This window comes from Apodemus sylvaticus, chromosome 15 (assembly GCF_947179515.1).
Source record: "Apodemus sylvaticus chromosome 15, mApoSyl1.1, whole genome shotgun sequence".
In the NCBI taxonomy this organism is placed as follows: domain Eukaryota; kingdom Metazoa; phylum Chordata; class Mammalia; order Rodentia; family Muridae; genus Apodemus; species Apodemus sylvaticus.
The window spans coordinates 84,793,491-85,071,695 of NC_067486.1; the positions used below are offsets into that span (position 1 = coordinate 84,793,491).

General features: G+C 40.0%; 1 protein-coding gene, 1 long non-coding RNA gene and 1 pseudogene across 7 annotated transcripts; 1 reads left to right on the plus strand and 2 right to left on the minus strand.

Annotated features, from left to right (window-relative positions):
* Positions 1–32,131: 32,131 nt before the first annotated feature.
* On the minus strand, positions 32,132–35,747 carry LOC127665773 (uncharacterized). The gene is made up of 2 exons (XR_007973502.1): positions 35,443–35,747; positions 32,132–32,256 (listed from the first exon to the last, which is right to left on the minus strand). It is a non-coding gene; the product is annotated as an uncharacterized LOC127665773 (long non-coding RNA).
* Positions 35,748–35,929: 182 nt separating this feature from the next.
* Fgd4 (FYVE, RhoGEF and PH domain containing 4) lies at positions 35,930–221,668 on the plus strand. Of its 6 annotated transcripts, none has more exons than XM_052158297.1 (17): positions 35,930–36,189; positions 133,324–133,443; positions 138,817–138,997; positions 140,891–141,398; positions 157,518–157,607; positions 159,994–160,139; positions 160,539–160,695; positions 185,201–185,339; positions 190,550–190,608; positions 190,870–191,016; positions 199,506–199,678; positions 210,758–210,788; positions 211,172–211,264; positions 211,735–211,860; positions 212,505–212,645; positions 219,886–220,026; positions 221,345–221,668. In XM_052158297.1, exons 1-17 carry the CDS (start codon positions 36,033–36,035, stop codon positions 221,600–221,602), a joined length of 2,667 nt encoding a protein of 888 aa, XP_052014257.1. In that variant the 5' UTR covers positions 35,930–36,032; the 3' UTR covers positions 221,603–221,668. The 6 variants fall into 6 exon arrangements, with proteins under 6 accessions (XP_052014257.1, XP_052014260.1, XP_052014261.1 ...); XM_052158298.1 differs by lacking the exon at positions 35,930–36,189 and adding an exon at positions 74,679–74,845; XM_052158299.1 differs by lacking the exons at positions 35,930–36,189; positions 133,324–133,443 and adding an exon at positions 133,543–133,565.
* Positions 221,669–244,508: 22,840 nt separating this feature from the next.
* On the minus strand, positions 244,509–244,831 carry LOC127666205 (40S ribosomal protein S20-like; annotated as a pseudogene).
* Positions 244,832–278,205: the final 33,374 nt, after the last annotated feature.

Genomic DNA, 278,205 nt, shown 5'->3' on the forward strand with positions numbered 1-278,205 from the left:
CTGTGAACCAGGTGATGCCTGTTTGCTCCTTCAGGGAGTGATGATGGTGGATGCTGCGGGGACCTTTTCTGAGTGCTGAACACTCTGCCCCCAACCGGGTTGGTACACACAAGGCTAGCCTAGCTGCTCAGGCCCTGAGTCCAGGCAAAGGCCTGGCAGGCTTAAGCCTGAGCAATGTTCACCTCAGGCTATGTCTGCTAACTGGTTCTGTCAGGTAGCCAAGTTGTGTTGGCTACCCTACAAGTTCTGGGCAGTCTGTCGGGCAGACAACCTCCTGGCTTGGCACACAGATGGCCCACTGAGCTGCCCAGGGCCTGGGTGCAGGTCAACACCTGTCAGGCTTAGACCCAAGTGATGTTCGCCTCGGGTTATATCTGCTAGCTGGCTTTGTCTGTTAGAGCACTCTGGCATCCTGTAGCCAAGATGGCGGCGCATGCGCCCCCTACAAGTGCCGGGACAGTCTGCAGGGTAAACAACTTCCTGGCTGGGTTGGCACACAGATGGCCCACCGAGCAGCCCAGGGCCTGGGTGTAGGCCAATGCCTGTCGGGCTTAGACCCCTGCAGTGTTAGCCTCAGGCTGTCTGTTAACTGGTTTTGTCTGTTAGAGCTCTCTGGCATCCCATAGCCAAGATGGTGGTGCGTGCCCCCTGCCAGTGCCAGACAGTCTGCAGGATAAACTACGTCCTGGTCAGGTTGGCACACAGGTGGCCCACCGAGCTGCCCAGGGCCTAAGTGCAGGCCAATGTCTGTCAGGCTTAGACCCAAGCGATGTTAGCCTCAGACTATGTCTGTGTACCTTACCTGGGGCTGTCAGATCTCTCTGGCGTCTGGGAGCCAAGATGGCGGAGAGCCTCTTGTAACAGGCTGGTGGGAGGTAGGGGTCTAATGTGGCTTCAGTGCGGTGAAAAGTGGTGTAACTTTGCCGCTGCTCACAGCCCGGGTGACCGGTGATGGCCAGTGGTAGCGGGTGCAGGGTCTGCCTGAACCCTGTCACCTTGGTTCCACTGGTGGTGGCCTTCTCCATTGGACGAGCTGTTGCTCCCACTGCCGCCACCCAACCCTATTCCTCTTCCAATTTCTAAAGCAGCAGACTAGTAGCATTGCAAAGATCACTACCAATCACTACTAGTTCAATATCAAACAGTTTCCAACATAGGAGACTGCTATTCTGATATGTCTCCCTTCCTTTATTAAAAAATGAAAAGAAAAAAGAAAACAAGGAGTTGTGGGGCAGTGAACCATGCCAAAAAACTTGCTGAGGTTGAGTGGATTCAGAAACTCTGGTACCCTCTGGCCTGAGTACAGTAGGCATTTCCCCTATGCCCAACCAAGTCCCTGTCACAAAACCATGGCAGCCCATAGAAAGGACGGTAACAATCAGTCATGTAGGGGCAGTGCCCTGAAGCCCTTCCACATGTAGATGAGGAATCCCTAACATTTCAGACCAACCCAATAGAAAGCACCTGTTCTTAGACCCCAACCTACCCCAAAATGTATATAAGACCCTGTCCACAAGGAATAAAGATGTGGGAATTGTTTCACCAAAGATCATCTGAGAGCGTTTGGCATATGAGAGCTGTATCACTCTTGGGAAGAGCTTTCCCAAAGTTTTCACTGCTGGAAGCTGCCCAAGCCTACCACAGTCACTTCTTGCTCAGTGGCCCTGACTTAGCTCCCAGCCACAGTGCTCTGCTGGCTAGCTGAGCCCCTCCTGCAAGCTCTGTGTAGCATCCCACTGCCTGCTGTGCCATACCAGCTCTGGAGCAGCAGCAGCAACCTTGGAAGAGAGCAGCTATAGAACTGACTCCCCCCTCCCCTTCAGAGAAAGCAACTCCTTGGCTGCTCCAACTGGGCCAGAGCCCCGCAAATCTCCATGTATAGCGTCTGATAAACAGACTGGCAAGGGCCAGATGATTTTAACACAGAATTATACTAGACTTTCAAAGAAGAGCTAATATCAATAGTCCTCAAACTACTCCACAAAATAACAAACAGAAGAAACATTGCCAAGCTCATTTTGTGAGGTTGCAGTCACTTGATACCCAAGCAACACAAAGCCAGGAATTAAAATTACAGAAAAATTTCCCTTATGAACACAGATGCAAAAATACTAGAGAACCTAATCCAAGAACAAATCAAAAGATCATTCACCGTGATCAAGTAGGTTTCACTGTATGGATCTATATAAATAAATAAATAAATAAATAAATAAATGCAATCCACCATAAAAAACTGAAAACACCCCACAAGATCATCTCATTAGGTGCAGAAAAGGCCCTTCAGGGAATCCAACACTCCTGCATGAGAAAAGCCTGGGGTATACTAGGGAGACAGGCCACATTCCTAAACACAGCACAGGCAGTTCACAGCAAGTTATAGCCAACACCAAATTAAATGGAGAGAAATTCAAAATCCCACTAAAAGTATGAACAAAAGAAGTTTGTCCTCTCTTTCCATATCTATTCAATTTATTACTTTAGAACAATAAGAGAACTGAAGGAGATTAACTCGTACAAATTGAAAAGAAAGAAATCAAAGTATATTTGTTTGCAAATAATAAGATAGGTGACCTTAAAATTTTTACCAGGAAACTCATACAGCAGATAAATACTGTGGATTAGCTGGATACACAACTCACAAAACTCAATATCCCTCCTACAAACAAATCAAGGAACAACATCTTTGCGATATCCTCAAATAATATCAAAAGTATTGAAGTAACTCTAATGAAGCAAGTTAAAGATTTGTATTACAAAAACTTTGGATCTTTGAATCAAAGAATTGAAGAAGATATCAGAATATAGAAAGATGTCCTATACTCATGCATCTATAGGTTTAACATAGTAAAAATGGCCATCCTAACAAAATCAATCTACAGATTCAATGCAATCTCCATAAAAATTGCAATAAAATTCTTCCTATATCATGATGATAGGAGAAGATTTTCAGAACAGAACACTGATAACACAGGTAGTAAGATAAAAAATTAATAAATGGAACCTCATGAAACTGAGAACCTTCTGTATGGCAAAGGGCACCATCATTAGAACAAAGCAGAAGTCTACAGAATAGGAAAAATATTTTTACCAACTACACATCCGGCTGAAAGCTAATATCCAAAAAATATTTTTAAAAACTCACACTAGACATCAAGAAAACAAATAACCCAATTTAAAATGTGATTCCAGATCTAAACAGAGAATTGTCTGTGGAGGAAACACATCTGGCTGAAAAACAAATAAATGTTCAACAACTTTAGTCATCATGGAAATTATATTATCAAAACAACTTTGAGATTTCATCTTTCAGCTGTCAAAATGACTAAGAGCAATAAAACAAAACTCATGCTGCTACAGATATGGAATAAGAGGAATACTCGTCCATTCCTGGTTGGAGTGCAAACTTGTACAGCCATTGCGGAATCAGTATTGTGGTTTGTCAGAAAGGTGGGAATCAATCTACCTTAAGACCCAGCCATATCACTCTTAAACATACCCCCAAAGGGCACTTCATCCTACCACAAGGGCACTTTCTTAACCATATTCATTGCTGCTCTCTTCATAATATCCATAATTGTAAGCAACCTAGATGTCTCTCAATAGATGAATGGATAAAGAAAATGTGGTATAGTTACAAAAATGTGGAGTATTCAGACATTTAAAAAAACCGACATTATGAGATTTGTAGGCAAATGAGTAGAACTAGGAAAAGATCATCCTGGGTGAGGTATCCCATACCCAGAAGATAAATATGCTTTTACTTATATGTAGATATTAGCTGTTAAGCCAATAATAAACAAGCAATCATAGAACCATAGAGAGTTGATACATAGAGTATGGGATTAGAGGGAACAGATAAATTTCATTAGGACAAGGAAACAGGATAGCTATGGATGGATGGGGGTGGGGTCTGGAATTAGAGGATCAGGTGGGATGTTGGATGGATAAGGGTAGTTGGTAGGAATACAGGGAGAGACAGCTAAACTTAAGGGACATTTGAGAGTTAGTATGGAAACCTAATATAGTAGAAGCATCCTAAATATACACATATATGTAGGTGATTAAATGAAATCGTTAAATAATGTGGGAGGCAGAGTCCCAAATGGCTATCTCTTATTACCAAACAGCTTCCAGTAACAGGAAGGAGTTATACAATTAATTTGGTTGTAAGATGGAACCCATGGGAATCTCCAAACAAGCCAGGTTGTTGCAAGGATTGTAGGTTGCTTTCTGCAAACTGGCAGCAAAGTCCCATGGCTGAAGACAACACCTACTACACAATTTGTTGAACATGAAGACATGGAGCTTGTACCTACATAGAGCCTCTACTTCTTAGTTACAAGAAGGTATTGTCTTTGTTACAAGAAGGTATTCTGCATACTATCAAAAGAAAAATATAAACACTAAGCCAGCCATAAACCCTTTACCTACAGTGGTGTACTACCACCTGCAAAATATGCTAGGGCAATGTCTGCACAAAGTTTGTGGGAGTAACCAACCAATAACTGATCTGAATTATGGCCCATCCTATGAGATAAAACCCATACCCAACTCTAGTTGAGTGACCAAGAACTTTAAACTAGATACCCAGGGACCTAAGGCAAAACCAAATAATTCTTGTTTAAAGAAAAACAGTTTTATTGATATATTGATAATTATATTGATATCAAATAATCCAGAATGATAAGCTGCCATACTCATAGATCAGTCCCTTATTCAGCCATCATCAGAGAGGATTCCTCCTGGAGAGATGGGTAAAAAAAGAGCCACAGACAGACATTACACAAAGAATGGTAGATCAAGCACTCTTCTCAGAGCTCAAGGAACACTGAAGAAGAGGAAGCAGAATGAGTGTAAACGCCAAAGGGGATGGAGGATACCAAGAAAGCAAAGTCCTCGGAATCAACATGAGCAAAGCACTTATGAACTCCCAGAGGCTGAGGCTGCCTGTGCAGGTCTTTACCAGGACTTCACTTACATCACTTACATATGACTTTTAGTTTAATATTTTTGTGGGATTCCTTAGTGGAAAAATGAGTGGGTCTCTTTATTATTACCATTTTTTATTCGATATATTCCTTATTTACATTTCAAATGATCTCCCCTTTCCTGGACCCCCTCCCTGAAAGTCCCATAAGCCCTCTTCCCTCCCTCTGTTCCTCAGTTAACCCCTTCCAGCTTCCCTGTCCTGTTATTCCCCTACATTGCTGCACTAAGCCTTTCCAGGACCAGGGACCTCTTTTTTTCTTCTTCTTGGGCATCATTTCATATGTGAATTGTCTTGGGTATTCAGCGCTTCTGGGCTAATATCTGCTTATCAGTGAGTGCATACCATGGGTGTTCTTTTGTGATTGGGTTACCTCACTCAGTTTCTTAATGCCTGTGCCTTCTCTTGCATTGTTTTAACTTGTCTCATTCAACTGCAATGCAATAATTTTTTGTTTTACCTTGTTATGTTTTATTTTATTATACTTTTTTTGAAAAATAAGGGGTAAGTGAATATAAACCTAGCTACTAAGGTAAAGGTTAACAACAAGACTGTCATTTATACCTGCAGTGATAAGGAAAATGGGTCATCTTCAATGAAGTGACACTGGGTATATCAATCATTCCAGCAGTCCTCAGGTTCAGGAGCAGTTGAACACCACATATTGGACTTAATGGATTCAATTTTTTTTTTGTTTTTTGTTTTTGGGTATAGTTTGTTTCATTTTTAGTGTTGTATTTTGGTTTTTTGGCGTAGAAGTTTTTTGTAGTTGCTTTGAGTTTTTTGGGTTGTATTTTGAGAAAAATCTTTTTTTTTTTTTTTTTTTTTTTTTTTGAGACAGGGTTTCTCTGTGTAGTTGTGTCTGTCCTGGAACTCACTCTGTAGACCAGGCTGGCCTCAAACTCAGAAATCTGCCTGCCTCTGCCTCCCAAGTGCTGGAACTAAAGGCATGAGCCACCTCCACCCGGCTTGAGAAAAATCTTAAAGTTAGTTGGGTAGGAAGGTGGAGAGGATCTGGATGTACTTGTGGGAAGGGAAGAAAATGATCAAAATATATTTAAATTTAAATTTTGTTTTAAATAATAGTAATAATGAAGAAACTCTAAAGCCTACCTCCAGTGACACACTTCTGCCAACAAGACCTTACCTAACTATTCTAATGCTAAGAGTTTCACTCCCTGGTAACTAAGCATTCAAATATATAGTCTGTGGGGGCTTTTATTATTCAAAACACCAAAATCCTGAACTCTGTTTGGGCACAATGGAATACTACCAAGTCAACAGCTAGAGAAAACCTGAGGTCGACACAAACAAATATTTAAAAAAACACAGTATTTATTGATGAATGGGTCTTTGATTTAAAAAGGAAAAAAAAATCCTAGAATTGAGTGAAGACCTAAAATTCAACATGCACAAGCCTATGAGAGATGGTAAAAGCAGATCTGGGAAGAGTGTCTGTAGCTTTAAGTTCCTATGAGCAACTTCAGTCAAATACCGAGCACCACAGGAAACGGTGGGCATGGCTGTGGGTGTCTGTAATCTCAGCTTGGCAATGGGGACACAGGTATAAGCAGATCCTGATCTTTCCTGAAAGAAAGCTTTCTCTCTTTCTTACTGCCCAACCAGTCTAACCTAAAGTGTGAACTTCTGTTTCAGTGAAGGAACCTTTCTCAAGGGAATAAAGTGAAATGATTTAATTTTTTTTAAGTGAAATGATTTTTAAAAATACCCTAAGTCCTTTCTCTCCATGGGAGCTTATTGATTCACGCACTCACACCTGACACACACACAGAATTGGAAAGATCTCAAAGAAATTTTCCTTCCTTCCTTCCTCCTTCCTTCCTTCCTTCCTTCCTTCCTTCCTTCCTTCCTTCCTTCCTTCCTTCCTTCCTTCCTTCCTTCCTTTTTTCTTTCTCTTTCTTTCTTTCTTTCTTTCTTTCTTTCTTTCTTTCTTTCTTTCTTTCTTTCTTTCTTTCTTTCTTTCTTTCTTTCTTTCTCTCTCTAACCCTAACCCCTAACCCTAACCCTACTGGACCTCTGTGGTGGTGTAGGGGCTGGCTCCATTATCACAATCTATGGAGAATGGCAGAGAAATGGTACAGGCCCAGCCACTACAGCAGAGGCTCCAAGAGTGTGGCCCACCAGGTCCTTCAAGTCCAGGAGGGACTGAAAAAGGTGGAAAAGGACCAACTGGGGACAAGGACCTTTCGCATACGGACACACAGATTCGCAGTTATGCCAAAGCATTAGAACAAGTCTCCAGTAACACTGATGCGGGATGGAGTTGTGTGGAAAATTCTGAGTGCGCTTAGGAACACTCCAAGAAAACAAGACCAAAGAGTGTTGTGACCTCAGTTTCTTCAAAACACAGAATTGTTCTTGAGTTGTTTTATGTGCTCTACCAAGGTGTAGAGGAGAGGAGTTTACTTCAGATTTCTCATTATTGCTTGCTACTGTTATTCTCTTAAATGTTTACAGTTTAAACTATCCTTAATATGCTTTTTTGGAAAAACGTAGTTTTGCCATGTGCAGCTTGTCCTTGTGAATGTATACATTGATCTTGAACCCATGGAAACTTTACTAAGGTGGCCTGTCTTAACCTTCAGTGTAAAAATCTTCTAAGGCTTGGAATAAACTGGCAGTTGCATGAGACTTTAGTCTGTCTTATTTATCAGTTCCATTCTCCCAGGTTCTACTACCTCTAGAACACAAAAAATCAACTCAAAATGGATCAAGGTCTTCAACATAACACTGGAAACTCTACTAGAGAAAAAAACCTAAGATATGGGCATAAGTAAAAACATTCTGTAAAGGATTTTGATCACCCAGGGGATAAAATAGTTTATAACTGACAAGTGACACAGCATGTAATTAAAACTTCTTTAGGGAAACTATCAAGAGAAGAGGCAGTCTATAGAATGAAAGAACACCCTTGACTGTGATGCCTTTGACACAAGCATCCAGAACATATAAAGAACCAAAAAACAAAATAAAAAAAAAACAAAACACAACAACAAAAACAAAAATATGGTTTCTCAGAAAATTTCTCAGAAAATTGGGTATAGATCTAGGAGTGATATTGAGGTAGATAGATCTATACCCAATTTTCTGAGAAACCACCATATTGATTGACAAAATGGTTGTAGAACATTGCATTCCCCCTAGAAATGGAATGTGTTCCCTGTGTACACATCCTTGACAACATGAGCTGTGGCTTTGATCTTAGTAGCCATACTGACAGGAATAAGATGGAATCTCAGAGTGGATTTGATTTGCATTTCTCTGGTAACTAAAGATGTTACACATTTCTATTTTATTACTTTTATGTTATTAGATATATTCTTCATTTATATTTCAAATGTTGTCCCTTTCCTGGTTGCCCCGCCCTCGAATATCTCCTAACCTACCCTCCCTAATCATTCTCACCAATCCACCCACTCCCACTTCCCTGTCTTGGCATTCCACTATACTGGGGCATCTAGACTTCTCAGGACCAAGGGCCTCTCTACCATTTGATGTCCAACAATGGCATCCTTTGCTGAATGCATCTAGAGCCATGGATACCTTCATGTGTACTATTTGGTTGGGGGTTTAGTCCCTGGATGGTTTAGTTACCCTAACCCTAGCCCTAACCCTAATCCTTACCCTAACCCTAACCCTACCCCTAGCCCTAACCCTAACCCTAACCCTAACCCTTTCCCTAACCCAAACCCTAACCCTAACCCAACCCTAACCCTAACCCAACCCTAACCCTAACCCTAACCGTAGTCCTAGCCCTAACCCTAACCCTAACCCTAACCCTTACCCTAACTCTAACCCTAACCCTAACCCTAATCCTAACCCTAACCCTAACCCAACCCTAACCCTAACCCAACCCTAACCCTAACCCTAACCCAAACCTAACCCAACCCTAACCCTAACCCTAACCCTAACCCTAACCCTAACCCTAACCCTAACCCTAATCCTAACCCTAATCCTAGCCCTAACCCTAACCCTAACCCTAACCCTAACCCTAACCCTAACCCTAACCCTAACCCTAACACTGGGGGTAATGGGTGGTTCAAATTGTTGTTCTTATGGTGCAGCAAACCCCTTCAGCTCCTTGGGTCCTTTCTCTAGCTCCTCCATTGGGGACCCTGTGCTCAGTTCAATGGTAGGCTGAGACTGCCCCCCTGTGTATTTGTCATGCACTGGCAGAGCCTCCCAGGTGAGAGCTATATCAGTCTCCTGTCAGCAAGCACTTGTTGGCATCCTCAATAGTGTCTGGGTTTTATAACTGTTTATGGGATGGATCCCTGGGAGGGGCAGTCTCTGCATGGTCTTTCCCTCAGTCTCTGCTCCACATTTTGTCTCTGTATCTCCTCCTGTGAGCATTTTGTTTCCCCGTCTAAGAAAGACTAGAATATCCATACTTTGTTCTTCCTTCATCTTGAGCTTTATTTAGTCTGTGAATTGTATCTTGGCTATTCTAGGCTTCTGTGCTAATATCCACTTAACAGTGACCATATAACATGTGTGTTCTTTTGTGATTGGGTTACTTCACTCAGGATGATATTTTCTAGTTGCATTAATTCATTGTTTTCAATAATTGAGTAGTATTCCATTGTGTAAATGTAACACATTTTCTGTATCCATTCCTCTGTTGAGGGACATCTAGTTCCTTTCCAGCTTCTGGCTGTTATAAATATGGCTGCCATGAACATAGTGGAGCATGTGTCCTTATTACATGCTGGAGAATCCTTGGGGTATATGCCCAGGAGTGGAATAACAAGGTCCTCCAGTAGTGTTATGCCCAACTGTCTTAGTCAGGGTTTCTATTCCTGCACAAACATCATGACCAAGAAGCAAGTTGGGGAGGAAAGGGTTTATTGAACTTACACTTCCACATTGCAGTTCATCACTAAAGGAAGTCAGGACTGGAACTCAAGCAGGTCAGGAAGCAGGAGCTGATGCAGAGGCCATGGAGGGATGTTTCTTACTGGCTTGCTTCCCCTGACTTGCTCAGCCTGCTCTCTTATAGAACCCAAGACAACCAGCCCAGGGATGGCACCACCCACAAGGGGCCCTCCCCCCTTGATCACTAATTGAGAAAATGCCCCACAACTGGATCTCATGGAGGCACTTCCCCAACTGAATCTCCTTTCTCTGTGATAACTCCAACCTGTGTCAAGTTGACACACAAAACTAGCCAGTACACCAACTTTCTGAGGAACCGCCAAACTGATTTCCAGAGTGGATATACCAGCTTGCAATCCCAACAGCAGTGGAGGAGTGTTCCTCTTTGTCCACATCCTGGCCAGCACCTGCTTTCTCCTTAGTTTTTGATCTTAGTCATTCTGACTGGTGTAAGGTGAAATGTCAGGGTTGTTTTGATTGGCATTTCCCTGATGACTAAGGATGGTGAACTTTTCTTCAGGTGATTCTCAGCCGTTTGATATTCCTCATTTGAAAATTCTTTATTTAGCTCTGTACCCCATTTTTAATAGGGTTATTTGGCTCTCTGGAGTCCAACTTACTGAGTTCTTTGTATATATTGGATATTAGCCCTCTCTCGGATGTAGGGTTGGTAAAGATCTTTTCCCAATTTGTTGGTTTCTGTTTTGTCCTATTGACAGTGTCCTTTTCCTTACTGAAACTTTGTAATTTTATGAGGTCCCATTTGTCGATTCTTGATTTTAGAGCATAGACTATTAGTGTTCTGTTTAGAAATTTTTCCCCTGTGCCCATGTGCTTAAGGGTCTTCCCAAGTTTCTTTTCTATTAGTTTCAGTGTGTCTGGTTTTATGTGGAGGTCCTTGATCCACTTGGACTTCAGCTTAGTACAAGGAGATCAGAATTGATTGATTTGGATTCTTCTGCATGCTAGCTGCCACTTGAGCCAGCACCATTTGTTGAAAAGGCTATCTTTTTTCCACTGGATGGTTTTAGCTCCTTTGTCAAAGATCAAATGACCATAGGTGTGTAGGTTCATTTCTGGGTCTTCATTCTATTCCATTGATCTACCTTCCTATCACTGTACCAATACCAGGCAGTTTTTAACACTACTGCTCTGTAGTAATGCTTGAGATCTGATATACTGAGTCCCCCAGTTCTTTTACTATTGAGAAGTTTTACCTATCCTGGGGATTTTTTGTTATTTCAGATGAATATGAGAATTGCTGTTTTTAACTCTATGAAGAATTGAGTTTGAATTTTGGTGGGAATTGCATTAAATCTGTAGATTGCTTTTGGCAAGATGGCCATTTTTACTATATTAATCCTGCCAATCCCCGAGCATAGGGGATCTTTCCATCTTCTGAGGTCTTCTTCAATTTCCTCCTTCAGAGACGTGAAGTTCTTGTCATACAGATCTTGCACTTGTTTGGTCAGAGTCACCTTATTATTGTTTGTGACTATTGTGATGGGTGTCATTTCCATAATTTCTTTCTCAACCTGTTTTTCATTTGAGTATTGGAAGGCCACTGATTTGTTTGAGATAATTTTATAACTGACCACTTTGCTGAAGTTGTTTATCAGCTGTAGGCATTCTCTGGTGGAATTTTTTGGGTCACTTAAGTATACTATCATAGCATCTGCAAATAGTGATAGTTTGACTTCTTCCTTTCAAATTTGTTTTACTTTGACCTACTTTTGTTGTCTAATTGCTCTAGCTAGAACTTCCAGTACTATATTGAATAGATATGGGGAGAGAAGGCAGTCTTGTCTAGTCCCTGATTTTAGTGGGATTGCTTCAAGTTTCTCTTCATTTAGTTTGATGTTGGCTACTGGTTTGCCTTATATTGCTTTTACTGTTTAGGTATGGGCCTTGAATTCCTGATCTTTCCAAGACTTTTAGCATGAAAGGATGCTGAATTTTATCAAATGCATTTTCAGCATCTAATGAAATGATCATGTGGTCTTTTTCTTTGGGTTTGTTTATTTTATTATTTTTGCATCGATATAAGTTAAATTTGTCTAAAGTTTTCTTTCTTTGTTGGATCTTTGTGTGGTTTTGGTATCAGTGTAATTGTGGCTTCCTAGAACAAGTTGGGTAGTCCTCCTTCTGTTTCTATTTTGTGGAATATTTTGAAGAGTATTGCTGTTAGGTTTTCTTTGAAGGTCTGATAGAATTCTGCACTAAAACCATCTTTCCTGTCCTTTTTTTGGTTGGGAGAATTTTGATGACTACTTCTATTTCTTTAGGAGTTATGGGACTGTTTAGATGGTCTATCTCATCCTGATTTAATTTTGGTATTTGGTATCTGTCTAGGAAATTGTCCATTCCTTCCAGATTTTCCAGTTGTGTTGAGTATAGGGTTTTATAGTAGGATCTGATGATTTTTTGAATTTCAGTTTCTGTTGTTATATCTCCCTTTTCGTTTCTGATTTTGTTAATTTGGATACTGTCTCTGTACCGTCTGGTTAGTCTAGCTAAGGGTTTATCTATCTTGTTGATTTTCTCAAAGAACCAGCTCCTAGTTTCATTGATTCTTTGCATGTTTCTTTTTGTTTTGACTTGGTTGATTTCAGCCCTGAGTTTGATGATTTCCTGCCATCTACTCCTCTCGGGTGTATTAGCTTCTTTCTGTTCTAGAGCTTTCAGGTGTGCTGTTTAGCTGCTAGTGTATGCTCTCTCCAGTTTCTTTTTGGAGGCACACAGGGCTATGAATTTTTCTCTTACTACTGCTTTTATTTTGTCCCATAAATTTGGGTATGTTGTGTCTTCATTTTCATTAAATTATAAAAAGTCTTTCCTTCTTTTTTCCTTGAGCAAGGTATCATTGAGTAGAGAACTTTGTTCAGCTTCCATGTGTATGTGGGCTTTCTGGTTTTTTTTTTTTTTTTTTTTTTTTTTTTTTTTTTTTTTTTTTTTTTTTTTTTTGCTGCTATTGACTACCACCCTTATTCCATAGTGATCTGATAAAAGGCATAGGATTAGTTCAATCTTCTTATATCTGGTGAGGTCTGTTCTGTGACATAACATAATATATATGTTAAATCCATTTGGTCCAAAACTTGAATTAGTTTCACTGTGTCTCTGCTTAGTTTGTGTTTCCAGGATCAGTCTATTGAGGAGAGTGGAGTGTTGAAGTCACCCACAATTATTGTGTGAGGTGCAATGTGTTCTTTGAGCTTTAGTAAAGTTTTTTTTTTTTTTTATGAATGATGGTACCTTTGTATTTGGAGCATAGATGTTCAGAATTGAGAGTTCTTGGTAGATTTTTCCTTTGATGAGTATGAAGTGTCCATCTGTGTCTTTTTTGATGATTTTTGGTTGAAAGTCAATTTTATCTGATATTAGAATGGCTACTCCAGCTTGTTTATTAGGACCATTTGCTTAGAAAATTATTTTCCAGACCTGTATTCTGAGGTAGTGTTTGTTTTTGATGCTGATGTGCATTTCCTGTATGCAGCAAAATGCTGGGTCCTGTTTATGTATTAGTCTGTTAATCTATGTCTTTTTATTGGGGAATTGAGTTATTGATGTTAAAAGGTATTAAGGAATAGTGATTATTACTTACTGTTGTTTTTGATGTTATTTTTTTTATGTTTGAGTCATTTTCTTCTTTTGGATTTGTTGAAAGAAGATTACTTTTTTGCTTATTCTAGGGCATAGTTGCCCTCCTTGTATTGGTGTTTTCCATCTATTATCCTTTGTAGGACTAGATTTGTGGAAAGATACTGTGCAAATTTGGTTTTATCATTGAATATCTTGGTTTCTACATCTATGGTGATTGAGAGTTTTGCTGGATATAGTAGCCTGGGCTGGAATTTGTGTTCTCTTAGGATCTGTATGAAATCTGCCCAGGATCTTTTTGCTTTCATGGTCTCTGGTGAGATGTCTGGTGTGATTCTGATAGGTCTTCCTTTATATGTTACTTTGCCTTTTTCTCTTACTGCTTTTAATACTCTCTTTGTTTAGCAAATTTTGTGTTTTGATTATTATATGACGGGAGGTATTTCTGTTCTGGTCCAGTCTGTTTGAAGTTCTGTAGGCTTCTTGTATGTTCATAGGCATCTCTCTGTTTAGGTTAGGGAAGTTTTCTTCTATAATTTTGTTGAAAATATTTACTGGCTTTTTAAGTTGCAAATCTTCACTCTCTTCTATACCTATAATCCTTAGGTTTGGTCTTCTCATTGTGTCCTGGATTTCCTGGATGTTTTGGGTTACAAGTTTTTTGGATTTTGCATTTTCTTTGACTGTTGAGTCAATGTTTTCTATGCTTTCTATGGTATCTTCAGCACCTGAGATTCTTTCTTCTATCTCTTGTATTCTGTTGTTGACATTTGCATCTATGACTTCTGATTTCTTTCCAAGGTTTTCCATCTCCAAAGTTGTCTCTCTTTGTAATTTCTTAGTTGTTTCTACTTCTGTTTTTAGATCCTGATGGTTTTGTTTAGTTACTTCACTCGTTTGTTTGTGTTTTCCTATAATTCTTTAAGGGATTTTTGAATTTCCTCTTTATGGGCTTCTGACTGTTGACCCATTTTATCCTGTATTTCCTTAAGTGAATTTTGTGTTTCCTCTTTATGGGCTTCTACCTGTTCACCCATGTTCTCCCGTAATTCCCTATGGGATTTTTGTGTTTCCTCTTTAAAGGCTTCTACCTGTCAACTCATGTTCTCCTGTACTTCTTTAAGGGAGTTATATATGTCCTTCTTGAAATTCTCTATCAGCATCATGAGATGTGATTTTAAATACAAGTCTTACTTTTCTGGTGTATTGGGTATCCAGAACTTGCTGTTGTTGGGGAATTTGGTTTAGATGGTGTCATGTTGCTTTGGTTTCTGTTGGTGATGTTCTTGCATTTGCCTTTTGCCTTCTGGTTATCTCTGGTGTTAGTTGGTATTGCTGTCTCTGACTGTGGCTTATCTGTCATGCAAGCCTCTTTATCTTTGGATAGAGGAGATAAAGCCTCTTTATCTCCTGGGAGACCCATTCTCTCTTGTACAATGGTATATAGGTACTCCTATGAGACCTGCTCTCTTGTGGTTGTATTTGGGTATGTAGCTCTGTGACCCACCCCCCATCAACTCTGGGTGCAAACTTACAGCAGATCCGAATTGTGTTGAATTTGTAGAGTGCTTTTGGTAAGATGGCCATTTTCACTATGTTAATTCTACTGATCCATGAGCATGAGACAATTTTCTATCTTCTGATGTCTTCTTTAATATCTTTCTTCAAAAATTTCAAGTTCTTGTCATAGAGGTCTTTCCCTTTCTTGGTTACAGTTATCCCAAGATATTGTTTGTGGCTATTGTGAAGGGTGTTGTTTTCATAACTTTTTATTGGTCCATTTATTATTTGTGTATAGGAGGGCTACTGATTTTTTTTTTAGTTAATTTGGTATCATACCACATTGCTGAAGATTATCATACCACATTGCTGAAGATGTTTATCAACTGTAGGAATTTTTTGGTAGAATATGGGGGGTCATTTATGCATACTATCATATTACCTGCAAATAGCAATATTTTGACTTTTTCCTTTCCGTTTTGTATTCCCTGATCTGCTTTTGTTATCCTATTGCTGTAGCTAGAACTTCAAGTATTATATAGAAGAGATGGGGAGGATGTAGACAACCTTGTCTTGCTCCTGATTTTAGTGGAATTGTTTTAAGTTTCTCTTTATTTAATTTGATACTGGCTATCAGCTTGCTGTGTATTGCCTTTATTGTGTTTATGTATGTGGATAGTATCCCTTATCTCTCCAAGAATTATATCAGAAAGGGATACTGAATTTTGTCAAAGGATATTTTAGCATCTAATAAGATAATCATGTTCTTTTTCTTTTAGTTTGTTTATGTAGTGGGTTACATTGGTGAATTTTTGTATGCTGAACCATCCCTGGATCTCTGAAATGAAGCCTACTTGATCATACTGGATGGTGTTTTTGATGTGCTCTTGGATTCAGTTTGTGAGTATTTTACTGAGTATTTCTATACCAATGTTCATAAACCAGATTGATCTGAAATACTCTTTCTTGATTGAGTCTTTGTGTGCTTTAGATATCAGGGTGACTATAGCCTCATAAAATTAGTTTGGCAGTGATCCTTCTCTTTTTATTTTGTGGACTAGTTTGAGGAGTATTGATATTAGTTCTTCTTTAAAAGTACTGTAGAGTTCTAGGCTAAAACCATCTAGCCTTTGCTTTTTTTGGGGGGGGGGAGTTTGGAAATTTTTTAAAAGTTATTTTATTTATTTACATTCCAGTTGTTGCTCCCTCCCACATTTTCTCATCCCATTACTTCTCCTTCTTGCCTCCAAGAGGGTGCTCCCCACCCCCAGGCCTGCCCCTTTCCTGGAACCTCAAGTCTCTTGAGGATTAAGCACAACTCCCACTGAGGCCAAACCAGGCAGACCTCTGATATATATATGTGTGTGTGTGTGTGTATGTGTGTGTGTGTGTGTGTGTGTCCCAAGGCCTTGGACTGGCCCATGTATGCTGCCTTGGTGGTGGTTCAGACTCTGGGAGGACCCTGGAGTCTGGTTTAGTTGAAACTGCTGGTCTTTCTATGGAGTTTCTCTCTCCTTCAGCGTCTTCCATCCTTCCGCAAATTCAACTATAGGGGTCCCAGACTTCAATCCAATGGTTGTATGTAAGTATCTGTGTCTGCCTTAGTCAGCTGCTGGTAGGGACCCTCAAATGACAGCCACACCAGGCTCCTGTCTGCAAGCACATCATAGCATGAGTAATAGTGTCATGCCTTGTCCAACCCCACCCCATGAGATGGATTCCAAGTAGGGCCAGTCAATGAACCGGCCTTTCCTTCAATCTCTTCTCCATTCTCGTCCCTGAAGTTTTTAGAGACAGAAACAACTCTGGGTAAGAAATTTTGACTGTGGGTTAGTACCTCAGTCCCTCCACTTGAGTTCCTGTATATGTACTAGAGGTGGACTCTTCAGAGTTCCCCTCTCCTTACTGTTACGCATTGCATCTAAGGTCACTCCCACTGAATTCTGCGAGTCTCTCACCTCTCAGGTTTCTGATGCTTTCTAGAGGATGCCCCTACCCCCCATCCCCAGAGGCTGCATATGTCCATTCATTCTGCCCCTAGGCTTCTCTCCTGACCCTCCCATACCTGATCCTGTCTTCCTTTTCTCCTCCCCATATCCTCTCCCACACAGGATCCTCCCTCTGCCTTCTGTGATTATTTTCTTCTCTCTTCCAAGTGGTATTGAAGCATCCTCACTTGGGCCTTTCTGCTTGTTAATCTTCTTAAGGTCTGTGGGTTATGTCCTAGGTATTCTGTACATTTTGGCTAATATCCTCTTATTAGTGAGTTCATACCATGTCCTTTTGGGTCTGGGTTACCTCACTCAGGATGATATTTACTAGCTCCATACATTTGCCTGCAAAATTCATGATGCCCTCATTTTAAATAGCTGAATAGTATTCCATTGTGTAAATGAACCACATTTTCTGTATCCATTCTTTGGTTAAGGAGACTCTGGGTTGTTTTCAGCTTCTGGCTACTATAAATAAGGTTGGTATGAACATAATGGAGCATGGTTGTTATACTTTAATGACTGATTCTTTTTCCTTGGAGTTTTAGGACTTATTGTTTACCTGATTGTGATTTAACTTTGGTAAGTGGTACTTATCAAGAAAATCATCCATTTTGTGTAGATTTTCCAATTTTGTGGAGTACAAGTTTTTGAAATAAGATACAATGATTCTTTGGATTCCCTCTGTGTCTGTTTTCATGTCCCCTTTTCTTTTCTGATTTTCTTAACTTGAATTTTCTCTCTCTTTTAGTTGGTTTCTAAGGTTTTGTCTGTGTTGTTGATTTTCTTAAAGAACCAACTCTTTGTTTCATTGATTCTTTGTATCATTCTCTTTGTTTTTATTTTATTGATTTCAGCCCTGAGTTTGATTATTTCCTGCCATCTACTCCTCATGGGTGTGTTTGCTTCTTTTTCTCTAGAGCTTTCAGGTGTACTTTTAAATTGCTAGTATGAGAACTCTCCAACTTTTTTATGAAGGTACTTAAATCTATGAACATTCCTCTTAGCACTGCTTACATTGTGTCCCATAAATTTGAATGTATTGTGCCTTCATTTTCATTGAATACTAAAATATATTTAATTTCTCTATTTCTTCCATGACACAGTGGTCACTGAGTAGGGAGTTATTTCCATGAGTTTGTAGGTTTTCTGATGTCTCTGTTTTTGTTGAAATCCAGCTTTAATCCATGGTGCTCTAATATGGGGATTATTTAAATTTTCTTGTATCTGTTGGGGTGCACATTGTGATTGAGTATATGGGCATTTTAGAGAAAGTTCTGTGAGGTACTGAGAAAAAGGTATATTCTTTTCTGTTTGGTGAAATGTTCCATATGTATCTGGTGGATCCATTTGATTCATAACCTCTATTAGTTTCATTTTTCTCTGTTTATTTTTGGTCAGGACAACCTGTCCATTAGTGAGAATAGGAGCTGCTAAAGTTTCCCACTGTTAATATGTGGGGTTTTATGTGTGATTTAGTAATGTTTCTTTTATGAATGTGGGTCTCCTTACATTTGAAATGTCATATCAGTGGATTTTTTCCCCTTTGGTGAATATGACGTATATGTCCCCATCACTTTTGATTAATTTTGGTTGAAAATATTTTATTACATATTAGAATGGTTATTCCAGCTTTCTACTTTTGTCCATTTGCTTGGAAAATCTTTTTCCAGCCCTTTACTCTGTCTATCTTTGATGTTTAAGTGTGTTTCTTGTATGCAGCAGAAAGATGGATCCTGTTTTTCACATCCATTGTGCTGCCTGTGTCTTTTTATTAGGGAATTCAGTTCATTGGTATTGAAATATATTAGAGATCAATGAGTATTAATTCCCGTTATTTTGAAATTGGTGATAGTTATGTGTGTGTTTTCCCTTTCAGCTTTTAATATTCTTTCACTTTTCTGTACATTTAGTGTTTTAATTATTATGTATTGAGAGGGTTTTCTTTTCTGGTTTAATCTATTTGGTGTTATGTAAGCTTCTTGTATGTTTATAGCTGTCTCTTTCTTTAGGTTAGGGAAGTTTTTTTTATATGATTTTGTTTAAGATATTTTCTGGGCCTTCAAGTTGGTAGTTTTCTTCTATTTCTATTATTAGTTTTGGTCTTTTCATAGTGTTCCAAATTTCCTGGCTGTTTTGTGTTAGAAACTTTTTATATTTGGCATTTTCTTTGACCAATTTAATAATTCCTCTGTTGTATCTTCTATCCCTGAGATTATCTCTTCCATCTCTTATGTTCTATTGGTGATGCTTGCATCTACAGTTCTTGCTCGCCAGGGTTGACTCTGTGTTTTGCTTTATTGCTTTAGTTTTCAGGTCTTGAGCAGTTTTATTTCCTTCATTTGTTTGATTGTATTTTCCTTAAGGGATTTGTATATTTTTTCTTTAAAGGCCTCAATCTTGTTTATGAGATTTAAGGTCTTTGTCTTGCTCTTTAGGTATGTTAGGATATCCAGAGCTTGTTGTAGAAGGATAGTTGGGTTTTGATAGTGCCATATTGCCATGGCTTTTGTTGTTTGTGTTCTTGCACTGGCCTTTAGCCATCTGGTTGTCTCTGGTGTTGCCTGGCCTGGTAGTCCCTGGTGGTAGTAGGTCTCTGGGACTGCAGGTAGAGATGGTAGTACCTAATGGCAGCAGGTCTCTGGTTGTACTCGGTGGCAGCAGGCTCCCAGGGAAGCAAGCAGAGCTGGCTGACCTGGGTGACAGGAGGCCTTCAGGGAGGCAGGCCTATGGCCTGGGAAGTAGGGTGCACATCCAGGATTGCAGGTAGAGGTATGGCCTGGAATTTGGAAAACAGAGGGGCTGTGGCAGACCTCATGGATGCTGGAATTGCCAGAGACCAACAGGTGGGGCATGGGTATCTCATCTTGCTGTCCTGGCTAGCAGCAGGCCTCCAGGGAGGCAGGCAGAGCCATGACCTGGGGAGTAAAGAGGAGACCTGGGATTGCAAGTCTCCTGTATTTTTTAAAATGATCTATTAATTTCCTCTTTAAAGGCCTATATCATCTTTATGAGATTGGATTTAAGGTCATTTTGTTGTGCTTCAGATGTGTTAGTATATCAATGGGTTTGGTGTAGTAGGATTGCTAGGCCCTGGTAGTGCCATATTGCCCTGACTCTTGATTATATTCTTAAAGACTGCCTTTAGCCATCTGGGTTTTGTGGTTATTATAGGTTTAGATGCTGAATTTTTTAGTTTATCTTTTTGGATGGGTATTATTTTTTGGATTTCCCCCCACCCCTTGGTTTCTGCTTTTTCTATGTCTTCTAGCCTGAGTGACCCGAGGTTCTTATGACTAGGAACTCTTCAGGTCCAGCAGGGTGTCTCACTCTTGGAGACTGGTTCTAATACCTTGATTTAAACAGGAATCTGAATGTCTAAATGCTAAAGGTCCTTTTCCCAATTGTTTTTTGATTGATCAATAAAGATGCCAGAGGCCAATGGTTGGGCAATGGGAGATTGGGTGGACCCTTAGAGATGAAAGAGTGAGGATGTAGTAGGGAGGAGATATAGGATTGCAAAGAGTTGGTGAAGAAAGATGGGATGCAGAAGCTACAGGAGAGAAAGCCAACCAGCCATGTGAGAATTTGGGTGAGTGACCACAGGCCACTTCCCCAATTGGGCCTGGGGTAGCAAAGGAAAGGTTTAGGAGTGCCCAGACTTTGAGGTAGCTAAGGCATTTTAAAAATAAGTTAATCTTTTATTCGGGGATCCAAAGAGCTGCCTGTTGGGTGGCTGGGAGCATAAGACACAGTAGCACACTGCTACATCTCCCCTAGGGTTGTATGGCCTGCCTGGCTTTTAGGGGTTTGTGTGCTAATCTTGCCTCTGGGGTGCCTAGTAACGGTACTTGATGCCAGAGTGGTTTCTGGGAAAGCAGGTAGGGTTGTAAGATGGGAAATGGAGTGTAGTGTGTGAGGTACAGTTTAAGGCTGTTGGGTTTGTTTTAGGGGATTTGGCAGGCAGGGAGTTGGGTGGGGAGTGGGTTTATCTGGTTGTCCATGATGCCAACAGGCCTCCGGGAATGCAGGCAGAGTTGTAGACCAGAATATGGAGAACAGGGAACAGGGTCCCGTTTACTACTGTTGTGTATTACTTAAGGGGACTTAGCAGGCAAGAGCTTGGAGGCTGGAGGTCTTACCTGGTTGTTCCCATTGCCAGCAGGCCTGCAGAAAGTGCAGGCTATGTCGTGGGCTAGAAAATGGAGTGTAGGGGACAGGGTGCAGTTTACTGTTGGGCATGCTTCAGGGGGATTTGGCAGGCTGGAGATTGCCAGGTAGGGGGTCTTCCTGGTTGTCCCTGGTGCAGACAGGCCTCCGAGAATACAGGCAGATTTGTGGGCCCCCTACTTTGAAATTCTTACCCCCAACAGAGTGATTATAATCAAGAAAACAAAGGGTGTCTGGCAAGATGACTGAGTAAAGCCACCTGCAACCAATCCTCTTGTGCTTTATAAAAACGAAGGACCAAGGATATGTGTGATAGAGCCAGGTCTGGCCAGGTGGGAGGAGGCAGCTCTGCAGGCCCATCCTAAGGCATCCTTTCTCCCTGAGGTATCAGTGGATAGAGTATAAAATAGAGTTTATTTAGGGTACGGGAAGGGGAGTTGAGAAGGGAGTAGAGAAAGAGAAACATACACACACACTGAGAGAAAAGGAGAGAGAGAGAGAGAGAGAGAGAGAGAGAGAGAGAGAGAGAGAGAGAGAGAGAGAGAGAGAGAGAGAGGAAGAAGAAGAAGGAGGAGGAGGAGGAGGAGGAGGAGGAGGAGGAGGAGAAGGAGGAGGAGGAGGAGAAAGAAGAAGAAAGGAAAGGCCAGGCCAGGCCAGCCAGGATCATGTGGAGGTGTGGAGTCGGGGAGAGGGGTAAAGGGCTCACAGAGAGAAGAGAATCAGTGTCAGAGAGAAGAAGAGAGCAAAACAGCCCCTTTTATAGTCAGCTAGGCCTACTTGGCTCAGCGGGGCAGAGCTTAGAAGAAATGCTAACACCTGTAAATTGGATTTGATTCCCAAGGTCTATAAAATGGAAGGAGAGAACTGGTTCCTGCTAGCTGTATGTGCCTCCATATTCTGTTCCATGCACACACACACACACACAGAGAGAGAGAGAGAGAGAGAGAGAGACATTGTAACACAAAAAGAAAAACAAATGACAGATGCTGGAAAGAGGGAATCCTTATTCACTTTTGATGAGAGTATAAATTGGTTCAGGCACTGTAGGAACCAGTGTTAAACTTTCTTAATAATCTAAAATTAAATAACTACCATATGACCCAGTTACAATACTCCTGAACATATCCAAAGGATTTTATATCCTACCTCAGAGATACTTACACAGTTGTTTCTGTCACTGCTCTATTCACAATAGCCAGGAAATGATACTGGTCTAAATCTCTATTAACTGATAATTAAAATCCTGTAGTTATACCAAACATAATTCTCCCTACACACATGTAGCAGAAGTGCAGCTTGTGGGTCCCGAACAGCTGGAATGGGGGCTATCCCAAAAGCTGTTGCCTGTCCATGGGATATGTTGCTTTGGCTGGGCTGCCTTGTCTGGCCTAAGTGGGAGAAGAAGCGCCTAGCCTTGCACAGACTAAGTGCCAGGGGATGAAGAGTCATGGCCAGCTGCCAAGGCGTGGAATTGTGACAGACTTTGGTGAAGGTACAGTCTTAGTGGCAGTTGAAACCCCAGGATTGACAGGGTCATGGAGACAAGTTGAGTCTTGGTACTATGAAGAAAGCCTATGAGAGGCTACTGGTGAAGGTCCAGCCCAGTTACATCAGGAGACCCCAGCATTTTGGAGATGCTATCCAACAACCAAGGACAGAAGTAGCTATTCTGTATAGGTAGCCTTAACCTAGGAGATAGGGTGTGTAGATTACAGAGGGCAAAGCTGCAAGAGCGACCAAGACTGTTTGGAGAAGTCCAGAAGACTGTGAGTGAGTCCCAGACATGGGACACTTGCTTATTTATAATGTTGGAGCTTGGCTTGCTTTTGTTCAGATCATAACTGTGTCTTGGTTCTTCCCTGTTGAAGTGAGAAAGTATTAAACTTAAATTGATTTTATAGGAACCCACAACAGAGAAACTTGAAGCTTTTAAATGGACTTCATATTTTGGAGATATTTTTGAATATTTTTCTCAAGATTTACATTTTATTTGACATTATTTTATTAATGATAACATAACAATTGCCGTTATAAAATAGTCTAATTATGTTATAAATGAACCTGATAAAATTTGAGATTAATGTGAAATATAAGCATAATTTTTCTAGATAAAAATACTTTCTAGAACAAATTCAGCATTAATATGACCTAAAAATTATCTATTGGTATTGAAAAAAGTCATATTTTTCTTTCTTCTCTGCAATTCCAATAACTTTTTTATTTTTCTAGAGTTTACTAATTTGAATGTTATCCCATAATCTATATCCTCTGTTGTTCTAGGGATTATAGCTTGATTATCAGACTCAACAGCTAATATTCACATATAAGTGAGTACATACAATGTTTGTATTTCTGAGTCTGGGTTACTTCACCTAGGATATTTTATAATTCCATTAATTTTCTGGGAATTTCATGATTTCATTTTTAACGCTATTGTATAAATGTGCCACAGTTTTAATCCATTTGTTTGTTGAGGGATATGTAGGCTGTTTATCATTTATGGCTATTTTGAAGAAAGAAGCAATGAACATGATGAAGCAGGTGTCTGTGTGCCAGGATGAATCTACCATGGGTTGTGTGCCCAAGAGTGGTCTAGCTGGGTCTTGAGGTAGATCTACCCAACAGCTTTTTAAGGAACTGCCACATTAATTTTCATGGCATCTGTACTAGTTTACAGTCTCACCAGAAATGGATGAGTGTTCCCTTTACTCTACACCCTTGCTAGCATGAGCTGTCACTTGTGTTATTGATCTTATCCATTCTGACAAGTATAAGATTGAATCTCAAAGGAGTTTTGATTTGCATTTCTTTGGTGGTTAAAGATAGTGAACACTTTTTGTTTCTCAGACATTTGAGTTTCTCCTCTTGAGAATTCTCTATTTAGATCTGCATCACATTTTTTAATTGGGTTGTTTTATTAATATCTAGTTGTTTTGTTTTTTCTACATTTAGAATATGAGGCTAATATTGACTGTATAGGTAGTAAAAAGAAATCATTTCCCATTCTGTAAGCTGCTGCTTTGTTTGAATAACAGTGTCCTTGTCATATAGACATTTTTCAGATTCCTGAGTTACCATGTATTAATTGTCTTGGTGCATGTACTAGTTGTGTTCTGTTCAAGCCATAAGTTAGTAATAACTAAACTACAAAAGTCTTTTTCCATGCCAAAGAATTCAAAGCTGTCGCCTCACTTCATAGTCTTTCAAGTTCAGTATAACTAGTTTCATGTTAAGGTCTTAGATCCATTTAAAGTTGAGTTTTGTGCAGAGTGAAAAGTATACCACTATTTGGATTATTCTACTTGTAGCATTCGGTTTGCCCAGCATCATGTATTGACAATGCTGTGTTCTTTCAAGTGTGTATTTCTGACTTCTTTATCAAAAATCGGTTATCCATGGGTGTGTGAATTTGTGTCTGGATCTTCAATTCTGTTCCATTGATGAATGTGTGTGGTTTTGTGCCAATACCATTCAGTTTTACTACTATAGCTTTATAAGACAACTTGAAATTAGTTTTCATTATTCACGAGCATTTTAGCTAACTGACCTTTTATGTTTCCATATAAAGTTGGAAACTGTCCTTTCATGATATAGAAAGAATTGTGTTGGAATTTTGATGAAGATTGCATTGAATTCGCAGATTGATTTTAGTAGGATGGCCGTTTTTACTATGTTAAGCCTACAGATCAATGAGAATATTTTTTCATATTCTGATATCCTCTTCAATTTTTTTTCTTCAAAGACCTGAAGTTTTTATAATACAAGTCTGTAACTTGCTTCTTTAGTGTTAACTCAAAACATTTTATATTATTTGAGGCTATTACAACAGGTGTTCCTTTGATTTCATTCCCAGTTCATTTGTTTGTAGGAGGGCTACTGAGTTTTGTGAATTGTGTATACAGCTACTTCACTCAAAATGCTTATTATTTATAGTTTTCAGGTGAAAATTTTAGGGTCACTTATATATACCATCATATCATCTCCTCTGGTAGTTTGAATAGGTACGGCTCCCACAGGCTCGTGTGTTTGAGTGCTTGGCATATAGAACTATTAGGACTAATTTAGCACTATTATATATTAGTAGCACTAATATAAACTATAATAGGACTGTTATATTAGAAGGTGTGGTTTTGGTGGAGTAGGTGTGGCCTGGTTAAGCATGTCACTGTGGGGCTAGGCTTTGATCCAGTTATACCCAGTGTAGCAAACAATCCCCTTCTGTTACCTGTAGAACAAGATGTAAAATTTTCAGCTTCTTCTCTAGCACAATGTCTGCCTACATGTCACCATGGTGATAATGTCTAAACCTCTGAAATTATAAGCAAGTCCCAATTAAGTGTTTTCCTTTATTAAGTGTTGCTGTGGTCATTGTTTCTCTTCACAGCAATAGAAACCCTAACTAAAACACTTTGACTTCTTTCTTTCCAACTTGTGCCCTCGTGATTGCTTTGTTGGAGTATGTGTAGCTTTGTTGGAGGGGGTGTGCTATTGTGGCGGGCAAGTATTAAGGTCTCATAAGTTCAAGCTATGCCCAGTTTGATACCAGTTTCCTTATTGCTCTAGATAAGACTTCAAGAACTAAACTGAAATATATATTCTGTATTGTTTGGGTGGGGTGTTCTATAAATAAATATGTTAGGTAGGTCTATTTGATTAATGAACATTATTTATGTTTTTCTATTTAGCTTTTTTATCCCTGGTTGACTGAAATTACTGTGTTGGTAGAGAGATCTGTGGTTTTAATTCTAACTGATTCTTTTATGAAAATGTGTGCTGCTGTGTTTGATGCATATGTGTTTAGGACTATCATATCTTGTTTGGCTTTTCCTTTAAGGAAGAGAAAATGTCCCTTATCTCCTCTGATCGGTTTTGGTTTGAGGTTGATTTTGTCAAATATTAGAACAGCTACACCTGTTTTGTTTCCTGGTCCCGTTTCCTTGGAATACTTTTTTCACTCCTTTATCCTAAGGTGGCAGTTGGATATTTTTGAAGGCAGTAAAATGAGGGATCTTATTATTTAATCCAATTGCTTATTCTCTCTCCTTATTAAGGACTTAAGAACACTAATATTAGAGTTATTATTGAACAATGTGCATTGGTCCATGCAATTCTTGTTATTTTGTGGTGTTCTGTTAGACTTCTTTTGATTCTGAAATTGTTTATCTGTTTCTTCACTTTCTTGGGCATGTAACCTTCTCTTCAGACCTCGGATATCTCTAGTTTCTTCTATAGAGATGTCTTAGGGGTCACATATTTCATAAATCTGCTTTGATTGTGGAACTCTTTCATTTCTCTTCAATTATGGCCGACAGTTTTTTTTTTTTTTTAGTATAATAGCATGGAATAGCATTTGTAGTCTTTCATAACTTAGAACAGAAGTGCAATCTTGTCTGTTGTCATGCTGATAGGCTTTCCTTTGTAAATAATCTGATCATTCTTTCTTGCTGCTTTCATTATTCTTTATTATATAGCTTCATTGTTTTGATGATTATTATATGACACAGGGAAGGTATGGGGCATGTGGTCTCAAGTGAATTGTAGGAGTGGATGGAGTTCCTAACTTGGGTCTAGTGGCCTTCCCTGGAAGGGACAGTCCTCATGTCTAGGAGATAAACATAGTTGTTTGTCAGAGAAGGGACTGGGTGTATGAAGCTGGGATGGGTAGAGTTGGTGAGTATATGTGAAATTGACTCTGTGAGGCTCTAGTTTTCCTGTCTATAGATAAGGGAAGGGCACTCTGGCAAGGGCAGATGGGTTTAGCAGTGTGGGTTGGGACTCCCTGATAGATGTATGTGAATAGAGGCATAGAAAGTCAAGTCAACATGTGTTTTGTTTAGGGCAAGTTATAGGGGCAGGTAGAATTGCTAGTATGGGCCTAGTGTTTCCTACCACTGCAGAGGGTAGATCCTCAGATTAATGGGATGAGTGTAGTTGGCTGCACCAGTCTAGTGTCTGATCAGAGAAGCTATGACTTGTGTGCACTGGGAATAGATGGAGTTGAGTTGGAGGAGAGTCCACCATTTAGTCTGTGATGAAGATGTCAAAGACAAATTTTGCATTTCCTAGCTATTGTGAACACACCAGAAATAAACATAGATAAATACCTCTATATAGGGCAAAGGGTTCTTTGTTTATATGCTCAGATATAGTTGGAAAACGTGGCAGATTTATTTTCTAGCTTTTTTTGAGGAACCTCCACATTGACTTCCACAGTGGCTGTACAAGTTTTCACTCCAATCAATACTAAGTAAGTGTTATACAAACTTTTCTATTGTTGTGATAAAACACCATGACCAAAAGCAACTTGGGGAGGAGAGGGTTTATTTCACCTTATGCTTCCAGATAACAATCCATCACTGAGAGAAGTCAGGGTAGGAACTCAAGGCATGAACATAGAGGCGGGAAATGAAGCAAAGGCTATGGAGGAGTACTGCTTACTGGCTTGTTCTTCATGAGTTGTTCATACTACTTTCTTAAAGGACCTTAAAGGATCACTAGGCCCAGGTAATTTTAAAATGTTTTGGCTAGCTCAAAGGTTGGGAAGTTCTAATTTTCCCTGTGGCTAGCACACATTTTCTTCCTTTAATCTGGGCTTAATGCCCTTTAATTCTATATTTTATTTTTGTTGCCCTGGCTCCTTGTAGGCAGCTCCCTGAGTCTTTGCTGCCCAAGACACTTCTGAGCAGCTTTTTCCTACCTGGGGTAACATTTCTTCTCATCTACAATTCCTCTGCTTTTCCTTCGGCAGCTCTAAATCTAATCCACCTCCCTCCAAATCACTGCAATTCTCCTCTCTCTCTCTCTTTCCTTTCCTCTAGTTCCTAGCCCACACAAATCTCAAGGTCCTACCCTATCTCCCTCTGCCCAGCTCTTTATTGATTAACCAAAAACCAACTGGGGTAGGGGCTGGAGAGATGGCTCAGTGGTTAAGAGCACTGACTGGTCTTCCAGAGTTCCTGAGTTCAAATCCCAGCAATCACATGGTGGCTCACAACCATCTGTAATGTGATCTGATGCCCTCTTTTGGTATGTCTGGCGAGAACTACAGTGTATGTACACATGATCAATCAATCAATCAATCAATCAATCTCTGGGCCTTGAGCAGATCCAGAGGGAGTGAGTGGGGCCAGAGGGAGAAGAAAAAGTCTTTTTCCTTAATAGTGCTTTCTGACACCAATTAGTTCAAATATATTCCCTATTTTCCTTGCATCAAACTCAGTATATCAAATCTTATGCTTAAGTCCTTGATTATTTTATAATTGGATTTTATATACAATGAGCTTCTTCTATCCAGTTTTACTGGCACCATTTGTTGAAGATGTTACCTTTCCTACAATGTATATTATTAGCCTCTTTGTCAAAACTTAGATTGCCACTAGCAGTGTGGACTTTCATGTGGGTCTTCATTTCTATTCCATTAATCAAAGTGTCTGTTTTCATTCTTCCACCATGCTGTTCTCATTGCTGAGGATTTGTAGTATAACCTGAAATCTGGAGTGGTGATACTTCCTGCTGTTCTTTTATTACTTAGGATCATTTTAAAATATGCTGGGTCTTTGCATTTACATATAAAATTTAAGATTGGCTTTTCAATTTCTGTGAATTTCACTGGAACTTTGATAAGATGTCTACCAGTAATAAATGGAAAATAAGATGTGATACATTTAAGTAATAGAATGGTATTCAGCTGTTTAGAATATAAAATTATGAAATCCTCAGGTAAGGGGATGGGACTGAAAACAAGCATTCTAAATTAGGGAACCCAAACTCAGATAGACAAATGCCATATGTTTTCTATCATTGGTGGATATTATCTTCAAATCTTCATATATATGCTTTCTGCTTGGAAAACCCACAGAGGTAAGGTAACTGAGGTGGGGTGGATTCCAAGGGAGAGGAGATAGAACACAGAGTATAAAGGGAACAGGAAAGGTTAATTGGAGTGGGGAATGGGAGGGAAGACCTATGAGGGAATATGGGGAAGGATAAACTAACGACATTTCAAAAAACATATAGAAACTACTACTCTAGAAGGTGCCTAAAATATATGCCTACAACACATAAAAAAAGAGTCTAAAAAAGTTACCCTATAGCTAGCCAACAATGTGTGCTGAGTCCTACATGACGTGGTTCCCACTCCTGGAGCAGATGTAGCAGAATGCGGGCCTCCACAAGTGTTGACAGTTGCTAGGCATAAGACTTGTTTCCATAATAATGTACACAATTTACTTTATGTTAGTACTTTGGGTAATAGTCTTCCTGCCGAGGTTAATGACTCCATAATAGAGACAGCACAAGTCCAGGAAGCAAGGATGTGTCTATATCCTTACCAAAATGGTGAACACTGTGACCTTCATGACAGCCCTTAAGGCTGTGGGAAAAAACTCTGAAAACATGAATTCAAAAATATATAATTTCTCAACTATGCAAAATATAAGAATGCAATATGATTTATATGAGGGGCTTCATGCACCTAAAAAGAACAGAGACAGCTGTCCAAAAGATATTAAGAAAGGAGATAAAGAGATTTGAAGAGTAGTGATTGCAGGGCAAGATCTCACCCAGCTAAGTTTATTGTTTGTGCTTACAAAAGGCAGGCAGATTCCTGAGTTCAAGGCCAGCCTGGAACAGTGCTAGTTTAGGCCCAGGCAGGGTGAGAATGAATCTTAGAGCCAGATCCCACCCAGCTAGATTATTGTCTGTACTTACAAAGGCAGGCAGATCTCTGAATTTATTAAAATGTTTTATATATACTTGATGTCTTTTTAATAATCAAGGCACTAAGATTATAAAATGCTGATTCATGGGATAATCAAAAGGGAACCTGGGGTGGATGATTGAATGAATATGCAAATAAAAGACTGGGCTTTTGTCTATAAGAGCTGAGCTGTCTGGAGATCTCTGGAGACCTAGCAGAAGCAGAACACAAGGCTGTCAGCTTGTTTCCTATGATTGACTTCAAGTCATTCTTTTTGTTGCTTCCAAACACCCCTTCCTTATAACCCTTTGTAAGCTAAGGCTGGATGTTGGCAAATGTATCTACTAGACACCACAAGATAAGAAATAAAAGTTCTAGTGCCAGGAATTGGTTACACCTTTTAGAGTCACTGAAAAGTAAAGTCCCATAGATCCCAAAATATTATCAGCTATTGTCAGTGTTCTTGGTTACTCTCTAGACCTTGATGGTAAGACCTAATTGATTATGATAGAAAATAGAGAAATCAAGCTTGTACTATAATCTTCATAGACACTAACTAGCTCTCATAGTGCTGGAAGGTGGTATGCATGCCACTAGAGGAGAAAAAGAAATACTTAGCTATTCAGTCTGAAAACTGTAACAAATGACCTATTAAGAAATGCCTATTGGTTCAGTAGTAGGACAACTTTTGTTATCTAAACTCCAAATTTGGTACCATTATTGGGGTGAAGGATCTATGCCTTTACTGGGTCATAGGTCTTGGGAGAAACTCTATTACTTTGCTAAATGGATGTAGTTTTAAACTGACTCCTAAAGACTTACAGTTTTGCTTGTAGCTTAGTACCTCTCTCAGCACTCATTGGGGAAGCTTCCTTTTGCAGTAGAGGGTAATTAACACAGAGATCCACAACTGGTCAGGCTGCAATGAGTAAGAGACTGTGGAGCTCTTAGTTCTAAATGAAATACCTATATCAAACCTTATCCTCCCAATACTCAGGAATGATTGTGGAAGACATAGGAGCTAGAGGTAGAGAATGACTACAAGAGAACTATTTCTGGACACAACTGGGAATATGAATTTACATATGAATTCACAGCAGTTGAGACAGGATGCATACGACCTGTGCAAGGTCAAGGCAGACAAAATTCCAGCATGGAGAAGGGACATGGATACAAAGTCCCACTTCCACTGAAAGATATATTAGCAACTGATAGTTACTAAGGAAAAGTAGAACCAGCTTTCTTCTTTAAGGGTACAGCCCCTAGAAAACTGACAATTCCTGTATAACAAAGGAAACTATCTGAGTAGTAAAAGCACAACCATACAATCCCCCCTTCCCCCCCAAAAAAGTAGGCAAATGAAAGACTAGATAATTCTCAAAACAAGAAAGACTGAGACTGGAAAGATGGCTAAGTGGTTGCTCTTCCAAAGGATCTGGTTCAATGCCATCACCCACAATGCAGCTCATAACCCTTTGTTACTTCAGTCCCAGGGGGTTTAATGCCTGGTCTCTGTGGGCACTAGGCATGCACATGGTACACAGACATGCATGTAAACAGAACACCCATATGCAAATATAAACCAATACAATGACAAAACAGGAGATACAAATTTGAAAAAGTACCCTACATTCATAGCTTTGTTGCTTAGTTTTTGTAAACTTGATCCAAACTAGGGTCATCTGGAAATGTGGAACCTTAGCTGAAAAACTGTCTCCATCAGATTGGCCTGTGGACATGTCTGTGGGGAATTCTGTTGGTAATATGAAATACTTTTTTCTACCTTGTCAATGTATAGTACTTTGTACTTACTCACTTTATAACTCTTACTGGATGAAAAGATGACATTCCAGTCTCTTAAGTCATAAGTCCAAAACAAAACTAAACTTGTTTTTACGATGTTTATTTTATGTGTGTGGGTATTCTTGACAGTATGTATGTCAGTGCATCACACATATATCTATAGAGGCCGGGAGGAGTGGTGGACGCCTTGGAACTGGAGTTATAGATGGCTATGAACTGCCATATGGGGGCCAGGAATTGAACCTGTGTCCTCTGGAAGAGCAGGCAATGCTCTTTAACTGCTGAGCCACTTCATCAGGCCTTTCATTTCCATATTCCTTATGAACTACCTGCTTTAAGGGTTTTGTTACACTGACAGATGGAGTATGATTACATATTTTTAAGATTTATTTTATTTTATTTGTCTGATTGGTTTTTGACTGAATGTGTGTATACATGCATACCATGCCTTGGTTACTTTTCTTTTGCTGTGAAGAGACACCATGATCAAAGAAAGAAAGAATTTATTCAAATTTATCTAGTGTGCTTGCAGTTTTGTAGGGTGAGTTCACAGCCTTCATGGTGGGGAGCATGGCAGCAGGCAGGCAGGCAGCATGGCCCTGGAGCAGGAGCTGAGAGCACAGGAGAGAGAGAGGGAGAGATCATGCTAACTGGGAATGCATGGGCTTCTGAAACCTCAGTCTTTTCTCAGTGACACACCTCTCCCACAAGTACAGATCTCCCAATCCTTCCGCCAACAACAGTTCCACCAACTGTGGACCAGTTGAGTAAAATATTTTACTCAAATATTTGAGCCTATGGGGACCATTCTTATTCAAGCCACCACATACCACATGTGTACCTGTGCAGATCAGAAAAAGACATCAGATCCACTGGAGTTAGAGATGGTTGTGAGCCTCCATGTAGGTACATGGGACCTAAACCTGGGTCCTTTACACCTTTACAAAAGCAGTAAGTTCTAACTACTCAGCCAACCGCCCAGCCTTTCTGCCACCCCACACCCCAAACACATTTTAAGACAGGATCTGTCTATGTAGTTATAGTCATCATGTTACCCACTATATAGACCAGGCTGGCCTCAAATTCAGAGATCTGCCTGCCTCTCTATAGCTCGGTGCTGGTATTAAAGGTGTGCGCCACATACCTGGTTTCCTACGTACAATTTTTGTACATTAGAAAATAGAAAACTTAGGAACATGATCGATCCAAAGCCCTTAAAAAACACTCCAAGTCTGACATTTTATGTTAATTCCTAAGGAAATGGTGATTCTCCTTCATTATGGTCTGCAGTGTTAGAATGCTCTGGCAATCTAACTGGCAGCTAGCTCAGGGCTTCCTGTGTTCTAAGCCACCTCACGTCCTTCTCTTTGTCTCTTCCTTTCCTTTTTGTGAACTAAGTATCTGTATCCCAGACTGGCATCAAATCCTAATCCTTCTGCTTCAGCCCAGTAAGTGTGGAACTGCAGGCAGGAGCTCTGACAGCTGAGTAAACCAGGTTTCTCTCACTGAACCCCACCCTCAGCTCTACCAGTACAGTTTAAATGTTGTCTGTCTGCCCAAGGAAAACTATTAAGTGTTTGGTTAGTATTCAGAATCGCCTTGGGGTCACAGAATAAGGTCTCAACACCTGTCTTTTGTGCTTGTCACTCTCTTTGATATCTAATACATTTCTCATTTAATAGATATTGATGAGTTAGTGGGAAATTTCCTATTACCTATATTAATAAAATGTTATGTTAAAACTATATATCTGAGATAATATCCAATGTTTTGCTCTACCTTAGATAAATACAACTTGAAATGAAATAAAATAAAATCTATTGATTCCATTCATTTAATGTGGTAAAATAGAGTCACCAAAACAAGGTCCCTTAGAAATGATTTCTCTTAGCTGGGCATGGTGAGGTACTTCTTTAATCCCAGTGCTACAGAGACTCAGACAGGATGATTTTTGCAAATTTCAGGCCAATTCACATAATGAATTCAAAGCCAGACTGGCCCATATAGAAGATCTGGTCATAAAATGTTTTATAGTAAAAATAACCTCAGCAACACATTACTATGCATTGTGGTGTAAGGATCTTACGTCAGTTAAGTTCCTGGTAAAAGCTATCAAGCATTTCATATGAAAACACATATATTGATGTGAACATATCAAATGTAAATATCTTGGACCAAGAAACAGAATCATGTATAATTAGAAAATCTTCAAATAAGGCAGCTTGAAATCACTGTTCCAAATGTATACATCAAAATTCCTTTTGCCCCAGAGAAGTGTATTTACTACAGAAAGAGAACTATCTGCTAAAAAAAAATGTTTTGTTTGATAATTTGTTCCTAAACAGAAGCTTGCCAGGCCTCTTCTCACTATACTACTAATGAAGTACCATAAAACATAACTAGGCCTTTCTACTAAACACAGTGACATTTGACAGAAATTTGCATTTGAATTATATTTAATTTATACATACGGAAGCAAATGCTCTTTCTACATTATTTTATTTTGTTGTGCTAGAAATGGTACCCAGGGTCTGAATATACTAGGCGAAAATTCTTCCACTGAGCAATATTTCCAGTCATCAAAAAAAAATCCTTTTCTGGAGACAGAATCTTAGCTATTAGGTAGGGCAGTGATCCCTGACACAGGCACACACAGGTGCGCACACACACACATTCCAGGTCTAACTATGCTGCCCAGGTTGACCTCTGCCTTCTAGATTCCAGTAATCTTCCTGTTCCAGCTTTCCAAACAGTAGGAACTATAGGCTCCCACCATTGCAAACCAGAGATATACATTCTTGTGTGTGTGTGTGTGTGTGTGGCAAATTTAAAAGAACTCCAAAGTGCATTAGTGCGTTAGCACTTAACTCCTGACAGCAGGGTAAGGAATGAGCTGTCACAGCCCATTTTCAGTATGAAGTGTGCTAAAGTTCCTGAGCTGTGGATAAGTATCCCCAGGCTCCTCTCTCTCCTTCCTGAAGGCTGGAGGCAACGTATCTCACAAAAGCACATGTAGTCTGTTTCTGCAATTGAGTCTAGACCAAAGAAGGGGTCCCTGTGAAGTCACAAATTATTTTTTAAATAAGATGCTATTTCCTAAATCAATAAGATAGGGAATTTAGAGAGCAAGTTTTTGCCCATGAGAGGACAAATGTTTGTTGTATTTAGGGGACTTTAAAAGCTATTGTCTTGAGCCAGATCACCATGTTAGCTGCTTCTGCCGATTCTCTGTGGTCATGTTCCTTTTCTGCTGTGGAATTGTACATTGAAAACTGCTTCATATTCATAAATCTCTTGACTTTATTACTACAATTAACAGTGGTCATGATAAACTGGGTCTTGTCCTGTTCTGGAAACCAGTGTATGTTTGCTCCACTTACAGTTGATTCTGTGGATGAGATCTGAAGGGAATCTGTCTGCACAGACTGGCCGATTAGGACTTGAGCACTGTAGAGAGTGCCATCCCAGAGGCTAATTACCTCACCTTGGGCTAGCTTTAGTTCAGAGGAACAGCCACTTCTTGCCCACCTCTACTTTAAAACTAACATCCTGTGACTAACAGATTAAAAACCTTTGGAATCTATTGACTGTCTTAGATGACTTCTAGCAACGAAATCTAGAAAGCTAAGAATGTCATGAGATAGTATCTCAAGCCTATACAAAGGCCTCCATCTTGTTGGTAACCACCTCTCTGATATAGCTACCAATAGACTTTAAACTTGCCTTGATTTACGACTTTCTTTGTTCTGTGAAACTATAAGACTGCTTCCGCGTTGGAATATGGAATTTGAGGTTACCTAAATCTGTGTTCCAGGGCGATGGTCGCTCAAAAGGGCTATAGAAGAAACTCTTATTCCTTTTAAGGTGAGAGCTGCGCTTCCTTACTCCCTGAACAGTGCTCCCGGCAAGGAGATTCGCTTCTTCCAAGAGCCGGGGGTGCATCTGGAATTGCAGCTCTGGGGCTAGCTCTTCTCAGTCATTTTCAAAGCTGAGTTCCCTTATCTGAAGTTTGCAGCACGGTAGCCTGAGAGACTTTGGTATTTGAAGTGTGGTGGCTAACAGCTGAGCTGTTCTTCAGGCATCCCAGGGCGTGGTCGGTGAGGCGTTTCTGAGGTTCAGGTGAGCCGGGCAGGTGCACTCTGCCTCCCCTTGGGCCAATGGGCTGCGCCGGTCCCCCTAAGCCTCTCGAGCGTCCGGGCGGGACCGCGCTGCGATCGGACGATTGGCTGGGCAGCGGAGGCGGCCTGAGGCAGCCAGCGCCCGGGGGTCTGACGGAGCCGGAGCGCAGCGTCCCGGGCAGCGAGGCCTGCGCCGGGCAGCGGGTGCGGGGAACCGCTCAGCCTGGACGCGCGCTGGCCAAGGCTTCCGGGAGTGACCGCAGGCCACCATGAACACTGAGGGCGACCATAACTTCAGGCGGGTGGCCATCCGGCGGAAGTCAGGCTCCTACCTGCCGCCCGGGATCCCCCGGCCCTGGAGCAGGCCCTCACCGCACTTGCGGCGCCTTGACCGTGTCACGGTTCCGGGCCAGGCCGCAGGTCTGGGTGAGTGAGCCGACCGAGGGTGTGCCCCTTGTTGGGGGGCTGGCGGGGGGCGTGGCGCGTGCTGGGGGGACTGGCTGGGGGCGTGCCCCTTGTTGGGGGGCTGGCGGGGGGCGTGGCGCGTGCTGGGGGGGCTGGCTGGGGGGTGCCCCTTGTTGGGGGGCTGGCGGGGGTCGTGCCGCGTGCTGGGGGGCTGGCGGGGGTCGTGCCGCGTGCTGGGGGGCTGGCGGGGGGCGTGGCGTGTGCTGGAGGGGCTGGCGGGGGGAGTGGCGCGTGCTGGGGGGCTGGCGGGGGGCGTGGCGTGTGCTGGAGGGGCTGGCGGGGGGAGTGGCGCGTGCTGGGGGGAGAGGTCTGGCGGGGGAGAAGGCGTGGCGCGTGCTGGGGGGCTGGCGGGGGGCGTGCTGCGTGCTGGGGGCGTGACGGGGTGTTGGGAGTGGAGTGGGTGTGGGTGTGTGCGGTCAAGTCTTGGGGAGCTGGGGGAGTGGGCTGGTGTGGGTGATGGCGCCTTCTGTTGTGAAAGGAATCCTGTGGTTATTCCCAGGATACTCTTTCTAGTTTGTTCTTTCTCCTAAAGCTTCAAGAATATGACCAGCTTGTTCTTCAAAAACTAAAAGTGTGTCCCTACAAAAAGTTTTATTAGGAATTGTGCAGCCTGTTTTCAGTACACTGCTGTTTAAGCTTCGCTACATTCCTGCGCTCAGTTGACCTTAGTCCCCTGGAGCTTCCTTCTCAGAAGTAGGTTAGCCTACATTCCTGAGGGCAAAAGTCTGACACTCGGATATTGCTTATGTTTTTGAATATTTTGAATCTTAAAAAGAGATCTTCTCACCCTTTACTTTCAGTTTGTAATGACTGAGCAAGCAGCTTTGAGTATTTAAATATGATCAAGGTTGAGAATGGTAAACGTGCTGTCTAGTCCTTGTCCCTGAGCTGTAGAAGTACAAGGCAGAAAATCGTGATGGGTGATGTGTTAAGTGTGTGCTCACATTAGATAAGTCAGGATGTGAGATGATGCATGAACTGGATCACTGTAATCATTTCCTGTAGAAGTAAGACACTGAGAAAGTATTCCGGAAATCTCTTCCAGTTCTAGCTGTGCTTCACCCAACTGAATGAAAATGTTATTAAGTGAAACTGTGTTGCTTTGTCGTTGCCTTTTGTCACCAGCTATTTTCAGCACAGACATTGGGCCCAGGCCTTAGTTATGTCACTTGATTTATTTTCAAATACTTTGAGGAGATGATCAAAATATGAAACATGCTCATTCAGGAGTCACAGTATAGTCTATAAATTATTTCTGTAAAGCAGCAATGCTTGTAAGAGAAAGAGTTCTGTTTGCTCTTTATTTATTTGTGTTCCTCCCATCCCCAACCCCCACTAGGAGTAGAATTCAGGGCACCTGGGTAAACGGCTACTACTCAGTTCGCCCAGCTGTCCTGTGTTTTTCATCCTTTGCCATGGTCTTCTCCTTCTAATTTTTAAATTTGGTCTTCTCCTTCTAACTTTTATTTTTATTATTTTTTTAGGGTTTTCTTTTTGTTTTTGTTTTTTGTTTGTTTGTTTGTTTTTTGAGACAGGGTTTCTCTGTGTAGCCCTGGCTTTCCTGGAACTCACTTTTTAGACCAGGCTGGTCTCAAACTCAGAAATCTGCCTGCCTCTGCCTCCCAAGTGCTGGAATTAAAGGCATGCACCACTACTACCCCAGCTATTTTTAAAAAAATATATATTTATTTGAGTACACTATAGCTGTCCTCAGATGTACCAAAAGAGGGCATGGGATCCTATTACAGATGGCTGTGAGCCACCACATGGTTGCTGGGAATTGAACTCAGGACCTCTAGGAGAGCAATCAGTGCTCTTAACCACTGAACCATCCCTCCAGTCCTCCTTCTAATTTTTAAATTCAAAGAGAATCTCTAGCGATTTCAAAAATAGAGTACCTATGAACAGTAGAGAAGGCTCAGCAGGTATCAGATGCTTGCTGTCAGACCTGAGTTCATCCCTGGTACCCACATGATGGAAGGGGAGAATTTGTTCCGGTGGGTTGTGCACACAAGAGTGCTCCCCCATACAATGAGGAAATACAGTTTTAAGAGACAGCTTACACCTGAGCCTTCTAGTTTTGTTAAATTGTATCAGTATCGTCCCTTCCTGTGAGTCAGCCTATTCTGGTGTTATTGTCAACCTTAGGAAATAATTACTTGTATCTGAATGGGTGTGGCTGTTCCCTTCACATAAATCTGTAGCCACCAAGTAGACAAAAAGAACTCACTGATTAGCTAGATCCTGTGGCTGTGAAACACTTTGTTTACAGTACTCTTACTGTGTGTCAAAAATAATAAAAACAAAGTCTACAAACTGCATCTTTGCATTTGACTGAGTGTTAAGTATTGGTGTGAGTGGAAAAGTGTTTAAGACAGAAGTTTGGGAGTCTTGTAGCACTTGTTAATCCAGTTTTTACCACTAGCTATGAAATTCCCCTGGACGGTGGAAGTGGACAGTGGATTGGGATGGTTAAAGTAAGGTTATATACATCAGTGCTCTGGAACCATTTATTCATTTCTATGTCTTCACAAGTCTGCCATAATAAGTACTTTAGTATCTCTTGAATGAAAAAAAAAATGACTATTCTCCTACATGCTATAGTAGCTGTTATCTATAGACTGCCTTTTTTAATTAAGAAATTTGTTGTGATACACATAAATACAGATTACATAAATTTATTTCACAAAAAGCATAGTAGTAAGAGAATATAATGCCTGTTTCCAGGTGAAGAAATTGATGCACAGAGATTCATTAGGTTGATTGGAGAAATTAGCTGGTGAGTTGGAGCCAGGATTCAAACCTGAAGGTGTCTAGCTTGAGGATGTGTTTACCACTTGTATTAGTCAGGGTTCTCTAGAGTCATAGTCTCTGTATAGTTAGGGAATTTGTTGATGACTTAGTAAGTAGTCCAACTCCCCAACAATGGTCAGCAGCAGCTGTGAATGGAAGTCCAAGGATGTAGCAGTTGCTCAGTCCCATGAGGCAAGCAGGCAAGGAAGAGTGAGTCTTCTTTCTTCCAATGTCCTTATGTCGGTCTCCAGCAAAGCGTGTGGCCCAGATTAAAGGCGTGTGCCACCTCTCCTTTAATCCCAGATGACCTTGAAGTCAGAGATCTCCTTGTCTTAATCTTCTGGAATTCATAGCCACTGTGCTTCAAGATAGCCAAGCTTGGTCACTTGTACCTCCAACCTTAGCATATGGAGACTGAGCAAGCAGGTTATCATACTTTCAAAGCCCACAAGGTGAATTATTAGCTGCAGGTCACTGTGATCTGAAGATTGATTTCTTCATGGTGAAAATTAGTCTTTGCAGAACAGCCTCTTTCCAGATTCTAATCCACAGCAGGAAGCTCAGGTGAAATATTCTCTTCAGGTCTCAAGTGCTGTCTGATGACATTCTTAGCTTTTGGGTTGGTAGGAGCTGTTTGTACATACCTGAAGGATTCCCCGCCTGATAGTCGCAGACACTGCTGTGTTACACACAGAGGTGGACAGTGGACATTTATTAAGGAGTTAAAGACAGCCCAAGATGATTTATACAATCTAAGGAATACACACCATGTCAGATTAAAATGGTTTTGTTAACAGGTGAGATTTTTTATCCTATTTATATTATAATTATTGAGTACTTATACTTTTACCATCTTATTTTGGGCTTTCTCCATCCTTTTTCTGGGCCTTTATTTTTCCTCTTCCAGAATGGAATATATGAAGGGCTTGTGTTTGAGGACATATTTCCTACTGAGTGCTGTTTCTGCTAATTCTCACCAGCTTATTTCTTTCACTGCCCCATTATCTCATGAAGTACCTGCAATGATAACAACATTCTGTTGAAATCTGAAGTTTTCAGGGGGAAAAAAAAGTTTTTTGTATGGAGTTCAGCCCATGGTCAAGAGTCTACAAAGTTGATTGAATGATGAGAGTTGTAGTGTTTAGGGTCTTGCGTCTAAAAAGGATTTCCCATTGACAGGCATTGCAAGCACTTGTATGAAGTGGGTAAAAGAAGCATTGTATTCTGGAGAGTTTTTAATAATATATTCTACATTTCTCAGCTGTTTCTCCATCTTGTTTTCTTCCTAGAAATGCTCTCTACTGGATCTAGGACTCATAGTGGAGCCTGTAATTGCAGAGGTAGAAGTATGGAGGCCCAGTTGAAGAAAGTTTACAGAGAGCAATGGTTCTGTTGGCAACTGGAATAGAAGCCATGTGTGTGTCCTTTTGGCAAAGAATCTGTTTTCTGCCCTTGTCATAAGAATTTACTCAAGGCTGAATTAAAAAGTAAGGGGCAGGTTTTTTGACAGAGAAAATCTTAAGACAGTGTAAATAATGTTAAGCCTATAAAAGCTTATGCAGTTCTTCTCTACAGAGAAAAACAAATTGGACTAAAAGAAATGCAAAATGTACAGTTTGGGAAAAAAAAGAATGTTAAGGAGATTAATGCCTGTGGTGGTTTGACTATGCTTGTCCCAGGGAGTGGCATCATTAGAAGGTGTGGTCTTTTTGGAGTAGTCGAGGGCTTATTGGAGGAAGTGTGCCATTCTGGGTAAGGGCTTTGAGACCCTCCTCCTAGCTGCCTGAGGAGTCAGTCAGTTTTCTCCTAGCTGCCTTATGAACAAGATGTAGCCCTCAGCTCCTCCAGTGCCATGCCTTTCTGGATACTGCCATGTTCCCACCTTGATGATAATGGGCTGAACCTCTGAACCTGTAAGCTGGTCCCTATTAAATGATGTCCTTTATAAGAGTTGCCTTGGCCATTGTGTCCCTTCACTGCAATGAAACCCTAACTAAGAAAATGCCGCTAAGTGTCTTCTTCCTCTGTACTAGAACATCGGGAAGGGTGCCTTCAGCCTGAGATCCCCTCTTGCTAAGTTTACAACCTGTGAAAGGAGGAAGCCTAAGCGGCAGCTCATTTCTAGAAAGCAATTGCTTTAAAATATAAAAACTGCTGCTGGTGGAGTCAAAAAGTGTGGGGGTCCATCCCAAGTTTGCAGCCAAATTTGGCAGGATTGTTTATGTGTAACTGGCTTTGAGGACATGAAAGATGCAAGAGAAAAAGCCTTATGGATTTTTCCTCCACAACTTTAGAGAGCTGCTGAAGCCAGACAATACATGGCTGTGTAGTTCCTGTAAAGCAGATTAGGCCAGTGCACAAAATTGTGAAAGATAAACGTTTTGGTGGTGCCCCAAAATATTAGACATATCAGAGCCATAAGACTTCTGCCAGGGAGAACTATAGATGTGCAGTGGAACCAGCCCAGGAAAGAATGTGTGTTGTAGTGAACAAGGCTGAAGGGGTGAGGCCTCTGGGCTGTGACACTGGGTGTGGAGTTATAAGACCTGATGTTTGCCCAGCTCAGCTCTGGTCTTTCTGAAGTCCAATCTGTCCTCAATATGTCCTCTTTCCTCTACATTGGAATAAAAGTGTGCATTCTGTATCATTAGAGGTCTGTAATATATAATTTGTTTTTTGTTTTACTGGGGGCAGTCTAGGAGTCTTGAAATGATGTAGTCTAGGGGTCTTGATCAGGTTCATTTTCTCTTCCAGTTAACAAGTTAAAAGGCAGGACATGTCTATAACATAAAAGGTAGCAGCAGAGAAACATCAAGCACTGCAGACCGAATCAGAGTTGGAGTGTGTTTTCTGAGTGTGAGAAGACACCTGCCTGCAGCAGTCACACAGAGAGAAAAGACCCTTCTCAAGGCAGAGTGGGGCTTGGAAAACGACAGTCCAGTCACGTTTCCAGATGTAGGGGTTTCAAAGACTCTGAAGAGTTCCCTCCCCTATGTCAAGGTTGCTCTGTTTAGAGACAGACTGGATGGTTGATTTGTCTGCAACTATGTGTGCTATGACTTGAACTGGCCCTGAGCCAGTCCACCAACAGGCCTGCTTGTGGGGAAAGAAAAGCTTCCAGGCTCTTGTTTCAAGCCAGGAGGTCATCTTGTAAATTTTCCACCCTGTCTGCCTACCTACCAAGGAGTCTGTCTGACTCCTGGTCTCTCAGCTTTGGGTCTCAAAAGAGACTTTGAACATTTGAACAGTGTTAAGACTGTTAAAATTGTGGGACTTTTGAAGCTGGATTAAATAAGATAGCCATGAATCTATGGGAACCAGAGAATGAATGTGGTGGTTTGAAGGAGAAACATCTTTGTAGGCTTTGGTATTTGAACACTTGACATCCAATTGGTGGGACTGTTTGGGAGTTTATTGACCCTTTAGGAGGAGTAGCCATGTTGTAAAGAGTATAATACTAGAGTCAGGCTTTGACAATTTACAGACTTGACTAACTTTCTGCTGCCTGGGCATGGATGCATATGTATCAACTCTCTTCCTGTTTTGGTTGTATGCAATGATGGACTTTTCTGGAGTAGTAAGTCAAAATAAACTCTTCAGCAAGTTGTTCTTGGTATTTTATCACTGCACGAAAAGTACAACGGTCAAAGACTATAAAATGATCCTTAATGTGTCATCTGGGCTCTGTACTTTGGGCAAACCTTTTGCTTATTCCTGGCTGATTCCCAATTGGAACCTTTGCACCTGTCATAGATCTTTTCTGCATTTCTGTTGTCCTTAGTCCTACTGTACCCTTTAATCTGTGCTGCTGATAATAAATATCAAATGTGTGTGTAGTGAGCTCAACTGGCCTTTCACTTCTGACCTGGCATTTACTCTCCTCTTTGTAACCCTCCTCCTACTCTGGCCAACTTGGGGCATCTTTTCTCCAGTTTATGTTTTTGACACCTTTCTTGAATATTAGGCTACTGTAGTTACATGGCTCAATTTTGTTCCATTGATCTATGTGTCAGTTTTATGCCAGTTTACTCCCTTAGTAAAGTTAATTCTTGGAGTTTTGTTTTTGTTTTGATGCTATTAATGGGATTCTTTTCCTTAATTTCTCTCTCTGCAAGTTTGTTAATGCTATATATAAAAGCTGCCAATTTATATATGTAGATTTTATATCATGTAACTATTCTGAAAACTGTAAGAAGGTTTTTTTTTTTCTTTTTTGCTAGACTCTTGGGAGGGTTCAGAATTCTGCCATCTGCAAATAAGAAAAATTTGACCTCTTCTTTCTTTCTTTATTTTTTGTTGGTCTTATTGATCTATCAAAAACTTGGAGCACTATTCTGAATGGAAATTATTCTAGATTCCAGCAGAAATTCTCTTAGCATAATGTTGGTTATAAGTTTGACATATATAGTTTTTATTATTCCTTTAGGAATATTCCTTTAGGACTTTTTGATCACAAAAGATGTAAAAGTTCATTCAAGTTCTTTCTGTACCAATTGAGATGATCATGTGTTTTGTTAAGTCTATTTTTTGAGTATTTTTGTGTTTTGTTACATTTATTGTTAAGTGTATGTTGAATCCTTTCATCTTGGCGATGAAAATAACCTGTCCTGATATATAATATTCTTAATTTTCTTAAGAATTCTTAAACTTTCAACCTCACTGGTAATAAGCAAAGATGTTATTACATGTCCCTCAGTATGGCTGAAGTTGAAGAGACTGAACTCAAAGTTGTTGGCCATGAGAGTGAATGTGAAGCCAGATCATCATGGGATAGGGTGGAACTAGTGCATGTAGCTTGAAGAATGGCTGACCAGTATCTATAGTGGATATTCCAGTGACACTTTTAGTCTTGATAAAAATAAATAATAAGCATTCTTATATGTATATACTGAAATGGTATGTGAATTTATGACCACATCATTTGTGATAGCTTAGAAGTACAAACAATTCAATGTAACATTTCACTAAATAGTAACAGTGAGCTTAAGCTGTATACAACATTGTAAATCAATGTTTCAGTATTGACAAAAACAGCCAAACCCATAAAACAAAGTCAAAGTCTATGTACATGAAACTGAGTATTGAGGTTAAGTTATATTTGGTCTTTTAAGTCTATGTCGTGGTTCCCCCATTCCCTCATTGGCCTCAAATGCTGAAGATCTAACGTAGGGCTGCTTTTTCTTTGCTGGGTGTTTTTTTTCTCTAAGAGTGGTGGCTATTTTTGCTGAAGGAGGTAGCAACAGGGACTAGGTCTGAATTGATTTTGGTGGGGGTGGGGGGCTGAAAGGGTGGGCTGTGATAACTACTCCTATTTCTGGAGTGGGTTAGCCAGATTAAATACATGTGTTCATTTCTTGACAATCCTTTGAGCTATATTACATGGTGGTTGTTATATTAAATAAAAGTAAAAATTACTATGAAAATGTAACTGTTTTCTACCAAAGTGTATGGCATTTATAGTGGAAGTGATGTTTGACACAGTCAGTTTTGTGGTTGGTGTACTTACATATCTTCTATAGAAGCTTAGTAGACTGAAACACAGGAGCAGGATCATTGATTAGCAAGTCCCCACAGGAGTCTGACTTTCCTTAGACATTGCCAGCTGGAGATGTTTGAGTTGTTCATGAACTTGATGTAATGGACTAGGGGACAGATGGAGAAGACAGAAGGGAGTTTAAAGGCAGGAAAGCCTACATTCGATGGACCACGATCACTTAGGAGAGCAGTAAGTGCCAAGTAAAGTATTTATTTAGTAAAGGTCACTTCCTTAAAGGACAGACTACAGATGACTATCATACTCTAACATGGATCTTAGGAACAAGTTTTTATGAACCTAGAGTTTATGAATGTCTACATAGAAATTTTCCACTTTTATTTTTGCTTTATTGGTATATAAAAACAGGGTTTGAACAAATTTGGCTCTGTCTTACATACATGCTACTCTTGGCTACACTCACTGCTTAAGAGTGCTTAGGTACCAGCTGGGAATTGCCTCTTTATGTGAATAAGGACTGAACACTTAGGATTATCATTCCACTGTTGTGGTTCATAGGGGTCTTGCCTGGGTAGAACTGTTGGTTGCCTCCTTCCTTTGGAAGATCGCATTGTACTTTCTGCTACCATGAAATCTGTTACTCAAGGAGGAGGCATTTAGGTCAGTTGGTGTGTATGGTGTCTGTAGCAGGAAGAACTTGCCTTCTACCCTTGGAGGCAACAACCATAGGCTCTATGTTTTGGGAATCTCTTGAGCAGCCCTAGCCAAGAACTCAAAACAGGGTTTCTTATGTCTACTGGTTGTTAGATGGCCTTTGGCTTTAGAGGGAGCATTGTTAGTTCAGGGAAGAAACAGTTCATTAAAACTAAACTAATATGTTATTTATAATAGTATTATGTGTAGTCTAGGTTGTCTTTAGGAAAATGTTGGATAGTATGATTGCTTATGGGCTGTCAGACATCTTTTTACAGGCATTTTGCTCTCTTTCCTCTTTTTTCCTATTACCTCTCTTACTCCTCCTCAAAGAGCCGGGCCTCTCCAGTATCCCTTGTTATATAACATGCACCTTGTCATTGTCCTTTTTTTATTTTACCTTTTTAAAAGTATTTTATTTATTTACATTTCAGATTTTATTCCCTTTCACTGCCCCCCCCAAACCCCATATCCCATCCCCCCTCCTTCTATGAGGGAGGAACACCTTCTATGAGGGTGTTCCCCCACCCACCTACCCACCCACTCCAACCTCCCTGCCCTGGCATTCCTCTACACTGGGGCACTGAGCCTTCACAGGAACAATGGCCTCTCCTCCCCTTGATGTCCAACAAGGCCATCTTCTGCTACATATGCGGCTGCAGCCATTGGTGGTTTAGTTCCTGAGAGCTCGGGGTGGGGGTCTGGATGGTTGATATTGTTGTTCTTCCTATTTGGCTACAAACCCCTTCAGCTCCATCAGTCCTTTCTCTAAGTCCTCCATTGGGGACCCGGTGCTCAGTCCAACAGTTGGCTGTGAGCATCTGCTTCTGTATTTGTAGGGCTCTGGCAGAGCCTCTCAGGAGACAGCTTTATCAGGCTCCTGTCAGCCAGCACTTCTTGGCGTCTACAATAGTGTCTGGGATTGATGACTGTATATGGGATGGATCTCCAGGTGGGGCAGTTTCTGGATGGCCCTTGCTTGAGTCTCTACTCTACACTTTGTCCCCTGATTTGCTCCCGTGACTGTTTTGTTCCCCTTTCTAAGAAGGACCAAAGCACACATACTTTGGTCTTCTTCTCGAGCTTCATGTGGTCTGTGAATTGTATCTTGGGTATTCTGAGATTTGGGGCTAATAACCACTTATCAGTGAGTGCATGCCTGTTGTGTTCTTTTGTGACTGAGTTACCTCACTCAGGATATTTTCTAGTTCCATCCATTTGCCTGTAAATTTCATGAAGACATTGTTTTTAATAGCTGAGTAGTACTTGATTGTGTAAATGTATCACATTTTCTGAATCCATTCCTCTGCTGAAATATATTTGGGTCCTTTTAGCTTCTGGCTATTATAAATAAGGCTGCTATGAACGTAGTGGAGCATGTGTCCTTATTACATTTTGGAGCATCTTTTGGGTATATGCCCAGGAGTGGTATAGCTGGGTCCTCAGGTAATACTATGTCTAAATTTGAGGAACCACCAGACTGATTTCCAGAGTGGTTGTACAGAAGTTTCCTTTTTCTCCACATCTTCACCAGCATCTGCAGTCTCCTGAGTTTTTGATCCTAGCCATTCTGACTGGTGTGAGGTAGAATCTTAGGGTTGTTTTGATTTCCATTTCCCTGATGACTAAGGATGTTGAACATTTCTTTAGGTGCTTCTCAGCCATTTAATATTCCTCAGTTGAGAATCCTTTGTTTAGGTCTCTACCCCATTTTTAATAGGGTTATTTGATTCTCTGCAGTCTAACTTCTTGAGTACTTTATATATATTGGATATTAGTCCTCTATCGGATGTAGAGTTAGTAAAGATCTTTTCTCAGTCTGTTGGTTGCCGTTTTGTCCTATTGACAGTGTCCTTTGGCTTACAGAAGCTTTGCAATTTTATGAGGTCCCATTTGTCAATTCTTGATCTTAGAGCATAAGCCACTGGTGTTCTGTTCAGGAAAATTTCCCTTGTGCCCATGTGTTTGAAGCTCTTCTCCACTTAATCTTCTATTAGTTTCAGTGTATCTGGTTTTATGTGGAAGTTCTTGATCTACTTGAGCTTTGTACAGGGAGATAAGAATGGATAGATGTGCATTTCTGTACATGCTGACCACCAGATGAACCAGCACCATTTGTTAAAAATGCTGTCTTTTTTCCACTGGATGCTTTTAGCTCCTTTGTCAAATAGCAAGTGACCTTAGGTGTGTGGGTTAATTTCTAGGTCTTCAATTATATTTCATTGATCTACCTGCCTGTCTCTGTACCAATTCCATACAGTTTTTTATCACTATTGCTCTGTAATACAGCTTGAGGTCAGGGATGGTTATTCCCCCAGAAATTCTTCTATTATTGAAGAATAGTTTTCGCTATCCCTGAATTTTTGTTATTCCAAATTAACTTGTAGATTGCTTTCAGCAAGATGGCCATTTTAACTATATTAATCCTGCCAATCCATGAAGATGGGAGATCTTTCCATCTTCTGAGGTCTTCTTTGATTTATTTCTTAGAGACTTGAAGTTCTTGTCATACTGATTTTTCACATGCTTGGTTAGAGTCACACTAGGGTGTTTTATGTTATTTGTGACTATAATGGTGTCAGTTCCCTAATTTCTTTCTCAGCCTATTTATCCTTTGAGTAGAGGAAGGCTACTGATTTGTTTGAGTTAACTTTATATTCAGCCATTTTGCTGAAGTTGTTTATCAGGTTTAGGAGTTCTCTGGTGGAATTTTTGTGGTCACTTAAGTTTACTATCATGTCATCTGCAAATAGTGATATTTTGAGTTCTTCCTTTCCAATTTGTATTTCTTTGACCTTTTGTTGTCTAATTGCTCTGGCTTGGAATTTGAATACTATATTCAATAGATAAGGACAGGGTGGACAGGATGTCTAATCCCTGATTTTAGTGGGAATGCTGCAAGTTTTTCTCCATTTGGGTTGCTGTTGGTTAATGGTTTACTCTATATTGCTTTTGCTATGTTTAGGTACAGGCCTTGAATTCCTGATGTTTCCAAGATTTTAACATGAAGTGTTGCTGAATTTTGTCAAATGCTTTCTCAGTATCTAATGAAATAATTATGTGTTTTTTTCCTTTGTGTTTGTTTATATAGTGGATTACATTGATCAATTTCCATATATTGAACCATCCCTGCATCCCTGGGATAAAGCCTACTTGATTGTGGTGGATGAGTATTTTGACATGTTCTTGGAAACGGTAGGCAAGAATTTTATTGAGTATTTTTGCATCAATATTCATAAGGGAAATGGGTCTGAAGTTTTCTTTCTTTGTTGGGTCTTTGTGTGGTTTAGGTATAAGTGTAATTGTGGCTTCATAGAACGAATTGGGTAGTGTTCCTTCTGTTTCTATTTTGTGGAATAGTTTGAAGAGTATTGGTATTAGGTATTCTTTGAAGGTATGATAGAACCCTGCACAAAACCCATTTGGTCCTGGGCTTTTTTGTTTGTTTGTTTTGGTTTGGTTGGGAGACTTTTAATGACTGCTTCTATTTCTTTAGGGTTTATGGTTTATCTGATTCTGATTTAACTTTGGTACCTGATATCTGTCTAGAAAATTGTCCATTTCATCCAGATTTCTCAGTTTTGTTGAGTATATATATGCTTTTGTAATAGGATCTGGTCCTTTTTTTTTTTTTTTAATTTCCTTGGTTTCTGTTGTTATGTCTCCTTTTTCATTTCTGATTTTGTTAATTTGTATAACGTTTCTGTGCCCTCTTGTTGGTCTGGCAAAGGGTTTATCTATCTTCTCTATTTTCTCAAAAAAAAAAAAAAAACAGCTGGTTTGGTTGATTCTTGTGTAGTTCTTTTTGTTTCTACTTTATTGATGTCAGCCTTGAGTTTGATTATTCTCTGCAGTCTACTCCTCTTGGGTGTATTTGCTTCTTTTTGTTCTAGAGCTTTCAGGTGTGCTTCCAAGGTGCTAATGTATGCTCTCTCCAGTTTCTTCTTGTTGGCACTCAGAGTTTTGAGTTTTCCTCTTAGCACCACTTTAAGTGTGTCCCGTAAGTTTGGGTGTGTTGTGTCTTCATTTTCATTAAATTCTAAAAAGACGTTAATTTCTTTATTTCTTCCTTGACCAAGTTATCATTGAGTAGAGCATTGTTCAGCTTCCGTGTATATATGTGTTTCCCGTTGTTTTTGTTGGACTTTGGGACCAGCCTTAGATGATATAATAGGTGATATGATGGGATTATTTCAATCTTCTTGTATCTGTTGTGGTCTGTTTTGTGACCAATTATATGGTCAGTTTTGGAGAAGGCATCATCAGGTGCTAAGAAGGTATATTCTTTTGTTTTAGGATGAAATGTTCTATAGATATCTGTTAAATCCATTTGGTTCATAACTTCTGTTAGTTTCACTGTAAGTTTCCATGATCTGTCCATTGCTGAAAGTGGGATGTTGAGTCTCCTACTATTATTATGTGAGGTGCAATGTGTGCTTTGAGCTTTAATAAAGTTTCTTTTATGAATGTGGGTGCCCATACATTTGAGGCCTAGATGTTCAGAATTGAGAGTTCATCTTGGCAGATTTTTTTTTCCTTTGATGAGTATGAAGTGTCCTTCCTTATCCTTTTTGATAACTTTTGGTTGAAAGTTAATTTTATTTGTTATTAGAATGGCTACTGCAGCTTGTTTCTTGGAACCATTTACTTGGATAAAATTTTTCCAGCCTTTTACTCTGAGGCAGTGTCTGTCTTTATCACTGAAGTGCATTTCCTATATGCAGCAAAATGCTGGGTCCTGTTTAAGTATCTGGTCTGTTAGTCTATGACTTTTTATTGGGGAATTGAGTTCACTGATGTTAAGTGATTTTAAGATAAAGTGATTGTTGCTTCCTGCTATTTTTGTTGTTAGAGGTGGAAGTATATTTGTGTGGCTATCTTCTTTTGGGTTCACTGAAAGAATATTACTTTCTTGCTTTTTCTTGAGGTAGTTTCCCTCTTTGTGTTGGAATTTTCCATCTGTTATCTTTTGTAGGACTAGATTTGTGGAAAGATTTTGTGTAAATTTTTTTCATGGAATATCTTGGTTTCTCCATTTATATTAATTGAGAGTTTTGCTGGGTATTGTAGCCTGGGCTGGCATTTGTGTTCTCTTTGGGTCTGTATGACATCTGTCCTTTTGAGAAGTCTGGTGTAATTATAATAGGTCTGCCTTTTTATGTTACTCAACTTTTTTTCCTTACTGCTTTTAATATTATTTCCTTGTTTTGTGCATTTGGTGTTTTGATTATTATGTGTTGGGAGGAATTTCTTTTCTGGTCTAGTTTATTTGGAGGCTCCTAAGCTTCTTGTATGTTCACGGGCATGTCTTTCTTTAGGTTAGTGGAGTTTTTTTTTCTATAATTTTATTGAAGATATTTACTGGCCCGTTAAGTTGGGATTCTTCACTCTCTTCTATTCTTTAGGTTTGGTCTTCTCATTGTGTCCTGGATTTCCTGGATATTTTGGGTTAAGAGCTTTTTGAATTTTGCATTTTCTTTGACTTGTGTCAATGTTTGCTCTGGTATCTTCTGCATCTGATATTCTCTCTTCTATCTCTTGTATTCTGTTGATGATGCTTGCACCTGTGACTCTTAATCTCTTTTCTATGTTTTCTATCTCTGAGTTGTCTCCCTTTCTGATTTCTTTATTGTTTATATTTCCATTTTTTAGATCCTTGATGGTTTTGTTCAATTCCTTCACCTGTTTGTTTGTGTTTTCCTGTATTTCTTTAAGGGATTTTTTGTGTGTGTGTGTTTCCTTTTTAAGGGGCTTCTACTTGTTTACCTATGTTCTCCTGTATTTCTATAAGGGAGTTATTTATGTATTTCTTAAAGTGTTCTATTATTATCATGAGAAGTGATTTTTACATATTCTTGCTTTTCTGGTGTGATGGGGTATCCAGGACTTGCTGTGGTGGGAGAACTGGGTTCTGATGATGCCAAGTAGCCTTGGTTTCTGTTGCTTATGTTTTTGCACGAGCCTCTTGCCATCTGGTTATCTCTAGTGCCCTTTCTGTCTCTGACTGGATCCCATCCCTTTTGTGATCCTTGTTTTGTCAGGACTCCTCTGATTCCAGATGTCTCTGTGATCCTGTGATTCTGGGATCCTGTGATCCTGAGATCCTGGGTGTGTCAGAGCTCCTGGGAATCAAGCTGCCTCCGGGATCCTGAAATCCTGTTGTTACCAAGCTCCTAAGATCTTGTGTCAGAGCTTCTGGGAATGAATCTTTCTCTGGCTGTTGCAGGGGCAGGTGGGGATCCAGAGCCAGAGGTGCATTTACTCCTGGCACAGGTAGAAGGTGGAAGGAACCCATGTCTCTGGCTGGGTCGGGGTTTGTGTTTCCCTGGTTCCTGTGGGGGTCCCAGTTACACTGCATGTTGGGTGAGATGTTATGACCTTAGCTTTGATCCTGAGTGTGTCAGAGCTCTAATGCTACTGCGTGTGTCTAATCTCCTGGGATTCAAGCTTCCTCTGTGATCCTGTGATCCTGGGCATATCAGAGTACCTGGGAGTCAGGCTCCCTCTCTGATCCTGGGTGTGTTAGAGTACCTGGGAGTTGAGCTTCCTCTGGATGTTTTGAGATGTGGTGTGGAGCCAGCAACCAAGGTCTTCTCAGAGCACAGGCTCAGATTGGAAAGATGTCATTGTCCTTTCTATTACTTCCAAACCTACCTAACCTTGGAAGGCATCCTGTCTTAGTAACTTTTCCATCGCTGTGAAGAGATACCTTGATCATAGCAACCCTTATAAAGCAAATCATTTAATTGAAGCTTGCTTACAGTTTCAGAGGCATAGTCTATTATTGCCATGGCAGAGAGCATGGCAGGATGCAGAAAGACATGCTGTTGGAGAAGTAACTGAGAGTTCTGGATCTGGACCTGCTGGAAGCAGGAAATAAGAGCCACTGAGACTAACTTGGGCTTTTGAAATCTGAAAGCCCACCCCCATTAGCATACTTCCTCCAACAAGGCCACACCTCCTAATCATTCTCAAGTAATGCCAGTATCTATTGACTAAGCATTCAAATATATGAGCCTGTGGGGGGCATTCTTATTTAAACTACCACACTGCCACTAGAACCAAAACTTCCACTTCCAGCAGAATTTGCTGTGGGAACTGGAAGCAAAAATTTTCCTAGTAAGTTCTGGCTATGGGAGAAACTATATTGTATATTGAACACAGATTCAAAACATATTTCTGGAGAATGTTGCTCTAGTCCTTCAGATGAATGTCACCTAATTGGTGCTGTAACTGTGTCTTTGAAGGGCCATTCCATCATTCTATGTGGATGTCTGCTTCAGGATCTTGGGGAACATGATAAGACTAATGGATTCCGTGAGCATGTCACACTTTTTGGCAATGGAGTGAGTTTCTTGGTAATGCTGTGTAGAATACCATGACAGTAGATAAGGCAGTTAGTCTCTAAGTCAACAGATGGTAATTTTGGGAGAAGCATTATGTGCAGGAAAAGCATTGTCCTGTCCACAAAGAAAGTGGTCCAATATAGTCAACTTGTCATCAACTCACTGTTGGTCACCCCGGCGAATGGTACCATACAGGGTCTCAGTGTTTGTCTCTGCTGTTGGTATATACCTGACACTAAGCAGCAGGTATAGCCAGGGCAGCCTTGATGAGTAGAAGTCCATGTGATTAAGCCCATGCTTTTCTGTCAACATGGCCACTTTGTTCATGGTCCCATTGGGCAATGATAGATATGGCTGGAGAAAGACTCTGACTGTCTATAGAATGTGGACTTGATTATTGAACTTCATATCTACTTGATTATTGAACTTCTCAGCTGAAGCCATCTTTTGATGAGCATTTATATGAGTTAAAAGTAACCTTGCATCTTTCATCCATTAGGAGATATCTATCTTTATATATCTTCTATAGATATCTTTCTCACTAGTTTTCTTTTTTTCAATCATGGTCTTTCCAGGTCCCTGACCATCCTGCTAGTCCATGGGTTATAGCCAAGGCATCAGTTTCATATATGGCCATTTCTCTGTCCAAACAAAATGCATAACCATGTGTACTTCCTGAATTTCTGCCCTCAGTGAAGGTTTTATTTTGCTGTTGTCATTCAGGGTTCTAATACTAAAGCTGTCTACTTCTCTACTTCTGGTTGGTGCCTGCATAATATGTAGAACCATCAGTAAACCAGGTGCTAGTCTTTTCTTCTTCAGTCAGCCAATCATAGAGTATACCCCATTTACCCAATTAGAGTATACCCCATATACCCAATTACAATGTTGTCTGCTTGACCTCAGACAACATTGTAATTGGAGTAGAAATGATAGGCATTTGGGCAACTTCTTCATGTAAGATGCTTATGCCTTCAGGACCTGCTCAGACCTGATCCAATATATACTACTTTTATTTGATAATAGGTTGCTGCTGTGCATGCAACCTAGTCATAACTTGGTAGGTCAAATAACATCCAGCTTATGAGAGGCAACTTAGATCACATGGTAACTTGGTGGCCCATTTCACTAAGGCCTAATAGCAGACCAAGAACTGCTTCACAGATGGAAAATAATTTTCTGTACATGATAGGGGAGCCTTCCTCAAATTTCAAAGGTCTTTTCTCTGATTTATGTATGGAGTCTGCCAATGTCTCCAAACAATATCACTATCTACCACTGACATCTCAAGTACCATCAATTCTACTGTCCAGTGGTAGAGCAGCCTGCATAGTAGCCTGGGCCTGCTAAAGAACCTTCTCCTGTTCCAGGCTCCCCTCAAACTAACAGCTTTCCCAGTCACTTGTTATATGGGCCTGAGTTACTTACCCCAGTGAGGAATATACTGTCTTCAGAATCCAAATAGGCCCACTAAACATTGTGCTTCTGTCTTGGTAGTGGGAAAGGCTGAGTACAATTACTTATCCTTCACCTTATAAGGAATATTTCTGCATTTCCTACACTGCTGAACTCCTAAAAGTTTCACTGAGGCTCTTGTTACCAGTGAGCAGTTGCTTCCTCCTGAACACTTGATCCAAGCAGCATAATGTCATCAATATAGTGGAGCAGAGTGGTATTTTGTAGAAGAGACAAATGATCAAGATTGCTTTGAACTAAGTTATGACACAGCTGGAAAGTTAATACATCCTTGAGATAAAACTGTAAAGGTATATTGCTAGATATTCCAACTGAAAGTAAACAGCTTCTGATGGTCCATATAGACAGGTACAGAGAAAAAGAATTTGCTAGGTCAGTAGCTGTATACGATATACCAGGATATGTGTTAATTTGCTCAAGTAAGGGCCCCACTTCTGGTACCAATGTCCTTTTGAGTCAGGGTTTTCTAGAGAAACAGAAGCATTACCTATCTATCATCTATCTATCTATCTATCTATCTATCTATCTATCTATCTATCTATCTAATCTTTATAAGTTTATTACAGACTGTGTGCTGGTGTGGACTGTGTCCACAATGTCTATTGCCTTACAGAAAGTTCAAGAATCCAGTAGATACCTGATCCTTAAGGCTGAATGCCTCAACTGATTTTCCATGTATGTTAAGCTCTTAAAGAAGTGGACAGTAATATTAGTGAAGGAATGAACTTGACAGCAAGAATGAGGGCAAGCAGGCAAAAAACTTTTGCCCGTGTCCTTTGTAATTGCAGTCACCAGATGGCACGGCACTGACTGAGGGTAGGTCTTCCCATGTCACATGATCCAGTCAAGGAAAATCCCTCACAGTTGTGCCCAGCTGCTTATGCTTTAGCTAAGTTCCAAAGTAGTCAAACTGACAAACCCCTTAGTCATTACAGAAACCAATCAATATCATTAAGTTTCTTACATTTCCACAAATGCTCAAAGCTTTATATACAGAGTCATTAAATTTCTTTATTCTTATAAGAGGTGAATCAGGAGTACCAAATAAATTTATCTTGCTTGGTTCTTTAAATAGTTCACATTATGGATTTCAGTGTCTTAAGAGGTTATTGAGGTGGACAGCTAGCTCCAGATATCACCAGTCCCACTATAGAAATTCATTCTTACAATTCTATTTCTCTAGAACTACTTTTACTGACAGTTTATAGCACATGGGGGTCTCTAGAGGACGAGGACCAATAAAATGAACATATATCAAAGAAGATTTGATTGTCTTAACGAGACACTGGCTGCATTGTCTAATATTGGCTGTGTTTATACTGGAGAGGCTGAGAACCTGGTATCTGTCCAGGTCATAAAACGCCTCTCAGAAATTCCAGGCTGATAACAACAGCCTGGAGGATTCCTGAAGGTCACTGTTCTTCAGTCCATGTTGGATGGCTGTAGTACTTTAAATGAGAATGAGTGTCATAGGCTCATATATTTGAATGCTTAGTCACTAGGGAATAAAGGTGTTTGAGAAGAGTTAGAAGGATTGGGAGGTGTAGCCTTATTAAAGCAGGTAAAGCCTTATTGGAGGAACTGTGTTTCTGGGAGTGCGATTTCTGGTTTCAAAAGCTCAGTTAGGTCCAGTGTCTGTCTGTCTCTCTGTCTCTGTGTGTCTCTCTCTCTCTCTACCTCTCTGACTCTGTCTCTCTGTCTCTCTGTCTCTCTCTCTCTTTCTCTCTCTCTCTGCCTACTGCCTACAGATGAGGATATAAATAAAGCTCTTAGCCACTGCTCTAGCACCATGCCTATGAGCTTTCTACCATGTTGATCACAACCTGTAAAACTGTTATCAAGTCTCTTCTTAAATGCTTTGTTTCATAAGAGTTGCTTTGGTCATGGTGTCTCTTCACAGCAATAGAACAGTGACCTAAGACAGTAACCTAAGAAGTTGGTTTTCAGTATCAGTTGCATCAACCGTACAGTGTGAGCAAGAACAGGATGAACTCAAGATCAGGACAAATGCACTCACTAGTGAGACAGAAAGGCCAGCAGGCAAAGTGTCCTCTTATGTGGATTGTCTCCTCCCACCCTGCCCCCAAATACAGCTCGCATGTAAGATGAGTCTTCCCTGCATGTGAATATAGAGTAAGTTAATATATTGTATTGTATTATTATAACATAATATAATAATACAGTTCATATAATAGGAAAGTGCCTCATAAGCTCAGGTTAACCTAAAATAGATAGTTGTTCACAAGTAGGCCCAAAGGCCTGTCTTTTTTGCTAATTTTAGATACTGTTATTAGAATTACCCATCACACTTACCAAGATTAGAATATATCACAAAGTCAATATTTCAACATCTTTCTCATGATATGTTTCTCAGATATATTAACAATGGTATTTGAAAATGCTAGTGGCTAAGGTAAATAAAATTACTGATTTTCTCTAAGAAAATAACTATTACATTATTAATATCATCATTATTCTTGAGTTTTAACATATTGATTCTACACAAGTATCTAATGAATACACTGGTACATATTATTTGTTCCTATGTCTGGAGGTCATAAGTTACTCATCATATTCAAAGTATTAATATTCTTGCTTGTTTTTGTTAGTATAATATTCAGATATAAAAAGTACTTTGGGGAAGTTAGTTTTGAATCAAATGCAGTAGGATAACATGCATCAAGTAACTAAAATGACTCTCCAGTTGTGATAGAATGTGCCTGCAATCTCAGATCTTAGAAATCTGAAACAAAATTTTTACAGAGCACCAAAAAAATCCATTAAAAATAAACCAGAAAACTTCCTGGAAAAAAAATTTAAGAACACTGTGTATCTTTAAAGTATATATGTATTCACATTGTTTCTAAACTGTGTTTTGTAATTGTTACTTTCCTCTTTGTAAAGTTTTAACTCTAGCCTTCTAAATAGTAATTCTGTTTTGGTTTATGCATATCAAATAATTTACTTATTTTATTTTATTTTTTAAATTTATTTTATTTATATGAGTACACTGTTGCTCTGTTCAAACACACCAGAAGAGGGCATCAGATCCCATTACAGATGGTTGTGAGCCACCATGTGGTTGCTGGGAATTGAACTCAGGACCTCAGGAAGAGCAGTCAGTACTCTTAACCATTGAGCCATCTCTCCAGCCCCCATATCAAATAATTTATACCAAGTTATCAGTGAAGTGTTAATTAACTGTGGTAGCAAAATGTGGTGCCTTAGGAGCCACCAGTGCTTATGCCAAGGTTTGCTGTTTGGGTGCCATCAACTACAGATGTTTGTGATTAGATTAGACAATTGTGTCTAATTGTGATTAGACAATAACACCTATTGTCTAATGCAGTTAAGTTAGCATTTTTTCTTTTCTACTTTATCCTAATAGTATCTTTGTCTGGCTAGTCATCTTAAACAGCAGATGCCTATAATGTGTAGTCATCTTTACACTTGTGTAATAACATAAAAGTTTAAAGTTATTTTGCAGTAATATAAATTTTGACATGAAAATAAGAACAAAATCCTGTCTTCTCTTTGACTATAGATAACCACACTTAAGAATATTCTTCATTCTCTGCCTTCAGGCACTTAACTCTCATTGTTACCCATTCATATACTTGTGGAGGTTTGCAAGCCTTTTCCGTCACTGTATTCTAATGCACTCCTGTACATTAGCATTTGCTTTCTCTATTTCTCTTTCAAGAGGTAGTACTATATTCGCTGACTTAAAATTAAACTTGAACCAGGCGTGACTGTATACTCCTTTAATCCAGCACTCTGATAGACAGAAGCAGAAGGATTTCTATGAGTTTGAAGCTAGACTGGACTTCATATCAAGTTTCAGGCCTAAAACCAAAAACGTTTGATTTTTATCTAAGTTTCTAGGTGTTTGTTAAGATAGATAAAATTCTAGACAAGTATAAATGCAAAAATGTTCTGGGTCTTCTTCTCCATCCTCATTTTGTAAGAAATCTGGTGACAGTGCGGGAGAAACATGTCCAAGAAGTACTAGTGATGGTGGCTTGTGTTATCCTGATGTTATAATCGGTGAAGATATTCTTCAGAGGCTCTGTGGAGTCATAGCTCAGGTGACTCAGACAGTGGCAAGCTGTCCAAGATATCTGCTGTGAGGTGATATCTTAGATCCCTAGATACTGGTAGGGAATATGTACTTATGAAATCTCAACAGTATGGTTGCCTGTACAACAGTAAGAACACCAGTTGCCAGGTCAGTGTGTACTGGCAAAAATCTCACAAGCCCCAATCCCTGGATAAAAACCTGTGGGCAACTAATGTCTTGTTGAGAGACTGACATCAGTCTTCTCAAGGGATGAGCCCCTCATAAGTTTTCCAATTCCAAGTGATAGGACTTAAATATATATTCATCTTAGCAATACTAAATGAACTCAGAAAGTTGTGTTTGTAAGCATGTATATATATATATATATATATATATATATATACACATGTATACATATATACACATATATATGTATACACACATAATAATTAAAGATAGGGGGCCATGGATTTGAGCAGGAATAGGGAGGTGTGGATGGAGGGGAAATAATATAGAGTACTCACATATAAACTTCTCCAAAAAGAAAGGTGCTATAGTCAACTTGACATTTTAATGACAATAATTATTAGAAGTTTAAATAATTTTAAGAAGGGGCGATGGAGATGGCTCAGTGGGCAAACATACTTGTTGTGCAAGTGTAAGGTATTGAGTTAGAATTCCCAGCACCCAAATAAGAAGCTGGGTATGGAGGACCGTTTGTAGCTGGCTGACTGCCAGTCAGCCTCATCTTTAGTGGGAGACCCTGTCCCTAGGAAGAAATGTGAAGAATGCTAGAGTTGGGCACCTGATGCCCCCCTCACCCCTCAGTCTGCATACAAGCATGTTTGGCTGCACACCATGTGAATGCACAAAACCACAAACACACAGTTTAAAATACAAAGTAAAGATTTTATTTACTATTTTCTAGATCTTTACCTAAAACCAGGAGACTTCTTGTGCTAAGATAGTTTTGAAGAGAAGTTTTGATAGTCTTTGGACAGTGATCTCCAGGACACGTGAAGATATATGAAGTACTGATGAATATTGTCAGGGATCCTGAGCATGACCTGGTTCCACTACTGTGCAGCTGATGTGTTAATTCAACCCCTCCCCCCAGAGTTGTTCAGTAGAACAGCTTTGAGTCCATTGCTAGATGAAGTGTCACTTTCTGCGTTCATGTTTCTTTAAAACCTATGCACAATATATTTTACCATTTTTAATGGATGCTTCTGCATTGGAGGATTATCTAGAAATGAAGTTTGTATTCATGAAAATACGCTTTGGAAGGACGAAGGGCAACAGGTCCTTGTGTTTGGGCTCTGTCCTCAGCTCTGAAATGCAAAGCTGATAGAATGCATCTGTTAACAGAAGGCAGTATTTGATCTTCAGGGCTGTGAATCCTGTTGCCACCAGGTGGCAGTGGAGAGGTGACTGTCAGGCTAAGGAAGCCTATCAGTCAGTGGCTATCAGGATCTAGGAGGTAGAGTAGTAGTTGCAGAAAGGCAAGGCAAGGGTGTATGCCTTAGCATTGTGGTGCCTTTTATTTATTATTCTAAATCTCCTGGTGAAGTGTGTTACTTGGGACTTATCACCTAAACTCCGAGAATCTTAACTGTGGAAACTTTGTAAATTCAAAGGAAGTCCACATGCCAGGGAAGATGCTTCAGCCAGCACAGTGCTTGCCTCGCAGGACTTCTATCCCTGAAAGCCATGGGTTTTGTTTTGTTTTATGCCAGGTATTAGAGGCAGGAAGATCTCTCGTGCTTGCTGACAGCCAACCTAGCCTACTGGCTGAGCTGCATATCAACAAGAAACCTTTTCTCAACACAAACCACAGACAAAATGGTGAAAAACAATTGATGGTGGACACGTGAGGTTGTCCTCTGCATCCCGCATGTACCTGCACACACACACACACACACACACACACACACACACTGTCCTTCCTAGAAACTCAGGACGGATTCCTTGTCAATCTTGTTGCTTGGTTTCTAGTTCATTCCAGTAACTGCTGTCTTGCTGCTGCTCATGAGTTGTAATCTATGGAGAGAGGGGTTAGTGACTAGAACGTGTTTTTCTTCTGATTGCCCAAAGTCCTTAGCGCAGGCTCTATCTAGCTCAAGCCGGATCAATAGGTCAATATGTGTCCTCTCCATGTCAGAAAGTAGGCTTGCTTACGGCGCCACTCGCTGCCACAGGATCTATCGCACTGGCTGTGTGAATTCAGTCGGAGCCAAGGTAGACTATGTAGACACTTTCTACTGCCTGCCCCTTTCCTACTGATTCTTTTCTATACCTGTACTTATTTTTCTTTTAAGAATATTTTAGTAACCTGTGTTTACAAGCAAATCAAGATGAAAACCTTTATATAGCCTGGCTTTTTAAGTTTGTCTTCCTTTTGTTTGTCATTGCAATAGATGGTTTTGCAGTAATATTACTATAAAAACTGAATATACAATGCTTTTCCACTTGGGTGTAAGAGAGTAAGCAGTACCTTTAGAACAGTGGCTTTGAAGCTTTGGACCCATAGTTTAATAGGAAGCTGTGTGTACTTGTGTTTCTGCAGTAAATGTATCTATTCTGTACACTTGTGTCCAAACAAAGCAATATGAAATAAATAAGCAAGTAAACAAACAAACACTTCAAAAATACCATTTAATTCCTTTTGTTTTTGCTTTTTATATGCTGGGTTGAGAGCTAATACTGTAAGATTTGCAGCAGCCCTAGCCTGAATGCTAGTAAAACGGATCCCAGCAGGGATCCTAGGGATGATTGTCAGTGCTGGACAAGTTGCCCTCAGGAGGGAGTGCTACAGCAGACTCTGCTGGGTCATAATGCCTGAGGTGCACCTTCTAGTGCTCCCTACCTCCTTTCTTTCTTTCAAGAGTTTAAGAAGGATTGGTTTTAAAGTCTGCTAATATTCTGCCAGAAATCCATCTGGGCCTGTTTGTGTGTTTGTTTATTTTTGAGTTGGCAGGGTTTTTGTTGCTGTCTCTCTCTCCCTCTGAGTTGTGTCTCTGATTATATTGTTGGACTCTTTTCTTGATTTTGGCAATTTGGATGCGACAAGGAACTCCTCCATCTCTTTTCAATTTTCCAACTAATTGAAGTACAAATTTTAAAAGTATTCCCTTACACCATTCTGTATTTCTTGGTGTCTGTTGCTTTCCTATTTGTTTCTGATTCTGTTAATTGGGTTCCTCTATTTATTTTGGTTAGTTGAGCTAAGGATCTATTGGTCTTATTTATCTTCTCAGAGAACAAGCTCTTAGATCATTGGGTTTTTTGTATTGTTTTCATTTCTATGTCACTAATTTCTGCTTTGATTTTTTTATTATTTTTTCCATCTACTGTGTTTGGAATTGGTTTGTTCTATTGCTGAATTCTTGTTTTGTTCTTTCTAATAATAATAATAATAATAATAATAATAATAATAATCTTTATTTTTATTAGACATATTCTTTATTTACATTTCAAATGATTTCCCCTTTCCTGGATCTCCCCTCCCCGAAAGTCCCATAAGCCCTCTTCTCTCCCCCTGTTCCCCAATTAATCCCTTCCTGCTCCCCTGTCCTGGTATTCCCCTACACTGCTGCACTAAGCCTGTCCAGGAGTAGGGGGCCTCTCCTTCCTTCTTCTTTTGAAGGCATCATTTGATATGTGAGTTGTTTCTTGGGTATTCCAAGCTTCTGGGCTAATATCTGCTTATCAGTGAGTGCAAACTATGTGTGTTCTTTTGTGATTGGGTTGCCTCACTCAGGATGACATTCTCCAGTTCCAGCCACTTGCCTAAGAATTTCATGAATTCATTGTTTTTAATAGCTGAGTAGTACTCCATAGTATAAATATACCACATTTTCGGTATCCATTCCTCTGTTGAGGGATGGATATTATTGTTGTTGTTGTTATTGGCCTATCAAAGTGGCACTAGGCCAAGATTTCTAGTCTCAGACATGATATCCTTCTATTTGAGTAGGCCTTAAGCGTAACTGGACAGTTGATTACAATCACCATGCGAATGCCTCTTCTTGTACCTTTGTGGTTATTTAGCCATCCTGGTCAGTGCTCTGGTTCATAGGTATTAAGTCTGGATAGTTGCTTCCCTACCGTGGTAGCTTGGACTGAAGGAAGAACATTTTCAGGTCAGATTCAGCTCAATTAATTTGACTCCAGTATCTTAAGTGTGTCGTATCTTAAGAAATACCAGCCCACTCTCAACCTCTGACGGTAATAAAGGGCAACTACAATTGTCTATATTATTTCAGAAATTACTTAGACTGTCCTAAACAATCATTTGAGAAGAAACTTCTTGTACTGGTACTGTGGTTTTTGTTAGTATATATTTTGTAAGGAGTATTGTAAGCTCAATAGCATGTGTATGTGTGTGTGTGTAATATATATGTATATACTTATTATCTTATATAAGATTATATAAATATAAATTGATACAGTTGCCTGATGCTTTATCAAACAGCCCTAACCTTTTGTTAATGTGTTTATTTATTTACTTTACACTCTGATCCCAGCTTTCTCTCCCTCTTCTCTTTCAAGTCCTTCCCTCTAAACTCGCCCACCCATCCGGCCCCCTGTATCTCCTCAGGAAAGGGGAGGCCTCCCATGGATGTCCCTCTCCTTGGCCTAATGCAGTAGAGCCAGGCTTGCCTTCTCTATTGAGCCTAGACAAGGCAGCCCAGTTAGGCAAAGAATCCAAAGGCAGGCAACAGTCAGAGACAACCCCTGCTGCTGCTTTGGAGTCCCACACTCCTATAGACCGAGCTGCACAACTGTTACATGTCTACACAGGGTCTAGGTCTGTCCTGTGCATGTTCTCTGGTTGGCAGTTCAGTCTCTGTGGTCTCCTAATGGCCCAGGTTAGTTGATTCTGTAGATTTTCTTGTGTCCTTGACCTCTCTGGCTCCATCAGTCCTTCCTTCCCCTATTCCTCTAGTGGGTCTCTGTATCAGTTCCCATAAGTTGCTGGGTAAAACCTCTCTGGTGAGACTTATGCTAGGCTCCTGTCTGAAAGTATATCAGAATATCATAAATGGTGTTAGGGGTAGGCCCCTCTGAAATTGGACCAGACATTGGTTGCCCCCTTCCCTCAGTTTCTGTGCCATCTTTATCACCATGTTTCTTGTAGTCAGGACAAGTTGTGGATCTTAAGGTTTTGTGGCTGGTTTGGTGTCCCAATCCCTTCATTGGAAGTCTTTCAGGTTACAGGAGATGATTGTCCTTGGTTTGTAGTTCTTCTCAGAGATGCCCCCTCACCCCACATTCCATTTGTCGCTCCCAGTACTCTTCCTCAGTCCTTCCTCCACTTGATTCCTCCTGTTCCCATCCCTACTCCTCCCTTACACAGTCCCTCCTTTCCATCCATCCTCCATGTCTATTCTATTTCCCCTTCTCAGTGAGATTCAAGTGTCCCCGCCTTGGGCCCTACTAGTTACTTAGCATTGTAAGGTCTGTGGATGTAGCATGGGGGTTCAGTACTTTGTGGCTGATACCCACTTATCAGTGAGTACATACCATGTTTGTTTTTTTTTTAGGTCTGGGTTTCCTCACTCAAGATGGTATTTTCTAGTTCCATTCATTTGCCAGCAAATTTCATAATGTCATTGTTTTTAATAGCTGAATAATATTCCATTGTGGAAATATATCACATTTTCTTTATTCTGCATTTGCAGGATATCTAGGTTGTTTCTAGTTTTTGGCTATTATGAGTTAAGTTGCTATGAACATAGTTGAGTAAGTGTCCCTGTGGTATAATAGGGCATGTTTTGGGTATATACCGAGGACTTTTATAGCTGGATCTTGAGGTAGAACTATTCCTGGTTTTCTGAGAAACTGACAAATTGATTTCCAAAGTGGTTGTACAAGTTTGCACTCCCACCAGCAATGCTCCAAGTCTTTCCAGCATGTAGTGTCACTTGAGTTTTTAATGTTAACCATTCTTTTTAAAAATTTTTTTATTCGATATATTCTTTATTTATATTTCAAATGATTTCCCCTTTCCAGGATCCCCCTCTCCTCAAAAGCCCCATAAGCCCTCGTCCCTGCCCCTGTTCCCCAGTCAACCCCTTCCCACTCCCCTATCCTGGTATTCCTCTGCACTGTTGTACTGAGCCTTTCTAGGACCACGGGCCTCTCCTTCCTTCTTCTTGGGCATCATTTGATATGTGAATTGTTTTATGGGTATTCCAAACTTCTGGGCTAATATCTGCTTATCAGTGAGTACATATCATGTGTGTTCTTATGTGATTGTGTTACCTCACTCAGGATGACATTCTCCAGTTCTACCCACTTGCCTAAGAATTTCATGAATTCATTGTTTTTAGCTGAGTGTATTCCATAGTGTAAATATACCACATTTTCAGTATCTGTTCCTCTGTTGAGGGATATCTGGGTTCTTTCTAGCTTCTGGCTATTATGAATAGGGCTGCTGTGAACATAATGGGGCATGTATCCTTATTACATGATGGGGAATCCTCTGGCCCAGAAGTGGTGTAGCTGGGGCCTCTGGTAGTATTATGCGTACTTTTCTGAGGATCCACCAGACTGATTTCCAGAGTGGTTGAACCAGCTTGCAATCCCACCAGCAGTGGAGGAGTGTTCCTCTTTCTCCACATCCTCGCCAACACCTGCTGTCTCCTGAGTTTTTAATCTTAGCCATTCTGACTGGTGTAAGGTGAAATCTCAAGGTTATTTTGATTTGCATTTCCCTAATGATTAATGATGTTGAACATTTCTTAAGGTGCTTCTCAGCCATTCGATATTCCTCAGGTGAAAATTCTTTACCTCTGTACCCCATTCTTAATAGGGTTGTTTGGCTCTATGGAGTCTACCTTCTTGAGTTCTTTGTATATATTGGATATTAGCCCTCTGTCGGATGTAGGGTTGGTGAAGATCTTTTCCCAATTTGTTGGTTGCTGTTTTGTCCTTTTGACAGTGTCCTTTGCCTTACAGAAACTTTGTAATGTTATGAGGTCCCATTTGTCAATTCTTGATCTTAGCGCATAAGCTTTTGGTGTTCTGTTCAGGAAATTTTCCCCATGCCCATATCCTCAAGGGTCTTCCCTAGTTTCTTTTCTATTAGTTTCAGTGTGTCTGGTTTTATGTGGAGGCCTTTGATCCACTTGGAATTGAGCTTAGTACAAGGAGATAAGAATGGATCAATTCGTATTCTTCTGCATGCTGACCTCCAGTTGAACCAGCACCATTTGTTGAAAAGGCTATCTTTTTTCCACTGGGTGGTTGTAGCTCCTTTGTCAAATATCAAGTGACCATAGGTGTGTGGGTTCGTTTCTGGGTCTTCAATTCTTTATCATTGATCTACCTGCCTGTCACTGTACCAATACCATGCAGTTTTTAACACTATTGCTCTGTAGAACTGCTTGAGGTCTGATATACTGATTTCCCCAGAAGTTCTTTTACTGTTGAGCATAGTTTTAGCTATCCTGGATTTTTTTGTTATTCCAGATGAATTTTAGAATTGCTCTTTCTAGCTCTTTGAAGAATTGAGTTGGGATTTTGATGGGGATTGCATTGAATGTGTATATTGCTTTGGGCAGGATTGCCATTTTTACTATATTAATCCTGCCAATCCAAGAGCATGGAAGATTTTAATGTTAACCATTCTAGCCAGTGTAAGATGTGTGTTTTTTGTTTGTCTGCTTGGTTTTTATTTGTTTTGTTGTTGTTGGTGGTGTTTTGGGTCTTTGTTGGGGGACTTCTATTTCTATTTTCAGGTCTTAATTCACTTCCTTCACCTGTTTAATTATATTTTCCTGAATTTTAAAGGGGATTCATTAATTTTCTCTTTAAATGCCTCTCTCATATTTTAAGATTGGTTTTAAGGTCATTTTCTTGTGTTTTGGTTGTGTTTGGATACCCAGGGCCTATTGTAGTGGGATAGCTTTGCTCTGAAGGTGCTATATTGATGGGATATTAGCCATCTTGGCTGGCTATTGATTGGGTCTTGTTGATTATTTTCTTACGCTGGCCTTTAGCCCTCTGATTGTCCTTGGATATTCCTAGTGTAGCTGGTCTTAGGAAAGTAGACCTAACTTGTATGTTTCTGGTGCAGGAGGTCTCTGGTGCTCAGCCTTGGGCTGGACTATGGTACTTAGGGGGCAGTGCACGTTCATGGCAGCTGGCCATTCTCCTGGGCACCTGGAGGGCAGGGGATTGGGGAAGGGGAAAGGCTTAACTTGGATGTTCCTGGTTAACATGTGCAGAGTGGTGGCTGGACAACAGAGCCCATTGGACAGGGGGCTGGAGGGCATCAGGCAACTCAGGGCAGCTGGGCATGTCTCAGGGGATTTGTAAGGCAGGGGATTGGGGCAGACGAGATCTAAACTGGAATTTTCTAGTACAGCAGTCCTGATGAAGGTGGCAGAAGTGGTAGGGTATATTTCTTGTATGTAGCAGAATGAAGGATCCTATTTTCACATCCATTCTGTTACCCTGTGTCTTTTAATTTGGGCAATTGAGTCTACTGATATTGAGAGATGTTTGTTAATTCCTGTTATTTTAATGCTTCCCTTGTGTGGAATTCCCTTGTGTTTCACTTGTGTGGAATTATTTATTTCCTGTGTTTTCTTGGGTGTTTAACCTCCTTGAGTAGTAGTTTTCCTTTTAGTGTCCTCTGTAAGTCTGTATTTGTAGATAGATATTGTTTAAATTTGGTTTTGTCATGGAGTATCTTGATTTTTCCATCTATGGCGATTGAAATTTTTCTGGGTATAGAAGTCTGGACTGGCATCCCTGATCTCTTAGAGACTGTAAGACATATGCCCAGGCCCTTCTGGCTTTTAGAGGTTCTGTTGAGAAAATGAGTGTAATTCAGATAGGTCTGCCTTTGTATGTTAATTGGCCTTTCCCCTTGCAACTTTTAATTTTTGTTTATTCTGTTCATTTAGTGCTTTGATTACTAAGTGGCAGAAAAATTTTCTTTTCTTATCTACTCTATTTGCTGTTCTCTCTTTTTTTTTAGGTTAAGGAAATTTTCTTCTATGATTTTATTGAAAATATTTTCTGGACCTTTGAGTTGGGAATCTTTTCTTTCTTGTATTCCTATTATTCTTAGTTTTGGTCTTTCCATAGTGTCACTATGTTTTATGTCAATAAATTTTTAGATTTAACATTTTCTTTCACTGATGTATCCATTTCTTCTATTATAGCTTCAGTATCTAAGATTCTCTCTCCCATCTCTTGTATTCTGTTGGTGAAGCTTGCCTCTGTAATTTCTGTTCAACTTCCTGGTTGTTGTTTTTTGTTTTCTTGTTTGTTTGTTTGTTTCATTTTCAGGATTCCCTCAGTTTATGTTTTCTTTATTGCTTCTATTTCCATTTTCAAATCCTGAACAATTTTATTCATTTCCTTCACTTGCTTGATTACATTTCCCTGTATTTCTTCAAGGGGTTTATTCCTTTCTTCCTTAAGGAGGAAAAGGTGAATGACAGGTGCCACTATCATCTTTTAAGATTAACTTTAAGGTCATTTTCTTGTGCTTCAGTTATGTCTGGATACCCAGGATTTGCTGTAGTAGGATAGCTGGGCTCTGGTGGTGCCATATTGCTCTGGCTGTTGTTGGTTATGTTCTTATGATGGCCTCTGGCCATCTAGGTTCTGTGGTTATTATAGGTTTCGGTGCTGAATTCTGAGTTTTATGGATGGGTGGGGTTTCTTATGTGTTTTATGTCCTTTCATTTTTGTTTCCTCTCACTCTTTTGACCTGAGTAGTTTAGGGTTCTAATGACCTGTGCATTTTCATGTTCAGTAGGATGTCTTCCCTGGTGTTTTTGTGTCCTGGGTAGCTTTTGAGTTTTTGGGTGCTAATTGTGCCTCTGGGGTTCCTAGTACCAGTGTGGCCTGGTTTTCTTGGTACCAGAGTGGCCTCCTGGAAAGCAGGCAGGGATTTGGAGTGCGAAATGGAGTGTGGGGTGTACAGTACACCACTGGAAACAATCCTAGTTTTATTTATCCTTTGTCTCTCCTTTTTATTCTATTTCGACTCCCCTTCTTCCTTTCTCTTGGAGCCCCGCCTCTCCCATTTTCCTGTGTTTCTGCTTCATATCACCTGTACTTCATAAAATGGAGGAAGAGTGGATCTGAGGGAGAAGGAAAGTGGAGTAAAACTAGAAGTAAAGGAGAAAATGGTCAGGGTGCATTGTATAAAAGAAGAATTTTTAAAAAAAAAAAAAAAGGAAGAAAAGAAGTCATGAACTTTGCAGATAAACCAGTTGTTCCAGAAAAGATCATGTGGACTGAGATAACCAGGCCCTGGAAGCCTGGAAGACAACTGCTACATGGACTCCCTCATCTCTAGTTCCTACTTCAAATCCTCGGAAGTGAGGACACAACACGAGTAACTGCAGAAACAGGAAAGTATAAAGGAACCATGGGGTTGTGGAGGGTAAGAGATGAAGACTAGCAGGATACAGGTGATTTGTGTGTGTGTGTGTGTGTGTGTGTGTGTGTGTGTGTGTTGGGTTTTTATTCTGTACCAGGACTTGTGCATATGCAATAGTTGGTTGGTTGAGTTTTTTTAGTTTCTTGTGCTTTGTTCAGGCCACCTGTTTTCTTTCAATGGAAGTGTTTACCAGATTCAGGAAAGGACTAAATCTTTGTTGGGTAGAGATGCTATTTTCTTTTGTGGGTCTGGTGCAGGAAGTTCTGCAGCAGCTAAGGTTGGCCTTAGCAAGGGAAGCCATGGTCTTCTATTTAGTGCAGAATGCCTAAAGGGTCCTAGGAACTATAGGTAGACTTTGTTCATGCAGTAGGTGGCTAGTGCCTGGATTATGGTTCTCAGGCATGTCACCAAGCCCAGTGGGAGCAGTTGCAGAGTGCTATGTAGGATGGGTTCTTTGTGCAAGAGGTTTCTCAGAGATGTAGTCGGGTCTAAGTAGGAGAAGATGGGGTCCCCTACATGATATGGTAGTATGTGATAGCTGGGCTCCTGGGGGAGAAACTACATAATGGTCTTGAAAAAGAATAGTGTGTGAGGAATCACTGCATCAAATCCTAAGATTTTTTTTTAAATGTAGTTCAAAATTGGTATTGGAAGAGTGATAGACAAATTAAGGAAACAGTATAAAACCCAGAAAATAGCCACCTGAAAAATGATGGTGCAGCACTTGGGAGGCAGAGGAAAGCGGATTTCTGAGTTCGAGGCCATCCTGGTCTACAGAGTGAGTTCCAGGACAGCCAGGGCTACACAGAGAAACCCTCTCTCAAAAAACCAAAAAAAAAAAAAAAAAAAAAAAAGATACAAAGTGTTTCCCACTAAATACTCATGGACCATGAAAGGAAAGAAGGAAGGAAGGAAAGGAGGGTGGGGGAGGAAGGATAAAAGGAAGGAAGGGAAGAAGAAAGAAAGAGAAAGAAAGGGAAAGAAGAAAAAAAACCCACTGAACCTAAACTATGTGCAACTTTTTGACCTGGTGACACAATATTTTCCTCTACAAAGTTCGTGCTGAGAAACCACACGATAAAGTCACCACAGTTCCTCTTGTACTAGTACAAGTTAATAGTACATTTGTGCTTATTCAAAGCTATGAACTAGCTATCCAAAACCACATGTGACTGAGCCATAGGGCAGACATTCCTCTATGGACCTGATACCCCAGTTAGGTCATAGAGATCACTGATCTAAATGTAAAATTTAAAACTGTCTTCATTTTTAGCAGGAGAGGTTTGACATATAGCACAGATTAGGTTCAAATTCAGGATCCCTAGCTTCCTGTATGCTTAGGTTACAGATGTATACTACCACACCTAGCTTAAACTATAAACTTTGAAAAGAAGATATGACAGGGAGTGCTGGCTCAGCAGTTAAGAACACAGGCTGCTCTTCCAGAGGACCTGGCTTCAATTCCCAGCACCCACATGGCAGCTCAGAACTCTCTGTAATTCCAGTCCCAGTGGAGTTTGCACCCTCATACATATATGCATGCAGGCAAAACATCAGTGAACATAAAATTAAGTAAAAGAAGACATAGGAAAATATTTTTTCTATGCATAGCTTAGAAATAAGTCCTTAAAATGAAATATCAAAAACATAACCTATAAAGGAAAATATGTGATAAATTGAATCATTGAAATTAAAATTTTATACTTTGCATAAGACTATAGCTTAGTGAAAGAGTTTACTCTTAGCATATGTGAGGTTTGGGTTTAATTCCCTGGCATCAAAATAAAAGTGTAAATTGGAAAAAAAAATGGAAAATGTCCAAACAGCATAAAGATATTAGTTTACTCAAAAGGATAGCAGATAATATACAAAGCTAGTTAGGTACATGTATGAAAACACCCACATGTGAATGGGCATACTAATTATTTGCAATGGCCAAGGACTGTGGACAATCATATCTTCTTTAGAATATGGTTGGTTAAGGCGCTGGTGACACAGCCATACAATAGAATCCTATGTAAGAAGAAACAGCATGCTCTTGATATTCTCAAAGTTCATATGTGATTCTAATTATGTAACAGTCTGTAGATGACAAAGTGATAGAGACGACAATGGATCAGTGATTGCCAGGAGTCAGAGATTCTGAGAAGAAGGATGCTGGCCTGAGAGAAGGTGGGTGTGAGAGGGGTCTTTGTGGAAATGCTCTCCCTCTGTATACTGATGATGTTGCCTAAAAAGCCACACACGTGATAGACTGGCCTAGATTAAGTGTGTTTTGTACCTATGCCAGTGACTATTTTTAATATTTGTATTATACTATGATTATATAAGATATAATCATAAGAGAAAATTGAGTGAATCTCTCTAAATTGTTCCTGTAGATCCTTTCAGTCTATTAAGTATTTCTAATTAAAAAGTTAAAAAAAAAAGACAGATCTTGTCATTAGACAAATCAGTCTTGTTCACCACTCAGATGCTAATTCAAATGTTAAATTTCCGTGCAATAAAGTAATATTTACATCAGTTCTTTAGTCACGTGTGTGCTTTACATCTTGCAGTGACTGCCTTATTACACATTCCAGAGACACAGCAGCACAGCCAGCACAGGAAGCACAGCTATGGACCCCGCTAGTCACCCTCCTTACAGTGACAGATGACATGTCACTGCCTAGAATTTGTAAGCCAAGAAGATAAATGTACTTAGCAAGTATTGTTTTCAAAGCACTGCCATTTTTAGTGGATGACAGTTAATACAATGACTTATAACTGGTCAAAATGCTGAGATTAAATAAATGTTAAATGTTTATCCCTAACATAATATCAATATCTAAGTTCAGAGAATATTGCACAAAAAAACAAGTTTAACACAGACTTTAAGAGCTTGAAGATGGGAGAAGCATCCTGTGAAATACTGTCAATAAGATGTGTGGCTGATGTACTCATGAACACGAGACATAAATCCTAAGACATGTAAGTAGAAAGGAACTAGAAAGATGAGGAATGGGAAGGGTTTGTTTACAAGATACAAGATTTTTAAATTGTCAAAAATGAAACTAAAATATTTTTAACCATTGAAATTTTGAGAGTGTCCCATATTTTAAGGGGAAGTGAAATACTCGGTTCATGGCCCAACAATAAATAATTAAGTTTTTTCTTTACTTACTGAAACAGTTACAGTCTTTCTCCAAATCACAATATAGCATATATAGGAAATGGGCTAAAAAGGAGGGGGAGGCTACTAGGATGAAAGTCAGTCAGTTGGGTGTTTTAAACACCCCACAATTTGTGTTGCTTGCACTGGTGACTGACGGGCCATCCAGGGGCTGCTTACCCCCGCAGAGGAAGTGCAAGCAGGCCTTAAGCCTGAAGCTAATTCTGGGTCAAAATGACCTTGAGGAAGTGACAGTTCTTGTCTCATTTTTCTCACAGCAAACCAGTTAATTAAGATCGAAGCAACTCACTAGGAGGATACAGGGCTTCAAAATGCTAGAAGATGCTCCTGTTTCCCTGGGCTAGGTGTGAAACTTAAAATTTACAAGTAGATTAAATATGAAGTGCTGAGGAATTGAGTTATGAAGAGGAACCCATGCTTTCTAAAGCAGTTTGTCGGGCCTCAACAGTACAGCAAGAAAAACAGAAACACAGAGTGTTTAGTCAGGAACCATGTGTGGGTGGCCCATGTCCCTTACAGTGAAATGGGCCTGATAAGACCTCTTAGTGAGGGCTAGAGAGAAGGCTCAGCACTTAGGAACACCAACTGCTCTTCCAGAGGTCCTCAGTTCAATTCCCAGCAACCACATGGTGGCTCACAACCATCTGTAATGGGATCCAATGCCACCTTCTGGTGTGTCTGAAGAGAGCAATAGTGTATGTACTCTTATACATAAAGTAGATAAATAAATCTTGAAATAAAAAGATCTCTTGGTGAGAGCTCTTGTAAGGATAGCTGGTAGTCAGGTTTTACAGCTGTGACTGCTGACAATGTTCATCGTATAAAGACATGGAGTAGTTTCTGCTATTCGGCTTCCCTGAATTTCTGCATTTAGTGTCATCATTTTGGGGATTACTAATTGTAGCATTAGAACAAACTGAAATGTTGCATTTGTAAACCACTGTGAAATTTAAACATAATGGTATTAAACTGGTCAAAAATACTTTGTTTAGAGTTATTTCTGGTTTTATGAAGTCTAATAGAGCAAGCTATAAGCCTTGAACATAGAAAGCAGTACATATGAGGAATTTTACCCAGGACCACTGTTTAGCACATGGAGAATGAGAAGATCCAGTCAACAGTAAAGATATGTGAAACAGCTACAATGTAGAGTTTTATTTATTATAAATTTCTGTTTTAAATCATTATTTGTATGCTTTATATCATTATGAGATATTTCAAATAAAATTTTATTCTCTCTCTCTCTCTCTCTCTCTCTCTCTCTCTCTCTCTCTCTCTTCCCATACTGTTGAAACATTGAGAAGGAGGTTAAAAACAAACAAAAAACCAAGGTCATGGTGATGTTTGCCTTTAATTCCAGAGTTCTAGTGACTTAGGCAGGCAGAACTTGGTGAGTTCAAAGCCAGCCAAATCTACACAGTGAGTTCAAGGCTAGCCAAGGATACCAAGTGAGGCCCAGTCTTCAACCAACCAAGGGCCAACATACTCATTAAAATCCCTCTCAGGCTGGAGAGATGGCTCAACGGTTAAGAACACTGGCTACTCTTCTGGAGGTCCTGAGTTCAATTTCCAGCAACCACATGGTAGCTCATAATCATCTATAATGGAATCTGATGGTGAGTACAGCTACAGTGTACTTACATATGTAAAATAAATAAATAAATCTTTAATTAAAAACGTCCTTCTCCCTAGAACATAACAGCAAGGCAAGACAGTGTCAGTTTAGCCTACACTATGCTGACATATGGTCATTCTAAAGTTTCCTGCCAAATGCTCGGGTACAGAGAGAGATCCCAAACTGCAGACATGTCACAGATGCGTGCCTGAGCACATTGTCTCTTCCCCTACACCAGCAATCATTAACCCTGGATGAGGCCGGGGGCTTGAGTGGGTGAGGCTCAGAAAGCGTCAGGCCCTGAAGTGGATGGCATGGGAGTTTGCTCTACCATCACCTCACAGAGATCGGCTTGTAAAGCTCATAGTTTTAAGTGTTCACTGGCAACACATGATTGTTGTAGATACATTATTAACTCTCAAAATCATCACCTTCTGGAAGCACGACACTGAATGAGGAGGCACTCAGGGAAGGTGGGCTGTGGGGATGGCTAAGTGGGGTAGCCACGCCTCACAAGCTGATTGTATTCTTGTAACCCAAGTAAAGACAGAAGCAGAGAACCAGTTCCACAGTGGTGTTCTCCAACTTCTACACATTCCTGCTACACAAACACACCTACATCCATGACACATTACATATATACACAGTAACAATAAATATATCTCTCACTATTCACATTGTTATGGGCAATTACAGTGAGAGAATGTGTGAGAACACTGAAGGGCATACAGCTCATCTCCCTGATGTAATGTGTAGTATCTGAGGTACCGTAATACAACAGGAGGTTTCTAAAATGCCTCAACTGAGTTTGGGTGTATCTCCCCAGCTGGTCTCTTCTGTGCCCCCACTCACTGGTCCATAAGTTACCTTAAGTGTTCATTTTACTGTACTCACCAAAATCTCTCAAGTAATCAAAGGTAATGTGTAATTTTTATCTTGGTCTTTTTTCAGAAGTACAGTCATTTATTGAAAATATTATGAAACCAAACAGAGCTTGTGTATTATAGTTTGAGTCTGATATAACATAAAAATATTACAAAGAAAGGGGAATTAGGATTTAGATTCTTATGAAAAAGTTGAATGTGCATGAGATTACTCTTTAGGTGTGTAAGAAGCCTGCATCATAAGTAACCAAAAGATCCATATTAACCAATAATCTTTATACCTAACAGGCATAGTGTCTTTCTTGTAATCCTAGTGACTGTGCTATAGTTAAATCACATTAGCCAGCGTTACCCTTCCTATCCCACCCACAGTGTTCTCTCCTTCTGACCACATGTTGAAATATTCTCTTGGGATTTTGAAATATATTGTGTCCTCCTTTGGGGTGGCTTCACAACTGGCCAGTTATGAAACAACTCTGTAGTTCCTGTTATTTATGTATTTGTCACATCCAACATAAGATGCAGGCCTGCTCTCTAAGACTGTAGACTGGTTGAAAATTTACCTCCAAATGACCAGTGCAATTCCCTTTCCTCAAGAGGCAGGAGATAACTTGATTGGAAGAGAAACAGATGCTGCTAGCTGTTATTTGAAAGGAATCTTTTATGGGGTGCGGTGAGTACTGCCGTTTTATGACCACAGTTTCTGACCTCGCTCAGGACGGCACAACAGAATTGTGAGGGGTCTATAGACCAAGCTGTCCTGCTGGCTCATGCCTTCTACTATGAGTGAAAGTTGCTGTGGATCTTTATCGGGTTCTATTCTGCAGAGTTGGTTTTTTTTTTTTCCAATTTGTGTTATTTCTTGTTTTCGTTCCCCCAAGATCTAATAAACGGAGCAGCAGCTTTCTCTGTGGCTCATATTAAACAGTGTTTCCCAACAGCCATAAATATGAACTAAAAAGACTGGAGTCTGTCTGACATCCTCCTCCTCCTCCTCCTCCTCCTCCTCCTGCTCCTGCTCCTCCTCCTCCTCTTCCTCCTCCTCCTCCTCCCCCTGCTCCTCCTCCTCCCCCTGCTCCTCCTCCTCCCCCTGCTCCTCCTCCTCCCCCTGCTCCTCCTTCTCCCTGTGCTCCTCCTCTTTCTCTTCCTCCCTGAGGCTTTTGTGGAATCATGTATAATTTATCAGAATCTGAAGACTAGTTCATTTGGCCAGATTTTCTCAATATTTTATTTTAGTAAACTTATATTGTCTTATAACTAACCTAACACAGAGAACAAAACAATTTAGATGAATGTATTTATTTAGAAAAAAAAAATTAAGATGACTTTTGCTGAGCAAGAAAGAAGGAGAAGAGCGTGCCCCAGGCCTGACTGGCGTTACCTGCTGATAAAGCTTTGAGACTCTTCCATGTCCCTGCATATACGTGGACTTTGGTATTTGTCACACCTCAATTACATAGTATTATATTATTTTTCAAGCTACTAAAAATTATCTGGAAATTGTTATTTCAGTTGCTTTATAATGTTGTATCCTTAAGTTGTTACATGTCTGTGTTGTGATTTTGGCTTATGAATTATTTTGAGAACACTGGTGTTTAAGACCATCTTGTAAGGTGCCTTAGGGTGAAACTCACACTACTTAAATTCTTGATTATAGGATACTAATAGTAGCTGACCCTGAATTTAAAAGAGTAGATATTGTATTCATATTTTAAACATTTGAAGTTTAAACATTTGAACATTTAAACATCTGAAGTGGATCTTTTTCTTAAGCTGTATCCACCAGCCTATGCTGTCTCCATAGTGACAAAGCAGGGAGAAATACAAAGGGGACCTTTGCAGACCCGAGTAAACACCGTAATCAAGGTTGAGTCTCGCACTTTTCACATCTTTGTGAATGGAAGACTAGATCTGTCATACAGGGCAAACTTAATACAGGTTATAAAGACAATGGTGCCTCTTAAGTACCCAGATCCATGGAGCTTTGACTTAAGCTTTCTTTTGTTTTACTAGGTTAATAGCGACTTGGGCATCTCTCAGTAACCCAGTGTCAATAAAAGAAATTCCCCTTGTCCTCTAGATTGTCATAATTTATTAAAATATGCTAGCCTTTGGCCCCTAGATTTCAGTGGTACCCCTGGTATTTTGATTGATAGTTTTGTCATTTGACATTACCAGAATTAATTTAGATTCAGTTCTTTTTGTAGTTTTATTTAAATTACTTCAAACATAGACCACGTTTCCTATTTCATATGATATCAGTACACTCTGCCATGATGCTGACAGACCACACCTGAGGGCCTGTCAGGCTATGTGCCCTGTGAGCAAGTTAGCATGGCACTCTTGATCAATGCTTGTCCACCATGTTGATTCAGTGACATGGTACAAACAAGGAGTATCATCCTTGGGAAAAACAACTGATAATTAACTAATTCTTTCTCTAATTAGGAACCCTTGTTATTTTCTCTAACTTCAGAAAATGTGTGTCTTTCCTAATGAGAGAGTTTCATTTTTTTGTGTTTATGAAATTATATATGAATAAGTGTGTGTTGGGGTTTTCTGTGTGAACACATGAATTAGGATGGACATAAGTGGAGTTGTGCTGTTTTTGGACATGCTGCTTTAACCCATTGTAAGAATTAAACCAAGACAATGCTCTTTTTAGCAATAGAAATTTGGTTTTTGGTCCTGGAGCAGAAAGAGGGATAGAGTATCTATATATATTTATATGTCTGTCTGTTCAAGAGAGTCTGTTCTCTCTAATATGGCACTCTGTTCAAACACCAAATTAGAGGGTTATGGATGTAGTTCAGTTAGCAGAGGACTTCCTTTTATACTGAAAGCCCTGGGATCTATCACTAGTGCCTCAGGCACAGCATATTGGCATATGTTGTAACTCCAGCAAACGAGAGGTGGAGTCAGGAGGGTGAGAAAGTCAAGTCATCCTTGGGTTGTATAAGAAAGCAGCCTTAGCAAGTTAAGAAAAGCATGTCGATAACCCTCCTTCATGTTCTTGGCATCAGCTTCTGCCTCCTGGTTCCCGTATTGATTTCTTGCCCTGATTTCCCTGGACGATGAATTACAAACTATAATGAAATAAAATAATTCTTCTTAAAGTTGCTTTTGGTCAGGATAACTCAACACCACAATAGAAAAGCCAACTAAGAAATTGGTACCAAGTCAAAGGGCGCCAAGTCAAAGGGCACCAAGTCAAAGGGCGCCAAGTCAAAGGGCACCAAGTCAAAGGGCGCCAAGTCAAAGGACGCCAAGTCGAAGGGTACCAAGTCAAAGGGTACCAAGTCAAAGGGTACCAAGTCAAAGAGTATTGCTTTGACAAACTTGACCTATGTTATTAAGGGGATTGCAGTGGCATTTGAGTTTTGAGCTGGAAAAGCTGTTTAGTGTTCCAGGCTCAGTGGGATGTTCTGTGAATGCTTGGAAGATAAAATAGGTGAAAGAAATGTAGACAATGAAGGCATTGCTTGTGAAGGTTTGGAGGGAAGCAGACACTCTATCAGAATTGTTCATGTGATATTTTACATTAAGAACCACTACAGTGAACCCTTTTCTTTACTAGAAAAATTTATGTTGGTCAGATGGAGCTGAGAAATTAGTAGTGATTTAGTGGAAACCAGAATCACTAAAGATCATAAATCTGAGAATATTTCCTCAGGGCCAGCATTTAGAAGCTGTGGTCCAGAGATGTCAGAAGCTGGATCACATGCTGACAGCTGAACTTAGTAACCTGTAGAGTTACCAAGGTGATGGTATTGGAGGTGCAGAGGAGTCAGGGAGAGCAGCTGAGGTTTGGCACTGTGTGGCAGAGCTGGAGGCCCTGAAAAGAGAGCAAGACCATGAGAGGCTGTTATCAAAGTCTCAGTCGCAGTGAAAGTCCCAGGACTGAAGTCATCATGGAGAAAAGTCGAGGTTTGGCGCAATGATGCAGGAATCGGTGAAGGTTCAACACTGTCAGAGGCCCCAGCACTTTGGAGATGCCTATAACATGGAATGAACAAGGACAGCACTGTGGGGTGGAGCCAGCCTGAGCCTGTGAGACAAGCTGTGTGTGCTGGGGCAAGCCCTCCTGAGCCGACTCATGAGTCAGACATCTGACATTGAACGCTACACTGTTAACTTTTACTAGGTTTTCAATGTAACTGTTTTTTATTTTTTCCTCGTAGAATAAGAAAGTATTCAACTTATTTTTTATTTTATAAGAGCCTACAATTATGAGAATTTGGATACTTAAGAAAAAGTCTGAACTGTTAAAAGTGTTAGAAATTTTAAAGACTATTGGCTTTTAAAAGTTGAAATGTTTTATATTTGATGTCACTATTAGGAGATCATGGGGATGAACAAGAATAGAAAGGTTATGATTTAACAGTAATGCTAATAGTTTAATGTTTAACAATGTTTCAAGTTGACAAGGAGTTAATTGTGCTGGCTGTTTTTATGTTAACTTGACACAGACTAGTATCATTTTGGAAGAGGGAACCTTGCCTGAGAACATTGTCCAACTAGACTGGGCCATTGTGCATTTTCTTGACTGATGATTGATATGGGAAGTCCTATCCCACAGGAAGTGGTGTGACCCCTGGCTGAACAAGCCGTGAATTGCAAGCTAATGGCAGCGCTCCTCAGTGAACTCTGCATCAGTTCCTGCTTCTAGGGTCCTGCTCTGACTTGCTTGGATAATGGGCTCCAAGCTATAAGATGAAATAAACCATCTCCTCCCCAAGTTGTTTTTGGTCATTGTGCATAAGCTTTGCCATGTTTTTTTGTGGTGGATTGTTACTGTTACCTTTGTATATGATGTCGTCCCCCCACCCCACCCCCGGCACATGCATGAAGGTCATATATTCAGAGATAGGGCTTTGAGTAGTGATCTGATCTTGAGATGGAATGGGAAGCCAGGACTAGTTGAAGGAAATAGGTTACTGTTTGCGAGTGTGTTATTTAAGGTATTTTGTGCCCCCTGGTTGACTGTTTCTCTTCCCTACTTCCCCCACCCCCATGCTTCTCCTTTTTTGCTTCTTTCCAGCTTCCATTGTAGTTAATAGCTTTGATTCACCACATAATCTTCACCTTGATTTTCTGTTTCAGAGCAGGTCTTCCAGGCATTTTGTTTTGTTTCTGTTTTTTACATATGTTATCACTGTAACCCAAATCACCATAATAGTCTGTACAAGATATGGACATTATTATTTGTATAACTCGGTCTTATGTTGGAATCTTCGTTTTCTTCTAGGTTTGCAATAGAGGAAACATTTATATAGGACATTTTAAAAATTCATGCAACATATATTTTAGTGTTCACTATATAAGACTCTTGGCACTGGGTGCCCAGAGTTTCAAATAGCAGACATAGCCTGTGCGTGAAGGGCCGCAGGGTGAAGGAAAACATGTACAGATAACTGCACAGGAGTGAACATCACCTCTACCCAAGCTAGTGAGAAACTGTGCTGATAGGGCACAATGACAGATTCCATCTGGAAATCTCAGAGAAGGCAGAGAGAGTTGCAGGGGGTGAGTTAAAACAAGTTTTGGGAACCAGTTATTTAGGGACTCCTAATAAAGATGGAGTCAGAATCCAGTTAGGAATTTATTGAGGAATCCAAGTGAGAGTTGTGCCGTAGCCTGGTAGGAGGTGTAAAGGTGGTAATGAGCGGCTGGATTTGGAGAGACTCTAACATGTGAGCAGTTGGGCTGGATGTGAGGTGTCAGTGACAGGCACTAGTCTAGCTTTCTGTGTTGATTACCATTGATTGTAGAGCAGCAGAGTCAGGACGCGTCTAGGAAGTAAACATCTAGGGACATCTGGGAGGCAGTTTCTGGACTGAGTGAGTTGAGGTTGAAGAACTGTCCCAGACTTTGTGGCACCATTGCATGGGGATGTTTCCAAACTGAGCAGAGAGGTGACAGTCCCCTGAGCAAGAAGTCCTCTTCAGCTCCTGAGTCCAGATGCAGCATGGAAGCTGCCTCTCGTTACTGCTCCAGCCCCTCCTCTGCCCCAGGATTGACTGTGTTCTCTAACTGGGATATAAAATAAAGTCTTCCTCTTTTAAGCTGCTTTTATCAGGTACTTTGTTATCACAATGAGAAAAGTAGCCAAGAGAGTTCCTAGGAGGTTAGCTTCAGTGTGAAGGGCTGGAGCAGCCACATCACAGAAGGTTGTAGAGAACGCTGGGTGTTTTGAAGTGCTGTATGTGAGTTCTTTATTAACTGTCTTTTTTTAAGATTTATTTATTTTATTTTATGTATATGAGTACACTGTAGCTGTACAGATGATTGTGAGCCTTCATGTGGTTGCTGGGAATTGGATGTAGGACCTGCTCACTCTGGTCCAAAGATTTATTGTTAGATGTAAATACACTGTAGCTATCTTCAGACACACCAGAAGAGGGTGTCTGATCTTATTATGAATAGTTGTGAGCCACCACGTGGTTGCTGGGATTTGAACTCAGGACCTCCAGAAGAGCAGTCAGTGCTCTTAACCGCTGAGCCATCTCTCCAGTCGTTTATTAACTGTCTTAAGTCAGGGTTTCTATGCCTGCACAAACATCATGACCAAGAAGCAAGTTGGGGAGGAAAGGGTTTATTCAGCTTACACTTCTACGTTGCAGTTCATCACCAGAAGAAGTCAGGACGAACTCAAGCAGGCCAGGAAGCAGGAGCTGATGCAGAGGCCATGGAGGGGTGTTACCTACTGGCTTGCTTCCTCTGCCTTTCTCAACCTGCTTTCTTATAGAACCCAAGACTACCAGCCCAGGGATGGTACCACCCACAAGGTGCTAGGCCCTCTTCCCTTGATCACTAATTGAGAAAATGCCCCACAGCTGGATCTCATGGAGACACTTCCCCAACTGAAGCTCCTTTCTCTGTGATAACTCCATCCTGTGTGAACACACAAAACCAGCCAGTAATTAACCATGTAGAAGAGTCACTAAATGGGAGATTTTAAGAGTATGGAATTCTCAGGTCTTAAAGTAAGAGCTTTGGGAATAGAGAATATATTAATTTATAGTGAATTTTAGAAGCTTATAATGGTCAATGATGTTAACCATTATAGTATTGCTTCTCTCACATAAAATTTTCTTTAATATTTCCATCTTTTTTAAAAAAGTTAAATAATGAAAGAGATATAAGAATGGGTAACGGGGACATAAGATAAAATACATCATATTGTACATGAAGTCAAAAGATCTGTCTGTCAATACTTCATATTCATTTTCTTGTAGTAAGAGTTTATGCTGTTTTTGCTCAAATAGTTCATCTACATTTCTTGCCAATATTATTTTTAGTTTTCTTCTCTTTTTGTAGTCATTGTTGCTGAAATGAAATTCTGATAGGCTTTGCTTTTCAAAAGGCATTAATACTTGTGGGGTTTTTTTCTCTAAAACTAAACACTGACACTTTAAAGCATCACCCTACTTGGTTCTTTTGATTATTTTTATAGGGATAAATTTATTCCAGCTACAAGGGATACTTATATTTTAATTCCTTTTAATATTTGTATTATATTTCTTTTTCATGTCAAGAAGGGAGCTCTGAGATGTTTGGTATAGAGTGCTGATAAAGGGAGGGTGGGTGAACTTGCAGTGCTGTATTCAGTCTACCTGCTTTGTTTTCTTTTTATGTTTATTTTAATTTTTTATCTTGTCCTTTAAAAAATTTGCATTCTTACACTATTTTTAGTGCCCATGGGAATGAATTATCCCGGTGTATGTTTTCTGTGTCAGAGTATTGATTTGTTTTTCAACCACTACAATCTTACTCTCTGACTTGTTAGTGGAGACCACTGAGAAATGGGCAGTTTCCCTGCTGAGTCAGCATTGTAATCTTCATGCTTGCAGGAACAAATTTAAGTCAGTCAGTGCAAAACCAGGACATCCAAGCATCTCATGAACGCCTAAGACTCATAGCCTCTCCTCCCATTCAACAAAGAACAAAAAACAAAAATAAAAAATAAATCACAGGTTTTTTTCTAAAACGATTGCTGTTTAAAACTTGACATCTTTTCCAAAATAAGATGTTCAATATATTTAAATATATTTGCTTTTAAAAATCCCTAAAAATACAAAACCAGTTTTCGGTTCTGAGGGTGATTATAGATCAGGAAATGACCTGCTGATGCAACTTACTTTTCTACAGCATGTTATCTTGACTTTGCAAGTGAACTTTCAAGTTTTCTGTTTGTGCAGTTACGGTCTGCGACCTTTGATCCTGAGTCAGCAGCATGGCGCTCTGAAACATCAGGACTTTGTCCTGGAGAGGGTCAATTTGTAGAAACCTTTTAATAGGTCTGCACTGCCTGGTTTATATCGCCAAACACCTGCTGAGCAAGCCCTGTGAGTGACTGTGCTGCTGCTGGCTGCTTCAGTTCAGCTTTGCAGGGTGGGAACACAAAGACTGCGATTGTTACCCAAGAAGCCTGAGTCACACACTTCTACCAATCGCTTTAGGAGGGCTGGTTACCATGGAATCCACCATCTGTTCACTCCCCGCTGCCGGAATGTGATTATCCTTGCTGGGCTGGGAACATAGGGTTAGCAGGGGAGCCCGAGTAGTGTCAGATTATCTGCAGTGCACTGGGCTGTTGGGATTTCATTCTGCTCATTGCAAGAACAAATGAAGGGAGTTGTTCTCCAGCCACTTCTGACTTGTAATCACAAGGAATAAATCAGCTTTTCTAAGGTAAGAAACCTGGCATTGCATATCTGGTTTGTACGGCATTTAATGTGAGCATCTCTCCCTGTGGTCAAGGAAAGGAAGCACTAAGTTCTTTGGTAAGAACCCCGCATCCACAAAGCTTGCACACTTGCCTTTTATTAATTTTAGACAGCTGTACAATTACATGTTGGAATTATCCTGTAATGCTTAAGAATATATCCTGTCTGGGAATGTGTACTGTGATCCTTGAATGTTGCAGATAGACAGTCATCTCGTAATGGCTTCTACAGTGAATCACACCAGTGTTCTTGCTGAAACACACCATGGCCACAGTGTGTTCAATGTTTGTTCTTATTTGAGAAATGACTCCGTCAGCGGCATTTCTAGATTATACTCAAATTAAGGTTAATGCTGGACCACATGTTTTAAGTGCAGTGCTGATGTGGTGTTTCAGAGCCTGTGAAAACAATGTGACAGGGCTATAGTGACAGATGGCTCAGCCAGAAGGGAGGGGTAAGCCAGCCATGGAAGACCGGCTTGCTTTTCAAGGGCTTCCTTTGTCATTGTTATTTCTTTTGTCCACAGCTACTTAAAATGTGTGTTGCATATTGTAAGCTGCAGATGGAAATTTTAGTTTTAACGAATGGATGACTGACATTTTTCCTGTGGCTTAGAGGTTGGTGGCTCCAACAAGGGACGACTATGTCTTTTGTAAAGCAGCATTGTGTGTCCTTCCCCCAAACTGTGCCCTAAAATACAAAAGTGTAAAACAAAACCAGCTGTATGCGTCGGAGACTTCTTTTGTGTCAGTGTTCCTGTCCTTGAAACCCCAGCATTAGCACCCTGAGTTTAGCAGATCTGCCATTTTGTGTGCTGTAATGGAAGACTGTAATTAGAGGTTTTGCCTGTGCAGTTCAGTCAAACTTGACCCATGTTGTATTCCTGGCTGTTCATCGTAGTGAGCCAGTGGCTGCCTGGGGAGCTAGAAACAGTCAGTGCCAGAGGCACTGCGCTTTTGTCTTTCTTTTAACAGTACAGAATTAGTTGACCGTGGCGTTCGTCAAGGACACATGCTTGTATTTCACTAAGTTTTCCAAACCTAACTGTTTTTGTGGATTCCTGGTATTAGCTGTAGTTGATGTTAGTATTCAGCACTTACAGATTTTGAAATATGCAAATTAATCTAGGTACATACACTATCTTTAAGAAACAGCTTTCAACAATAGTAGACGTGTCTACCTGGAAGCTTCTTTAATAACCATACAGTTTGCAGCTAATCTTGTGTAATTGAGAAAAAAAATTATTTCAAAATCAGTTAACAATTTAAGGTTTATAAGGTCAAATCATGTATATTTGTGGTATTATTGTTGCTTTAATTACCCATTATCTTAGAAACCAGAACTGGGGTAGTGGTGAAATGTGCCTTAGTTACTTAGACCACTAAGTGGGGACTTAAAGCCTGCAACCAGCTGACTGTGTATGGACGAACTACTACTTTCCAGTTACCAACTTTGATTAACAAGGTAGCGATTGTAAGTCGGTGCCCATCAGGATATTGTAGGTGTTGGCAGGTATACTTGAAAGCATGTTTACTAAGATCCTGTTTGATCAAGTTTCAAGCATAACAGATAATAAACACACAAAGTTTGATTAAGTGTGATGAAAATCTTTTAGAAAAATCTTTACACAGTAAAGGAAATGGGAAACATGGCCTGGCTTGATGTAACACAGTCCCAGTGCCCAGCATATTACCTACAGGGGCAAAGACCCTCACAGAAATCCCAGATAGACGTGGACTAGTGGCAAGAAGGGCAACCCCTCTCTAAAGGGTTAATTGAGCAGTGATTCACTTATGACTCTATAATGGGATTTTTATTCTATCCTATGTAAATAACATGATGAGTATTTTCCTTTTCTATAATTAAAAAGATTCTGCCGGGCGGTGGTGGCACAGCCAGGCGGTGGTGGCACAGCCAGGCGGTGGTGGCGCACGCCTGTAATCCCAGCACTCTGGGAGGCAGAGGCGGGCGGATTTCTGAGTTCGAGGACAGCCTGGTCTACAGAGTGAGCTCCAGGACAGCCAGGGCTACACAGAGAAACCCTGTCTCGAAAAAAAAAAAAAAAAAAAAAAGATTCTATATCTGGGTACACTTACGGCAGTACATTGAAAGAATAGAATGGATAATTTTATGCATCAACACAGTTCTGCACGTCTCACAGGCACGTGACAAGTGTAAGTCAGGCAGAGGCTGCATGTGGGCGTGGCCTGTGCTTGCCCCAAATCCCAGGACTACTGTTCTGAGTTACCCTCTTAGGGTTCGTAATGACTCCTGAGCGTCTCTGCTCCACAAAGACAAGGTTTCCTTAAATCTGCAGAGGTGCGTGGAGCAGCATTTGTGTGTGCTGTGGAGCGGCATTTGTGTGTGCTGCAAGGGGCAGCTTCTCCCTCAGCTCATGCCCCCTTATTCTCTAGTCAGTGAGGCTGAGCCCTGGGAAGTGTTTAGAAACACAGTGTTCTTAAATAAGTTTTTGTCTTTGCACAAATAACCACGCTGCAGTGATTGCCTTTGTAATCGTGTGCTGAATTACTGACTTCTCCTATATCTCCGTAGTGCCTAAACCTCTTCTGGCTTTATTTATTTACTTATTTGGTTTTAGAGAATTCCTAGTCTTAGATTTAGATTAATGAAACAGATCTATTATATTCACAAAGATAGAGTAATTTGTAGTATTTTTCCAGTCTGTATCATAAATCTTTAGATTTCACATTTCTGTAAAGATCTAGATAGAAACAGGGCCATCTAGTTTGTAATCCAATTTGAGAGAAGAATTTCAGGTCGGTAAAACACAGCAGTCACTCCAGGCCTCCAGACCTGTGAAACTGCTTGTGTTGGTTCTGGCAGGTTAAGTATGAAGACGAGAGCAAGGTCTGCTGATGTTTCTACCCTGCTGTGGAGCAAGCAGAGTAGAGGAGGTTTGCCCTAAAATCCAACTGGTAGAATTTCCAGAACTGACAGAGAACATAGGTCTTAACATAATTTTCTCAGTTATGAAATTCACAGGAAACATGGGCTTCTTATTACAATTGCTTGACATTTTAAAAAAACATGATGACTGTCAAAGCAAGCAGATACCTGGATGCTTAATTAGTGTTGTCTCCCTATTGTTGTTTCTATATGAAAGTGATGGTCAGAATGTTGCTGGATGACTCTGAGGTTGATGGCATGGAGTGGGGTAAGCAGGAAGGAAAGACAGCCCAAAGGGCAGGGATAATTCCATTCTAGGGCACACCTCGGGTCACCTAGATGCTTGTCCTCTAGTGACTCAGTGGGGCTCTTCTTCGGACATCACAATGCTCAGCATTTGTAGTTTAACTTAATTTCCATTCCCTCTGTTCCTTAACCAACCACATGTTCTACCTTTCCTAGGATCCCCTTCATGATATCAAGATGTTCTTTCTTTGAGTCTGTTACTATCATTAGTGTTAACTTTTCATTTCTTTATAAAAACTTTATTGAACATAGACCTTGAGCTGTTGGTATTGCACATCTGGAGAATTTAGTAGTAGGTGCAAGGCCATTAGATAATTCTCATGAAAGAGGGATAAGACATAATAAAAGTAAGAAAATTAAGTGAACTTTAGGGAGTGTCAGTTCTTTGGAGACAGATACATACTGGGGACTTAGGGGGCAGTAGGCTTACGATTAGATAATTGGGAATTGTTTATATAAAACAATCACATCTAAGTGGGGGACATTAAATTATAAGACAACCACATGTCTCAGAGTCCATGGGTGTGCTGTCCTCACTTTATGGGGGGGAAGATGGAAGGTGCAGTCAATAGGACTATATAAAGGACTGGTGGGGAGTTCATTTGGGAGGGTGGGAGAAAGATGCTTGCTATCAATCTTGAGGACTGAGGATTGTTTCCTGGGATATTCACATGGTAGATGGGAACCAATTTCTTCAGACTGTCCTTATACATTGCATGCCCCTTCTCCCAAACACAAACAAGGAAAATTCAGCTAGTCCCTTGTGCATGGCTAATACATTTTCTTTCATAACTTAGTGCTGTGTATGTGTTCTTTCAGACCAAGATGTTAGTCAACATGCTTCAGAAGATATTTCAGGGCAGTGAGTTTGAATAGTCAGCATTTTTAAGTCCAGAACAAAGCCAGACATCATGGCTCACACTTGTAATATCAACACTCAGAAGGCTAGGGGACGAGGATTGCTGTGAGTTGAAGGCCATATCTTATTCTTGGTATTCATATTCTAAAGTCAACACACAAAGTGAAACTTATGTAGTCATAAATGTCCTTGAGAAATCTCTTAGGAAGGCATAGCTGTGTAAATTAATCTTGTCAAAGTCCAACATAGTGGATCCTACCCTATGTGAGATAAAATGATTATATTGCTTGAATTAAGGAACTGTGCTGTATTTTTGTTAGGCCTAGAATTCAGCCTTGCAGTGTAGTCTCTCTCTTCTCCAGCACCCCATACATATCTATACCACACCAGAGGGCACCTTTGCGCATGATCTTTCTCATACACAGCTGCCTTCTGTCTCTGCAAAAAAAATATCTAGTTCAACTTGAGTAGCGTAAGTTTGAGCAAGATGAGTCAACACTGACTAGAAGATGGACTTCTTGACAATTTTTGTTAATTTTAAATTATTATGGTTTTATAGAAATTTTATGATAAATATAAAAGTTCATAGGCAAATTTAAATTGGATAATGATAAACCTCTTTAAGTAATGGTTGCAAGAAGCTATTTTGTGTTTACATTTTATATATATATATATATATATATATATATATATATATATATATATATATATAATAGTAAGAACCTTAATAAACTTCCTAACAATTGTTCCATTTTTAAAATGGGATGATTTGTTAAAAAAATCTTTATTTTGTACCATTTGACTACCATTTGTGTCAGATAAAAATTGCACAAATATTGGTAAGAAACATTACAGAGAAGACTCAAAACACCAGGTGACTGTGGAAGTAAGTGACTTGTGAAGTCCTTCACTATCCTAATGCTGTATTAGGAAAATTCAGCTTACTCTGCAAAGATTATTTTTAAGATGCTTAGTTAAGTGCTAGAGGAGGATCCCATGATATATGCCACATAACTTTCGTGGAAGCATGTTCAATAATGCACAAGTGTTCAGAGTGTGGACTTAGGCAGCAGGCAGTGGTCATATCTTGAAGGCAGATAATGTTTTCTGGAAAAACTGTAGGTCACTAAGCCATAGGTTTTACACTCTGTGCTTGTCTTACTTTTTCTTCTGTTGTTATGACCAAAGCATCTTAAGGGGCAAGAGGCTTATCTTAGCTCTGTTCCAGAGAGATAGAGTCCATCATGGAGAGGAGAGCATGACGACAGGAGAATGCAACCAACCACGCAGTCAGGCAGCAGAGCTGCAGTCAGGCAGCAGAGTGGAACTAGGAAGTAGAATCAGGCTGTGAAGCATCAAAGCCTTTGCCCAGGGTCCTGCATCTTTCAGCACAGAGCCACCAGCCAGGGGCCGTGCGCTCAAACACTAGCCCTGTGCGGACTCTGCACATTGAAAGCCCAGCAGTGACAATGTTAAACTATGGCAGCAATGCATGGACAAGCTGTACTGTAAAATCAGCCTGCTTGTTTAACCTTCAGAACTTACCAAAACTCTATAATCTGGGAGACAGGTGTGTGCCTGAGCATAATCTGCTCTAATGTGAAGTTGTACTAAAGACATTCTCTTCTCTTGAAAATGACAGAATTCCGTAAAGAGCAAGCTGACCTCACCATCAAAACTGTTTTTTTTTTTTAATAAAGCTGACTTTTCCCTTTTAACAGCATAAAACTAGTAGTATTGAGCAGATTAAATGGAATCTCTCCACATCAAAATTAGATGGATTAGTTTTCATGGCTATTGCTATGATAGTGAAATAAAAATAGTCTTGCTCTCAATAATCTCACTTCAGTAACTGAAATGTATCAACACAAGGTTCTTAAATGACAGTGCGATGGCATGGGAAGGAGCTGTGCTGCACGAAGAGAAAGAAGGGACCACGCCCTGCTCACAGAAAGATGTCACCTGCTCACAGTCAGAAAGATGTCACTTTTGAGACAGCTGTACCCTGGCTCTTAGTAATATGAGACTGCTAGGTGGTTAAAGACTTCTAATATCAGAGGAATATACATAAAAGGTCAAAATTATAAAAGAATAATGCAGGTTTGCAATATAAGAATGATGAGATTCGGTGTGGCAGTAGTTAGGAACTAGAGGATGAAGGATACTAGCTTTTATTGCTGGAAGCCATATCTTGGGGGTGGGAGTTTTCGGACTGAACTCTCTGAGATTGGTGAGCATAGCAGTCCTGTGTATATTCTAGAGCTATAACCTTGGCAGTTCTGTGGGGGGTGCAAGGCCATCACATTTCCCCAGGGAGCAGTGTGTGTGATGACAGGCCATCAGAATTCAGGCAGGGCATAAGGACATAGAAGAAGGGACAGAGCTTGCAGTAAAATTATTAGGACTTAGCAATTAATTGGACATGTGAATAGTGTTGGAAGGTAAAGAAGTATTGAGAACAGCTTGAATGCTGGTAGATAAAGTATATTAGCTAATACTGGTGACACCAGACGTAGAGTTGGATCCCATGTTTGACTCTGAAGCTTCATTTTATTTCTCCTCACGTGTCTTAACTGGTCATATACCAATTAGAAGTTGGTATATGAAATGTGCGCCCCTTACTTTTTAAGTAATTGAACTTGTTTTTTGAGAATTTGGTGCATTCTAAAGACTGTCACCCTCACCCCTCACGTCCCTCAGACCCTGGGGCTTCTCACTCCCTCCTCTAAGTACCTTCTCTCCATATCACTTTTAAATTAGCATGTAAGGTTAGTTTGCACTTCTTAACAAAGTGTGCTTTGGTCATTCTCTTTCCTTCCATTCTGCCCAATGGAAGAGTCCAAGTAAGGCCAGGGTTCTAGGTATGCTGGCCTGTTTCAGCATTGGCAGAATGGTGCCAAGAAAGGAAAGTATGAAATTTAAGGGTAAATTTTTAATTATCTTCCTATGTTGTACCTCTAAAAGGACAACATAAACCCCATTTGTCTCCATTGTAGTACCAGGACTCATTTCAAAAAGAAAGCCACCAGTCCGAGGAGCTAGGCCATAACTCACCAGCTCCAGGAACAGACCATAAATTCCAGAAACAAGGTCATAAAACCTGACTCCCAAAGAACATCCTGGAGATAACCACAAGAGTGGGAAAATATCTTATCTCAGGATGGGCAAACCGTGCTGGACAGCCTTATCTTGTCCTGAGGTTAACTGTTCTCCATGTAGGAATAATGCAGGCTGCTGACCTCCTGGCACAAGCCTGTCAGAAGCTGACCCCTGTGACCTCCCCAGCACTTGACAATGAGATTTTAGATTACCTTACACACTCTCTAAATAGAGAAGAACTAACACAATAGTCAATCAAGGCTGTACTAATATCACCACTTTGGCCTCTAAAATCACATTAGAGAGTACCTAATCCTTCTAGAACATTCTCGCAGCCCAGCATAGAAAGGGCCTGTGAGCGCCACCACACTTGCCATTTTCATGAATGGCTGCCCTCACTCACATGCTGGTTGTTCCTGCAGAACAAACACTCTTTGTCTTCACATGCTATTTGAGTCTGGGGTCTTCCTTCAGTGATTCTCAGACCTTACACCTCTATGTCTCACACTCTACCATTTGAAATTATTGACTGCATATGACTATATTCTTCCTGCAGATAACGGCAGGAAACGGCAGTTTGTCTGAATTCACAGCATGAATAATATCCACATATACTCGTAGAAAGTCTGGCTCATGAGTTAGCTGCTGTATCATACATAATTCAGTTAGAAGACACTGACACAATGTGAATGTTGTGGACAAAAATGGCTACAAGATCTTGGGTTTTGTTGTAAAATGTTGGAAGGAATATTGCCATTAAACTTCTTAAGCATACTCCTAAACTACCACTTTTTCTTAACTTTTGCATTCTGTTCTCTGAATTCTCAGTGCTTGGAAGTTTTATCCATCACTGCCTTGCTTGAAGAGGTTCATGGAGGGCAGGTCTACTTATAGTCTTAATTCGATCTGATTTATAACTTAGTGAAGACATTTGGAGACAAGCTACATAGCCTAGAAATATCAAAAGAAAAGAAAACACTCAGTATCTCACAAATGCATAAACTAATAAAAACAGCAGTCTTCACCTTACTCGTACAAATCATATGCAAATCTAATCTAAAATAAAATGAGACTAAGTTAGTGATTGCTACCTTGCTCCAGTGTCTCTGCTTTTACCTTACCAGAGAAAACTAGTTCTTCCAAACATCTGATCGCCCATTCTCTCCCAGTTCTCCCTGGTGATATAATAGGAAGTGGTAGAATTTGCCTTGATTATCTGTGTATTCCTGGATGCTTACCTAAAGCCTTGTGGACAGAAATTGCAAAACAAAAAATTATTTAACAGAAAGAATAAGAAAAAGGGTAAGTTCTACTCAGAAATCCTTAAAGTGCTTAAGAATAACTAAGGAATCTTCATTGGATCTGGGAGATTGCAGTGAATAGTCCTCTTCTTGAATGAGTCAAGTCTTTGGATATTTGTTTTTCTTTTTCTACCTGTCCTTTTCTGGATTAACGTCTGTTGCTGTGAGAAAACAAACAAACAAACAAACAAACAAAAGACCAAAACCATCTTAGTAGGGGAAGAGTTTATTTGACTTATACATCCTCATCACAATCCATCAAGAGATGCCAAGTTAGGAACTGAAGCAGAGCAGGAACCTGGAAGCATCAACTGCAGCAGAGACCGCAGAGGACTCCTGCTTGCAGGCTTCTCTATAGCTTGTTCAGTTTGCCTTCTTAAACAACATAAAACCACTTGCATAGGGTAGCACCGCCCACAGTGGGCTCAGCCTTCCTATGTCAGTCACTAATCAAAAAAAAAAAAAAAGTCGCATAGACTAGCCTACAGGCCAGTTTTATGAAATCATTTTCTCAATTGAGATTCCCTGTTCCCAGATGACTGAAGCTTGTGTCAATTTGACAAAAAACTAAGGAACACACATCACTACTATTCTTTTAAGAGTATCGCTGCTAGCATACAGCATCTATTGGTGATGGCATTTTACATAACTTATTTGTTTCATCTTGAACTACTTAATGCTCAGTCCCTTCTGACAATGCTGAAAACAACACTGGTAGACAGAAACTATATTTTTTCAGATACTTGTGAGTACTTGTGTCTTTTGAATAAAGAAATAAGCCAAGAATCCACAGAGGAAGAAGCCCATAAAAAGCAAATTTGAGTGTTCCTCCTTCTCCACATCCTCACCAGCACCTGCTGTCACCTGAGTTTTTGATCTTAGTTGTTCTGACAGGTATAAGGTGGAATCTCAGGGTTGTTTTGATTTGCATTTCCCTCATGACTAAGGATGTTGAACATTTCTTTAGATGCTTCTCAGTCATCCAATATTCCTCATTTGAAAACTCTTTGTTTAGCTCTGTACCCCATTTTTTAATAGGGTTATTTGGCTCTATGGAGTCCACCTTCTTGAGTTCTTTGTATATATTGGATATTAGCCCTCTGTCAGATGTAGGGTTGGTGAAGATCCTTTCCCAATTTGTTGGTTGCCGATGATTTGTCCGATTGCCAGTGTCCTTTGCCTTACAGAAACTTTGTAATTTTATGAGGTCCCATTTGTCAATTCTTGATCTGAGAGCATATGCTATTGGTGTTCTGTTCAGGAACTTTCCCCTGTGCACATGTGCTCAAGGCTCTCCCCTACTTTCTTTTCTATTAGTTTCAGTGTATCTAGTTTTATGTGGAGGTCCTTGATCCACTTGGACTTGAGCTTTGTACAAGGAGATAAGAATGGATCGATTTACATTCTTCTGCATGGTAATCACCAGTTGAGCCAGCACCATGTGTTGAAAAGGCTATCTTTTTTCCACTGCATGCTTTTAGCTTCTTTGTCAAAGATCAAGTGACCATGGGTGTGTGGGTTCATTTCTAGGTCTTCAATTCTATTCCATTGATCTACCTGCCTGTCACTGTACCAATACCATTCCATGCAGTTCTTATCACTATTGCTCTAAAGTACAGCTTGAGGTCTGGGATGCTGATTCTCCCAGAAGTTCTTTTATTGTTGAGAATAGTTTTAGCTATCCTGGCACAAGCTGGTACAACCACTCTGGAAATTAGTTTGGCAGTTCCTCAGAAAATTAGACATTGTACTACTGGAGGATCCAGCTATACCACTCCTAGGCATATACCCAGGAGATTCTCCAACATGTAATAAATACACATGCTCTACTATGTTCATAGCAGCCTTATTTATAGTAATCAGAAGCTGGAAAGAACCCAGATGTCCCTCAACAGAGGAATGGATACAGAAAATGTGATATATTTAAACAATGAAATACTACTCAGCTATTAAAAACAATGAATTCATGAAATTCTTAGGCAAATGGATGGAACTAGAAAATATCATCCCAAGTGAGGTAACCCAATCACAAAAGAACACACATGGTATGCATTCACTGATAAGTGTATATTAGCCCAGAAGCTTGGAATACCCAAGACACAATTCACAGACCAAACAGAGCTCAAGCAGAGGATGGCCTTGTTGGTCATCAAAGGGAGGCGATGCCCTTGGTCCTGAGAAGGCTGGATGGGTAGAGGGGAATGCCAGGACAGGGAAGAGGAAGTGGGTGGGTTGGTGAGTAGGGGGAACGGGTATGGGATAAGGTGTTTTTGGAGGGAAAACCAGGAAAGGGGATAACATTTGAAATGTAAATTATGAAAACATATAATTAAAAAAAGAAAAAGCAAATTTGAATTAAAAATCTTATTTTGAATATATTTATTATTTTAAAGCAATAGTTACTCCTTTTAAAGATGGAGGCAAATGAGCTCTTTCTTTTCCCCATTAGTGGAAGTCACATGTGTGAAGAAGGTCAGAGGAGAACTTTCAGGAGTCAGTTCTTGTCACCCATCACGTGGCCACTGAAGATTCAGGTTTTCAGGCTAAGGAGCAAACACCTTTACTTGTTTAGCTATCTCTGCTGGCCAAACAAAGCTCTTAATCAAGATCATCGCAATGATAGTCATCAGTCAAAAGGGATAATATTTACTTCAGTGCTTAACTTGATTTTATTTTTCACTTTTTAAAAAAAAGACCTATTTGATTTTTAGTTGTATGTGTGCATTTGAGTATCCACAGCAACCAGGACAGGTAATGGATTCTGTTGAGTTGGAGTTGCAGGCAGTTGTGAGGTACTTGATATAAAACACATATCAGGTCCTCCGCAAGAACATCAGCTACCTAACCACTCAGTTATCTCTCCAGCCTCTCTCATTTGTCACTTTTTTAAGTTAGTTTTTTAAGTGGGGATTGAATTTATAGGCATGATAGGCACATGGTCTACCACTGAGCTATTCCCTTCCCCAGAAACTTGAATTCAGTACATAACTTACTGCTAATCACAAATCAATGCATTAGTATAATAACTAAATTTGCTGAAAGCAGGACTGAAACTATTCTCAGAAGCCAATTAAAAAATAATAGTATTAGTAAGCAGGAGAAGAAGAAACCAAACCTAACGGAAACCTAAATGTGCTCTGGTGGCACTAAGCTGCACACTGGAACTAATTCCCCCTTGAGGCTGTGGTTGATATGATTGCCGTGCTAAGTTTGCCCATAGTACCAAGATCCTGTGAATACCATTCTGGTTCATTATTTATTTAATGATGACATTGATAAGGGTCATTAATACTGAACATAAATTCTTATATTGATGCTTAATAAACTGCAAAGAGTATAAACCTAAGTTTGATTGGGTCTAGTAAGAACAGGTACTGAATTAGGAGGCTATTGCAGGAAATGCTCAAACCAGAGTCCAGGGTTGACCTGGACAACATAAATTATGTCTAAAAATCATTGTTCTTATTAGTCTGAGGGATTTTTTTCTAACTTTTATTGATCTTTATATCAGTAGCTATTTCTTTGGAAGAACTTGGTTAAGGTTGCAGAGGAGGTGACTTGTAGTTTTCTGGTATGTTTTATTCAGTTGGTGCTTCAATTAATATTTATTTCTAGGGAAAAGTTAGATTGACAGTCTCATTAGGATTAGGTTATTTAATTTATGACCACTTATTTGAATTCCAGGTTTGGAAAATATTATTTTGTTAATGATAACTTTTATTCCGATGTTTCATTACCAGATAATCTTATTGGATTTATATTTATTTATTAATCTATTTACTTATTTATTTATTTATTTTTGGTGCTGGAATCCAACCTGGAGCCTTGAGCATAACTAGCTCTACAATTGTGCTACATATCAAGCCCTATTCTATTACTTCTGCATAAGAGTTAGATGAGATTTATAAACTAATGAAATAGGCTTAATTTTTTTTCACTTTAGTGATCTATGTCCCAGAATCAAATTATAATGTTAGATTGTCCCCCTACAATCTAGACTCATATAGGGAATATAGTTACAATTTTGGAAGAACACAGCTTGAAATTATCTGACTGCTCAGTGCTTTTGTAGGTAGGTGGCACAGGTGCCTATTATCTACGTTGGCCATTAATTTTAGCATTGGTGCTGTAATATATTTAAGTCCTGTTTTTGGCAGGAACGGAAACAGAGACCACAGAAGAGTGATGCTTGCTGGCTTGCTTATCTTCTTTTCTTATATAGTTTGGGCCCACCTGACCGGGATGGTGACCCCCCCACAGTGGGCTGGACAAGCCCACACAAAATCTGACAGAGATAATTTCCTCTTCCCTGGAGAATCCAGTTATGTCAAGTTAACAGTAAAAATCAATAGTTGTATTTATGATTTATTTAAAGCCTAGGAAAAATTAAATATTAAAGATAAAATGTGTAAGATCCTTGAACTAGTTAGGAACTCAAATATGATTAATATATGTCTTCCAGATGTCATCTTCAGAGCAGTGGTATTTGTGTGTTGTGTGCACAGACAGTCTAATGGGAACAGGAAGCAGGTGCCCAAATGAAATATTTTTCATGAAGAGTTAAACAAAGACTCAGTACCTCCCCCCCATGCCCGAATCCTCTGGGCCTAGGACTCACTATATAAACCTGCTTTCTGCCTCAAATCCTCTTGCTTCTGCTTACTGAGTGCAGGCATACACGCCCGAGCCACCACAGTTAGCATTTCTAACCCCAGGAAGTTCTCTGGCACCCCTGTTCCATGGTTCAAATGTATCTAGTATATCTGATGCCTGTGAGGAGTTGTGGGAGACATGTAGAAGGTGAGCACACAAGGTCACAGTGCCCTTTGTACCTGACATTTTACAATCTGGTAGTGCTGTTGACTGACTTACACTATCTCAGGTAGTGACGTCTGCAGTACTTGGTACTGTGTGACCATAAACACCACAGGTTATACAGTGGGCATAGGATTTAAACAAGTGTCATACATTCTCATTTTGATAACTTTCCTGTGTAGTGCTGAGAAGTTTCCCTACTAAATTAGACAGTCTTTTCCTTTGAGGTCAAAGTGACATTTGAATGAGAAAGTGCTGAAAAAAATGAACTAGAGAAAATATTTTTAAATGATTGCTTGGAAAGGTCTCTGTCAGATAGGTGTTAGTTGAGTATATCTCCCCCCAACCCCCAAAGCTGACTTCTGTATATATACCCATATTGCAGTAAGACTCTTTTAACTTACTATAAAGTATAAATCATTAAAATCATTGTAGTAGACTTTAGACCAAACTTTAAAAAGATAAATAAATAAAGCAACTCTTTGCTATCTAAAAGGACATATGGAAAATGGTTAGAATTTTAGAAGAAACTTTTGTGTAGTTGGAAGATCAAAATTTATGTTATCTATGGCTTGGTTAGAACGTGTAGACATCAAGACCATGTGTGGAAAACTCTGTAGATTGCTATATTCTTAACTATATAAGCAAGATTTTTAAAACTGCAGGAGCATATTTACTCATGTTTTAGCCTTTCATCCTATCATTTGTTTTTTAGATGTATTTATTTTATTTTATGTGTATGAGTGCTCTGCCTGTATGAATGTAGGTGTACTGTGTGCAAGCCTGGCTTCTGCACAGGTTAGAAGGAAGTGTCAAATATCCTGAAACTGCACTTACAGGTGACTGGGACCTGAGCAAGTTTTCATTAACAGCCAGTACCGTGCCTGCTGGGCTGTTTCATTAGACTCCTATCTTGAGTTTCATTTTTATTTTATAATGTGCATATGTCCATTGATGTATTAGATACGTACAGTAGATTTTATACTCAAGGGTTTAAAAATAAAAAGAATTTTGGAGAACACTTGTTCTAGACAGCCTTCCTGTCTAGACCCTATAACAAAAAAGTCCCCAATCAAGCTTGTCAATAACCATTTTCCTCAACTGCTTTCCTTTTTTCTATTTAAGAAGAGACTGATTAATAAGATTATATGCAGTGTTTGATGAAGGTACTTATTGATCCTAATAATGGGCAGGATCGCATCCACCATGTTCTCTGAAGCTTCGGGTATAGTGGAGACAATGATTAAAGAACATCACAGGGCACTTGGCTAGATACTTTTAAGAATATGTTGAAGAGAAATCCACAAAGGCCAAGACACTTATTCATGCTTGATCCCTATGGCCCTCAAGAGCGATACAGTTTGTATGGCCCAAGGGACTGTGAACTTAGGAAAGAAATGAGCAGACTGTTCTATAAATATCCCCAGGGACCTAGGTAGGAGCCACATCATTATATTGAGTTCCATATAGAAACGCAGTGATTCAACAGCCATCTCAGAAGGATTTTTAATTTAATTTTTAGATTTGATTTAAAAGACATTTTCTAGTTTGCTGCTGGTAACTCCAGCATTCTGGTAACTCTAGTATTCTAAACCTTAATCATTCGGCTAGAGAGAGGGCTCAGTAGTTCAGAAAATTTGCTGCTGTTTTATCATCAGGTCTAGATGTGTTTCCTAGTCCTCACAGGGCTGCTGACTGCTGTCTGTAACTCCAGTTCCGGTGAATCCTGCCTCCTCTGACTTCTATGGGCACCAGCACGCATATGGTGCAAATGTATATGTGCAGACACTTATACACATGTATACATGCAGGCAAACACTTATACATATTTTAAAAAATAACTTTAAACCTGAGTCTCAGCCACCTGTTTGGTATCCCATACTGATGTCAGCAGTGAATTATACTTTAGCAGTAGTGACCTTGCTTTACTTATATGAGACTGTATTGAATTTAAGCAATGATTAATATGCAGTGAAAGTGTTGCATACATCAGTGCTGAATAGGTTGTATAATCCTTGGGAGACTACCAACTACAGAAAATGAACCTCTGTTTTTAACATTGCTGTTATGGGTATCAATATATTAGAAAATGTCAGTTTTTATAACTGGTCTATCAGATAAGACTCTAATGGTAAAATGTGCGGGGTGTGTTGTTTAAAGTTGGCTATCTGCATCCTTGACCTTATTTCTCACTACAAAGAAAATGTTAGAAAATTTTATCTACAGAGTTTCACTAATTTTCTTTCCTTGGGAATTTCTTTATCACTATGCTATTGTGCTGATCATATCAAGAGAAACTATGATTGACAGTATTATTATATGCCAGAAGCGATGGAGAAATAAGTAAATGAGGATGCTAACTGGATACATTTTTCTTTTTTTATTAGATATATTCTTTATTTACATTTCAAATGATTTCCCCTTTCCTAATCCCCCCCACCTAAAAGTCCCATAAGCCCTCTCCCCTCCCACATTCCCCAATCAACCCCCTTCCACTTCCCCATCCTGGTACTCCCCTACACTGCTGCATCTAGCCATCCCAGGACCAAGTATCTCTCCTCCCTTTGATGTCAAACAAGGCCATCCTCTGCTGCCTATGCGTCTGGAGCCATGGGTAACACCATGTGTACTATCTGGTTGATGATTTTGTCCCTGGGAGCTCTGGAAGTAACTGAGTGGCACTGCAAACCCATTCGGCTCCTTGGGTCTTTTCTCTGGCTACCCCATGGGGGACCATGTTCAATGGCTGGCTGAGAGTGTCCCCTTCTGTATTTGTCATGCACTAGCAGAGCCTCCCAGGTGACAGCTATATCCAGCTCTGGTCAGCAATTCCTTGTGGGCATCGATAATACTGTCTGGGTTTTATAACTATATATGGGATGGATAACTAGGTAGCATAGTCTCTGGATAGTCTTTCCCTCAGACTCTGCTCCATATTTTGTATCTCCTTCTGTGGGTATTTTGTTCCCCCTTCTAAGAAGGACCAGAGTATCCATACTTTGTTCTTCCTTCTTGTGAATTGTGTCTTGGGTATCCCAAGCTTCCGGGCTAATATCCACTTATCAGTGACTGCATTCTATGTGTGTTCTTTTGTGATTGAGTTACCTCACTCAGGATATTTTCCAGCTCCACCCATTTGCCTAATAATTTCATGAATTCATTGTTTTTAATAACTGAGTAGTATTCCATTGTGTAAATATACCACATTTTCTGTATCCGTGCCTCTGTTGAGGGACATCTGGGTTCTTTCCAGCTTCTGGCTGTTAAATAGGGCTGCTATGAACACCGTGGAGCATGTGTCTTTATTACATGCTGGGGAATCCTCTGGTTATATGCCCAGGAGTTGTATAGCAGGGTCCTCTGGTAGTATCATGCCCCGTTTTCTGAGGATTGCCAGGCTGATTTCCAGAGGGATTGTACCAGCTTACAATCCCACCAGCAGTGGAGGAATGCTCATCTTTCCCCACATCATCACCAGCACCTGCTGTCTCCTGAGTTTTTAATCTTAGCCATTCTGACTGGTGTGAGGTGAAATATCAGGGTTGTTTTGATTTGTATTTCCCTGATGACCTAAGGATGTTGAACATTTCTTTAGGTGCTTCTCAGCCATTTGATATTCCTCAGGTGAAAATTCTTTGTTTAGCTCTGTACCCCATTTTTTAATAGGGTTATTTGGCTCTATGGAGTCTACCTTCTTGAGTTCTTTGTATATATTGGATATTAGCCCTCTGTTGGATGTAGGGCTTGTGAAGATCTTTTCCCAATTTGTTGGTTGCCATTTTGCCCAATTGACAGTGTCCTTTGAATTACAGAAACTTTGTAATTTTATGAGGTCCCATTTATCAATTCTTTATCTTAGAGCATAAGCTATTGGTGTTCTGTTCAGGAAATTTTCCCCTGTGCCCATATGCTCAAAGCTTTTCCCTACTTTCTTTTCTATTAGTTTCAGTGTGTCTGGTTGTATGTGGAGGTCCTTGATCCAATTGGACTTGAGCTGAATACAAGGAGATAAGAATGGATTGATTTGCATTCTTCTGCTTCTTAACCACCAGTTGAGCCAGCACCATTTGTTGAAAAGGCTATCTTTTTTTCCACTGCATGCTTTTAGCTTCTTTGTCAAAGATCAAGTGACCATAAGAGAACTCTCAATTCTGAACATCTATGCTCCAAATACAAGGGCACTCTCATTCATAAAAGAAACTTTACTAAAGCTTAAATTACATATTGTACCTCACACAATAACTGTGGGTGACTTCAACACCCCACTTTCCTCAATGGACAGATCAGGGAAATGCAAACTAAACAGAGACACAGTGAAACTAACAAGTTTTGGACCAAATGGATTTAATAGATATCTATAGACCATTTCATGCTAAATAAAAAAAAAATATACCTTCTTCTCAGTGCCTCATGGTACCTTCTCCAAAACTGACCATATAATTGGTCACAAAACAGACCTCAGCAGATATAAGAAGATTGAATTAATCGCATGCCTCCTATCAGATCACTATGGTGTAAGAGTGGTATTCAATAGCAACAAAAACAACTGAAAGCCCACATACACATGGTAACTGAAAAATTCTCTACTCAATGATACCTTGGTTAAGGAAGTAATAAGAAATCAGACTTTTCAGAATTTATTGGAAATGAAGGCGCAACATACCCAAATTTATGGGACACAACAAAAGCCGTGCTAAGAGGAAAAATTCATAGATCTGAGCGCCTCCACAAAGAAGCTGGAGAGAGCATTCACTAGCAGCTTAATGGCACACCTGAAAGCTTTAGAACAGAAAGAAGCAAATACACCCAAGAGGAGTAGAAGGCAGGAAATCATCAAACTCAGGGCTGAAATCAACCAAGTCGAAACAGAAAAACTATATAAAGAATCAACAAAACCAGGAGCTGGTTCTTTGAGAAAATCAGCAAGATAGATAAACTCTTTGGCCAACTAACCAGAGGGCACAGAGACAGTATCCAAATTAACAAAATAAGAAATGAAAAGGGAGATATAACAACAGAAACTAAGAAAATTCAAAAAATCATTAGATCCTACTACGAAAGCCTATACTCAAAACAACTGGAAAATCTGGAGGAAATGGACAATTTCCTAGACTGATACCAAATACCAAAATTAAATCAGGATGAGATAGACCATCTAAACGGTCCCATAACCCCTAAAGAAATAGAAGGGGTCATAGAAAGTCTCCCAACCAAAAAAAAGCACAGGACCAGATGGTTTCAGTGCAGAATTCTATCAGACCTTCAAAGAAGACCTAACACCAACACTCTTCAAACTATTCCACAAAATAGAAACAGAAGGAACACTACCCAACTCTGGTTCTGTGAAGCCACAATTACACTGATACCAAAACCACACAAAGATCCAACAAAGAAAGAGAATTTCAGACCAATTTCCCTTAGGAATATCAATGCAAAAATACTCAAGAAAATTCTTGCCAACCGAATCAAAGAACACATCAAAATGATCATTCACCGCAATCAAGTAGGCTTCATCCCAGGGATGTAGGGATGGTTCAATATATGGAAATCCATCAATGTAATTCACTACATAAACTCAAAGAAAAAAATCACATGGTCATTTCATTAGATGCTGAAAAGGCATTTGACAAAATTCAGCATCCTTTCATGTTAAAAATCTTGGAAAGAACAGGAATTCAAGCCCCATACCTAAACATAGTCAAAGCAGTATACAGCAAACTAGTAACCAACACCAAACTAAGTGGAGTGAAACTTGAAGCAATCCCACTAACATCAGGGACTAGACAAGACTATCCATTCTCTCCCTATCTATTCAATATGGTACTGGAAGTTCTAGCTGGAGCAATTAGACAACAAAAGGAGGTCAAAGGGATACAAATTGGAAAGGAAGGAAGGAGTCAAATTATCACTATTTGCAGATGATATGATAGTACTTAAGTGACCCAAAAAACTCCACCAGAGAATGCCTACAGCTGATAAACAACTTCAGCAAAGTGGCCGAATACAAAATTAATTCAAAGAAATCAATAGCCTCCCTATACTCAAAGGTTAAACAGACTAAGAAAGAAATTAGGGAAACACCCTTCACAATATTCACAAACAATATCTTAGTGTGTCTCTAACCAAACAAGTACAAGATCTGTATGACAAGAACTTCAAGTCTCTGAAGAAAGAAATCAAAGAAGACCTCAGAAGATGCAAAGATCTCCCATGCTCGGAGATTGGTAGGATTAATATAGTAAAAATGGCCATCTTACTTAAAGCAATCTACAGATTCAATACAATCCCCATCAAAATCCCAACTCAATTCTTCATAGAGTTCGAAAAAACAATTCTCAAATTCATCTGGAATAACAAAAAAACCCAAGATAGATAAAACTCTTCTCAATAGTAAAAGAGCTTCTGGGGGAATCATCCCAGACATCAAGCATTACTACCAAGGAATAGTGTTAAAAACTGCATGGTGACTTGGGAGGCAGAGGCAGGTGGATTTCTAAGTTCAAGGCCAGCCTGATCTACAGAGTGAGTTCCAAGACCACCAGGGCTATATAGAGAAACCTTGTCTCAAAAAACAAAAACAAAAACGAACAAAAAACCCTGCACAGTATTGGTACAGTGACAGACAAGTAGGTCAATGGAATAGAATTGAAGACCCAGAAATGAAGCCACACAACAATGGCCACATTTTTAGAAATGTTTTCTTTCACATTCTTACTGAAGCCTTAAAGAATTTTGTAACATGGGTGAATGAAATGGATTAGCAGAGAAAAACACTTTCATTCAACCCTGAGATCCCAGTATCTGTCTCTAGACAATCAGCCCTTGCAAGTTTTTCCTCTGACCTCCATAGTGCGTACGTCCAAGCACGTGTGCCCACACAAAACACCCAAATGCATGTGCATGCACACATGTGTGTGTGTATGTGTGTGTCTACACACACACAGTCAATCAATCAATCAATCAATCAATGTAAAAATAATTTTTTTCTCCAGTACAAAAGGCTTTAGTGGCGACTGTTTACCCAGCTAGTGTACTATGCTCTTGGATTATGGAAAGAATATTTAGAAGACATTTGGATCAGGCAGCCAGTAAAACCTACAGAAATGAGAGCTGTTCCTTTTGTATCCCAAGTTAGTTTTATTGGCTATGATTTATCCTTTGCTTCACCTGTCAAGAACAAAAACTACATTTTATTTTCTTAAAGGCCTGCAGGAGGCTTCTCTGGGACCTGCATTTTTATTTCAGAGTTTGGTTAAAAAATAAGTTCCTGTTATAATTTCTGCAAAAAATAAGTTTTCTTCACTTCCTTCTCAAGACCCATGTGACTGTTGGGAACACATGTGACGTCCAGAAGGGCAGGAGACAGGAGTGGAGCGGTAAGGAGGAACAGAGCCCACAAGCCTCCCTGGAATGTAGGCTTTGTCCCACGCGTCCTGATTAGCCCTGGCCTGTGTGTATTATGGCACTGTGGTGACCTAAACTGTAGAGACTTGCAAACCTAAAAGAGTTCCTCACTATATATAAGTTGTAAAGAAATGCTGTTTTTCGGCTTTTGCTACCTGAGGAAACCCTGCACATCCTTCCAGACTGTCCTCCATCTTCACTGGAGGAGTGTTGCTACTTTGTTTCCAACCCAATTACCCGGTAAAAGAAATCTCAACTCAATCAGTAACAATACAAGCTAGAAGCCTAGATTGGGCAGATCTCCCACTACACTACTCTATTCCTGACTATATTATCCCATATAACTTGTGGCTTCTCCAGGCCACGAGCTTCTCTTTCTGCAGCCTCTCTGTGGATCCCTTGTAGCTCCTCCCCCTTTCCCTCGATTCTCCATAGCTCCTCCCACTTCTCTGTAATCTTTTTCTCCTCCCCCTTTCTCAGCTGCTCCCCCTTCATCCTGTACAACCATTGGCTCAAGCCTTTATTTGAAATGTTAAGGTGGGGAGAAGGTTCACAAGGCAACTCCTCATCTGCAGCCCCTCTGAAGAGTGGAATTAGCATCAAAATACAAGCCCAGGGCTACCCACAACAATTCCCCCTTTCTGTCCAATTAAAAGACTCTTTTATCTCAGACATCAATTGAGTGCAATTATTACCATTTTGTAGTTTATAACGTACAGGATAGAACTAACACCCAGTTCATCAATTTTTATCAATTAAATAGTACCTCTGTCATCTATCTGAGCTTAAAAGTTTTATAATTCTACACGTGACTCAAGTCATAGCTTTAGATTGAAACCCATCTGAAAACCATCCTCTCAAATCTGTATCATCTTTCTAAATGCTAAACAGCTTGGACTGGCTATAAGATTATTAGTCTTCAACTCCATCAGAAATCCAAGAATGACTAATATTGCTTGAAAGTATGAGACACACAAAATATAGCTTCTAAAACTTAGCCAATTTATAAAGACTGCTGATCACCTGGATAGGCCCTATATGTCAAAACATTGGTGCATCAGTCTTCAGCCTTCTAGCCCAGGATCATCTGACAGACCTTGGCAATGTAGAATTTTGAAGGGCTGATTACTCTGTCTTGGCAGAGATTATCAGTCAACTATTCTGCATAGTGTGTCCTTTTTTTGGACAGTATTTATCTGTAGATGAAATGAAGGAATTCTTGCCTGGTCTCACCCAAGGGTTCAACCTTGAGCATGATGGTATTCCCCAGAATGGTCTTCACAAAAATCTACTTCCTTGCAGAAGCTCCACCCTGATGGCAGATTGGCAAGGAAGAAAAATAACTTTTTTCATACAGTATATTCTGATTATGTTTTCCTCTCTCCCATCTTCTCCAGGATCCTCCCCATATCCCCACCCATTCAAATTACACTTTCTTTTTCTCTCTCTCTTTAGAAACAAAACAAGCCAATAAAAGAACAAACCAACCAAAATAAAAGAAAGCAAATAGACAAACAGAAAGGAAAAATACAAAAACAAAAGCACAAAACACACACACACACACACACACACACACACACATAAAACCTATAAAAAAACAAAATCAGACACTATAATAAATAAACAAAAGCATTATGAGACAAAACCTCTCCAAAACTACCATTGAGTTCGTGTGTGTGTGTGTGTGTGTGTGTGTGTGTGTGTGTGTGTGTGCCATGTACTGTTGGATATGGGACTTCCCTTAAATATATACCCAGTGAGACTCCTTGGAGAGAACTACTTTTTCCTTTGTGAGTGGGTTTTCCATTGGACATAGGTTCTGGTTAGGAATGCAGCACATGTGCACCTCCTCCCTTAGCACCGGGACACCGTTTGGTGTGGATATGAACATGCTGCCACATTCTCTGAGTTCATATGTGCTTCAGTCCTGTTCTATCTGAAAGATGCTGTTCCTGTGATATCTTCCAGCCTCCTCTTCCACAGTTTGCCCCTGAGCCCTGAAGGGAGGGGTTTGGTGTTGACACTTACTCTGCACATTGTCCAGTTGTTTGTCTCTGTATTTGTTCCCATGTACTGAAGGAGGAAGCGTCTCTGATGGTGGCTGAGTAAGGTACTTATCTAAGGATATAACAGAGTGCATTTATGAGTCATTTTTTCAGTTTTTTCCTTTTAGCAGAATAGTAATATTTTGTTTTCTCCCAGGCCTGTGACCTAACTAGTCTCAGGTTCTTGGCTACCACAGCAGTGATAGACATGGGTTTCAGCTCATGGAATGGCCTTACATCCAATCAGATGTAGTTACTGCCACTGTTGGCAGCAGCTTGTCATGCAGGGAGGTCACCATTGTAGATTTCAGAGTTTGTAGTTGGGTTGGTGTTTACATTTTTCCTCGGGCAGTGTGCAGAGTACCTTCCAGTACCATGAACACTAGTCAGCAAAGGGTGAGGGCTCAAGGTAGGCACCAGCTTCCCATGTTTGCATTCAGTGAGTTAGATATTGTCTTTATCAATAGGGACTAATCATCAGCTAATTTTGTAAAGCCACCAATAGTCTTGACAATGGCTTGAGTTTTGGGGGTTTCCATGGGACAGTTTGACCAATGACTAGTTGGTTAATTGTATGGACCCCATTCCTGACACTGGGGGTTTCACTTGGTGATGAGAGATGTCTAGTTAGGGCTTTGTCTTTTCTGTTACTTGTTGATTCCATTTAGATTTCTTCACATATGTATATATTTTATGATGCTTCTTCTGTATTAGATTTCAGTCTGATCTCTCAAATTATATACTTTCTCCTACCTTAGTTCCTTCCCTTCCCACTAGTCCCTTACACTATCCCTACCCTCTGTAGTTCTGTGGATAGCAGTGTGCCTAACAAAGACTAACAGCTAACATCCACATATAATATAAGTGAATACCTTCTATATTTGTCTTTTGGGCCTGGGTTACCTCACCCAGAATGACTTTTTTTTAACTCCATCTATTTATCTGGGAATTTCATGATTTAGGGGTTTTGTTTTAGGAGATTAGTAATATTCTATTATGTAAGTGTACTATATTTTCTATATTCATTTATTCTGCTAGTAGACATCTAGACCTTTTCCAGTTTCTGGCATTTACAAAAAGAGTAGAAATGAATGTGGAATTGCAAATGTCTCTGGAGTAGGAGGACGTGGTCTTCAGGTACATGTCTAAGATCAGAACAGCTGGTTCTTAAATGAGATCTACTCACAGCTTTCTGAGGAACAGCCATGCCAACTTCCATAGTGCCCATACAAGCATGTAGTCCCATCAGCAGTGGACGAGGGTCCCCGTGCCTCACATCATCACCGCATACACTGTCATTTGTTTTATTCATCTTGACTATTACTGGTGTAAGATGAAACCTCAAAGTAGTTCTGGTTTGCATTTTCCTGATGTTAGCTGCCTTTGTTATGTTGGGGAATGTCCTATGCGTGCCTAGTCTCTGCAGAACTATTATCATGAAGGGATGTTTGATTTTATCAAAGGTCTTTTCTCTAATGAGATGATTATGTGGGTTGTTTTGTTGTTGTTATTGTTTTTAGTGTGCTTATGTGACAGATGACATTTATCAACTTACATATGTTGAATCGTCCTTTTATCTCTGGATACAATGAGCATACTTGATAATTATGGGTGATCTTTTTGATGTGTTTTTTTATTTGGTTTACAAGTTTTTTCTGTTTTGTTTTTTGTTGTTGTTGTTTTTTTAATTTTTGCATCTGTCTTCACAAGGGAAATTAGTAATTTTCTGTCTTTGCTGGATCTTTATATGGTTTAGGTATCAAGGTAACTGTGGCCTCATTAAAAGGATTTGCTGGCTTATGTTTAAGGATTTCCAGGCCTTATTTTATTAAGGTTCACAGACATGCAAAGTGGAAATTGATTCTTGCACTTTTTAACTGTATTATTTTTAACTACTAAGAGAATTTCTTTAATAACAAGGCTGTTTGGTGTCATTATGTTGTTATTGGAATACTAATATGAATAAAATAGATTGAGATTGTTGGAGTCCAGGAATCACCTCATAAACTACATGAACACTAATCTCAGTCATACAGGGATAGTTTGTTGAACATATGCCCCAGGACTGATTGACCAGGGCTATGGTCCAGATTCAGGACCTGAACCATGACGCTGACTTAAGATCCTACAGGGATTTTACACGTAAAATCTACAAATACCTGTGCCAAGTTATTTCAGCAATCAGGATTTAGGGAACATGCCTTTGCTGTACACTTACCCTGCCCCCGTTGGTTGGGGTACTCAACAGTGGTGGGGACTTGCCTTGTCTAATATTCATGTCCTAACTTGTCTACCAGGATGGGACTGATCTATTATTCCTGTTTTAACTTGGCAACCAGGATGTCAGTTACCTTTGTACATGTCTCTTTCTGTCAAGTAGGATGCCAGTTCTCAGAAAGGTCTTGAGAACTTGACCACTGCTCAAAATGGAAGTCTTCTTCCAAATAGTTTCTTATGTTGGTGTAGGCATCTCTCTTATATTGGGGTCCATCCCAGGGGAAGCTTATACCATAAAAGTTTATGCATAGGAGCAGGAAGTGCTGTTGGGTGTTTGGTTCAGGTCCATGCTTATTATAGGTAACTATACAAAACAATTCTACTGACTTCTCTTATGATTGCTTTCCAACAGCACAGACCATAAAAGAATATATAACCAATCTTGGCATTAGAAAGTTTCCTTATAATGGCAGGCTAGCCAGGTAACAGTTACCTAGGCCTTAATATTTTACCTAGGCCCAACAGAGATTATATTTGTACTATAGAAATAGGGATTTCTCTCAGCTAAACAATGTTTGAAAATAAGAGAATTTTGCTTGTTAAGTGAAAGTCAAGTCTTCCATTATGTTTCCTACTGTCATTTTTATCTGAACAAACTAAGTACTAACATCCACATGGTATAATTTTCCTTTATTACCAAGATATGTTTATTAATAATTTATCAAAGCTGGCTTATTATATTACATTACATTTAATACATGGAAGTTTTTAATTGTTTGATATACCAGTTTATATTAGCTTTAAATGAAAATGCTAAGACAGACAACTTGTTAACTTTTTAGGTTCCTATTCAATTGGATTTGTGCTGAGATAACATCTCTAAAGTGAGGAAAGATGAAGGATAAGGTGGTGGCTCGCTAAGGCTGCCTGCGGAAAGCAAGGAATTCTGCGAACAAGTGTACCTGGTTAGTGTGGATTATAGGTATTCTCTACACTGGTTTGCATAACAAACATTCTAAATTAATGGAAGCAGAACCTGTTTATTTAATGAAATCATCCTTGTGCTAACATCACTATACTGTGTTAAAGGGGTTTATGTAAAGAGATAATATTAGTTCACATTTCACAGTTTGTTCCATGTTTTTAAAGTCTCAGAAACCACACATAGCCAACATTCATATTTGTTGCTGAAAACGAAAAAGGCCATGAATGTATTAGACATTGAAATCCTACTGTCAACAAACTATCATCCTCCTATTGGTTTTTGTCTCCTCTTTTTCTTTGCTTTGCAAATCTTGTCTTACTGGCATTTTGTTTTATGTTGGTTTTGGTTTGGTTTGGTTTGTTCATTTGTTGTTGTTGTTGTTGTTATGCTTGAAAATAGTCTTACTATGTAGCCCAGATGGCCTGAAACTCATTATCTCCTGTATCATCCTCATCATTGAATTTTTTTAAAGAATAAATTGCTCTTATTCTGTGATTTTTAACAAAGAAATGATTTCAAACATTAAGGTAACTTTTTATAGTATCATTGTGGATATTGACCATACATATTTCTGTGTAAGCTCCATTTGTATTTAAATTTTTTCAAACCTTATTTTTAATGATGGTTCTTAAATGCTTTAACCTCCCTTTTAGCCCATCACCCACCAGAGATAGTGGGAAAGTAAGGTTATGGTATGGTAGTTAGGGGGTAAGTAGACTGGTTTAAAAAGGTCCTTTGAGCAACTCCTGTTTGTGTTGTCTGGAAATCAGCAGTTCAGTTCACAGGTTAGCAGCGTTTAGCAGCGTCAGGTTGATCCACTTGCAAACACCTCACAGATACACCAGCAGTACAGTTCGGTAGAGTTGGGTTACCAACAGCAGTGACTTGACCTATCAGAGACAGCCAGGCCTCAGCAGGAGGGACTGGGAGGGACACCAGGAGACATTCTTGGCTGTGCCTCACTCAGCAAAGTGAAGATGAGTGAAGACCCTAGACCCACAAGCGTTGCATGGCTAGCTGTGCCAGCAAGCCCAGCTCAGCCCCATCACTGTCTGTAGAGTCCATTAATGCTATCTCCAGGCGTCACGTGTCCTCTACAGGCCCTGCCTCAGCTTATGCATCTGTCTCAGCTGACATCACTCTGCCAATCCCCCTGAGTCTACAGAAGTGCTGAGAGGCTGCAGCACACCACCAGAAGGGTTTTGGTTTGTTTCTCTCTATCTTGGTTTGTTTCTGTCCTGAAAAATGGAGGTCAGCTACGCAATGTAAGGTGGACTGACACATGCGTGTTCTCAGCAAAGAGTCCTTCATCACATGCCCTTCATGTGCTTGCTTTCTCCTGTGTCTGCTTCAGTGAAATGGCCCATCTTGAGTCTGCCTTAGCCTTTCACACCTGTGTCCACTTTAGCAAAACATTTCTTCGTGTGTTTGCCCCAGCAAATCACCATCCAACCGACTTTCCAAAGAACCTTTTAAGTTTCCATTTCACCGCTTAGAGAATGCAGCTTAGAGAAACCAGCCCACAAGCATGGCTCTTCCTTTCCCTATAAGTTTTGCATTTGGATGTCATTGGATATAGGCTGTCATATGGAATAATATGTTTCTTTTTTGCATGGCTTCTCTAGCATGCATGTGATGCACTAGTTTGCCGCTGTTCTTGCTGAACTGCACCATTGCACAGCAGTAGCTCACAGCAGTGTCGGTCCAGTACTAGTGAAAAAGTTGGCAGTGTCCCTTTATTATTTATGAACAAAGCCTCAGCTCACACCCCTTTTGTAGAGGTCAGTGTCAGTTTATTTTAGTGAGTACCTAGAATTTGGTGTTGCTGCTTACAGTGTGAGTGTGAGTGCATGGTTTACTGGACAAGAAACTCCCATAGATAGTATCGGAAAACCTAGAATCCACTTCTATGTTTCTTTATATTTGTACATTATTTACTTGTGAACAATTGGATTTTCATTTGTAGTTTGATTGGGAGCTAAAGCCAGAGTCCCAGGTGTGCTAAGCGTGCAGTCTGCCATTGAAGTCTTAGTGTAACTTCACCTTGGTTTAGCTGTCACTTTCCTGAGAATACTTTGCTTTTCTGGCTTTTGTCTATAAAGGAAAAGTGAATGCAATTATATCTTACCTTGTTAAATTGGCTCGTTTGTTTGTTTGTTTGTTTGTTTTGTCCTGTTTTTGAGACAATATTTCTGTGTGGGCCTGCCTGGCTGTCCTGGAACTCACTGTGTAGATCAGGCTGCCCTAAAACTTAGAGTTCTATCTACCTGACCCTGCCTCTTGAGTACTGGAATTAAGGGTATGCGTAACTACCAGCTAGTTTAAATTAACTTCTTAAAGCTTGTCACTTTATTTGTATGAACAGTCAACCTTTTAAAATCCATAAACCTCATTTTCTCTTTAGTAGAATGATGATAAATTTTTATAGTAAGCGTTTAATGAATATGTCATAGAAAGAAAGAGTCTAAAAAGCACCTGGCACACAGTAAATGCTATTCATAGAAAGAAAAGCAAACCTGAGTCTATAATTTAAATATTGTCATGGGAGCTCACAATATTTGGGAGACAGAAACATTTTACTTTGACGGTGGTGGGACTTGCCCTGGCTCAGTGGTGGCATAAGATGGGCTAATTTTTTTCCCTGTGCAGTGAGATTTAAATAGACACGGTAGAATTTACACAGAAGACAAGCAATACGAAAAGGATTGTAGCAGGTGACACATATATCTATGAGTTGTGTATTGTACATACAATGTTAAGAGAAAATGGACCATGAATCTGAACAGATGATACAGGTTGGTGGGAAGAGAATGAGAAGGAAGTGATACAGTTATATTTTAATTAAAAAGAATGTAAATTTAAATATATATTAAAAATTTTCCATCTGCGGGAAACAAAAGTTATTCCTTAAATGCAAACCACCTGTAGTGTGTGTGTGTGTGTGTTATATGCATATGTGTGTGTTTCTTACAGTTGATGAGTTAAACATGCTGTACCATTAAGCCACATCTCCACCCACATTAAACATACCTATAAACAATTATAATTCATGTTAAAATGAGTGCCAAGCAGGCGTTGTTACTAAGAGTCCCTTGTGAATGAATAGCTCTGTTGAAAGATGAGGGCAACCTTCTGGAACCACATGCTTCATGTGTCTCTGCTGGGTTGTCAAGTGCCTTTGCTGTGCAACTTGCATGCACTGTCAGTTAAGCATGCATAGAGTGACTGAGGCAGTCTGCAGTGAGGTACAGGCCTTGGCCAGGGTTACTTGGGAATGCATGAGAAATGAACAGGGTGTGGAGGTGCCCACTGCAGGGAGGCTGTGGATGAGGCCAGCATAGACTTCAGAATGAGCTTGTTTCCAAAAAAAAAAAAAAAAAAAAGCTGATTTGTTTCACTGCACACCTGTGTGTGTGTGTGTGTGTTTTTCATGCATGCAAGGTGTGAAGATCATTACATATGTGGGAAAAGGGTCCATTAATCTGTCATCCTTCTGTGATATAAATACTTTAATTCAGACAGGTTTGGGTATTTTATTTATTTTTACTTTTTCAAGGCTATGAGAAAAAAATTAAAGTCATTTCCAATTATGTAACATATATATTACGATGAACAGCAAATATTTTTACCAGCTCATCTTTTGAAATAAGACCTTTTTCTTCAGGAAATTGTTTTGTACTACTTAGTAATTCTTCACAGTTTGTTCTCTAAAATCAGTGTTCTGTGCTAAAAAAGAAAGTTACAGTAACAAAATAGCACTTGAGGTCCATTCAACTTGAGATGTTAATCTTAGTGTCCAGATCTCAAATCTGTAGCGGCTTTTGTCCGGGGCGGCAGCTCAGGAGAGGAACAGCTGTGTCCCACGCAGCCTGTCTCGAGGACTTGGCTTATAAACCATCCCGTTCTCAGTTGTACTTGACGCGTCTGTGCTACTCCGCTGCCTATTTTACTATTACAAGTAGATGTCTCTCCATTCTCATCTGCTCCTTCCCTGAGGACACAGCAGCAGCCCAGCCTCCAGGGAGGTGCACAAGTGAGTCATGGGCCGTCCGCACACAGTGAGGGCTACGACTGCATCAGCCGGCAGCACAGCAGCAGAACTCCAGCCAGGTCCTCACTACTAAGCCAAGAGATTTTAAACACATGGGCAGAGGAACACGAGATATTTTCTTACTAAATCAGAGTGGCTTGTCTATGTGGAGCCGTGCCCACTGATCGGGTATGTAGGCACAGTTTCTAATGCATCTTTCCATGTTGTTTTTGCTGTGTGGATTGCTGTAGAATTCATGTGCCAGGCTAGAGTTTAGTTTATTTAAAGTTAAAAATAAGCCCCACCTTGTTTTTTTTCACATACAGGATTAAAATAACTATTCCTTCACAGCATTTGTCTCTTTTAGGAAGCTTTCTCTCACTTAGGAAAATGAGATTTATTTGGTTAATAAAAAGCAGAAGCCAAATAAAAATCTCATTGTTCAGCTGCTGAGAGAAGGAGAGCAAAGGGCAAACCCGGCTTCTCCTTTTGCTTCTGGTTCTGGTGCGAACAAAGTTTAGAAATGTTTCTGATGGAAAGAGGACGTGCTGGCTTGTGGGTCACACAAATTCCGACAACCTCAGTCTTGTCTAAAGAATTCTGAGGCGGTTTCGTGTTCCTTGTTTATGCATGTGAGGTAATGTTGTGGAGACAGGGCTGTGGCTTTGTTTGTTTTACTTTGTTTATTACTGTTGGTGGTGGTGTCGAGTCCCCGTGGTTGCCCTGCATATTCTAGAGAGTGAATTTATGAGAAACTAAGTCTTTTAAACAGACATGAAATTCCACTGTAAAGTAAAAGCATATCAGTTAGCCAGGAGTGGTGGTGCACCCCCTAATCCTAGCAGGAGTGGTGGTGCACCCCCTAATCCTAGCAGGAGTGGTGGTGCACCCCCTAATCCTAGCAAGAGTGGTGGTGCACCCCCTAATCCTAGCAGGAGTGGTGGTGCACCCCCTAATCCTAGCAGGAGTGGTGGTGCACCCCCTAATCCTAGTACATAGGAGAGAGGTAGGCTCAAGGCCAGCCTGATCTTTGGAGCTAGTTTCAGGACAAAGAAACTCTGTCTCAAAAGACAAAAGCAAAATTGTAATCATGTGATAGGAAGTGTCTCTAAAAATAATGTTTTAAACGGAAATGCAAAGCTGGATCTGTTAGCTGCACTGGAGGCATGCCATGGGTTTCCCCAAACTGTATAGTGAGAGTGAGGCTCAGTAGCACTCCCTCTCTCCCCACCCCCCAAAAAACCCAACACTAAAACTTTGAAATCTGGCCAGGTGATAATTACATAAAGCTTTAACCCCAGGACATTTGAGCCAGAGGCCTTAAGGTCAGCAGTTCAAGGCCAGCCTGTGTTACATGAGGCCTTGTCTCAGAGGAGGAGAGCAGGAGAGCTGACTGTTTCTCCAGAGGACCCAAGTCCAGTTTCCAGGATCCATGCAAGTATTTTAAATCTATCTGTAACTCCTGCTCTACAGGAGCCAACACCTGCACACACACACACACACACACACACATACACATGTGCATACACACATGTGAACACATATGTGAACACACACGCAAAATTGAAAAAGGAAATAGAGACCACTTTAAAAGCATGGCTGACATTAGGTCATTTCTTCAGCTATTTTCTTTCTGTTGTGTGGCTAGAACCATAAATTCTCCTGAAAAATGCTGGATGAAGGGAAACACAGCTGGGAGTCTTTGACATTGCCAAAACTCTCTGCCTTGTGGCAACTCTCCCTGCTTCCTTCCAGGTCAGGGGACACAGGGCAGGGGTCCGGTGGGGCCATTCCACTAGAACTGTCCCAAGCTCTTAAGGACCCTGTGCCAAGCCCTGCTCCTCTCCCTTCTGGGCAAAAAGCAGACTCCTGCTTCCACTTCTCTTGTGTGGTGTTCAGGGCTTCTATAAAGGCTCCCTGGTTGCTATGGTAACTCCCCTTGTGAAATTTTAAAAGAAGAAATGCAGCAAAAGGGAAGTAACTTCTCTCCATCCTTTAAGTTCTGTTTTTCTTGAAATAATTTCTATCTTCAAGCAGTTTGGTATGGTTAGAGAAAATCTGCGTTCTCCTCAGGAAGGTGGCTCTGGGTCAGAGGGGACCAGTGTTGGAACTGAGACTGGCGGCCAGCACTGAGGGGCAGTGCTGTGCAGGAGCCTGGCAGCAGTGCGGCCTTCACAGTGCCCTTTCACAAGAAGCCTAACTGAAAGACCGTAGCATTTCCTCACACATCTGTGGGTTATTTTATTGCTTTTAAGTCTTGTAAAGTAAATATGTGTATTTACTTACATGTATTTAGTATACACATCACTTGTACCTTTCATCATAGTTTGTTTGAGATTTTTCTTTCTTGTTTGGTTTTGTTTGATTGGTTTGTTTTCGTTGTTGTTTGGTACTTTTGAGACAAGTTCTGGCTAGCTTGGAAGTGGATATGGAGACCAGGATGGCCTCAAACTTATAGCACAATCCTCCTGCTTCTGGTGAGATTACAGGAGTGCACCTGCAATTTGAGGCTTTGTTTCATCTTTTTAAATATAATTTAAATGTGTGTGGGTGTGTCACTTGCATGCATTCCTGTGTGTCGCTTACATGTATTCCTATGTGTTGCTTCCATGCATTCCTGTGTGTCACTTGCATACTTGGAGCCTGAGGAGGCCAGGAGACTCCCTGAGGCTAGAGTTAGAACTGTTGTGGTCATAATGTAGGTGCTGGAAATCAGAGCCAGTTCTTTTTTTTTTTTATTTTATATATATATATATATATATATATATATATATATATATATATATATATATATATATATATATATATATATCAAAGAAGTCTTCTATTTCTTCAATGTTTCAGAAATCATGAACAAAAATGACCATCATATCCATGAATAGGATGCCCAATTATATTTCTATTTTATCCCCCATACATTCTTTGAGATTTCTTTCTTTTTCTTTTTTTTTATTCGATATATTTTTTATTTACATTTCAAATGATTTCCCCATTTCTAGCCCCCCACTCCCCGAAAGTCCCATAAGCCCCCTGTCCTCCCACCCACCCCTTCCCACTTCCCCGTTCTGGTTTTGTCAAATACTGCTTCACTGAGTCTTTCCAGAACAAGGGGCCACTCCTCCTTTCTTCTTGTACCTCATTTGATGTGTGGATTATGGTTTGGGTATTCCAGTTTTCTAGGTTAATATCCACTTATTAGTGAGTGCTTACCATGATTCACCTTTTGAGTCTGGGTTACCTCACTTAGTATGATGTTCTCTAGCTCCATCCATTTGCTTAAGAATTTCATGAATTCATTGTTTCTAATGGCTGCATAGTACTCCATTGTGTAGATATACCACATTTTTTGCATTCACTTTTCTGTTGAGGGATACCTGGGTTCTTTCCAGCATCTGGCAATTATAAATAGGGCTGCTATGAACATAGTAGAGCATGTATCCTTATTACATGGTGGGGAATCCTCTGGGTATATGCCCAGGAGTGGTATAGCAGGATCTTCTGGAAGTGAGGTGCCCAGTTTTCTGAGGAACCACCAGACTGATTTCCAGAGTGGTTGTACCAATTTGCAACCCCACCAGCAGTGGAGGAGTGTTCCTCTTTCTCCACACCCTCTCCAACACCTGCTGTCTCCTGAATTTTTAATCTTAGCCATTCTGACTGGTGTAAGGTGAAATCTCAGGGTTGTTTTGATTTGCATTTCCCTAATGACTAATGAAGTTGAGCATTTTTTAAGATGCTTCTCCACCATCCGAAGTTCTTCAGGTGAGAATTCTTTGTTTAACTCTCTACCCCATTTTTAATAGGGTTGTTTGGTTTTCTGGAGTCTAACTTCTTGAGTTCTTTATATATATTGGATATTAGCCCTCTTTCTGATGTAGGATTGGTGAAGATCTTTTCCCAATTTGTTGGTTGCCGATTTGTCCTTTTGATGGTGTCCTTTGCCTTACAGAAACTTTGTAATTTTATGAGGTCCCATTTGTCAATTTTTGATCTTAGAGCATACGCTATTGGTGTTCTGTTCAGAAACTTTCTCCCTGTCCTCAAGATGTCCTCAAGAGCCAGTTCTTATGGAAGAGCAGTCAGTGCCCTTAACCACTGAACCATCTCTCCAACCCATTTGAGCAGTTTTAATGACTTTTAAAACTTTCTTTTTTAGGGCTGGAGAGATGGCTCTGTGCTTAAGAGCACTGGCTGCTCTTCCAGAGGTCCTGAATTCAATTCCCAGCAACCACATGGTGGCTCACAACCATCTGTAATGGAATCTAATGTCCTCTTCTGGCACATAGGTGTACATGCAGTTAGAGTACTCTTATACATAAAATAAATAAGTAAATTTTAAAAAAACAAAAAGCGTTCCTTTTTAAGCTTGTAGCTATGAGAAAACTTTTTTTTTTCACATAAAAAGTAAATTATTGCAGAATGTACTGAGTTAGTTTTTTTCCAGCATTTTTCAGGAGAATATATGGTTCTAGCCACACAACAACAAAAAGAAAATAGTTAAAGAAATGAACTAATGTCAGCCATTCTTTTAAAGTGGTCTCTATTTCCTTTTCCAATTTAAAGTACATTATTATAGAATGTGCTGAGTTAGTAGGAGTTTTGTGCAGTTCCCTTAAGGGGTAGTGTGTTGGTCTTGTGTCTTGGAGCCTTGTAGGGGTTAATTTTATTCACTTATTTTCTGTAGTGTGATGAGAGTCTGTGAGTACAGGCAGCAGGTGCCGAGATGCAACACGTATCGTTGCATCAACTTGGGAAGGTTTTCTCTTTCCACCGTGGCATCTGTGCTGGAACTCAGTTCTTTCGGCTTGTACTGTGTCATGGCTTAGAGTACTCGCCAACTTGACACACCTGGAGAAAGGTAACTTGGAGGCACGGTTGCAGGGGGCCTGCACTTCACAATAGACAGTAAAAGTCAAAGTCTCAAGAATTCCATTTATTCAAGCACACATGAACGGAGCCTGTAAGTTACTACCGTGCAGCTTGGTGTGGAGAAGGACATAAGGAAAGACACTGTGTGCAGATAGCATAGGCTGGGACATGGAGGCCTGCAAGACTTTAGCTAAAGCCTGTTTCAGAAACTGGTGGGCTAGCATTATAGCAGCTAGAAATCGAATTTGGAGAAACCAGAAAAACTAACCAGAAAATTAAATATAAAACAATGAAAATCTACAAAGTCTGGAAGGATTTCCTCATAAAAAATTATATATTTTTCCTTTATACAAAGAAGCAGTGACATACTCCTAATAAATGGCTTTTTGCAAAATGGGTAACATCATAGGATTTGTTTTTCTTTTTCAGAAGTATTATGATCCCTTTCAATTCATGGAATACTTCTGACACTAAACTGAGAGTCTTTCTCTAACACCAGCTTAAATACTCCAGCCCTTCCTTTGACACTAACCAGGTGTCTCCTATTTTAATTCTAATACTAAGATTCCCTTGAGTGAGCCTCAGAACTCAGAAGTTAAATACAAGTCCACAAGACTGCTTCCCATTCTGACCAGCTGGCTGTGTGGGAAGTTCTGTTACCTGCTAAGGTCCATGACTTGATAGAATGGGTCACAGAACTCAGGAAAGCTCTATACTGTCAAAGTTATGATAAAGGCACAGAAATGTGTCAGGACATGGCTCCTGAGTACGGATGCTCTATCTCCTGTCACCTCAAAGCTGTGGGAAATTGTCACTGAGTCATGTGGACACGACTGATTATTAACTCAGCCTCCACCAGTTCTTTCTTCCCAGAAATTGTGAAGGAACAGGATTTGAAATTTTTAATTGATCTGCCAAGGAGCACCACCTGAAGCTATCCAGGGTCTGACTTTATGGGAACACAAGAGGCTCCTGTCAACCAGGAAACTCCAAGGGTTTTTGGAACCCACTATTAGGAGTATGTGATGGTATTGTTTCTAAGAAATTTCCAGGAGATGCTCTTGACAGAATCCAGAGACAAGGATTAAATGCTATATATTTCTGTGGCACAAATAGATTCTAAGATCAACTACTCTGACTTTCCCCATCTACCTGTAAGGAGGGATCCATGCTTGGCTGTGACGTAAACATGGTGCTAAGAGCCTAAATCATTTCTTGTAAAATGTTAGCAAATCTTTGTGGTACCTACCTTTTTCTAATTTTGGCGCTATTTTAGCTTAATTGTTCAAAAATCATAGGATTCACGTCATATTACTTCCATTCTAAATACTAATTTGATTTAATCCAAGAGCATAGTTCTCAGCTTGAGGGCATGGAAATTTAATAGAAAGTTTAAAACATCCCACCCCCATCTGAGAGTCTGATGAAACAATTTGGGGCTCAGGCAAAGTGTGGCCATTTCATTTTTAAAGATTCCATAAGTACTTCTATTGGTAATCCTTGCTGAGAACCACACAACATAGTTTTCCCATGCAGTACATATCTCAGGAAGGTACTTTTCACTAAAAATAGAAGATACTCGGAAAAAGAGCTACACAAGGCAGGTAGTGTTTGAGACAATAAGACAACAAATGTAGCTCTGCTATTCTGAGTATTTGTGGAATTGGTTGTTAGTTCAAGTGAGTTAGATGCTATTAATGAGTTCCATGATAACCAAAATTTATAGTTACCCAAGACCAGACTGCTATTTAGGGACAGAACCAGGATTACTGAATTGTAACATGGGTTGATAGTTTATTGCTTTTATTATTTAGGTCAGGAACTGCATGTAAATTTTTATATAAAAGGTTTGATCATGAGGACCATGTCAATATAGTGAAGATCAGCACATGCATCATAAGTGAATGTAACTGTGCTCCAGCAATTGACAAGAGATGATGGGCAAGAACTGGGCTGTGGCCTCGACACTGCAGACCCATCACTGTACATGTTGGAAAGTTGTGTCCTTGACAGCGTAATGATCTTACAGATCCTCCTTGGTACCTGTCCTGGATGAACTGTTGCTAGTATTAACCTTTTCTCCAATATTTCTCATCCTTTGGTAGAGAAAAAAATGGCACATATTCCATGTCTAGAGAGAAAACATGTCTTGATCTCTGTGACACTAGATTTAAGTAGAATTCTTAAAATGAATTTGAAATCTAAATTCACCCTGTGAACATTCATTATTTTCTTGAGTTTTAAAAACAAATATAAAACTCCATTTAAAAATCTGAAATTATTTTTTAAATTTGGTTTTATACTACAATACAGTATTTATAATGACTTTTGTGATTTGTGCTAGAGTCTAAAACAATCTTTTTATTCACTCTTTAAAATCACTGTGCTACTTACATGTGATGAGTGGAATCTTTGTCAATATGTAATTATATCATGGAAATCTCTCTCTCTCTCTCTCTCTCTCTCTCTCTCTCTCTTACATGCATGTACACACACACACACACACAGTTATGATGTATTAAGAGCATGACTGGGAGTGCAGTCAACACATCAGTACCTGCAGCCATGTAGCTCACACCTAACAAACATGGGGAATCTGACATTGCATGACCCTGGATTCTAGAGAGAATTTATGGGATTTGGTAGTAGGGGCATTTTGTAAGCTTCGGAATTGAGAACCAAGTGTAGGTCAGGAATAGGAGGATCTGGAAGTGTGCCAAAGGTCTGAGGACCTGGAAAGGGGGTGAGCCAGGGGCTCACAGCTGACAATGGAGGAGGTGACCGGCACTGTGCTTCCATCTGTTGAGGACACTCAAATCAAGACTGGACTGCTCTCAATAATGTTGCTCTTGAATAGTTAGTAAATCCTTATTCATAAATAAATGCATAATCTTTACTATGCATTGTTATTAAATTATTAAATTGCATTGTCTGGGACAGTGGGTTTTTTGAAGCTCCTGTCTATATTGTCTGGGCTGAAACTGAGGTCATAGTAAGTAGAGATATAATCAATGTAATCACTTGACTTTCTTAGTAAAACTCAAGGATTTATAAGTTGGAATGCAGGTGTGCCCACAAATCAAACATGGATGCAAAATTTGGCATCAGCCTATCCACTTAATCCCTCTGTTGAATTTTTATAATGGACTTTATAATGTCTTGGTTATATCACCCCATAGGATTCTAGAGGGAAGGAAATAAAAGAAAGCATGAAATGTGCTTTGTAAACTTCATGCGTGATTCAGAAATGAACACTCAGTTTAGTTAGACACCATTGCTCTCATAATGTAATTGTGTTAAGAACTTTATTGGTATTAAAACAAGAATCTTTGCAGCAGACTATATAAATATTAAAGCAATATGAGCGCTAAGCCAGTATTTCTCAGCCTGTGGGTCACGACCCTTTGGTCAAACTTATTTCCCTAAGAATATTTCCATTTTGATTCATAACAGTAGCAAAAATAGTTATGAAATAGCAATAAAACTACTTTTATTGTTGGGGATCACTATAACATGAAGAATTGTATTAAAAGGCGGCAGTATTAGAAAGATTGAGAACAACAGCTCTAAATTATAGTTGTCATAAGTTTTGTGATACTCAGCATATTTTAAAATGTATACAAGTAAGGAACCAAAAGTTCCTTTAGGAAATTGGGAGACACCAAGAAGTTCCAGAGCTCGCATGCATCCCATGCTTTTTCTTCCCACACTGCTGGTGTTTGCGACTACAATCAGGAAACTTAATGACATCAGCACTTCGAGGGTGGACAAATGACTTAACCCACATTTGCTGAGAACAAAAATAGAGAACAAAATAGGTAATGAGAGGCTCAGTACACAGCTGTGATCTAAACTGTCAGTCACTGAGTACATGGCTGTAAGTCACACCAGTAAACTGCCCTGCTTTTCCCTTCTAACTGTAACTTCTATTTCAAGCTCCTCTTGCTCTGGAAAGTACATTTTGCATTTTAAAATATGTGCATGTATGTATGGATATGGTGGTGCATAACTATAATCCCAGCCACTGGGAGACAGGCAGGAGAATTACAGTAAGTTTGAGGCCATTCTTGATTACATGGTGAGTTTCAGGCCAGCCTGGACTACACAGTGAACCCTGTCACCTAACATATCTATATGTACACATACACATTCAGATAGTTATATACATATATATTATATATGTATGTGAATATATGCATATATATATATATGCATGCATACACATATACCAACTATCATGGTTTGAATGAGAATGGCCCTCATAGATTTCATATATTTGAATACTTAGTTCCTGGTTGGTAGAATGGTTTGAAAAGATTAGGAGATGTAACCTTATTGGAGGAACTGTGTCACTAAGGGCAGGCTTTTAGGTTTCAAAACTCATTTGCTGTGCTATTTTGCTACTACTTGTGGTTTGAAATGTGAGCTCTCAGCTGTTTCTGTAGCCATGTCTGGTGATGCCACCACCCTGCCTCCCATGATAGTGATAAACTACTAAGTTCTAGAACTATAAATCCCAAATAAACTGTCTTTCTATGATTAGCTTGCTCATGGAGTTTTACCATAGCAGGAGAGAAGTAACTAACACACACACACACACTCACTCACTCACACTCACACTTTTCATTAATGTATATTCATTGTGTGTGGTACTGGGTTACATAGGGACAGTTTTAAGTATGCATTGTTATTATGCTTTAAACATATTCTACCTTTACTCCAACTTCCCTGCCACCTTTGTTTTCCTAGACAAATTCAATTCTACTTTCATGTCATATATATATATATATATATATATATATACATATATATACATACATACATACATATATATATATAGCCACATACATTTCATTTGCTTTTGAGAACTGTCTATTCATTTCGTCAACCTGTTAATTGATTGGGTTGTTTGCTTTGTTAGGTAGACTTTTCTTTTAGCAATTGATATTCTAAATCACAGTCCTGTGAGATGTAGTCTTCCATACTGTGGCTGTCTCTTCACTTGTTTCAACTGTTTCCTTGGCTGTGCAGACACTTTTTAATTTCATGCTGTTTCATGGGTCAGTTGTTGTTATTTCCTGAGAGGCTAGAGAACTATTTGAGAAGTCAATGCCTATTCTTATTATATCTTGAGGTATTTTCTCTGTGTCTTTTCATTGGAGTTCATTTTTATACAAAAATGAGAGATCGGGTTGTAATTTCATCCTTCTGAACAGTTCGGCTGGCATTGTTTATAGAAGAGGCTATCATTTTTGCAGTGTGCATTTTTAGCATCTTCTCAGAATGGCCTTGATATGGGTTCACTCTTCTGATGCTTTGATCTGTATGTCTTGTTTTTGTGTCAGCACTATATTTTCCGTCCTTTGTCTTCTACAGTACTGAGGATGAGCTTAGATAATTGCTAGATAAGTACTTTACCAGTGAACTACATCTCCCCTTAAATAAGAATGCACACATACTGGAATTTTTCAAAAAGATATCAAAATAAATATATCCCAGATATTCAGCAATGCAATTGAAACGTTAGGACAAGTTGCCAGTTCAGTTCAAGGCTACCTGACCAAACGAATGTACATGCAGAGCTTGCATCCCAGATAGTCTGCCTGTAGCCTGAGTGGCATCTGGATCGCCTACCCAGCTAACTGCTGGGCTTTCAAGTGAACCTCAGCATTCAGGAGACCGAGGAAGGGGGATCACAAGTTCAAAGCTATATATGTAGTAGGACTACAGCACAGGGGGAAAAGTACTCGGGAAAAGTTAAGTAGTAGAACAATTGTCTAGCCTCTGAGGTCCTAGGTTTAGTTACTACTATCAGAAAAACAGGAAGGAAGTCAGGAAGGAAGGAAGAAAGGGAGGAAGGAAGGAAACAAGTTATTTTAACAAATGCCTTACTTAACTAGGAATGTTCTTCTATTTTTCTATTTTTTTCACTATACCATAATAAATTGAGAAGAATTAGCTACTGTGTCTTTTGTAATAGCTGTAGATATATAGATTAGGGGACGATCACACATGCATGTGCTTGTAATATGTGTATAGCTAGTAAGTAATTCCCTTAAAATTCATAATTTTGTTATCTTGTATTATTTTATGCTTACTGTAGAGTTTTAAACTATCAAATAAATTTAGGATATGTCTTTTCTTTAATAAATCCTAAGTTATATACTTATGCCTTTCCTTTTCTTCCCCTTAACCCCTTCAATTACCCACTCGCTCTCAAACTGATAGCCTCCTTTTCTATGATTTTTTGCATATGTATGCATGTATATCAACCATTTTGGATTTTGTTGTGTTTTAACTGATTTGGGTATTAGTAATTCTGGGGTGTTTCCACAATAAAAACAGTGTCTAAATGTGCATTTATCAGAATAACCATATTGATAGTAAAGTGGGATTTATCTATTTATGTAAACCTGGCTCAACCTTCAAAAACTAATTAATATCATTCATCAAAGCAAAAAAGTAAAATTTAAAACATGCCTAACTCATGTAGGTGAAGAAACAATATTTGCTGGTATCCTGTATCCATCATTCATCATGAGCACTCACAGTCAGTGACACAGACCAACCTTAGTCAGAAGATAATGTGCCAAGAGAACTAAAGTTAACTTCACATTTAATGCGAAGAACCAGAAATTTCCCATTAAAATAGGAACAAGACAGCAAGGTTCCCGCTCATCATGGATTTTCATCGTAGTACTCGAAGTCTCAACTAATGTAGCAAAATCAGTAATGTAAATACAAGGTTCGTTTATTGAAAGACCAGTAACTTGTGCTCCTTGACTATAACGTGATTGTCAAGAGTAGAAATTCTGAATTTGTTCCTGAATAGAACTTCATGCTACCAATCCATGATTGTAACATGCAAAAGATGAGAAAGTACACCAGTGAGGGGCAGTGCCGCATGACATTGCGTGTATGTCTGTTTTCTCTATAACTTCCACACTGCTCACCTGTGATCTCACACTGACACTAAAAGAGGGAGATGAAGGGAATTCAGACAGTAACTGGGAAATATACCCTTGAAAACTAAGAGACCACAGAAGCCAATGAAGTCATTTCAGACTCTCTTTCTGTCTTATCGTAGCTCAGTAATATTGCTTCATAAGGTCAGCAGAGGTTGGAGGAAACTTGCATCCTTATGTAATTGTCTATCTCTCCTTGCTGCTTAAGCATAAATCACTTGGTGTTTTCTATTCCCAGGAATTCTGTGAAGGCAGGCACGTTACTTAGGGCTTCCCTGGGTAGCTTAGGAGCGATGGGCACAGGAATAGGATAAACTGGAACAACAGATCTTGTTCTACAGATGGTCATTCGATATTCTCAAAGAAAAAACTCCACAAAGCCCCGAGGTTTTTAATTGGCTGTAGCCACTTAAATATGCTTTCCAGAAAGTGAGACATTTTAACAAAAACTAGCCATTGCAATAATAACAAATGAAGAAATTCAAATAAAGGGAACATTTTAAAAGTTTATGGAATCCAGGCTATACATTTACAGGAATGCAATATTATAAAAATACTTATTAGCAATGAGGCTTTTAGTGGGATTCACACTGTAACAATTTTTACTTGCCAGTTACTAAACATTATTTGGCCATTACAAATTCTGAGATCATCTTTATTGCTTTTCCAGGTCTCTTCATTTTAAAATAATGAATTATTGGATTGCTTTTCAAGAGTTATGATTTTTAACCAGAAATTATCCAAAATGATGTCTTGTTAATCCAAGCAGACAGCAGAGACCTGGGCACTGAAGTGATTGTCACATGCTGAGGAGTGAGTGAGTGAGTGAGTGCGAGAGGTGCTGGGTAGTGAGAAAAGAGCATCCAAGCTGCAGAGAGGTTATCTGTAACAGACATGGCGAACGTGGGAAGAACGGGCGTCCAGATAAATGATAATAGAAACCGTTATATGTAAAGCATTCACAATAACCCAAATTCTGTTGTCCTCACTTCCCTTCTGATGACACTATGATGTTATGTGGGGCTCACAGAGTATTGCCTGAGCAGGCCTGCATAAGAGCAACAATCTTTTCAATCCATGTAGCAGCAAGCTGACATTGGATATTGTTATTAAGGTGACCATCTGGAAGTTTCATAAGTCCAGATGTTTACAAATTTGCTTCTGGAATGTGAAGAACATTCTTAAAGTCTAAGCTTTTCCTCCTTTTACCCCTACTTCTGAAAAACTGGAACTCGTATAGAAATAATGTTTAATGTTTCAGGTTTGGGATAAAAATTGGAAGTGTGTGGAAATACACTGTGAGTTATACCCTTACATATTCTTCTACTGTCTAGCAAATCATATTTAGGCAAGAAAAGAAATACTTGTCCCTAAGTTCTCTAGAATTTATTTGTTCAACATATTTATTGTGCACTATTATGTGACAGATGGTGGTCGAGAAATCTATCCAAACAGAGATGACTGAGTTCTATAACTCAGATTCTGAATAGAGAAAGCAGACAGTACCATTTATTACATGGTACAAAAGCTGCAGGAAAATGATTTGACAAAGATTGTAGGAAGACCAACTGCAGAAAACAGAGTGCCAGGGTCATCTGTATTGAGAAAGTGCAATTTGAACTAAAAGTTGGAAAAAATAAACAGGTAGCCAAGAATTATCTGGAGAAGCATCCCAGCAGAGAACAGCTGGATCATTAAATGTGTTTAGCCAGTGTGTGGAACAAAGGTCAGTGCTACTGGAGTGATGTAAACAGACCAGCCGTAAATGATGAGATCCCTGATAATGGAGCCTGAGCAGGCCTGCATATAGCAAAGAGCAATAATCTTTTCAATGCATGTAGCAGCAAACTGACATCTGATATTGTTATTAAGGTGACCATCTGGAAGTTTCATAACTCCAGATGTTATGAAAGGCTGGGTCATTTAGTGACTGCAGGTCACTGTAAAAAACATTGAGACTTTCCTTCTGGTACAGTGTGGAGCCACTCAGGAAGCTTACGCACATGATCACCAGTAACCTAGTTCCAAGTTGTCAACTATATTGGAAGTTAGAGAAGGAGTATAAAGACTCTGTAGATGGCTTGCTTAATCCAGAGTAACAATAAAGGTAATGATCAGCATGCAAAGTCTGGAAATATTTTGAATGTAGAGTTGGGTAGTTTGAGTGAGATTGCCCCTATAGTCTTGGGCATTTGGATACTTGGTCTGCGATTGGTAGCAAGGTTTGGGGAAGTTTAGGTATGGAACTTTGCTGGAGGTAGTATGTTGGTGGTGGCAGTTTCAGATTAAAGCCTCATGCTACTGCCAGTTCATTCTGATTTGTGCTTGCATTGGAAGGTGTGAGTTCTCAGCTTCCTGCTCCTGCTCCTGCTCCTGTTACCATGCCTGTTTGCCACCATGCTTCCATGCCACGAAAAACTCTTATCCTTCTGTAAACATAATCCCTGATAACTGCATACACACACATAAACAAACACACACACACACACACACACACACACACACACGTACCTTGGTTGTGGTGTTTTATTATAGCAGCAGAAAAGTAACCAATACAGAGAGACAACAGAATTTTCTTATGGACAGAATATACGATGACATAGGAAAGGATTCCAGTTGCTTCCAAGGGTTTGCATCCAAGCAACTTTGCATGGATGGAGTTGCAATATTTGAGTTAGAGAGTTGTCAAGACAGTCATTTGGGGAAGCGGCTATGAGATGAGGTATTCAGAATGTTGATTCTAGGGAGTGAGATAATTTTTTTGGTAGTAGCAATGCAAAGAGACAGATGCTGCATTGGAGCAGAGCTTGGGGAGTAGCAGTCTTAGGACTGAGAAGCCTTTGCCCATCAATGAAGTCAGAACACAGCCTGAGAGAAACCACACACTCAAGAGATAGTAACATAATTGCTTGCTGTTAGAGATGGCAGAAACCCAGGATGTGGCTTTTCCTTCATTATATAATACTATATGATACTGTTTTTAGGAAGACAAGAATGAAGTCTGTTAACAGAGATAGAGCAATGACAACAAATTAAAGTATGGATACCTCCAAAGTCTAACTTAGTGAACCAATGTGTTTTATTAGATCACTTACACTAGTTTGGGCAAGAGGTTACCTACAAGATCAGAAATGAGTCAAAGACACACCAAAGCCAACTCCAGTGTGGGTGATAGCTTATAAGTTGGGAACCTGGAGCACACTGCACACAGCCTAGCAGTTTCAAGAGTGCTCTTTCCAGGTGGCTTTGGTGGTCTAGCCATCTTCCAGGGAACTCTGATGGTCTTTGTTTCTCCCAGGAGGCCCAGCTGGTTTAAGTCACTTCTAGGAAGCTCTGCATCAGTAAGAGATTCTCTAGGCAGTCCTTGGGGCTTAGTGCACTTGAGAAGGGAAGAGCCCATTCTTTTAATTTAAACTTATATTTTTTTATGTAAACTCGATATTTTATTCCCCCATCCACCCTCTGACTATTTACCATCCCATACCTCCTCCCCGCCCCGTCTCCATGTAGATGTCCCTGTCCCTGACCCCATCTGACCTCTAAACTCCCTGGGGCCTCCAGTCTCTTGAGGGTTAGGTACATCATCTCTGAATAAACACAGACCCGGCAGTCCTCTACTGTATGTGTGTTGGGGGCCTCACATTAGCTAGTGTATGCTGCTTGTTTGGTGGCCCAGTGTTTGAGAGATCCCTGGGGTCTAGTCTGAGAATGCTGGTCCTCCTACTGGGTTGCAATAATGTGTCATTCACACCTCTCTTCCTCAGCTCTTGGCAACTTTTGTTCTGTTTTCTCTCTATGGATTTGACTATATTAGGTACTTAATGTAAATGAGGTTTTATGGCAATTTTTTGAGGCAGGATTCTTTTATTTATCATAATGTCCTTAAGGATTATGAACATAACTCAAGAAGAAGAAAGACCAAAGTGTCAATACTTGATCCATATTGGAAAGTGGATCAAAATACCCATGGCTCACAGCCAACCAATAGAATGAGCATAGGGTCTCCAGTGGAGCAGTTAGAGAAAGGACCCAAGGAGCTGAAGAGGTTTAGCTGCCCTGCAACTCACTCTGTAGACCAGGCTGGCCTCGAACTCAGAAATCCGCCTGCCTCTGCCTCCCAAGTGCTGGGATTAAAGGCATGAGCCACCAATGCCCAGAGTACATTTTCTTTATAAAATATTTGAATGCTATACTATATAGATGACAAATCTGATAGTTCTTCCGTTGTTCACCACATCCATCCCGAAGTGCCCAGATACATCTATCTTGTCACTTCCATTCTCATTGATTTATAGGGTTAGAATCCCAAATCTGTATATTCAAATCTGAGAAACCCAAAATGTCTTATATGTTGTCTCTGCTTCTAGGCAGTTTACTTCTACTAAAATTCTGCTCTTCCAGAGATCCTGAGTTTAAATCCCAGCAACCACATGGTGGCTCACAACCATCTCTACCGAGATCTGACACTCTCTTCTGGAGTGTCTGAAGACAGCTACAGTGTACTTACATATAATAAATAAGTAAATCTTAAAAAAAAAAAGGAAAATGAATACCCAGCACCCCCAGACCTACAGGACATAGTGAAGGCGGAGCTCAGAGGCAGGTTCCCAGCACCGAGTGCCTATAATAAAAAAGGAGAGAGCTCATTACTAACCTAACAGCATACCTCAAAGCTCTAGTAGGAAAAGCAACCAGTTACAGAAGGAGTACCAGCAAGAAATAAGCTTGGGGCTGAGATCATTAAAATATTAATAAAATAATACAAAGAATCAATGAAACAAAGAGAAAACTTCTAAGGTTAATAAGCTCTTATCCAAATTAATGAAATGGCAGAGAGAGAAGATCTAAATTAAGAAAATTGAAGACAAAGGGAGACATGACAACAAACACAGAGGAAATCCAGAAACCCATAAGAACATATTTTACCTGTGCTGCACCAAATTAGAAAATCTAAAAGAAATGGATAAGTTTCTTGATATCTAAGACCTATAAAGTTAAATCAAGATCAGAGAAACTATTTAAATAGACTTATAAAGTCCTACTGAAATAGAAGCAGTAGTCAAAAATCTTACAAACATGAGTCCAGGGCAACATGGATTCAGAGCTGAATTCTACCAGATTTTTAAAGAATTACCCTTAGTAGCCCTCAAATTATTTCGTGAAATGTAAAAATAAAAAATATTGTCCAATTTGTTTTATAAGGCCAGTTATGCTGACAGTTCAACCACATAAAGACTCAACAAAGGAAGAAAATTTCAGACCAAGTTCCCTTGTGAACATAGGTGTAACAATACTCAATAAAATATTTGCAAACTGAATCCAAGAACACATCAAAGAGATCATCCATCATCATCAAGTAGGCTTCATTCTAGAGATTCAGGGATGGTTCAACATATGTAAATGAGTAAATGTTATCTACCATCTTAACAACCTGAGAGACAAAAAGCACACAGGCCTCACATTGTGTGCAGAGAAAAAAACTGATGAAAATCTCACATCCCTTCATGATAAAAGTACTCAAGAAACTAGGGATACAAAGGACATGGATAATGAAGGCAGGTTACAGTAAGCCTGCAGCCAACATCAGCTTAAGTGAAAAGAAACTCAAAGCAACTCCACTAAAATCAGGAACAAGACAAGATGGTCCACTCTCCATATCTGTTAAGCATAGTTCTTGAAATCTTCACCAGAGCAATAAAATAAGTAAAGGAGAGAAAGGGGATACAGATCGGGAAGGAAGAAGTCAAAATATTTTTATTCGCAGATGATATGATAGTATACATTAATGACCCAAAAATTCCACTGGGAAACTGTTCCACAGGAAAACTACAGTTGATAAACACTTTAAGCAAAGTCACTGCCTTTTTATACAAACAACAGATGTTGAACATTTAAGTGATTCTCAGCCAGCTGTGTTTCACATTTTGAAACCCACAGCCAGGCATTACCAGGGAGAGAAAAACCTTAGGATTCCTAAATGGGATATCTTCCTCAAACCCCTTCCCTAGGCTCAGGGAATCATGTTGAAGAGGAGAAATGGAAAAACTGCTAAGAGCCAGAGGAGATGGAAGACAGCAAGGAAACAGTCTTCCAGACACAGCAGGACCAATGCACATAGGACCTCACAGAGACTGTGGCACCATGCACAGGGCCCGCACCGGTCTCATGGTGCCCCACCGCAGAGAGCAGAAGTGAGCACACGTCACATCACTAGCCCAGAACCTATGCCCAATTGATAACCGCTTGAAAATGATCACTAGCCCAGAACCTATGCCCAATTGATAACCGCTTGAAAATGAAGCAATGGTTCTCTCCAGCAGAATCTCTCTTGGGATACAAACCACTCTTACAGCTGGGCCCCAGGCCCAGCAGTATATGACCGACATTAAGCAAACTTAATAACATTTTTCTTTGTTTGCTTTTAGGTTCTTTGTCAGGGCTATTCCCCCTCCCCCCCCCCCCACACACACAGGTCTTTTGTGAATATATTACGGTTTCCAATTTTGTGTTTTCATGTGATTTCTGTTCATGCAAACATGTATGTCTCTGCTCTATCTGTGGTTTTTTGTGCTTTTTCTTTGGATATTTTTCTTCTGTTTGTTTTGTCCTATTCTCATTTGTTTTTATTTTCTATCATCATTATTTGTAGGTGCCTATATTCTAATAAGAGAGGAAAAGAAAGGCTGTGGAATTAGATGGGTGGGGAAGTGAGGAGGATCCCAGATGACATAAGAATCCTGAAGGAGGTTCTAATACCAGCAAAGGAATGTCCCAGTAGCAGAATAAATGAATTTACCAGCAAGAGTGAGGGCAAGCAGACAAGAGCAAAAACTTCCTCCAATCTTGTGCATTGATGTGGGCCGCTAGCAACACGGCATAGCCCAGATTTAGGGTAGATCTTCCCACCTCACATGGTCCATTTGGGAAGTCTCACACCTGCCTGCCAGCTGCTTATGTTTAGTTGGTTGTGGATATAATGAGGTTGCGACAGGTATTAGCCACCCCAAGCTGCTTCTTAGCTTTTATCACTCAAGGCTAAAGTTGCAGTCTTCCTTTGCCTGAGTTAAATCTACCCCTATGTTAAGTTTCCCCCTCTGGTTTACATTGTGTCTTTTTTACTGATTCTGCCCCAAGGCTATCCTCACTAGAACACAACAGTCAGCCGTAGGGTGCGCAGTTGCTCAGTACTCTCAAATACCTGAATCCCTTAAAGCTTCACTTGCTGGGTATTTGAGGGACATATTTTGGCTTCTTTTTGTTTTTGTTTTTAAATATGTAAACACTCATCCACCTAATCATTGGAACATTTGGCTGAGTATGGTGACTTATGCATGCAATTCCAGGAATTATGTGCATTTAGTACAAAGAAGTGTGTATAAGAGATATCTATATAAGTTCAAGACCAGCCTGCCTGGTCAACATTCCAAGTGTCAGGGCAGCCAAAATTACATTGTGACACCCTGTCTCAAAAATTTTGAATTTTTATTTATTCCTTTAGAAATGTTAATAGCATTCTCACAAAAATATCAATAATACTTGTTTTGCAAAATGATGCTTAATCAAAGCAGCATTACACCATTTTAGCAGAAAGGTATCTGTTGAAAGTGATGATAATTTCTATTTCAGCCTTGGCTGTCTAATAAGTTCTCAGACAATACTTGAAACTTCATATTTTCTAAAATCTGGTTTACTGATTAAATCATGACTTAATATATAGTTTCCCCCTCTGGGTTGATGACTCAGTGTGTGATTGGTTCGGCTTTTCAGGTTAGTATTTGTTGTTCTGCATCATTTCCAGGCTTTAAAAGACCTTGAATAGTTTTCTATATATATATATTTCAATCTCACAAAAATAGAGCTTCCTTTTATAACAAAGAATAGCTTCTTAAATTAAAATTTAAGAAGTTTGTTTCAATTAGAGTGAATTCCTGATAATTCTTTTTATTTTCTTCTAATTGGAGTTTAGTTTATTACTAATAATGCATTCACCCTCCCCAATTAAGCCTATCTATAGAGAGAAAATATTGGCAAGTGACTTAATAAAGGTCTGTGAAATTCAGCATATAACTTGTATCAGAAATTGAATATAAGACTGGGTTTCTCCCTAAGACTCATGTTGCATTTCAGGATTATTTGAGTTCTAAATACATGTGGCAGTATATGTATAACCTCAGCACGGCTGCAAACGTGGGTCATTCCTAGCCAGTGTTCGGGATGTATGGATACTGATTCATTGGGGGAAGGAGGCACACTGATTCATTTCACTCAAGATATTCTTCAAGAGTCTCCATGTCAGCTGTCACAGTAATATTTTTCTATGGTTCATCTGAATAATTTAGTCACTGACGGGACACTAGAGTATCAACTAGCAGCTACATTCTGTCCTTTCTGCAGGACAGAGAGGGGTCTTTATGTAGCAGATTTCCTTCTATGGAAATATAAAGCTTTGTAAACACACAGAATGAGGTGTTCCCCGGGAAAATCTGTCAAGAATAACACATACATGCCACACGTTTCTAAGGTCTTGGAGCACTGTTTTTATGTGGTCAGAAAAATGTTAACTTATTAAATAAGAGTGCTGTGTTTCTGTATTAACCTTCTCTTTCCTTTTATATTCTAGGCAGCAACACCTGTGCAAAGGCCACTCCACCTTGTACGACAAGCACCAGAACCACAGAAGCTCAGGGAATAAATGGGAGGACACCAGCAAAACGCCCCACTGCAAGTCCAAAGCCACAAGGTTTGTACCCTGCCCCCCCCAGACATCATGTTTAAGGGGGCACGCCCCAAGGTTTGTACCCTGGGGCCCCGCAGTCATCATGTTTAAGGGGCCACGCCCCACTGCAAGTCCAAAGCCACAAGGTTTGTACCCTGGGGCCCGCAGTCATCATGTTTAAGGTGCCACAGAGAGAAACAGCTGCGTGAAACCTACTCGGGGAGAAATATGCGTTTGCTCCACTCTCAAAACAAGGTGTGCAGTCTTTGTTAGGATACTTTGCATTGTTACTGAGTTGCTTTAAACTTTCTTTGCTAAGGCTTTCTGAAAGAAACATTTAAAAATGAGTTTAAAATAAAACCCAGTAGATTATGGAATTCTGGCCACTGTGTTCATAGTGGTGTGAAGTATGACATCAACTTAGGTCCAATAACTACTGACTTACATAACGAGCCCAACCGTGAGCCTGCCACATTTCTCTCTAGAAAACTGAAGTGAATATAAAGACAGAAAAATTTTAACCATGATTTAAACTGTTTTATGTGCAAAACACAACACTTTGCTCATTGCTCCTGAGTCAAAAGATGAAAAATGAGAGTAAGCTGAAATTCATATAATTCTGGTTTATATAATTTTCCAATTAAAAGAGGTTTGGTTTTTTTTTAAGCCTGTACAGCTTTGCTGTGTTTGTAGAGATGCATGGCTTTGCTACACTGTCTTCCCATTGAGAAAAGCAGGCAGCAACCTTCTTGCTACCACACCCCAGCGTACTCCTGTTATTGGGGAGACAATGCTTGGCCTTATTTTTCTTGTTTTATAATGTAATGGTTAAGTCAAGATATTGTTACCTCAGTATTTACTTTCTCCCTAGCTTAAATACAGGCTAATTATATGCTGCTTTCTCTACCTACAGGTACTACAGTAAGTCACAAAGCAGATACTTTTGCCCAATAGTCTTCCTTGTTGGCCCTGGTCCTCATGGCTAAACTTCTAACTTATCCTTTATACTGAGTGACACCTAACACTCCCCTATGACTTTGTCTGGACTTCTACAACCAAGTATCACAAACTGGTAGCTACTTAACAATAGCAGTTCACTTCTTGCAGTTCTGGTGGCTAGAATCCTAGATCAAACTACTTAGTGCTGAGAGCCTGCTTTCTGATTCATGCAAAATGGCAGAAGAATCTAGTCATCTCTTTGTGGTGTTTTCTAAGGGACCTTAATTCCATTAATAAACTCTAGCCCCATGCCCCTCCCCTAATCATTATAAACATGTTCCAAAATTTCTACTGTCTTATACCATTACCTTGTAGGGAGAATGACACAGAATTGCAAAAAAAATAAAGGCAAATTAAAACAATTTTGGAAGTAGAAAATTCAATAAGGCAAATAAAAACCTCAGTGAACAGACTCACAAATAGCACAAAGCAGGTGGAGAGCAATATCAGATCTTAGATACAAAGTAGAAGAATTAGATCATTCAGTAAATGTCAATGACAAAATGTATGAATGGAACATGGAACAGCTTGGAAACATCATGAAAAGTCTTAACTTTCAAATAATGGGCATAAAAAAGAAAACAGACAAAATATTTTCAAAAAAGTCATAGAGGAGGTTTTCCAACAAAAGATGGGCACTCGGTCAAAAAGATTCCTAAGTGGTTTGCTTGTCCAACCAAGATGTCTTTGTTTTTGTATTATCCTATTATATTTTATTTTATCATGTGTGGTTGGTATCTCTTAAATGCCTATTGTTTTCTAATGAGAGGGGGGGTGGATCTGGATGGGAAGGAATATGGAAAAGCACTAGGAGGAGTAGAGAGGGGGAAATTGTAATCAGTATGGGAAAAGGTAGAAGCCTACAGAAAGCCAAATACACAGACACACGCGATGTCGACTAACATGTGATAGCTAAAGCACTAAAAGCACAGACTAAAGAAAGGATATTGAAAACTTCAAGAGAGAAGGCCAGTCACGATACTTACAAAGACAGAGCAATTCAAAATAATACTTGATTACTCTATAAAAACTTTTAAATCCAGAATAGCCTAGAAAGATACCTTCTGAAATACTACAACCTAGCCTTTTGTGTCCAGAAAATGTATCAAAATTTATAGAGAAGTAAAATGATAAAATTAATCTTTCAGTGATACCTGTGCTAATGTTTCAACTCACGCAAAAGACAAGGACTGCTGGTCTTCCTACAGGGTCGCCCTCAGCATCATTCAGCCTTCCCTAATTCAACAGCAGGGGTCAGCTGCTTCTATCCATTGTTTGGGTGCAAATATCTGCATCTGATTCTTTCAGCTTGTTGGGTCTTCAAGAGTGCTGTCATGCTAGGTCCTTTTTTGTGAGTGCTCCATAGCCTCAGTAATAGTGTCAGGCCTTGGGATCTCCCCTTGAGCTGGATCCCACTTTGGTCTGGTTGCTGGACCTTCTTTTCCTCAGGCTCCTCTCCATTTCCATCCCTGTAATCCTTTCAGACAGGAACAATTATGGGTCAGAGTTATGACTGTGGCATGCCCCCCACTGATTTGAAGCCCTAGACTTGCTGGAGGTTGGCTTTCTAAGATCCTTCTCCCTACTGTCAGACCTTTCATCTAAGGTCCCTCTCTTTTAGTCCTGGGAGTCTCCTGCCTCCCAGGTCTCTGGTGCATTCTGGAGGATTCCCCTAACCTCCTATCTCCCAAGGTTGCCTGTTTCCATCGTTTCTGCTGGCCTCCAGGGCTTCAGTTCTTTTCCCTCATCCAATACCAGATCAGGCTCCCCTCTCCCCTCAACTCCCCCCCACTGTCATCTTTGAACATATTTTTATAAGATTTAATGTATGTGTATATATACACATGAGTATACTGTTGCTATCTTCAGACATACCAGAAGAGGGCATCAAATCCCATTACAGATGGTTGTGAGACACCTTGTGGTTGCTGGGAATTGAACTCATATCCTCTAGAAGAGCAGTCAGTGCTCTCAACCACTGAGTCCTCTCTCCAGTTCTGAACACATTCTTCATCACTCTTTTGAGGACCTTTTCTTATGTATCAGCTAAATTGCCTTTTCAGGGCCTATTACAATAGAGTTGCTGGCTTATGCAGGGAAAGTATTGTTTTTATTGTTCATATTTGTGGTTTTTATTGGTGTTTCTAGAGTTAAGGTATTTGAATTTGAAGATTTTTTTGGCATAGATATCTGTAGATGTATGGCTTTGCCTTTGCTGATTGCGTGATCTATTCTTTGGTTGCTATTGCCCATTCTGGGTCCTATCCAAATGTGACAGCTGTGAGAGTCACAAATGAATGATAAGACAGACCATTGAAAGAAAGATGTAGGGGTTCCCTTATCTCTGTGCCTATCCCAAGAGTCTTAAGTCCCAAGAGGATGAAGGTAGACTAGGAGCAGGAGCTCAGGGCGGCAGGCAGCAACAGGTTTAAGAGTAAGTCTAGAGCATCTGTAATGAAGGGTGGGAGTGGGGAATAAAGATCACTTGTCTGTGTCTCAGCGGTGGGTTCCAAGTGGAGAGCTGTCCTTTGGGTTGGTGGAGAATCATAAAGAAGGGAGATGGTTGGAAGGAATAGCTGAAAGGGGCAGAGCAGGGAACAGAGGTGCCCTGGACTCTGGGCACCAAGAGCTATTTTCCCATTCTGCATTCAAGGCAGACATTGCCATTGAATCTACTTTTGCTCTACTCTTGGGTTGCCTCAATTTTTAATATAGTAACAATTAATTAGAGTTATTGTTCTTGGCAAAAGTCAATGTGACTGATAATAAAATTTGTTTGTAGAATATTTGGTAGCTACATAGCACACCGGGTACTAGGAGCCTTTTGTTTGTATTGTTCCTTTTGCATCAAGAGTTTGAATGAAAACAATGAAAGCTATTAAAGAGACTTAAAGTGGTGACCATGGGCAATAAAAAGAGTCTTCGACATATAGTTTGTAGTCATAAATGCTTTTATATAGAAGAGTATTGTTAAAAGGAAGGCATTTCCCCTAGTGCAGCAGTTCTCAATCTATGGTCTCAACCCCTGGGGGTATGAAACAATCCTGTCACAGGAACCACTTATCAAATATCCTGCATATCATATTTACATTATAGTTCATAACTAGCAAAATTACAGTTATAAAGTAGCAAAAAATTATAGTTCATGGTCATCAGAATATGAAGGATTGTATTAAACAGTTGCAGCATTAGGAAGATAAAGAACCACTGATCTACTGGGTTGTATTTCTATAAGTGCAATGCTTATGTTCACATGCATTGTTTCACACATAGCTCATACTCATATACATTTCAAAAGTTATGTAAGATTGAATGATGTGATCAATAATGGAAACAAGAGTATATGTGGGTAAGCTAGTTTATGGAAACCTAGTAGATTAAGTTTTGGAAATACAGAAGAGTTGCTGCTAGGATGCAAAGAAGATATACAGACGACATTTAGAAATGCTGACACCCTATACCTCTCCTTCTGATAAGAGGTCAGCAGTGATGAGGGGTGGAAGTGGACGTGCGAGGAAACTCGTCCACGGAGACACCTCAGAAAGCATGGATGCGTGATAAAGTTTTCAACGGGGAAGAGTTAAAAAGAAGATAGTCTCCTCTGTAAACATTCACAGGGACACCAAGGTTGCAGGGAAGGAATATAATGAATCCCAGAAGCTAAAACAATGCCTAAAGCTTACTAGGTTTCCTGAAGTAGTAAATGTGACCACAAAGAGAAATTTCATTCTTTAATTTGAGGTTATTTCTTTAGTCTTGATGCTACTACTTTCTTTGAACACAGAGCTTTGGACTGAAGCATAAGATCTTGGCTTGTGTTTGGTTTTGGTTTACACAATGTCTCAGCACTTAGCCCTGGCTGGCCTAAAACTGAAACTCCTTATGTAAATAAGCTGGCCTTGAGCTGACAGAGATACCCTACCTCTGCCACCTGAGTGCTGGCATTGAAGTTGGCAGAAGCACCACACCAAGCTAAAAGGCTGGTTGTAATTTAGCTTAGTGAGTACAGAGTATGCAGATATATTTTTCTTTGAACTCTGCATTACATGTTCTTGATTCCTACTTAACTCCAAGAATGAAAGAATAATTTTCTTCTATCAGGTCCTTTAAGTACAGCACACATCTCACACACACACACATACACACGCACACACACACATATACACATGCATGTGCACACACACACATACACACACACACATTGAAATTATACAATTTCAGTGAGATCTGGAGAAATAGCAGAGCTAAATAGAGTTCTCCTTGGCTAGGTCAGGTCCAGTTTGACAGACTCCCTTGTAATAGCTTACTAGTGGTGAAGATTTTTGTACCTGTGGTATGAGAATCTTCACTGTTACAGAGAGAAACAGTGAAATATTGAATTCTTTTCTTTTTCTACAGTGCCTCCAAAACCATTATATCTGCAGAATTCACCTTCATCCCATATACCCCAAGTTCCCAGGCATAAAATTTTACCTAGTGCAAAGCCAAGGATGGAGCAGTCTAATCCGGCCCCTACTTGTACCTCAAAAGGGAAACACAGTAAGGTATCGGATCTCATCAGTCACTTTGAAGGCGGCAGGTAAGAGTCAAACGTGTTTAAAACTCGTATTTCATTCCTGAGCACTTATGTGATCCTCTGTGATCCTCAAAGGCCTCTGAAGGGAATTTGTATTGCTTTGGGAGCTGAAATTGTAGCAGTATTTAAAGCAGTGACTAAATTTCATTCAGGTTTTTTTCTTTTCAGAGTTGATTGAGTCAAAACAGAAAAGAGATCCTTCCTTCTGCAGCCACTGCCGTGAGAACATGAGGAGGCGGGGCCTGAGCCTGGTCTCAGTGCTGTCCCGCCAGGCCCAGGGAGGCCGCACGAGGCCTAGTCCAAAGGCTGATTAGTTTTGTGGCCCAAATGCAAATTGTTTGAGTTTATCTCTCCAAGGGAAATGTGTAATGTAAGGAAGAATGTGCTATAAATCATGATTCATGTTTGGGCAAGAGTTTGCAAGGATTCTGCCTGTGGAGGAATCCATTGTAAGGGCAACAATATTGTCATCCAGGAAGTACCAGTATTGTGGCGATCTCAGAAAGATCAAAGACTCAGACTCAATTCAAATTTAGATTAAATGAAGTTATTTCTACTGCTTTCAGAGTGATGGCAGCCTTAGAGCCAAACAGCATGCCCTGAGAGCGGGTGTGTTTAAGGTGGGGTTCTTTAATGAACACCAGAAAGGTGTGTATTACAACTATTCCTGGAATCCACAGCTGGGCAGGAAAATTGTTTTACTTCCCTCAGTTGTTTCTTATATTTCCTCTATATAATAATAAAAGTCCACTTCATCCCTTTCCCACAGTGATAAGCAGGTTTTATAGAAGCAAAGGCAGCTGTTAACACTTCAGAGTTCCCTGGCCTGTTCTTGTCTCACCTGCTGGCCACTATGACATCCCAGGCATTCCAGAGCAAGAGGTCAATGGCCTTTACAGTATGCCTGGCTACATAAATTTTCTTTACTCATCACAGCTGTCTGTATAAATTATTAGCCAGGTCCGAACATTCTAATGGGATTTAGCAGCTCAGTTCTGAACAGGCAAAGACATAGTAAGGTTCTATTGTCCTGTTAGTACTATCAAGACTACATAGAATATCAACAGTAATAAGGGCTTTAAAGATAAATAAAAGAAGATTAGAGAAAGTGATGGAGTGTGCTGCTTAAATAGACCAACCAAGCAAAGCCTCTCAAAAGGCCCGAATGACAGCAGGGGAATGCACTCTACCAATGTACTGGAGACGATTATGCTGGGCAGAGAACAATAGGGCTGTGATCCTAACATGCACACAAAGGGAGAACTACAGGAATGTGCAAGACCGTAGTAAGGGGAAAGATGGCCCCAGGAGGTGGGAGATAGAGGAGCTGGAGAAGGCAGAGTCTTGCTCACATCCTGGAGACATTAGTGAAGTCTTGCTTGTATAAGGATCTGATTTGTGAGGACAAGAGAACCCTTAGTGACCTGTCAGCAGCTGCTGCAGCGTGTATAATAAAAGGTTTTGTTTTTTCTTTTTAATGCTCCTACTTTCCAAATAAAACTAACTTGGTTTTATAGCCTGTTTATAAGCTAGGAACTCATGCTAAAAATTATTAAGGAATAAAGATCTTGGAAAAAGACAATCTCACTGAACATAAATATTTCTTTCATCTTTATCTTTACTGAATAAGTTGTATTAGTAAAAAGCTCGTGGAAACACTCCAACCAGAAAAGGCTTGGGTTCATCCGTCTGGTTGTGGTTTGAGCCTAGCTTTGGGCAGCCATCTCTCCAACCTTCACCCCTTTTATGTATGTGCTTGTTTAAATGTGGCTTGTGTCCCAAGAATCTGTTTCTAAAACCATCATGTAGAAATGATGTCTCTTTTCACCTGGAATTGACTTGTCTTCATTCTAAAACTTTTCATCCTGATGTCTCTTTTTATATTTTATCTTATAGTGTTCTGTCGAGTTATATTGACCTGCAAAAAGATTCTACTATGAACCTAAATATTCCTCAAACTCCAGGACAGCACGGGTTAACCTCCACACCTCCACGGAAATTTCTATCGCAGCACTCTCCACAGAAGCAGGAAAATGATCCCGATCAGACTCAGGGCCAACATGGTTGTTTGGCCAATGGTGTGGTGGCTGCACAAAACCAGATGGAGGGTCGAGATGAGAAGGAGACTGCCTGTAGCCCAGAGATTGCTCCTCAGACTGCTGTCGCCTCTCCTGATTCACCTGTGCTGAATGGAGACAGAAATGAGACCGCCACAGATTCCGCATCACCCATAACGAATAGCCATGATGAAAATGCTTCTGAGGGCAGCTGCAGGACTCCAGGGACTGACCTAGGGCTCCCCTCAAAAGAAGAAGAGCCAGGGATGGAAGCTGAGCTCCAAGAGAGGGAAAATGGGGTGAGCACCGAGGCATTGGCTACGTTGGACCAGCACCATGAAGTGAAGGTAAACTGTAAACCATCTCCGCCAGGGCAAGCACTGCCTAGTGTCTCGCAGCACCCATGAGGTGAACGACTCAGGTTCCTCATTCTAGCCTAGAAACCATTTGCAATCTGGGGCGGGGCTGTGGAGAGGGGGTGTGGTGAAGGGGGGGTGGTACCATCTCTTAAAGGTGCTTCCTTTTATAGCTTCTTTTGATTGTTCTGTTGTAATGGTTGTATTGTAGAAAAAGTACAGCAACTCTGTTGTGTTGGGAGGCAGATGCTCTTTGTGGGGCAACAAATCACAAGTCTACATAGGAATAAGCAGGAACTACTAACTGCCATAGCTGGGAGTATTACCCTAAGCAGGGTGGAACTGGAGGAAACTGGACCAGCATCCGGGTGAAGCTAATTACTGACCCTCTACAGGCTGAGCACTGCCACATGCGTCACTCTCTCAAATGATTTCTTAGTTGTGCTCTGGATATCTCAGCTTCTTGGGGCCGCATGGTAAAGCTGAGTTCACATAAAACAGGAACATTTGCAGGATGGATTTTGTCATACTGTTTATAAAATCTTTTTAAAATGACAAAATAAAATATTATTGATCAAACAGAACCAAAACACCTTCTGGCTATTTCTGGCCCATATGTTAACTCACAGATATTTTTATGTGACTCTAAGCACAGGTTGCTTTGGTGTTGTTTATATCAGCATCTTACTCTGGGGTTTTAATAGCACGGCTTTTACTCCGTACCTTAGATTTCTTGGTGCCATGTCAGTTTCATTCTAAATTTCCCTAGTTTTTAACATGCTATGTATATCTCTGAAAGCATCCTAGAGATTTCTATTGCCCAGTCTTTGTCATTGATTATACTAAATAAAATTACAACTTTGGTAATTGTAGGAACATCAACAAATGGAAAAATCCAAATCTTCAATCTACTTATGATAATTTACAGTTCTATCCCGAGCACAGTTGGACAGTCATAAGTGAAGGACTGATTCTAAAATATCAACGTGACTGGCTGGTGGTTATATTTAGAACTTTAACGGAAGTGCAATCAACAAAGATTATAATTTTAAACAAATGGGAAAGAGAAAGTGACTCAGGCTTTACCACATTATCCAAAGCAGCAAAGAAACAGTGCTGTGAAGGGAATCTCCTCATCTTCAACAGCTGAATAAAGCTTAATGTTTCCTTCCGTGGCCTGTGGTGAAGGGAAGAGACATAGAGTAAGGCTCAGTGGCGCCCAGGAAGACAGTGCCCTCAGGGAGCGTCTGTGGGGCCACAAGTGCTGTTCCTATTAAAGGGCGTTGGATGGCGGTTCCTGTGGCCACTGGCTGCTCCTCTCTCCACATTTTGTTATTTGTTGTATCTCATGTTAGATGAATCTTATGTGACTTGAGAAAGATGTAACACGGTTTGTTTTTTCTTTCTTTTTTTATTGAAAATGGGTATTTCTCATATAATATACTCTGATTTTTGTTTCCCCTTCCTGTGCCTCCCAGATCATCCCTCTTTCCCCAGTCCAGCCAAATTCGTGACCTTTTTCCTCTTTCTCACTAGAATAGTAACAGGCATATAAAATAATAAGATAAAATAAAAATGAGTAGAGCAATATAGGACAAACCAAACATTTTTATTGTTAAGCTAATGAAGCATAGAGTACTACAGGGCCTTGACCTCACAGTCAATGGATGGCACGTGCTGTGTAGCCAGGAGCTGCTGATCCAGAGTCCAACAGTAACCCGGTGGTAGTATGCTGCCTTTGCTTGCTGCAGCTTGCTACTTGTGTTTCTTTATCTCAAAATGTTAATGGCATAGGGGAGGTATGTTTTCTTAACTATATTTTACCACGATTAGGAACAAAAAAGTTCCTTTTAAAAATTTTTATTAGCATATTGTGGACAATTGGGCCAGATTAAATGGAAAGGAATAGTAGTTCAGAATTGTAATTTTATTAAAATATGCCATTAGTCATTATTATTGATAATTGATAACTGACTTGAAAGAGTCTTTCTGATTGATACAAGCTGTGTTACTGATTTGGTAGTATATTTTGAGCAAAAACTGACAACTCTAAAATATTTTTTTCATGCCTAACTGTCATACTGTGACAACACTGTGCTCTCCCGATCACGAGACGTCAGTTTTCCGACCCACATCTTGTGTGTAGCTCAGCCTGGTCTTGTAGTTCTTAGGCTTCCCAGACTGGGCTCAAGCTCACAACTCTCACACCTCAACCTACTGAGTGCTGGCATTACAAGCATGCGACCTGACACAGCCATTGTCTTAGCCTAGTTGAGCTATATTTTAAAAAATCATCCACATGTGGATTGTGCCTTAGTTTTGTTTCTGTTGCTATGATAAGATTCTCTGGCAGAAGCAACGGGTTTCCAGCTTATGAGCAATGGATGCGTGTGCTGCATAGATCCATGTCACCTTGACACAAGCTAAATCCATCTGAGAAGAGGTGATCTCAGCTAAGAAAACTCCTCCTGAGATCGGTCATAGGCCTGTAGGACATTTACTAATTAGTGATTGATGGGGTGTGGCCCAGTGGGAGAGCAGGCTGAGCAAGATAGTAAATAGCACCCTCCATGGCCTCTGCATCAACTCCTGCCTCCAGATTCCTGTCCTGCCTCACTTCCTGTTGTGACTTCCTTCAGTGATGGACTATGATGTGGAAGTGTAAGGGTGAATAAACCTTTTCCTCCCCCACCCAAAACAAAAAAACAAAAAACAAGCACGCAGTGCCTTATTCAACTTGAAGAAATACTAATAATTTGCAATAGCCACACCCCTCAAAATTGTATTCTAATTATATTTGTATGCCTATCATTGTATCTGTGAAAATTACCATAAAAATCTTCAAATTTAGCCCTCAAAGTAAATATCTTCTAAACTTCAAAACTAAAAAATGAAAATAAGTTTAAATCATAAGAATTTTGTTACACCTTTAATTACTAGGCAATACTTTGAAGAAACACTGAATAAATTTGAGAAAAGACAAACAATATGTTTGAGGAAAAATCTGCTAATATAATCCTATAGAGTTTACCCTGTGCTCATGGAACTATAGAGAGATTTTCATTTATATGATTTTGTATCCATTAAAGTTTGTATACTTAAGACATGTATCTATTAAAGTGTATGTGCTTAAGAAATGGCAACTATTCTTAATTACATTAATTCTAAAATATAAACTTATAGCTTTTGTCCCATGACAGAGAATACTTGATTTAGTTTAAGCATTTGTAAAAACAAAACTTCTCATGCCAGACAGGAATTAGAGTAGTGTTGCCTTACAACATCCTTGGCATATACATGCCTGTTGGGTTGAATGAGCAGCCCCCCCATCCCTCCTAACTGAGAGCTGTAGCATTTCCTGACCACAGTAGCATTCTATAGACTCTAGTCTTCTCTGCTGTAGTCATGATCCCATTATCTCAAGGCCAGGAGATAGCAACTCACCATCTGGAAGGCACCACATTAGCTACTGTTCTCATCACTGTGACACAGAATCAGACAAAAACAACCTACGGGTAGGAAGGTTTGTTTGGGCCACATTGTGAAGGTCTAGTCCATTCTGGAAAGCATGGGAAGAGGCAGTCGACCACGGTGCACCGCTATCCTGGAGACACTGAAACAGGTAGCTGGCCAAGTGCAGCTGTAACCTGGAAGTAGAGAAATGTCCTTATCCCCCTGCTTGCTCCTTTCTCCTTCAGTGTGGGGCGCCATTGGCATGGTGGCATCCGCACTCAGGGTGCTTCTTCCCACCTCACTCAAACCTTCTGGGAAGCATTCATAGACACAGCCAGAGATACGTTCCCTGGGGATGCTAAATTCAGACAAGCTGACAATCAAGATTAAATACCATATCAATATTTGTCAATTTGACACCCAAACAGATCACTTTAAAGCATGACATTCCTCCCTTGACATCTCTTTATCTCAATGCAAATGCATTTAGCCAATCTCCAACTGCCCTTATAGTCCTTACCTCTCATGAGTATAAATATTTTGTATTCTAGATGTACATTTAGTTCTATATTGTAAGTAAAGTGTAAGTGTTTAGAGTTGTAAGTAGTTTTGAAAGACTAAAGTTTTATGTAAATGTCAATATTATTTTTTAAAACACTCAAATTAATAATAGCTGCCAGGAATATAGCAGACACAAAGAAGGGTTATCCCTTAATTTGACTAAAAATATAACAAGAATTTTGAAAGAAGTCACCAAGGACAGACTCAAAGAAACATTATTTTTTAAAATTCGTATTTATTTTCTGATTATTCTTATTTTAAATTACCATTTTACTTGTTGCAATTATATAAGTCTTCAATATATAAATGTTAGAGCTCCTAAAACAAGAATTAATGGACAAAGGATATTGCTTAATTTTTTACAGATTCCTAGGAAATGTTGGGTTCAATTACAAGCAAGTATAATCAAGTTACTTTTTGTTCCATTTGTGATCATTGTTTAGTTGTATTTCTTTTTTAATTGATTTTTTTCATACAGTATATTCTGATGATGTTTTCTTCTCCCTCAACTTCTCTAGTTTTGGTTCTTAAAAATCATTGATTAACTTAGAAATACAAATGAAAAATTTGTGCTCAAAGAGTACAAGGTGATGGACAGGCTGTTTGGAAGCAACTGGGTTAGACTTGGAGACGGCTGAGTGGTCACGGATGAAGTGGAATAGTATAGGAGATAGGGGCAGGGAGCAGAGCATGGTCTTGGCTCAATACTTAAGCAGATATTTCTCATCACCTATTGATGAACATGGACTTGAACTAAGATTGTTTTAATTCCAGTTAAACTGATCACATAATGAGGCCAGAAAGGATAGTGAATTAGTATTAGTATTAGTGTAGTAGGATAGACTTGTTTCTGAGTTGGAATCTCACTGTACTGCCTAGGCCCCTTGTATTCCTGACCTTTGATTAAACCTCATCCCCCCAACCCCCAAGGAGCTGGCAGTGTAGGCTTGTGCCCTGCCCAACTGAGGGCTCAGCTTACAAGTAAGTTGAAGACAGATTGCCATGAGCTACCATGCTGTGGGCTAGTGTGCCATGGGCTAGTTTGTTCTGTGTGTGTGTGTGTGTGTGTGTGTGTGTGTGTGTTATGTTTTGTGTATCTAGAGGTTGAAGTATACCTTCCGCACTTCTTGTTTGAGGCAGAGTCTCTTACTTATTATTGTGCGTGCCACACTAGCAGGCCTAGAAGCTTCTAAGTGTTCCTCCGCCTCTGCCTGTCAACTCACAGAGTACCCTGGAATTGTATGTACACACTAACTTCCATGACTTCACATGGTTTCTAGAGTGAGGATCTGAATACTGGTTGTCAACCTGTATAGCAAGTATTGTACCCATTGAGTCATCATCCTCTTGGCTTGATCATACCAGATTTGACAGTGTTTAGCAAATGCTGTCGTATTTGCCTAGTACTCAAGGACATGCAGTCTGCCCCACCTGTCCACACTGGCTGAAGAAAAGAGGAAAAGATAAAGATGAGACTGAGATTTAGAACACAACTGTGGTGTGAATGAGAACAGCCCCATAGGCTCATATATTTGAATACTTAGTAGAATTATTTGGGAAGGATTAGGAGGTGTGGCCTTGTTGGGGGAAGTGTGTCAAAGGGGGTGAGGCTTATACCAGATCCACTGTCTCTGCCTGTTCCACACTGGTCATGCCCATTTAGTTCCTATCCTGATGACTATGGGCTAACCCCCTAAAACTGTAAGCCAGCCCCTAATTAAATGCTTTTTTTTAATGAGAATTGTCTTGGTCCTAGTGTCTCTTCACAGCAACAGAACAGTAACTAAGACAAGGGAGGATGAATTCAGTGCTACTAACCAGAAGTCTATGACAACCTATGGAACAGTGCAGATGGACCATAGCACAGAGGTGTTTGCTCTAAGCTTAGGCCTTGCATTATTGAGATGAAAAGTTCCCTATAGGGACCAATGGGATTGTTAAAGAGGAGCTATGGGGCAGTGAATAAAATTGTGACCATTCTTCTGAAGGATTTGACCAAAGCAGTGTACCCATCCTTGCTGGATGACCTGAAACATGGGAAATAAAAGCAGATTAGTAGTGAGAGGTAGCCAGGATCTGCAGTTCAGCAGCATAGGACATGGGAGAGCAAAAATAGAAGTTAGGTTGACTAGACAATGAAATAAGGCCAGGACATGCTGGGGTCACAGTACACTAAAGAACCAAATTGTGTAGGAAAGAGAAAAGTAAAGTCTTGAAAGCATCAGTTTAATGTGTCTTAGAGAACAGAAAGTAAGCCTATATCATGTTAGGAACAGGCTCAAGAAGTACAGTCTAGATATGAATACCTCATCTTGGGAGGAGGTGCAGTGAATCACAAATAAAAGTAAGTTTTTATTTATTTTTCTGTTTTTTTTTTTTTTTAAGAATTTTGTGTATGATACCTACCCAAGTCCCACTCCTTGTCATGTCCTTGAAAATTCATGGTCTCTGATTATTATTTTCACTAGTATCTACATATATGTATTTATATACATCCATGTATGTATGTACAACCTACTAAGCTATTTGTCTGTTCGCTTGTGTGCGTGTATCTAGAGCTTATCCCTAGGGATTGCACAGCCTATGTGGGAACTCATCCCAGGAGGGGACTAGTTCTCCTTGTCTTAGCAGACGCTAACTACCTTCATCTAGGGGTGGGACCGTGGAGAATTTCCACCATTAATGCTGGCATGTCAACTGCTATTGTCATTGTACTAATCTTGTTCAGGTAGCCATATTGCTGGGATTTCATGGGGCTTTTTTATTATGCCTAGGGGACACTATCTAACCACAGTTACCCTGAGACTCTGGCTTTTGTAATCTTTTCACCCACTCTTTCACAGTTTTGTCCGAGCATTAGGTATAAAGGTTTCATTACAGATATATCAGTTGGAGTTGGACAGCCTATAGTTCCTTACTCTCTGCATTTTGACTAGATGTAGAACTTTATTGCCAGACAAGAAGCCTTTTTGATAAGGGCAAAAATCCCTCCATTTCACGTAACTCCACTAAAAAGTATGTGTGTACACAACCTGTGTGTGTGTGTGTGTGTAACCTATATATAAAATATTAAAACTTTTGTTTATGAATAGAGTGTGGTATCTGCACGTATGTCTGTGCACCACATGTTGTAGTATCAGTGGAAGCTAGAAGCAGAAGAGGGCATAGGATCTCGGGAACTGGAGTTACAAATGTTGGTGGCTGACATGTGGACACTGAGAACCAAACCTTTGTCCTCTCCAAGAGCAACAAATGCTCTTAACCACTAGGCCATCTCTCCAGCCTCTAGATCACATGTTTTTAAAGTAAATTTATAAAATAATGTTATGCTGATGCTTCTTCAAGCATCTTAGTGTTGTTTATGTTCCTCTGTTATTACCCCCTCTAGTTAAATACCTCCCCATTTCCCCACCCCCCTTTATAGTATCTATATCCCACTTTCCTCCTCCCTAAAACTGCCCCTATCCCATCCTGCTGTAATGTTTTATGTTCCTGGTACTATAACTCCAGGTTATAGGTTATGTATCACACCTAAATATTCAAAGCTATGAGTTACAAATAAAAGAGAACATGGTCTTTCTGGGTCTGCGTGATCATAGTCAATATATGTTCTGGTTCTAGCTTTTCTGGACTGGGCCAGAGCACAGGCGCTTAGTATTTCATCTTAAAAAGATATTATACACCCACCTAATGATGTTGTGAAGCAAGAATCTCTTCCTGGAGTAGACTACTAAAATAATGGTTTTGGACCATTTTCAGAGTTATGTACGTGCTGAATGCCCATGAGTCCTGTTCTTTGTGTGCGAGACAAGAGAGCACACAATAGGTCTCACATGCTGCTTCCAGTGCCTCTCTTGTCTGTGGTACTCACCCTGCTCTTTTGGTTTTTGTTTTGTTTTGTTTTGTTTTGTTTTTTTGGTGTATATGTAAATTCTAAATCAGTAGTGGGATTTGGTTGGGCAAATAGCTCAGTTAGTACCCAACTAGTTCTAGCATGCAATAATCCCTGGGTGTGATTCGCTGTACTGCATAAAAGAGTGTGGTGGCACACGCATGCAGTCCTGAGTTAGAAGGATCAGGAGTTCGAGCTCATCCTCTGCTATGTAGTGAGCTTTGAGGCCAGCATGGTCGCAGTCTTCTCATTTCCATTCTTTTTTTTACTTTGCTTGCTTATTACTTAGTTTTCAAATCTGTACATTGTTAGAATATTATATAATTAAGGTATCCCACACAATCCAGATTTTCATAATACCGACCAAATATAAAATCAAAATATCACTATAATTTAACTTAAATTGCTCTAGAGCCACATTTACATTTTGATGTCTGGAAAAGGCACTAAATGATACATCCAAACTGTGAAGCACCTTATGAATTAGAGAACACAATGTTTATTTCCTAAGTTGATGCCAACTTTTATGAGAGAACTGGCCTCAAAAAATACTGTGATGTATGCATACAAAGCCGCCCCTGCTTGCGATGTGGAAGAGTGTGAGCAGTGAACAGTGTGGGTGCAGGTGTCCTGGAGTGAGAGCCGTTGCCTTGTCCCCATGCAAGCCTGGGGGTTAACATCGATCGTTAACAACACATCGTTAAATAAGCACAGACAAGCTTTTGGGAGATAGGAGAAACTGCAATATATTTATAATTTCTGAATAACAATCAAAGGTTTTTTTTTTTCCTGCCTAAAATAAAATGAAATCGCACGTACTGAAAAGTTAAGCAGTGTACTGAATCACACGTCCTGAAAATTTCAGCAGCTCGCCTATTTTGGAAAAAGTAGCAATGACTAACATCAGGGCGAAGTAGCCATGGGAAGAGGAGCACATGAAGGCGCATGGAAATCACCTAGATAGCAATTTAGGCAGAAAGTAATTGACATATGCATTCTAGTAAAGGGTATGCTTTTTTTATTCTGGTGGTTTCATTGAAATATATTTTTGTTTGGAGACAATGTCACAAGAATCAACTTTGATCTGAATGCAGCACACTTTAGTCAGTGGTAGTTGGTGATACTTTTTGTTCTTGTTTGTTGTGACTGCTGCTGTTGTTAGGGAGGCCAGCTTTCCCAAGCAGAGGTTCAACTCTCAATGGACTGCAGCCTGGATTGCAACTCTTAGTGATCCTCCTGCCTCAGCCTCTTAAATTCTGACACTGCAGTTGAGAGCCTCCACACTAGGCTGTAAGGTATTTTGTTTGTTTGGGTTTTGTTTTATTAAAGGAATCCATTGGACTGGAGAGATGGCTCTGCAGTTTAGAGTGTCTCCTGTGTGACCTTGAACCAGATTTCAGATCCCAGTACCCACAAAACCAGCCTGGCTCCCAGTGTGAGTCTATCCGCCTAGCTCAGGGAAGCAGAGACCTGGGAAGCAGTGGCACTTGCTCGCTTTCAGCCTGACTGAGAAAACAGGAGTCCTAGGCTCCAGAAGAGACCTGGCTCAACAGAATGGACTGCACAGGACACTCACTACTTGGGCCTCTCCTTGGGCCTCTGGGTTAGTGTGCACAAGTGCATGTATTTAATCACATACAAATGCACACACTCATAAGTACCTAAAGAATCCTTAAAACATAGTCCGTTTTACCTTAAAGAGGGAGACTCTAGGGTATTTCTTCATATCACTTACTACATATTTTAATTATTTGAACTCATAACTATTTGTTAGTTATCTTGCAATGGTAAGCCTGTTTGTAGGAATCCTCTAGAAGGCAATAAGATTGCTTATTGTTTATAAGGTAGCTGTTACTATTTCTAAAGGCACACAAGATAGAAGGTTTCTGAGTAAAGTACTTAGGACAAGGCAGAGCTCCATAGAATTCAGAAATAGCAAATGTTTATAAATTGGGGTTACTTATTTAAATTTCCAATGTTAAAAAATAATCCGACTAGGCCCAATATGCCAGTGAAAATGTAAAGCTACTTCAGGGCTGGAGATGTGGCTCAGTAAGATTACTTGCCCAAAGTAAAATATACCCACTTCCTTATTTATGCATAAATTTAATTCAGCCTGGTAATATAAAAGGAAGCATCGACTCACATAATTAAGCTTCTTTTATACTTAGAAAACACAGGTCACTTCTGAATCCCCAAATGTATAGATTTCTTCCAATCAGGGAGCAGCAGTTAGCGATATGGAAAACTGCCATTGTTCTTGCATTCAGTCAGTTACTTCAGATACCAGCTCTAGTCCTCGGGTTGAGGGTTTAGTCTCCCAAGACTGAGTTACCCCTCTTAAATTAAAAGCTGTAAACTCAAATTGTGCATCTTGTAAGTGGATTTACAAGGTGCCCTCATCACATTTGGTTTGCCTAGGAACTGTTCTGAGAATGTGTATGAGTCTGTGACTACACTGGATGCTAGTGAGCTCCATTCTTACACGTGTGTGAGCTTTGACAGGGCCTGGCACCTGATGTGGGAGATGACTGTGCAAGAGCCTTTGCTGAATGCTGCTGCCATTGTTGGGTTCTGTGGAATATAACCATAGACTTGGCCAAGTTCAGCTTAGGTAGTGCTTGTCAGCAAAACATTGCTTCTTCTAAGCATCCTTCTTTAGATCCCAGAGATCTGTGACCTTAGTGATTACCTCACTGCAGTGTGACCTGGCTGAGTGTTTTATAGCCCACGAAAAATACTTTGTTCTAGCAAAAAATCTGCTGAATTACTAATGTCAGGGACCTGGAGAGATGGTTCAGCAGATGCAACACTTGCTGAGCAGGCAGAGGGCCTAGGGTTCAGATTCCCCAGAAGCCAGGAGTGAGTGTGGTGACTGCCTGTAAGCCCCGACTCAGGCAAATAGAAACTGGCTGCAGAAGCTAGCCCTGTTGATGTTCTCTAGGTTTGATTGGGAAAGGGATTGAAAAAGATTCCCAACATTCACCTCAAGCATTCGTATACATTTATAGACTCTCCCACACATGCTACATACACATGAAAAGAAGTAAAAAAATATTGTAATATTTAGAGGTAAACTCTATAAAAGAATGTAAACCAAAGGAACATCATCACTATGAGATAAAATTAAGAAGAACTGCTAATACAAGAAACAATATGAATGTGTCACAAAGGAGCCTAGGTGATTCCATTTCACCTCATGCTCTAGAAAACCAGATCCAGAGTATCAGGGTCTGGACAGAGCCTGGAAGTGGAGAGTTTGGCAGCAGGAGCAAAAGTAGGAATGGTGGAAATATCCTGAACCTTGCCTGTGGTAGTATTTGCATGCTTATATGAATTTCTCCAAATTCCAAAAGGCTATATTTTACTGTCAGAAGTCTGAGTAGATCCTCCTGAGTGTCGTGTTAATGTAGGCCAGCCTTTCTTGTGGATATAAAAGATAGTGCATTTCCATTTCTTCCTCTGAAGTGTATTCATATGTATGAAAGCGAAGTTTTAGAGAGGTTCTTCATATGTATGTAAGGTAAGTTAGAGTGAAAAGATATTGGACTCAGAGGATATAGAAACTCTTGATTGGCGTGAGCTTGAAATAAGAGTTGGAGAACGCTGTGGCAGTGAGGAAAACTGGGTATTTTTTTAATCTTATCTTTGAGATTTTAATAAAGTTACACACTCCCTTCCCTTTCCTCCCTCCTTGCCTTCCCATATACCCTTCCCCACGATCCTTCAAATCATGTCCCTTCAAATTCATGGGCTCTTTTTCACTAATTGTCAGTGTGTGTGTGTGTGTGTGTGTGTGTGTGTGTGTATTCTTAGGCATGACCATTCATAGGACTTGGTTGTCTAAATTTCATGGACTACAGATAGATAGATGAAATGGGATGGTACCAGGATGGGAGAGTTTATAGTTTGATCATCAGTCGGAAGTTCTTGAAAACAAGCCCTCTGACATTTTGTCAGTCATAATAATTACAAATACGTGGAAGATCACTACTTGTTTTTTATTGAATGCTGGGAATCTTATTGAAGTACTGCAGTTGACTAAAGGAGTTAGAAACCTAACAAGAAAAATTCCTATCATCATGAAACAAGGTTATAGAAATAAATTTTTATTTTTTATTTTATTACATATTTGCTTTATTTACATTTCAATTGGTATCCCCTTTCCTGTTTACCCCTCTGAACACCCCACATCCCATCCCCCCTCCTCCTGCTTACCAACCCCCCTTCCAAATTTCCTGATCTGTCATTCCCCTACACTGGGGCATCAAGCCTTCACAGGACCAATGGCCTCTCCTCTCATTGATGTCTGTAAAGGTCATCCCCTGCTACATATGAAGCTTGAGCTATGGGTCCCACCATGTGTACTCTTTGGTTGGTGGTTTAGTCCCTGGGAGCTCTGGAGGTACTGATTTGTACATATTAATGTTCCTCCAATGGGACTGCAAACCTCTTCAACTCCTTGGGTCCTTTCTGTAGCTCCTCCATTGGGGACTCTATGCACTGTCTATTGGTTGACTGTGAGCCATGGGTATTTTTATCCACTTTCTAAGAAGGATCAAAGTATCCACACTTTTGGTCTTCCTTCTTCTTGAGCTTCCTTTAGTCTGTGAGTTATATCTTGGGTATTCCAAGCTTTTGGGATAATATTCACTTATCAGTGAGTACGAACCTTGTGTGTTCTTCTGTGATTGGGTTACCTCACTCAGGATGATATTTTCTACTTCCATCAACTTGTCTAAGAATTTCATGAATTTATTGTTTTAAATGGCAGAGTAGTATTCCATTGTGTAAATGTACCACATTTTCTGGATCCATTCATCTCTTGAGGGACATTTGGGTTCTTTCCAGCTTCTGGCTATTATAAATAAGACTGCTATGAACATAGTGGAGCATGTGTCCTTACTACATGTTGGAGCATCTTCTGGGTATATGCCCAGGAGTGGTATAGCTGGCTTCTCAGGTAGTACTGTGTCCAATTTTCTGAGGAACCACCAAACTGATTTCCAGAGTGGTTGTACCAGCTTGCAATCCCACCAGCAATGAAGGAGAGTTCCTATTTCTCCACATCCTCTCCAGCATCTGCTGTTACCTGAGTTTTTGATCTTAGCCATTCTGACTGGTGTGAGGTGGAATCTCAGGGTTGCTTTGATTTGCATTTCCCTGATGATTAAGGATGTTGAACATTTCTTTATGTGTTTCTCAGTCATCTGGTATTCCTCAGTTGAGAATTCTTTGTTTAGCTCTGTACCCCATTTTTAATAGGGTTATTTGGTTCTCTAGAATCTAACTTCTTGAGTTATTTGTATATATTGGATATTAGTATTCTATCAGTTGTGTGATTGGTAAAGATCTTTTCCCAATCTTTTGATTGCAATTTTCTCTATTGACAATGTCCTTTGCCTTACAGAAGCTTTGCAATTTTATGAGGTCCCATTTGTCAATTCTTGATCTTAGAGCATAAGCTATTGGGGTTCTGTTCAGGAAAATTTTCCATTCCCATGTGCTCCAGGTTCTTTGTCACTTTCTCTTCTAGTAGATTCAGTGTGTCTGGTTTTATGTAGAGGTTCTTGATCCACTTAGACTTGAGCTTTGTACAGGGAGATAAGAAGAAGAACATCCTTCTACATTTTGACTGCCAGTTGATCCAGCACCATTTGTTGACAATGCTGTCTTTTTTCCACTGGATGGTTTTAGCACCTTTGTTAACGATCAAGTGACCAGCCAGGTGTTGGTGGCGCACGCCTATAATCCCAGCACTCTGGGAGGCAGAGACAGGTGGATTTCTGAATTCCAGCCTGGTCTACAGAGTGAGTTCCAGGACAGCCAGGGTTACACAGAGAATCCCTATCTTGAAAAAAACCAAAAAAAAAAAAAAAAAAAAAAAAAAAAAAAGATCAAGTGACCATAGGTGTGTGGGTTTGTTCCTGCATCTTCGATTCTATTCCATTGATCTATCTGCCTGTCACTGTACCAATACCATGCAGTTTTTATCACTATTGCTCTGTAGTATAGCTTGAGGTCAGGAATGGTGATTCTGCCAGAGGTACTTTTATTATTGAGAATAGTTTTTGCTATCATGGGTTTTTTTGTTATTCCAGATAAATTTGGAAATGGCTCTTTCTAACTTTATGAAGAATTGATTTGGAATTTTGATGGGGATTGCATTGAATCTGTAGATTGCTTTAGACAAGATGGCCATTTTTACCATATTAACCCTGCCGATCCATGAACATGGGGAATCTTTCCATCTTCTGAGGTCTTCTTCAATTTCTTTTGTCAGAGACTTGAAGTTCTTGTCATATAGATCTTTCATTTTCCTGGTTAGAGTCACAAGGTATTTTGTATTACTTGTGACTATTGTGAAGGGTGTCATTTCCCTAATTTCTTTCTCAGCCTTTGAGAATCCTTTGAGAATAGCTATATTGTTTATCAGCTATAGGAGTTGTCTGGTGGAATTTTTGTGATCACTTAAGTATACTATCATATCATCTGCAAATAGTGATATTTTGACTTTATCCTTTCCAATTTGTATCCCTTTGACCTCTTTTTGTTGTCTAATTGCTCTGGCTAAGACTTTGAGTACTATATTGAACAGATAGAGAGTGGACAGCCTTGTCTAGTCTCTGATATCAGTGGGATTGCTTCAAGTTTCTCTCCATTTAGTTTGATGTGGGCTATTGGTTTGCTGTATATTGCTTTTAATATGTTTAGGTATGGACCTTGAATTTCTGATCTTTCCAAAACTTTTATTATGAAGAGGTGTTAGATTTTGTCAAATGCTTTCTCAGTATCTAATGAAATGATCATGTGTTGTTTTATTTTTTACTTTGAGTTTGTTTATATAGTGAATTACAATGATGGATTTCCATATATTGAACCATCCCTGGATCCCTGGGATGAGGCCTACTTAATCATGGTGGATGATTGTTTTGATGAGTTCTTGGATTCAGTTGGCAAGAGTTTTACTTAGTATTTTTACATCGATATTCATAAGGGAAATTGATCTAAAGTTATTTTTCTTTCTGGGTCTTTGTGTGGTTTATGTATCAGGGTAATTGTGGCTTCATAGAACGAATTGAGTAGTGTTCCTTTTCTTTCTATTTTGTGGAATAGTTTGAAGAGTATTGGTATTAGGTCTTCTTTGAAGGCCTGATAGAACACTGCATTAAACCTATCTAGTCCTGGCCTTTTTCTGGTTGGGAGACTATTAATGACTACTTCTATTTCTTTAGGGGTTTTGGGATTGTTTATATCATTTATTTGATTCTGATTTAACTTGGACAGTCACCAGAGAGAAAATGGTGGTCTCTCCTCCAAACCCATAAGTCAAAACACTCCCTGGAGATTCTGGGAGTCCTGGTTCTCCCCCTGGCAGGGCCAGTGCACAGATGGCTGTGGAGCAGCCCAGCTCCTGGGTGCACATGGAGCCTGGGAGGACCCTGTCCCAGCTGCTCTGCCACTCCTGTGTTCCCTGTGCTCCTGGCTGTACCTGCCTTGCACAGTCTCCAGAGAGAAAATGGTCTATGCAAATAAATTTAGCAGTTAAATATATGTACCTAGTTAAGTAGAAAACAGTAAAATTAGATTTAATTATAGATTAGATGAGGCCTGGATTACTGGTGCATACTTTTAGTCCCTATACTTAGGGAGTAGAGACAGTCAGATCTCTGTGAGTTCACGGTCAGCCTAATCTACAAAGCTGGTCAGTTCCAAGCCAGTCAGGATAGCACAATGATGCCCTATCCAAAAAGAAAAAAAAGTAGGAGGTGAGAGAAGGCATACCTGGAAGAAGATTGGGATAAATTGATAGTTGTGCTTTAGCATTGGGCACATGGTAATGCATTTTACTGTTTTCTCTTAATATTTATGATCATGTATTTCATAATATATTTTAAAGGCAACATGTTGCTTACAAGAGTTAATTATTAAGACAGTGTAGTACTATATGTAAGAAGGAGGTAAGAGAAAATGAAGTATGGTACTAGACACCAAGAAGAAAACATTCTAAGAATGTACAAGAAAAAGGTAAACAGTGATGCTACCAGCACAGACTGTACAGGTCTGATCAGCCATCTTCATGTCCCTGAAACATTTGGGAAAATCGACTTTGATTTAGCTTTCTGATTGTTTGTTACTTAAGAAAATGTGTAAGTTGCCTCTTCTTATATGCAAATATCTGTTTGATTTTTTTTTTTTTTTAGGAGACTAATGAGCAGAAACTTCACAAAATAGCTACTGAACTTTTGCTTACAGAAAGAGCTTATGTCAGCCGGCTCAACCTTCTAGATCAGGTAAGTTTGCTGTCACTCGTTGTTTGGTCTGGAAGCATTTCAGGAGCTGCGGTGCAGGCCTGGGTTGTTTGGGAGTGAAATTTACTTACTTTAAGGAAATGTTTACAGCCTCGCTGATAAATTTGCTGAATACAAGATGTTTGCAAACCCTGAGAGTCGATGTTTCTATGTAAAAGTCACAGCATGGCTGTATTCCATAATGTCACACATTGTTCTTATTTCTTGATGAATTATTGTGCTCTTGAGAGGCAGTGTCAACTACTAAAATCTAAACAGGCTATTGGTGGTTATTTGGTGACCCTGTCTTGTTTGTTGTGTTGTACTGTGTCATGCCATGGGGCTTTGAGAGATCACTTGTTTAGCCTTGTATGCAACCTGGCTTCATCATCCAGACAGTATTTGTTGCATACATGGTTCCCCTGTACCACATTTTGTACTTTAACTATGGTGCAGCCTTGAGCCTGGTTTCATCCATACACTTTCCATGGGGTCACTTAGAAATGCACTGTGCTCTTACAGTGCTGTAAGAGGAAGCTGCCATGTTTGAATGTTTGTTGTGAGTCTCGTTCTCGTTTGGCCTCTGGTAAATTGGGTTTTCATAGAAACACATGGTCCTAGACACATCTTACCTTGGTTCCCAGGGTCAACCCTACACTGGTTGTATGGATTTTGTGAAGCCAATTTAAAGTTTGTATTCTGTGCAGCAGTGAAGTTGTAGTTCAGATTCTCTGTCAAGGAACTTTACCATGAAACAGAGTCAATCTCTGCGGGGAAATACGGTCTTGAAAGTGTTCCTAAGGTGAAAAGAGGGCTTTTCTTATAGGCAAAGTGTTTCTTTCCTCCCCCCTCCCTTCTCCTCTTCTTCCTCTTTCCCCCTCCTCTTCCTTTCCTATTTCTCCTCCTATTTCCCCCCTCTCTCCATCTCTATCTCTTTCTATCTCTCTCTGTCTCTTCCCCCCTCCTCCTCCTTTGGTGCCAAATTATTTTTACTACTTTTTTGATGTTTTAGATGTTTTAGTGTGTTAATTAATACAGTGCCCCATGTGTCAGAGTCTGTAAGGGGATAATTTTGTGGTACTTTTGGCCTCTCAATAATAAAGTGCAGTTAGGTAAATTTAGAAAATGAATAGTCCTTTGGACATGGTGAAGGAACAGATTCTCTTCTGTCTGATTTTAAGAAAATGGCAGTTAGGTATCGTGGCCTGAGCAGAGTGTAGGCAAGAGTTCAGGATGTTTGTTTGGCACTTATCTCTGCAGTACATGTTACATGTTATCTCTGCATGTTACATGTTACATGTTATCTCTGCAGTACATGTTACATGTTATCTCTGCAGTACATGTTACATGTTACATGTTATCTCTGCAGTACATGTTACAGGTGCACAAGGTCCCTGAACACTCAAAGCAGTCACATAGTCAGGTATTATTATTTATAAAAGGCAGATAAAAATCTGAGAACTAAAGAGTTTTGTTGGTTTTATTCACTCGTTGTCTTAGTTCTATGGGAACTAAGCTACCTACTCCCTATTCAAGATTCATCCAGTTTCTCTAGGGAGCATGGGAGACAGCAGCAGACTTCTCCACCTTCGTTACCATCTATTGCTGTGATGTAAAGCCTGAGAAGGACAACTTGAAGGGGAAGGATTCATTTTGACTCACAGTTTAAGACTTGGATACAGTCCATCATAGCAGGAAGGTCAAGAGGGCGGGATCTTGATGAAGCACATCTCACTGTAGTCATAGTCACGAAGCAAAGAACAACTGGTGTGCTGGGCTGCTTAGTGTCTCTTCTCTACTGATTCCAAGATCCCAGCTAGGGATGCTGCTACCCATGTGGGCAGGTTTCCCATCTCTGTCAATGCAATTAAGACCGTGGCCCACAGAGGTGCCCATGGACTCATGTCCCACGTGATTCCTTGACAATTAACACTAACCATTACTCACAGTGAGAGCAATTTATAATAGCTATAGACATCATTCAAAACATAGTGAGTGAAAAATATCACATTGTATGCATAATAAAATCTTTTTACAATGTTTAATTATAGCCATAGGTGAGAATGTAAAGCCCTCCTCATCCGCTGGAAATCCTCTGCATAGAAACACTTTATTATCTATCTACTTTAACATTCTGGAGAAAAAAGGTAAAGAAATTCCATATAGGTAGGGCATAGTTTTAGTTATAAACAAATCTTCCTAACTCTCATTTAAAATTCTTCAAAATCAAAACATATAGTTCTTCCTACATTTCTGAGTCAATGATTTCCTAAACCATAACCTTCCCCCATTTACTCTGCAAGCTAAGGATCTTCCAGGGCAGGTCAGCACAGTGGAAACTGGTTAGCCCACAAATCTAAAGTGACATTTGCTTTATTCTTTCATTCAGGTATTTTATTGCAAACTATTAGAAGAAGCAAACCGAGGCTCATTTCCTGCAGAGATGGTGAATAAAATCTTTTCTAACATTTCATCAATAAATGCCTTCCATAGTAAATTCCTATTACCTGAGCTGGAGAAGCGAATGCAAGAATGGTAAGACAGAAATGGGACTTCTGTGCCTAAGACATACGTACAGGACAGTGCTTCTTAATTTATAAAGAAGAACAGATGTATTGCATACCACAGCTGTACTAAATATAATACAGCTCCAAAGTTGCACATAAAACTACTGGTAGATGTGGGACTGTGGTAGATGTACATGTTTCACTCAGCAGGTAAAATTTGCTTCTGTGCTCTAAGTGATGCTCTGACTAGTGAAGACTCCTGAATGATCAGCAGCTCAGGAGCTCCATAAGATCTTTCTGCAGTTCCTAAGCTAATTTAGAGCAGTGAATCTAATAGAGGATGTTATGGAGTGGCTACGCTATCTTCAGGCCTATAGATTTCCTTATTCTATAAGAAACCTTAATGAGATTTTTATATTTAATACAGGGAAACTACACCCAGAATTGGAGATATCCTGCAAAAGTTGGCACCATTCCTTAAGATGTATGGAGAATACGTAAAGGGATTTGATAATGCAGTGGAACTGGTTAAAAACATGACAGAGCGTGTTCCCCAGTTTAAGTCAGTTACTGAAGAGATTCAGGTAATAGGACACTTTTCTTCCTGGTCACAAGTTAATATTTTCTGACAAATTTCTATGGTCTTCAAGATCTAAAATTAGGATATAAGTATTTTTCTTTTTTTCCCCAGAATTACTTTGGATTTTATTTCTTTTCCAGTAAAGTTTGTATCACTACAACATATAAAGCACTCCACACATAAGACCTGTAATCACATGGTATTATGACATTTATAGTCATCTTTCTCCACCAATAGTTCTAAGATAATTCCTTTTTAAAAAAATAAAATTGTTATATTGAATATTTTCAGAGAAAATAATACAGTTAAACTTCTTGACATGAAAAACATTACTAAATTAATTGAAAGAGGAATGACAAACATTTTCTGTTAAATTGAAGATTTTCATAGAAAATGTTTCTTATATCTGATACCTAATCTACTAAATTCTGCAAAGACAGTATCTAAAGTTAAAGCAGTTAATTATGAAGCACACTCAACCTATTAAGTGGTAGAAAATCCTCAATGTGCATTGCTTTTCAATTTCTTTTTATTTATTTATTTATTTGTTTATTTATTTATTTATTTATTTATTTGGTTGTTTTATTTATTTACATTTCAAATGTTATCCCTCTTCCCAGTTTCCCCTCCTCAAGCCCCATCCCTTCCCCCCTACTCCTGCTTCTTGAGGTACTCCCCTACCCACCCACCCACTGACCCCTCACCACCCTAGCATTACCTTACACTGGTGCATCAAGCCTTCACAGGACCAAAGGCCTCCCCTCCCATTGATGTCTGAAAAGGCCATCCTCTGATACCTATACAGCTGTGGCCAAAGGTCCTTCCATGTGTACTCTTTGGTTGGTGGTTTAGACCCTGGGAGCTCTGGGAGCTCTGGTTAGTTGATATTGTTGTTCTTCCTATGGGGTTGCAAACCCCTTCATTTCCTTCAGTCCTTCCTATAGCTCCTCCATTGGTGTTCTCATGCTCAATCTGATGGTTGGCTGTGAGCATATGCATCTGTATTAGTCAAGCTCTGGCAGAGTTGCTCAGGGGACAACTATACCAGGCTCCTATCAGCAAGAACATCTTGGCATCAGCAATAGTGTCTGGGTTTGGTGTATGCATATGGGATGGATCCCTAGGTGGGGTGGTCTCTGGATGGCCTTTCCTTCAGTCTCTGCTATACTGTTTTCCCCAGCATTTCCATTAGATAGGAACAATTCTGGATTAATATTTTTGAGATGGGTGGGTGGTCTCATCCCTCAACCAGGAACCATGCCTAACCAATGAATATAGTTTCTACAAATTCTCTATTGGAAATTTCAGCTGTTATCCCCCTTGGATCCTGGGAACTTCTTGCTTTCCTGGCATCTGGAACTTTCTAGTGGCTACTCCCAGTTCCCTATGCCCCACTGCTACACATCTCCATTCAGTTTTCTGACCCTCTGTACATCTATCTCCCCCGTCTCTTCCCACACCTGATCCTACCCTCTCCTTCCCTCCCCTTCCTCTCTTCCTCCCAGGTCCCTACCTCCCTCTACATCCCGTTGTGATTTTATTCCACCTTCTACGTAGGACTGAAGTATCCACACTTTGGTCTTCCTCCTTCTTGAGTTTCATATGGTCTGTGAGTTGTATCTTGGGTATTCCGAGCTTTTTTCCTAATATCCACTTATCAGTGAGTACATATACCATGTGTATTCTTTTGTGACTGGGTTTCCTCATTCAGGATGATATTTTCTAGTTCCATCCATTTGCTTGAAGTCATTGTTTTAAATAGCTGAGTAGTACTCCATTGTGTAATATACCACATTTTCTGTATTCATTCCTCTGCTGAGGGGCATCTGGGTTTTTTCTAGCTTCTGGCTATTATAAACAAGGCTGCTATGAACATAGTGGAATATGTGTCCTTATTACATGTTGAAGCATCATCTGTGTATATGCCCAGGAGTGGTATATCTTGGTCCTCAGGTAGTACTATGTCCAGTTTTCTGAGGAACCACCAAACTGATTTCCAGACTGGTTGTATCAGTTTGCAATCCCACCAGTAATGGAGAAGTATTCTTTCGCCTCATCCTCACCAGCATCTGCCATTCTGATTGGTATGAGGTGGAATCTCAGGGTTGTTTTGATTTGTATTTCCCTGAAGACTAAGGATGCTGAACATTTCTTTAGGTGCTTTTCAGCCATTTGATATTCCTCAGTTGAGAATTCTTTGTTTAGCTCTGTACCCCATTTTTAATAGGTTTATTTGGTTCTCCTGGAGTCTTAACTTCTTGAGTTCTTTGTATATATTGGATATTAGCTACACTTATACATGGTTATGTGGATAGGATTTCAGAATACAGTTAGGAATTACGCTGCTTTAATACAGTGGCAATAATAGGTTCTCCTTCAAGCTTCGTGACAGCACTAGCCATGAGTAGTTGGCTGCATTTCCTCCCGTTATGTCCAATTAGACAGCTATTGGTTACCTCCAAGACATGAGTGCCAGTATTGCACCTCTAAGGGCATCCTACTCTGCTCATCATTTTTGTGGTCCATGGGATGACTGAGTGCCACCCCACCCCCACCAGATCACATAGTATCTCTGGTACCATGAAAGCTAGTCCTTAGTGCAGAAGCCCTAAAATTAGATCCATACTGATTCCTGATTCTTGTGTCTGAAGTGTGTGGTATCTTCAGCAATAATGACCTATCCTCAAACTGGAGAAGGCAAACAACAGCATCAGGAATAGTTCATGAGGGTTGGGAGTCAGAGACAAAGATGGTCTAGCATTGGCTTTGAAACCTCAAAGCCCACCCCTAATAACACACTTCCTCAAAAATGAGGCCACACCTCCTAATCCTTCTAATCATCTCAAACTGATCCACTCCCTGGTGACTAAGCACTCAAATATATGAGCCTATGGAGGCCGTTCCCATTCATACCGCCACACCCCACTCCCTGGCTCTGTAGCTTGTAGCCATTTCACAATGCAAAAACGCATTCAGTTCAACTTCAAAAGTCCCCATAGTCTATCACAGTCTCATCACTGTTTAAAAGTCCAGAGTTTCTTCTAAAACTCATGGCAATCTCTTCACTATTCCCCACTGTAAAATAAAAAAGCAACTCACATATTTCCAATATACAGTGACACAGAAATATACATGACCATTCTAAAAAGGAGGAAAGGGTGTATAGGGAGGAAATACTGGACCAAAGCAAGACTAATGCCTTGCAGGCAGACTCCAAATTCTACATCTTCAAGTCAGATCTCGAAGTACTTTTCAGATCTCCAAAACCTTTAAGGTTGACTCCAGCATACTTTCCTCTCATGAACTGATTCCACCCCTGGTCTGCAGCATTCCTTCACAGGTGTTCCATGATTCTGACATCTCTAAAATTGTGGGGTTTACCCTCACAGCATTTCTCAGTGGCCTCTCAGCTTCCCTTAGCCATGAGGAAGATTCTATAGTCTCTTTCTTGTATCCTTGACTTAAAGCCAGAATCACAATGGCCAAAACTGCCAAGTTCTGCTGCTTAATGGAGCCAAAATATGGTCCCCTCTTTCAGTTTCATTTGCATTGGCTTTTTGTTAGTGATGGTTACCTTCCCTGCTTAACATTTCATTTCATTCCTTTTTATAAGTTAGAAGATTAGTTGGGTGGGGTATTGCCCTGAAGTTACCACTCCCTTTATTTGATATATCATGATACTTTTCTTTAAATTATCTCCTTGAGCACTAAACTTAATGCTCATTTCTGAGTGCTCATCTTCTTCTCAGATTTTACATTTTATATTTCTCTTTGTCCAGTTTGTTCCTTTTCATTAGAGATCTGCATAAGATCTATATTAACTAAGATTACTAATAACTACAGATCAGAGTTGTTAATAGACTGTCTTGAAATCTCCTCTGCCAATGCTATTAATCCAAAACTCTTTCATTTAGCCTCAATCAGAGTTTTAAGACAGGGGCAAGAAAAAAATAACCACATTCCTTATCAAAACATTTTAAGAATGGTCTCTAGGCCATTCACTGTTACTCTGCTCTGAGGCTTCATGAGATGGTCTCATGCTGCTCTCAGCACTACAATCCTTGCTTCTGCTAGCATAGCCCATTGTGCCCCACCCATACTCTCTTAAAGCATCCAACCACTTTTCTAGTTCAAAGTGTCCAAGTTTCCCATATTCCTTTGACATACAGCACAGCAATTCCTGTCAAGCAGTGTACTACTCCCTGGTACCAATTTCTGTCTTAGTCACTATTCTATTGCTGAGAACAGATACCATGACCAATGAAAATCTTATTTAAAAAATGCATTTAATTGATGGCTTGCCAACAGCTTCAGATGCTTTGTCCGTGAGGGCAGGAAACAGAGCAGCAGGCATGACAGTCATGGTGCTGGGGAATTAGTTGAGAGCTACATCTTGATCTGCAGGCAGAGAAGGAGAGGGGGAGGGGGAAGGAGAGGGAGAGGGAGAGGGATAGAAACTGGTCTTGGCATGGGCTTTGAAATGTCAAAGCCCACCCCCAGTGACATGCTACCTCCAACAAAGCCACACCTAATCCTTCTAATCCTTTCACATAGCATCACTCTCTGGTGACTAAGCACTCAGATACATGAGTCTATGGAGCCATTCACACCATCACATTCCAGAGTCATGAGATCCCTGTTAAGGAAAGCTGCACACTACCTGTGATACCAGCCATGATAGAGAAGTGTATTACTACAATCCACAAAGTTTAAAGGAGTTAAAGTTATGAAGAACACTCTCTGACATGGAGATGCAGAATTTGGAGTTTTCCTGCTGTTTTTTAGTCTTGCTTTGGTGCATTTTTTTTTTTTTTTGGAATGGTCATGTGTATTTCTGTACCAGCATATGTTGGAAGTATGTGATCTGTTTTTGATTTTGGCTTTTACAGTGGGGTATAATGAAGAGCTTGCCATGATTCTCTGAAAAAACTCTGAACTTTTAAACAGTGATGAGACTGTGATAGACTATGGGGACTTTTGAAGTTGAACTGAATGCATTTTTGCATTGTGAAATGGCTACAAGCTACAGAGCCAGGGAGTGGGGTGCGGTGGTGTGAATGGGAACGGCCTCCATAGGCTCATATATTTGAGTGCTTAGTCACCAGGGAGTGGATCAGTTTGAGATGAGTAGAAGGATCAGGAGGTGTGGCCTTCTTGGTGGAAGTGTGTTGTTGGGGGTGGGCTTTGAGGTTTCAAAAGCCCATGCCAAGCCCAGTGTCTCTCTCCTTCTCTGCCTGCAGATCAGGATGTAGCTCTCAGCTCCTTCTCTAGCACCACGCCTGCCATGCCTGCTGCCAGACTCCCCACCATGATGATAATGGACTAAACCTCTGAAACTGTAAGCAAGCCCCCAATTAAATGCTTTCTTTCATGAGAGCTGCCTTGGTCATGGTATCTTTTCACAGCAGTAGAACAATAACTTAGACATAAGTCTACATAAATTCATCACATGTGGCAGGTCTGCTAATGTAATTCTAGCACTTAGGAGGCTAGAGAAGCAGGATTGCAAATTTGAAGCCAGTCTTAGCTACCTAGTAAGATGGAGTTTCAAAAAATAAGTAAATGAGTAGTTATTTATAAAGTCAGTTCCCACTCTTTTTCTATTTCATCTTCTTTCGGTGGTTGAAATCTAAAGGGGCGTGGTACATTGCAATGAAGTCTGATTTTTGAGTCACCTTATATGAGTATCCAGGTTTGCCTCCATTGTGCCAAGCCTATATAATAAATATTAATAATGCCATAATAAATTATATTAATTCTCCATTGTATATTCAAATTTGTAGTTAACTAATTCTTTGCATACGTGACATAGAATTCTATGTGTCACATAGTATTCTTGTGGCTGAAATTCTATAGCTCTTGACTTCTGCCTTTTATATGAATAGAGCTTATGGCAATATTTTGATTCTTTTGATCTTTAAATCTTTTTGTTGATTGCTCTTTGGAAAATAACATGCTTTTTTATTTATTATAGTCAGATTATGCTAACATCAATCAGAGAAATACTTGATTTCTATATAACTTTCTTCCCTACTTTATGCTCTGTGCTGTTCATGCCATTTATATTTGTCTTGGTGAGGCTTTTTATTGCTATGATAAAACACCATGACTGTAAGAACTTGGGAAGGAAAGAGTTTATTTCATCTTACAACTCTCAGTTGGCAACACCCCATCACCGAGGGAAGTCAGGGCAAAAACTCAAGAAAAGAGGAAGTGAGGGCAGGAGCTGAAGCAGAGGCCTTGGAAGAGCATTGCTTACCCACTGGTTCTTCAGGGTTCTTTCCGTCTGCTTCCTTATACATCTCAGGAACAATGGCCAGGGGTGGCATCACCAGCAGTGAGCTGAGCCCTCCAAGTCCTCCCACATTAGTTATTAATAAAAAAATGCCTGTTGCAGAAAATATTAAAAAGACCCAGCCAGTTCCCACGCTACACCCTGCTACTCTCAGCCCTGCTGCCGGGCTGACAGTGGCCGACCTGTTTTCTCTCCTGGAGACTTTCTTGCCCAGAGCTCCTGAAATGTCTCCACCCAGCTCACTAGGTTCCCACTGGTGGGTTGCTACCATGCCAGCCCCGGCCTTCAAATTCCCGTGGTGCACCTCAGGCAAACCCATGCTTTGCCACTGTACCTTTCTCTCTTGAGCCCAGACGAGCCACTTCATGAAGGAAAACACAACACAAACTTAGTTCAGAAACGACACTAACTCAGTTGCTGGGCACAGCAACTAAAATCCTAATCTTGTAAGCCTTATAAAACCTAAATCCTCCAGTGGCAAATCCTGACAGACTTGGTGAAGGAAGTTTTTCATTTGTGGTTCCCTCTTCTCAGATAACTCTAAAATGTGTCAATTTGACCAAAAAGACAATCAGGATAATATTTAAAATACACTTTTATGTCTTTTTAAATTATAGCCTAATATTATAAGGCAATAGTTGTTTTGTACAGTGTTCCATATTTTTTAGGTTATGAGATGATATAAGGAAAATCAATCTAGAAATACATACATTTATTTAACTTTATAACATTTACTATAAAATGTACTTGTAAATAAAATAACACTTCAAAATTAAACAATCCTAAAGTGTATAAATCTCAGTGAATTTAATACATTTATAATAGCCATTATGAAATTGTGGGGCTGGAATTTCTCTAGGTTTAGTTTGAGTACTTTGGCTGAATCTAAAAATTCATCCATTTCTTTTAGGTTTTCCAAGTTCATAGAGTCCAGGATTTTAGAATATTCCATTATAATAGTCTGAATTTCTATGGAATGTGTTGTAGTATTTCCCTGTTTATTTCTGATCCTATTAATTTGTGTCCTTTCTTTCTTTTTCTTTCTTCCTTTTTTGTTTTTTTTTTTTTTTTTTTTTTTTTTGGTTTTTTGTGTTTTTGTGTTTTTTGGGTTTTTGGGGTGTTTTTGTTTTTGTTTTTGTTTTTTTGTTACTTGGATCAAGAAGTTTATCAGTTTTCTTTATCGTCTCAAAGAATGTGCTCTTTCATTTGTTGATTCTTTGTATTCTACTCTGGACTATTTTTTTTTTTTTACCATGAACTTCACCATTATTGGTTTGTTTCCCTCCCATGGACTTGGTTTAGATTTAGGTTATTTTTTGTTTTACCAACTGTCTTAGGGTTTTACTGCTGTGAACAGACACCATTACCAAGGCAGTTCTTATAAGGACAACATTTAGTTGGCTTACAGGTTCAGAGATTCAGTACATTATTATCAAGGCAAGAGTATGACAGCATCCAGACAGGCATGATATAGGCTGAGCTGAGAGTTCTACATCTTCATCTGAAGGCTACTAACAGAATGCTGACTTCTAGGAAGCTAGAAAGAAGGTTGTAAAGCTCACACCTATAGTGACACACCTACTTCCATGGGGCTATACCTATTAATAGTGCCATTCCCTTGGCCAAGCATATACAAACCATCACATTTTACTCCCATGACTTCCATAGGTTTGTTCAAACATATGAGTCTATGATGGCCATATCTAGTCATAGCATAATAAAAAATAGATTTAGTCCAACTTCCAAAGTCCCCATAGTCTACACCAGTCTCAACAATGTTAAAAGTCCAAAGTTCACAGTCTCTTCTGAGATTCATCCAATCACTTCATTGTAAGCCCCAAAGCAATACAGGAAACCAGTTGGGCAGACTCCAAACTCTGCATCTCCATGACTGATGTCAGTGGTCTTCAGATCTCCAACTCCTTTTTCATCTTTGTTGATTGCAATAAACTTCTTTCTTCTGGGCTGGAAATCTCCCTGTTAGATTTCTTCAGCAGATAGACCATGGCTCTGGCATCTTGAACATCTTAGGGTCTCCAAGGCAGCTTCAATGTTACAGCTTCTTGTTTCAATGTCTGCGATCCACACATGACCTTCTGGGCTTCTCCAAAGAGCCCACATCACTTTTCCAGCTTTGCCCTCTGTAGCACTCTAAGCTCAGGTTGATCCCCTTCACTGCTGCTGCTGTTCTTGATAACCATCCCATAGTACTTGGCATCTCCAATGTGCTGGGGTCTTCCAATGCAACTAGGTTTCACCAATAGCCTCTCATAGGCTCTCTTCATGGTGCCAAGTGTCAAATCCTTTGCATGACCCCTTCAGTCCTAGACTGTCAAGTACAACTGATATGCACCTTCACCATTGGTCTTCCATGGCCTCTTACAGTGCCAAGCCTCAGCTGTTCTCCATGATCCCTTCATGGCAGCACAAGGTACAAACTTGGCTGTCTCTGGAACACAGATTTCTTTGTGCTCTCAGAAAGCACTTCCCAGAAGATTTCACCTCAGTAATGCTGGTTTCTTCTTAATCACTAATTTCTTAGCTCCAGTAACTATCATCAATTGTCCCGGTAGTCCCTTCTATTTTTCACTCTAAAGCCAAAGACATAGGTCCAAAGCTGTAGAGTTCTACTGCTTGTTGGGGCTGGAACATGGACCCCTTCTTCTATTACATTATCACCAGCTTTCTGTTTTCCAACTCCTTCACTACATAAGCTTGGTTATCCTGTAACTTACTCCTTAACTGACTTTTAACTCAGAGATCTGCATGTCTGTCCCCTAAACACCGGAATTAAAGGTGTGGTCCTTCAAACCTGAATTTAAGTTTTTCTTCACCTAGAACTTAATCTGTTCTAGGCTGGCCTTGAACTCAGAGATCTCTTTATCTTTGCCTCCTGGGATTAAAGACTTGTACTAACATGCCTGTTCATAAATTTAATTAGGTGGGATCTTGCCCCAAGGTCACTACTTTCTTAATTCAATTTAATATCTTTGAACACAGGAATTGACTCCACTTCACTTCCTGGTGCCCCTTTAATACTTGAACCATTTATTTTATATTTTTCCTTTCTCAGCTTGCTATGCTTGTTGAAAATGCTCTTCGTGAGACTTAACCAGAGACCAAAGTCTATGATGGGCGTTTCTGAGACTTTCTTTGTCAAGGCAATTACTGTCTCTTCACCATAGCCTCAGACACATTCTTTGGACAATGTCAAAAAGCAGCCACAGTCTTCACCAAAATATAACAAGAACAGTTTCTAGGCCACATACTAAAATTCTTCTCCTCTGAAACCTCTAGCACCACACTTCCACAGTTCAAATCACACTCAGAAACAAAGTGTTCCTTATTCCTACTAGCATGGCCAGTTAAACCCCATTTAAAACATTCCACTGCTTTCCAAACCCCAAGTCCCAAAATCCACAATCGTCCAAACAAAAGCATGGTTAGGCCTATCACAGCAATACCCAAGTCCATGGTCTCTGTCTTAGGGTTTTACTGTTGTGAACAGACACCATTACCAAGGCAATACTTATAAGGACAGCATTTAGTTAGGGCTGGATTATAGGTTTCAGAGATTCAGTCAAGTAACATCAAGGCAGGAGCATGAGAGTGTCCAGGCAAGCATGGTGCAGGCTGAGCTAAGAGTTCTACATCTTTATCTGAAGGCTGCTAGCAGAATACTGACTTCCAGGAAGGTCTTAAATCTCACACCCACAGTGACACACCTTCTCCAATAAAGTCACACCTACTATAGCAGGGCCACACCTTCTAATAGTGCCATTCCATTGGTTGAGCATATACAAACCATTGCACCAATTTATTCAATTGCATCATGAAGTCACTAATTTGTCCTGGTGAAGACATATTGTCTTGGCTGTTATTGATTATGTCTTAGAGAAGTGTGATGATAGCTAATTGCCTGGTAAAGAGCCCTTCTACAGGTCATCCTGTGGCAGAGAGGAATAGAGATGGCCTAAGAGGAAAAACTTAGAGGGGAAGAGGGAAAAAGCTGAGGGGATCCTATCCATAGCAAGAGGCAGGGTCCGAGGAAGCTGAAGCTGTCATGAGAGAAGTCCTGAAAGTAGGTTGCAGTAAGATGAAGAATAATATGGATAGAGAGGTATGAAAGAGCTAGTAGGACTCTAGGTCTGAGCCAAGAATTGGGGTCTCCACTGAATAGTGTTGAGGTGGGAGAAGAGGTAACAGCAACCATGTTGTGTGATCTGTCTGTGGGTCAACCTGGAGAAGTAATAATGGAGGACAGAGGTGACTAATATCACCTCTTCTGTCCAGTTCTTTCACCATCAAGCACTAGGAATGGGTTACATATAATTTACTAACTGGCCACAGGGGCCCCCTGGAAACCCTTGAGCAATCAGACTATCAATTTTATATCTGGATGAATATGAAGAAGTTGAGCTGGTGCTTAACTAGAGCTTCATGACAGACCATGGTAACATCACACAGCTAAACAATTTCAAGACAGACAGACAGACAGACAGACAGACAGACAGACAGAAAAAAAAGAGAGGTTCAAAGCTACATCCAGAAATGAGAGAAATCATGTCATTTGTTTCTTCCCACCCTTTCACTATTCATTCATCTGCTGATGGACGTGTAGACTGTAATGAGAAGGCATCTCTTTTGTAAGATACCTTTGGGTGTGTGCCCAAGAGTGATATAGCTGGGTCACATAGTAGGTCTACTTGTAAGTTTTTGATGAACCCATACACAGATGTCCATGGTGGTTGCACCAGTTTGCCTGTTTCCCAGCATTGAAAGTATTCTACTTCTCCTTCACTTTGCAAATGTTTGTCACCATTTATTTTTGAACCCCATTTATTTTTGAAAATTAGCCATTTTTCTAGGATATAAGAAAATCTCAAAATAGCTTTGATTTTTGTTTCCCTGTTGAACTTTTTGTTTCTTAATCTTTCTCACCCATTTTATTTATTTGGTTTGTTTTTCTTTTTTGAGAAATCTGTTTAGTTTCATGATCCACTTTTAATTGGGTTGTATGTTTCAGATGTTTAGTTTTTAGTTCTTTGTATAGTCTATATTATCAGATGTAGAGCAAGTAAATATTTTCTCCCATTCTGTAGACTGCTTCTCCAATTGAATTATGATGTTCTTTGCTGTGCAGAAGCCTTTTACTTTTTGATGAGATTCTATTTATTAATTATTGGTTTTAATGACTATGCTGTTGAGGTCCTGTTCAGGAAGTCCTTGCCTGTGCCGATGAGTTCAAACACAATCTTTATTTTCTCCTCTACAAAATTCAGTCTTATGTTGATGTCCTTGAATCTTCTGGAAGTAAGTTTTATGCAGGTAGAAGGTAAGATGTACCCAGCTTTAAGAACAACAGCTTTTAAAGATGTTGTTTTGTCTTTGATGAGTATTGTTGACCTCTTTGTCTAAATTCAGGTAGCTGAATGACTGTGGACTTTATTTAGGGGTCCACAAATTCTTTTCCATTGATCAATGATTCTGCTTTTATGCCAACACCATGGTCCTTTTTGTAGTTCTGAAGTTTAACTTGAAATCTAGGATCTTTATACCACCTCCAGCAGATTTCATTTTATTCTTCAGGACTGTTTTGGCCTTGCTTTATGCTCTAAATTTCCATATGAAATATAGGCTTATTCTTTTTTCATTTTCTGTGAGGAAGTCATGTTGAAATTTTGATTATATTGAATCTTAGATTGCTATTTTTTGGGGGGATGCCCATTTTCACAGTATCAATGCACCAATTCATGAACATGGAAGGTCTATATCTTCTGGTATATCTCACTACTTTCTGAATTTGTTCATTGTCTGTTTGCAGTTTTCTAATAGAGTCTTTAGGGTCTTTGTATACAGAATCATCATCTGCAAATAATGATATTTTAACTTACCTCTTTCCAAATGTATATACTTTCCTTGACTTAATCAATCTAGCTAAGACTTCAAGCACTATATTAAACAGGATGGGGGAAAGGATGCCTTTGTTTTGTTCCTGATTATTAAAAAAATTCTTTGAGTTTTTCTGCATTAAGCAAGATGTTGGTTGTGTTGGTGAAAGTAGTGATGAACTCAACTATTGTCAGTGTGTTTATTTTAACAGTGTTTCTTTTTTAAATCAGGTGCCCTATGTTTGGTACATGTATTCTTAGGATTGTAATATTTTGTTGATAGTTTTATTAATTACTTTATTTATTTACATTCCAGCCATTGTACCTCCCTCCCAGTTCCACCTCCCACAGTTCTCACCCCACTCTTCTTCCCCCTTGCCTCCGAGAGTGTGCTGCCCCCCCCCACACACACAAAACCCCATTCTCTGGAGTCTGAGGTCCCTCAAGAATTAGGCACATCTCCTACTGAGGCCAGACCAGGCAGTCCTCTGCTATGTAACTGACAGGGGCCTTGAACCAGCCCATTATGCCGCCTGGTTGGTGGCTCAATCTGGTAACTCCCTGGGGTCCTGGTTGGTTGAGACTGCTGATCTTCCTATGAGGTCACCCTCCCTTTCAGCTTCTTGCATACTTTCCCTAATTCAACCATAGGGGTCCATCACTTCAGTCCAGTGGTTAGGTGTAAGTATCTGTATCTGTCTCAGTCAGCTGCTGGTAGAGCCTCTCCGAGGACAGCCATGCTAGTAGGCTCCTGTCTTCAGTCTCTTGTCCATTTTTTGTCCCTGCAATTCCTTCAAACAGGAACAGTTGTGGCTCAAACATTTTGACTGTGGGTTAGTAACCCCATCCGTCCATGTGAGGCCCTGTCTGTCTACTAAAGGTGCACTCTTCGAGTTCTCTCTCCTCATTGTTGGACTTTTTGGCTAAGGTCACCCCATTGAATCCTAAGAGTCTTTCACCTCCCAGGTCTTCTGTACTTTCTAGAGGGTCCTCCTACCTCCCATCCCCCAAGGCTGCATATTTCCACTAATTCTCTGGGCCCTCTGGGCTTCTCTCCTGTCCCCTCCCCTATCCTGATACCCTTTTCTTCTCTCCCACCCACATCCTTCCATTCCTCTGCCTCCCCCTGATTATTTTCTTCCCCCTTCTAAGTGGGATTGAAGCATTCTCTCTTGAGACTTCTGCTTGTTACATGTCTTAAAGTCTGTGGGTTGTATTCTAGCTGTTCTGTACTTTTTGGCAAATATCATCCACTTACATATCATGCATATACTTTGTGGTCTGGGTTACCTTACTCTGGATGATATTTTCTACCATCTATTTGCCTACAAAATTCATGATTTCCTTTTTAAATAGTTGAATAGTATTCTATTGTATAAGTGAACCACATTTTCTGTATCCCTTCTCCTGTTGTAGGATGTCTGGGTTGTTTTTCAGCTTCTGACTATCACAAATAAGGCTACAATGAACATAGTGGAGCACGTATCCTTGTGGTATAGTGGTGCACTTTGGGTATATACCCAAGAGTGGTATTGCTGGGACTTCAGGTAGAACTATTTCCAGTTTTCTCAGGAACTGCCAGATTGATTTCCAGAGTGGTTGAACCAGCTTACAATACTGCCAGCCATGGAGGAGTGTTCCTCTTTATCCACAGTCGTACAAGCATCTGCTGTGACTTGAGTTATTGAACTTCTCCATTCTAATTTGTGTAATGTGGAATCTCAGGGTAGTTTTGATTTGCATTTCCCTGAGGACTAAAGATTTTGAACATTTTTTTAAGTGTTTCTCAGACATTTCAGATTCTTCTGTTGTAAATTATCTCTTCAGCTCAGTACCCCTTTTTAAAATTTAGTTATTTGGGGTTTTGGGAGGTTAACTTCTTGAGTTCTTTATGTTTTGGATATTAGGCCTCTATCAAATATAGGGTTAGTGAAGATTTTTTCCTAATCTGTAGATTGCCAGTTTTTCCTATTGACTGTGAATTTTGCTTTACAGATGCTTTTCACTTTTATGAAGTCCCATTTATTAGTTATTGATCTTAGAGCTTGAGCCATTAGTGTTCTGTTCAGGAAATTTTCCCTATGCCAATTAGTTTGAGGTTATTTCCCACTTTCTCTTCTATTAGATTTAGTGTATCTGGTTTTATGTTGAGGTCCTTGATTCACGTGGATTTGAACTTTGTGCAAGGTGATAAATGTGGGTCTGTTTTCATTCTTCTACATACAGACAGCTAGTTACACCAGCAGCATTTATTGAAGATGCTTTATTTTTTCCACTGTATTGTTTTGGCTTCTTTGTCAAAGATCAAGTGTCCACTGGTGTGTGTATGTGTTTATTTCTGTGTCTTCAGTTCTATTCCATCAACCGACCTCTCTGTCTCTGTACTGATTCCATGCAGTCTTTATCACTATTGCTTTGTAGTACAGCTTGAAGTCAGGGATGGTGATTCCCCTAGAAGATCTTTTATTGTTGAGAATTGTTTTGGCTATTCTGGATTTTTTTTGTTTTTCCTTATGAAGTTGAGAATAGCTTTTTCCATGTCTGTGAAGAATGATGTTAGACATTTGATGGGGATTGCATTGAATCTGTATATTGCTTTTGGTAAGATGGCAATTTTCACTATGTAATCTTACCAATCCGTGAGCATGGGAGATCTTTCCATCTTCTGAAATTTTCTTTGGTTTCTTTCTTCAGGAATTTGAAGTTCTTGTCATACAAATATTTCACTTTCTTGATAAGAGTTATACCAAGATATTTTATATTATTTATAGCTATTGTTAACCATGTCATTTCCCTAATTTCTTTCTCAGCCTTCTTATCATTTATAAAGGAATGCTACTGATTTGCTTGAGTTAATTTTATATCCCACCATTTTACTGAAGTTGTTTATCAGTTGTAGGAGTTCTCTGGTAGAATTTTGGGGGTTGCTTATGTATATTATCTGCAAATAGTGATGCCATGACTTTTTCTCTGCCAATTTGTATCCCCTTCATCTCCTTTTGTTTTCTAATTGCTCTCTAGCTAGAACTTCAAGTACTATATTGAATAGATAGGGAGATAGTGAACAACCTTGTCTGTCTGTCCCTGATTTTGGTGGGATTGTTTCTACTACCTCTGTGTTTAATTTGATGTTGTCTGTTGGTTTGCTCTGAATTGCTTTTATTAAGGTTAGGTACATGTCATGAATTTCTGATCTCTCTAAGACTTTTTAACATGAAGAAGTGTTATATTTTGTTGAAGGCTTTCTTAGCATCTAATGAGATGATCATGTGATTTTTTTCCTTGAGTTTGTTTATATAGTGGATCACATTGATGGATTTTCATATGTTGAACCATCCCTGTATTCCTGGGATGAAGCCTACTTGATCATGGTAAATAATGGTTTTGATATGTCCTTGGATTGGGTTTGCAAGAATTTTATTGTGTATTTTTTACATTCATAAGGGAAATTGGTCTAAAGTTCTTTCTTTGTTGGGTCTTTGTATGGCTTAGGTATTCAAGTAACTGTGACTTCATAGAAGGAAATAGGCACTCTTCCTTCTATTTCGTTTTTGTGTAACAGTTTGAGGAATATTGCTGTTAGCTCTTCTTTGAGGGTCTTGTAGAATTCTGCACTATAACCATCTGGCCCTGGGGTGTTTTTTTTTTTTTTTGGTTGAGAGGTTTTTAATGACTATTTCTATTTCCTTAGGGGTTATGGGACTGCTTAGATAGTATACCTGGTCTTGGTTTAACTTTGATGTGTTGTATCTGTCTAGAAAATCATCCATTTCATCTAGATTTTCCAGGTTGTTGACTTTTGTTGTAGGTTCTGATGATTCTTTGAATTTCTTCAATTTCTCTTGTTATGTCTACCTTGTCATTTCTGATTTTGTTAATTTGGATACTGTCCCTGTACCCTTTAGTTAGTTTGGCTAAGGGTTTATCTATCTTGATGATTTTCTCAAAGAACTGGCTCTTGGTTTTGTTGATTCTTTGTATCATTCTGTTTCTTTCTAATGAATTGATTTCAGCCCTGTGTTTGACTATTTCTTGCTGTGTACTTCTCTGTGTATTTGCTTCTTTCTGTTCTAGAGCTTTCAGGCATGCTGTTAAGTTCCTTGTATGAGATCTCTCCAGTTTCTTTATGAAGGCACTTAGTGCTATGGATTTTACTCTTAACACTGATTTAATTGTGTCCCATGAGTTTGTATATGTTGTGTCTTCATTTTCATTGAAGTCTATAAAGTCTTGGATTTCTTTATTTCTTCCCTGACCAAGTTACCATTGAGTAGAGCATTGTTTGGTTTTCATGAGTATGTGGGCTTTCTGTTGTTTTTGTTGTTGTGAAAGTCCATCCTTAGTGTATCTGATAGACTGCACAGAATTATTTTAATCTTCTTGTGTCTGTTGAGTCTTGGTTTGTGTATAATTATATAATCAATTTTGGAGAAGGTTCCATGGGGTGCTGAGAAGAAGGTATATTCTCTTGTATTGGGGTGAAATATTCTGTAGCTATCTACTAAATCCATTTGGTTCATAACTTCTGTTAGTTTCACCATGTCTCTGTTTGGGTTCTATTTCAATGGCATGTCCATTGGTGAGAGTGGGGTGTTGAAGTCTTCCACTATTAATGTGCAGGGTTCAATGTGTATTTTGGATTTTAGAAAAGTTTCTTTTATGAATGTGGGTATCCTTGCATTTGGGGCATAGATGTTCAAAATTATGACTTCCTCTGGGTGGATTTTTCCATTAATGAATGTAAAGTGTCCTTCCCCATCTCATTTGATAACTTTTAGTTGAAAGTCTATTTGAATGGCAACTCCTTCTTGTTTCTTGAGACCATTTTCTTGGAAAACTATTTTCTAGCCCTTTACTCTGAGATAGTGTGTGTCTTTCTCACTGAGGTGTGTTTCTCGTGTGCAGCAACATGGTGGATCCTGTTTAGGTATCCAGTCTGTTAGCCTCTGTCTCTTTTTTGGAGACTTGAGCCCATTTATGTTAAGAGATATTAAAGACAGATAGATGTTTGTTAGTTCTTGTTATTTTTTTTTTTTGCTGGAGCTGGTTTTGTGTGTGTGTGTGTGTGTGTGTGTGTGTGTGTGTGTGTGTGTGTGAGAGAGAGAGAGAGAGAGAGAGAGAGAGAGAGAGATTCTCTCCTTTGGGGTTCATTGTGAGATGTTTAATTTCTCATGTTTTCTTGGGTGTGATTACCCTCTCTGTGTTGGAATTTTCCTTCCAGTATCCTCTGTAGGGCTGGATTCATAGAATGTTTAAATTTGGTTTTGTCATGGAATATCTTGATTTCTCCATCTATGGTGATTAAGAGTTTTGCTGGGTATAGTAGCCTGGACTATCATTTGTGTTATTGTAGGATCTTGATGACATCTGGCTTTTAGAGTCTCTGTTGAGAAATCTGGTATAATTCTGATAGGTCTGCCTTTATAGGTTATTTGTTCTTTTTCCCTTATAGCTTTTATTATCCTTTCTTTATTCTGGGCATTTGGTGCCTTGATTATTATGTGATGAGAGGATTTTCTTTTTGGGCCCAATCTATTTGATGTTCTGTAGGCTTCTTGTACATTTATGGCCATCTCATTCTTTAAGTTAGGGAAGATTTCTTCTATGATTTTGCTGAACATGTTTTCTGACCTTTTGAGCTGGGATTCTTCCTCCTCTTCTGTTCCTATTATTCTTAGGTTTGGTCTTTTCATTGTGTCCTGAATTTCCTAGATATTTTGGGTTAGGAGCTTTTTATATTTTGTATTTTCTTTGATCAACGTGTCAATATTTTCTATGGTATCTTCTACACCTGAGATTCTCTCTTCTATGTCTTGTATTCTATTGATGATGCTTGCATCTGTAGCTCCTGATCTCTTTCCTAAGTTGTCTATCTTCATGGTTGCCTCCCTTTGTGTTGTCTTTATTGTTTCTATTTCCATTGTTAGTTCTTGGACTGTTTTGTTCAATTCCTTCACCTGCTTGATTGTATTTTCCTGTATTTCTTTAAGGGATTTATTTGTTTCTTCTTTAAGGGCTTCTACCTGTTTGCCTGTGTTTTCCTATATTTCGTAAAGAGAATTTTTTATATCCTCCTTAAAGGCCTCTATCATCTTCATGAGATGGGATTTTAGGTCACTATCTTGCTTTTCAGCTGTGTTAGGGTAGCCACGGTTTGCTGTGGTAGGAGAACTGGGTTCTGATGATGCCAAATTACACTGGGCTCTGTCATTTGTAATCTTGTGCTTGCCTCTGGGCATCTGGTTCTATCTGGTGTTAACTGACCTGTGTGTCTCTGATTGAAACAGGTTTCCTTGGAGACAGGAACAGATCTGTGATCTGAATTAGGGCTGTTTTTCTTAAAGGCAGGAATATCATCTCTGGTTAGGGTGGGCTTCCTGTGTCCCTGAGTAGAGCAGGGTTCCTGTGCCCCTGGTTACTGTGGACCTCCTTGGAGGCTTGTGGGCTATAGAGTTTGGGCATGTATAGGTCCACTGGTCTGGCCTGTATAAGTAAGTGGGCCTGAAGGAATGTGAAGTTCTGTGTCCTTGGTCACTAAGGACCTTCTGGGAAGCACACAGGCTGCAGTGTTTGGGAGGGCATTAGCCAGGCTGCTGATCTGGCCTGGGTTGTAAAGTGGTCAGGAAGGAAAGTGGAGCTGGAGGGTAGGTCCTGAGTCACTTGGGCTGTGTTGGTATCTCAGTTGATGTGGTTGGTTGGGAGGAATTCTCACCTTAGTCCTTGGTCACTGCAGACTTCTTGGGAAGCACACGGGCTGCAGTGCTTGGGTGGGTATTTCCCGGGCTGTTGATCTGGCCCAGTGTAGAAGTAGGCAGGATGGAAGATGGAGCTCAGATGGTCATGGGGTAGCCCATGTCAGCTGGGCTCTGTGGGTATCCCAGCTGGCTTGGGTATTTGGGCAGAATTCTAATCTGTGTCCTTGGTTACTCTGGACTTCCTTGGAAGCATTCAGGCTGCAGTGTTTAAGTGGGCATTCCTCTAATTTTTGAATATTCATAATAGTGAATATGAACCTCATGTTGTGTGTCATCTGTAGTAAATATTTAAAGTCCATTCTATGTGCCCAGCAGGTGTGTGCACAGCTCTGCACCCCCTAAGACCCTTAGATTTAAGAATGAAAGACATGCACACACAACCTTTATATTTTAATTTGCCTTAACTAGCTCAATGGCTGGTCCACTCCTGAACCTCCACGTGACTAACACACCCCCCTCTGATATTCTTTTTTTTTTTTTATTGGTTATTTTTTTATTTACATTTCAAATGTTATCCTCATTCCTGTTTTCCCCTCCAGAACCGTCCTATCCCATCCTTCTTCCTCCTACTTCTTTTTTTTTTTAATTTTTTTATTCGATATAATTTATTTACATTTCAAATGATTTCCCCTTTTCTAGCCCCCCCCACTCCCCGAAAGTCCCGTAAGCCCCCTTCTCTTTCCCTGTCCTCCCACTCACCCATTCCCACTTCCCCGTTCTGGTTTTGCCGAATACTGTTTCACTGAGCCTTTCCAGAACCAGGGGCCACTCCTCCGTTCTTCTTGGACATCATTTCATATGTGGATTATGTTTTGGGTATTCCAGTTTTCTAGGTTAATAACCACTTATTAGTGAGTGCATACCATGATTCACCTTTTGAGTCTGGGTTACCTCACTTAGTATGATGTTCTCTAGCTCCATCCATTTGCCTAAGAATTTCATGAATTCATTGTTTCTAATGGCTGAATAGTACTCCATTGTGTAGATATACCACATTTTTTGCATCCACTCTTCTGTTGAGGGATACCTGAGTTCTTTCCAACATCTGGCAACTATAAATAGGGCTGCTATGAACATAGTAGAGCATGTATCCTTATTACATGGTGGGGAATCCTCTGGATATATGCCCAGGAGTGGTATAGCAGGATCTTCTGGAAGTGAGGTGCCCAGTTTTCGGAGGAACCGCCAGACTGATTTCCAGAGTGGTTGTACCAATTTGCAACCCCACCAGCAGTGGAGGAGTGTTCCTCTTTCTCCACACCCTCTCCAACACCTGCTGTCTCCTGAATTTTTAATCTTAGCCATTCTGACTGGTGTAAGATGAAATCTTAGGGTTGTTTTGATTTGCATTTCCCTAATGACTAATGAAGTTGAGCATTTTTTAAGATGCTTCTCCGCCATCCGAAGTTCTTCAGGTGAGAATTCTTTGTTTAACTCTGTACCCCATTTTTTAATAGGGTTGTTTGGTTTTCTGGAGTCTAACTTCTTGAGTTCTTTATATATATTGGATATTAGCCCTCTATCTGATGTAGGATTGGTGAAGATCTTTTCCCAATTTGTTGGTTGCCGATTTGTCCTCTTGATGGTGTCCTTTGCCTTACAGAAACTTTGTAATTTTATGAGGTCCCATTTGTCAATTCTTGTTCTTAGAGCATATGCTATTGGTGTTCTGTTCAGAAACTTTCTCCCTGTACCGATATCCTCAAGGATCTTCCCCAGTTTCTTTTCTATTAGCTTCAGAGTGTCTGGCTTTATGTGGAGGTCCTTGATCCATTTGGATTTGAGCTTAGTACAAGGAGACAAGGATGGATCAATTCGCATTCTTCTGCATGCTGACCTCCAGTTGAACCAGCACCATTTGTTGAAAAGGCTATCTTTTTTCCATTGGATGTTTTCAGCCTCTTTGTCGAGGATCAAGTGGCCATAGGTGTGTGGGTTCATTTCTGGATCTTCAATCCTGTTCCATTGATCCTCCTGCCTGTCACTGTACCAATACCATGCAGTTTTTAACACTATTGCTCTGTAGTATTGCTTGAGGTCAGGGATACTGATTCCCCCAGATTTTCTTTTGTTGCTGAGAATAGTTTTAGCTATCCTGGGTTTTTTGTTGTTCCAGATGAATTTGATAATTGCTCTTTCTAACTCTGTGAAGAATTGAGTTGGGATTTTGATGGGTATTGCATTGAATCTGTATAGTGCTTTAGGCAAAATGGCCATTTTAACTATATTGATTCTACCGATCCATGAGCATGGGAGGTTTTCCCATTTTTTGAGGTCTTCTTCCATTTCCTTCTTCAGAGTCTTGAAGTTCTTGTCATACAGATCTTTCACATGTTTGGTAAGAGTCACCCCAAGATACTTTATACTGTTTGTGGCTATTGTGAAGGGGGTCATTTCCCTAATTTCTTTCTCAGCCTGCTTATCCTTTGAGTATAGGAAGGCCACTGATTTGCTTGAGTTGATTTTATAACCTGCCACTTTGCTGATTGTTTATCAGCTGTAGGAGCTCTCTAGTGGAGTTTTTTGGGTCACTTAGGTAGACTATCATGTCGTCTGCAAATAATGATAGTTTGACTTCTTCCTTTCCAATTTGTATCCCTTTGACCTCCTTATGTTGTCGAATTGCCTGAGCTAGTACCTCAAGTACAATATTGAAAAGATAAGGAGAAAGGGGGCAGCCTTGTCTGGTCCCTGATTTCAGTGGGATTGCTTCAAGTTTCTCTCCATTTAGTTTGATGCTGGCTACCGGTTTGCTGTACCCCTCTGATATTTTTAAGTCATTACTAAAATCTGTACTTTATCTCTGCTACCCCAGACCCAGTGGGGGAGTGGCCCCAGGGGCCGCTCTTCCCTGACTCTTACATGGCTGGTTCTCCCGTCTTCCACAGCTCTCATGTGTGTATCCTCGTCCTTCTGCCCTAGTGATTCTCCTTCTCACTCTTCTGTTTTTCCTCTCTGGGAGTCCTCAATGTCCAGTCTCTGTCCCCCTGACCAGCCATTGGCCACTGGCTCTTTATTGACCAGTCAAAAGCCTAACTGTTGGCAGGGACCTGAAGCAGACATGTGAATTCCCATGTAAGCACAAATAAAAACGCTACCACACCCAGAAACAAACAAACAAACAAAGCAAAAAACCAAACAAAATAAAACAAAAACTAACTGAAACCATGCCATCTGTGAAGACTTATTTAGGCCATACCAGTGTACCAGTGTTTAAAAAACAAAACAAAACAAACAAAAAAATGATGGCAGAGGGCTGATTCCTTTCTTAAGATTCCTGCATTAAAATGGATTATTGCTGATAATTATCACCTGTAGACAAAGTGAGATGTGTTGAATTATCTTCCAGATCTTATTCATCTTCTTCTCTAGAGCATCTTGTGAAGATATTACAGACACGGGTACAGTGTTCTCCTCTTTATTAGGGACCATGAGAGAAGGGGAGGCAGTCAGGCCATGTCCCTGGTTTTTGAAGACCTCCTGGGAGGCAGGCAGGCTAAAGGGTATCAGGTCATTAATGTGGCCAGGGTCAGGAAGCAGATCAGAACTCATAGATCTTTTTTTTAAGACTGAATGTTTCTCCCTGTTACTTCTAACTAGTTTTTCTTTGAAGTATATTTTGTTGATATTAGAATAGCTATGCCCACTTGTTTCTTAGATCCATTTTCTGGGCATACCTTTTTCCATCTTTTTATTTTAAGGTTGTGTCTTATCATTGACAGTGAGTTATGTTTCTGAAAAGTAACAAAAAGATGAGCCCTGTTCCCTGATCTAATCTGTTAGTCTGGGTCTCTTTCTTGAGAAATTTGGACCATTAATATTCAGCGTCATTGCTAAATAATGTGTATTAATTCACATTTTGTTGATTTTTCTGTGTTTCACAGCTCTTTTTCAATTACTTGACCTGGTACTATTTGTTCCCTGGGGTATATTCATTCTTCTCTCCAGATGGATTCAGATGGATAAATTCCTTCTAGTAGCCTCTGTATGACAGTCTTATTAGTAGTCATAATTTCTTTTCATCTGTTTTTATCCTGTAGAGCTTTTATTTATCACGGGGAAGTAACTTCACCCTACTTCCAGTTGCCCTCTCTCTGCCTTGTGGTGTGGTTGCTTTCTTCTCTGGTCATGTGTGTCCACGTTGTGGTGAACTTTTACCATATGGAGTCATAAGCTAAAATAAACTAAGACTTTGTTTTCAGTGTCAGTTCAGCTTTGGTTTTAAAATTGAAGTGATTTTCACGTCTCTGTTTATTGTGTTCATCTTTGTCATTGTCTTTTTCAGTTGTTTGACCACAGCTGTAATCACTCTTCTGAATTCCTTGAGAGTTCTCTCATATTATTTTCAACAAGAATCATTATTATGAGATGCATATTTGAGGGAGGGCACATGTTTTTTTGATATTTTTGTGGTTGTTTGTTGTTGCTGCTGTTGTTTTTGTTGTTTTTATTTACATGTTAAGATGTGCACATCTGTAGTTAGTGTGTTGGTTGAGTTTTTCTTTTTGTTCAAATCACCTTCTTTTATTGGGGGATATTTATAATGTTTGGGTTGGGCAAATTTATGGTAAAATTAGGGTGTCAGTTTCTTCTATTTGTCTAGTAGTTGCTACATCTTCTATTCCAGGTCTCTCTTCATCAGCTACAGCCTGATACCTTCAGTGGTTTGGTAACAAGGAGGTTATAATACAATAAGCTTATATTCCCCTGGCAGTATAGGCTGGTCCTAGGTCTCAAGACTGGATAGGGCACCGGGATGTTTACAGCCAGGTACCTGTCAGAACTCTGAGAAGCCTTGAAAGGGGGAAGTATCCCGGATCTTTTAGCCACACATGCTACCTAGAGAGTCCCTTGTAAGAGCAGGCTGAAAACTTGTGAATCCCAAAAGAGAAAGAGATGAGCATTTCTGGCAAGCAGTCATGAGCCTATTAGGATGGAGGGGATCTGTGAACTTGAATGTGGGTAGCCGATCTATGTCTGTATGCCAAATGAGCAGGTCAAAGGGTGCTTGTTGTGGAAGGTTCCAGGTTCTAGTGAGTCCCAAAGGGAGACAAAGGGGCAGAAAGTGGTCTTTCTGTGGTAAATAGCCTTGGAGTAGCCAGAATGTGATGTAACTTTGAAGAAAAGCTCAGTATCTCCATGTTATATCGGCAGCAATATAGGGTATTTAAAAACTCATATTCTCGGGCTTCTTCCCCCTCCACTGTGACTTGATGGACTGGGAGGGACTCAGAAACTTGCATTTTTCAAAGCCCCCCTGGTACAGCTACACTTGGTAGAAAAGCACTGCCTTTGATGACAGATCTTTATTATATTAAGGTTTTAGATTGTTAAACCTACTTTTCAAATATTCTTTTAAAAACCTTGATTCCAGGGGTTAGTGAGAGGACGCAGTGAGTACAGGCACTTGCCACCAAGCCTGATGGCATAAGCTTGATTCCCAGAACCCGCATGGTACAGAGAGAAGTGAATACTACAAGTTGTCTTCTGACCTCCGTACTCACATGCAATACAGTAAATAAATAAATGTAGTGAAATGTCTAAAAGTAAAATTCTTGCTGCTTACAGAAACAGAAGATCTGTGGGAACTTGACCCTGCAGCACCACATGCTGGAGCCTGTTCAGCGCATTCCTCGCTATGAGATGCTCCTGAAGGACTACCTGAAGAAGCTGTCTCCTGACTCCCCAGACTGGAATGAGGCAAAAAGTAAACCTTTGATTCTCCCTCAACCACAGCATGATGATATAGCCAAGCTGCCCTTTGGTTCCAGAGATGTGTCTTACAATTGCTTTAGTCAACAGTTACGGTCAGAAAATTATCTCACTGGAAATTGTTATCGGGACCTTAATGAGCATTCCACTTTAAATCAGGATCACACGCATTTAAAGAAATGCAATGGAGGTTCCCATTCTGGATTTATGTTATCACCAACTGTGAAACCTAAAACTGTAGGCTTAGAAATCTTTGAAGTAGTAATATAAATAATAATATATAATACTATAATATGTAATAATAATATAACAAACCTACTCTTAGGAAAAACTTGAGTATTTGGAACTATGGTGCTGCTGTCTACCAAGAGAGCTAAGAAGATATTTACTATGTAAATATAATTTATTAGCCTTACTCCCTAACATATATAAGATATGAGGAGCTTTATTGTCTAGTGATATTTTCCTAAAAGAAGAAGAAGAAGAAGAAGAAGAAGAAGAAGAAGAAGAAGAAGAAGAAGAAGAAAGAAAGAAAGAAAGAAAGAAAGAAAGAAAGAAAGAAAGAAAGAAAGAAAGAAAGAAAGAAAGAAAGAAAGAGAAAGAAAGAAAGAAAGAGAAAGAAAGAAAGAAAGAAAAGCCCTGGCAGTGGTGATGCATACCTTTAATCCCAGCACTCAGGAGTCAGAGACAGGCTGATCTCTAACTTCAAAGCCACCCTTGTCTGTGGAATTAGGTCCAAGACAGCAAGGGCTACACACAAAAACCCCGTCTCAAAAAAAAAATGAAAACAAAATCAAGAGCACAACTTTATTTCAATTGTATTGTTTGTCTTAATTATTTCATTAGATTAGAATGAAAGTTTCCCCCCTCCCTGTTCCCCCATCCACCCCTTCCCACTTTCCTGTTCTGGTGTTCCCCTATACTGCTGCACTGAGTCTTTCCATAACCAGGGGCTACTTCTCCGTTCTTCTTGGACATCATTTCATATGTGGATTATGTTTTGGGTATTCCAAGTTTCTAGACTAATATCCACTTATTAGTGAGTGCATACCATGATTGATCTTTTGAGACTGGGTTACCTCACTTAGTATGATGTTCTCCAGCTCCATCCATTTGTCTAAGAATTTCATGAATTCATTGTTTCTAATGGCTGAATAGTACTCCATTGTGTATATATACCACATTTTTTGTATCCATTCCTCGGTTAAGGGATACCTGAGTTCTTTCCAGCTTCTGGCTATTATAAATAAGACTGCTATGAACATAGTGGAACATGTATCCTTATTACATGCTGGGGAATCCTCTGGGTATATGCCCAAGAGTGGTATAGCAGGATCCTCCAGAAGTGATGTGCCCAGTTTTCTGAGAAACTGCCGGACTGATTTCCAGAGTGGTTGTACCAATTTGCAACCCCACCAGCAGTGGAGGAGTGTTCCTCTTTCTCCACATCCTTGCCAACACCTGCTGTCTCCTGAGTTTTTAATCTTAGCCATTCTGACTGGTGTAAGGTGAAATCTCAGGGTTGTTTTGATTTGCATTTCCCTAATGACTAATGATGTTGAGCATTTTTTAAGATGCTTCTCAGCCATCCAAAGTTCTTCAGGTGAAAATTTTTGTTTAGGTCTGTTCCCCATTTTTTAATAGGGTTATTTGGTTTTCTGGGGTCTAACTTCTTGAGTTCTTTGTATATATTGGATATTAGCCCTCTGTCGGATATAGGGTTGGTGAAGATATTTTCCCAATTTGTTGGTTGCCGATTTGTCCTTTTGATGGTGTCCTTTGCCTTACAGAAACTTGGTAATTTTATGAGGTCCCATTTGTCAATTCTTGATATTAGAGCATACGCTATTGGTGTTCTGTTAAGGAACTTTCCCCCAGTACCGATGTCCTCAAGAGTCTTCCCCAGTTTCTTTTCTATTAGCTTCAGAGTGTCTGGCTTTATGTGGAGGTCCTTGATCCATATGGAGTTGAGCTTAGTACAAGGAGATAAGGATGGATCATTTTGCATTCTTCTGCATGCTGACCTCCAGTTGAACCAGCACCATTTGTTGAAAAGGCTATTTTTTTCCCCACTGGATGTTTTTAGCCCCTTTGTCGAGAATCAAGTGGCCATAGGTGTGTGGGTTCATTTCTGGATCTTCAGTCCTATTCCATTGATCCACCTGCCTGTCATTGTACCAATACCATGCAGTTTTGTAGTATTGCTTGAGGTCAGGGATACTGATTCCCCCAAAATTTCTTTTGTTGTTGAGAATAGTTTTAGCTATCCTGGGTTTTTTGTTATTCCAGATGAATTTGAGACTTGCTCTTTCTAACTCTATGAAGAACTGAGTTGGGATTTTGATGGGTATTGCATTGAATCTGTATATTGCTTTTGGCAAAATGGTCATTTTATGGGACTTTTTGGGGAGTGCGAAGTCAGAAAAAGGGAAGTCATTTGAAATGTAAATAAAAAATATATCAAATAAAAAAATTACTTATGAAATCTTTAAAAAAAAGAATGAAAGTTTTTTAAGACTAATGAGCTTCATTAATTCTTTAGTTTGTCATGCAGTTTTAAACTTTTTGAATATTAGAGACTGAGCCCAGAGATCTGATTATCACATTCTAATATGTACATGGTATACCAAATGTGGTTGCTTTAAATCTCAGCACTAGAGAGGCAGAGGTAGGTGGATCTCTGTGCATTCCAAGCCAGCTAGGGATAAACTGTGAGACTGTCTTAAAAAATAAAAGGAAAAAAAAGTTGTACCTCCAGGCCTCTAATACAGTTTCCTTAACCTCTCAAAAATTAGAGATGAATAAAAAATTAAGAAATAGTCATGGTTTAATGTTTAACAAATAGTAATGATGTTAATGTTATCTTAAAACTATTCTTCTCACTACATGTTCCTGACCTCTCTCATGAACTGATATTATTCTGAGATGAAAATCATAGGCCCAAGACATCTTGGACACAGACCATTTCCCACCATTCCAAAGACTTAGTGATCATAGAAACCTCTCTCACTTTTTTCCCTTTTAGTGTTTCCCTGGCCTGGTACTTCCTGGGAACTCAGCCAAGCTTCTGGTGAATCAGAAGTAGGTCTTCCAGCTCTCCGTAAACTTCTCTCATTCACCCCAACTTCTGCCACTTTGTTTTCCCTCATCCTGGATGTGACACACAGAGAACTGCCTGTGCCCACATAGTCCTGGCACTGGCATAGATGCTGTGTCTTTTTCTTTTTCAGTAACCTTATCCTCTTACCCTGCCTTAGGGAGATTCATGTTTAGAAAGACAAATGGATCTTCAGAGGCCATAATGTAAATTAACTAGGTCACAGGGCATGTAACATATCACCTGCTCAGCGTATCCAGAATATAAAGACTGAAGCTCTTTGTATGGTTGCCCTGCTCCTTAAGTCAGATCCTGTTCTAAGGACATTCCCCTCCCTACTTACTCTCCTTACCATTAAATGCAGGACTCAACACAGCAAAGCCACAAAGATATGTGCAGCTGTTTTTATAGCACCAGCCCCACAATCTAGAAACACTTTCAAACAAAAACAAAAATAATGTTTAACTGTCCAGTTTTGAAATACTGGCGTTATTATTCCTAAGATATTGTTAAGCGATTCCACAGAAATACTGGGTAAAGTGGGGAACATAGCTTGGCTGGGGCATGTCAGTTGCACCCAGATTTCCTTTGTAAAGGCTCACTTCAGGGCAGTTGTGCTGCAGCTATCCTGCTAGACTTTCTGCACACTGCCTTCAGAATCTTCCCACTTCAGTCATCTTTCCTTTGCAGTTTTGTTCTTGGTGCTTTCCTTGTCTGGTTCCAAAAGTTCAGAGGATTAGTTATTCAGACTGTTTTTTACAATCAGGAATGTATATCCAGATGAGTGTGTTTTTCTGTTCCTTTGTCGGTTGTCATCTGCCTCCCTCTGCTGGGTGTCATCCAGCTCCAGAAGCAGAAAATACACTGAGCCAAACCAGGCTGTTCTCAGTAGACATCATCTACTGAGGGTCATCATCAGACATCCTCCCTGGGATGCAGACCAGCCCTTCAGGAAGGGACAATTCTTACAGAAAAAGATAAAGTAGTCCTTGCATGGAACAGCCAAGCTGCAGCCGCCAGGAAAGCCAAGCACATGATTCAAATCCTGTGTACAGCACTGCTTCAATAGTCAGTATTCTGTATCTAGAGATTCACTCTTGCCCTAAGTTAGAGATATGAGGCACTGCATGGTTCTTCCTGGCTTGCCTTTGCTAAGGAAATCCTAGAACGTGGACTTTAGAGTCTTGAAAGGATAAGATGAAACTCTAAAAGTATGTTCCTCTCAGTAATGTAAAAACAGAAAACGCAGGCCTGAAGGAACGGGCTGTCTTGTCATGACTTAGGACTGGGAGATGCGCCCAGGCGGTGGCCAACACAGGACTACACCCCCAGTGTCCTTCACCGTCAGTCACTCCTCCTCTCCCTTTCCTCCCAGGACCTGTTCCAGCAAAACAACCCCGACTCCAGCTGATTCAGGCAGTCACACAAAGACAGCTGTGCTTGTTTAGTAGACAAAATGAAGCGTCAGAAGTTTGAGCTGTAGGATCTAGGACTCTTTTCTATGTGTAACAAGCCAAGTTGTATCGCTTCCATCCTATGATAAAAATGAAAGAACTCAGCAACTGGTAGATTAATAACAGCTCCACAGGCGATACTTTCCAAAATATTCCGGAAACTCCTTTAATTGTTATTAGTACCAAACTTTATATATAGTATTATTTTTCCCTACATATACATATGATAAGGTTCAATTCATAAATTCAAGATTAATAATATTAATAGAATAATTTTAACTATATGCTCTAATAAAACTTATTTTAAACATATGAATTATTTCTTCTGGAAATCCCTTTGTGCTGCAGAACTGCTGTTAATATGTAATTACCCCTGGCCAAGTTCCTTGAACTTGGTTAATATATGCTATAAATGCAAATCCATTTCTAAGTCCTGTTATATATTACATGATCCTGTGAGCCTAATCATCATATATATCATTTTGAAGGTAAATATCCTGAAAGGTTGCTGATCCATGGACAAATGACTTAGGAAACTATTTGCCAGACTGTGGTGGAAACTGCTGTGACCGCCATTGTTTTCCATCTCTATATTTATTTTATTCTATAGCACAGGAAGGACAAACATTTATTTACTTTTCTTTTTCCATTTAGAGTCACTTGAAATTATATCTACAGCAGCAAGCCATTCTAATAGTGCTATAAGAAAAATGGTAAGTGGCTTTTCAAGGTCTAGGAACCTTCTGGCTAGACAATAGTTGATAATATAGCCTCTCACTATGGTAGATTTAGACCAAAATGAACAGATACAGATGAGCAGAAAAGAATATTTACCAACTATCTTAGGATTCACTTTATTGATACAGTTTTACCAAAATGTAATAGTACTCTCAATATCTATTAAATTATACAGATTTTAGCTAAATTTGAATTGCCTTCTTTGATCTTGCTATATTTTTGTTCTAATTTCCCAGGAGAACCTGAAGAAACTTTTAGAAATTTATGAGATGTTAGGAGAAGAAGAGGATATTGTAAATCCCTCAAATGAACTAATAAAAGAAGGACAAATCCTCAAGCTAGCAGCTCGGAACACATCAGCACAAGAGCGCTACCTCTTCTTAGTAAGTACTATGGTGTTGGCAGGCTGCAGACCTGCCATTCACTAGAATTCCTGGACATATTGTGGAGATGTGACATACTTGCTTAATTCCAGAATAACTGTACCCAACCTGCTTTGGTCAACACTGTCAGGATTTTCTGTGAGAGAATATCTTCAGAACTGTAAAGCGTGTGCCTTCACTCTGAGTTGATCAACTGCAATAGCTCATGACATGTGCGCCATTTGCACTCTGAAATCCTCCTTTGTTTGATTTTGGGTTTGTCTTTCCTTTTATGCATATCGTCTAATGAGTATTCTATTTTATGTTACCACAGTTTCCTGTGGCAGTCACCAGCCTTCAGGATCTGTAGAAGTGTGTATGTGCCCCACAGTCCTCAGCATAGTCCACCCCTGCTCCATCCTTAGCTTTCTGAAAATGGCAGTTCATCTAGGACTTACCTCAAACAGGGACATACATGGACAAAATCCTTTTATCAGTTTCTATCACATTACCTTAATTCTCTGTTCTTAAAATAAATTCTGATTCTATTCCTGAAACATACCAAAGCAGTGACTAGCACATAATACACTAACACTGACTAATAACTCAGCAGATGTTGCCCATTATGACTGTTGAGATAACTGTGTAAAATGCCTGTCTCGTGACCTGCTCCCCTGATTCCCAGCATTCCTTTTACCATTTCTACTGGCTTGTCTTCATGGTCTAAGAAATTCTAGAAGATTATTTCCATCTTTCTTTGAAAAAATGCTAAGAATTATCATCCAAGAGAATTTTCTTATTCTACAGTGTTTTTAAATATTTTATTGCATATATTGATTTGTGAGTGTTTGTGTGCAAGTGTGTGTGTTTAAGTGTGTTTGTGAGTGAGTGGAAGGTTAAGTGTGGGGTGGTAACTATATGTGGATGTGTGAGTGTGTGAGTGAGTAGAGGGGTGAGTTGTGTGGGATATGGTCAGTGCATGTGGGGGTGAGTGTGTGTTGGAGGGTGAGTGTGTGTTGGAGGGTGAGTGTGTGTTGGAGGGTGAGTGAGGATGGGGTGCACATGTCTGTGTGTATGTTTCTGTGTGCCTCTGTGTCTGGACCATGGTATATGTAGAGATTAGAGAAAATCTAACAGGAGTAATTTCTTTCCTTCTATTATGTGTATTCTGGGGATTGAGCTCAGGCTATCAGGCTTGGAGTCCAACATCTTTACCTGCTCTGCCTTCTCGACAGGTGAACATTGTAGTGTGTAGCTTTCACTACCAGGCCTGAGCTCCTGGAACAGGCTGTGCTACCAGTCCCTACCCAGCTTCCCTCGAATCCATGGATAAAAGGCACAGATACACAGTTGTTCATTTTCTTTAAAAAAAAATACTCCTTGTATATATTTATTATATGACTCCAAGGTGCAATATTTTATTTTGTACAGTATATAATAAAGACATGGGACATATATCTTTCATACTAACAAAATTTCTTATTAAACTGCATCACCTTTGTATTTAATGTTAAAAAAATAACCTATTTTCAGTTGTTATCATACTTTTGTCTTGTTAACATCTTGTACACATTCCTGTGTACTGTATTTTACTACTGTTTTTTTTTTATATAACATGAGAGATAATGTTTCCTTTAGATGATCCTTAATTCAAAAATAAATTCACCTTTCGTATCTAATAGAATCTTTGGTGGCTTCTCTGTGTAGTGCTTTTGCTAAACATTGGAGCTGTCTTCTCACCCTGTTAGTCTCAGAGCTCCTTTAGTTGAGTTGGTATCCCAGATTGTCCTCTGTATGTATTATAAAAGGAGCAATCACAGAAATTCACTCTGATTCCATAGCTTAATTCTTTATGTCTTTGTGAATTATACTTGTAAAAATATTTTGACAATAGCAAATTAAGTAGATGCCTGGGCTAGATAACTGACAGGCACAGAAGTAGATGTAACATCTGTAGAGAACAGAGAGTACAAATTTTAGTATATGCCTTGTCTCAAAACATAACCTCCCCTGTTAGCAATATTCCCTCTGGCTTTCTTTTTTTATTTGATATATTCTTTATTTACATTTCAAATGATTTTATCTTTCCTGGTCCCCCCCCCAAAGTCCCATAAACCGTCTTCCCTCCCCCTGTTCTCCAATCAAACCCCTCCAGCTTCCCTGCCCTAGTATTCTCCTACACTGCTGCATCGAGCCTTTCCAGGACCAGAGGCCTCTCCTCCCTTTGATGTCCAACAAGGCCATCCTCTGCTGTGTATGTGTCTGGAGCCATGGGTAACTCCATGTGTACTCTCTGGCTGATGTTTTTGTCCCTACATGCCTCCTTGGCACAATTGCTGGATATTATTAAATTCTCATGGCTAGTATCAATAATAATCTTAGCTCTACACCTCCCATCTGCCCTAAACTTTAGTTGCTTAGTTACATCTAGTCCCTGATAAATGTCCTTGACCACACACCTGTAGGAGAGGCCTGTGTGGTCACTCCATTTCAAGATCTCACATGGCTGGTCAACTTTTCTCCATCAGAAGTATTGTGAACACCCCTTTCTCCTCTCCTTGCATCTCTCTGCTTCCCTCCAGGACCACAGAAGTTCCGCCTATCCCTTTCTCCCAACAATTGGCCCATGGCTTCTTTGCTGACAGATCAAGAACCAATTAGGGAACAGGACCTTAGCATCAGAACCATCCCTACAACATATTTTTTGTTTTCCCTTTTTAAAAACAAACAAACAAACAAACAAAGAATAGTTTGTTACCACACTACCCACTATTTCATTCTAAGATCATTAACTCAAAATATTAAAAAGCAGATATCCATACAAAAACAAAGCATGGTATATTCTAAGCAATGAAATTGTTATGTCAACAAAGGTTAAACTCCTGACTTCTTCGCTCCTACTGCATCTATTTACTGTTGCTTGTATGCACATGCGTTTCGGATTCATCACCTACATGTGATAGGATAAACCATCAGGGAGCTTGTTCCTGAAGGAAACTAGTTTTTCTCTTTCAGCAGCCATTGATTGTCTGTAACTCTTCATCAAGGGATGGAATCTTGTAAAATTTCCTCATTCACAACTGATGTTGGCATGATGCAAATCCTATTTAAGTAACCATATTATTGAGATTTCAAGGGTGTAGCTTTCCTGTAAAGACAAAGTCTACTAGCAGGCATCCAATCTTTTTTACATCTCTTACATCATGTCCCTTGAGCCATGGGTGAAGGGGTGATGTTGTAGATGTATCCACTGGGATTGAGCATCTACAGGCCCTTATCTTCTACATTGTGAGCAGTTGTAGATCTATGTAATGGACTCTTATTTGTTGCAAGAAAGAAATTTGTTTGATAAGGGGCAAGAGTTACACTTATCTGGAGTATAAAGCTAATTATTTAGTATACATTTAAAATTATATTATTTAGAAAAAAAAAGATAGTAGTAGAGCCTTGTAGGGACTATGGTCTCTCCAGCTTCAGGTAGTTGGCTAGATTCAGAGCTATGAATTCTCTCTGTTGAGTGGGCCTTAAGTAGAGTTAGGCAGTTGTTAGCTACCTCCAAGATAGAAGTACCACTACTGCAATATAGGAGATATTTTTCCAGGCCAGTCACCGAATAATAATTATAGATATTGTCCAAATTCACTGTAAAAATTCTTCATTTTTTTTCTAGGTAGAAGTACTTCATTTTGCCTGGGTTATAGGTTTATACACAGCAAGTATGATTGTCATTGAAAGTACTGATCCCAAGGGGAGGAAGCATACCTTTCATGGAGGGGAGCAACAGAGAAACCCATAAAAATCAATGGAGAGAGAAAGACAGAGAGACAGAGACAGAGAGACAGACACAGAGAGAGCACCCCGCGCACCAAACGTGAGCCTTTGTGGTTTACAAAGGAAACAAGGACCAAATGAAAGGCTTAGAATTCCTGGTTTGAGCAGTTTCAGTGGGATCTGCAGCATAGGAGTCATCACCATCCAGTAACTGGACTTGGGGTGATGAGGGTAAGGAATGGTGGTTCAAGTAAATAAAGAGTATCTGAAAATTGCCTCTGCTTAGTTGGCTAAATGGGAAGGCATGTTTTCATGTAACACTAAGGACTGAGTGGTCCCTTTAGGGTCAATAAGGGATGGAAATGTCAAAGCATCAAATATATGGAAATGAAAAACCTGCTTTTTACTGGACAGAAACTCTCAGAGTCAGCGCCTTCCTCCCACCATGGTCCCCTTGTACTCTCCTTGTGTCTGTGGATTCCCCATTGTACTGGCTGATTTTATGTCAACTTAACACAAGTTCGAGTCATCAGAGGAGCCTCAGTTGAGAAAATGCTTCCATGAGATCCAGTTGTAAGGCATTTTCTCAATTAATGATAATGGAGGAGAGCCCAGCCCATAGTGGGTAGATATGTCCCTAGGCTGATGGTCCTAGGTTCTATAAGAAATCAAGCTGAGCAAGCTATAAGGAACAACTCAGGAAGCAGCACTCTTCCATAGCCACTGCATCAGCTCATGACTTCAGGTTCTTGCCCTGCCTGAGTTCCTGTCCTAACTTCCCCAATAATGAGCTGTGTGATCTGGAAGTGTACAGACTTATTTGGCAGTCAGGGTATTTTGTCACAATAATAGTACCCTGGCTAAGACATCCAAGTCACATCTGAAGATTCAAATCTAGGATCCACAAATAAGTAAAAAGCATGTGACGTTTATTTTGATGGGTCTGTGTTACTTTACCCAACAAATACGTTGTTTCAATCCATTTGCATGCAGATTTCTTTATTTCTTTTTGCTTTACAGGTGAGTAGAATTCCACTATATATATATATATATATATATATATATATATATAGATATATATATATATATAGATATATATATAGATATAGATATATATATATACCATATTCTTGTTATTCCTTTACCACAGAGGGCAGACAGGTTGTTTCCTAACTATTGTAAATACAGTAAAAATTATCTATGAAAAATATTGGTTCTTTTGGACATATAGCAAGGAATGCTATAGCCAAGTCCTATGGTTGATCTCCTTAAAAGATAAAGCTTTTTGGAAATTCTTCACACTGATTTCCATAATGGCTACACAAGTTTGCCATCCCAACAGTAACGAAGGCGGGTTCCCCTTGCTCCTCGTGCTTACCAACATTTGCTTTCAGGATCTTGGTTACACTGACAGGGATAAGAAATCTCAAATTTGTATATCCCTAATTCTAAGGATGTAAAACACTGTTTATGGCATTTCTTAATCATTTTAGTTTCTTCTTTCGAGAACTCTATATCCATTATCCATTTCTAAGTTGGGTCATTTATTTTTATGACTCTTCATTGTTTTGAGTTCTTTGAATGCTATGTATATCAATCCTTTGTCTGATGTGCATACGTCCAGCAAGGAGTCTCTTCCATGCTATAGGCTACCTTTTCACCCCTGTTTCCTTTGCCACACAGAAGCTTATTGGCCTCAATTCCTAAGCTAATGGAGTCCTATGCAAACAGTCCTTTCCTATAATTCTATGATGCAGGGTACAGTCTTTGTTTTCTTCTCTGTTTCACTGACTCTGGTTTCACATTGAGGTCTTTGATCCATTTGAAGTTGATGTGTAAGCCGGGTGATAGGTCTGGGTCTGGTTCCATTCTTCAGTATAGACATCTACTTTTCCCATCACCCTTTGATGAAGATGTTGCCCTTTTTTCACTGAGTTTCTAACATCTTTGTGAAATGCTATGAATACTCAGTTTTGAGTCTTCTATAGTCTTCTTTAGTTAGTCTGATGTCAGTACCATGTTGCTTTTATTACTATAACTCTGTAATATATCTTGAAATCAGGAATGATAGTCCCTCCTTTCAGTTTAGGATTGTTTCATCTATATGTGGTATTCTATGGTTCCATATGAACTTTAGAATTTATTTTCTATTTCAATGAAGAATTATGTGGGCAATCTGTGAATGCTTTTTGGAAGAATGCTCATTAAATTCTACCAATCCAGAAGCATAGGATGCCTTTCTATTTCCTAGTATTTTTCTCAATCTCTTTCTTCAAATATTAAAGGTGTGTGTGTGTGTGTGTGTGTGTGTGTGTGTGTGTGTCTCGTCTTTCATCCTTTTTATTAGGTTTATTCCTAGATTTTGTTAGAGGCTATTGCGAATGTTGGTGTGCTCTTGATCTCTTTCTAGTAGAGGAGGCTATGAAGGACACCATGGTTCTGCCAAGAAACCAGACAAGGGCCCCAAACGTTTTCTTTAGCAGGTTATTTCCATATCAAAGGCTATTCCAATTACACTGGACCCCCCCCCCCCCAAAAAAAAAAACCAATTAGCAAGTCTGGCCTCTCCTTGGTGCCTAAGAGCTCATTCTAAGTTCAAGGTCCACCATTGGAATCCTGTACACTGACAAATACATAAATTTAAAGTTTTCATTCTCGGTTTACTAAATAGAGTAAGCAACTCCAGATTCCTTACTGAGTATGTAATAAAGTATGTGTACAATGTAAAGTATATTGTATTATGTCTTTAAACTTATACTGACTAGTTATTAAAATAAGTCCCTATACTTCTAACACTTTGGATTCCATCAGCATTGCAGCTTATACTTCCTAGTGATTGTTAACATTAGTTCTCCTCCTTTGTATAGAAGAGGAATTGATACTATACACACTATACTCTCATCCACACTGCTGGCTGGGGTTTGAAGAACAGTATTCTCAGGGCAGTGCCTGACTTGTGGGACTGTGACTAACACTTTGGAGAATAATATAAAATGTAGGAAGATAACTGAGCAACAAATAGGTACCTGGGGATTTTTTTAAGCTTCTTAATACTATTTCATTCACATATTGTATTTCAATCATATTCAGTGCCTATTACCCTCTCTTAGCAGCTCCTCTTAAGTTGAATCCCTCCTTCCTGAACACCTCTCTCTCTCTCTCTCTCTCTCTCTCTCTCTCTCTCTCTCTCTCTCTCTCTCTCCCTCCTTCCCTCCCTTCCTCCTCCCTCTCCTTTTTTTTTGGCCAACTTGATATCTTCAATTAGGGTTGCTTAGATAAGTCTGAGTATAGAGTTATATAGCAGAGTATGGAATACGATACAACTGAAGAAAATTACTCCTTTTCCCACAGATGATGAGATTTTTTAGCAGAAGTCATCCTTTTTTGCATGTCTTGTGTAGACAGCAGCCATGAGTAGGTGATGAATGCAGGTGTCTGTCTAGAATTAAACTCTCCACAATCGTTGATTTTCAGTACCTTTAGCAAGCATGCATCTCTGCATTTACTAAAAGAGAAACTTCTTAAATCAGAGCACGAGGTAGCCTTTGTTTATGTATATAAACGTAATGCAGCTTGACAGGTCCACTTAGCAATAGTCAGTAGTAAATACCATGTCATTTCTTCAACAAATTTCCCACTTGTAGAATCAAAACCCAATCAGAGCATATTTGGCTCCCCCCATCAGTCATGCCCATAGTGCATCCATGGGCACGTCTTATCTGAGTTGATATTATAGCTCACAAGATCCTCAGGAGAATGAGACCAATGATGACTGTACGCAGCAGCCTATGTAGAACTAGAACCTTCCAGCACTGTGAAAGCTAACTATTGAAGAGGAAGCTTCCAGCTCAGTTTCCCATTTCTCCATGCTCTGCACCCAGAATGTATACTGTATTCAGCAGAAGGGTCTCACCATGTGGTCTGAGGTACAGCTGAGAGTAGCAGCAGTGTATCGTGATGCTGCATTTTTTCCTGATAGAGTGTATCCATTGCTAGCAAAAGAGGGTTTACTATGAAAATGAATCTCATGGAAAGTATTAAATACTATACATTATATCATCTTAGAAGAAGGGAAAAGTACAAATTATATTATGTGGAGAAGGAAGCTATTAAAATATATGATATATTTTGTATGATTCCTGCAACCACTAGGTTTCTTATATTTATTCCCTATTTTAAGGTCTGCCTTATAAAGAAATGCAAAATGTGTCCACTTTTATTGTGTGATAGACCTCTGAATATTTGCTTTTGGTTTTTTTTTGTTGTTGTTGTTGTTTTTTTTTTTTTTTTCGAGACAGGGTTTCTCTGTATAGCCCTGGCTGTCCTGGAACTCACTCGGTAGACCAGGCTGGCCTCGAACTCAGAAATCTGCCTGCTTCTGCCTCCCAAAGTGCTGGGATTACAGGCGTGCGCCACCACCGCCCGGCTGCATGCTTTTGTTTATTTTACAATTCAGTCACCCTTTAGTTCATTTATTATAAATTTGTTCAATAAGTATTAGATTTAATTCTAATTAAACAGGTGGTGACATAGATCTATATCCAGCACTTGGAAATCTAACATAGGACTGTAATTGTAAGACATATCCTGGTTATTTAGCATATCAATGGAGAGGAAAAGAAAAGTGATATGCTCTTAACAACAACAATAAAAAAGTGGTATTTCTGTCCAGTTATATTAGTCAAATTTTGTTTTCTTTAATCTTCCTGTTTATTAATTCATATTCTGTTTCTCTGTAGTTCAACAACATGTTGCTATATTGTGTGCCCAGATTCAGCTTGGTGGGCTCAAAATTCACAGTTCGAACCAGAGTTGGCATTGATGGAATGAAAATTGTGGAGACTCACAATGAAGAATATCCACACACTTTCCAGGTGTCTGGGAAAGAAAGAACCCTAGAGCTACAGGCCAGGTGAGAGGGCTGCAGCTTCCTGAAAACATCAGAATAAGTCATAAATGGTCTGGTGGTGGTGGTGGTGGTGGTGGTGGTGGTGGTGGTGGTGGTGGTAGTGGTAGTCACAAGCATACATCCCAAAACCTCTGAGAATCTGATTAAGTGGAAATTGGGGCTCTTTGAGAGTTCATCATCTCTTTCCTCTGATCTCTGTATTGCTGAGGAACAGACGTACAGTAGGCATCAGGCAGGTGTCTGGAGAGTGGCAGGGACTGGTAGGAAAAGACTGTATCCTGATCCTGACCCTCCTCACCCCAGAGCAATATTATCATTATTATTGTTGTTGTTGTTGTTGTTATTATTATTATTATTATTATTATTATTATAGGTAAAACTATAGTTTTAAATCCTAGATAAAACTAATAAGGAAAATTTTTATGGACATAGAAACTGTAGCCAGACAATAAAATAATTCAAGAAAGTTAGAGGTGAACTGTCTTATATCAAAAAAATTGCAACACCACATGGTATATTCAATACTTAAAGATGCTTTATCCACCTCACCATTTACTTCCACATGCTGAAATTCTTAGCCCTGATAACAAACTGATACAAGTCTGTGGGCATGAGACATGGCAGGAGATGCCACAGGAGAAGCAGCAGCACACCACCAAGGGAAAATGCCAGGTCACATTTACACACAAGATTCACAAAAAAGAAAATCTGAATTTAAAACAGTAAAATGGGGCAGGAGTTAAAAGCACTTGCTGTTTTGCCAGAGGGCTAGAGTTTGGTTCCCAGCATCTACATCTCACAACTGGGTTCTGCAGGCCCTGCACACACATAAGATATCACTTACATACTCAGGCACATATATGTATATATAAAATAATGAATAAATAAACCCTTAAAATATATAAAATAAAAATTCAACCAGCAAACAACTCCTATATGACTCCTCCAAAAACCAGCAACCCTATAGTAAAGACCAACAGTGAATACAACTTGAAATAACTTCCAAACAAAGAATTTTTAAGTAACTTTTTTCTTTTTTTTATTGGATATTTTCTTTATTTACATTTCAAATGTTATCCCCTTTCCTGGTCCCCCCCTCCCAGAAAGTCCCTATCCCATCCTCCCTCCCCATGTTTCTATGAAGGTGTTCCTCCACCCACCCTACTCCCACCTCCCTGCCTTCAGTTCCCCTACACTGGAGCATCTATCAAGCCTTCATAGGACCAAGGACCTTCCCTCCCATTGATGCCTGACAAAGCCATCCTCTGCTACATATGCAGCCAGAGCCATGTGTACTCCTTGGTTGGTGGCTTAGTTCCTGGGAGCTCTGGGGGTTCTGGTTGGTTGAAATTATAGTTCTTCCTGTGAGGTTGCAAACCCCTTCAGCTCCTTCAGTCCTTTCTCTGACTCTTTCATTGGGGACCCCATGCTCAGTCCAATGGTTGGCTGTGAGAATCGCCTCTGTATTTGAAAGGCTCTGGCAGAGCCTCTCAGGATTCAGCCATATCAGGCTCCTGTCAGCAAGCATTTCTTGACATCCAAAATAGTGCTGGATGAATATTTGGTGACTGTATATGGAATAAAACCCAGGTGGGACAGTCTCTAGATGGCCTTTCATTCAGTCTCTGCTCTATACTTTATCTCCGTATTTACTCCTGTGGGTATTTTGTTCCCCTTCACAGAAGAACCAAAGCACCCACACTTTGGTCTTCCTTCTTGAGCTTCATGTGGTCTGTGAGTTGTCTCTTGGGTGTTCTGAGCTTTTGGGCTAATATCCACTTATCAGTGAGTGCATACCATGTGTGTTCTTTTGTGATTGTGTTACCTTACTCAGGATAATTTCTAGTTCCATCCATTTGCCTAAGAATTTCATGAATTCATCGTTTTTAATAGCTGAGTAGTACACCATTGTATAAATATGCCACATTTTCTGGATCCATTCCTCTGTTGAACAACATCTGGGCTGTTTCAAGATTCTGGCTATTATAAATAAGGCTACTATAAACATAGTGGAGCATGTGTCCTTATTACATATTAGACCATCTTCTGGGTATATGCCCAGGAGTGGTATATCTGGGTCCTTAGGTAATACTATGTCCAATTTTCTGAGGAGCTGCCTGACTGATTTCTGGAGTGGTTGTACCAGCTTGCAATCCCACCAGCAATGGAGGAGTGTTCTTTCTCCACATCCTTGCCAGCATCTGCTGTAACCTGAGTTTTTTATTTTAGTCATTCTGACTGGTATGAGGTGGAATCTCAGGGTAGTTTTGATTTGCATTTCCCTGATAACTAAGGATGTTGAACTTTTCTTTAGGTGTTTCTTGTCCATTTGATATTCCTTAGTTGAAAATTCTTTGTTTAGCTCTGTACCCCATTTTTAATGGAACTACTTGATTCTCTGGAGTTTAACAACTTGAGTTCTTTGTATATATTGGATATTTGCCCTCTATCGGATGTAGGGTTGGTTAAGATCTTTTCCCAATCTGATGGTTGCTGTTTTGTCCTATTGACAGTGTCCTTTGCCTTATAGAAGCTTTCCTGTATGAGGTCCCATTTGTCAATTCTTGGTCTTAGAGCATAAGTTATTGGTGTTCTGTGAAGGAAATTTCCCCTGTGCCCATGTGTTCGAGGCTCTTCCCCACTTTCTTCTCTGTAAGTTTCACTGTATCTGGTTTTATGTGGACCTTGATCCACTTGGACTTGAGCTTTGTACAGAGAGATAGAAATGGGTCAATTTGCATTTTTTTTGTTTTTGATTTTTAAATCCATGCAATAGACAATTTGTCACAGTGTATTTTATAACTAAAAACAAAATTTCTTGTACAATAAAGCCAACATCAAACTCCTTGTTCTTCAGTTTAACACATAAAAACATTAGTATTTCTTTTAGGCTTATGAGTTTGTGTGTGTGTGTGTGTGTGTGTGTGTGTGACTCCCTTCTTTTGTTTTTGTTGTGAAATTATTAATTCCTTGTGTTATCTTGGGTATAGTTACCCTCCTTGTGTTCAAGTTTTCCTTATAGTATCCTCTATAGGGCTGGATTAGTAGAAAGATATTATGTAAATTTAGTTTTGTCATGGAATATCTTGGTTTCCCTATTTATGCTATTTGAGAGATTTACTAGGTATAATAGTCGGGGCTAGCATCTCTGGTCTCTTAGGGTCAGCAAGACATCTGTCCAGGATCTTCTTGCTTTTAGAGTTCCTGTTGAGAAGTCAGGTGTAATTCTAATGGGACTACCTTTATATGTTATCTGGTCTTTTTCCCTTAGAGCTTCTAATATTCTTTGTTCTGTACATTTAGTGTTTAGATTATAATGTAGCAGAAGAATTTTCTTTTCTTTTTGACTGTATGACACTATTTATTAAAAGAAAACTCGGAGTACATATGTACTCATGTCTAACAGTCCAGGTGGTTTGAGAATGTCTTCTTTTTTTTTTTATTCGATATATTTTTATTTACATTTCAAATGATTGGCTTATGAGTTTTAAAGCATTGTACAACATTAGTGACTCTGGAGTCATTTAGGAAATGCTAACAAATTTAGAATCTTCTTTTCTTTGATGGTTGCTTCTTCCATTATGTGTCATTAAACAAGTTTCTGCCTGTATGACCAACGTTTATCCCATGTCAGAACTTGGATAAGTTCATTCATCCCATCTTTGTATATAGAACAAGTTTTAGTTTCTTGTTAAGTCATCTTCACAAAAAATGAATCTTCACAGAGATGTGAAGTCCTCCTCTGGATGCTCATGTTGACTCTAGTGACACCCGTGGCCAATATCTCAGGGTCTGTTTGTTACTTTATACTGTCAACTCATCTCTCACAGGGATCGCAAAGGAACACGACAGTCATTTTGCCTCTTCCTGAGACATGAAAACATAGAAATACCAGGGGACTCAATAAAGTTTAAAAAACATTCACAGCCTATCCAGCCTTGAGACACTGGGGAAAAGTATCCCACCCTATGAGCAGAAGACATAAGACACTAGGCCTGAACTACATCTTTGCTTCTGTACTGTGGTGTTACAGAAGTCATCTCTTTGAATTTTGTGGAGAACCCTAGTGAGTTTGTCAGAAAACATCCCTTAGATAAATGGAAACACATCTTGAGAAGAAGCTATAAAATGACATTTTTCTCTTATTACACATAGACAACGGTTATAAAGGGGTGAGTGGGATTCAATGACTCTCTGGTCTCAAAGGCAGTCTGCTCTTAGAATTCCCTGATGCCTTTAAATGGTGGTGACCAGATCGATGCCCCAGTGTAGGGGAATGGCTAAAGGTTTATGTGTCTTGTTGATTTTCTCAAAGAACCTGCTCCTGGTTTGGTTGATTCTTTCTGTACTTCTTTGTGGATTTTTGGTTAATTTCAGCCCTGAGTTTGACTATTTCCTGCCTTCTACTCCTCTTGGGTGTACTCCTTCTTTTTGTTCTAGAGCTTTCAGGTATGTTGTCAAGCTGCTAGTGAAAGCTCTCTACAGTTTCTTTTGGAAGCACTTAGAGCTGTGAGGTTTCCTCTTACCACTGCTTTCATGGTGTCACATAAGTTTTAGTATGATGTGTCTTCACTTTCACTAAATTCTAAAACTTCTATAATTCTTCATTTCTTCCTTGAGCAAGTTATTGTTGAGCAGAGCGTTGTTCAGCTTCGATGTGTATGTGTGTCTTCCATTGTTTTTGTTGGAATTTAAGACCAGCCTTAGTCTGGGGTGACCTGATAGGATCCATGGGATTATTTCAATTTTCTTTTCATACATACTTACTGTTACTTATCCTTCCTCCCTCTACATCCTCTATTACTGTCTCTTCCCTCCTCACCAGTTAAAGACCCCTCCCTATTTTTTCCACTTCCCCCTTAATAATATCTGTGTCTCTGTATCCCTATCCGATAGTCCCTTTTAATTGTGTTGGGTCCTGCAGTTACATCAGGTTATATATTCACATTTGATGATTCAAAACTAGGAGCCACAAATAAGAGAGAATATGTGATGTTTCTCTTTCTGAGTCTGAGTTCATATTTTCCACCTCCAGCTGTTCACCTGAAAATTTATAAGATATTTTTACAGCTAAATAGTATTCCATTGTGCATATTAACACATTTCTTTTATCCATTCATCGGTTGTAGGATATTTAAGTAGTTTCCATTTTCTAGTTATTGTAAAGAAGCAGCATTGAATGTGACTTATCGCATATCTGTGATGTAGGACACTGAGTCTTGGACATCTACCAATGAGTGGCATGGCTAGGCCTTATGGAAGATCTACTTTAGCATTCTGAGAATTCTCTAAACTATTTTCCACAGTAACAGAACCAATTTATACTCACATCAGCAGTGAATAAGGTTATTCTTCCTCTGCAACCTTACAAGTGTTTGTTGGCAGGTGTTTTCTTGATTTTCATCCATTCTGATGAAGGTAAGATGAAATCTTGGTTGTTTTAATTTGTATTCCCTAATTGCTAAAATTGCTCAATACTTTTTAAAATATTTCTTAACCTACTTTGTCTTTTTTTAATTTAATCTTTTTATTTATTCATTTATTTTACACTCTAGATTTTATTCCCTTCCCAGTCCACCCCTCTGACTGTTCCATATCCCATACCTCCTCCCAGGCCCCGCCTCCTCCCCCCATCTCCATGTGGATGTCCCCATTCCCCCATCCCCCATACCACCAGACCTCTAAACTCCCTGGGGCCTCCATCCTCTTGAGGCTTAGGTGCATCTTCTCGGACTAAACCCAGACCCAGCAGTCCTCTGCTGTATGTGTGTTACGGGCCTCATATCAGGCTGCCTGGTTGGTGATCCTGTGTCTGAGAGATCTCATGGGTCCAGGTTAATTGAGACTGCTGGTCCTCCTACAGGGTTGCCCTCTTCCTCAGCTCCTTCCAGCCTTTCCCTAATTCAGCCACAGGAGTCAACAGTTGTCCATTAGTTGGTACAAATAACTGCATCTGACTCTTTCAGCTGTTTGTTGGGTCTTTTGGAGGGCAGTCATGATAGGTCCCTTTTTGTTGGTGCTCCGTAGCCTCAGTAATAGTGTCAGGACTTGGGGACTCCCCTTGAGTGGATCCCACTTTGGACCCCTCTCCATTTCCATCCCTGCAGTTCATGCATTCTTTTGAGAACTAAATTCAGATCCATAGCCCATTTTTAATTTGGTTATTTGCCTTTTTGTTTGCATATTTTTTATTTTAGTACCTTGATGGTTTAATTAATTTATTTTTGTAATGTATCTTGAACTCTGGAGCTGCAGTCCCTCCAGTGTTGTTCATTTTACCCATAGCTGATGTGGGGATAACAAGTCTTTTGTGCTTCTCTATGATTGTAAGGATTTAGTGCCCATTTCTGTGAAGAATGTTGTATATATTTTGATTAGGTTTATATTGAATCTTTACATTTCTTTTGATGGGATGGTCATTTCTCAATATTAATTCTACCAATCCATGATAATAAGACTTTCAGCAGGGCATGGTGATGCACGCCCGTAATCCCAGCACTTGGGAGGCAGAGGCAGGTGGATTTCTGAGTTTGAGGCCGGCATGGTCTACAGAGTGAGTTCCAGGACAGCCAGGGCTACACAGAGAAACCCTGTCTCGAAAATACAAAAAAAAAAAAAAACTTTCCATCTTCTAATGTGTTCCTCTGTCACTTTTTGGAGAGAGTTAAAGTTTTCATTGTAAAGATTTCTGACTCCTTATTCATGGGTGTAGAGGATTGAATTGTTATTGTTGGGTTGGGTTGGGTTGGTTTGAGGTTTTTTTTTTTTTTAATTTGTTGTTATTTTAAGGCTACTGCTAATGTATTGTGTGATCTCCTTTTCAGTATGTTTGTAATTGGTATATAGAGAAGCTACTAGTTGTGTAATTTTATTTTATATCCTGCAACTTTGTTGAGGACTTTGATTGTTGGTAGTTTCTGATAGAATTTCTTATGTACAATATCATATCATCTGAAAAGAGGGGAAATTTTACTTCCTTTCCTATTTGTATCTTAGATTTTCTTCTCTTGTCTTTTCCTCCAGCGAATCCTTCAAGTACTACACTGAAAAGACCTGGAATGGTAGATAGCCATATCTCCTTCCACAATGTAGTTCTGGGTTGCTTCATGTTTTTCTTCTTTTAGGGTAATGATAGCTGTGTATTTGTTTTATATAATCTTTATTATATTAAGGGATGTTCCCTCCAGTACTACTCCATCTAGAACTTTTGCCCTCAGGGCTTGTTGGGTTTTATCAAATGCCTTTTCTGCCTCAATTGAGATGATCATGTGATTTTTGCTTAGGAATCGGTTTATATTATATATTACATTTATTAATTGTGCATATTGGAACCATCCCTGCACTTCTAGGATAAAACCAACCTGAGCATAGTAGATTATCTTGATATAAGCCTACATGGCGGCTACTTGTATATATATTCAGTAGTAATATTGATCTGTAATTTGTGTGATTTATTTGTTTTCTTTGTTTTGCAGGTTTTGTTACTGTTGGGGGGGGTTGTTTTGGGGTGAGGTTTTTTTGCTTTTTGGGGTAATATTGCTTCATTGAACAAGTTTCAAAGTGAACTTTCAATTTTTATTGTTTTATATAATTTTAAACTAGAGTTCTTCTCTGAAAGTCTGGTAGAATTCTACAGTAAATCCACCTGGGCCTGGGCTTTGTTTTTAATTAGAAGATTGTTATTACTATTACTACTTCTAATTACTAAGAGTAATAGTTATTACTATTACCATTACTACTATTATAATCATTATTATCTATTATATTACTGTTTCTATCTCCTCTTGTACATCTGTTTAGATTTTTACTTCTTTTTGGTTTAACTTTGGTATTTGATGAATCCAGAGATTCATTTACTTCCTTCAAATTTTCCAACTTAATGAAATACAGATTTTTAAAGCATTTCCTTATCTGAATTATTTTGGTCTATTAGACTATTGTAATGTCTGTTGATATTTTATATCTTCTCCAAGAACAAGCTCTTAGAATCAATATTCTTTGTATTATTTTCCTCTGTTTCTATTTCATTAATTTTGCTTTGATATTTATTATTTCTTGCTATCTACTGAGTGTGGGTTTGTTTTGTTCTTCCAAATTCTTTGAGTTGCATCGATAAATAATTTATTTGTAATTTTTAATGTATTGTTATAGACTTCCCTGTTAGAGATGCATTTATGTGAGTCCCAGAAGCTTAATTTTCATTTAGTTCCGGGGAACAATTGATTGTAATTAGGCTGCTGCTGAACTCTGACCCCCTCCCCCAGCCAGAATGTTACAGATCTTTTAAACTTGAAAACCACAAACATCTGTGTCAAGTTACAGTCACACGTATTTAGGGATGTTTAGGATTTAGGAGGTTCCTTATGAACATGACTTTGTGGTGCACCTATCCTGTTCCCGTTGGTTGGGTTTATTCAACTCTGGCAGGGTGACTTGCCTAGCATTCATGTCTCAAGTTGCCAACCAGGTTGTCAATTACCCACGGAAGTCTTGGGAACTTAAGTTTTATTTGACCCCTATTCAGAATGGAAGTTTTATTCAAAATGGCTTCAGTTTGGTTCCTTCTTGCATTTCTTGGTTTCTTCTTTGATCTATCAATCATTTAATAGGAAGTTTTCTTTATTTCCATTAGTTTATATACTTTTTAGAGTTTTTATGGCTGTTGATTTTAAGTTTTGTTGCATAATGGTCAAATTTGGGATACATTGTGTTAATTAATTTTTTTCTGTATTTGTTAAGGCTTGTTTTGTATTCTAGCATATGGTCTATTTTAGAGAAGCGTCCATGTGTTGCTGAATAGAATGTGTATTCTTTGATGTTTAGGTGAAATATTCTTTAGATATCTGTTAGGTCAATTTGAAGTAAGATGTCATTTGATCCTGAGGTTTCTCTGTCCAGATGATGTGTTTATTGGAGAAAGTGGAGTGTTAAGATAGACTACTATCATTGGTTTTGTGTAATAGTAGGTTCTTTATGGAATTGAGTACACCAGAAGTTAGCATTTATGTTTAATATTATAATCTTTGCCCTTGATTAGAATGAAGTGCCCTTCTTTGAGTCTTTTGATTAATTTTAGTTTAAGTCTATTTGTCAAATATTGGGTTGACAACACCTGCTTAATTCCAGATTTCATTTGCTTGGAATATTTTTTTTCATTTTAAGGTGCTACCTATCTTTAAATCTAGATGGGTTTCTTATAAACAACAGAAAAATGGGCTTTGTTTCTTAACACATTCAGCTAACCTTGTCTTTTGGTTGGAAAATTGAGACCATGGCTGTTTAGGGTTATTATTTAAAGATGTGTATGGCTCTTCTCTGAGCAGGTGGGGCCCCCTGGGCATCTCCCCACCCCAGACACTTCAAGTCTCTGCAAGGCCATGTGCTTCCTCCCCCAGAGGAGGCCAGTCAAGGCAGCCCAGCTAGGAGAACACATCCCATGTACAAGCAGCAGCTGTTGGGACAGCCCTTGCTCCTGCTGTTTGGAACCCACATGAAGATCAAGGTGCACTTCTGCTACATGTGGATGGGGACAAAGATAATTGTTAAGATTATAAGAATAATTATAATCGTTCCTGAAATTAGATGTTAGTGGTTTTTAATTGTCATATTTTTTAAAGTATAATATTATCTTTGATCTTCTAATATGTCAAACACACAGAATCATCTGATACAAACAACTAGACAGTAGTTGTTAAGTAATGGTTTGCCATCAAATTGTAAGGACACTAAAATGGGTATCAAATGTATGGGTACCAAAATTAGACTGATCCTGTATTAAGAAAAGCTAGAGTCGCTGGGCAGTGGTGGCACACGCCTTTAATCCCAGCACTTGGGAGGCAGAGGCAGTCGGATTTCTGAGTTCAAGGTCAGCCTGGTCTACAGAGTGAGTTCTAGGACACCCAGGGATATACAGAGAAACCCTGTCTCAAAAAACCAAAAAAGAAAAAAAGAAAAGAAAAGAAAAGCTAAGCCCTTTTCTCTCCACTCATTCCCCAATCACCCACCTCCCATTTCTCTGTCATGGTACTCCCCTACAATGCTGGATCAAGCCTTTCCAGGACCAGGGCCCTCCCCTTCCTTCTTCATGGGAATCATTTGATAATTGTGTCTTGAGTATTCAGAGATTCTGGGCTAATTAATATCTGCTGAAAGGGGAAAGCATTTGGAATATAAACAAAGAATATAGAAAAATAAATAAATAAATACATTTATTGACTTTTCATATATATATATATATGAAAATATATATATCATCGGGGGAAAACATGAAACAGTAGTTTTAATGATATTGTGCATAAAGCATTTTGAAGGTTTTGAGATTACCGCCATTATTTTCGTGTTTTCTCTTAGGTTATAGATAAAATACAGGAGCTTGCAAATGCCAAGCACATACTCCACCACTGGAATCCAACCATCCCCCATGGGGCAAGATTGAGTGGTATGGAGTTTTCCACTTGTGGCACCTGGTCAGCACTTTTTTTCCAGATTTTGGAACATTTCAGATTTCATGGATTTTTGCATTAAGAGTGTTCCACCTGTATCTAAATCTAAAATTTGCAGCCTCTGTATTAAGGAAACCTGATAATGGTTCAGAACCTAGGGCTTTTAGTAAGGGTAACGAGAAATAACCCTCAGGAGTAGAAAGCCAGTCACATTCTTAACCTAGAGGACACAATGACCCAAGAACAGTCTTGCCCTTTGAAACAGTGTCCTCAAGGTTCACTGGTAGCCACAATGGGAAGCTAGGCCCCTGCCAGCCTCTGACCAACAGACCCATGCTATCCATGACCTATAGGACCTATATGACCTATAGGACAAGTGAGGTCCCCATGGTCATGGGTCACATCTCTTACATCCTTGAAAGCTCTATTGCTCTCCTCTGCAATGAATAAACATCAGAATGAAAGGGAAAAAAGAAAAGAAAAGCTAGAGTCTCTTTACTTATCTCCAAAGTACTCCTGTATTCTCTAAGAATCCAGAGTGACATTAAAATCATGTTTTCATCCACAAGTTGAAATTCTTAATGTTCTCTTCACTCATTTTAGCTTTGTTTTTTTTTTTGTTTGTTTGTTTGTTTTTTAGTTCTGAGCAAGACAAAGAAGAATGGATCAAGGTACCTCTTTTATTTTATTTTTGATTTTTGGACCGCTGTGCCTAAGAAATGTATACACTGGGGCCTGGAGAGATAACTGGGTTTAGTTTCTAGGACTTGTATGGTAGCTCAAAACTATCCATAACTCCAGTTTCAGTGATGCAATGTCTTCTCGCCTCTATGTACACCAGACATACATGTGTTGTAAAATACATATGCCAGGAAAAACACTCATAAAATAAATTTTTTAAAATGAATATATACATATTTAGATTTTTTAATATATAGTATAAGTTCATTTAATTTTACAGGTGATTCTCATTATAGTTATTTATGTGATAAACATATCTATTAATGTGTGAATGATACTGTAATATATATTTTGTATTTAATTTACATCCTAGGCCCTTCAAGAGAGTATTGATGCTTTTCATCAAAGGCATGAAACCTTCAGAAATGCAATTGCAAAAGAAAATGACATACCCCTAGAAGTTTCTGTAAGTTACTTCTGAAGTTAACTTTAAGATCTTTCATCTCTTATATTTTCAAAAGTGCTGTCTAATCATTTCATTAACAAAACTTTTCCTTTGCAATCCCAAAATAGGTTGTTAAGAAATAATGTCAGCCTCTCTGAAGTGTCTAGAAGTGCTTTGAAATTTTTACTTCCTTTCCTAGATCTTGCGTATTAGAACGTAATTTGAACAACATTGATAAAATGCTATTAAAAGGAATGATAGGCTTGGCAGTAGTGGCACAAGCCTTTAATCCCAGTATTTGGAAGGCAGAGGCAGGCAGATCTCTGTGAGCTAAAGCCAGCCTGGTCTACAGAGTGAGTTTCAGGACAGCCAGGACTACACAGCGAAACCCTGTCTCTAAATAAATAAATAAATAAATAAATAAATAAATAAATAACAACAAAAGGAATAATTGTTGTTCTATTAAAAGTTATCCTGTCTTTCCCATTTAGACTGCTGAGCTGGGCAAGCGAGCCCCGAGATGGATACGTGATAATGAAGTGACCATGTGCATGCAGTGCAAGGAGCCCTTCAATGCACTGACCAGAAGGCGGCATCACTGCCGGGCGTGTGGCCACGTAAGTGAGGCTTCTTCATTGTCACAGTTGATGGGAATGCTGTAGGTGAAATAAAATCATCAGCCTCAAAACAGAACATCATTAACAATCACTTAGTTAGGAAGTATGCTTTAGAACTAACTATATGCAAAGTACTGTGCTGTCCCATGAAGAAAAAGAATATGGTCAGCAAAATAACTCCTGGCTTCATGGCTATTACATTGTGAAGAAGAAATAGATAAGAATTTGAATAAGTATGCATGGAATAAGAACGACCCAGAAACTCATAAACCTTCAAGCCTAGACTTGAAACAAAGTCAACAGAACATATTGCGCTGCATCTATGAAGGTATGAAGTAGTCATCAGAAGCTATCTGAGTGCTGCCATATGGCTGTGCCATTTCCTCTGAGATGTGGGACCAGGGAGGAGGTGAATGGCACGGAGGGCAAATGACTTTTAGAGATCACAGAGACACTCAGACTGTCACAGGCATTACTAAAATGCTCTGAAGTGTTCAATATCTTTAGAAATGTTCTTCAGCTAATAAAAACATAACTTTCACTTTACTTTCACTTGAATGTATGAATAAATATTTCCTAAATCTACTTGTCTTAATTATTCCAAACCCTAATTATTCATTTTGAAAATCCTTTTGAAATTAAAGGTGGTTTGTTGGAAATGTTCTGACTACAAAGCTCAACTTGAGTATGACGGTGGACGATTGAACAAAGTTTGTAAAGACTGCTACCAGATAATAAGTGGATTCACAGAGAGTGAAGAAAAGAAGAGACGGGGAATTTTAGAGGTAAAAATAAATAGTGAACTCTTGGTATTCTTTTTGTTTTGTTTTGTTTTGTTTTGTTTTCCCTTCCCTTTTCCCTCTTGCCCTGGCCCTGGCTCACTCTGGCCCATGGTTTTTTTATTATTAATATTATTATTTGTTTCTCATTATGGATGATTGTGAGCCACCATGTGGTTGCTGGGATTTGAACTCATGACCTCTGGAAGAGCAGTCAGTGCTCTTAACTGCTGAGCCATCCCACCAGTCCAAGTATTCTTAGATGACAAACTTTCTTTGTTATAAGGATGCAAATAATGTGTCTTACTTGTTTTTGCTTTCACATTCAGGATAACCATGAGCTGGAGACATACTTTTATTTTAGTTTGTTGGCCTTTGACTCCTGCCTGATTATATAGAAAGGTGGGATGTACAAATTAGTGCTTGGTTTGTTTGGGGTTTTTAATAGAAAAACTTTTGATTTCATTGCATTAATGATGAAAACAGTGCATGAAAATTTTCAAATTTAGAATAAGTCCTATTTTATTTCCTAAAATAGTAATTCAGCTTACTGTGTTAAGGGAGCCAGTTTTTATGGTCATGTAATAGCCAGGGAGAGCAGTTTCATGAGTGCATCACTGCTAAAACACATCTCAAGCAAGTCTGACTCATAATTTACAGTTAGTTCAGGCTCCACCAACAAACTTGAAAGTAGCTTGTACCAAAAATTGATTTACCATTGAAAGTCATGTGTTGACAAAATAAGGTATTTTGTATAAGTCCTTGTGGTCAAATCACCTACAAATAGGATAACTTTTTTTTTGCATCCAAAGTCATAAATATACTTAGTTTATTAATAATGTTGAAAATCAATACTTGTGTACGGACCTGTTACAAGCAAATATTCAAAAGTCATTTGCTAGCTGAGAAAAGCTCTAAAACTTCAATTGAGGTTAAATTATAAGTCCACAAGCCAAAACTGTACTTCTGAATATATACAAGGATATAGATATTCCTTGTATTACAGCCTGGATGAGGCTTTCATGGTAGGAGGAATAGGGAGATATTCTCCACTGGATTCCAGAGCGAATAGGGAGATATTCTCCACTGGACTCAAGGCTTTCATAGAAGCAGCTGATTGGTGTGACAAAGTACAATGAGTATGACACTGTATTTTGTCAATTGAAGATTCAGGCTGCATAGATAAAATAAAAAAATATTTAGCTTTTTGGAAAACCTTATGCTTGGGGAAAAACCATGAATTGGGTTAATTTATGTGATCACATAAAATATGTAGCATCTTTAAGTAGAAAATAAGCAAGCCCATGCACACGTAGAGCATGTCTGAGCCTCACCCTGTGCCAGCTATGCACTCTAGTACAGTAGTCAAGCTTTCTGTAAGTAGATTGACTAAAACATTTTTTATAGGCCAAGAGGCCAAAACAAGGATTTTACAGAGTATTTTAAAGGAGGAAATCATTTTTATTGACAAAACTTAAAGTAACTCAATGTACTTGTAAATTTTTTTCCATTTTTTGTAGTGTTTATGTATATATATTGCCTTCTTGCCTGGTGTGTGCACACATGTTTTAAGTCATATGGGCACACATGTGTTTGTGTATGGTTAGGCTCATGACTGATATCAGAAATCATCCTTAGTTGCTCTTCCACGCTACTCTCTGAGGCAGGCCTCTCAGACAATCCCAGAACTCATAACTGTGATATAGCGATGGTGGCCGCCTGCTCCCAGAAGTCCATTATCTCTGCCTTCCAAGGCTGGAATCATGGGCAGGTCGCCATGCCTACCGTGCATCTATGTGGGTCTGTGGGACTGGAACTCCTGTCTTCACGTATGCAGGGCAACTTCTAAGCCATCCCCTGAGCCTTTAAGATTATTTTTATCCTTTCAAACATGAAAAAAAAAAGATGTATTGATTTCATGTATGTGAGTACACTGTTGCTATCTTTAGACATACAAGAATAGGGCATTGAATGCCCATTACAGATGTCTGTGAGCTACTATGTGGTTCCTGGGAATTGAACTCAGAACCTCTGGAAGAGCAATCAGTGCTCTTAACTGCTGAACCATCTCTCCAGCCCTCATTTCTACTTCTTAACTATGATTTTGCTACTGTTGTGACTCATAATGTAAATATTGTGATCATAAAAAGAGAAACAGGTGTGAGACTATGTTCCATGGGCAGTGTAGGGGGAGGGGTACCTCAGCAGGCCCATGCCGAGGCATTCCCTTTCCCCCGAGGGACCACATGCAAGATGGTAGAGTATTGAACAGAGTTTATTCAGGGTATGGAGAGGGGGGTTAAGGGGGTAGTAGAGGCAGAGAAAGGCAGGGAGAAGGAGAGAGTAGAGAAGTAGAGGCCAGCCATGACCATGTGGACAGAGGGGGGAGGGGAGAGGAAGAGAGAAGAGCCCAAGAGTGCAAGAGAGAAGCTAAGAAAGTCAAGAGAGAGAGGAGGGGCAAGCAGCCCCTTTCATAGTGAGCCAGACCTATCTAGCTATTGCCAGGTAACAGTGGGGAAGGGCATACCACAGAATCCTAACATTCCTCCATTTTGGTCTAATTAAAAAAGAAAAAAATTAGAAAGCGCTGATGGCAAAGCAGGAATAGGGTCGGCGTGATATCCGGCTGCTTCATGTTGAAATTGGGGGCGACATGTCTTTGGAGAACCTAGAGGAATGGGTATGGGGGATGTCTGTCCAGTCTTAGGAGAGTTGGCTGCTTCCTTGCTGTCCAGGGTCTGTGGAGCCACTTGAGGATAGGTCAGAAGTACAGGTCCAAAAGAAGCTGTGTCTAAGAGTAGATTGGAGTATCTAAAGATTGCTTCTCTGGAGCCTTCTTGGGTATAGCAAGGGCCTAGACTTGACAAGATGCTGAAACACATTATTACTGGTAGGGAATAGGACTAAGTTCATTTGGGAGAAAGATTTTTTTTCTTAAGATGTATATTTGAAACCCAGAGGAATCCCACCCTTTAGAATAGAAAGCAAATGGGAAATTGGGGCAGTTGTACTTATCTGGATGGAGCCTATTTGGTCCATGAGAGAGGTAGATCTGAGTAGGTTTCTTGTAGCTAACAAGTTTATAAAAGAGACAACATGAAATGACATGAACAGTCTTTAAGATGAGTCTTTTGTGAAGCAGAAGGAACAAAATTAAAAAGTTGGATACTATAGTAGAATATTTTATTAGAGTTAGGTAAATTTATAGGAACTCGGATAATATTAGGGCAGTGGCACAGCAAGAAGAGGAAATGTGAAGCATTGAATGGAAACAGAGTTTAGGTAAGGAGATAACGGTCTGGCTGTCAATGTAGTCAGAAGTCTGAGAATAAACAATAATTTAGAAGCTAATGTTATTTAAAAAATGACAGAGTCCAGTAGCCAACAGTTCTTTGTGGTCTCCACAGTAACTTGGGCTATCAGTCTGGCTTTCAAGTGCAGAAGACGCAGGGCTTTTTCTCTGTGGAATGGATGTGCATAACATGAGAAATGGCTCACCTTGGTCTAGCTAAGTCATTTGACTTGAGTATCCTATTTTGTCCACTATGTATTTCAGTGATTATCATATCATACACAATCTAGGCAGCATCCCGTAGCCACATCTGCTGAGACCTCATGGGAGAAACTGTTAGAGGCTTTTGGTAATTCTGTCTTTCACCAAATTTAATAATTAACAAACTTCAGACAAGATTGAGCAAGGGATAGAATAGCAGAAGTCAAGATAGAATAGGAATGAGAATCTTAAGTAACTTTGACAGGCTGTGTAGATAGAGAAAACTATATTGTTTTATTAGCAAATAGACATATGACTAGGACCAGAATAAGAGAGCTGGCAGTAGTGGCATAAAATCGTGGTGACGGAAAATGAGTTTGTCCAGGCAGATTTAGGCCTGTGACACAAAGTGAACGCGCAGGCTATGGGAACAAGCCAGGGGTGTGGGAGCACGGAGAGGTAAGGCTTGGGCCTTTTCCATTTACCAAACTGCTGGTGGTATATGTGAAGATCTCTTAAAACATATGGCTGAAGATAATTTAGTGCCCATTGGGTGGGACAGGAGTTACTGGGTAATCTGTACCAGCATCCCAGAGAACTTCCATTAACATGGTTACAACCAAGCTAGAAATTCAGGTCGTTACGAGGCATTTCTAGGGTCATGGTGGCGACGTTTCCCAGAAATGTCAGAAATCAATCCAACCTAGTACTAGGAAATTTCGGTGGCTGCCTGAACCCAAAGGGATTTAGAATGCTTTTGAGAAGAGAAGTCACCCAACAGCCAATGTCCTAACTTATAGGTCAGTCAGAAGACCAGTCTTAAGAACTGGGGCATTGAGACACCAAACTCTTAGCCCGAAAGATGCTGGCCAGGCCTAGGTTCTCTCTTGTTGACTGGAGAAACTCCCTGTCAATCAATATGGCAGTGTGTGTGTGCAAGCTTCCGCAGTCTGGTAGCAGAAAATGTGGGCCTGTCTGACGGAGGCCGGGGGCTAAGTGGCAGCAGCTCCTGGGGGAGCTTCCTGTATGCACGGGAGCAAGCAGGCACTCCGCAGGTCAGGCTTGTGGGTCTGCTCAGCTGCAGGGCGGAACTTCCTACCAGCAGCCGGAAGTCGAGGCCCATGTGGGCGGGGAAAAGGAAGGACCCAAAGTAGCTTGCTTGGTATCCTAGTAATGTATTAGTGGCCTGGCCACATGGCACCACAGTGCTGGTAGCATATCATCAAACAGGCTGAGAGTTGCCAGTCCGGGGAGACAAACACAGATTGGAGGGGGGAAGGGCAACAGAGTCCCTAACATGGGAGAGCCAGGAACCAGATCTCCTTTTCAGGTGGCTGGACTAGCAGACCGCAAATGAGAGGGAGGGAAGTGGGGAAAATCTAAACAACAACAGACTGACCCAAAGAAAAAGTTCTAAAACGAGGATCAGTGAAAAACTGAATGTCTCCCATCCTCAAGGACAGCACAGGGGTAGCTCCACGCTCAAGAACTCTCCCCTGGGACTATGTGGAAGGGAACTGATGGGAGCTTACTGGATCTGGGCTAGTGAGCATGGATCTCTTGTGGTCTGCTAAGATAGGATGTGAACCTGCAGAGTTTCTAGATCTGAGTCACATTGCACCAATGTTATGATCATAAAAAGAAAAAGAGGTATGAAAATATGTTCTATGGGTGTGTGGGGAAAGGAGGTGCCTTAGTGCGTCCATGCCTAGGCACTCCTTCTCCCTGAGGGACCAGACTCACAAGGGTATAGCATAGAATAGAGTTCAGGGCATAGGGGGGGGGGGATTAAGGGGGTAGTAGAGGCAGAGAAAGGCAGAGAGAAGGAGAGAGGAGAGAAGTAGAGGCCAGCCATGACCATGTGGAGAGAGGGGGGGAGGGGAGAGAGAAGAGCCCAAGAGTGCAAGAGAGAAGCTAAGAGTGTGAGAGAATAAGAGAGGCAAGAGAGTGCGGGGCGGTGGTGGCGCATGCCTGTAAATTCCAGCACTCTGGGAGGCAGAGGCAGGCGAATTTCTGAGTTCGAGGCCAGCCTGGTCTACAGAGTGAGTTCCAGGACAGCCAGGGCTATACAGAGAAACCCTGTCTTGAAAAAAACAAATCCAAAAAACCAAACGGGGGGGAGGGGGCAAGAGAGAAGCTAAAAAAGAGGCAAGAGAGAGAAGAGGGGGCTGTGGGGTGGAGCTTAGAATCCTAACAGTCAATATCTGTGTTTTCTTAGGTCTTAGGTGGCCTCTGTGAAAGGGTCATTTGACACCCTAATGAGTCATGCCCCACAGTTGAGAACTCCTTCTCTAGAGTAACAGAACTGGCAGAATGAGTGTGTATGACACAGTACAAGCTGGGTGTGGAAGAGGCTGACAGAACCTGATAGTCATTCAGTTTAGTACCTCATAGACCAACCTGTCACTGAAGGCCTTCCTTACAAGGCTGCTGATCTTCAGCCCAGGTTGGAAGCCAAGCAGCTAGATTCCAGAGTCAGCAGAAATGGCAACAGCAGTAACAGTGGAGAGGACACCTTCCCCAGCAAGAAGTGAAGCACTGCTCTCCCTCGGGCTGCTCGTGACCTGAGCTACTGCTAGTCTGTCTCGGTTAACACCACATCCGCTTGGGCTAACAGTCAAGATAAACTACCACGAGTACCATAAAAAGTCAAATTGCTTTGAAAGTCTCCATTGTTATTTTGTTGTTGGTTTTTGTTGTTGTTGCTGCTGCTGCTGCTTCTGCTGCTGTTGCTATTGCTGTTGTTATCTTGAAACAGTGTCTCGCAAAACCTAAGCTGGCCTTGATTTTAGCCAAAAGTGACCCTGGTCCTTTTCCCTCTGCCTCCCAAGTACTGGGGTATAGGTATACAGTTTGTGTTTTGTAGTTTCAAGAGTTTGAAAAGAAAATGTAACCTTCTGGCACTGACTTATATTTTTACTGCTAGATCTATATTATATAAAAGTCTACGTGTTTAAATTTTATTTTTAATTTTATAAATATTAATCAGTTGGGATTTGTTTGCTTTTTTCATGTGTAAGTGCCTATATTGTGGCCTTGATTTAAACTCTGACCTTTTTTAGAACTGTTTGCTGACTGCTCATGTGAGCCCATATCTGTGGCACAGTCAGGCCACACCATTAGCTCCCTTCCATCCTGCAGACAAAAATGAGTAGCGCTCCCCTACATAGGAAAAGCGTCTAATAAAGCGTCTTAGCTAAATGTTTCTGGTTCCCAATATCCAGTACTTAATATATTAGTAAGCAAAGGAGAAAGCTAAGTTGCTTTTCAAAAGTTTGCTCTAGTGAAACTAATTACCTTAATACTAAATACTAACACATCCTGCCTTTTTGACTTTATATTCTTACATTATTGGAATATTAGAGCTATAGGTTGAGTGCGTTGATTCAAGCTGACTGAGCTTGAATTCTAGCACATCAAATTCTAAGTATGTATTCTTTGAGAATCTGATTAAAAACTCTGAGCTTTAGAAACAATGAAAGCACTTGTCAGTGTTGATGTGAAAAAACCAAATCTGTAAACAGTCAATAAATGTTGACTATTTAAGTACAAAGTCTAGTAATATAGAGTTAAAGATGACCTCAAAATATTTTTCTTTCATCCTGATAAACAAAAACTAGTAAATATAAATATACCTTTTTAAAAGGCAACCAAATGATACATACACTGTACTTTATAAATATTTCCCTTAAGGCATGTTTCTTCCCCATTTGATTCATTGTGCTTATTCTTTCTCTCCATTGTATTTTCTAGATTGAATCAGCAGAAGTATCAGGAAATAGTGAGGTGTGCAGTTTTCTCCAGTACATGGAAAAGTCAAAACCTTGGCAGAAAATATGGTGTGTGATCCCCAAGCAAGATCCCCTTGTACTATACATGTATGGCGCTCCTCAGGTAACTAAGCCGTGTGTATTTGAATGGCATGGTGAGGACAGTGTGTGGAAACCAACCCTCAGGAGAAGAGCTCAGGCAGTGTCACTGTGGCCTACCCACTCCTAAAATAAGGAAAAGTTGATTTTGTTGATTTAAACTGACAGTTGTTATAGTTGATTGTTATATACTTGATAAGTCATTATCTGTGCTGATCTCTTATTCTTACTTAGTGGATGTGAGAAAAGGCAAGTTGACTAGGGAGCGCAGGAGTGTGTGAGGAGGAGACAGAGCACAGGGAGGTGAAGAGGGAAGCCAGCCGTCTGTGAGGAGTGGGGTACTCGGTCACTTTGTGTTGGTTTTATTTGTTGATAGTACTAGATATATAAGGACAAAGCGGTTGAAAGGAAGGAGTCTCCATAAATCCTGGGGTAATAATACTCAGTAACAAGTTTTTGTCACCCATACGTACAGCTAAGCTGGACGGACACCTGGGGTCAGCTCTAATGCTGGTTTAGCTTCTAGTATAAGCCAGAACATGATATATAGATTGTTTTGCTTTGAAAGTAAACAACACTTTTTTTAGAATTATTTTTTAAAGATGTATTTATTTTATGTATATGAATGACTACACTGTCACTGTCTTCATACACACCAGAAGAGTGTATTGGATCCCATTACAGATGGTTGTGAGCCACCATGTGGTTGCTGGGAATTGAACTTAGGACCTCTGAAACAGCTGTCAGTACTCTTAACATCTGAGCCATCTCTCCAGTCCCTAAAAGTGAACATCACTTAAACCAATTATGCATTCATGAACTTTAGAAACATAATGTTTTAAATTTGTCAGATTTTAGCCTCATCCTACATCAACAACTAGAAAACAACATTTTTAGAAAATCCCTAAAAATGCCAAGGTATACTATTCTACTTTGCTGTTTTCCCTGACAATAATTATGATGAATGAATCATTAAGGAAAATATGGTTTTTAATCTTAGTAATGCTTGCTAGCTTTAAACATTGAGGTTATTGTTATTTACCGTCCATCTTGGCGTTTCGTTAACTGGAGAACTGCATGGGCTTTGAATGCGCTTCCCTCAGGAGCGAGCTCTGCACCAGTACAGTTTTGCTCATCTGGGTGTCAGCTCGACTTCCTTCATTTTCTTCAGGCAACACTGCTGCTGACCCCATAGACAGATGCTAAAATCAACCTTTGTCCAAAGAGTATTCGTGAGTAAGGAAGGATCTTTGAGACAGTGGTCAGGGGAGAGCTTGTAGGAGCAAGGACCACATATACCTATGTAAGAATATGTCCTTAATATGTCCATTGTCTTTTCCTAGGATGTCAGAGCCCAGGCGACCATCCCCCTCCTGGGCTACATTGTGGATGACATGCCTAAGAGTGCGGATCTGCCACATAGTTTCAAGCTGACCCAGTCCAAGTCTGTGCACAGCTTTGCTGCAGACAGTGAGGAACTGAAACAGAAATGGCTGAAAATCATCCTTCTAGCTGTCACAGGTGAGACACCAGATGGCCCAAGTGAGCATCTAGCCACCTTGAACAACCTCCCTGGACCCAAGAAAATGTCCGAATGCTAAGCTTCAGGATGCCAGTGTGGAGTCTCAAAAAAAAAAACCCCACATAGCTCAAGACACCCCAGCTCAGCTCAAGACAGCCCAGCTCAGCTCAAGACAGCCCAGCTCAGCTCAAGACACCCCAGCTGTTCTGCCTCACCTCTTAGCCCTTTGCATTGAGAAATATGGTTTCATAAACACGTCTCTTAGGGACTTCCTTCATATGTTTATATGTAGTAAAATCAGTGTGCAGAGCCATTTTTCTGTTGAAGTTCTGAAATAATATGTAAAATGGAACCTTTTTGATAAGCTATTCCTTAACTGTATATTTGCCTTGAGAGGGGGAAAATTTTTATTTGATGGAATCACTACCTGGTTATAATGAGCCTTTCATTTAAGAAATCCTTCATGTCTTGTTCACATGTAGGACTTGTAACAGTGTGAAAGATATACCTCTGTGTAACCAAAATAGATCTATGGTAAAAAGTACAGGGACAGTTTATAGTATTGTATGAACTTGTCTAGTTTGTAAGTCTCATGCTACGTAAATAGTTTCTGTTCTTATACAACACAAAAAATTATAGGTTCCCAATGTTGATACTTTTTGACTTAATATAATACTTGTTTTGTAGAATTTCTCCTAATAATAAAATATCTACAATACAAATCAATTTGTCTGAATATAATATTGAAAATAAGTATGAATATGTCAGCTTTTCTCTTCAGCTTTAGTTTTGTTTTCACTCTGGTTAATTTTTAAACATAAAACCTATTTTATTTCTAAACTTGGCAGTGCTCTAAATTTAAGAAAAATTGGTAATTTATGTTGAACTGATTAGAATCTAAGTGTATTGATATTTTTATAGTAAAAAACCAGTAATTTATGTGGTGTCAGATATAGTTTGAATTCCAGCAGTATTTTTAGAGTACTATTTTTCTTTTGCTCTGTACCTATTTAAAACAGTGCCTCTCTTAGAAGGTGCTATTAATTCTTATTTAGATAAAAGATCAGAGTTTAGTAAATATTAACTAAACATTCTTATTTTTAACTACTCTATTATTCTCAACTTAAGTGCACTTTGGTCACAGAGATTAAAAAATGTATGGTTTATTTTACATTTTATAATAATATAATTGTCATCGTAATATAAGTCAACATATACAAAAACTTCCTAAAACTTGAACTGTGTGAGACATCTGACCTATACAGCCCCGGGATCTATGGAAGACATTGCTTTGCTGTTTCCTGTCCTCCTTTCCATGGGCCTGTGATGGACAGGTAAATGAGGACCACATAGTGAACACAAGGTGACTGGTGAGCTTTCTGCCCTTCAGCTGCAAAGCAGAGCTCATGTGTGTGCCCACTTATCTGGGAGAAGAGAGCAAAGGAAATTCATGCTTAATCATCACTAGAAAAGGCAGCCAAAACCAGAATTTCAGAATCAGTGGTGGTAGGTTTCTATGCGATGGAAGCATTAAAGAAACCGCAGAATTGTTCTCCCGGTTTATCCCACAGACTCTCAAATGAACTATGGCTGTCTATTAGGGTGTTCTTGTGACTAAAATCTTATGTTGAGTTGACTGTTTAACTTAATATTTTTCTCATATTAGAGTTTTTTTCTTCCTTTTCCATTCTCCAAACATTACCATTTTTACTGTACTGTTTATTAGGAGTCCATAAGAATGTCTCCACTATACATGATCTTTAAGGGCTACACTTGAAATATAGAGTACAATTTCTTAGAATTTGAGACCACCACACATTTATACAGCTCATGGTACACAAGAAACATCTCTTGTTTTTCCTATTCCAAAGGAGTAGGGAAACCAATTAGGTTGCTTTCTTCCATGAAATACCAGCCATGACCATTAACATTAAACCATCTATTTAGAATCGCTAATGGGCAAAACAAAAAGCTAACTCTTTATTCCCTACTAAATAAGAGTCATACAGAAAGAAATTGTACATTGTTTCTCTTTTCTAGTTGTCAGCATTGATACTATGTTTGAGTGGGAGAAAAGAAACCAGGTGTGAGGGGGTACCTGTTGACAAAATTAAACAATACCTATACATCTTACTTTATTTTTCATATTTCAAAAAAAGAAAAGCAGTAAGTATGTAGAATGACTATCAGAGTAAGGATGACTTTTATAAATATAAATAGAATGAGTGGGCTATTCTCACTTAGATTTATGTCAGATTATTTAAAAAAAAAAACTTATTTGCTCAGCAAAAAAGACTACATGATTGCCTACCAGAAAATTCTTGAATAGAAGGGATATGGTTAGATAGTCAGTGTAGTTTAACTTAGATTATTGAAAGGATACTCATAAAAAGAATGTTACCATGCTCCTAGTGTTCATTCAGTAAGGAGTGTGAGTCCAGATGAGGGTCTTCTCCAGTTACCACCTTTCCTTCTCCCCACACTGAGCCAAGCACAAACTGCTTTCTCCATCTTGCTCAAAATAACCACAAATACTCATGTAGGGGAAAAAGTAATAGAATAAGGTTAGTTTGTTATTAAGAACTCAAACCTGGGGCTAAGGAGAATTCTATTCCTGTCAGATCTCCAGAACCCATGTAAAGGCCAGGCAAGCAGGGGCAACACAGCAGAGGTGCGGCCAGGAAGTCTTGGTGAAGGTGCTTTATCCAGGCGAGCTAGAGCAGCGATTACAGAAACAGCAGGTAACTTTGCCTCAATGCATGAGGTAGAGAGGCACCAAGGAGGTCACCTGACATCAGCCTCAGATACGCACATATGCACAGTTCCCTAAATATATGTGGCACACATGCATGGACAGCATGCATGCACATACATATTTAAAAAATTAATTCAAGTGGTTATTAGAATACCTAACCTCTTTTTGAGATAATTGAGTTTCATGATAAAATGAGCCTGATCCTTTCCTGATCAAATAAATGTTTCATATGGTTCTTAATTTTTTTATTTTCTCTAAATTAATGCGTTCAAAAGTAATCTTTAAGAAAAGTGTCCTTCCTTCAAACTTAAGAAAATATTTATTTGGTAAAATTGTTATTCATTCAAAGCATTTCAACTTTCGATTTAATTGTTGCTTTTGTTGAAAGTTTACCATTTGGTAAAGGTGAGGTGTGGTCCATGCTTTTATCTAAAGTTTTATGTGGACTTCAATAATGAAAAATGCCACTAGTCACTTTTGTAATAATGCCAAGCAATAAAATTCTCCAGGTATGAGTTTATGCCAAAAGTTTAACATGAAGGTCCTAAGCTACAGCACATAGAGAATCAACTTCTGAGAAGTTATATGATAATCCAAATTTCTGAGCACAGGAGTAAGAAGGAAGGAGTCATTCCATGGCTTTTTTTTTTTAGAATTGTTCATTTACTTTATGTATGTAAGTACACTGTCACTATCTTTAGACACATCAGAAGAGGGTATCAAATCCCATTGCAGATGGTTGTGAACCACCATCCATAACCAACTCCAATGCTGGGAATTGAACTCAGGACCTCTGGAAGAACAGTCAGTGCTCTTAACCGCTGAGCCATCTTTCTAGCCTTGTGTTTAATTTCTACAAAGGCTATGTATTGTGAAGCAGTTCATCCTCTCTGCTCTGTTTTATCAGCTGGATTGTACATTTCTGTGAATTGAATTCAAGATAAAGGCTGCCATACTGTCTTCATTGGATTACCTACACCATTTTTTTTTAATACAGGAATTAACCTTGTAAATATTCCCTGTGGAATTTTCTAAACAAGAGTATCTGTTGCTATCAGAACTGTTTAAAGCAAACGATAATTCCATGGTACTTCAGGGTTGTTGAAGAGCCACTGATGCCTTCTAAAATCCTCTACTCAAAAATACTTCTGGAGCTCATGATTCTGGTTTTTGTTTTTTGGTTTTTGTGTGTGTGTGTGGGTTTTTTTTTTTGTTTTTTTTGTTTTTTTTTTTGGCAGAGATGGGTAGTTTGGGTTTTTTTTCCTCCTCTTGGTTGAAATGGAAGGGGTTTCCCTTCTTCAGTATTTTCAGATATCATTTGTTTATTTCTAAAGCTTTAAGTTATTTAGAGTGTATTGTCTGCAAGGCATTCTTAATCATGATCTCTGTCAGTGTGTCGTCATGGCTAATGAGCATGAATAAGAGCAAATCAATTCCTGGAAAGCTTGGGTCTTATTTATCTCTGTTATTGTAAGAGTAAGAGGTAACGTAGCTTTCCTACATCACATGATGTTCATGTCAATAAGTCTAAGATAAGCACATGGTATATATAGTCTAAAATTTGAAAGACAGAACAATCTTAGTGTTTTCTTTAATGTTGTGATCTTCAAGAATATAAGAACTGAGGCTAAAGAGTTCCTCTTATTAGAGTTATGTTCACATCTGTAGCAAATCCTGTCACTTCTTTGTTCTAAGTTTCATTAGAATCAATTTTTTTATTTTCATATAACTATAAAACTATAGGTTCCCTAGATTTAAAAAGAAACATTAGACAACTAGATCTATCTAAAAACCCTGTCTGTGACTTGATATGTATAAATGTAAAATTAATCCTCAATTCTCACCAAAGAACAAAATGTTATGTAAATTTTAATTTCAGTATTGTAACAAAATGACTCACATTTTTAATGTTAGAATTCATCTTTACCTAAGCCTGTCAATCTTGGTAGGTTACAGGAAGAGACAATGTTGGTTTTGTTGCAGGTATAGAGAGAGCACTGAGCTTAGCAACTGAAAGGAATGAAAGACGCGGGATAAACGGGCTGGCTACTAGTATCCATGTGAACCGCTCAAGGGAAATAAGTTAGAAAATATCTATGTACTCATTTGTTGATGAAATCCTTGTGCTCGGACTTTGACCCTGGCCTCTAAATTATACATGATATTATCTTATCATTATGTCTCCTTTAAGCTTTTATAAAATAATTTCATTATATCAGCCATTTTCTGCTTCTATTTTACTCTAAAATCAACTTTCTAAGCTAAGGGAATGGCCAAATGCTGTGACTTTTCTGTATTTCAAGATAAAATAACACAAGGCTTCTACAAGATAGGTAATTGTTGGAGGTGTAAGTCACTGAAAGTTACATGAAGATTATACCTTACCCTAAAATTTATTGTGGTCAATTTGATAAAAAATTAAATCAAATTTTAGTATATTTTAATAAGTGAATAATAAATGCATCAAGTAAAGACAGACCATATAACCCATTATGATGACAGAATTACATTGTGTATTATGAAATATTAGGACTCAAATATATAATAATCATTAGCATATAATCATTCATATATAAAGCCAAACTTGTATTTCATATTTTAAGAGACAATTAACTGTATTTACAAAATAGGTATTATTTTGATTTTATTTCTTTTGACTTGTTGACTGAGTTTCAAAGGGCACATCAGAATTTTAGAGTTGATGCTAATGTGAAAATATAAACATCCCTATTTTGCAGCAGTGTGAATGTACAATACTTAGACATGCTGTATATATAGTGTAACATCTGTATATGTTGATCATAAAAGCAGATAATCAAAAACATAAAATTAAACCTTTCAATTCTTGTTAAATATGAAATATTTGTATCTTGTAAATAAAGACATACTTAAATTGGTTCTGGAGCCTTGGGTGTTATTTCCACCAGTATTATATGTATTCAGTATACATGATTTTGATTTTCTGATCAGAAAATTTTCTGATCAGGTTATTCCAATAGCATACTGGCACTTCTGGTTTCTAGTCATCAAATAAAAACTAAAGAAAATCCTAAGAAATGTCACAAGAATACTTTTCCAGCAATACCCTGAGCAGAACTTGGGTACTAACTCTGTACCCAGTCCCACATCACGCAGAGGGAGGTCAACTTCCAGGTACTCTAACATGCCCAGGACCATAGTGTCATAGGTGAGGAGGGCAAAACATTAGCCCCAACACTAGAGAGGAACTGAGACCAGCGAGATCCAGAGATGCAGGAACCCTGCCAGGCCAGTGGCACCCTGAGGAGGTACCCTGAGCAGACCTCAGGTGTTAGCTCTGCACCCAGTTCCACAATATCCAGAGGAAGCTCAACTCCTTAACACACACAGGATCACAGGATCTCAGGAGCTTGATCACACCAGGATCTTAGAATCTCTAAAGCATCTTGACTCCCAGAAGCTTTGACATACCCCAGAATACTTCAGGATTACAGAAAGAGCTAGACTCTAAGGAGTTCTGACACAAGCAGGATCAGAGGAGATACAGGCTCCAGTCAGGTACAGCAAGGGCAGGTAGCACTAGAGATAACCAAATGGCAAGAGGCAAGCACAAGAACATAAGCAACAGAAATCAAGGCTACTTGGCATCATCAGAACCCAGTTCTCCCATCATAGCAAGTCCTAGATACACTATCACACTGGAAAAGCAAGATTCAGATCAAGAATCACTTCTCATGATGATGATAAAAGACTTTAAGAAGGATATAAATAAATCCCTTTAAAAAAATTCAGGAGAACACAGTTAAAGAGCTAGAAGGCCTTAAAGAGGAAACACAAAAAAAATCCCTTAAAGAATTACAGGCAAACACAATCAAACAGGTGAAGGAATTCAACAAAACCATCCAGGATCTAAAAATGGAAATAGAAACAGTAAAGAAATGAGGAATGGAGATAACCCTGGAGTTAGAAAACCTAGGACAAGGATCAGAAGTCATATATGCAAGCATCACCAACAATACAAGACATAGAGAATTTCAACTGCAGAAGATACCATAGAAAACATTGACACAACAAAGAAAATTCAAAAGCAAAAATCTTCTAACCCAAAACACCCAGGAAATCTAGGACACAATGAGAAGACAAAACTCAGGATAACAGGTATAGAATAGAGTGAAGATTCCCAACTTAAAGGGCCAGTAAATACCTTCAACAAAATTGTGGAAGAAAACTAAACTAACCTAAAGAAAGAGGTGTCCATGAACATACAAGAAGCCTGCAGAATTCCAAATAGACTGGACCAGAAAAGAAATTCCTCCCATCATATAATAATTAAAACACCAGATACACAAAACAAAGAATATTAAAAGCAATATGGGAAACAAGGTCAAGTAAGATATAAAGGCAGCTCTATCAGCATTACACTAGACCTCTCACGAGAGACTATGAAAGCTAGAAGATCCTAGGCAGATGTCATACAGACCCTAAAAGAACACAGATGCCAGCCCAGGCTACTATACCCAGCAAAACTCAATTAACATAGACAGAGAAAACAAGATATTTCATGACAAAACCAAATTTACATAATATCTTTGCACAAATCCAGCCCCACAAAGGATAATAGAAAATTCCAACACACGAAGGAAAACTACTCCCTAGAAAAAGCAAGAAAGTAATCTTCTTTCAACAAACCCAAAGGAAGATAGCCACAAAAACAATTCCACCTCAAAAACAAAAATAATAGACAGCCAACAATCACTTTTCCTTAAAAACTTTTAGCATCAATGGACTGAATTCCCCAATAAAAAGAGACTAACAGACTGGATACATAAACAGGACCCAGCATTTTGCTGCATACAAGAAATGTACCTCAATAACAAAGACAGACACTAGCTCAGAATAAAAGTCTGGGGAAAAAATTCCAAACAAGTTAATCAAAGGAAAAATCTACCAAGATGAACTCTCAATTCTGAGCATCTATGCTCCAAATCAAAGGGCACCCACATTCATAAAAGAAACTTTACTAAAGCTCAAAGCACATATCACACCCCACACAATAATTGTGGGAGAGTTCAATATCCCACTCTCAGCAATGGACAGAGCACAGAAACAGAAAATAAACAGAGACACAGTGAAATTAACAGAGGTTATGAACCAAATGGATCTAACATATTTACAGAACATTTCATCCAAAAACAAAAGAATATACCTTCCTCTTAGCACCTCACAGTACCTTCTCCAAAACTGACCATATAATTGGTCACAAATAAGGCCTCAACAGATACAAGAAAACTGAAATAATCCCATGCACCCTATCAGATCACCATGGACTAAGGCAGGTCTTAAATTCCAACAAAAAACAATGGAAAACACACATACACATGGAAGCTAAACAATGCAATTGACAAAATTAAGCATCACTTCATGTTCAAAGTCTTGGAAAGATCAAGAATTCAAGGCCCAAACCTAAACATAGTAAAAGCCATATACAGCAAACCAGTAGCCAACATCAAACTAAATGGAGAAAAACATGAAGCAATCCCACTAAAATCAGGGACTAGAAAACCTGCCCACTCTGTCTATTCAATATTGTACTTGAAGTCCTAGCCAGAGCAATTAGACAGCAAAAGGAGGTCAGAGGGATACAAGTTGGAAAGGAAGAAGTCAAAATATCACTACTTGCAGATTACAAGATAGTATATTTAAGTGACCCCAAAAATCCCATCAGAGAGCTCCTAAAGCTGATAATCAACTTCAGCAAAGTGGCTGGATATAAAATTAACTCAAACAAATCAGTGGCCTTTCTCTACTCAAAGAATAAACAGGCTGAGAAAGAAACTACGGAAAGGACATCTTTCACAATAGTCACAAATAATATAAAATACCTTGATGTTAGTTAGTTACTCTAAGCAAGTGAAAGATCTTGAAGTCAAGAACTTCAAGTCTCTGAAGAAAGAAATCCAAGAAGATCTCAGAAGATAGAAAGATCTCCCATGCTCATGGATTGGCAAGATTAATATAGTAAAAATAGCCATCTTGCCAAAAGCAATTTACAGATTCAATGCAATCCCCATCAAAATTCCAAATCAATTCTTCATAGAGTTAGAAATCTCAGGGTTGTTTTGATTTGCATTTCCCTAATGACTAATGAAGTTGAACATTTTTTAAGATGCTTCTCAGCCATCTGAAGTTCTTCAGATGAAAATTCTTTGTTTAGCTCTGTACACCATTTTTAATAGGGTTATTTGGTTTTGGGGGGTCTAACTTCTTGAGTTCTTTGTATATATTGGATATTAGCCCTCTATCTGATGTAGGGTTGGTGAAGATCTTTTCCCAATTTGTTGGTTGCCAATTCGTCCTTTTGATGGAGTCCTTTGCCTTACAGAAGCTTTGTAATTTAGTGAGGTCCCATTTGTCAATTCTTGATCTTAGAGCATACGCTATTGGTGTTCTGTTCAGGAACTTTCCCCCTGTACCGATGTCCTCAAAGGTCTACCCCAGTTTCTTTTCTGTTAGCTTCAGAGTGTTTGGCTTTATGTGGAGGTCCTTGACCCATTTGGAGCTGAGCTTAGTACAAGGAGATAAGGATGGATCAATTAGGGAAACGATACCCTTCACAATAGCCACAAACAGTATAAAGTACCTTGGGGTGATTCTTACCAAACATGTGAAAGATCTGTATGACACAAACTTCAAGGCTCTGAAGAAGGAAATGGAAGAAGACCTCAAAAAATGGAAAAATCTACCATGCTCATGGATCGGCAGGATTAATATAGTTAAAATGGCCATTTTGCCAAAAGCAATATACAGATTCAACACAATACCCATCAAATTCCCAACTCAGTTCTTCATAGAGTTAGAAAGAGCAATTCTCAAATTCATCTGGAATAACAAAAAACCCAGGATAGCTAAAACTATTCTCAACAACAAAAGAAATTCTGGGAGAATCAGTATCCCTGATCTCAAACAATACTACAGAGCAATAGTGTTAAAAACTGCATGGTATTGGTACAGTGACAGGCAGGCGGATCAGTGGAACAGGATTGAAGATCCAGAAATGAACTCACACACCTATGGCCACTTGATCCTCGACAAAGGAGCTGAAAACATCCAATGGAAAAAAGATAGCCTTTTCAACAAATGGTGCTGGTTCAACTGGAGGTCAGCATCCGAATCAATTCTTCATAGAGTTAGAAAGAGCAATTTGCAAATTCATTTGGAATAACAAAAAACCCAGGAGAGCAAAAAATATTCTCAACAATAAAAGAATTTCTGGAGGAATCACTATCCCTGACCTCAAGCTGTATTACAGAGCAATAGTGATTAAAAACTGTATGGTATTAGTACAGAGACAGACAGGTAGATCAATGGAATAGAACTGAAGACCCAGAAATGAAGCCACACACCCATGGCCACTTGATATTTGACAAAGGAGCTACAACCATGCAGTGGAAAATAGACAGAATTTTTAACAAATGGTGCTGGTTTCACTGGAGGTCAGCATATAGAAGAATGCAAACTGACCCATTATCATCTCCTTGTGCAAAACTCAAGTCAACGTGGACTTGAGAACCTCCACATAAAACCAGATACAGTGAAATTTATAGAGGAGAAAGTGGGGAAGGGCATAGGAAAAAAATTCCTGAACAGAACACCAATAGCTTATGCTCTAAGATCAAGAATTGACAAATAAGACCTCATAAAATTGCAAAACTTCTGTGAGGCAAAGGACACTGTCAATAGGACAAAATGGCAACCAACAGACTGGGAAAAGATCTTTACTGATAGAGGGATAATATCCAATATATACGATGATCTCCAGAAGTTAGACTCCAGAAAAATCAAATAACTATATTTAAAAATGGGGTACAGAGATAAACAAAGCATTTAGACTGAGGAATATCAAATGGCTGAGAATCACCTAAAGAAATGTTCAACATCCTCAGACATCAGGGAAATGCAAATCAAAACAACCCTGAGACAACCTCACAACAATGAGAATGGCTAAGATCAAAAACTCATGTGACAGCAGATGCTGGCGAGGATGTGGAGAAAGAACCATTCCTTCATTGTTGGTGGCATTGCAAGCTGGTACAACCACTCTGGAAATCAATTTATTGGTTCCTCAAAACACTGGAGAACCCAGCTGTACCACTCCTGGGCATATACTCTAAAGCTTCTCCAACATATAACAAGGACACATGTTCCACCATGTTCATAGCAACCTTATTTATAATAGCCAGAAGATGGAAAGAACTCAGATGTCCTTCAACAGAGGAATGGATACAGAAAAGGTGGTATTAAAAACAATGGATTCATGAAATTCTTAGGCAAATGGATTGAACTAAAAAATATCATCCTGAGTGAGGTAATACAATCCCAAAAGAACACATATGGTATGCACTCACTGATAAATGGATATTAGCCCAAAATCTCGGAATAACTAAGATACAATTTACAGACCACATGAAGCTCAAGAAGAAAGACCAAAGTGTGGGTGCTTCGATCCTTCTTAGAAAGGAAAATAAAATACTCACAGGAGCAAATACAGAGACAATGTGTAGAGCAGAGACTGCCCCACCTCGGGATCCATTCTATATAATCATCAAACCCAGACACTATTGTGGATGCCAAGAAGTGTTTGCTGAAAGGACCCTGATATAGCTGTCTCCTGAGAGGCTTTCCTAGAGCCTGACAAATACAGAGGCAGATGCTAGCAGCCAACCATTGGACTGAGCACAGGGTCCCCAATGGAGGAGTTAGAGAAAGGACTGAAGGAGCTGAAGGGCTTTGCAACCCCATAGAAAGAACAACAATATCAACCAACAACACCCCCCGCCCAGAGCTTCCAGGGACTAAGCCACAAACCCTAGAGTACACATGGAGAGACCCATGGCTCCAGCCACATAGGTACCATCAGTGGGAGGAGAGGTCTGTGGTCCTGTGAAGGTCCAATGCCCCAGTGTATGGGAATGTGAGGGTGAGGAGGCGGGAGTGGGTGGGTGGGTGAGTGGGAGAACACCATCATAGAAGCAGGGGGAGGGGATGGTATATGGGGTTTCAAGGAGCAGGAGCAGGAAAGGGGGATTAACATTTGAATTGTAAATAAAGAAAATATCCAATAAAATTTTTTCTGAAGATCATATTTTATATAAGTATAACAACTTTTTTAGGCCATAAAGAGCTAATTCACAATTTATCAAATACTATATAAAAGCAATTGGCCTTGGCTAAAGAATAGCTTGCAATAAACATAATTCTTGCCTCATTAACATTTGGTTTCATAGGGTTTTTTTCCCTAGGTGTAAACTTGTAGAGAGCACCAGTGAGTGATAATTAGGAACTTCCCATACTTTGTGCAGGCTATCATTTTAAAAGAGAGGCTGTGTCTTAGTAGTCCAAGGTAGAACTTTAACTGTGCTAGATCTGGGTCCTGCTCCTCGAAAGCATTACAAGAGTGACAAGCTTGTAGCCAACAGAGCTTTGTCAGAGAGGGCTGACTGGAACTCTGTTCTGTCATTTACTGTTGTGACTTCACACATAAACTCTTTCCTAAAGAAGGGTGTGACATAGATGAGGCAAAATGTTATTACCTGGCCACATGAGACATTGACTTCTCATTACTGATATTAGAGATCACTTAATGCAGAAGTTTCCAGGCCTTGACAGTATGATATGATCACCTGGACATCATTCAAACAGACTGATGTCTTAGATCCACTGAAGATTCCTAAGCACTGGGATTAGGGTCAATGTAGTAGTTTAAAAGTTCCTCGTGTAGGGAAGTATTTCATAATCAGGGACATTCTAAATAACCCTCTAGTAGTTCAGAAAATAAGCAGGAAATGACAAGTGGAATTATATGCTCTTTACAACCTTCTACACAGAGGAAAACATTGGGATGCTTAAGGCAACCTGAGAGAGATCCAGACTTTTGCAAATACTCACCTGACAGAAGAATAATATTAAGAATATATAAAGAATTCAAAATGTCCTCCACTAGTTCTCTCTTATGGTCTACTCGCTCTATAGTTCCTTATTCTCCATACAATGAGAATTCTAATTCTCTTTACTAAGCACCACCTCCTGCCAAAAAAAAAAAAAAAAAAAAAAAAAAAAAAAAAAAAAAAAAAAACAACAACAAAAAAAGCTTTTCTGATGAGAGATGAAACAGACACCAATCTCTGGGTATAAAGATAATTAGGGGACCATTTAATGCAATTTAGTGGAATAATAGTAGTTAGTTCTTTCTGAGGGCCTATTACCTACCCACCACATGTTCTTGGCCCAGTTGACAGTGCTAGGTATGAGTTTCATCTTTTGAAACAGGCCTTAGGAACAGTCTAGTAGAAGACAGCTATGAAACAGTGATTTCTGGACATGGAAAGGCCATTGCACACATGAACTCACAGCAGTTGTGACTACAAAATTTGCTCAAGATAAAAGCAGCTAAACTTCCAGCACAAGGATGGAAGAACGCCATGAGGTCCCACTCCTAGCTGAGGAGCGATTCACAATTCACAGCTGCTGGCAGAGGGAGTGTATTCATTTTCTGAGGGCTGCAACATGCCCTAAGGGCTGGCACTACATCCATTCACATGTGGGCAGCACTAAGTACTCAGTGAGTTTAAAATGACAGTTGTGAAGGGCAAGTGGTGGTGAGGCAATGGGGGTGGATTTATTCAAAGCACTATATGCATAAATCAAATTCCCAATAATAGTTCAGGTATCCTTTACTGTCCCTTATAGCCCCCACTACTGCCTTTTAACTCATTCTTGCCCTTTCTTTGAGAAAAGAAATAAGAAAAAAAACTTCAATGAGTTCCAGAAAAGCTCTTACCTTCATGATATATTCTCATTTAGGTCTGATCTAAACATGTCTGTGAACATGCTAATGTTTTTACATAAGATTTGGAAAATTAGGCAATATACACTGAAACTAATAGAAAAGAAACTGGGAAAGACCCTTGAGGACATGGGCACAGGGGGAAAGTTCCTGAACAGAACACCAATAGCTTATGCTCTAAGATCAAGAATTGACAAATGGGACCTCATAAAAGTACAAGGTTTCTGTAAGGCAAAAGACACCATCAAAGGACAAATTGGCAACCAACAAATTGGGAAAAGATCTTCACCAACCCTAAATCTGATAGAGGGCTAATATCCAATATATACAAAGAACTCAAGAAGTTAGACCCCAGAAAACCAAATAACCCTATTAAACAATGGGGTATAGAGCTAAACAAAAAATTTTCACCTGAAGAACTTCGGATGGCTGAGAAGCATCTTAAAAAATGATCAACATCATTAGTCATTAGGGAAATGCAAATCAAAACAACCCTGAGATTTCACCTCACACCAGTCAGAATGCCCAAGATCAAAAACTCAGGAGAAAACAGGTGCTGGCAAGGATGTGGAAATTTATACGTTTTAAAGAACTAGGATTTCTCTATTGTTGCTCCTAACTTCTGGCTCAAGTAGTTCTCATATATCAGCCTTCCAAGTAGCCCAGGGTAAAATGGCAAGTTTATGCTTTTATGTTATAAGCTATAAGTTAGTAAAACTAAAAGTATTCAGGGTGAAGAAGATCTGTGGTCACGTATTTTCTACAATTTAATATGAAATACCCTGATCCTAATCCTTACCATAGAAAAAAAGTGCCACCCCCTAGAAAGTTATGACAAAAAGGGCATTTCTGTCATGCTCATTGGAAGGCAATTTGGATAATACTCATATTTTTGAAAATCACTTTCTCGCTTCAATCTGGATTCTTTGGAGTATTCATAACCCTTCTGTGCCCTCCACCTCCCATGGCACCCCGAGATCCACTTCCCAGCTCACAATCATCCACTTCAGACTATGTGAAGACTCAGAGAACTTCTAGTTCTTTCTCAGAGGCCCCTTAACTAAACCTCTCATCCCATCTAATCCTTCATGAACTCCTACTGCCCCACAGAACTTCTTTGTAATGGGGGCCTGACAGCTGCCACACACCAGGCAGGTTACCTGTGCCCTCTTTCATCTTCCATTCTGGACTCTCCAGAGTACTCTTACGATACCCCTACCAAAGGAAAAGGGTTTCATCAATATTACTGAGATGTGAACCCTATGTCCTACACTAGTAACCTGTCTGTAAGATATCCTGTTGCAATAATGGCAGAAATGTTATGGGAATAACCATCCACCTTTTTAAATTTTGACTTAAGAGGTAACCCATTCCTGACACTGCAAGTGGTTTTGGGCCCAAGACTAGATGGTTCATATGTCATGGAAGAAGAAAGTACTATTATTATTGTGAGAAATGAACAAACATAATAATAAAATTACTCCTATGATATATTTATATATCCCATAACTCAGTAAACTGGCATCACCCTTACTAGAGACACTGCCTCTTGCCTGATGTGACGATTAACACAAAGATCCATAACTAGACAGAGAATAAAAGACTTTGGAACACTCGTTCCCAAATGTGATGTCTTTTTTACCACCACTCTCAAGGTTCAGAGATCTATGTGGAAAAGGAAATGGAAATATTATAGCAACCAGAAGTAGTAGATGACTGCAAGGAAAACAGTGCATTCGAGACACAACAGGGCTGGTGCTATATGAAGTTACAGAGACGGTGACAGCACACACAAGACCCGCATGAACTAGACAAACATCCCAGCACAGAGGTGGGAAGTGGGTACAAAGTCCCCTACTTAGCCAAAAATGTTTTTACAATTGATACTGGCTGGGAGACTGAAAAGCAGCTTTCTCCCAGGTAGTGGCATTGAGTATATCTACCACAGCCCATGCTCAGGAGGTTTTGGCCAACACTAAATGAATCCTCTATTTTTTGTGTTCTTTTTTGTTTTGTTTTTGTTTGATATGCCCTGTATTTTTAGGTATTTATTTGATTTAACTTTGTGATTTTTTTAAAGGAGGGAGAAAAGCATAAATTTGGATGGGTAAGGTTAAGAGGATCTTGGAGGAGTTGAGAAAGGGGAAGAATATGATCAAATTACATTATGTGAAAAATTATTAAGCCAATAGAAATGTCCAAAAACTATGCACAAGGAAAGTTTTTGTATCACTGTATTTAAGAAACCCAGTTATCTATCTTGTACTTAGAGAACTGTTAGATTATTATAATCCCCCCAAAAATACAGTATTACCACTAGAATATTTGGGGTATTTTATTTATTGATGTGAAAGATATCTAGTAATATTTAATTGAACCCCTACATTAAAAGGACTTTTATTATAAGTAAAAAAAGAAAAGATTTATACAATGGTCTCGTGTTTTTGTGACCAGTAAAAAGTGTGAAGTAGCAACAGCATTTTCTATTTGGAAAATATAATTAGAACTGAAGAGCTTTTTTTATATTATTCATTTAATAGTGTTATAGATCTAATGCTGTGGTATCCTCCAAACCAAATTTACTTCTGAAGTTGGTCCTAAAATTGTCTACTTATTGAAGAGGTAACTATGGTTAAATGAATCTTGAGGATGGGACTCTATATAGAGTTAATTATTAAAAATAAGAGGTGACATCTGTAGTCACTTGTTATGACTTTGTGCATGCAAAGGAATGCAAGTCAAGTTGCCCATCTGTGAACCAGGAAGAGTCTCACTGTCAATTAAGACTTCTGGCAATTGATCATGAACTACATGTCTTAAACCAACAGAAAAATTAATGTATGTTGTTTAAGATACTTAGTATAGGTCATCTTGCAGGATGAGCCAATTAACAGGTATATAGAAAGGTTTATGGCAGGAATGGAGATTTATATTACAGTTTAGTTACATGTTCAAACTAACTTATAAAGAAAGACACTTGTCTTTCACTTGCTCAAACAAGAAGTAAAAATCTTTACCTGATCAATGCACATTCTGTGTTCTATACATTATGTTAATATAGAAATATATATTACCTCTAAAACTTTTACGTTCATAGAATAAAACAAGCAAGAATACAGCCCTGACAAAATTTACTCTCAAGGATGCTGAGATACTGAAACTTGTTCTAGCTCCCTGATAGATCCTGCCTCAAATTGATACTGTTTCCAAAGACATGCTTCTAGAACAGTTTCAGAAAGGACTGCTAATCCCAAATGGCCTTGGTTCATCCAGACTTTCAAACTGTTCCAGTAAGGATAGCAATTAAGCTCTGAACTTTCTCAACACATGACTGGACAATAAATGCTACAACTAGCTTTCTTTTGACCTAACCATTTTTTCAATTTCCTTTTGGGTCCTCAAATAGGAATTTTTCACCCCAATTCAGCAGAAAGCAATTATAAGTAGATCATAATTTCAGTCCCTTAAATTGGGGTGGATGGTTTTAGTCATTTTATAATCATACATATATTGTCATTTTAAGGGATGATTAACAAATCATTGTGGTCTAAGGGGAAACTAAATAGAGAGATTGGATTAAGAATTTCTCTTTCCTTTTCCTATCTATTCTTTCTTAGATAAAAAGAAGGGGGTTGAAAAGAAAAGGGAATATAGAAATATTGTAGAAAATTAGACAAATAGGGATAGATTATTGAAACTACTCTTAAACCAAAAGACATTTTATAGCCATAATCTTACATTAGTAGAGATCTTTATATTTTGATTAATAATTGAGGTCATATTTTGTTAAAGTGGTACAAAATTTTGTATATTGATACAGATTTAAGGTTTTCATTGGTATAAATCTTTGTACATTGATACAAAATTTAAGATTAATTTTGTTACATAATTATGTATGTTTCAACTCTTAGGTAGACATTATGTCTAACTCATTTAAGAATACAAGATTTAGTCCCATTTCTTTTAATAGCTGTATTACAAATTAATAGTCAGTCAAACCCATAGTTATATCAGATATTAATCTATATCATCATTGAAATATACATCCTGGGTTGAGTAAATAATAGGTAGCTAGAGATAATCAATATTTTTGCTTCTTCATATATGCTATGAATAGATAGATGATCTTCAAAAGCCTTAAAGATTCACAGAATATGGCATTAAATTATTTCATTATTAAAAGATCTTATGACTCTTGACAGTAGTAGCCCCATTGCACTTCAGAGAAGATGATGATCAACAATGACTTCCATGTGAAGTTGCTTCAATTGTGGCACTGGGCAAGAAATGCCCTACATTCATCTACAGACAGAATCGTATCCAGAAAGGACAAGTGGATGCAGGATAGTCCACTGCTAAGCTCTGACAATACAGGGTAATCTAGTCCTTTATAATTCCTGCTTCACTTAAGATCTGTCAGATATTCTGGGCTGGAAGGCTGAAGATAGATGCTCCAACATTATAAAGAATATTGGGGACTATCCAGGAAATCAGCTGTCCCTAGTATTTCTATCGTATTTGGAAGCTGCATTCCTGCACTTCCTGCATACTCAAGTAACGTTTGTTCCTTCTCATGTCTCGGATGGGGTTGAAGATTAAATTAGTCATGGTCTTGCTATATACTTAAATTTCTTAGCATTTAAAAAGATGGTCTAAGTCTAAGAAGATATTTTTAGTTTAATAATACAGATTAAGATAGAAAATGATTTTGGTCCAGAACCTAAACTTACCAAGATAGGATAGATGATAGAATACTTTAAATAGTCAAATATAAATGGACTGGACATTATAAATGTATATCATACTTTATAGTTTTCCTAATTGTTATAATTGTATTCAGTTTATATCTGAGGGGGAAAGAAGCCTTTTATTGCACTAGAAAGGGGAATTGTTGAGGTTTGATCTTTTGTTACGTATTGTAATGCTAAATACTGGCCCTGAAGGCCTGGTTGCCCCCAAGGATGAATCTGAATGTAGACCCAAGTGACACTATGTGACCTTGCCCTCCAAGTTATCCCTGATTGATGCGTACAGATGCCTACAGCCTGTAGCTGGGCAGAATTGAGATAGGGAGGCCTTGGGTTTCCAGAGCTAGAAGTTTCCCATGAGGGGAAGGAGAAAAGGAAAAGAGAAGGTAGACACTATGGGTTAGGTGAGTCATAAAAGCATGGACATGAGGGCAAGCCAATTGAAGTTAAGAGCAGTCTAGACAGAACATGACAAATGATATTTCAGGGTTATTAATGGGGAAATAGATTCTAAAGCTTAGAAGGTAAATATCTACCCAGATCTAGTGTTGATTAAGGTTTATAAATAAAAAAATTGTGCCTTTTTTATCTGAGAAATAGATGATCAAAGGTGGGATAGAAGCCCTTGTTTGGGATTAAATATTTTCAACAGTAGGTTTGTATTCCTTTTTATTTATTTACATCCCAAATGCTGCCTCCCTCCCATACCCCATCACAGGGTCCCTTCCCCATACCCCCTTTTCCTCTTAAACCTGTGAACCCCAACTCTGGCAAATCAAGTCTCTGCAGAGACTCCATTTTCTTCCAAATGAGGTGAGACAAGACAGTCCATTTAGGGAAATGGATTCCAGTCAGGCTACAGCTTTAGGGGCAGCCCCTGCTTCAGTTGTTGGGGATCTACATTTTGACTGAGCTATATGTTTGCTACATATTTGCAGGGGGCCTCAGTTCAGTGCTCCCAGAGGTTCAGGCTAGTTGACTCTGTTGGTCTTCCTGTGGAATTTCTGTCTCCTTCAAGGCCTTCAATTCTTCCAACTTTTCCATAAGAAATGCCATGACATCCATCCATGTTTGACTGTGGGTCTCTGCATCTTTTTCAGTTAGATGCTGGATAGAGCCTCTCAGAGGACAGTCGTGCTAGGCTCCTGTCTGCAAGCCTAACAGAGTGTTATTAATAATGTCAGGGATTGGTATTTGCCCATGTGATGGGTCTCAAGTTGGGCCGGTTATTGATTGGCCAATCTTTGGTCTCTGCTGCATCTTTGCCCCTGAATGTAGACAGGACAAATTTTGGATCAAATGTTTTGTGGGTGGGTTGGTGCCCTTGTCCATGCCTGACTATAGGAAGTGGCCTCTTCAGGTTCCATATCCCCACTGTTAGGCATCTCACCTAAGGTCACCTACATCGACTCCTGGGAGCCTCCCTCATCCAAGACTCTGGGACATCCTAGAGATTCCCTCAACCACCACCATTATCCCCAACCTGGCAGCTGCCAATGTCTACTCATTCTCCTGGCCCTCTGGCCCTGTTTTCTGCCTCTCCCCATATGATCCTAAGCCCCCTCCCCCCTTCCCACTCCCGCCCAATTTCCTCCCTCCCTCTGTCTCCTATGACTATTTTATTCTACTTTATATGTGAGATTCAAGCATCCTCATTTGGGTATTCCTTCTTATTTAACTTCTTTGGGTCTGTGGGGTGTATCATATAGGAATCCTTTACTTTCTGGCTAATATCCATGTATCAGTGAATACATGCCATGTATGTCCGTTTGGAGCTGGGTTATCTCACTCAAGATAATATTCTCAAGTTCCATCCATTTGGCTGCAAAATTTATGATGTCTTTTTCAATAGCCAAATAGTATTCTATTGTGTAAATGAACCACATTTTCTGTATCCATTCTTTGGCTGAGGGACATCTAGGTTGTTTCCAGTTTCTGGCTATTACAAATAAAACTTCTATGAACATAGTGGAGCATATCCTTTGGTATGGTGGAGCATCCTTTGGGTATATGCCCAGAAGTGGTATAGCTGGGTCTTCTGGAAACCAATCTGGTAGTTTCTTAGAAAATTAAAAATAGTTCTACCTAAAGGTTTGTAACTTAATCTTGGATATTCTTTGTGGAGATGAGTGTATTTTTATGATTTTTTTCTTAGTCTTCAAATTTTTCATACATGAATTCAATGTATCTTAATCACAGCTAACTCAAATTCCTGCTCCCAATATCCCTAGACTGACTTCCCCCCAAATTCCTTCTCCCACCTTAATGTCCCCTTCTATAATCATAATTATAAAAATAATAGTAATAACAACAACAATCCACTTGGTCTAAAGAGGTAGCTCAGAGGTTAAGAGCATTGGCTGTGCTTTCAGAGGACTGAGGTTAGCAACCATATAGCAACTCACAACTATCTATAACTCCTACCCCAGGGTGTCTGAAACCCTCTTCAAGTCTCTGCAGACCCCAGGCACATATGTGGTACACATACATATGTTCAGAAAAATACCCATGCATGTAAATAAAAATTAATGAAATTAAATAATTCATGATGTTAAGTGTATATATATATGTATGTATACACTAAATATATACTAAATGAAACATAGTAGAGTCCAAACTCCTGAAGTAACATGACTCTTCATCCCCAATTGCCAATAGTTCCTCAATTATGAGTGGAACCTCATGGGTTTTTATGCAACCACGGATGAATGTTGATGGTCTTGATCATGTGCTATTCTTATATAAGGAACCAAAACTTCTTGGAGTTCTTGAGTGCAGCACACATGCGATATCTCTGCCCCATCCTCCAGCTCTGACATTCTGCTTACACCTCCTTCTGAGATATTCCCTGAGCATTGGAGACAGAGATGCAGATGTCTCACTTATATGACAGAACACTCAACAATCATTTATTCTTAGCACTTTGGCAAGTTATAAGGATTCTCATTTTCTCTTTTTCTTTTTTTTAAACTAGATATATTCTTCATTTACATTTCAAATGTTGTCCCCTTTCCTGGTTCCCCCCACCCCCAAAAGTCTCATAACCCATCTCCCCTCCCCTTGTTTCCCAACCAACCCTCTCCCACTTCCCTATCCCAGCATTCCCCCACACTGCTGCATCAAGCCTTTCCAGGACCAAGGGCCTCTCCTCCCTTTGAAGTCCAACAAGATCATCCTCTGCTGCCTATGTGTCTGGAGCCATGGGTCCCTCCATGTGTACTCTCTGGTCAATGGTTTAGTCCCTGGGAGGTCTGGGAGTACTGGGTGTCTCATATTGTTGTTCCTCCTATGGCACTGCAAACCCCTTCAGCTCCTTGGGTCTTTTCTCTAGCTCCCTGATTGGGGACCCTGTGCTCAGTTCAATGGCTGGCTGAGAGTGTCCCCATCTGTATTTGTCATGCACTAGCAGAGCCTCCCAGGTGACAGCTATATCCCGATCCAGTCAGCAAGTACTTGTGGGCATCAATAATAGTGTCTGGGTTTTATAACTGTATATGGGATGGATAACTAGGTTGGGTAGTCTCTGGATGGTCCTTCCCTCAGACTCTGTTTTATACTTTGTCTTTGCATCTCCTTCTGTGGGAATTTTGTTCCCCCTCTAAGAAGGACCAGAGTATCCATACATTGTTCTTTCTTCTTGAGCATCATTTAATATGTGAATTGTGTCTCATCCTGAGTAAGGTAACCCAGTCACAAAAGAACACACATGATATGCACTCACTGATAAGTGAATATCAGCCCAGAAGCTTGAAATACTCAGGATTCCCATTTTCATCTGACCACTGTAATAAGAGATTTTGTTTGTTTGGTTGGTTGGTTTTTGGTTTTGTTTTTGGATTTGGTTTTTTCAAGACAGGGTTTCTCTGTATAACCCTGGGTGTCCTGGAACTCACTCTGTAAACCAGGCTGTCCTCAAACTCAGAAATCCGCCTGCCTCTGCCTCCCAGAATGCTGGGATTACAGGCGTGCGCCACCACCCCACTGCCCGGCACAATAAGAGGTTTTATTTAAAAGGTTGAGAGGAACAGATCTATGGATGTAAACATGCATTTTGAAGACTGTTTTAAACAGTATGTCTTTTAGCATAACAGTCATAGGTTCCCCACATCTGACCAAATTTAAAGTACCTTAAGTCATGGTAGAGCAGGCTTCCATTGTATACCTTGATTTCATTCTCACATTAATGTATCTATGATTTTGAGCATTACTTTGAATAAGAGTGAAAAAAAGTAAAGTTTTATCTTGTTCCTGATTTTACTGGAGATTCTTTGAGATTTTCTTCATTTAATGCATGTTAGTTTACAGATTTGGCATACATAGCCTTTATCATGTTGGGATATGTTCTTTTTAGTCTGTGCTTCTTTAGTACTTTTAGCATGAAGGAATTTTTTTTTTACTTTGTAAAAAAAGATTTGAGTCTACAAATATTAACATGTGAATTGTTTCCTGTAATATATTTATGTGATGTATTACATTTTCATTTACATAAATCAAACCATCCCCACATTTGAAATAAAGAACAGTGGGTGTTCTTTGTGATATGATCTTGAATTGATTTGCAAATGTTTTGTTGAGAATTTTTTTATGGTCATCAAGAAGATTAACCCACACATCTATTTTTTTTTTTTAAGAATTAAATCAACTTATTTAAACAGTTGACTTAGGCATCTGCAATGGTGACTTCAGCCTCCATTCCCTGCTCAATACTGATGTCTGCTTAACAATTTCAGAAGAACCGTGTGAATCAGTGAGTGGCTTGTGGAGCATCTGGAAGGATCCCATGCCTTGGAACCTTCATCACAAGGTGTTTTTCTGGTAGTGATTTTTCAACATTTTTTCCAGATTCTTTTTTTTTGCGTCTCTGATTAAATCCACACAAACCTTATACAGCGACTTCAAGTTGCGGCTGGTGAGCATGATTCAAATTCAGTGAATCACCACTTTGGGCTCAACCAGAGTCTTTCCAGTATCTTTAAATGCCATGGCTGAGGCACGGCTTCCTGACCGACTTGATCCTCAGCAGGAGCGAACAGCGGTGAGTCAGAATAAGCAGATTTGACAGAGTTCCGTACCATGCACCACCAGGTCTCAAAACCACACTTCTATTTTGTTGCATCTTTATATGCTTTGTGTATCAAAGGATAATGTTTAGAAATATTCCTTTTGCTACTTTTGCTACTTTTTGAAAGTCTGGTAAAACTCAACATGAATATATCTTGGTCTGGACCTTACATTTTAGTTAGTTTTTTTTTTTTCCTGCTTCAATCTAATTTAGTGAAATAAATGGTTTAAGGTAAGACTTCATTGCTGTCTTTCACAATGATTCTCTTTCATTTCTGAATTTTCTAATTTGAGGCCCCCGCCACTCTTTCTGAGATTGGTTAATAATGCTTTGCCAATCTCATTTATCTTTTAAAAGAACCAGCTCTTTGTTTCATTGATTTTTTTTTTTACAGTTTCTATTTCCATTTAATTTGCCTTGAAAATAATCTTTGTTTCATAATCTGGGAGTTTGGCTGTTCTAGGAGCCTAAGGTGTATTATTAAGTTACTGATTTGAAAGCTCTGTTTCCTTTTAAATATAATATTGTATTTTTTTGAAAATTTCATAAGCATGTATTTGGTGATATTTATCCCCAACTTGTCTTTCTAACTACTCTTATATCTATTTGCCCCCACCTCCAACTCCCTTCCAAATTTTTGAGCTTATTTAAAAAGTAAAGCCCACTGATTCTAAATTGTTCAGGCCATATACTACTAGGTTTGGGACTATGCACTGGAGCATGGCCAACTTACCAGAAACCACCCCTTTAAAAGATTATCTCTCGGTGCATAGCCCGCCAGGAGAGAGTAATCTCCCAGCAGCGCTTTCACTTCTGAGTGCAGAGGTGAGTGAGATTCACCTTCTCTCTGGAGGGGACCAGCTAGAAGCACACTGGGCATAAGATCAGTGGAGCAGCTGGGATGGAAGTCTTCCCACCGCCATTGGCACCAGGGAGCCAGGAGACTCCGCAACCTTCTGTAATCAGTGGAGCAGCTGGGATAGAAATCTTCCTGCTGCCATTGGCACCAGGGAGCAGGGGAAACTCATCAGCTTTCTGTGCATAGCCCGCCAGGAGAAAGAGATCTCCAAGCAGTGCTTTCACTTTTGAGCTCAGAGGAGTAAGGACACACACAGGCTTACAGGCCCACAGGAGGAATAAACTCCAGCCAGAGACAACAATACCAACTAGCACCAGAAGTAACCAGATGGCAAAAGGCAAGCACAGGAACCCTACCAACAGAAACCAAGGCCACATGGCAACATCAGAATCCAGTTCTCCCACCACAGATACCCCAACACACCAGAAAATCAAGAGTTGGATTTAAAATCGTATCTCATGATGCTGATAGAGGGCTTCAAAAAAAGATTTAAATAACTCCCTTAAAGAAATACAGGAGAACATCGGTCAACAGGTAAAAGCCCTTAAAGAGTAAACACAAAAATCCCTTAAAGAAATACAGGAGATCATGGGTCAACAGGCAGAAGCCCTTAAAGAAGAAACACAAAAATCCCTTAAAGAATTACAGGAAAACACAAACAATCAAGTGAAGGAACTGAACAAAACCATCCAGGATCTAAAAGTGGAAGTAGAAATGATAAAGAAATCACAAAGTGAGACATCTCTGGAGATAGAAAACCTTGGAAAGAATTCAGGAGTCATAGATGAAAGCATCAACAACAGAACACAAGAGATAGAGGAAAGAACCTCGGGTGCTGAAGACACCATAGAAAACACTGACTCAACAGTCAAAGAAAACGCAAAATGCATAAAGCTGATAACCCAAAACATCAAGGAACTCCAGGACACAATGAGAAGAGCAAACCTAAGGATTATAGGTATAGATGAGAGCAGATTTCCAACTTAAAGGACCAGTAAATATCTTCAACAAAATTGTAGAAGAAAACTTCCCTAACCTATTGACCCATTCTTATCTCCTTGTACAAAGCTCAAGTCCAAGTGGATCAAGTACCTCCACATAAAACCAGATACACTGAAACTTATAGAGGAGAAAGTGGGGGAGATCCTCGAACATGTGGGCACAGGGAAAACTTCCTGAACAGAACATCGATAGCTTTTGTTCTAAGATCAAGAATCGACAAATGGGACCTCATAAAATTGCAAAGCTTCTATAAGGCAAAGGACACTGTAAATATGACAAAATGTCAACCATCAGATTGGTAAAAGATATTTACCTATCCTACATCCAATAGAGGGCTAATATGCAATATATATAAATAACTCAATGAGTTAGACTCCAGAGAATCAAATAACCCTATTAAAAATGGTTTACAGAGCTAAACAAAGAATTTTCAACTGAAGAATATTGAATGGCTGAGATGCACCTGAAGAAATGTTCAACATCCTTAGTCATAAGTGAAATGCCATTCAAAACATCCCTGAGATTCTGCCTCACACTGGTCAGAATGGCTAAGTTCAAAAACTCAGGTGACAGCAGATGCTGTTGAGGATTTGGGGAAAGAGGAACTCTCCTCCATTGCTGGTGGGATTGTAAGCTGGTACAACCACTCTAGAAATCAATCAGGTGGCTCCACAGAAAATTGAACATAGTAGTACCTGAGGACCCAGCTATACCACTCCTGGTCATATACCCAGAAGATACTCTAACATGAAATAAGGACACATGCTCCACTATGTTCACAGCAGCCTTATTGATAATAGCCAGAAGCTGGAAAGAAACCAGATGTCCTTCAACAGAGGAATGGATACAGAAAATGTAGTATATTTACATAATGGTGACTACTCAGCTATTAAAAATGATTAATTCATGAAAATCTTAGGCAAATGGATGGAATTAGAAATTATCATCCTGAGTGAGGTAACCCAATCACAAAAGAACACACCAGGCATGCACTCACTGATAAGTGGATATTAGCCCAAAAGCTCAGAATACCCAAGATATAATTCACAGACCACATGAAGCTCAAGAATAAGGAAGACCAAAGTGTGGGTGCTTTGGTTCTTCTGAGAAGGGGAATAAAATACTCACAGGAGTAAATAAGGAGATAAAGCATAGAGCAGAGACTGAAGGAAAGGCCATCTAGAGACTCTCCCACATGTGTTTCATCCCCTATATAGTCACCAAACCCTAACACTATAGTAGATGCCAAGAAATGCTTGCTGAAAGGAGCCTGATACAGCTGTCTTCTAAGGGACCCTGCCATAGCCTTACAAATACAGAGGCAAATGCTCACAGACAACCACTGGACTGATCATGGTGGTCCCCAATGGAGGAGTTAGAAAAAGAACTGAAGGATCTGAAGAGGTTTGCAACCCCATAGGAAGAACATCAATATCAGCCAACCAGAGCCCCTAGAGCTCCCAGGGACTAAGCCATCAACCAAGGAGTGCACATGGCTCCAACTGCATATGTACCAGAGGATTGCCTTGTGAGGCATCAATGGGAGGAGAGGCCCCTTGTCTTATAAAGTCTCAATAGATGGCCCATTATAGGGGAATCAAATGCAGGGAGTTGGGAGTGGGGTGGGTGGAGGAACACCCTCATAGAAGCAGAGGGAGGTAGGACAGAATAGGTGCTTTTCCAGAGGATAGGATTTTAGGAAAGGAGATAACATTTGAACTGTAAATAAAGAATATATCCAATTTTTTAAAAAAAGATAAGGTCTTAATCAATTAATATCTCCTAAAAACCTTTGAAAATAATTTGAATTAAGTAAATGATCTTTTCTTACTTGAATTTTCTGTGCCACAATTTGTTTAGGATATAACTGAGGCCCCAAATATTGAAAAATATTTTGGTCTATCAATCTTTTCTGGAGCAACAAGTACTCCAAAATGTTAAAGCTCGTTGTATAAGAAGAGCAAAGGCTTCTTGTTAAACTCCTTCAGAAGGATCAGCTAAAAAAAATCCGTATAATAAATAATATACACGAAGTATTCAAAGTCCTAACCTCTTGTATTGAAGCAGCTACAAAACTTTTTACATAATGTAAGGTTATTATCTATTCCTTGAGGCAAAACATTCCAATGATATCGCTTCATGGATTCTTTAAAATTACAAGCAAGATCACTAAATGTAAACCCTTTACAATCACCAAGATGAAAAGGAACAATATAAAAACCAATCCTTCAAATCCATAATAATCCTATATGCATTTTCTAGAACAGTAGCTAGAGTAGGCAAGCCTTCATAAGTCCCTAGTTTCATTAACCCTTCCTAAATCTTAAATTTGGAGCTTTGTTTTAGATTAATGGGATTGTTAGTTTCTGCGTCTGTTGGCTTCTGGGTCGACTTCTGTAGCCGCTGGCCGCTAGCCGGCACACACGCGCGCACCCCGGACGCCGGGCCGCGGATCGCGGTGGGGCCGGGAACCGCAATGAGGCACGCTAGACCAAATGGTTCCACGTGGAGTTTATTTAAGAAGGGAAGGGTAGCCGGCGGGAACGGGAGTGAGAAGGGAAGGAAAAGAGAGAGAGAGGGAGGAGCGCTGCTAGGTTATATAGGAGTGGTGACGTAATTACAGGTAAAGGTGGGCTATGGAATTCTGGGTAGATGGCGGCCGTTGCCTGGGCAACGGACCTATACATTGCTTTGCGTGGTGTCTTAAGCCTTAGGTACCTACATTCCTGCATTTCTTTTATTAAAAAAGAAAAAGAAAAGGGGTGGGGGGGACCCGATGATGAAAAGGAGTGTGGGCGCCGTGTCTCTTAAACTACTTCCTGCTGTCTAGGGGCGTTGTCAATTTTGGGGTATAGATGACTTTCATCATCGGGGTCCACCTGGTGCATGTTGGCATCAGCTACATCTGGGGACGGAGGCTCTTCCGTGGGCAGCGGTTGGTAATTCTGTAACAGAAGCTGATTAATAGTTTGGTTAGAAATTTTTTGCATTTGCCGTTGGAGGAATGTAGAAACAAGATTAATTAGGCAGGGAGCAAACAATAACACCAGGAAAATGACTAGGAGAGGCGTTACAAAAGGGAATATCCACTTCCATATAGGGTTTTCAAAAATGTCAGAGCTGGAGGTCTCACGATCTCTGAAGTTCTTTATGTCTGTCTGGAGTTCCTGGATTTTGTTTCTCACTATCCCGGATTGGTTGACATAGAAACAGCATTCTTCTTGGAGGAACAGGCAAAGACCACCTTCCTTAGCTGTTAAGACATCTAGGCCCCGTCGGTTCTGAAGCACCACAGCTGCCAAAGAATCAATCTGTTTCTGGATAGTAAGCACAGTTTCAGTCATTCCCTGAAGGTCACTTTTAAACTGAGAAGTAAATGTATTGTATTGGGCCAGAGAAGTTGTTATTCCTGCCACACCTGTGCCAACACCTATGGCTATTCCTGTAGCTACCAAAAGAGGAACGATCTGAACTGCTCTCTCACGTCGGGCAGCTACCATATTTATAACTGGGATTGGCAGGGGCTCATTTCCCTGGATCACTCCCATCTCAGGGAAAAGGAGAACCAACGTGCAAACTCCTGACCAGCTGGCAGGTAGGCGATGATATACCTGAGTGCCACAAAGAATTGACGTGTTCTGGATTGCAGGGCATTGTGGCAGAGATGATATATCAAGGCTTATGGTTTTATTACAGTCTAGGGAGCTTAATGTTCCTACAGAACGTGTCCCAGAGTTCTTAAAACAGTTTCCCATGCCAAAGAGAGGGACAGAGGTAAGGTACGGAGCCATGGTGACATCGGAGTCAGGACAGCTAACAAAAGGTGAGGTGAGGTTATCTGGCAGTATCACCGGAGAAGCTGTAAGTGACAGTTTTGAGTCAGTCCCTGGGGGTACACATAACCAGCAATCTTTAAAGCGACCAGGCCTGGTGACATTAAGGAGTTGGTATGCTGAGGTCAAAGTTTGAAGCAACAGGCGAAATGGCAAGTTAGTGCCATTTATGAGGGGTGCTGTTAAAGAATCAAGGACCTTAGAGGAGTGTTTAATTATCTCCCCCACTTTTCCAATATCTAGGGGTTGGGCGATTGAGATATACTTTCTCTGAATATGGATGGTACTTATTGGGGAACTGGGCTGGTTTTTACGATAGAGCTTACCAACGACTCCTGTTTCCCACCTGGAATCCCACGGGTCTTGTATGTGGAAGAAAAGCGTCTTGCGGTGTTGAAAGAAGAAATGATTGACCCATGATCCTAGCATATGTATCTGACAAGACCAATATGGGCAGCCCCCATATTCGTCTGGCCATTTTTTACAGTAATCTTCTGTCTGGTCAAAGAGAAAGCAAGTATAGAGATCATAATACTTAGATGGGATAACAGATACAGGGATGATCGCGATTTGGATCGGTACCTGACATCCGGCTATGGAGCAGTTTCCTGACCCTATTTGGAAAGACTGTTTGTTATCTGTGGGGGTTTCTTGAACCTCGAATCTCCAAATGTAAGGACTGCCCTGGATGGAAATGAAGAACAGCAGGGGTAGGACAAGAAACCCATGTCTAATCCAATGAGGTCGAGCTCGGCTGCCGGAGTGGAGTCTCATGTTCTGGAATTGGGGACAAGGTGGGTGGTCCCGATGTCCTCCGGAGCTTGATAGAGCAAGGTCCTGTCAGGGTTGACGTGTATGAAGAAGAGTTATCTTTAGGTGGAGGGATGAAAGGTTTAAGGTGAGATAGATGGACCCAATGAGGAAATCCTTCAAGTTTAGCAGCTGTAGGGGTCACGAGAATCACCTTAAAAGGGCCCTGCCATTTGGGAGAGAGGGGTGAGGGCCGATGATCTGGAGGGGATAAGAGGACTTGGTCTCCAATGTTGACAGGCAGTGGACAGGAGACAGTCTGTGGCCGAGGTAGGTGGTGGTCAGCAAAGTCCCATAGGAGAGAGCGAAGGTGGCAAAGCAATGGGGTGAGGTGCTGTTGGCCCGGATACGAGAAACACCTGGGATATTAAGCCTCTTCCATCAATGGGTAAGTCTGGCACTTCCCGCGTTTGCCCGCAAGACTCTGGTGTTCTGTTCCCTCCCGTTCCCTCCCTTTCTGGTTTCCTTGTTTTCCCGCGCGCTGGCTTGTCGGTCCCTGGGGCTCATGGCGCTGGCTGCCAGAACCGCCTGGCCTTCCCAGCCGTCCCGGAGCCGCGGTAGAAGTGGGCCTGGTGGCGGCCGTTCGCCGGCCCCGCGGCGGCCGTTCGCCGGCTGGGGGCCGTCCCCCGCCTCGAGCCCCGCGGAGGCCGTTCGCCGGCCAGGGCGGTCCCCCGCCGGCCCCACACCACCACCCCAGCCGCGAGCCCCGCTGCGGACGTTCGCCGGCCAGGGCGGTCCCCCGCCGGCCCCACAGGCCCCACACCACCACCCCCGCCGCGAGCCCCGCAGCGGCCGTTCGCTGGCTAGGAGCGAGCCCCGCGGCCCATGCAGCCCATGCCAGAGCCCCCTCCCGCTCCAGAACTGCTGCCGAAGCCACCACCGCAGCTTCTACAACAGTTCCGCCCCTCCCGCGTCGTTGCTAGGATACGAAACAAACTATTTCCAGCCACTGTGCTAACTTCCTACTTCCGCTGCTGACAGGAAGTTCCGCCCCGCGCATGCGCGATCACTGATGCCTCCTCGGCTCTCAGAGACCGCTGCAGCAAGCCCGTACTAACTTTCCCTGCTACAGTTTTCTCGCTGACAGTGTACCATCAGAGCCAAACCAGGTTCTGGTAACGCAACTGTTACACATGGCGCAGTCTCCAGGCTCTCAGAATCGGCTACACTCCATCCCTGCCGAGCGATGCTGCCTCCTCGCCGCAGCAAGCCTGCACCCTTTCCAGTGGCTGCGCCCCACCCCCCCACCACCATACTGTCCCACTCTGCTGGCTACAGTGCAGATTTCTAGGGCCTTTACCTACAAAAGCCTAGCCACAGCCCACGTTCCCATCAATTCTAGTACCCGATTCTTTTACAGTTCTACAGCTTCTCCCTATCACCCTGTCTTCCCTCTTCTACACTGCGTGGTCTCCCACAGCAGTCCATGACTGGTCTTGCAGCCACGCACAGGCAGGTGAAGCAAGGTTGGGGGACCGGGTCCCACAGCCAAGCTGTCCACACTGACTTCCACGTTCCCGGATATCGGATTGCACTTCCTTACCAAACACCATCGGCCTAAGAAGGTAAGGTCTTTCGGTTGGCTGGACGGTTTCTTAAGTTCAGAAGGGATGTGGCCAGTCCTTGCTGGACCTAGGTGCCGCTTGGCTAACACTCGTTTTACGACGCTCATAACCCCAGGTGTTTTCCGTTCCAGAAGTAATCCTAACTCCCTCTCATTGGCTTCCAGCCGTTCTGAAAATCCTGGGACCCAGGTGGATTATCTTCTTCCGGCTTTTTGCCTCAGCTCCCAGGTTTCCGCACGACGGTCCGGACTCTCTGGCTTAGCTGCCGTTTCTTTGTTACACACTATCCGGGACGCCGGTAGTGGTATAACAATGCCCCCCCCACACACCTGATGGGTAATAGCGTCTTCGCCGGTACCCCCAGGAAGCCATCTTAGTTGTCTCCTGGAAAATCTCAAGTCTCTGAACTAATAAACCTCTATAATAAGGTCTGGACTCAATATAAACTAGATAATAATTCAAAATGGCCACCTAATGGCACCCTGATCCAATTGTTTTAAGGGATCTTAATACATACTATAAGCAATCCGGTAAATGGGACCGAATCCTATACATTCAAGCTTTTATCTATCTCTGGTCTAAGCCTTCTCTTTGCCCTGCCTGCTCCCCATCTGTGTTCCCACACCCTTAGCTCATTTGCTCCTATAGGCTGTGTGCTCAAGTTGATGTTAACAAGCCTAAATCTGCCTAAACATCACAATTTTATCCATTGCTGCCAGCTTTCTTTCTGTGATCCTAGCATCTTTACCAACCAAGACAATATACTTTCCTCTACCTATACAACCTGTCAAAGCTACTTAAGATTTCCATTCCTAGTCTCTCTTTAACTATTGCTCTCCTATCTTGCGCTCAATCTTGTCAGAAGTTTGTTATTAGATTTAAGACAGACAGAATTCCCAAAGGCCTGACAGCTTCGCCCAGGAGGTCTCAGAAGAAAGATGGACACCGCCACAGGATGTCTCAGAAGAAAGACGGACACCGCCACAGGATGCTGCCTGAAAGAGTGCAGTGGACAAAACCGGATACCTTGAGTCAAATGACTTAGCTAAACAAAGGTAAGCCATTTCTCATGTCATGGGTATCCATTCCACAGAGAAAAGCCGTGCATCTTCTGTGCTTGAAAGCCAGACTGACAGCCAAAGCCGCCATGGAGACCAGAGACCACAAAGAACTGCTGGCTACTGGAATCTGTCATTCTTTAATAATATAACTGCTAAGTTATTGTTTATTCCTCAGACTTCTGACTACATTGACAGCTAGACAGTTATCTCCTTACCTAAACTCTGTTTCCATTAAATGCTTCATATTTCCTCTCCTTGTTCTGTCACTTTCCCAACCTTCAATTCTATTCCTTCTGATCCACAAAGGCTCATCTTAAAGACTGTTCATGTGGTTAACTCATATTGTTATCTCTTTAATAAACTTGTTAGCTACAGGAAACCTACCCAAATCTACTGCTCATGGACCAAGTAGGCTCCATCCAGATAAGTACATTTGCCCAAGTTCCCACTTTACTACCTTTCCAAAGGGTGGGATTCCTCTGGATTTCAATTGTACACCTTAAGAAAAATTTTCCTTTCTCCCAAATGTACTTAGTCTTATTCCCTAACTATACTAATGTGTTCCAACATCTTGTCAAGTCCAGGCCCTTGCCATATCCAGGACAGCTCCAGAGAAGCAACCTTCAGATGTTCCAATCTCCTCTCAGTTTCTCCAGACGCAGACAGCTTCTACTGGACCTGTTCTCCTGACCTATCTTCAAATGGCTCTACAAACCCTGGACAGCAAAGAAGCAGCCAGTCCTCCTGGGACTGGACAATCACCCCCCATTCCCCTTTCTCTAGGTTCCCCAGAGACACGCCGCCCCAATGTCAGCATGAAGCAGCCAGATCACAACAACGACCCTATTCCTGCTTCGCCGTATGCGCCGTCACTTCTTTTCTTTTTTCTTTTTCTTTTATTAATAAACCAAACATTGGGGACTGTTGGGGTTTTGTGTAAGCTCCACCCCACACCTACCTGGCAATAGCCAGGTATGCCCCGCCCCAGAGATCTGGCCCACTATAAGAAGGGCTACTTGCTCCTCCTCTCCCTCTTTGCTCACCGCTCTCCCACAGACTCTCACCTCTCTGCCCCTGGGGCTCTTCCCCCCCCTCCACGTGGTCATGGCCGGCCTCCACACTCTCTCTCTCTCTCTCTCCTCTCTCTCTCTCTCTCTACCACTAACTCCCATCCCCTATTCTGAATAAACTCTATTCTATACCATGTCTGTGTGTGTGTGGTCCCTTAGGGGCAGAGGTGCCCGGGCAAGGGCCCGCCTGGACACCTTCCCCCACGCCGCCTAGCCACACTCACCTAGCTCACCTATATTCTCACCTAACCCCTTATATATTCCCTACTTCATCATCATCCTTTTTACTCCTTCAGGGATAACCAATCCCTTGGAGGTGAGTGAGTACATCATGTCCAGTGTTTATTAATCCTTCAAAGCCTTTTTTTTTCCATTAGTAATTTAAGGGTAGATCTCTTATTAGTAATAGATTGGACCTGGCACACATCAGAGGAATCAAAGCCACCTTGTCCTCTCTTACTTTTAACAAATTTGGAAGGTAGCTGATGTAAGGGAACTAAAACAAGTTGAGCAATTCTTTTGTTAGCAGGTACAGTTATAATACCATGGGGGAAGCAGCCATAATTTTAATTTCTCCCTCATAATCATTATCTATAACATCTGGATAGATCTGCAATCCTTTTATAATAATGCTGCTTCAACCTAAAAGTAATCCCCAGGTCCCTGGGCGCAAGAGGCCCAAAACTCCTGTAGGCAGCATCTAAACCCTCATTTCTAAGGTCAGTACTACATGGGTGGTGGAATTGAGGTCCTATCCTGCACTTCCTGGGGTTGCTCTGATACATTCAGTAATGGATTTTCTTGGCTAGGAAGTAGCTTCCTGGCCCTAAAAGCTGCCTGTTGTGAGTGCCTTGGGGTCTGAGACTGATCCCTCCTCCCAAAGGAGCAAGCAAGGTAATAAACACCTTTCTAGAGGCTGGTGAGTATTGCCAAGACAAAAGGAATGCCACACAAGGCTCCACTGAGGCTGTTCTGAGCTTTGCATTAACTCAAATGTAAACGTTTCTTAGTCTGGGCCTATTTCCTGAGGCCTGGCTCAAAGATTACCCTTCCTGTAGCAAGGACAGGCTCCAGGGGAGTTATTTTGCTGCCTGTCTATGCCTCTATTTTTTGGACAGTCTTTCCTAAAATGACTTATGCCCCCATACTTAAAACATTTCTTATCACCTCAGTGCTGTGAAAGCATTGCTTGTACTGTAGTCCCCTGCAAGGCAGCAGTCATAGCCAGATTCGATTGTATGAGGGTTTGATTTCTGTACAAAAAAGAATGTTTCCAGATAATTCTGTCTTTGCTTTGTATGGCTGGATGGCCGCACTGAAGGCTGTATTCTCATATGCCAATTGTGTAAAAAAAGGAATTCCTGCCTGATGGTCTCCAAAAATTCTACCAGCTGCTTTTAGTAGTTCATTGGGACTCTGTTAGATAAACTCCCACTGAGATCTCCTTTTCAATCTTGGGGGATTAAACTTGCATCTACCACTGCATCCAATAAAGCTTATGTAAAAGGGGGCAGCAGGCCGGTGCTGTGCTAGAGCTGTTTTTAACTGCCCCATCACTCTTGCAATCATCTCCATTTGCTTGATTTTTTTCTTAGTTGTGAGAGACACCCCCCCAACTCAATGTTTTTAGACCTCTAAACAACTAGCCCAGCACAGAGTAACTTGTTTTTCTGCTTTCAGCTAGAGAAAGATAGCCCACCCTGTTCTAGTTCCAATGTTTAACTATACAATGCCCCAAGGACAGTTGCTCCAGATAATCTCTAACCTTCCTTACTTCCTCATTCTGTACTTCCTCATTCTGTGCATGTTTTGTCCTCCACTCCTTGCCTTGTGAATTGTGTCCTCCAACCCTTGCCTTGTGATTTTTCCCCTTTAAATACCCTGACTTCAGTTGCACGGGGTCCTCAGTCCTCTACCCCTGCGTGGTGTAGGGCTGTGGAACCCAGAATTCTGGAATAAAAGAAATCCTCATGCTATTGCATCGAGACTGTTTCTCTCGAGTGATTTGGGCGTCGCCTTCTGAGGCGTGGGGTGCTGGGGCACCCTCGGTTTTTGGGGTCTTACAGTTGCAAATATAGGTGAGTTAAAAATCTTGAGCCTGTGATCAAACTGCAAACTGCAGCCAATGGAACACTGGCAATTTAACTATAATTTTTAAGTTTCCCTTGTAACAACAGAGCACAACCACAGCTTTGGAAAGCAAAACTCAACTGCCAAACAGTCTAGTCTCTCCAAAATTGACACCAAGTACATCACCTCCATGCTACAAAGTTTTTGACTGCCAGTTCCTTCACATGAACACACAATGGTACACATCCAATATTCAAAGAGACATTGCACGAAATCCTAGTCTAATTTCTAGGATAAGAATTACATAAAATATTATCCCAATTTAGAAGTATCTTTAGAGACCTGTTTTTCTGGGTTGGGTCATGCCATGTGTCGTTTAGAATGACTCCAACCCTGAGTTACCAGTTTTAAGCTAACTTTCTGTTACCAATGTTACAAATTTTTAATCATACCCAATAACTTATAAGCCAATATTCTATAACCAAGACATGCAGAACATACTTATACTTTTAAAACCAGTCAGAAACAAAAATGAAATGGCTACATACATCTTATATATTTACCAAACAAAATTTTCTTATCCTTTCTAGCTGTAATTTCAAGAGAAAAAGCACATTGTCACTTGCTGAACCCAATAATCACAATTGCAGAGAATTTTCTAAGAAAAGAACAGCCATCAGCTTCTTTACCATAAATCTTGAGAAGCTGCTGGCCCCTTTAAGAGCAGCTTTTGCAAACAATCAGCTCCTGGCAGGGCTTCTTCAGCTATGCTAGACTCCTAACTACAGGTTCAGGGCTCCAAAGGCCAATGGAGATTGCCTTTTTAAACAAGTTAAACAAAATCAAGGGATGGATAGCCAGCAGATAAAGTTTTAACCATTTTTTTTTCTTTTGAACATGAAACACAGGACAACAATCATTCAAACAATTAAACAAAAAAGACACAAATTGACACATGTGGACAGATTGGTGCACCAAGGACAGACAATAGACAGAGAGGGAAGAGAACTTGATGTCCCAAAGGGACATAGATATAACCAGAACTAAGGATATCTCCAGTAGGAGTCAGAGAGGAGGCCGGATATCTGATTTCCTCCTGTCCCTAGGAGATCTCTGAAATAGCTTATATCCATTTTCCTTCTCTTTTGCTAATGCATCCTAGACAGAAACTGCTTTTCTGAGACCTTCTCTCTCTCTTTCTCATGTCATTTTTATATTTACCATTCTTACTTCTGGGAACCATGCATAGCATAAATCTACTTGAGCTAAGAACTTTTCTAGCATCTGTTTTTTTAACCCTGCTCCTCTCACCTGATGCAATTCTTAGCTATATAGAATTCCTGTCCCATTGTACTGTCATGCCTAGGTAAAATCAGCATTGAGTCAACACCTCTTCAGCCTAGCCTTATTGCACCTCCTGAAACAACAGCCTCCAAAAAATAAAATTTATACCTAATGCTAGCATTAGTGTTGTTCATTGCTTACCATGCAGTATACTGTTACCTTTCTTCTGATTTCTGTGGAGCTCCACCTAAGACAATGTTTCTCAGTGTCCCTCCCCACCCCCACTTTCAGTACCCTCATTAAGGTGTCACCCATAGCTGTCCAGAGGCCATGGATGAACTGGGTTACCTGAAAGGGGGGCTGGAAATGAAAAGAACCGGATGTGAGAGAAGGATGAAGCCAAGACAAAGGTTCTGATCGAGGCTCCAAATTTCATATTCAGCACTGAATTTATATAGGGAAAGCCCACAGACTCCAACCTTTGTTTCAGCTGGATTATGTTGCAAAACAAGCTCATTGGGCAGTCTATTTTTCTAAATTCCTATAGGAAATTGCAAGTGTAGCAGGGGATGACTCCACCCGGGTTGTTAAATCCATTGTGGCAAGCACTCAGGTCTGTTTAGCCTGCTCAAGGCTGGGGAAAGAGCACATTTCAGCTTTTAAGTTTTCAATTACATGATCTTAATATTCTGATGGGCCTGCCTTGTGTGACTTGGTATTTCTTCCTGCTTTTAATATATATTCTTTTTTCTGTATATTTAACATTTTTATTGTAATATAATAAAAGGCAACTCTTTCCTGGTCATTTTGTTTTAAGTGTCCATTGTGTATGGATCAGCAACTTTTTCCTAGTTTTTGAAATTAGGAATGCTTTCTTATGTTTCTCTGGAAATATTATGCCTAGTGGATCTGGACAATGGTATGACCTGGGGCACATGAAGTGAATAATGCTCTCCAGTCCACACCATTGACACAGAGCACATAGTTGTCTTTAACACTGTTTCCTTGTGACAGGGGTCTTGGCCTCTCTATAGCTCCACCTAGCCTGGAACTCACCATGTAGACAAGCTAGCTTCAAGCTCAGAGAATCTGCTTGCCTCTGCCTCCCGAATTCTGGCATTAAAGACAGGTACCACTACAACTGGCAAGAGTGTTCCATTTTCTCTCTTTGTGTCTGTATGTGTGCTCCATTTTTAAGGTGAGTTTATGATCTCACAAAAACCTTCCATCTGCATCACAATCTATTTTCCATCTAGTTTTAAAGGTCTTATGATTTCAGGTATTTGGAGTGAGATCTTTGTGCACCCCTGCACGTAAGCTCTTTGTCATTGGTATTAGCAACATCTGTGTTTTCTGAGAGGCTATGATTTCAAAGGAATCACTCATAAGGAATCAATAACATAGTGAATATAAATATTATCAAACAGATGGCTTTGTCTAGGCATGTTCACTACCTTGGATATTTAAAGGAATCTTCTGAGAAAAATGATTGTTTTGTTCAGATGATACCAAAATATCCTGTGACTGGCAAAAAGTGGGTCTGTTATTGCTATAAATATCCTGTGAATGGCACACAGTTGGTCTGTTATTACTACGCCCCTGTTCACTTTTCAACATACTAAATAAGTCTATTTTCTCTATTTACTCAGATTAAAATAGGCTGAGCTTCTGCCTTGGTCATTTGAACTTCTGAAACACGATGCCCCCTACTGGACATCACCTTTTCTGTCCAGCAAGAGTTTCCTTTATAGATAGCCATTCTCATGCTGTGTCCCTTCATGCAGAACCAGTGAAGATTTCTCCTGCAGGGAGGGTCCTTCTTCATAGGGCTGCCATCACTTCCATAATGCTTCTTCCCCTTTGCCCAGTCTCTTCCCCAAGGCTTTACTTCCTCATCATGGAAATCTAGTACACAAATCACATCTTATATCTTGAGTTTATTCTGTAATGTACTGGCAACAGGAAGAATTTGGCTTATGATTCCCTAGAGACCCCATGGAGTATCAGGAAAGAGGCTATCTGGAAGATGACATCCTGAGATTGGAGCTGAGAGAGCACCCATGAATCTCAACTTACCAACACCTGCAGGAGTTACTCCATTTTAGAGAGAAAATGCCCAGTGCCTTCAAGAGAAATGTACCCACAGCCTGCCCATGTACCTCCCCCTGTAAGAACCTGACTCAGAGCCAGTATCTCAGTTGTACTCACAATCACACAACTCTGTCCTAAGTTCAAAGCTGGATCAGATTGACATGAAAATCTCCGAAATGAAATTCCATCTAATTATATGATGCTTAGGATGAAGCTTTAGCATGTAAAATGCCTACTGTCTTAAGAGTTTTACTGCTGTAAAGAAACTTCATGACAACAGCAACTCCTATAAAGGAAAACACTTAATTGGGACTGGCTTACAGTTCAGAGGTTTAGTCCATTATTGTCATGGACGCAGGACTTGGTGCTGGAGACATAGCAGAGAGTTCTCCATCTAGTTTTGCAGGCAGTAAGAAGAGACACTGAGCCACTCAGCCTGGCTTGAGCTTCTGAAACCTGAGAGGCCACACAGTGACACATGTTCTCTGACAAGGTCACACCTACTCCAACAAGGCTGCCCATCCAATAATGCCACTCTCTGAGTCTACGGGGGCCATTCTCATTCAAACCATCACACCTATCATACAAAAGTGTGGTTCGACGTGTCACTGGGGGAGGATAGCCTTCTCTACAGCAAGGGCCATGTTTATTTTTCTAACAGTTTTATTGACATATTTATATGACAACAGTGCATAGGCAGTACAGAGATATGAACAGGAAAGCAATTCACATGTACAATAAAATATAAAAAGTGAAGGTCAATCATGATAAATTTCCCTCTCCCTCTCACTCAGACTTTTAAAATTTCATTATGGATAAACTTCAACTAATGTAGCATTAAAAAATACAAAATCTTTATTGTTATATACACTGAGTCCATTTAGAGTCTCACACCCAGAGATGGTTTATGGATGACATCTTGGGGTTGGATAACCTATCATGGTAGGGGGAGTGAGAATCCATTTTGTCTATTCGTATTTCTCATCTAGAAATGTTTCAAGATGCCGAAGGGCCCCTGAACATTGCTTTGGTTCCAATTACTAAGGTTCAACACTCAGAACTGTCTGAGAGTTTCCCATCTCACTCTTAACACATGTCAAATTCAAATGTTTGATTCAGTCCCTTCTAGGGGATACTGGACAAAGAAGGCATGGTACTGGGAGGCTGGCTGTAGTTTATGACTACCTCCTCCAGGTTGGTGAATCTATTGGTCTATAACTCACTGAAGTGTTTGTAACTGCAAAATCATTTTTTACCTGGGCATAATGACTGGCTGCCTAAAGACACAGACTTCATCTTCCTGCACATAACATTATTGATGAGTTGAGTAAAGGCTTGGTACACAATGGAGCCTCCATTGTTCCTCTCCGTAACATTCTCTGTTACTCATATAAACTTTACTTTCTCTATATTGACGTCCAATCAGAAAACATTGAAACCTGAATCACAATGCACCTTAGCTTGATTCAAAAAATAGACCACAGGACCATACCAGATGGGAGAAGGAGTATGTGGTAGCTACACTAGGGATCAATGTAGCTTAGAACAGACTGGTGACCCCACCCACATCAGTGGGCTCATCCTTCTCCCTTCACTGTGAGGGAAGATGTCGTCCTCGTCATGGTATTGGATATTGGATCCTCAGTGGTGCTCTCCCAGGATATGAGAAGGAAAGGATGGGTAATTGAAAATGTGTGCTATAGACTGCTTGTAGATTGGTATGAACCATGGAAGTCCTCATAGGAAGACACCTTGACTTCAATATATGCTACAGAATCATCTTACAGGAACTAGTGCTTCCTCTAGCATTTGCTGGAATTATTGCCAGTGTCACCTTGCCTGATAAGGTTAGTTTTCTTTCTTTCTTTCTTTCTTTCTTTCTTTCTTTCTTTCTTTCTTTCTTTCTTTCTTTCTTTCTTTCTTTCTTTTTGTTTTTTGGGTTTTTTTTTGTTTGTTTTGTTTTGTTTTTCAAGACAGGGTTTCTCTGTGTAGCCCTGGCTTTCCTCAAACTCAGAAATCTGCCTGCCTCTGTCTCCCAAGTGCTGGGATTAAAGGCGTGTGCCACTACTGCCTGGCTAAGGTTAGGTTTCTGTAGCCCCAAGTATCATCATTCTTGAGAGCATTCAAACATATATGCATCACATGGTTGATCTTTAGAGTACAGAAGTAAGAATAGATACCATCATAAGAATGTCAGGTCTTGGGCCTCTGGGTACCTGAACAGTGCACTTATTACTGTCTGTTGCAGTGATAAAACACAAGGACCAGAAGCAGATCATGGAATAATATATATTTGAAAAGTACTTTAATTTGAAATCTTAAATTATGACATTTCACTCTCAGGTAAGGATAAAAGGCAAGATAGCAAAATGCACATCTGTAATCTCAAAGCTCTGTGTGTGTGTGTGTGTGTGTGTGTGTGTGTGTGCGCACGTGCAAGCGCGCGTGTATGCGCATGAGCAGGAGAATTTCCTGGATTTTCTGGTCAGCCACTATAGCTGAAATGGTGAGCCCCTGCCATGAGGGGCTGCTGATTGCAAACCACCTAATTAACTATTTGTGAAACATGAAACATGGGTGAGTAGAGTAGAAAACCAGAGTCAAAAGAGACTGGAGACAACTGACTAGAAATGGGAGCAGAAAACTATTGTATTTGGACAGAGCCAGCTAACAAGACAGACGAAGTATCATCAATGAGGAATTTTGAGGTTTGCTTTCTTGTGGGGCAACTGAACCTCTTCCTGTACCCATTCTTTGCAGGCTAGAGAAACAACTGTCACATGTGCCATGCAAGTGATAAAGGAAAGATATTTTATTACTCCAAATCCATATTCACACAAATGTTTCTGTCAACTTAGCCTCAGTTCAGTTCTTAAGAAGCATAGAGAAGAGAGACTGTGTTGTGTAATCACAGGCCTGGGAAAGGTGCTGGAATATTGACTAACAAGCAGATTTCCATCCTGCAAGTGTCACAGTGGTGACTTAATGGCAGCCTCCATTCAAACATCCCATAACACATCTTATGTCATCCCAGAATAAATGTCACCATCACACTTGACCATTGATGATAGTTTGGAAATGGTCAGGGAGACAGAATTAAAGACAGAAATCATATTCAATCTGGAAATGATCAGACTCATCAGCAGATCTTTACACTATCATAAAAATGTTAACTAATTTGTGTGTGTGGTCAGAGTGGTATGTGTGAATGTGTGATGTGTGTTTGTGCAGACACGTAAGTCCATGTGTGCATGCCAAGGCTTCATCACTCTCTTCCCTTTTCCCTTGAGATGCATTCAGTCTCTTATTAATCTTGGAACTCACCATTTCAGCTATAGTGGCTGACCAGAAAATCCAGGAAATTCTCCTGCACACACACACACACACACACACACATAAAACTTTGAGATTACAGATGTGCATTTTGCCATTCTGCCTTTCATATGGGTACCAGGGATCAAACAGATCCTCATGTTTGTGTAGAAAGCAATTTTACCTCTGAACATATCTTTAGTCCCCTATAGAATGTTTGTGGTGTCTATGATGACAGGATTCACTTTTACTCAATGTCTCCGTGTTTCCTGCAGTTGAGTGTAATGACAAATGTGACTTGCTGGAACCTTACTGGGGGCAGTGAGAGAAACCTCATGCTAGCACAGCATGAGAGTCTGCCTGATGGTCTTGGACCTTTTAGAAAACAGGCTGATTTTCTGTAAGATATTCCAGGCTCTGGATGGCTCAATGTTTTAAATGCCAGGATATATTTTTTAAAATGTTTTAGGATGAAAGGAAGTTGTTGGAGCATTTTAGGAAAACACTAAGAGTTGACTTGTTAGAAATAGAATAAGGCTGCTGAATGGGAAATATTTGTTATCCTTCATTCAGATTCCGATATAGGCACAAATGCTCAGCCATGTGGCCTTACATCTCAGAAGCTCATTGTTTGGGGTGGCCACACAGACTCCATCTTCCTTTCCCACTCTCTTCAGTCAGAATCCCCTGCAACTCTTGGGTCCTCAGATATCTGTCAATATGTGACCAGAAGAGATAAAGGTTTAATGTAGTTCTAAGACTCAAACCCAAGACCTATGGCAAGAAAAGAAAGCACCTCACCAACTGTTAATATCAGCCCAGTTACTTTACTTTTGTGCTGGAAAATGAGTAATGACTGGGACCTTAGAGACCTGAACAACGTGGGTGTTGTGGTAAAGATTCTATTCTAATCATTGTTAGCAAACAGAGCTTCTAGGAGTGTTGGAAAAAACAATGGTATTTATGAGACAAACGGCCATTCTTCCTCTGTTGGTCATTTCAATACATGTATTGAGGATCTCAGTGAAATCTGGGAGGTGGTGCAGGAAAAACAATACGTAAGAAGAAAAAGTAATGGGAGAAAATAATCAGTGTTCTCCATGTACAGAGCCTCAAAGCTGGTGACCATACTGCTTTAAGAAAAGAAGATGGAAGGAAGAACAGGAAAGAAGATAGACTCTTCTGTTATAGTAAAGACACCAAGGATGGACACAGGGAACTGCGACCTAGGGATGGAAATAAGGACGGCCAGAAGCATAGGAAGGTCTGATTCCTGATGTTCAAGTTCCTTAAACATGGGGCATGGGGGATAAGAGCTGCAGGAAGAGTATCTTCACAGTTGTATGAAACCTGCACTAACATGCACATTCCAATGCCTTCAAGGGCCATCAGGAGACCTAGGACGCAGGAAAGGCAGGGCTGAGGAGGTTAGGATCTAATGATCTCAGCCAGAATCTGTAAGTCTGGACATGCAGATGAACAGAGACTGGGAAGGAAGTCTGTGATTGAAGTGAGAGTGGCTCCATCCATTATGGAAATGACACTAGTAACACCATGTTCACATTTCACAGAATGTGATCAGTGAACTGCTTCATAGATGGTCATTGTTGGCATTGGAGTCAGTGTTTCCCTTGGCTGACAGTGGTATCAGTGCTGATTTATTCCAGATACTATGATACTCCTGGAGCTCCCTATTTTGTATCAGTTTGCAAGGATAACCAGTATGGTCCTCTCCCCTCCTTTCTTCTTGCTGAGGAACCTGTGCTATAGATGTTGCCACAGAGGTTATTTAGGATAATGTTCACAGATCGGAAATGTGTGTATTTTTACTTGACTTCCTTTAGACACTGTCAGGAACTAAAGCTACACCTATGGCCATGGAATAGAACACAGTAATAGATCATTGTCTATACAAAATTCAGATACGAACAAAATCTCAGTTCTGGTTGATAATGTCTTTGAATCCAGAGAAGCCACTTTAGACCCTGGTGTTGTGATGCTTTTTTGATTTTTTTTTTAGATTTGTTTTTTTGTTTTGTTTTTTGTTTGTTTGTTTGTTTTTTGAGACAGGGTTTCTCTGTATAGCCCTGGCTGTCCTGGAACTCACTCTGTAACCAGGCTGGCCTCAAACTCAGAAATCTGCCTACCTCTGCCTCCCAGAGTGCTGGGATTACAGGCGTGCATCACCACCACCCAGCTAAGTGATGCTTTTTTTAGTTCAGACTTTACCTCAGGAGATAAAGGAGAAGCATCCTTAGATTTGGTTGCTTCCTGTATATCTGAGTCACCAGCACTGACATAGCTGCTCACCATGTCCTTTGTGTTCATGAGGTGCAGAGGAGGGTAACTATGTATTCAGCACAGGCTGGAGAATGAACCTGAAGATATCAACACAGGCAAGGCAAGTCAGAGTTGAGGTTCTTAGTGCCCTGAGCCAGGACAGACCTGGGTTTGTCTTTTTTTCTGTCAGCTTTGTCTTTTATCAAAATTAACACACTTGAGCTCGAGACAATGTGATAAATAGATGGATATTAGGTCTCATCTCTGATACACTCCTGTAGATATTTGAATATTTTGCATTTGAAAATTGTTAATAAATAAATTTTTGTTAATACAAAAATTGTGGTATGGAACCAGTAAGATGGTTCAGTAGGTGAGGGAGCTTGTCACCCGTCCTGACCATCTGAATTCTATCCAAAGAACCTGAATCTTGGAAGGAGAGGCCACTTGTTTTCTAATCTTCACACATATGCCATGGCAGGGGTATGCATAAACATAAACTCACATATATACATAGAGAAATACAAAATAAACACATGTAAAAAAGAATTGTGTTATGATAGATGAGTTTTTATAATGATAGATGGTTATTATAATTATAATTTGGAGGTCATTCCCCTAGATAGGTGCCATGGTGGTTTGATCTTAATTCACATAGTTTACACAACACCACAAGGAAAGTGCTAAGGCCCTGTGGAGGAATTCCTTCAGAGACAGGATTTCCATAGAAGTATTTGGAAAGAGCAAAAATAAAAGTGGAGACTTCAGTTCTGGATGTATTGCCATCTAGAGCAACTGGCCTCAAATCCTGGGCCCCTTCAACTACTTGTTGGATACAGAGAGTCTACCAAGACTCAACTCAGCTGAGTAGAAGGTGCTCATGGGCAGTTACACCAGCCTAAAGAGAGGATGTATCCTAAGCACACAAAGGAATGCGTGTGTCTTTCCAGAATACCAGAATCTACTGAGTAACAAATTCACAATCTGTAGAGGTTTCAAAGGCAGGAATCTGTCAGACACTACCATTTTAATTGGTAACTTCTGCTGGGGTTAACAGCTTCAGTTATTTCAGCTTTAGTTACAAATAATAGTGGTCAGCCATATATATTACACAGTAAATACCACTCTGCTCTCTCAATCTTTATATTTAATTTCTTCTCTTCTTTTCTTCTCCTTTTCTTATATATATATATATATATATATATATATATATATATATATATATATATGTATAATTTCTCTGTGCTTAGTAGAGAGCTATTCATAGGTCATACAGTGACATTAAACATTAAAGGTTTCAGAGGCAACTGCATACTTCAGCGTCATTCAAAAGGAAGAGAGTAGAACTAGAAACAGTATGTGGTGATGAGAGAAGAATGGAAACCAAGATGCAAAGGAGCTAGCAAAGCAGCTTGGGTGTGAGAGCAGAGCGACAGGCTTGGGTTCAGTTGCAGAAGCAAGAGGAAAGGACAGAGTCCAGAGGAAGGACTAGGCAGACACATGGACATCAGGTTCAGTGAGGAGAAATACAGGCAGATGGCAGTGGATGTGGCTATGTCAACGACAGGGACTAAATCAAGCTGAGGCTCTAGGGACAGCCAGGAGTTATCCATCTGTCAATCCTCAAAATATACAGTAGAAGACAAGGTAAAAGCTTTGCAAGAAGTCTCCTAGATGATATTTTTCTGACAGTTTGTGATAGTTTAGACTGTTTCGTCTCTCTGCAGGGCAGAGATGAAGATCGGGTTTTGTACAGAGTGTAAGACAGATGAATAATGTAGTGAGTACAGTTCTTACATTTGAGCATGCAGAGGCAGAAACAGTAATGGAGACAAAAAGCAGCCCTACTTCTACCCTCCATCTTGTGGTACATTTGTTTTAATATCAGTATTTCCAGTAACATAAACTCAATATCCACAGTTTAGTAATGATGCAAAGCAGGACATTTTGTTGGAGGGCAAAGGGTGGCATGGCTCCATCTTCCATGGCCATAAAAGCTTTTTGAGGATAGTACCCTGAAATGACAAGACTCTCTCAACAACAGTACAAACATCAACCCCTGCCCCATGAGATCTAGGGATTCTGGTGGGAAACCAGACAGGATCCTATGGGACAGCTGTGATGAAGCTTCTTTCTTGGAGGCCTGAGGATGCTCCTCCCCTGACCTGGAGAACAGTGGACACAGAATATCTTACAGCATCTCAGTATCAGTCAGGAACCAGACCCTTTTACCTATTAGTCTGTGCTCAAAACTGAAGGCTTTCCATACCCTGGATGAGTCTGTAAAAGCCAATGTTGATACAGAACTTTAGGGCCCAAGTCTCAAGGCCACTAATTAACCCTACATAACATCCTAACTACTTAAAGCCAGTGTCCATACCCCAGAGAGCCACATCTTCCTCAGTGTATCATTTTCTTTGTCATTATTATTGATTACTGTTAAAAGGTCTTTGTCATGGATTAATGTGACATGTTCTGTGCTGTCTTATGTGTTTAGACATTCGGTCCCCTTAGGCAGCCATGTTTGAGGAGTTAGGGAACCCTTGGATGTGCCCCCTGCTGGGAGGCAGTGGGTCCTTAGGAGACCTGGGAGATTGCTAATGCACTGAAACCAGTTGCCTCATGCTCTGTTGCCAGTGCCAGCAGCTGAGCCCTCCATCATGCTGTGCCTGAACCCCTGAAAGCCTGAGACAAACCAGAAGTTGGTTCAATTCATGGATTTGGGAGGAGCCATGCCAAGGAGACTCTGGTAGAGTTTTGGCATTAGATGTGTTTGGGTCACAGGTCCCATGAGCTCACAAGGAGTCATTGTGAGAAATGCTAGTCCCATGCTCTGCAGCAGCAGGGCCTGGATCTGGTCCTTCTACTGCTCTAAGCTAGCCGCTTGTTGCTAAAAGCAGTTGGACTCTAATTGTGTTCTGAGATATTTATTTTTTACTGTCCATATTTGGAATTGAAATCTCTGATCCCCACAGACCTGAACATAGTGAGTTTGCTTCCTGGTGGGTTGGTGTTGGAGTAGGGATTTGGGATTTACTGTTCATAGTTTTGGATTTAGTTTGTGCATCTGCTTTGAGAGTGTTTTTTTCTATCATCCATTTTTATATTATCCTCTTCATTTATCTTTGACATTTTGCACATTGGTTTATTTCTATACCTTCAGACTTTGTTACTATGTATATAGTAACAAATTAGAAATAAACTAAGGAGTTTGACTGTGTCGTGCACTTGGACCCTACCCATCAGCTTCGTTACTTCCCATGGTATTTCCCTTTGTTTTTATATTTCCCATCCTAGTATGAATCTTCTGCTGCAACCATGCAACTCAGGAGATAAAACATGCCCTGGGGGACCGTGAGGGGCAGCACAGTTCCTCCTGGCACCACAGTGTCACAGGCAAACCTCCATCCCATTAATGTGAATTTAAAAAAAAGGGATCTGCTATGTTTGCTGTGGAGGTGGGGAGGTTTGAGGTAGGCAGAGTCATGTAGAATTTAAGGGTCTGAGTGAAAAGGACACTGAAGAAGCCCTTGTGTCCACTCACTAGTGAAGAACCACGTCTCTCACCGAGGTCAGTGCAAACCCTCTGAGTCCATCCAAGCTTGAAGCTATTGCTGCTCTCATTATAGTCAACACGACCTCCTTAAAGTCTGAATGACTGAGGACTCACACCATCCCGGTTTCTGAATTTGTGGGTTATAGAGGGGGCGCTGTTTCTGGAGGTTATGAAACATCAGGGCACTGGAAGCCAGAAGGAGAAATTGTGTCATTCAAGGCAATGAGACCTGCAAAAGCCACAGAATCGGCTGCTTCAGGCCCGTTTTCTCGAGTCTCCAGCTGTGCCCTCCAGGTTCACTGAGAGTCAGAGACTAAAACTTAGGACTATATGCTGTTTCTCAGGAATTTGGTCATGGTCATGGTCATGAAAAAAGTAAATCTATTCTGGTAGACTGAAAGCAAAAACAACTCATTTGTTTGTGACTAGCGTGATTGGTTACTTTTTGCAGTGACGTCACTGGAGCCTTTGTGAGGTCTTGTATACCCTGCCCATTGAAGGCACTGGCTGGCGCTGGGTCCTGTCCTCACACTGAAGACAGAGCAGCTGTTGGTTGGTTGGCTGCAGAGTGTTTGGACTTAGACATTGGGTCACATAGACTTTGATATTATTGATCACTTGGAAACATAGTTGATCTGGTTTTACCTCAAGAGGCTGAGTTTGGTTCCTGATCTGTTTTGGCCTTGTGAATTTGAGTTTGTTTCCTGGTTTATTCCTTTTGATCTATATCTATCTCTTCAGTGGTTTTTGGTTTAAGTTGTGCTTTTACCTTTGTTTCTTATTTCTAACACCCAAGATTTTATTCATAAATGAGCATGGTTCTTTGACATTTTTAAATTTAATTTTTCAGATTTTAAATACTTTGCTAGTATGAAATAGTTGTTGCAAATAAGGAATTTTATTACAGTTTGCACTTTGAATACATTTCCACTATTATTATATTCTCCAAGCTTTGATGAACTTAAAAATTTGGCTATCCTATTACCTATTTTCTGGACTCACCATGTCCTATTTCTCCAAAATGGAAAAAATGCCATGTCCGTGAAAGACAGCCCAATACCATTGGACTGACAAACAAATGGTACCATCTTTTATTAGTTCATCCATAGTCTTTTAAGATAAGGACTTGAGTTTCAGTGTAGAGATGATGTGTACAGTAGTGAATGTTAGAGAACTCATGGTCATATAAAAAAAAAAAGCCATTAGAGCAGCCTGTAGGTTCACTCTCAAAATAGTTCAGGCCATATCCCTAATCTAGGTCTGCAAAGAGTTCCTGAGTTCGTTCCATCTTACTGTGGTGCTTCCCATTATTAAAGTCAAAATGTCCTCCTCAAGATTCCATGGGAAACACCTCATACCTTCTGTGTGTCTGAATGCTTGGTCTCTAGAAGGTTATGCTGATTACTTGGGAAGATCATGAAACCCCAGTATTTTAGAAAGAAGAAAAACTTGCTTGACTGGATACATCAAGGCCAGCCCAAGCCACATACAGCTGTCTCTGACCCATCTTGCGAACTCACCAGCCAACTCTCCAACTACCATGCCTTCCCCCTCCTTTGAGAGCCTTGGAGAAGGGATACCTTTTGTTCCTTAGGTTGCAAGTTGTTGAGGATTTGTTCTCTGTTATGATAAAAAAAAAATAATGCAGTTCCTAGGGTTGTATAGATAAACTACTTTAGGTATTCTCTTCTGTTACTGACCCATCCCTTGCTGCTGACACCATGAAGAACTTTGAAAGGATGGAAATTTGTTCATAGAAGACATTGCAGTAGTCAAAACAACCCTGAGATTTCACCTTACACCAGTCAGAATGGCTAAGGTCAAAAACTCAGGAGACAGCAGGTGTTGGCGAGGATGTGGAGAAAGAGGAACACTCTTCCACTGCTGGTGGGGCTGTAAGATGGTACAACCACTTACAGACTGATGGAAATCAGTCTGGCGATTCCTCAGAAAACTGGACATGAGACTTCTGGAGGACCCTGCTATACCTCTCTTAGGCATATACCCAAAGGATTCCCCAGCATGCAGTAAAGACACATGCTCCACTATGTTCATAGCAGCCTTATTTATAATAGCCAGAAGCTGGAAAGAACCCAGATGTCCCTCAAAGGAGGAATGGATACAGAAAATGTGGTATATTTACACAATGGAATACTATTCAGCAATTAGAAACAATGAATTCACAAAATTTTTAGGCAAATGGTTTGATCTGGAAAATATCATCCTAAGTGAGGTAACCCAATCACAAAAGAATACACATGGAATGCAATCTCTGATAAGTGGATATTAATTAGCCCAGAAGCTCTGAATTCCCAAGGCACAAATAGCATAACAAATGACTCCCATGAAGAAGTATGGAGAGGGTCCTAATCCTGGAAAGGCTTGATCTAGTATTGGAGGGGAGTATCAGGACAGAGAAAAAGGAGAGAGGTGATTGGAGAAGGGGTGGAGAGAAGATGATTTATGGGACATATGGGGAGGGGGGATCTGGGAAAGAGGAAATCATTTGGAATGTAAACAAAGAATATAGAAAATAAAAATATTAAAAAAAAGAAGACATTGCAGTGTGCTGAAATTTGTCCTGGTGTTGTAGAGAAACTTTTATTGGATAGACAGCAAATGGACTCCACCATGGGTCCTGATACAGTTGGGCATTACTAGGCTCTTAGTCCTTGCTATTGAGAGTTTTACTTTCTGTTACTGTGGGTTTCATGATCTGTTTCCTTTTGATTTGTGCATTCATTGCTCTTGTTGAAGTAACTGATATTTGGCTGTATGTTCATTTTTTAAATGGTCGTCTTTTGTCTCTGCCCCTCCCTGTTCCAGAGACAGTTGCAACTTCTCCTTCAGTGCCTGTCTCATCCTATAGACATGGTGGTGAAGGTTGGAGTGAACTGATTTGCCTATTTTGGGTGCCTAGTTATCAGGGCTGCCTTTTCTGCATCTGGCAAAGGAGAGATTGTTACCATCTTCATTGACCTCAACTACATGGTCTACATGTTCCAGTATGACTCTATCATGGCAAATTCAATAGCACAGTCAAGGCTGAGAATGGGAAGTTCATCATTGTAGTGGTTATTCCTGGTTGTCAACTGGACTATATCTAGAATGAACTACAGTCCAGAATTGGAAGGCTCACCTATGATCCTAATCTGGAGGCTGAGAGATACAAGTTTCTGACCTGGATCTTGCCATGGAGCTCTTGAGGCATAGTGGCTATGAATTCCAGAAGATTAAGACCAGGAGATCTCTGAGCTCAAGGTCATCTGTGATTAAAGGTGTGGTGGCCCAGGCCTTTAATCTGGGCCACACCCTCTGCTGGAGACCTACATAAGGACATTGGAAGAAGGAAGATTGACACTCTTCTTTGCATGCTTATCTTGTGGGACTGAGCAGCTGCTAGATCCTTGGACTTCTATCCACAGCTGCTGCTGACCATTGTTGGGGAGTTGGACTAAAGATTGTAAGTCAACAACAAATTCCCCTACTATATAGAGATTACCCATATGTTCTGTGACTCTAGAGAACTCTGACTAATACAATCATCAACAAGAAGGCCATTACCATCTTCCAAGAGCGAGATCCCACTAACATCAAATGAGGTAATACTGGTGCTGAATGGAGTCTACTGACGACTTCACCATCTTGGAAAAGGCCCAGGCCCATTTGAAAGATGGGGACAAAAGTTCATCATCTTTGTCCCTTCTGCTGATGCCTCCATATTTGTGATGGGTGTGAACCTTGAGAAATATGACAACTCGCTCAAGATTGTCAGCAATACATCCTGCATCCACAAACTGCTTAGCCTCCCTTGCAAAGGTCATCCATGACAACTTTTGCACCATGGAAAGACTCATGACCACAATTCATGCCATCACTGCCACTCAGAAAATTGCAGATAGCCCCTCTAGTAAGCTGTGGTAAGATGGAGGTGGGACTGCACAGAACATTATCCCTGCATACACTGGTGCTGCCAAGGCTGTGGGCAAAGTCATCCCAGAGCTGAACAGGAAGCTCACTGGCATGGCCTTCCATGTTCCTATCCACAAGGTATCCATTGTGGATCTGACACGCTACCTGGAGAAACCTGCCAAGTATGATGACATCAAGAAGGTGATAAAGGGGGCTGGAGAGATGGCTCAGCGGTTGAGAGCACTGACTGCTCTCCCAAAGGTCCTGAGTTCAAACCCCAGCAACCACATGGTGGCTCACAACCATCTGTAATGAGATCTAACGCCCTCTTCTGGTGTGTTTGAAGACAGTGACAGTGTACTTATACATAATAAATAAATATTTAAAAAAAGAGAAGGTGATAAAGGAGCATCCGGAGGGCAACTAAAGGGCATCCTGAGCTACACTGAGAACCAAGCTATCTCCTGTGACTTCAACTGTAATCCCCACTCCTCCACCTTTGATACTGGGGCTGGCATTGTTCTCAATGACAACTTTGTAAAAGCTCATTGCCTGGAATGACAATGAGCATGGCTACAGCCTACAGCTGACAATGAGCATGTCACCAGCAGGGTGGTGGACCCCATGGCCTACATGGCCTCCAAGGAGTAAGAAACCCGGGACCACCACCCCAGTAAGTATACTGTGAGCAAAAGAGAGGCCCTCAGTTGCTGAGGAGTCACTGTCCCAACACTGATCATCTCCCTCATAGTTTACAGTTTCCATCATAGACCCCCATAATAATGGGAGGGACCTAAGGAGTCCTACTTTCTTGAGTAGCATCAATAAAGTTCACTGCACCCACCAAAAAGGTCCTCTTTCAATAATTTTGCTTTACCATATTGTCCTCTGCCTGTATGCTAATTTATTGTATTGCATTGCATTGCATTTAAAATCTTAACTATGTAGAGTAAGGAATTTCCCTCTACAACTGGGAAAATTTTCATCTACTCTGTTACATTGCTGCAGCCCCTGTCATGTTCCTATAATTCTTCTTTTTTAATTAAGATTCTACCTGCACAACCATGGCTCTGGTTAGGTTCAGCATATCTCTGGAACTGGCATGCTACAGACAATCAACCTTATATACATGTATATTTCAGAAAATGACAGAATTTTATTTTCCGTGGCTGAGCATGGCCTCTTTCTTTGACCTACTTACCTGCTTGTTGTTGTGAGATCTACCAAAGAATTATTTCAGATGTACATGTAGATTTTCATCAAGGATGAAAATACATCATGCATGCATGTGTGTGTACATGTATTTGTGCGTGTGTGCATTTGTGTGTTGGCATTAGGGTAATACTAGTTTACAGAGTAAGAGTAGAATAATCTTCCCTTGTCTCTCTGGTGAAACACCTTGAGGATTATTGATCTCCAGTGTACGCTATGGCCAGTAGGTAAGATCTACTGTGCAAGCTCTTGGTCCTGGGCTATCTTTGTTGAAAAAGACTGTATTGCTCTTTCAATCTTGTACTCAGATTGCTCTCTTTCATTACTCACTGTATATGTACTCTCAAGATCATGAATGTATCATCATACCCAGGATGTGGCAACAGGAAGGCAAAAGTTGGTCCATCTTCATTCACCTCTGACATCAGTGTTGGGGTGTGTTTTGTGGAATGAGCAACCTCTTCTTTGAGGATATTCAACCCTCTACAGTTGCCTAGAGTTCCCATGGATCCTACTTGTCTCTACCGTATGTCACATTTTATAATTTCTGTCCTGTCTGGGTGATTCAGTCAAGGGTCTGTCAATTTGTTCATCATTTCAATTGACCAATTCTTTGTTTCTTTGCCCTTTGTTTCAACCTCTAAAAGTGAAGTTGTGTCCAGGTCTGAACTTTCTAAGCTTTCTCATAACTGCATTATAGTTGGAATGATTTTTTGTTTGTTTTATTTTATTTTGTTTTTTTTTAATCTCTGACTATATGATGCAGCATTACAATTCTAGAGATATCTTTGGTTTTCATTATATACAAATTGATATGTGTATATATTTGTATAAGATACTTGTGCCTGCTCCCTTCTTCTTCTTCTTCTTCTTCTTCTTCTTCTTCTTCTTCTTCTTCTTCTTCTTCTTCTTCTTCTTCTTCTTCTTCTTCCTCTTCTTCCTCTTCTTCCTCTTCTTCCTCTTCTCCTTCTTCTTTGATATTGTGGTGGTTCTATCCTTTGAGGTAAAGGACATGGCATACAAATTTTCATGCACAGATCTGAGTGATACAAATTTACCATCAGCATCTAGTCAAACAGAGTGGTCCATCTCCAGCCTGGTGAACACTCGGTGTTTCCTGAGCCACATGATAGAGGAAAACCTGGACACAGCAAGAACAGCATGCTTTAATGATACCCTAGCAAGAAATGATATACTCTATCAGAATAAACACCATTACATCCCTGGGCAAACAGTAGCCACTCAGTCAAGTCACTGGCATGTGATATACTCCTCTCTCCATTTCTCTTAAAGAGAAAATGAAGTGAATTGGCTCTGCCCACATTCATAGTGGCCTTAACATTGTGCAGCAGGTAAATGACAGAAGTAGCAAGGATTTCAGTAGGTCTAGCTCACCTGATTTATACACACCAGCTTCCCTGTGAATTCTGCCCCACAGAATGACTGTGTGAATGTAATAAGTACTAATGCTGCAGAGATAAAGATAAGGACTTCTGTGCTGACGCATCCAAGGGCGCCCATGTAGAGGCTGAGACTGAGGAGATGGAAATTACCATCTCACTTAGTAACACATCTCGGGATGTTTTGTCCTTCTTGGAGGACACCTACAGCCCACAGAACCCGGGACAAACTAATGCTATTGATGTTATGAAGAAAATCTACCAAAATGTAGATATAAATCACACTCTAAGCAAACAGATAATATAATATTCTGCATGGAAGGTCCCCAACAATGGAACTATGAATATGAAATTGGCAAGGACCATTGACATCTAGCAAGGCCTAGGCCCAGGAGGCACCCATATCCTCAAACAGGAATAGCAGAAATCGATGGAAAGGGGTGAGGAGGCAGATTAGTTACCTGTTTAGCGGGATGTGTTTCTTCCTTCAAGTAGAAGAGACACAACATGCAAGTAAAGGATAACAAACCATAGAAAATGGAGTTCCAAGGAAACCGAGTAGGCATGGCTACCAACATTCACATGAGTATTTAATCTTTTCTTTTCAAAGTCACTTTGTCCCAATTATAGGACATGAACCTTAAGATGCCTGTGAGCCTGGAAGGAGCTTTCCCACTGAATCCTGCTTAAGTGGATTCTGAAGAAGTTGAGTGAGAAGCAGACTGTATAGGATGTGACCAGGGCCAGGGGATGGAGGGAAGAAGAAAGGAGGAATGCATGGTCAAAAGGAGCATAGGTTAGGAAGGGAGGAATCCTGTGGATAACTCTGGTGCCACACAGCAGCTCTATGCTAAGCCCTTCAGTGTCAATGTCACTAATAGAGTCTTTTGTGTCTTCTTTCAAGGGTTGATCATCAGGCCCAGGCCTATGGTTCCTAAACCATGTGTTGCCCTGATTTAGTATAACAGCCACAGGAGGGACCAGGCCAGAAGAGGCAGTGTGCACAAACTGTTCTTTCCTGTCGGACACATCCAGTAACCAGGGCACAAACTCCCTACCCCTCATCTCCTCCAGGGTGTGAGGTGTTAGCTCTCCCCTTGTTACAATCACTGCTCCCAGTGTACTAGTGCACGGACACAGAAGTCATACACATAACCATCCTGCTATGAAAAGACAGCCATCCTGAGTCCACATGAGAAAACATTTCCTAGACAGCCATATCCACTGGAAATGGTGTGAGTCATGAAGCCAGCACAGCAGCTACACACAGGTCCAGCAGAGCTGTGTGGAGGGCTATAATGGCTCTCCTCCTATCTCTCACTTCTGGGTTTTTGTCTCTGTGTGTTTCATTCTTAGGGGCTTTTTGCATTCATATTTTTTTATGTCTTTTCCTGAGAAAAACTGCTTCTGAGTCTTTTTAGGAAAATCCTAATATTAACTTTATCTGGTCTTATCTGGAAGTCTTCCTTATGGAGATCATCACACAGGTACACACAGCCAGGTGAGGCCAGGCCCCCAAGAATCTGCTTGGTATCTTCCCCTTAGCAAACTCACATAGTATAACTGGTAAATACAGATAATTGACAAACTGAATGGCCAGGAATTTGCAGATTCAAGGCATTTTTATTATATGCTTAGAGCCCTCGGAAAATTCAGTTTAAAGATAGGGAATCATACAGGGTACACTCCTGAAGGAATAGAACTCAGTAAATAAGATAGACTAAATTAAATCTTTCCTACTTTGTAGCATGGATAATGAAACATATAGTAAAAGAAGATAGGTTTTAGTATTTGGTGTTGATAAAAAACTGGTTCAGATATTTTCTGTTTGTGTAGACTATTTTCAAAGTACAAAAACACTGCCAACCTAAAAGCAGGCTGTCATATAATGTGTTTGATTTGTAGGAGACATTCTTTAGATTCTTTACATTGGAATTATAGGGATGATAATAAAAATAAAATCTGCTCTATTTGTACT

Bases quoted from the DNA above. Each gene is read 5' to 3' on its own strand.
- Fgd4 (XM_052158297.1), top strand. From the start codon at position 36,033: ATGAACACTGAGGGCGACCATAACTTCAGGCGGGTGGCCATCCGGCGG. The intron at 138,998-140,890 runs GTAAGAGTCAAA...TTTATCTTATAG, and splicing joins AGTCACTTTGAAGGCGGCAG to TGTTCTGTCGAGTTATATTG. The intron at 141,399-157,517 runs GTAAACTGTAAA...TTTTTTTTTTAG, and splicing joins ACCAGCACCATGAAGTGAAG to GAGACTAATGAGCAGAAACT.